The 288,358-nt window shown below is 43.3% G+C and overlaps 5 protein-coding genes, 1 long non-coding RNA gene and 1 other non-coding gene across 10 annotated transcripts in view; 3 read left to right on the plus strand and 4 right to left on the minus strand.

Moving 5' to 3' along the window:
• The first annotated feature begins 61,399 nt into the window (after positions 1 to 61,399).
• On the plus strand, positions 61,400 to 179,181 carry Gtf2f2 (general transcription factor IIF subunit 2). Its single transcript, XM_038310272.2, is given in 10 exon segments — positions 61,400 to 61,627; positions 65,467 to 65,496; positions 65,499 to 65,545; positions 74,187 to 74,205; positions 75,398 to 75,542; positions 121,639 to 121,720; positions 154,049 to 154,148; positions 156,286 to 156,304; positions 165,411 to 165,535; positions 178,942 to 179,181. Coding segments are annotated over 10 exon segments (753 nt in total). The 5' UTR covers positions 61,400 to 61,561; the 3' UTR covers positions 179,062 to 179,181.
• Positions 109,148 to 109,927, minus strand: Kctd4 (potassium channel tetramerization domain containing 4). Its single transcript, XM_038310271.1, has one exon. It carries the CDS (start codon positions 109,925 to 109,927, stop codon positions 109,148 to 109,150), a length of 780 nt encoding a protein of 259 aa, XP_038166199.1.
• Positions 179,182 to 218,174: 38,993 nt separating the features above from the next.
• Positions 218,175 to 221,080, minus strand: Tpt1 (tumor protein, translationally-controlled 1). The gene is made up of 6 exons (XM_038310185.2): positions 220,922 to 221,080; positions 220,673 to 220,746; positions 220,049 to 220,239; positions 219,625 to 219,730; positions 219,078 to 219,194; positions 218,175 to 218,394 (listed from the first exon to the last, which is right to left on the minus strand). Exons 1-6 carry the CDS (start codon positions 220,947 to 220,949, stop codon positions 218,392 to 218,394), a joined length of 519 nt encoding a protein of 172 aa, XP_038166113.1. The 5' UTR covers positions 220,950 to 221,080; the 3' UTR covers positions 218,175 to 218,391.
• On the minus strand, positions 218,464 to 218,590 carry LOC119800564. The gene has a single exon (XR_005283055.1). It is a non-coding gene; the product is annotated as a small nucleolar RNA SNORA31 (small nucleolar RNA).
• Positions 221,081 to 244,298: 23,218 nt separating the features above from the next.
• On the plus strand, positions 244,299 to 244,670 carry LOC119800479 (60S ribosomal protein L35-like). The gene has a single exon (XM_038310673.1). The coding sequence runs from the start codon at positions 244,299 to 244,301 to the stop codon at positions 244,668 to 244,670; it is 372 nt and encodes a 123-aa protein (XP_038166601.1).
• Positions 244,671 to 257,080: 12,410 nt separating this feature from the next.
• Positions 257,081 to 260,229, minus strand: LOC119800326. The gene is made up of 4 exons (XR_005283007.1): positions 260,092 to 260,229; positions 259,651 to 259,836; positions 258,586 to 258,776; positions 257,081 to 257,357 (listed from the first exon to the last, which is right to left on the minus strand). It is a non-coding gene; the product is annotated as an uncharacterized LOC119800326 (long non-coding RNA).
• Positions 260,230 to 278,341: 18,112 nt separating this feature from the next.
• The window catches only part of Slc25a30 (solute carrier family 25 member 30), a 23,202-nt gene continuing 13,185 nt past the window's right edge, over positions 278,342 to 288,358 (plus strand). For 2 of the 4 annotated variants that reach the window (XM_038310531.2, XM_038310533.2), the window contains exons 1-2: positions 278,342 to 278,415; positions 287,510 to 287,641. In XM_038310531.2, the coding sequence (XP_038166459.1) occupies positions 287,578 to 287,641 (64 nt within the window). In that variant the 5' untranslated portion in view covers positions 278,342 to 278,415; positions 287,510 to 287,577. Of the gene's footprint in view, positions 278,490 to 287,509; positions 287,642 to 288,358 lie in introns of those variants that run through there. The other 2 variants (XM_038310532.2, XM_038310534.2) reach the window with 2 other exon arrangements.

Consider the following 288,358-nt stretch of genomic DNA (forward strand, 5'->3'; position numbering starts at 1 on the left):
GTTCAACATCCTTAATCAGAGAAATGCAAATTAAAACAACTCTGAGACTCCATCTTATACCTGTAAAAATGGCCAAGATCAAAAACACTGATGACAACTTATGCTGGAGAGGTTGTGGGGTAAAGGGAACACTCTTGCATTGCTGGTGGGAGTGCAAGCTGGTACAGCCCCTTTGGATGTCAGTGTGGCGATTTCTCAGAAAATTAGGAAACAACCTTCCTCAAGACACAGTAATAACACTTTTGGGTATATACCCAAAGGATGCTCAATCGTGCCACAAGGACATGTGCTCAACTATGTTCATAGCAGCTCTGTTTGTCATAGCCAAAAACTGGAAACAATCTAAATGCCCCTCGATCAAAGATAAGGATAAGGAAAATGTGGTACATTTACACAATGGAGTACTACACAGCAGGAAAAAATAACGACATCTTGAATTTTGCAGGAAAATGCATGGAGCTAGAAAACATTATTTTGAGTGAGGTAACCCAGACACAGAAAGACAATTATCACATGTACTTACTCATAAGTGGTTTTTAAACGTAAAGCAAAGAAAACCAGCCCACAAATCACAATCCCAGAGAACCTAGAAAACAATGAGGACCCTAAGAGAAACATACACAGATCTAATCTACATGGGAAGTAGAAAAAGGCAAGATCTCCTGAGTAAATTGAGAGCAAGGGGACCTTGGGAGAGAGTTGAAGGGAAGGGGAGAGGCAGGGAGGGGAGTAGAAAAAAATGTAGAGCTCAATAAAAATCATTAAGAACATACAAAAAAGGAAAAAAACAAAAAGATGTGTTATTTACATATAAACTACATACAGTTTCCCATATACCTGAGATCATCTTTATTTTACTTGTAATACCTAGTACCAGGTAAATGCTATGTAAATAAATATATGTCATACTGTACTGTTCAGAAAATATCAACACCATAATTATCGTGTTTGGTACAGATGTGATTTTTTTTTCCTGAGCAATTTCTGCCTGAGATAGAGTGAATCTGTAGATATGCAGCTCCTGTGAATAGTTAGGCAGGGGTGGGCATTGCCTTTAATCCCGACACTCCGGAGGCAAAGGCTGGCGGGATTCCTGGTGCAGGGCCAACCTTTGATCTACGAAATGAGTTCCAGGACAGCCAGAGCTACACAGAGAAACCCTGCCTCAAAAAACTAAAAAAGAAAAAAAGAATTTACTTATTTATTATGTATATAGCATATCTGTCGGCATGTATTTCTACACTCCAGAAGAAAGCACCAAATCTCATTACAGATGGTTGTGAGCCACCATGTGGTTGCTGGGAATTGAACTCAGAACCTTTGGATGAGCAGACAATGCTCTTAACCTCTGAGCCATCTCTCCAGCCTCATGTTCTCACTTTTATTCACTATATATAAATGGCTAACTGTGTATAGTGATACTTGTATAATCATTCTGCCTTAGTGGTAAGATTACAGGAAAAAAAATACAAAACACCAAGTTACATTTGAGTTTCAGATAAACAATGATTTTTTTTAAAAAAATATAAATATATCACATGCAATATTGAAACACACACACAAAATGTATTGTTCTAAAATTCCAATGTATCTTGTCTGAAAACCTTCCAGAAGGGTATTTTTTTCTAAGGTTTTTTTGTATATGTTTGTGTGTATGCTTTTTCATTTTTATTTGTTTCATTTATTTTGTCTCCTGTAGATCAGGCTGGCCTTGAACTCACTGTGTAGCAGAAGATGACCTTGAAGGGATCTTTCTGCCTCCACAGGAGTTCTGGGGCCACAGGGGAGCACAGCCATGCTTAGTTTACATATTGCTGGAGATCAATGTATGCTAAGCAAGCACTCTACCAATTGAGCTCCAACCCAGACTCTCTCTCTCTCTCTCTCTCTCTCTCTCTCTCTTTTTTTTTTTTTTTTTTTTTTTTTTTTTGGTTTTCCAAGACAGGGTTTCTCTGTAGCTTTTGGAGTCTGTCCTGAACTAGCTCTTGTAGACCAGGCTGGCCTCAAACTCACAGAGATCCTCCTGCCTCTGCCTCCTGAATGCTGGGATTAAAGGCGTGTGCCACCAGCGACCGGCTCCAAACCAGACTCTTAAGGGCATTTTTCTATTCTGTTCTTCGCCAGGATCCCTTGTCGCAGGCCCCATTTCCAAGTGTGTTAGAGATGCTGGCGTCCAAGTTCTGCATTCCTGATAGCGGCTGGACCCCCTGGTCCTGGGTTTGAGTGCCCTGCCCTGATGCTTATCCAGCCTTTCTCTCTGTTTTCTCCCACACCAAGTTTCCATCCCCACCACTCAGGTACCTACCTAGAGCCATCCAAGGTGAAGGTTGTGTCCTTGAAAAGCCAAGGAGAGCAGCACATTAAAATTTAAAACCCGATTATCCAGATGTGATAGGAAAAGAGAGAATAAGCAGCGCCAAAAGAGTTGATGAATTTTTTATACTGGGCTCTCCAAATTCTAAGACCTCAAGCTTGCTATGACTCACACTTACCAAGGACCCTCACAGGCGGTAACACGATAAAGTAATGAGACTGATTTTCACGTGCCTTGTATAGAAACGAGGCTCCATGACTCAGCGGTTTCTGCTGCTTCAGCTCCCGCGGGCCAGGTCAGGTCCATTACCTGATTGTTGGTCTGCTCTTTCCATGCAAAAACAGCAAACCGGTTGCAAAGCCACCCATCTCGATGAATTATTGACAAAAAGTGACAGGACAGTTTCCTCAAGTCTCCTTATGACCGCAAATGAGACAAAGGAGACACACGGTTTTGCCAAATTCTCATTACCTGACGCACACACAAAGACTTAGTCACCCCAGTCTTAGGTGAGGAACCATTAGGCCTTCTCAAACCAGACCCAGCTTTCTCTGGGCTGCCAGAGAAATCACAGTGGGATATTTCCAAGCCATAAAAAATAATTGGTGTCTTTCAGAGTTAGTGCACATGGCGGAAAGGATTTCATTAGTCAGCCCCGAGTCTTTGGGAAGATTTTTGATTTATGTTTCTAACTTTTAAGGAGATTCCCCACGCATGCCTTTGTTCCTCCCCTCTCGGGTACTTTGTGCATCGCTTTTCTTCCTTGCCTTTGCTTCATCTTGTCGGTTCCCTCGGCTCAAAACTGTGCCCTCTGGAAAAAGTTAACTCCGTGAACCTTGGACTGGGCACACAACCAATCAGAGATCACATTTCTCAGCTTTCCTTGCAGCTAAATAATCCAGAGAAGCCCGCACCCCTAGCCAGACGGGAGGTCTCTTAAGTTCTATGACCTTTGCTCTAACTTGAAGTAGTGAAGAGAGAGGCTCATGGTGTTGAAAAGCCGTGGTTATGGTGGTTCAGAGCTGGGTAGTGAGGAGAGCCTGGGGTCCAATCTGCCTTCCTGAAATATTGACTTCTTTGCTCAGCACAGATTCAGCTCAATGACTTAAACAAAAGTTGTATAATTTCTTTAGAAAGGCACAGTGTGGTTAATGAAGAAGGGCTGGTTTGGTGGCTGGATGGTGTTAGATACCCAAGTTCCCCCTTTCCCCTCATCACTACCATCCATTCAGGAGTTTGACCATCACGTTTACTTTCCAGGATGCTGGGGGCGGGAGAAATAGAAAAGGAGAAGATACTTTCCTTTGTGTGTGTGTGTGTGTGTGTGTGTGTGTGTGTGTGTGTGTGAGATAGAATTTATCCATGTAGCCCTGGCTTTCAGAGAAATCACTCTCTTGACTAGGCTGGCCTGAACTCAAAAAGTTCTCCCTTCTTCTACCTCCTAAGTGTCAGAATTAAAGGTGTGAGCCACCACTACCAGGTTCCTTTTGGTTTAAGGACTACTCTCAGGGGTTAAATCCCATTGTCCAGATTCCAATCATATGACATCATTTAGCTGTAAGGAAGGCTGAGGAATATGGTCTCCGATTGTCATGCACCCAGCTTAAAATTGCACTGTTAGAAAACAAAGACAGATAGACATTGATAAACCATGCCCGAGAACCTTGATCATTTTTAGAGATCAATATTGCTTAAGTCTGTTCCGAAATTCTCCTCTCTTCTAACAAGAATATGTGTCCAAGAAAGTACAAACAACAGAGCCTTGATCTGAAGAAGCAAGCCGGGTTTTGTTTTTGGTTTTTGGGGGATTATTTTCCATTTTAAAAATAATTTAGTTTCCTTATAAAGTGTGTGTGTGTGTGTGTGTGTGTGTGTGTGTAATGTGGAATTGTGTGTGTATGTGTAATTCATGTGGAATGTCTGTGTTAATGGAGACCAGAAGAGGGTATTGGATGCTCTGGAGCTAATGCTTCCTGGTATGAGTACAAAGAACCAAATTCTGGTCTTCTGCAAGAGCAATATGCATCCTTAACCATGGCGCCATCTCTCCAGCCATTGTTTTTGTTCTTAACATAGCGTTTTAGCATTGTTTTGGGAGCTGAGTTATAGACCCCAGTAGACTCACGTCCTTATGCAATGGTGCAGATGGAGCGCGGGGCTTCAGGCATGCTAGGCAAGCACTAACTAGCTGAGCAGCCTGGGACTGTGTCATTTTACACGGGTGCATGCCTTATGCGCTTGCTGTTTGGGTGCAATGCTTCGCTTTCCCCTTTTCCTTTCTTCTTTCTGTTGCCAGCAGCAGCCATCTCCCCACTGACACCCAAGGAGTGGCGCCAGCCCAGGGCTCTTTCGCTCATGTTTTTCTCCATGCTCACAAAGCTACGTAAGGGATTTGAAAGGTTATTTAGTGATTTTGGTCTTGGTTGGGTTTTTTTGGCCTTTGCAATAGTGAAACATTATACACATTTACATACATGTCCTCGTGTCTTGCCTTCCTCACTTAACAACACCTCATGGGATTCTCTCCAAGTCAATTGGTTTCGATTTAATCTGTTCGTTTAAATGGATGGGTAATAATTCATGGTGTTGATATATCATAAAGTATTCAGCCAGGGGCTTTGTTTCACAATGAATACTGTCTTAAAAGCATCTCTGTATGTGTGTCTATGCTAATTAATGGCTTTATTTCCTTGGGACAGACTCCCAAGAGTGAGCTCGCTGGGGCAAAAGCCACATGAATTTTTAATTTTAATAAATATTATCCCTGGAGTCATCCGTTCCTCTCTCTTTCCTACTACATCTTTTCCCTATTCCAGTTTCTATAATTAAAAGGCTAAAAAGTTTTAAGTAAAATTTCATAAGCTTGTGTTGATCTGTAAAAGTATGAATAAATGCTGGGCGGTGGTGGCGCACACCTTTAATCCCAGCACTCGGGAGGCAGAGGCAGGCGGATCTCTGTGAGTTCGAGACCAGCCTGGTCTACAAGAGCTAGTTCCAGGACAGGCTCCAAAGCCACAGAGAAACCCTGTCTCGAAAAACAAAACAAAACAAAACAAAACAAAAACAAAAAAAAAAGTATGAATAAATGATGACACAAAGAAGTCAACGTTGTTTTCAAAGGCTCACCTGGGGGAAGCCCTTTCTGCGAGTGACCAAAGGAAGACAGGGACTGCAGGTGTGACAGACAATCCCGACTTTCCCAGCTTCTGTATTTAATCAAGATGCGTGTTCAGAAACACCCCAGCACTCTGGCAACTGAGTATTATCAGCAGCAAATTACAGAACCCTCTGCCAGTGCTTCCCAGGCAATTCATTACATGAGAGCCGGCGTTCCTCGGGCATACTCTGTCCCCAACCCCATGCCGAGGACTTTACTCATTTCACACTGTCTATAAGGCCACTGCCCTTGGTAGATACGGGACTGGATGGTGGCCAGAAGGACAGTGAATACGATCTACAAGGTCCCTCTCACTGAGCTGACTTTCTGGATGAAGGGTAAAATATTAAAGAACCAATTACATGTGTGTTTGCATATTTGTTTGTTTGCTGTGCTGAAAATCGATCTCAGGGTCTTGGGCACATGTTCTTCCATTACGGTACACCTCCATCCTCTATTTATATGTTTTTGTTGCGCTAAACTGTGTATGACCTAACAGGTGCTTTCTTTGCCATTTTGTGAACTTAGCACTAATAAACCCTATGGGCACTGCGCTTAAGTGAAGTAAGCTAGTTACAACAGCAAACGTAGGATTCCATTTATAGTTACCCAGAGGGTTTGGATTCAGAGATAGGAAGCAAAATGGTACTTGCCAAGAGGTAACTGGGGAGGAGGATGTGAGAGCTATATTATGAGTATAGATGTTCAGTCTTGTAAACCAGAAAAGTCTGGAGATGATTTCAGATGTTGGTGGTTTCACAATGAGCTGGATAGTGTTATTCAACTTGACATGAGCTAAAGTCATCAGAGAGGAAGGAACCTCAATTGAGAAAATGCCTCCGTAAGACTGGGATGTAGGCAAGCCTGTGGGGCATTTTCTTAATTCCTAACTGTTGTGAGAGGGCACCTCTAGGGTGATGGTCCTGGGTAAAACCAAGCTGAGCAAGCCATGCTCACTAAGAAAGCAGGCTGAGCAAACAGAGCAATGAAAAGCAAGCCAGTAATCAGCACCCCCTCCATGGCCTCTGCATCAGCTCCTGCCTCCAGGTTCCTGCCCTGTTGGGGATCCTGTTCCGACTTCCTTCATTGCTGAGCAATGATGTGGAAGTGTAGGCTGAATAAACCCTGTCCTCCCCAAGTTGCTTTTGGTCATGGCGTCTCATCACATCAATAGGAACCCTAAGATGCACAATAATATGAATGTGCTGAATGCCATTGAACTTTACACATACAAACGGTGAAGAAGAGGTTGGGGAGATAGTTCAGTAATCAGGAGCACTTGTCGCTCTTCCAGAGGACCTGGGTTCAATTCCCAGAACCCAAATGTCACCTCCAACCATCTGTAACTCCTGTTCCAGGATATCCGATGCCCTCTTCTGGCCTCTGTGGGGGCCTCACAGATGTACATGCATGCAAAACATCCATGCACACAAAATAAAAATAAATCTTTTTTCATCTTATAAAAATATAAAGGAACAAAGCAGCCACGTCTCATCTCTAATATTTCCAGCCCCCGATAACTCCATGTCTTCTCCTTCCCCAAATTTTTCTTACCATTGCTTCCCCACTTGAAACACTTGCCTATCCAATATTGTTGCAGGAATCCCAGGTTCCCAATTATTAGCATTGTTGAGATGCCCAAAGGTCCTGGCGGACATCACATTTTTCTTGGCACTTTGTCATGGGAATTCCTGGAGTGCTTTCAGAGATGACCTCGGTGTCTGCAGCGCATCTGCTAACCCTCTGGACACTCTCCACAGACACATCACATCGACGTAGAAGCCTTTATCTTTCACCAAGATCGTAATCAGCCCGAACCCTCCAGCTTTCTCCATGAAGATCTATCGTGTTTCAAAGAAAACAAAGGGAAAATGTTTCCCCATGGCACTGATTGCTCCAATTTAAAGCGTAACAAGCACTTTTCCTGTTTTTCCCCCCCTTGGACCAGCGACTGGCTTCCAGATGGGACTCCTGGGGGTTTGAGGAGCATTTGTTGCCAGAATGGGCTTTGTGCTTTTACAAAAAAAATAAGTCTCAGTTAAAGGCACACATTTCCGCCAGTTACAACAGGCAAGAAACTTAGTGATTAATTTTTCAATTCCCACTAATGATTTTTTTCAGTCATTGTAATTATAGTAAATTTTTATTGAAGTATGAGTAAATTCTAATTTAACTATTTAGAATCTAGTTTCTGAGCCTCAGACTCATGTGTTTGAGCTCCTACTGATGTTGCCTGTAAAAAAAGCTTGTTATGAGTGTCTTAAAGTTGCCTAAAACTGAATTCTTGGTGCATGTGTTCCTAGGAACTGAATCTCCTGGACTTGGAAATTCTGTTGTTGTTGTATGAAATACGGTCTCACTCCATGATAGCCTCAAACTCATGGCTCAGCCTCCGAAGTGCTGGGATTGTAGGTGTGAGGCATCTTAACCTGGCTCCAAAACAGAATTTATGATCTTTCTCTTCAAATCTGCTTTACCACCTCCCATATACATAAATACCCGCCCAAACACATGTGCCACACATGAACACATACGGACACACACACACAAAACTAACACAGAAAAGGAGAGGCCACCCCTGACTCTCTTTCGTCTTCTTTTTATTACAATTATTGTGCTACCATTTGCGGATTATTGTCTCTCCCGTCATCGTGGACAGAAAACGAACAATCATTCAACACTGCCAAATACTCAGTGTTCAGATTTTATCAACAGAATCTGAGTCATAAAAGTTTAGATTTTAAAATCTTTAAAAAGATCGACTCCCCATCACACTCTCCTTATTACTCAATACTCTTCATTGATTAAAAATCTGAATTATTTATCCATTAACATTTCCCATATTATGCCTTTGGGTGATTGTATTCCTTTCTTAAAAACATGGCTTACCCTGTTGGAGCACACAACGTGATCCTCAGATTCTGGTTATTTACACGGTATTTCAGGACCTTGGATACGCAAATAACAGGAGCAAACAAACCAGCTGTCTTAGTTTGAGTTTCTATAAAAACAAATTACTATAGTCTGGTGCTTTAAATAAGACACACTATTCTCACAGTTTCTGAGTCTTAGAAGTGCAGAACTACAGAGCTGGCAGATTCCCTGCTAGTGAGGCCATGTCCTGGTTTATAGAGAAGAGAAAGCCAGCCTTGCCCGGCCTCTTTTCATGAGGGGACTAATCCCAGCATGAAACTGCACCCCATGACTCCTCCTGCTAATACCATCACATCTCCAAGTGCCCTCAACACATAAATCTAAGGGGCAGAAGTGTTCAGTGCATAGCGCCAGCCTCCCCAGGAAGATGGTCCTCTTGGAGGTTGTCTCATGGAGTGGACACACCATAACCTACATGATAAAGTACAGACACTCAGAGTGGTCTCTCCATGCCAAATTGTATAAAACTGAGGTGTGTGAGGCTGTGACTGGCTGGATTATTTTGCAGCAAACATGATAATATGTAAGTAGAATTGTGAACTCTGAAATAATGACACAGAATGTAATGGTGTGATACTTAATGTTCATTGACAACTTAACAGGATTTACTTTTTTTATTGATTTTTATTGAGCTCGACATTTTTCTTTGCTCCCCTCCCTGCCTCTCCCTTCCCCTTCAACCCTCCCCCAAGGTCCCCATGCTCCCAGTTTACTCAGGAGATCTTGTCTTTTTCTACTTCCCATGTGAATAAGATCTATGAAAGTCTCTCTTGGTGTCCTCATTGCTGTCTAAGTTCTCTGGGATTGTGGTTTGTAGGCTGGTTTGCTTTGCTTTATGTTTAAAAACCACCTATGAGTGAGTACATGTGATAATTGTCTTTCTGTGTCTGGGTTACCTCACTCAAAATAATGTTAATTCACTCAAAATAATGTTTTCTAGCTCCATCCATTTTCCTGCAAAATTCAAGATGTCGTTATTTTTCCTGCTGTGTAGTACTCCATTGTGTAAATGTACCACATTTTCCTTATCCATTCTTCAGTCAAGGGGCATTTAGGTTGTTTCCCGTTTTTGGCTATGACAAACAAAGCTGCTATGAACGTAGTTGAGCACATGTCCTTGTGGCATGATTGAGCATCCTTTGGGTATATACCCAAAAGTGGTATTACTGGGTCCTGAGGAAGGTAACTTAACAGGATTTAAAAGCATCATGGGACCACATCTCTCTGTGAGCCAAAGAATTTCCAAAAGTGTTGAAGGTGAGAGTGAAGACCTACCTTGACTGTGACCGGCAACACTTGCTGGAATGTATTCTGAATGAAAAGAAGAAAGCAAGCTGAGCACCGGTGTCTATCTTTCTCTGCTTTCTAATTATAGACAGTGAAACCTGCATCCGCCGTCCTCTCCACGCCATGATGGACCGCTCATTCCAAGACTAATATGCTTTGCCACACAATGACGGTTAAGGTGTAATTCGGCTTTTATATTTATTTATTTATTTATTTATTTATTTATTTATTTATTTATTGGTTTTTTTGAGACAGGGCTTCTCTGTGTAACAGTTCTGGCTGGTCTGGAACTTGTTTTGTAGACCAGGCTGGCCTAGAACTCACAGAGATCTGCCTGTCTCTGCCTCCCAAGTGCTGGAATTAAAGGTGTGCGCCACCACACCACCATGGCCTGACTGCAACTTGGTTTGAAATTCCATTATGACAGTGAAAATGTCACTAGATTTTTTTCAGTTCTGTTCCAGTTTTTACTCTTTGTTTTCTGAGACAAGAGTCCTAAGTAGCCCAGGCTGGCCTCGAATTCACTATTGTAGCCAAGGATGACTTTGAGTTCCTGTCCTGCCTCTATCTTCCAACTGCTAGGATTACAGGGACATGCCATGACATCCAGTTTCAGGTTTTTTATAATCTTATGGAGACGTGGTATAGGCAGTCCTTGTACAGCACATGACCATATAGAAGGCTGCAAGATGAGTCAATTTCTGCAGTGTGTGTATGTGTATATGTGAGTGTTGTGTGTGGCATATGTATTTTGTGTATGATGTATATGTGTTGTGTATATATGGTGTGTATGTGCTGTGTGTGTTTTGTGTATATGAATGTGCTGAGTGTATATTTGAGTGTGTTGTGTGTTTATGGTGTGTGTGCGCTGTGTGTGTATGGTATGTGCTGTGTGTTGTGTGTATTGTGTGTATGTGTATGTTGAGTATACATAGTGTGTGTGTGCTGTGTGTGTTGGTGTGTGTATGTTGTGTATGTATGGCATGTGTGTTGTTTGTGTATGTGTGTGTTGTATGTGTATGGTGTGTGTGTATGTATGTGGTGTATGTATATATGTGTGTGTTGTATTGGATGGTGTGTGTGTTGTGTGTGTATGGTGTGTGTTGTGTATGTGCTGTGTGTGTATGGTAGGTGTATATGGTATGTGTGTTTTGTGTGTGCTGTGTGTATGGTGTATATGCTATGTGTGTGTATTGTGTGTGTGACTGTGTGTGTTGTGTTGTGGTATGATGTGTGTGTGTGCTGTGTGTGTTATGTGTGTTGTGTGCAGTAATTCAACCCAAAGCTTCATGTATGCCAAACGAGCACACTGCTGCTTAACGACATTCCCAGCCCCATTTTTGGTTATTTTAAAGACATCCCTAGAAACAGATAAAATGCATAAACAATAAAAAAGAGTAAGACTATTTTTAAAATGTATTGATTTTATGTTGTTTATAGATCTTTCTAGACATTCAGCACATAGCAGTGAATGGAATAGTTAAGATCCCTAGTGGGAGCCGGGTGGTGGCAGCACCCACCTTTAATGTCAGCACTCAGGAGGCAGAGGCAGGCAGATCTCTGTGAGTTCGAGGTCAGCCTGGTCTACAAGAGCTAGTTCCAGAAACCCTGTCTTGAAAAACAAAAAACAAAAAAACAAAAAAATCCCTAGTGGGAACTAAGGTTATAAGGTGGTAAAATGCTCACGCTCATATATGAAGTCTCAGGTTTGACTCCCAACCCTGGAAGAAGACCCCTTATTTTCCAAATGTGTAGAGACAGAGCACATTTGTGGTTTCATAGGATTGGAGTATAACAGAAATTAATGGTGCAGAGGCACAAGGGAAGTGTTCTAAATATGATCAAAATGGAACAATCAGTCTCCTTTGCCAAAATTAAAGAACTCACATTTTAATAGGGAAAAAAGCAATTAACATCAAGTAAAATGTATGTTATGTTTAATGGTGAATAATGTTACAGAGGAAGCAAATCAGGTAGGCGACACAGGAGAGGGTGTGGCAGGTTTTAGTGGAGCAGAAAGGAAAGCAGGGCTGAGTAGGTGTCATTTAAAGGACATTTAGAAGCTGCAGAGTGAGCTTCATGGAGCTGTCTGGGGGAGAGCGTTCTGAGCAGAAAAATACGAAAACAAACAGGCTAAAACCTAGCACTGGAAACAAACGAGCTTAGGAAATCACAAAACTAATAGGTCACACTCTGAGGACTAGAAGAAAGAAACCGATAAAAAATAAAGGCAGAAATTAAACAGAACACTGACAATAATTACACACTAGGGACTATCAGTGAAACCACAGCTTTTCAAAAAACTTTTCATTTTAAAGAGCTGGCAAAACAAATCAAGAACACAATAGACCAAGAGGGATGAGGGGCAAGAAGCAAAGGAACTGCAGAGCAGAGGGAAAGCAAAGGGACAGCCCACAGCCGGGCTTCAAAGCATGAACTAGGCAATGGTTTGACAACCAACGTAAACAGACATGCATACACGTGCACGTGCACACGCTCTCACACACACACATATACACTCACACTGTGGGATAGTTGAACACTGTGGAGATATATTGCTGTGACTGGTTTAATAAAAGGCTGAATGGCCAATAGCTAGGCAGGAGAGATAGGCAGGACTTCTGGGCAGAGAGAATGCTGGGAAGGAGGTGGGGTCACTAGCCAGATGGAGAGGAAGCAGGGTGGGCAGTACAGAGTCAAGGTAGCTGAGTCACAGGAAAGAATGGAGATGAAAAGATATGAAAACTTAAGTTATAAGAACTAGTTAGGAACAAGCCTAAGCTAAGGCCAAGGTCTCCATGTAGTTTTCTGTGAGTTGGCAGCCCAAAGAAAAATCCGTCTACGCGCACACATTTCTGGGAAAATATAAAAAACAAACTTAGTACGAAAAAAGAATTTCTTGGAAAATATAAAAAACAAACTTAGTACAAAAAAAGAAAAGACACTTGAAACTGACGATCTCTTTTTGTAATTGACAGGATTAGCAACTTTGACACCAACAAAAATGGCTCCAATGGTTTTGTTGTTGGGTTTTGACAAATATCAGAGACTAACAGATAAATCTCAGAAAAAAAGAGGAAAATGGAATAGCCTCATTTTTTTTTTAAACCTTAATTTTCATTTTATGTTTATGTTTGCTTTGTCTGCTTGTCTGTCTGTGCACTGTGTGAGCACAGTGTCTGCACTAGGCAGAGGAGGGTGTTGGATCTCCTGGAACTGGAGTTACTGATGGTCATGAACCATGTGGTTGCTGGGAATTGAACCTGGATCCTCTGGAAGAGCAGCCAATGCTCTTAACCACTTAGCCATCTCTACTACTCCTTCCCTTGTTTTTTGGAAGCTGGTACAACTTTGTTTTCAAATCCATTGTAAGGGTTTGGAAAGAAAGCCATGGCCCTGTGCAGTTATGAGTACTGATGCATAAATCTAGATAAAATACCAACTGCCTGTTTGCATCTGATTAGGAAATGTACCCCTCTCGCTTACGTGTTAGGGAGTTGGCTGCTGGCTGCTGGACTGTTGGTAAGAGAATGAAACCCAAGGATTCTTGCATAATAAACTGACTAATCCCTTGGTAGATTTATAATATAATGGTCTTACCCAAACAGAGTGAAAGGTAGGAGCTGCTGGAGGAAGTGGGAGGCTGGGGAAGGGTCCTTGGAAGTTGTCACTTATTCCTCCCCACCCCCATATCGTCTTTACTCTGCATCCCCGCCACCATGAAGTAACTTACGCCACATGCTCCTGTCACCGCGGTGTTTTGCTTCAATGAAGGCTCAGAAACAACCAAGGGAGCCACAGACTACAGACAGAGACCTCTAAAATCACAACAACGAAACTAACACCCTATCTGAATCGAAAACAAACAAAAACAAAAAAACAAAAAAGCACATTGCAAATAAAGAGCATCATGAGCAAGTAGTGTTTTCCCTAGACATCTAAGGAGCCGCCAGCATAAGACTCCACTGGTGGGCAATGGCCTCGCTTGTTGCTCAGTAAACGCTGGCTTTTATTGCTGATTACAAATGACTGTGGTAAAGCCACTGAAGACAGCTTTCACAAACAATGTGATGCTAGCTCGTTAAGCTGCGCCTTGCATCATCTCCAAATCATCTGTGCTCCTAGAGGTGCGCCCTAAAATTATTTGTTTATATGTAATAACTGTAGATATAAACAAAGATTTCTCAGCAATTTTCCTTGAAAGATTAAAGCAAAGAAGTCCAAACATCCGTCTTCAAGAATGTGGATATATGACTTGCATCCACGCAGTCAGATGCTTTGCGGTGGAGTGGCAGGTAAGAAAATTGGGGTTGAAGAGCAAAGGAGAAAAATCATTAAAACCAAGAAGTAATTTGTTTGATCCTATGAGCACAGTGTTCTGTAAACTACAAAAAAAAATTAAGGTCGAAGATTTATCAGAAGGGTACGATATTTTATAGACTCCAAAGATAGAGATGTAACCAAAGAATTGAAATGAAGACCTGGAAGCCCCATCTCTCATCTCAATTCTGCAGGGCTTTATTTGCTTTTCCTCTCTCTGTGGGATTATTTCCTCTGCATCTCCTCAAGGTTCACAGCGAAAATGGATGCTTCACAGTTATTAAGTTTGTAAGTTGAAGTTCTAGCCATATGATGAGTATTACCTCATCTTTTTTCTAAGTCCTGATAGAATACTCGAAAAGGAACTATCTCACTCAGGGATAGCCTCCAGGGTGTATGCCATACGATAGAAATGCAGCTGGCAAACAGCCAATCCAGCAACCTGCGGATCTCACAGAAAGGGCATCCTTGGAGCCGGACAGACATCCTGGAAGCTAGGCAGGTATCAAGCTGCGTGTCACCAATCCAAGCATCAGGCTGACGTTCATGGAGAAGTGGCACAATTCTCTCCAAATCTGTGTTTCCAAGCACAGTTGTTTCGTCACACTCCCACCAAACTAATGTGAAAAGATTCGTCCAAGATTAATGCCCTGGGCAGGGAGGATAGCTGCTCAGAAAGTTACTTGCAGCCAAAGCCTGAGTGGTGTGGGAGGTCCTTCTGTGTATGTGTTCCTTTTATTGGTCAATGAATAAAGAAACTGCTGTTGGCCAATGGCTTAACAGAACATAGCCAGCCTGGAAGAGATATATAGAGAGAGTACACAGAATTGGAGATGCTACCTAGCTGCCATGGGACATGCTGGAACCTTGCTCGTAAGCCACAGCCACGTGGCGATACACAGGTTAATAGAAATGGGTTAAATTAAGATGTAAGAGTTAGCCAATAAGAAGTTAGAGCTACTAGGCCAAGCAATGATTTAATTAATACAGTTTCCGTTTCTGTGTGGTTATTTCATGGTCTGAGAAGCCAGGAATGAATGAGTGGCCCTCCTTACAACACATGAGAAACAGAGTTCCATCTTGCAGAACATGTACACACACACACACACACACACACACACACACACACACACACACACACCTGAGTTAAGACATATAAGCAATGACAGCTGAGGATGCACAGCCTCCACACACATTTGCATGCACATCCATACAAATATTGTGTCTACACACATGTTCACACATGAAGACTCTCAGGTTATTCAGGTGTGATGACAGGGCGGTCTACATAGGAACAGCGGCAGGACTAGGAGAAAAGATAAAAACGAGCATCGTAAATGAGGAGGCTGAAGCCTTGGTGTAGCCACTGCCCCGTGCAAATCCCAAACAGAGGGGTTGACAGGGTCAGAGTGGGAAAGGATTTATATGCCAGGCATCTGAACTTCGTTTTGAAAATGAGGTTTGAAAACTGGGCATTCTGGAGTCAGGAAGTGTCACAAAACCACGTATGGTTTAGACATTTCAACCCTTCAGCAACGTGGAGAAAACTTCGGTGCTGTCAATCACAGAAAATCCCGAACCAGCAGCCCTTGGTGATGGAAATTGTTTTTGAATTTATCCTAGTCTCCAATTTCATTTGGACTTATTGACAAGCGCTTCTTGAAGAAATGAAAGAAGTTGTTGAGAAGTCATTGCATTTGGCTAGTAAATGTGCACCTGATTCCCAGAATCCTCCTCACCACCTGCAGCACAGATGGTAAACAGTACCCCTGTACCCCAGCGTATTATAGAGCTCACAGAGAAGGTTCATTGCACCTCCTGGGGAAGTCAGCACATTGCCAGTCCAAAGACGTTGACTCACCCATTGTGAATGGATGTGAACAAGCCAAGCTCTAAGCAAGAAAGTCTAAGGAAGCTGCGCTTACCTGTGAATGCTAGGATTTCATGCTGATTGGCTTATCAAAGTCTCTTACTTGTTCGTCTCTATGCACTTAAGAATCGACCAACATCTGCTTTCAGGAACCGACTTCTGACCAGCCGCTAACACACACTCAGGATGATAGTGCTTACTAAGCTTATGAGAATGCCTCTTAAGCCCTGATTCCACTCTAGCTACTGCAACAATGCACTGCACACCGTGGTGGAAGCAGAAGTTGATAAGCAAATGGAGCACAGTGAAATGAAGCTCAAGAAGGAAAACACAGCCAGAGCGAGGAGAGCACATTCACAGTTGGTATTAAGAATTAAGTAATGTGGAAAAAAGTTCACAAGGCCTCAACCCTAGACAAAGAACTTCAGGCAATGAAGGAATGCTGAGAGCAAGAAACAGTCTTCTCAAGGGAAGAGTACACCGATTTGGTTATCCAACACAAAATGGCCAGACCTCAAAACATACATAGAAGTAACATTACAAAGACTGAACAGGTTGTATTTAGGAATATACATCTGGCAAACAGATGTTTTTTGAAAGTATATATATATACATATATATATATACATATATATATAAATGTATATGCATATACATATAAATATATATGCATATACGTGTGTGTGTATAAAAACAATTAATGAAAAAAGAAGCCAGGAATTTGAAGGGAGGTACATGGGAAGGTTTGGAGGGAGGAAAGGGAAGAGGGAAATGACGTAATTATAATCTCAAAAACTGAAAACATTATTTTAAAAAACAATTACACAGTTATCTGGCTGGGGGTGTAGCTCAGTGGTATAAAGCTTCCCAATGTGTTAGGGTTCGATTCCTAGTATCGTCCTCTTCCCTAGTGATAATGAGGTAATTAGGATCCATTGTCCCTCCTGCCTTCGGAAGGCTAGAGCTCACTCTTCTGCTCTCTGTCCTCTACTGTTTGTCCTGTCATAGGCGGAAGGACAGGTCATGTCCCTTTATACAGTGATGAGGGAAGAAGACAGAACAATATAATAAATCGCGCCTTTTCTGCTTTCCTGTTTGAAGATCCAGTGAGAAGCATTTGGAATCCACTTACTTCTAAACAGTAGAGAGAAGGCTGCTTCTGCCACAGCCTTGCCTAAAACCTACTCTCTCTAGGTCTTAGGAGGGAGCCCAGACTTTACGGGAACCTTACAGATATGTCCTGATGTGCCCCGCCCTGAGATGCGTCTCTCTCTCAGCCACTTCTCCTTGGGCTCCAGCAGCATCCGTGTTCTGGATTACCCACAACAAGGTGACAAGCCAAAGAATGGGTTCTCACTTGAGACCCACGTTGCTTACAAGGCAGTTGGCAGAATTCTTTTTTTTTTTCTCCTCCAGATAAGAGAGCTTGCTACAAACTTTCATTGGCCAGGCATGTTCAGTCTTCATTCTAGGCTAGCTGTGACAATACATTTGTAGACCACAACAACATACCACAATGTCAACAACATGTCATCTCTATCTAGTATGGTTTCTCTTAAATTCACCTAGCTAAAGCCACTAAGCCTTTCCGATAATATCCAACTAAATCACAGAAATGGCAGTCACCATTTTATAATTCCTGCCCACATCCAAAGGGCCATACAAAGGTCCTAAGTCACCGAGAGTCAGTTTAGAGCTCTGCCTACTCCTAGTATGGTACACTCACTGAATGTACACACACACATACACACACACACCTTTGTTCAAAGTATCTGTGAACTGGGACACCTGTATCATATCCTCTACCACCAGGCTTAGGGAACATCACAGAAGAGGATGTCAAAAAATTGTAAGAGTCTGAAGTCAGGGAGGATTGGGGCAAATTAGTGTCTCCTATACTGGACAGGACAATGCACTCATGAACTGACAGCAGCTGCCTGCACAGACCCGCACGAGACCAAATCAGCCAGCATGGAAGGAGCACATCAGCCCTCACCCATAGCTGAGGAGCTGTTCAGTTGGTGGCTGTTAGAGGAACGAGTATATATTTTCTTTAGGGATGTTTTCTGGTAGGTTGGCCGTATCCCACAACCATAAGTGTATGAATAGCACTGATTGGACTCAGGCAGTTATTTAAAACAAAAAAAAAGGACATAAAGTTGGGAAATGGTTGGGTAGAATCCAGGAGAACTTGGAGGGGATAAGCAGGGAGTAAATGTGATCAAAATAAAACATTGTATGCATGTATAAAATGATCAAAGAATAAATTAAAATAAAACATTATGTGCATGTATAAAATGATTGAAGAATAAATTAAAATATGTTATGCATGTATAAAATGATCAGAGAATAAATTAAAACATTGCATGCATGCATGTATAAAATGATCAAAGAATAAATTAAAACATTGCACGCATGTATAAAATGATCGAAGAATAATTAAAATACCCAGTCGTGCTTTGCTCGGTGATGAGGCGGGAACCAGGATGAAAGGAATGCAGCTCGCGTGTCTCCACAGGGACTCTGAGGCATAGGAGGTCTCGTTTTAATGAGCAGAGAGAGACCTTCCATCTCAGAACAGAAAATAATTCTCCTTTGTTCAAAGAGGTAGAGATTGTAGGATGATGCTCCAGATGGAATCCTCAGCCCTTTATCCGGGAAGATGCCCCTCCTTAGAACTCAGCCCACCATGCAGCCTGTAAGTGCCCTGATAGCTTATACAACTCTGCTTCCCAGCCAAGCTACAGGCAGCTGTGAGGTGGAGGAGCCCACAGCCCGTTCCCTTTCCAGCCTTCCTTGGTGGGACTCCTGGGCCCTGGGCTGTCCCCACAGGACTCTAGGACCAGGCTTCTGAGCCCCGAACCTTAAGGGAGTGCAAGGATCATAGTGCTTCTGGCCAAGGGTTTTATATTACAGCCCACCCTAGAGCAATTCCCTCCACAGGTGGAGAACCTGAAGTCAATGAATCATTACTTTCCTTTCTAGTAAACTGGGCTCCCTGCTCTGGTTGGATTGTGTGGAAGGCAGTGACAATAATTCACAAACATTAAAAAATGAAAATCCTGGTGTCTTAGTTAGGGCTTTTATTCCTGTGAAGAGACACCGTGACCATGGCAGCTATTATAAAGAAAAGTTTTAATTACTGTGGCTTGATCCATTTTCATCATGGATCATGTTATGGGGAACATGACAGCATGCAGGCACACATGGTACTACATCCTGCAGGCAACAGGAAGCTGACTGACAGTCATACTGAAGGAAACTTGAACAAGAGAGACTTCAAAACCTGCCCCACAGTAACATACTTCCAACAGAGGATATGGCCAGATTAAAGGTTTGACCTCTGGCCTCAAGGTCTATATTAAAGGTGTATGTCATCCAGCCTCCTCCAACAAGGCCACATATCCTAACAGTGCCAGTTCCTATGAGTTTATGGAGGCCAAATACATTCAAACTATCACCCCTGGTAATCCTTAAGTGAGGTTTCAGGGCCCATTTAGACAGCAGTTTTACATATGTGAAAAAAGAATTTGAGGGAGAAAAAGCCACAGACTGGGCCTCTTCTGTCTGTTTTCCGCCTACTTTCCCCATGCCCCGGAAGTTATTCTCCATCTTCATTGTGTCTGGCACTCAATGGCTACTTTGGTCTCCCTGCCTCCTAATCTCTCCTAGTTGATCCTAATCTTTAAAAAGCAAGACTCCTCTCATCTGCTTTTGTGTTGACACTTGGGTTTCTTTTTTACTTTTTAATTTTATTTTATTGGTGCTTTGCCTGTCTGTATGTCTGTGTGAGAGTGCTGGATCCTGGAGTTAACAGACGGTGTGAGCTGCCATGTACTGAGAATTGAACTGGGCTCCTCCGGAAGAGCAGCCAGCGCTCTTAACCACTGAGCCATCTCTCCAGCCCTGACACTTTGATCTTTATCACTCCAAATTACCTCTTAAAGTCCCCCTCCCTTATAGCATAACATACATAATGTCAATCATATCCCCCACAGCTTCACAGCAGGCCAGGCATAAATCCAAGGTGGGAGAGATTTGCTTGTCTATGTTCATAATCCACTTTAGGCCTTAATTGCAGCGAAGCAATAAGAGAAGACTATGAAGACATTCATCTTGCGGCAGGCGCCCTCGTCATCTGCTCCGTGTTAACGTTCCCCATTGAAATGAAGTCATTTCTCTCATCCCCTGCTGTTCCTCTGTCTTCTGAGAGAATCCGAAATAAGTTATCTGGAACCTTATGAATATCCAGCTCATTCTGTCCCGCTCCCATCTCCTGAACCGTGAAACAACAAAATCATTGGGCTATTTTTGCACCAGAGACACAGCCTTCAGGACCAACAGCATGTCGTGAGTAAAGGTGTCATAAAATTTTCAGAGGAACCTTTGATATATCCTACAAGGAAACATAACTGCTTCTGGCATAAGATCAGGTAGAATATAGCAGAGTTCTCCAGGGTTTATCTAAAATGCCCCTAAAGAAGCTTTTATTCACTAACTGAACATTTGGCAAAGGAACATGTGTTTTCAGTCACTAGCCCTCCCCCCCGCCCCCGCCACCCCAACAATCCCTGCATCCCATGACCCTCCCTTCCAGGACTTAACTTTGATGATACTGAAGGTGGGGAGTAGTCAGTGGAATGGATCAGTGGTTAAAGATGCTCGTGGCCAAGCCATAGATCTGAATCTGACTCCTGAGACCTAACTCCCACAAGCTGTCCTCTGAGCTTCACGTCTATGCCATTGTATGCGTATATTTGCTCCCCACACGAATAAATATGATAATGTTGTTTAAAAATAATAAACCCAAAAGTACGACTAAAATCATAATACCAGCCCTCACAATCAAATCTCCTTCCAGCCCCTGATTCTTGCTTACATGATGATGTGAGGTTAAAAGAAGACTCAGGTTTGTTCCTTACACGGGATCTAGAGCAGCACTTCTGATGTGTCTTCTTGCTCATCAGTGGCTGCTCCTCCCCCTCCCTGGCTCTCCTGGCTCACCCTCACCCTGTGGAAACAGCTGCCTTCCTGGGAGGAAGGCCAGACTCATCATCTCATGGACTCCCTAATGAGAGGTTAAGTTAAATACACACAGGAGGCGTAGCTGACAAAAACGGAGTGGAATTCCACAGACTGTAGAAAACTGTGTTCCCTTCCAGATCCTTTTTTCTTTCCCCGCGACCAGGGTCCCTCTAGGCTCCGTGGCATCAGCTCCTAGAGTTTTCCTTCCGGAGTCCCCACGCCACCTGCCAACTCCTACTTTGCCATTCTGTCCCAGGACTTTCCCCGAAATGTAAGTGCAGGGAAGTGAGAATCTTGTCTTTCCTGGACTCTTCTGGTTTGGATGATCACAGACACACTGGCTGGTCAGTGATCTCCCAAAGACTTGTGTGCTGAGGGCTTATTCCAGGTTTTGCACTATTGAGAGGTGTTGGCCCTTTAGGGAGCGAGGACGACTTTGTGGGAAGTTATACTTCATTGGATGTCATGTCTTCGAAGGGACTAGCGGGACCCTGTCTATGTCCTCTTCTTCCCTTTGCTCCCAGCTAACCTCCTCCACCGCATGGCACTCACTTTCCCCTCGACCAGAGCAATATATCTTCACTAAAGTCCCCAAAGCCACAGACCAAAACGACTCAGGACTGAAATTTCTCAAACTGCAATATGCCCCTAGACCTTAGCACAACTGGTGCCATGATGGAGGTACCATTCAGACCCTAAAACTCAATGCATAGATATCACCAACCGCCAAAACAAGAACAAAGACCTAATCCAGCAAAGTCTGTGCTTCTGGAAAAGTCTCTAAACATACTAACCTGGCTTTTTGGTTTTGTTCCTTTTCATGATATAGACTTTGGCTTAAAACTCATCCTGAGAAAGGTGTGGGCTACAATGGGATCCAGAAGGCCCGGTGTAGACCCAGATCAGCTAATTAGGACTTTTTATTGGTTTAAACCCATGTCTGAGTAGTCTTCTCTAGTGGATACCCCACAACAAAACTGTAAGCCAAAAGAAACCTTTCCTGTTTTGTTTTGTATGTAAACATATGGGTGTTCTTTCTGCACCGGATGCCTGCGCACCAGAAGAGGGCATTAGATCCCATTACAGATGGTTGTGAGCCACCATGTGGTTGCTGGGAATTGAACTCAGGTCCTCTGGAAGAGCAGGCAGCGTTCTTAACTGCTGAGCCATCTCTCCAGGCCCACCTTTCCTGTTTTTAAGTTGCTTGACTCCAGTATTTTGTCCCAGCAACGACAGGCTAACATGTCTAACCCTTTCCAGGTGATAATGACCCCTAGCCCAAGCTGCTCACACATGCATTGCACTGAAAAAATAGTTCTTGCCTTGATAAGCCAAGGGAAAACACTTTTGTCCATCACCTGAAATAAATTAGAAATTTTATTTAAAAAGTTTAAAAAAATTTATTCTTGTTTTTTGGGGTAGAGTCTTTTTATCTAGTTCTGACTGGCCGGGAATTCACACTATTTAGACCAGGCTGTCTTGGAACTCACAGAGATCTGCCTCGCTCTGCCTCCCAAGTGCTGAGACTAAAGATGTATGCCACCCTGCCCTGATATAAACATTTTTAAAACCAGACAGAAATACTTGAGGCTGCGATGTTGCCTAACTGCTGGTAGACATATGTATCCGAACGATCTTCTAAGAAGCGGGGTTTGTGAGTTTCTGTCTGCATTTAAAGATGTTTTCTCTTAGACCTGAAAATCAGTCTAGGGAGACAGATCCTAGAAAGATCCTTCCCAAGTGCTCACAGATATGCACACAAGGTGCTGGAGTGGTAACAAGAGACCATGAGGTGGCTGGCAATCAATCAGCAAAGGGTGAGCTTATAGCACACAAGAAACAGTGCAGGCATTGCAAAGCCTGCTCAGAGAACACACTGCCTGGCTGGGCAAATGCTTACAATAGACTCTTGAATGTTACCTGCATCAGAAATGTAAGTTCTCTCACCACACACACACACACACACACACACACACACATCATATATATATATATATAGCATGATACTCTACTGGAAGCCAGTAGACCTGACTTGATGTACTCCCATAACTTGAGATGGTAAGGACAGAACTTTACCCCCAAACCAGCAGAATCCAATGATCTTAATAACCATTTTAATTACTGAAGTAGAATAAGGAAGAATAGACCAATGATTAGATGCTGATTTATTGGTGTACTTAGTGATTTACTTAAAGCACTGCTTGTACTGCGTGTAGCCAAGCGTGACTTCACCTTACTCCCCGGAGCAGCAAGACCTGGAGAAATAGCTGAAGCAGGAAGTCGTTGCCCATGGCAACCTGATCACAAAAGCTTCCACCTAACAACTGCAATATAAATCTCAAAAAACAACAGCCCCCAAGCTAACTGCCAGGTATGCTTCTGGAAAAATCCCGCTTGCTTGTTGTTCACCCACCTAGTGGTTTTAAAGTCTAGAAGGAGAACGCAAAGTGGACGGAAATCTTTCAGGAGCTGTCCTGGCTCCAGGTCCACCCTTCCTGTCTGTCACTGTCATTGGTGTCCGGGTAACTGGGAAGATATTCAAATCTCTCTCCAGAAAGGGTGTTGGATCCATAGGCACGGGTGTGGTTTGGGAGACAGCTTGGTACCGGGGAAGAGGAGTTTGGCCTCCTGACTGGACCTTGTGTGAAGGCTGGAGAGTTTTGGCGTGTGGGGCATGCAGACCTAATCTCTGAGCCTCCGTTGTTATCGAGCCCTAACCCACCTCATACACATTGCGCTCTGAATCCAGTCCAGTGTCTTTCTAAAAGTGCAAATCTAAGCACATTTTTTCCTTTTGTCTAGCAAACATCCAGGGTGCTTTACATGTACCTCGTCCGTCAAATCTGTACAACTGCTCCGCAGCCGGCGCTCGGTACGTCCCCATCCTCCTCCCCCCTCCCCGTTCCACTACCCCCCCCCCCCCCCCACTTCCCTGTCCCATCCTGTATAACTGAATCACAGTCAGTGCATGGTCGTCCCCCCCCCCACCACTTCATCCCATCACATCCCATACAACTGCATCACAGCCAGCGCTCAGTCCCTTCCTGGGTTCCATGCGAGGATAAGTCTTTTAGACTTAACACACACCTGTGTGCTCTTCCCTTTATTAATTTCTATTATCTCTTCAGATCCAGACCCAGCATCCCCTTGTCTTATATTTTCGATGTTCTCAGGTCTCCCAATTGTGTACCACAATACTCTCTGCAAAGCCCTTACTCAGGGTGGGCAAGATGGCTCAGGAGGTGAAGACTCTCAATACGAAGTCTCACAGCTTCCGTGTGAGCCTCGGCACCCACACGGTTTTCCGTGTTATCCTTAGATGTTATGCGTGTTTCAGGGGCACACAATACACTCTAAAATAAATAAATGCGTGTAAAAAGGCTGGGAAGATGACTCAGTCATTTTTCTCTGCAATTGCAGAGAACCCAGGTTCCAGTCCCAGCACCCACAAGGCAGCTCACACTCACCTGTAACTCCATTCCAGGGGATCCACTTCCCTCTTCTAACCTCCATGGGCTCCCACATGCATGTAGTGCATATTCATACATGCAGACACACATATGTAAAATAAATTATATCAATTTAAATATAATAAATTATGCAATCATTTCAAGTTTGATTATTTAAATAACTTAATTATAATTTAAATTATTTATAAATAAATATAAAATTATTTAAATATGTATTTGATAATTTATCAATAAAGCCCTTATCCAATTGTGGGTTTAAGTGTCTTTGTGACATATATAATAGAGAAATAGATGCTTGGTAAAAATATTAGTTTCTTTCTCCTTTTTGGCTTACCATTTAAGTCTAGATATCATCAGGCTTGTGCTCCCTCAGAGAATGCTTCTTACCCTGCCAGTTATTTTCCACAGTGCAGTAATGACAATAATTTAAAATTCAAGTTGATAAAGCAGTTAGAAAACGTTGGCTAAAATGAGTTAGCTCATTTTAGTCACATGAGATTATGATGCCGTATTGGTTTCTGGGGGCTGCCAGAACAAATTGCCATGGTCAAAATAAATTATCATATGGTCAAAACAAATTATTCTCTTCCAGTTTCGGAGGCCAGAAAATATCTGGAACAATGGAAGAAACTGAATGTGGCCTGAGTTTGGATCTAGAATGTCCCCAGAGGCCCATGTGTTAAAAGCTTGGTCCCTGTGGTGGCATTTCTTGGTTGTCAACTTGACTGCAAATGGAATTAACTAAAACCATTTGAAATGGGAAGACCTAGTTTTAATCTGGATCTTTTGAGTTAGGAAGATCCATCTTTAATCTGGGCTACATCTTCTGGTGACAGAATATGAAAATGATGTGAAAGAAGGAAGCTCTCTCTCTCTCTGCCTCTCTCTCTATAATTGCTCTCACTCTTTCTGGTAAGCCAGTTTCTTCTTGGCATTAGATACTACAGCTTTGGGATTCTGGCTTACACTGATGACCAGCAGAGACATCCAGCCCCATGGTCTAAACAACTATGGGATTCTTGGACCTTCTGTTAGTGGATAGCCATTGTTGGACTAGCTGGACCACCACCTGTAAGCCATTCTAATAAATTTCCTTTCTATATCTATCTATACATAGATTTATTCCATCAGTTCTGCTTCTCTAGAGACCCTGACTGATGCAGTCCCTAAGGGTTGTCACTACTGTGAGGTGGTAAGACCTTTCAGGTCACTGGGGACATGGCCTTGAGAGGGTTGTGAAACCTTGGTCCTCTCTACTTTTGTTTCTTGGCTCTTCAGAGAACGGCTTAGCTCCACCTTGCACTCCCCACCACAGGCTCAAAGTCACACAGCCACTAACCACAGGCTGGAATCTCTAAAGCAATACACCCAAGTAAACATTTTCTCAGTATCAATTGACTGAGGTTATTTGTTATAATGACAGAAAACTAATGAATACAGCATTAGAGAATGATTAACTTTAAGGTGATTTATTTTAACCATGCAGGAGAAAGGTTTAAAAATTTAGCAGGGCAAATTAAAATAAAAACATGATTTTTGAAAAGTGTTTTGCAGTTCTAAAGATTCAAATTGTTAGCAATCTTTTTGTGGTGAAGGGGGTTGGAAGACACAGTATTTACCTGTCAGATGCCCGCTATTGGGATTCTTCACAAAAGAAGTGAAAGTCACATGCTTCTGTTTTTAATTTATCATGTTTTTGTTTATGTGTAAGTGTGTGCATGTGTGCATGTATGTGCATGTGCATACAGGTATCAGTGGAGGCCAGAAAGGGTGTCGGATCCCCAGGAGCTGGAATTACAGGTAGTTGTAAGCCTGGGCAATAGGAACTAAACCTGGGTCCTCTGCAAGATCAGGAAGTGCTCTTAAACTCTGTATCATCTCTCCAGCCTGAAACATGCTTCTTTCGTCCTATTTGACTTGATTATGTATCTACATATAAACATACTATATATATATATATGTTTAAACTACATATATGCATATGTGTATTTACATAGGTGCTCAGACAGATTATTGTTAGATAATAATAGGTAGGTGGATAGATAGATACATAGAGAGATATAATAGAGAAATAGATAAATGACAGAGAGTAAAGCAAGTGTGGTAAGCTGTTAGCATTTGAAAACTATGGGCAAATAGCACCTAATAGTTCCTTGCACTATTACTGTAACTTCCCATTTAAAAAGCAGTTTCCATGCCGGGTGTTGGTGGTACATGCTTTTAATCCCAGCAATCAGAGGGCAGAGACAGGTGGATCTCCGTGAGTTCGAGGCCAGCTTGATCTACTGAGTGAGTTTCAGAAGAGACTCCAAAGCTACAGAGACCCTGTCTTGAAAAAAGAAACACACACACACACACACACACACACACACACAAAACCCAGCAGTTTCCTCTGATCCCAGAGCTCTTCCTATCTTCTGAAGAGGTTATGAAAGTGGCTTCCTCAGTTTACTAAATAGAAATAAATAAAATGCCTGTCTCTGGACCCTGTGGTGATTAATAATGTGCAGATAATGCAGGCAAAGGGCTCACCATGTTACAAGATAAAAAACTATATTGGTCAGGTTTTAAATTATTGAAACTTGCTAGTTTAAATAGGAGGTCACCTATTAAAGACCCATAAAGAATTCGCAGACATTCAGAGAGTGCCAAAGGCATGCAACAAAATCTAGGCTCACAAACAAAACCAAGCTGTGCCAGCTAAAGAAAGGGCCTGCAAAGTAGCAGCTGTCTCTGCCTTGGCTGCTGTGGCCAGGCTGCTCTCCCCTCCCCTGCAGCCTCTTTGCAGAGACCTCATGTCAAATCAAAGTTCCGCATGAGTTCATCTAAGAAGGGAAGCTCAAGGCACCTCTCACCCCAGTCATGGGGAATAGGCTTTGGTAAGGGGAAGCCATGCCGGCGGGTGGTTGGATGGGGGCGGAGGGGCCCTACAGTTTCAACCGTCGTAGCCTAGTTTCTAAACTGCTTCTCGGACTTAAATCCCAAACAGAAAAACCCCTTCTTGAAATAAAACAAACATCTTCTGTAGCAACAAAAACTTTCCCCATCTCCCTAAAACGGAAAACCCAAAGTCACAGGAATCCCTGGGTACATGCCTGCATCTGGTGGCTGGTTTACTCCTCTTCTAGATTAGTCATATCTTATCTTGACATCTTGAAACCTGTGGCCTAAATTAAAAATCTAACCAAAAAACCACCACATTAAAAAAAAAAAAACTGTGGGAGTGGGAGGAAAGAAGAGGAGAGAGAGGGGAGAAATGTGTACCCAACAGATGGAAGCGACAGATGAAGATACTGGTGGAATGTTTATCAGCCAAGAGTTAAAACAACACTTTACAGGGGCAAGGTCAGAGCTAAACATTACCAGCATAGACTTTTGAGAGTATAACGATGAATCAGAAGCGCTACAAAATGCTTCAATTATAATCAACTTTGGCTGTGGATTTAACAGTTACGGTTCTGAACAGCCTTGGCCCCTGAGTCGCCCCTGTGGTCATCCGAACTGCAAGTTAATGTTACTAAATTACTCAAGTGTCAACCGTTCCACACAAAGGTGCAATGAGGGCCAGTGGCGGGGCTGTCCCCACCGAAGCACAGAGCTTTCCTCCCCCAGCTGCTGCGGACCGAAGGAAAGACTTGGTCTTGAAAGCCAGTAGATCATGATAATGCAGTTTCGCCAAAGCAATCTCACAAATGGAAGCCCTGTGAGCTGCTTGTAAGTGTATTCTGTATTATTTCCAAGATGTCGACTCCGGGCTGCTACAGTGATTTGTGCTCCTCCGTTCCTAATGTCTTCCCAGGCACTGGCAGCTTCACATACTCAGTTCACAAAATGCTGTCCTTAAATCTGAGAAGTATAAATCTTACAATAAGTCTGTTTGATTAGTAAGAGGGAGAATGTTTTGGATATTTTTGTTTTTCCTCCCAAGTTCTGTTCCTCATATATTTCCTGTCCTTCATAACATATGGGTCATAAATGATGGCTGTGCTTCATGTGATTTGGGAGGTCTCTGTCTCTGTCTCTCTCTGTCTCTCTCTCTCGTAAAGGTTTGATTATCCATGTGGGAAGCACAGTCTTCTGTGGGGCCTGCTGTTGGCAGGGCAATATGACCTTGTAGCAAAGACTGGAGAGAGAGAGAGAGAGAGAGAGAGAGAGAGAGAGAGAGAGAGAGAGAGAGCGCACCTTGTGAGTTGGGGCTTCCTAGAGATTCAGGAATCTGCATAGAATGAACAGAAACAGAAATCAGGCCAAAAGCCCCCCCCTGCCGCCACCCCATACCATTTGCTCTTGAATTCTTCCCCCTAGTTGCCTTTCATCCTGTCTCAAAATAAATCATTCTGTAAACTGCCAATGCTGTCATCATTTTCTGGCATTCTTTCTTTTGAGAGTGTGTATCGCGGGCAGGGGTGGGGAAGGGAGATGGGGGTGTCTATTTTCTGAGCCATGTTTCCCCCTTATTTGTTTGTTACTAGACAATTTTGGAGCAAATTCTCCAAAGTCTTCTTGGGAAAGTGTGCATATGCAGTTGATTATGAGGATCTTACATGGTTGAAGCATAATTTCATCACTAAATCATGGTTGATAATTAGGGTGGGGCTAGATCTCCAGGTTGGAAGCTGCATCTACAGAAGGTCAAAAGCAATGGTCTGTTATCTCCTGCCTCCAATGGGTTGTTACAAACTAAAATAACATTTTCCCCCCTCATCTTTTATTTATGGCCTGCTCCTCGACCATGTCCTTCCCCAGAATGTTAGCATTTACTCCAGGTAGATTTCTTTTTATTTATGGTGCTATGTAAACTGACAAGAGTAAGAAAGATACCCGGCGCTGTCTCTCGAGTCCCCTCTGTTCTATTTATTTAGGTCTTTATCTTCATGCAGGAAGTTTGAGCAAACTGCACAGCGACCCTCAGTTCTCCCTGCACATTACAGAGTGAGTCACTAAAAGTCACTAAAATGGCTTCTTCCGATGGCATTTCAAAGATGTAACAGGGATCAGACTTTCCTGTCTACCAAAACAAACACAGCCCAGGCTAGCCTTGAATTCCTGAGCCTCCTGCTTCTGCTCCCTGAGTGCTGGGTTGAAAGGCGCGCACAACCACACCCAAATCATAGAAAATCTTAATGACCCTTGGTAGACACACCCTTAAGAGACAAAGCACAGGGTATAAGGTAAGGCTTGGGTAAGATTGACTTCACACAAATTAAAGACCCTTGGGTCTTCTGGTTTTTTTTTTTTTAATTATACTTACTTATTTTGTATATGGAGACAGCTTCAGGAATTGAGTCTCACAGTGAATTCAGGAAGTCAAAGGATTCAAACTCAGATTGCCAAGCATGGCAGCAAGCAGCTCTACACATTGAGCCGTCTCACTGAGCCAAGGCCTGTTGGTTCCCAAAAAGACCCGGGTAAGAAAACGAAAAGCAAGCTACAGACAAAAATAATATTCTTAGAGCCCATATCTGATGAGGATTTGTACCTAGACTATATCAAGAGCAACAAAATTCTATACAGAACAATCTAATGAAAAGGGGGCAAAAGATTTGAAAAAGTGCTTCGTAAAATAAGAAATATGTGGCAAATAAGTACCTGAAAGTTTATTTAACATTATCAGTCATTAGGAAAATGAACATGTATGTCAGTGTACACTGGAAGTGGTGGCATAACTATGACTTTAGTACTTAAGAGACTGAGATAGGATAATCAGGAATTTGAGGCTATCCTGGGCTACGTAGCAAGATCTTGTCATAACAAGTGACAGACAAACAAATAAAAACACTTATAAGAATACCTTAAAATGTTAGAGTCACCATATCCAGCGTTAGAGGAATTGCTTATTGTAAAACAGGGCTTGTCTTGGCTTGCTCAAAACACAAGCCTTTGGCCAAGTTATTTCACCAAAACAAGTTTCCTTAAGACATAAAAATGACAGCGGCCGTCACTTGAATGTTCCCTTTCTCCCTGAAGGGAACCTTTCGGCCTCCTGTCTGGATGGTAGGCGTGACTACCGATGGGCTGAGGGATCCACGCGGAGGAGTACCACTGTTCCAGCGCTGCTCCATAAGAAAGCCCCTGCATTCCAGTCTGGATACTCGCTCCTGTCCTTTGTAGAATCTGATGTCCCCGATGAAGAGCTGCTCCTCCACAGAGGGAGACAAGGCTAAGATGGCAGGGTGGATTGGGAGACAAGGCAGTTAGCTACCTAGTGTAGTCACCAGGTGATTTGGTGACAGATTTTATTTTTGTTTTGGATATATATATATATATATATATATATATATATATATCTCCAACAGGCCTGTGGGGGTGACTCTGTTGGTAAATTGTTTGCCTTGAAAGCATAAGGAATAGAATTCAGTTTCCAGAATCCATGTTAAAAAAAAAAAAAAAAGAAAACAGACTTGGGTGCTAGTAATCCTAGCACTGGGAGGCAGACACAGGTGGATCCTGAGGCTCACCGACCAGCCTCTCTCCTACTTGGAAAGCTCCAAGTTCGATGAGAGGCCCTGTCTCAAATAAGGGGAGGGGGCGGTGGCAGGATGGACAACACATAAGGACACACAAGGTTATCCCCTGGCCACCACATACATGTTGACAATGCACACATACTCCACAAACATGCAAACACGCACACTCTCTAGGAAATAACTAGTGAGCTGGGGCAGAGCTCAGTTAGTAGAACGCAATGTCTAACATGCTGGGGATGGGTTTGCTCTCCAGCCCTGCCTGCATTTGGACATAATAGTGCATGCTTGAAATTCCAGTTCCTAAGAAGTGGAGACAGAAGGACTGCAAGGTCAAGAACATGCTTGGCTAAACAGCGAGTTCATGGCTGACTTAGAGTCCTAAGACCCTGTCTCAAAAAGGAGACAGCCACAGGCTCCCTCTTACTTATTGTTTCCTTGATGCAGATGAAATGGATGGTACACAGATCCACTTGTGACCACAAGACAGACAAAAGTCGCTGAAGCAAAGGTTCTCCACCTTCCTAATGCCGTGTCCCTTTAATGCGTTCCCTCACGTTATGGTCAACCCCCCAACCATAAAATTGCTTCGTTGCTACTTCCTAACTGTAATTTTTCTACTGTTATGAATCATAATGTAAATATCCAATGTACGGGATATCTGATACAGGACCCTAAAGGGGTAATGACTTCTGAGTGGAAAGGCAGTCTTCTGCATATCTGACCTGATGTCAGTAATCATGTTCTACTGCAATCAAAGCAGTGCATACTGAAGCCTCTGCCTGCTCCGTTGCATTACTTGCCGATGAAGACATCTCTAATCTCAAGTTGACGCATGCCTCCTTCTGCATGCACTGAAGCTGTCCCCAATCCTATCCCCACCCTCTGCTTCCCATCCACCATCACAGCCTCTGCTGCAGGCTTTTCTGCTACCATGGCCCAGGGTCTTGGAAGCCGGGAACTCTGGACTGAGAGGTCTGAAACTGTGAACCAAAAAAAAAATTCCCTCTAAGTTGGTTCTTGTTGGTTTTTCTCTCACTCCAGCCCCACATTGGAACACCAAAATGTTCATGGTGGTTGTTTCCCACTCTTCACTCTTTTAGGGGAGCCCGCCACCCAACTCCTAAATAAATCATACACAGAGAGACTTACTTTACTTATAAATGCCCAGCCTTCGCTTGGCTTATTGCTAGACTGCTTTTCTTAATTTAAATTATCCCATCTACCTTTTGCCTCCTGATGTTTTCCTTTTCTTACTTCTGTGATCTTACTTTCACTCTTACGCCGTGGCTGGCCGTGTGACTGGGTGGCTGGCCGTGTGACTGGGTGGCTGGCCGTGTGACTGGGTGGCTGGCCCCTAGCATCCTCCTCTCCTTGATCTCTCTGACTCCTTCCTCTGCTTTGCCCCTTCCTCCCAGATTTCTCCTTACATTTATACTCTCTGCCTGCCAGTTCTGTCTATCCTTTCTCCCGCCTCGCTATTGGCCATTCAGCTCTTTATTAGCCCATCAGGTGTTTTAGACAGGCAACATATCACAGCTTCACAGAGCTAAACAACTGCAACATAAAGGAACGCAACACGCCTTTGCATCATTACAACAAATGTTCCACAGCATAAACAAATGTAACACATCTCAAAACAATATTCCAGAACAGTTATGTCAGATATCCTGTTCCGGTGACGAGAAAAGTCAGACAATATCCCAGACAACACAGTGAGCCTGGGTTTCAGAAGAAAGACAGCCACAGAGAGAAAGCAGAAGGAATGGACTTGGACTCTACAGGTTCCGGTGTAATTTCAAAGGCATGACCCCTGTGACCTACTTCTTCCTGCTAAGCCTCCCTTCCTGATTTTTCTACCACCTCAAAAAGTAGCATCAATAGCCGGGGAGCAAAGATTCAACCTAGTTGCCAAGGAGAGCATTTTGTGTTCAAACCATAACACCTAGGATGGTTTCAGACTCATGGGCAAGATTACGACTCAAGACACTCAAGTTCTGAGAACTCTGGACACGTGCCCCCCGCCCCCCAGGCTTCTGCTCTTCCATTACCAGATTCTAAAATGACACCGGGCTCTTTCCACCTCTTCTACTATTCTCTTTGTGTTTCTCTATATGTGTGGAATCCTTCCAGTGGGGATTTGGAAGAAGAGGGAATAAGTACGCACCAAATCTACCAGGCTTAACTGCCAATCCTTCCGTTGTCGCCCTGGGCTACACAGTCCCCTTTGAAGTGTATAAAATGTTTGTAAAATGCATACCATCATGGTGCTCCTCGCCTAAAATGTGGTTTTTGCTACAAAAGGGAAACAGTGAGGGCTCTCCAGGGTTTGAAAGGGATCATCTTTCCGTGGAATGAATGTGATCGAGGAAGAGCCCATCATTACCTTACCCCTCACCGTTTCCCTGGGAACTCTGAGGGGCAGAGGTCGTCAAGGCTGGTACAGCTGTACTGTAGCTCTGCGCATCTTGCACGTGAAATGAGAATTAACCATTGTTTGAGGCTGGAGGGAAGGCTCAGCAGGACCTGAGTTCAGATCCTCAGTCAAAGCCAGCCGTGGAGGCATGGATCTACGACCCCGGCACTAGGCAGAGACCCAGGGACTAGGACAGATACCGATGGATCCCAGGAGCTGGCTGGCTGAGCAGCTTAGGCCAAAAAGGGTTCAGTGAGAGACTCTGTCTCAAAAAATCAGAAGTTATTGAGGAATCCATCCAGATGTAAACCTTTGGCATCTCATGCATCTGCATAGGTATACACACATACACACACAACACAGGCAAGGGACTGTTTGTAGGGGTTTGTGCAAAGAAGTAGGAAGAGGGATAGAATACATCAATAATGAGTATGTTGCATAAGATGGACAGTTTTGTTTTATTGTTTGAGCTGGCAAGGATTTTGATCAACCCTGTGATATGTTACACAACCCATCACCTTCAATTTACCAGGCTTTCCTGAGATAAAGATCACATCCCTTTCTAGTGCAATACACACCTATTACTAGTGGGAGTGTGGTATCTTAGATCAGGGGCTGTGATAAAATACCACGAGGCCAGCTCTTTATACATCACTGATTTCTATTCCTTATGCTTTCAAGGTAAACAATTTACCAACAGAGTCACCCCCACAGGCCTGTTGGATATATATATATATATATATATATATATATATATATATATATATTTCTGGAAGATGAATTCCGAGGCCAGCATGCCAATGTGGTCAGCTTCTTCTTCTTCTTCTTCTTCTTCTTCTTCTTCTTCTTCTTCTTCTTCTTCTTCTTCTTCTTCTTCTTCTTCTTCTTCCTCTTCCTCCTCCTCCTCCTCCTCCTCCTCCTCCTCCTCCTCCTCCTCCTCCTCCTCCTCCTCCTTTTCTTCTTCTTGGTTTTTCGAGACAGGGTTTCTCTGTGTAGCTTTAGAGCCTGTCCTGGAACTAGCTCTTGTAGACCAGGCTAGCCTCGAACTCACAGAGATCCGCCTGCCTCTGCCTCCTGAGTGCTGTAATTTAAGGCATATGCCACCACCGCCCGGCCAGCTTCTTTTCTTTAAAATGTGTCTGAGTGTTTTACCTTCATGTCTGTCTGTTCATCAATGTGTATGCAGCACCTGAGGAGGCCAGAGGAGTGATGGCCCCCTGGAACTGAATGTTGGTGTTACAGATGTTTGTGAGCGGCCATGTGGGTGCTGGGAACAAAGCCCGGGTCCTCCGGAAGAGCAGCTAGCACTGCAGCTCACGGTTAGCATCTCAGTGTGGTTCTCTAGGAAGAACCTAAAAGATGGGTCCTTCTCCTTGCGAGAACACTAGTCTCATCTCTCCTCATGGCCTCATCCTCATGACCTTATCTAAATTGACTTCCCAAAGTCTCATCTCCAAACACGTTCTACTGGCATAATAAAGAACCTCAACGGTGAATTATGGGGTTGGTTGGACCCCAACATTCAGTTGTAACAGCTAGAAAGGTCTGACCCACTCAAGACAATAGAAGGGACATTCTGACTTCAGAGTGCACCAGGAGGTTGCTTGAGGTTCTTGTATCCATTCACAGATCCATCTCTCTCTCTACTCATCCAGCTTCCTTGTCTAGCCTTCCAGGAGGGCTGATCCTCAGGGACCCTTTAACAAGCGTACCAGTTGCTAGATTCCTTAAAGTCTGTCCCCTGGAGGAGCCAGATCAGAGACAATGCTGACCACCTCTTTGCAGCTTAGAAGTTGCTTCTGACAGCTGTTTTCATGATTTTATTTAATCCCCTGAACAACACTGTGAAGCATGACTAGTTTTCTGCTTTCAGGATAAGAAAACAGGATTTGAGAGGATGTTTGCCCAGGGCCATACAGCTTCTTAGATGTCGTGATGTCATGCTATGAAAGTATCTCTTGCATTCAAAGAGACTGAAACTTTTGCTGGACCTCACAGCCAGAGTTATTAATACCTTGAGGTCACTTAAGACTTAAGACCACTGTGTACTCTGCCTATTTAATCTGCCTTTAAGAGAATAACATAACAATGTTGCTTACCTGGGTTTTCCCATGTAACCAACATCTATAATCTAAGATAATGCATATTATGAGGTATCCAACAGAGAAGTCTACTCAGACATGGGTTTAAGCCAATAGAAAGTCTTTATTAGTTGGTTGGCAGCTACTTTGGATATTTGGGATCCCAATGTAACTGAGTTTTTCTTGGGGTGAGCTTTTAAGTATGAAGGCAATATCCTGGGGTGACACATTTCAATTAGCAAGAACAGCCTAAATCAGAACTACAGAAGCCCCAGGGCAAGGTTAGTACAATTAGGGACTTTCCTATAAACTTTGATGAATTAGGTCTTTGTTCTTGTTTTGGCAAGTGGTATTGTCTACATGCTGACTTTTATGGCTGAAATGGTACTACCATCATGGCATCAATTGTGCTAAGTTCTGGATCTACTAGTTACCATGCACAGCAGTAATCTGAAGTCAAATACTTTTCTATGCCCCTGACCTATGAGCAACATATGTGTGTTTGTATGTTGTGATAATCAGTTATGGAAAACAGAACATCAGACAAAAGCAACCTTATAAAAAGAGCATCCTCTAGCTGTGTAATAGCACACCCCTTTATTTTTTATTTTTTGGATTTTTGAGACAGGGTTTCTCTGTAGGTTTTGGTGCCTGTCTTGGAACTAGCTCTTGTAGACCAGGCTGTCCTTGAACTCATAGAGATCTGCCTGCCTCTGCCACCCAAGTGCTGGGATTAAAGGCGTGCGCCACCACCGCCCGCCAGCACACTCCTTTAATCCATTCACTGGAGAGACGGAGATAAGCAGATCTCTGAGTTTGAGGCCACACTGGTCTACAGAGCAAGTTCCAGGACAGCCAAGGCTACACAGAGAAATTGTCTTAAAAAAATGTTAGCTGCACCATATGGCTGTTGCTTGATAGCATTATATTGTTTGTTATCTGGGTCAGTTGGAGTTAATGACTTCATCCCTTGTAAAGCACTATTCAAGATTCCTATAAAATATTTCCCATTACTTCCCCCATGTGATGCTTCTGCATTGTTCAGCAAAAGGGAGGGCAAAGCCCTTTGTTAGAGACACAGAGAGACACAGACACAGGGACACGTTTCAGGCAGTCATAGGTTTAGAATCATACAACAGACAGGCAGGGGCAACAGAAGACAGAGGGGCAGGAGTAGAGAATTCAGATCCGGGCTCATTCTTGGATAATGACATCAAGGAGAAGTGCTTTTTAATTTATTTTCTTAACGTGACACCAGCACACCATTGTTGGCTCTGAAAGGGAGAAGGCTGAGGGTTGAATCTTGGTCTGGATTCTGGACGTTAAAAGGTAGGGTTCCCTGAACAAAATAAAATAAAAAGAAGCGAATAACACAGCAGGCCTGTGCCAAAAATTCCAGGTCAGAGAATCTGGTACCCAGAGCTTGGTCCACTATGTTTTTCCTTTCTCTAACAAAGCTATGCTCGCTGTCATTTCCAAAGGCACGCCAGCTTAGATGTCAATACACTCTTGTGTTACACCCCAAGGCCAGCAGCACTCGAAACAATAAAGAGACCAGCAGAATTTCAAAACCTTGGCTTCCCTAATGAGTTTTCAGGTTTTTCTCTCTGGGAGAGTAACAGGCGAGGCTGCTGCAAGTCTTTCTAAGCAATAGGGCACACAGGACACAGAGATGCCAATAGTCTCCTTAGCAACCATCCGAAATCGAGTTGCTCTAAGATGCAATCCTGATCTCTATTCACGCAGCAGATCACATGGGGTCAGGTACTGTTTATCTCGCTGGCAGAAACCACCAGGCGCTGGGATTTTAATTGCATCCTTATGATCAGAAGGGGGAGAAAAAAAAGGAGAGGGTAAGGGGGGGAAGAGGAGACAAACAGGAGAAATGAGAGCAATTACTAATAAGCATGAGGGAACATAAAACATTTAGCTAGCTTCTTTGAAGCCTGCACTTTTGTATCGTGGGCTTCAGAAGTCATCACACACACACACACACACACACACACACACACACACTCTTCAGGGCTTCAGATGCTGCTGGCTGCTCTTCATTATAATTCAAAACTCACTGACCAAGCTCATTATGTGAGCATTGGTTTGGTTCGGAAGGACTTTTAAGCTACATAGTCATTTGACAATTACAGGTTTGCTGCCCTCAGCATTGCTCTTGGAGTGATCTTGTCTCAGAACGACTAATACTGAGCAGTCTGGGAAGCAAACTGGAACGAAGGGCTGTAAAGCAATGCTTGCCCTTTTCATTAAACAGCCTTGCTGGGAGAGCAGGTGGTGCCCGGCCATAGAACCAACTCCGGAGCCCTCAACAGATGGGGGCGTCGGAACATTATTTCATTTACTAATTTGACAAATAGTTATTGATATGTTTGTGAGATTTATTTGTAGCAGGCACTCATTAGGGCTTAAAAGCACTAATACACAGTGGTGTGTAATTCATTAATAAAATTTCTCTATCAATAAGTAGTCTGACTATATTGTTGAACCACATCTATGGGCATTTACAAGATTAGAGAGGTTACTGGTAGAATAGAACACCCCCTTTCTCATATGCATGAAGAGCAACACTATTCTCAGTGGTCAATAAAGGAATGATTTTTATAAAATTGACAGTTTCTTGTCTTACAAATCAATTTTTCCTCCAGCCTTTCTAAAGAGTTGTTTTGAAAATCTGCCCTCCGAGAGAGGAAGCATTTTAACATTTTTTAAGCAATAGTTTGGGCCGGGGAGATGACTTAGTGGGTATGGGTGCTTGCTCTGTAAGCATGAGGACCTGAGAGGGAATCCTCAACACCCTTGTAAAATTGGAGCCTGTCCACGTGTGCCTGTAACCCCAGCACTAAGGGGCAGAAGACAGAGGAATCACCTGAGCTCACTAGCCAGCCAGTCAGCCTGGCCTAAATGGCAAACTTCTGATTCAATGAGAGACCCTGTCTCAAGGGATTAAGGTGGAGAGCAATAGAGGAAGATGCTTGACTTCCTTTCTGTGGTCTCCATGTTCGCATATGCCTTTATTGGCATGCACACCTGAACATTTGTAGGCATGCATCACACATGTATAACACACACACACACACACACACACACACACACACACACACACACCCCATAACAATAGCTTTAGCTTCTCCTTTCCTGCTTGCTAAATGAAGCTCTCCACCGAGACAGGCATCCAGAGATAACGAGCCTCACCAACAAAGGACAGGGTTAGCCATGATGGCAATGCACTGTGTTCCGTCTTCCCTCTTGCCTTAGCCTTCTGTCATTTTCGTCTTCCCATTTTTCTCCCTTCATGCCCAAGGGCCTATTAGTGAAACTTAAAAAGATTAAAAGATTCTAGCTCCGCGGCTGGTGGCAATTGGCAGTGAGTTTTGCCTTCATCATCATCGCGGGACCGCTGCCATCTTCCCCAGCGTGCCCCAAGGGTTACTGTCAGAGACATAACTGGGAAGATGCACAGTCAGTGCTTGACAAGCTGTCATCAGAGCTCTCTGTTTCTAAAACGGTGTGAAATTTCCAGGTGCTTTGCGGAGTGGTTTGGAAAGAGAGCGGTGGCATCATCGCGGAGGGGATGTGCGGCAGGCTGTCAGCAGCAGCAGTGGGGATTTGAGAAATGTGGACATCCTGCTACTCCAGTTTTAAGTAAATAGACTCCTGATCGGGAGATAATGTTCCCCCCACTCTCTCTGGCATCTGTTTTTCTGTGCAAAGTTGCAGGACACCGTACTGGTGACTGTGAGAAGGTGCAGAATCTGTCAGTGGAAAACGATTCTACCTGTTGAGAAATCGGTTTAAAGAAACGTAAACCATTAGAGGTAAAACTTGGTTTGCTTGTTTCCCTGCTCTGCCACCAGGGCAAAGAATGTTGACTCAAAATGAACCGGACAAATGAATGTGTTTACCAACTCTCCCTCAAGTGTCACAGAAGTTGAGTTAGGAAAGAGATTGACCTCTCCATGGGCAGAGGATTCACCTGGAGATGGTACTTAGGTGTACATTCTGATTCAGAAGCCAGGCTAGGTTCTAAATTCCACATTCTGAGCAAATCGCTGAGGTAACATTATCATGTTAGTCCAACTCCGGTTTGTTTGAGGCTTTATTATTATCATTATTATTGTCATACTTAGATTCCTATTACTGTGACCATGACCAAGTACAACTTGGAGATGAAAGGGTTTCTTTGACTTATATGTCTGAATGACAGTCAGTCACTGAGAGAAGTCACAGCAGGAACAGAGTGGCAAGACCCAATGGTGGTGGTGGGGTACTTTGGTCTATGTGTTGCTTTTATTGGTTAATGAATAAAGAAACTGCCCTGGCCTGTTGATAGGGAAGAACTTAAGTAGACGGGGGAAATTGGACTGAATGCTGGGAGAAGACGCAGAGAAAGATGCCATGGAGCCGCCTCCGGAGATAGATGTGCTGAAACTTTGCTGGTAGGCCACGACTGTGTGGTGATGTACAGATTAATAGAAATGGGTTAAATTCAGATGTAAGAGTTAGTCAATAAGAAGCTAGAGCTAATGGGCCAAGCAGTGATTTAATTAATACAGTTTCTGTGTGATTATTTCGGGGCGGAGCAGCCAGGAACTAACTAGTGCCCTCCTGCAACAACCTAAGGAAAACACTGCTTAATATCTTGCTCCTGTCGACTTTCTTAAATACGATTCAAGATCAACTGTCCAGGGTTAGTGCTGCCCACAGTTGGCCGGCCCTCCGACATCAATCATCAATAGAGACAAAGCCCCAAAGATGTGTCCAATGGCCAATCTAAGGGAGGCAATTCTTCAATTAAGGTTCTCTCTTTCCAGGCATGTCAAGCTGACAACCAAGTTTAGGCATCAAAATCAGTATTTATTCATCATACAAAAGAATGGGTTTCATTATGACATCTACAGGCATGTATACAACATTCTGGTCATACACACCCTCTCTGGCATCCCTCTCTGCCATCCCTTCTCTGATCTCCCTCTCACCTCAGCTGCTCCCCTTCTTCCCATATCATCTTCCATGTACTTTCCCTTCCTCCTCCTCTTCTTAAAAGATCTTGTTTTGTTTTTTTTTTCTTTCAGAACAGGGTTTCCCTGTGTAGCCCTGGCTGTTCTGAAACTTTCTCTGTAGACCAGGCTGGCCTCAAACACATAAGACTGATCTACCTCTGCCTCCTGAGTTCTGGAATTAAAGGTGTCACCTCAACTGCTTGGCAATTTATTTTATGTGTGTGTGTGTGTGTGTGTGTGTGTGTGTGTGTGTGTGTGTGTGTGTGAGTGCATCTGAGTACAATGCACACAGTGGCCAATAGAGGGCATCAGATGGTTGTGAGGATCTGAACTCTGATCTTCATAGAGCATAGCAAACACTGTTTACCTCTGAGTCAGCTCTCCAGCTCAGTTATGTTATGTTGTTTTGTTTTGTTTTTTTGAGACAAGGTTTCTCTGTCCTGGCTGTCCTGGAACTCACTCTGTAGACCAGGCTGGCCTCAAACTCACAGAGATCCAACTGCCTCTGCCTCCCCAGTGCTGGGATTAAAGGTGTGTGCCACCACTGTCCTGCTCATTCCTAACACAGCCTCAGTGCTTGACAATGTATATAGGGATAGAAAATGTGACATATAGAAGATGGAGTTTTATTCAACCATAAAGACAAACAAAATTATACCTTTTTAAGGGAAAATAGACGAAACTGGAGATCATCAGATAAACAAATATTTTATGTTTTTCCTCATGTGTGGAATCTTTATTCCAAATGAAGAGGACCAGAGGGGCAGCTAAGTGGCCAAGTGCACGTACTGCTCTCACAGAGAACCCAAGTCTGGGAGTCAGCACCAGGTAACAAGCTGGGTATGCTGAGGAGGCTGGAGATAGGGGCATCATGGGGGATTATTGACTTCTATCTTAGCTGGAAAAAAATAAATGCTCTAGGTTCAAGGAGAGACCCTTCTATAAAGGAGAAAGTGAAGTGTGGGAGAGGACACTTGATGCCCTTCTCTGGCCCCCACACAGATGCATACACACACGCACACACCAATTCTTTTTTTTTTTTTTTTTTTTGGTTTTTCGAGACAGGGTTTCCCTGTAGTTTCTAGAGCCTGTCCTGGAGCTAGCTCTTGTATACCAGGCTGGCCTCGAACTCAGAGATCCGCCTGCCTCTGCCTCCCGAGTGCTGGGATTAAAGGCGTGCGCCACCACCGCCCGGCCACACACACCAATTCTTAAAATCAAACATGACAGAATGTTCCTATGGTAATGGCATATTTAATTTTATTACAGCAGGGATTATTGCATTACAATGATTGTTTGAGAACTTTATACTAAATGATCTGACTTATTTAGCTACTAAAAGGCATTGTTAAAAGGAGTCTTAATCTGTTTTTTTGTTTATCAATATGTCATTCTTTCCAAGCTCAGCCAAGCTTTGGCTGATTCAGGTCCCTCTGGCCAGATAATCCTAAGAGTGAGAATGTTTATTCTCTCAGATGCAGCTGTTTTGTTTTATGGGGGCCCAGAGTTTGAGAGGGAGGGGGTGAAATCGTGGTGCCATATTTTAAATAAAAAATTTTTTAAAAACTTTTAAAAAGAGATCTTTGCAGTCAGAGGTGACTACAGGGACTCATAGCTGATCACAGAGGAGGAGGGACTGATGAATGCCCATCCACAAACGGGACATCTATGTCACCACCTCCAAGGCTCAGGGAACATTGTGGTCAAAAGAGGAAGGAGCCAGGTGGTGGTGGCACACGCCTTTATCCCCAGCACTCAGGAGGCAGAGGCAGGCTGATTTCTGAATTCAAAGCCAGCCTGGTCTACATAAGAAGGAATGTAAGAGCCTAAGGAAGGTGCTGGGGGACGGGGCGCTGTGAAATGCTGGCTTCCAGGCTGGGTGGATGTGGCTGCCATTTTCTTGAACTCAAGTAGCTATAACTACCTACATAAGATCTCTACAAGTCTGGACCTGCCAAAACCCTATTATAGATGTGAAAAGGGATTCTGAGGTTATTTACAGTTTATGGTTGGAAGAGGGAAGAGATTTTCTTCCCTGGGGTAGACATTGGTGCCCCATGCTTCTGAACGTAACCCTAATGAAACACAGTGACTCCACACTCACAGACAGGCATGAGGGTAGAATGTCAAGGTGGGGAAGGAAAGGGGTCTGCAGGAGTTTCAGCGGGAACAAGAGAGGTGAAGTGGACCCTGCAGATCTCCAGGCAGGGAAGCAAACCTCAAAGAGGTGAGAATAAAAACTCAGCTCAGAATGACTTCATCAACCTGGATCAGGTTTGGGGAGTCTGATGCCAGGTGGTTTCACTGTCAGCATTTTTAAAGCACAGTACAACTTGGGGAAAAGTTTCCAGGCAACCATCATTCCCAGTTCCAGGTTTCCAGGCAACAATCGTTCCAGTTCCAGGTTTCCAGGCAACAATCGGTCCAGCTCCAGGTGCCCAATAAAATCTAAACATCACTACTCAGAAGCTTCTCTACAAAGTACGTGTGACCATGAGGGTTCACTGAAAGGCCTAGAATCTACTGGGGTCTCTGAGTTAGCAATAGAGAATGCAGCAAGCTATAAAGTATATGTTACCTGCCTCCCCTCCCCCCAGGATGAATTCTGTTAAGTGGGAGCTGAAAATAACAGTCCAGGGAGGAAGAGTCTAAGATAAACAGTCTGGGGAATTGGGGTGAGGTCTGCCGTATAGATAGTAAAAAGGTCATCTGGCCATTAGCAATATCCAGGCCCAGCCTTCTGGGAGGAAACCAGGTAATCCCTCATTTGAGGAGAGGACCCTAACTGTTTTAACATTCCTGATTTCCTAGTGCTCTGTGGGCACAAGGACCTCTGTGCCCCCGACAGGGAAGGTAAAGGAGGGGTGACTAGGATAAAAATACACACATAAATAAAAATAGCATCATGATACCCATATTATTATCTTTGATACATGTTAAAACACACTCAGGAATAACATTCTAGATGTCATGATATTCTCGATACTCAGATATTCTGATATGAGAAACTGTTTCTGATACATTAGGTGAAAATGGCAAATATAAAATAGTGCTAACCCAATTTTGAAAGAGAAAGAGAAAATGTATCTATGTGGAAGATAGATAAATAAGAAGCGATTCGGTGAGTGCAAGGAGAGGTTTCTGCACACAGCAGTGCAGCTGCCACACTCATCGTGTAAGCTTACACAAGTGCAAGCGGGTCCCAAGTGACTTACTGGGCTAATGGCTCAAAATTGAGCCCAACAGCCACTTGCTGAACGCCACATATATTCCTTGCACGTACTAAACTTTGTGACGTCCCTATAAGCCTCCATTCGCTGCTTGGAATCTGACCACTCTGAACCATTATCTATAGTCCTAGGTCAATGTCAACCCATCAGGAGTGGGCATGCTTGCATCTCACATTTGTACAAGAGACAGATGGCAGGAACTCCTCTATTACGGCTTTTAAAACTGTAGTTCGTGATCCCAGATGGCATCACATAACTCAACGTTCAGGTCACAGAGAAGCAGCAATAGCAAAGCTTCCAAACTTGCAACCAATCACGAAACATTCAGAAACTCAAACATGTAATGAACCCAGGGCGCTCGTGCTCAGCAGTGCTGCACGGTTCAACTTCACTGCAGCCTTGGTTCTGAGCACACAGTGTACACACACTGCACACGCCGGCACACCACAGTGCTGGCAAACGCTGCTGAAATACTTCGGCTCAGGGTCAAGACTCCTGTGTGTTAAGATGTCCAATGGTTTTTTGTATTTTTTTAATCATCCATACCAGTTTCTGTTCTTAGAAAAATATAATGGTTTAATAACAAAAAGCCAAAGTCTTAATATTTACCTACCATCATTCCTCAGGATGTAAATATCAAAATAGTGTTGCTTTGGGTTGTATTGTGTTAGCATGTCTGGTTAGAAAAGTTGTTTCAATTTCTGACTTGAGTTTCATTTAAAAAAATAGAACCATTAAATTAACTTGGTCTTGGGGTTGGGACAGTTTCCAAGCTTCAGAGATAGCCCTAAACATACTCCTGTTATTTCACGCTATATATTTATGTGAAGTTGTGTTCCTCTGCCTTGGCGGTTATAAAAATCAAACATTGATCAACTCAGAAAAATTCTGAAAATATTCTACATCTTGAAGTATCAAATATTCAGCCAAGATGCAACCCTTCATATAAAAATGAACATGTTCGGTTATCTCAGAGTGCAGATTTCCTTTCCTCTTTGACACATGCATGGTAAAATCATTTGCATATCGAAGAATTGTCTCAAAATAAGCTTCTTACAATTTACTATCAGTGAACACTTTCTCTGTGCACCTGTATCATGTGTCTATAGATCTGGGGTCACAAGAAAATTTCTTAGGCTTTAAGGTGTTGAGAGGGCTGAAGAAATGGCTCAGCGGTGAACACTTGCTGCACTTTTAGAGGACCCCAGTTTGGTCCCCATAGAAGCATTGCAGCTAGGATAGAAAAGGATCCTGGTAGTTGGGAACCAAGGAGTACCATGAAGTCACTGTAAAAGTAGCAGCATACACCCCTGCTTCCGGGAAAGGTTTCTCCAATGTAACCACTCTGCTCCACTAGGGGAAGGGTTTCCTCAGCAAACATGGTACAACTCTGCTGTGCTCTGCTCCGGTTCCTCCAGTGAAAGTTGCTAATTCTCTGCTCCAACGCTGGCGAAAGAAGGTTGTTGTCCAAACCTCATCCAAGAGATTGGGAAGGAGGAATCCAGAAGGGTGACTGCCTCTGCCAGGGTAGAAAAAGGTAGTGCCCAACTGATTTTCAGGATGCAAATTGGTCGAATTTCAATCCCTGAGTTTAGACAAACTCAGAGATGGGCTGGATTTCTTGGTCAGGGATTGGTTGGTCTTTCTGCTCAGGGATTAATTGGTTTTTGTACTGAATTGATCAGGGGCCGAGTATGTTTCATTGGCTCTGGTGTCAGGTCAGGGTGTGTTTTCTTCACTGGCCCCTTTTAACCTTTTGACTCTGGTTTCAGGGTCAGGGTATGTTTCTTTGGCTGTGGTTTCAGAACAAAGTGTGTTTCTTTGGCTCTGGTTTTAGGGTCAGGGTGTGTTTTTTTTCGTTGCCCCTTTTGTCCTACATCCACTACGCTTGTGAGTTGTTCATAACGGCCCATAACTCCAGCGCTGGAGGATCTGACACTCTCTTCTGGCCTCCACAGATCCCCAAATACATACACACAACACACACTGTACCTAGTAAAAAGAAAAATACATTAAAACAAAAATATTGAGAATAAGAAAAGTTTAAGAAGGCACATCCTAAAGGCAGGGTAGCTCATACTTGTAATTTCAGCACTTGGGAGGCTGAGGTGAGAGGATTGCCGTGAATTCAATGTCAACCTGGGCTACATGGTCAGTTCCAGGTCGGTCTGGAGTAAAGACTGAAACTCTGTCTCATGAAACCAAACCAAATCTCACAAAGCCTTGCTTTATCTGAGCTAGCCCTCTCTTTGCTCCTACAAATAGTGTGTTTGTGCTCAGTACTGAAGGCTGTCTGCATCTCTCTGCTGCTGTACTGGATGCTTTATGGCTGTTTTTAAATAAAGGCTCCCTATGTCATACTTCTTTTTTCTGGTGAATTTTTGTTGACAGTTGCCGATTGCTGCTGATGTCTGCTCTGGGCTTCAGTGGGAGGATACTTAGCCTGATGGATGAGCTCTGAGGGCTTGACTTGAGGTACAAGGAGCTACTTCCAAAGCTGCTTACTCACTCCGCTGACTCCTGAGAGGTAAACAGTAGACTCCTTTCTGCTGGGTCTTTTTTTTTTTTCCTTTTTGACTTTTCTAGACAGGGTTTCTCTGTGTAGCCTTGGCCATTGTGGAACTCGCTCTGTAAACCAGGCTGCCCTCAAACTCAGTTCTGCCTGCTTGTGCCTCCCGAGTGCTGGGATTAGAAATGTGAGCCACAGCTGCCTGGCTTTCCACCTGGTTTCTTAAACAAGTAGCCTCCTAGTAAGGATGTGTTAGGCTGTGGGAGTGCCGGAATGGTGGTCAGCTTCCTGATAAACAGACCTTTCTCCTTTACTCAAGCTGCTGACAGGGCAGATCTCACCAACAGAGTCCTCCAACTCCATGATTTTCATCTGGTGAAATCATTGATGAGTTACACGTTAGTACCTGTCTGTCCTCCTGGAATAAGCCAACCACAGAGACAAACCTTTTATCCTCAGAGCTGACAAACACACATATAATCTCAAACCCTAAATCTTTCAGTCTACAATCTATATATCCACCAAGAAAAGTTCCAAGATCAAATCACCGTACTGAGACACCCACCTTCAGAGCTGGGGTCTTCCTCCCGCTGAGAGAGAATCTGGCAGAAAGCCACCCTTTTATGACCTAGTCACGGAAGTCACATGACATCACTTTCACTGCATTGTTTGAAGGGAATCGCTAGGCAGAGGGAATCTGCACCTTCATATTTTGAAGAAAGGGCTTAAAACATATTTTAAGACTACCTGATAGCCTGCAGCTGTAACTCAGTTGGCAGAGGCTTGCCGAGCATGCATCACGTGAAGCAGACTCATGGGCATGCCCATAATTGCAGCATCCAGGATGCAGGGACAGGGGAATCAGGAGAGTCCAAAGTCAACCTCAGTTCCACATTGAGTTGGAGGTCAACCTGGGCCATTCTCTCAAAGAATAAAAGGTGATCAATCAAGGCAACCAGAGCATCAGGAGTCACCTGCAAAATTCATGGTAACGGGAGGATCTAACTGTGTGTGTCCCTTCATTCTTCTCCCCGCACAAATACAATTTTGTAGTCTTCAGTTTTTCTTGCTTGGTGGAATTAAAAATAACACCGAGAGAGGTTCATCTCATTCAAACAGTGCTATAGCAGGTGCAATCTATTTGCTCTGTCTGCCTCCTCCCCCAAAGAGACCCTCCATAAATCCGTCCGGATAGAAAAGGGAATTTTAATCTTCACAGCTGGCTCTCTAGTACCTGCCAACCTCTGCCCAGAAGTCGGGACCATCAGGTTACCTTGGAAAAGCCTCCGTGATTTACCCTTTACGTTAAAAGGTGGCAGGGATTTGTGTTTTCACTTCTACGCGATTCCGGGAAGGACGCTTCAAGCCCACAGTGATAATGAATACGTTGCGCCAAGATATTCACAGCCATTATTTCCTTCAGGACATGTTAAGAGATGAGAAAAAAAAATCGATTGAAAACAAATTTGCATTAGAGTTAAATGTTTAAGAAGCTCAATTATACCTCTTGTAAGACGGTCTGACAATTCTTCCTCTGGGCTTTCAGTGGCTCCTGGACTCGGCTTTACAAGGAAGAGGCTTGACCCCAGGGAACGCAATTAGCATTGCTTTCACAGCTCAGGGTTGGTTGCTCAAGGTCTGGGGAGGCTGGGAAGGATTGGCAAAGACTCACTAAAACAAAATCGATTTTCAGATATGGTGTGTGTATGCTCTCTGGACTCAGGTAACTTCTGAGTAGCTTAGAGAGGAGAACAGAAGAACGAAAGAATATAGAGTGGTAACTGCTAAGGGCTTTCGCTCCTGCCATAGTTGAATCTCAGCCTCAAAACCAGAAAAAAATAAATTGCAGTGGAGCAGAAATATTGCTAATTGCTGTCTCTTCTTGGGAGTCCTTCCATCCTGATCACTTCAGTTCTCCCAAGAGTAACATGAATGTCCTGGTTCTGAGAGATTGCTAGGATGTGTCCAGATGGGCAATGAACTAAAGAATAGAGACTTTTTAGCCCAGCCCCGTTAGTGACCAGTGAGCTGGCTGTGTCCACGGAATTAAATGTATAGTCTGACGGCAAGAATCTGGCATTCGATGGCCTCTGTTTAACAATCCCAGAAGATAGATGACTCCTTTCCACGCAGAGACTTGCCAGGCGAACACCACAGAAATCCATTGTCTCTAAGCATAGAGAGAGTTTGGCAATCAACCTAATGAGGTTTCTGGGGCTTCAGTTGCGATGGGTTTGGGAGGCTTTTCCTGGTGGATGATCAAGAGATGCTGTGGAGGAAAAGAAACTAAATAAAATGAAAAAAAAAAAAGACTGACCTTGTGATGGAGAGAAAGAAAGAAGGTCCAGGGAGTCAGAGATTCAGACTGGACCTCTTGTGGTTCTCTCTAGCATTCAGTATGCTGTGTGTGTTTGTGTGTGTGTGTGTGTGTGTGTGTGTGTGTGTGTGTGTGTGATATGTGTATAATGTGTATGTGTGTGTGGTATGTATGATGTGTGTGAGGTGGGGTGTGTGTATGGTGTGTGTGGTGTGGCATGCTTTAAGCATGTTTTATCATACATTAATCTCTCATATTTATGTTTTCATTATGCCATGCTCAAAGGTATTTCGATCAATTGTTCTCATCCACATTACCCTCTCCTGACCCTTCCCCCTCCCACTAATCAAGATGAATTGTAAAAATACTTGTTTTGGGCTGGAGAGATAGCTTAGCAGTTAAGAGCACTGACTGTTCGTTCTTCCAGAAGACCCAGGTTCAATTCCCAGCACTTACATGGCGGCTCACAACTGTCTGTAACTCCAGTTCTAGGGGACCCAACACCTTCACACAGACATACATGAAGGCAAAACACCAATGCACATAAAAATTGAAAAATATTTATCTAAAAAATTTTAATATGTATAGGTGTTTTACATTGCACGTATGTATGTATGTACACTAGAAAGGGTACTGGAACCAGTGACCTATTTCCACCAGCTAAGCCCCACTCACTAAAGGTCCCACAGCATCCCCAACAGCATTCAAAAGATGAGAGGGTAGAGGACATTTCTGATTCAAGCCATTACAGCTACCACATTGCAAAGGAATGAAACCCAGAGATTATGTTCCTCGTGCTGGGAGTGCTGAAGACCATAAGTGAAGTACATTGGCTTTCCCCTCCCAGGCCACCAAAGTCAAAGCTGAACCCGATCACACTTGGAGATCTAGCGATCATTTTCCCACAAACACAAGAAACAGGATACCCTAGAGATAGAATTGAAAAAATCCAGAATATAGAAAAATGCACGATACAAGTAAACCAGACAAGAGCAATGGGCATGAAGAAGATGGGGAGTGGGGTAGAGGGGGTAAGGGAAGAAAGGGAAGAGGAATGGAGGTGAGGAAGATGGGAAAGGAAGAGATTCAATGCCTGGAATATTTTTTAAAACACAGTTCAACATCCTGTAAAAATAATTGTTTTTAGGGATGGAGAGATGGCTCGGTGGTTAAGAGCATTTGCTGCACAATCACGAAGGCTGGAGTTCAGATCCCAGGATGCACACACCCGGCGTCCCATACACACCTACGGCCCCAGTGCCCAGTAGGAGGAGAAAGGAGGATTGCTGGAGCTTTCTGGCCTCCAGCCTAGCTCAGGAACTATGAAGTCCAAGTTTAGGGAGAGATGCCACCTCAAAGAAATAACAGAGTATGGGAAAGGATACCGGATGCCTCTCCTGGCTTCCCCAGGCACATATGCACGCACATCTGCACTCACGTGAGGTGAGCAGGCACACATGCACCAATACACAGATAAGGAAACATGTCTCTTAAAATCTATTTTGACCAAGATGATGAATGATCTTGTTCTCTTTTACCTTTTCCTGCTGGCTGGAAAATGTACACATCGGTGACCTACCATGCAGCCACGACGGCACACTGGGGTTGGTATAACAAGAAGCTGGAAGTTCCCCATGTCCCCAACAGCCTCTGTGGCAGTCACTGTGACAGTTCAATTGTTTACACCAGAGAGGTGTGTATGCTATGCCTGTAGAGTGATGGCAAGGGCTCTTCCCACAAGGGGCGGAGCAGAGCCAACATCAATCATTCATCTCTGCCCTTCACCTGGATGAGACACCCTCCTGCCCCGCCCCTGCGTTTGTGTATTCTGTAGGAAATTGGGTAGGAAGCCTGGGTTTTAAAAATGGGAAGCCCTCGTTTTTGCTCTCAGGGAAATATGGACATGATTCCTCATTGATATTCAGCACGCCCGGCTTCCCTGGCTGGGAAAACTGAACGTCAATGAGGCTCCATCTGTTTAATATGGTATTTTAGGACTTACTGTTATTTGAAATTTCTATCTGGGCGCTTTGATCAAGTGTTTCAGTACTGTTTCCTAACTCTAATTTCATTTTACGTAGAAAGTATGATTTAAATGTTTTGATAAATTATATATAGAAATAAATCGTATTTTATTACAGCAGTGACAAATTAAATTTTCTCATGCTTTATTTAACACTGTATTCCCACAGTAATCCCTAGCGGACAATTAAATTGACTTGCTGAGAAGGAAGGCTTCTTGCCGGCCACAGTGGCCATATGTTACATCAGACTCAAGGCATTTACCAGGAGTAATTCAATGGACTCCTGTCATACATCAGGCAAAATGCATGCAGGGTCCTGTTTGATCTTCCAGAAGGAGTGTGTTTCAATTTGTTTTTTGTACTGAGTTATCACTTGGTAGATGATCTTATTTTGCTACACAACTAAGAATCACAAAGACTTAATCCATTTTACCCCTAATCTCTCCCAGCTTTGTCTTGGACTCATCTATTTCTCTTATTCTCCACTATTATTTTCTTAATCCAAACCATTTTCCTTTTCTGCTTATCCCACAAAAGTGTCCCTTGGGCTGGGCTGATAGCTTAGTGGGTAAAGGCATTTGCTGTCAACACTGAAGACCCGAGTTCAATCCCCAGAATCCACATGGTGGAAGGACAGAACCCACCTGCTAGTTGTCCTCTGACATCCACATATGTTCCATGGCACTAGTAACCACACATGCACACACACAGACACACACACACACAGACACACAGACACACAGACACCCAGACAGAATCAGACAGACAGATACACACACACACACACACACACACACACACACACACTCACAGAGAGAGAGACAAAGACAGAGAGAGAGACAGAGACAGACAGACAGACAGACAGACAGACACACACACACACACACACACACACACACACACACACACACCATGAACAAACTCACAAAACGTAAACCCGGAACTAGACATGATGGCACATTCCTGTAATATCAGTACAATGGAAGTTGAGGCAGGAAATCATGAGTTTGAGGCCAGCTTAGGCAGTACAGGAAGACCCTGTTTCAAAAACCAAAACTTAAAAAGAAGTAAATCTAATTATTTTATACTCAAACTTTAAATTCTCCTTCCAGTTTACCTGTTCTTTGAACAAGACCTCCGAGGGCTTGCCTGTTTTGGCTGCCCCTTCCTCTCCTGCCAGGGGTCTGTTCTGACTTCACCTCCAGCTCCTCATGTCCTTCCAGTGACATCTGCTGTGTGCCACAGACGCAAACGCAAAGGGACTTGCAGGATGCTCCTCTCCCCCAGAATAGTCACCATTAAATAAATCATGTTAAACACAAACTCAACCCATCAGTGTCTAATTATTGTTCTCTATCTTACTATTATCTATGCACTGGGTATCTAAAATATCTGTGTGTAAAAACACTATCTTGTGTACTCCAATGTTGCAAAAGTATACAATGTATACACTCTCTGGTGCACAATGCATCTCTTCCACCCCTACTTTTAGTAAATATCTTCAGGAAGCTTGACATAAAGTATACTAGAAGTACTAGCATCATGGATACTGGCAAGCACTACAACTCAGTCTTTCTATTTTGGAGGGGACAAGGAAGCCCTAATCTCATTGCCAAAAAAAGGTATTAAATACACAACACACACACATATTAGTTATATACCAAGTAATGCAGTTACCAAATAGTTTCTACGTCATACTATTAATTTTTAGAAGTTTTCTCATTTAATCATGCAATGACAATAGTCCTGGGTTGGGTTTTTTTTGGTTTTTTGTTGTTTTGTTTTGTTTTTGAGACAGGGTTTCTTTGTGTAACTTTGGAGCCTGTCCTGGAGCTTGTTCTGTAGACCAGGCTGACCTTGAACTCACAGAGATCCACCTGCCTCTGCCTCCCGAGTGCTGGGGTTAAAGCTATGCATCGTCACCACCTGGCATCATAACGGTCCCACTTTATAAGCAAGGAAACAGATGCAGGGGAGGATGCGACAAAGTCATCACTTGAGAGTATGTTTGCTCCTAAGTTCATGCTCTATACTCAGCAATACAGAACCGATGGAGAGAGCACATTCCTTGTTAGCGCACTGTGGAAAAAACAGGAATGTGCCTTCTGGGACAGTGATCATTTTGCAAAAAAGAAGATGGTAGACTGTGAGTGTGGCTCTTATTCATAAGTCACTGGGCTTCATACAGAAGAAGGGCTGGGGAAGAGAGAGAGAGAGAGAGAGGGGACAACCTCTGGGGTTAAACAGAAGACAGGAATCATTTAGAGAACATGTTATGGGATGTGGAAGCAAAATTATCTGACTTCATGAATGTGGGGAAAATAGAATTATTATTTATTATTGAACCAGGCTGGCTTGAACTCCCTGTGTAGCTAAAGATGTCTTTCAATTTCTGATCCTCCTGTCTCCACCTCCCAAATGCTGAGATAATAGTTCTGTGCTATATCCAGTTTTATGCAGAGCTGGGGATCAAAACCAAGGCTTTGTGTATGCTGGGCTAGCCCTTTACCACCAACTGAGCTATACCTTCATATTCACTTATAATGTTTATTTTGAGACACAATCTTGCTATGTAGCCTTGGCTGACCTGATACTAGCTATGTAGCCCAGGCTGGCCTTGAACTCAAGGAGATGCTCCTGCCTCAGCTTCATGAGTGAAGACATTTTGTGTGTGCACCACAATAGCGAGGTTTAGTTGTTATTTTTGAATAGTATCTCTACTACTGGCCAACAAATAATAATTCTGCCTATTAAGAAGTATTTAGCTTGCCAGGTGCTTTGTGGGTGGGCAAAAGACACCCACGAGGCAGCCTGGGTCCTCACAGTCCAGCTTGCCTGATACACCCACATGCTTGCTGGGAAACACAAGGTACCAGGCGGCTGGGTGTCAATATGATAAGCAAGTTCATGGTGGTAAAATCAGAGAGAAAGAGGCAGAACGGTTCAGGTGCTGTGGTCAGAGGCAAGGGCAGTGAGGAATGGGCCAATGTTGGTGACCTGCTTGCCACCCAGGGCCAGAGTGACATCCAGGCCTGGGCTGCTGCCCACAGCCATATCTGGATCTGCAACAGTTGAGGTTTCTATTGATGTCCATGACCCGTGTTGCCACCAAGGCCACGAGGATGTCCAGGGTATGGGTCAGCGCCAGTGGCCATTGTGGTGTCCATGGGCTGTGCCACCACTGGGGCCACGCTGATCTGAGTGGTCTGTGCTGCCACTCAGGGAACATGATGACATCAGGCCTGGGTTACTGCCAGGGGCCACGACTAGGTCCATGCCCCTGTAAAAAGCCAGGGTTGAAGTCCAAGGTTTCAGTAACCACTGAAGCCCTTGCTGATGACCGGGTTCAGGTCAAACACCTGAGTCCATGTTGGTCTCTGAGAGTTATACTGCCACTGGAGCCAGGTGAATCTGGATGTCCTGTGTTGCTACCCAGGGTCATGATGACATCCAAGCCGTAGTTCCAGACATGGTCCTACCTACCACAGCCAGGGTGGGTCTAAGTTGATGTCTATGGCTCCTGATACCATTGAAGGCCATGCTGAAGTCAGGGGACTGGTCTGCCACTCTGTGGCCATGTTGGTGTCTGACAGCCATTCTGCTGCGGGGGCCATGCTAATCTGGATGGGCTGCACCCGAGCCTGGGCTGCTTGCCTGAGACCAAGTCTGGGGTCTGTGATGCTATCACAGTCCAGGTCTGTGATGTCCGTGGCCCGTGTTGCCACCAAAGGCCACAAAGATGCTCAGTGGCTAGGCTGCAGCCTGTGGCCATGTGGTTGTGACTGCACTGCCCCTGGGGCCATGATGTTATCTGGGCCCAGGCAGGTCTGTTGCCGAGGGCCATGTCTGGGTTCGTGGCCCTACTACAGTCAAGGCCTGTGCTGATGTCTGTGGCTCCTGATAACATTGAAGACAATGCCAGTGCCAGGGATCTGGGCTGTCATCTGTGACCATCTTGGTGTCCGAGGGCTTCGCTACCACATGGGTCAGGCCAATCTGAGTAACCTGTGTAGCTACATGAGGCGGGCACAGGCTGATGCCTTAGGCCAAGTCTGGGTCCATGGTCCATCAGCAGTCAGGGATTGGGTTGATGTTCACGGCTTGTGTTGCCACAGGGGGTCATAGGAACAAAGCATAGAAACCCAAGGGCCATGCTGAGCCAGCCCTGAACCTCACTGATTCCGGGGTAGCTGGCCACTCTAACAGAGATGGCTCCACCCTGCTCCACAGGCCTAGGAAAGTTGGCTCTGTCCTCCCCTGAGGGGGTAATAACCTAAACCCACCAGTTCAACTATCACCCAGACCCACCATAACTGCTGCCCCATTGATGAATGACCTGCTGGAGTGTGCAAAGGAACTGGTCCTGCAGACCAATAATCACAGAATTCCATGACTCAGGTCAACAGCAAGGTATCTGTAGGCAGTTGGATGGGGGGCCTGGCCCAGCGATGATGGGGTACCAGAAACCAGAGGCCTGAAAACCAGATTGATGACTCATTGCAATGAACATTTTACAAGGGGACAGATTGGACAATAGGGGTACACTCTGTGACACAACGCAACTCCTGTGCCACTAGGATGAATTGAGAGGTGATGGAAAAGATGGAGGAGCTAGGTGGGTTTGGGGGGGGTTATTTTAGTTAATTGTGAGGTGTACTGCAAAGGAAAGAGGAGCAGATATGGAAGTACTGGGAGGTGGAGCAGGATTGGGGTGCATGATGTGACATTTCAAAGGATCATTAAGAATTATAGTTTAAAATGAGAGAGAGAGAGAGAGAGAGAGAGAGAGAGAGAGAGAGAGAGAGAGAGAGAGAGAAGGGTTTAGCAGGGTAAACCTTTAATCCCAGCCTTCAGGAGGTAGAGCCAAGCAGATCTCTGTGAGTTTTAGGCCAGCCAGGGTAACATGGTGAGACTCTGTCTCAAAAAAGTCTAATTTAAAAAAACCTTCATAATGGACTTTGGGAAGGAGGGAGAGAAGGAGGGAGGCAAAGATGTGAATTTCTCTCTAAGTGATGGTTCTTTAGCTAGAGTGTGCTTGAGAGAGTGTGAACAAAGAACACGTCCCTCCTGAAGAGGCATCAGGACTGTGGGTGACAGTCAAGCACATAATTTGAGAGTGGGCTCAGCCACCTGTTAATGGCATTCTGATTTCCTCAACTCACTTATAACGTCTTTATTAAAGGCTCTGCCGCATGCACTGCAATGGCTACCTGCAGACCTGCGCCGGTGTGAATTTACAAGGCACAGGGGATCGCCGGTTGTATGTCAAACAAGGAGAGACAAGTTCCTGGTGGGTTCCTGTCACGCCTCAGACCTTGCACCCTGCTCCAGCTCTAATAAATCCTCGCCATGTGGGATTAGAAGAAATTATTCTCAGTAACGCAAGCTTGCTAATTGTCAGTTCCCAGACTCATCCCCAGAATTTCGGGATTTGCTCGCCTCAGTTGTAGTCCAGCTGTTGGCATGTTCAGAATGTGGGTCCTCGAGGAACCACACTGCAGCATTGTGTCCGAGCACTGGATACTAAGAGCCCTCCTCTAGAATGAAGCTTATTTGAGCGTGGGTGCGGTGGTTGAGATTTTTTTTTTTCCTGTTCCATCCAATCTGGAAGAACCAGGAAGATTGGAATTCCCCCTTGTAAGCAGGGTTGACTAAAGGTCCGAACCAGAATCTAAGCCCTATTACGTATGCCCAGCACTCAGATCTTATTCACCTTAGGAACTATAAATCTGCTCCGATATGAAATTGTAAATTTAAGTAAAACATCGTGAGGATTTTTGTGTGTGTGATTTTTCCCCCTTATAAACTGATTGTGATGTCCTGAAGTGTAAACTTTGTAGATGACAATGTCATGTTGCAATGTCAAAGACTGGACATGCTTAACGGGGGTCACAATTTAGTGTAAGTACTCTTAAGAGTTCTTGGAAGAATTCCAGCCAGAGTGAGTGTTGGGCCTTCCCTCCTGTAATCATATTTTCATCTTAAAAGATTTGATAAGAATTTCACTGATTAATTATCTGGCAAAAGAAAGAATTTTGGAGTTACCTATTTTGTTATTGGCCTTTGTATTGGAATGCTTCTTCAGCGTTGGGGCAGGTCACAACTGGGACATGGTCTCCAGATGATTATGGAGTCATAGTAAAGAAAAAGCCTTACTGATGCAAATTCTCATGAGGATTCAGTAGGACGATATACACACACGTACCCAGCTAGCATTGAGCTGCAATGTCTGTCCTGTGTGATCTCCAGGGAAGATCTGTAAGAAAGAGGTGCTGAATAATTTGTTCAATTTTCCCCTATATAATCATTTTCAAATATTTATTTTCTCCTTTCTTCTGTAGCCTTTTTTAGCCATTTATAATCTCCTAATATGTGTAAAATGCCCCCTCTCTTTTCCCCTCTTTCTTTCTAAAACCTATAAATCATGCTAAATTCCTATTTTTTCAACTTTTTAAAATTTTTATTGATTATTTCGAGCTCTACATTAAATTTGAATGGCCAGTATTGTATTTAGTATTCTTGCATCAATGTTCATGAGTGAGATTGGTCTGGATTCTCTTAGTAATGTTCTTTATGTGGTTTGGGTATCAGGGGTAATTGGTAGCCTTATAAAAGGGTTTAGCAATGTTTCCCTCTGTTTTCATTGTGTGGAATAATTTGAGGAGTATTGGTATTAGTTCTTCTTTGAAATCTTGTAGAATTCTGAGCTGAAACCATCTGGTCCTGGGCTTTTTTTTATTGTGCGACTTTTGATGACTGTTTCTATTTCTTCAGGAGTTATAGGTCTGTTTAATTTGATGATCTTGGTATTGCTTTAATTTTGGTAAGTGATATTTATCCAGAAAGTTGTCTATTTCCTTTAGTTTCTAATTTATGTGGGAGTAGCATGTTTTCGAAATAGGACCTGATGATTCTCTGTATTTCCTCCGCAAATGTTGTTATGTCCCCTTTTTCGTTCTGATTTGTTAATTGGGTATTCTCTGCAGCCATTTTGGTTAGTTTGGATAAAAGGTTTGTCTGATTTTGTTGATTTTCTAGAAGAACCAACTCTTTGTCTCATTGATTCTTTGTATTGTTTTCTTTGTTTCTATTTTGTTGATTTCAGCTCTCAATTTGATTATTTCCATGCCATCTAGTTCTCTTGGGTGAGTTTCTTCGTTTTGTTCTAAGTTTTCAAATGTTCTGTTAATTCACTAGTGTAAAAATTTTCCAGCTTCTTTATGCAAGCATTTAGTGCTATGAACTTAACACTGCTTTCATTGTGTCCCCATAAATTTGGTATGTTGGTCATTTTCATTGATTTTTAGGAGACTTTAATTTCTTCCCTTTATTTCTATTCTTCCTCCTTACCCATTGATGATTCAGGCGAGCATTGTTTAAATTTCCATGTGTTTGTGGGCTTTCTGGAATTAGTATTGCTGTGAATTCTAGTTTTAAGCATGGTGATCTGATAAGATGCATGGGGTTATTCCATTTTTTTTGTATTGTTGGGTTTTGTTTTGTTACCAAGTATGTGGTTAATTTTTGAGAAGGTTCCATGAGGTGCTGAGAAGAAGGTTATATTCTTTTCTGTTTGGATGGAATACTCTATAGATGTCTGTTAAGTCCATTGAATCATATCATCTGTTAGTCCCCTTATTTCTCTGTTAACTTTTTGTCAGACTGACCTACCTGTCCAGGTGGTGAGAGTGGAGTGTTGAAGTCTCCCACTATTAGTGTGTGGGTTTAATGTGTAATTAAGCTTTAGAAGTTTTTTTTTTTAACATATGAGGATACCCTTGTATTGGGAGCCATAAGATGTTCAGTATTGAGATTTCCTCTGATGATTTTTTTCTGTGACTAATATAAAATGTCATTTCTTTGTCTCTTTTGTTTGATTTTAGTTTGAAGTCTATTTTGCTAGATATTAAGATAGCTACACTAGCTTGTTTCTTAGGTCCATTTGATTGGAATTTTTTCCCAACCCTTTACTCTGAGACAATGTCTGTCTTTGAGGTTGAGATGTGTTTCTTGTATGCAGCAGAAAGATGGATTCTGTTTTAGTATCAAGTCTTGTTAGCCTGTGTCTTTTTTATACGTGAGTTAAGCCCATTTATATTAAGGGATATTAATAACAGTGATTGCTATCTCCTGTTATAATTTAGTTTTCTTTGTTGGTTATGTTATTTGTGCGTTTTTCCCTCTTTGGGATTTGCTGCCATGAGACCATCAATTGTCTGTGTTTTTTGTTGATGTAGCCAACTTCCTTGGGTTGGAGTTTTTCCTTCTAGTATTTTGTGTAGGGCTGGGTTTGTGGCTAGGTATTGGTTAAATCTCATGAAAATATCTTGTTTTGTCCTCCTACGGTGACTGAAAGTTTTGCTGGGTATAGTACTCTGGGCTGGCATCCGTGGTCTCTTAATGTCTGCATAAAGCTTAGCCATGACCTCTGGCTTTCATTGTCTCCAATGAGAAGTCAGGTGTGATTCTGATAGGTCTGCTTTATATGTTACTTGACCTTTTTTCCTTTGCAGCTCTTAATATTCTTTCTCTATTCTGTATGTTTAGTGTTTTGATTATTATGTGGGTGAGGGGACTTTTCTTTTGATCCAGTCTGTTTGGTGTTCTGTAAGCTTTGTATCTTCATAGGCATGTCTTTCTTTAGGTTGGGAAAGTTTTCCTCTAAGATTTTGTTAATATATTTTCTGTGCTTTTGAGTTGAACTTCTCCTTCTATACCTATTATTCTTAGGTTTGGCTTTTCGTGGTGTCCATATTTTTTGGATATTTTGGGTTAAGGTTTTTGTTAGATTTAATGTTTTCTTTAACTGATGAGTATATTTCCTCTTTTGTATCTTCAGTGCTTGAGATTCTCTCTTCCATCTCTGTATTCTGCTGTTAATGCTTGCATTTGTAGTTCCTGATTGTTTTCTCAGATTTCTGTTTTTATAATCCCCTTGGCTTGTGTTTTATTTATTGTTTCTATTTCAATTTTCAAGTCTTGACTAATATGTTTGATTGCTTTTTCTTGGTTTTTCATTAAGGGATTTGCTGATGTCTCTCCAATTTTTTGTTTGTCTTTTCCTCCATTTCTTTGAGGAAATTCTCTCATTTCCTCTTTAAGATTTTCAAACATTCTCCTGAAGTTATTTTTTAGGTCACTTTCTTCTGCTTCATCTATATTTGGTTTTACAGTTCCAGAAGGTTAGATCCATAATGGTGGGGCCAGCAGAGGTGGCAGACATTGTAACTGGAGCTGGAAGTTGAGAGCTGAGGGCTCACATCTCTCAAACTGCAAGCAGGAAGTTGAAAGGGGTGCACTCAAAATGCTGTGAGTCTTTTGAAACCTCGATATCTGTCCCAAGTGACATACTTACTCCAGCAATGGCACTCTTTCTAAGCCTCTCCAAACAGCCCCCAACTAGGGACCAAGCATTCAAGTGTCTGGTCTATGACATCTTAGGCATCTTATTCAAAGCACCATATTTTGCCGTGAGCTCTGTAAGTTGGGCAGTGCATCAGTGCTCCGTTCACCTGGGTCAATGCAAGTGCCTACACCTAATCTTTAAACCCATCCCCAGGGCGTGCCAGGGTTCTTTATTTTCTTTCTTTTACAGTCTCCTATTTTTATGTATTCCTTCTACTTGCACCAAGCCTAAAGCAGTTCTCATACGCTTGCCTTTTATACACTTTAGGCTGTTCCCAGCTGTTAAAGAGAAGGCAACCTTCCTTTTCAGTGTGTGCCTGGTCTTTCCCATCACATTACTTTTGCCAGCAGATCTCAGAGACCTGACAAGTTTTTCCCGGACCTTATTGGCGACAGATAGAGACTTTTCTGCAATTTTGCGCATCGCTCTTGTGTGTGATTCAATAAATCACTTGCCATTCTTCCAATACCTTACTGTGTTGTTTCTCTTCAGCAAATGTTCATTCACCAAAGCCTGCTGACATCCCACAGGATGTCAAACACTGTGCTGGCTGTTGTGCATATAAAATGGGTAAGGCACCACTTCGTATTCACACCATTATGCTTCAGTAAATCTGGGGGAGGAAAGCATATTTTGTGTAGGAAGCAGTTTCGTTAGCAGTCTAGAAAACAAAGGCAGGCATGTAAGCATACATCTCAAGGAACATATTTAAGTATATCACACACTGCGGAATTGAGAAACAGAGCTTCCTCTGGGGGGACTCTCTCAGGAAGTAAGGTTTCCATTAGTCTTTGTTCATAAGTAGAAGTTTGCCAATCAAAGGACAGGGTCAGAGCAAAGTAAAGGGAAAATAGGGTATCCAAGGCAACAGTATTGGCTTCAAAAAAGGCTCTGAAATGGACGGAAAGGTCCTGGACTCTTCAAGAAGGTAGATGGGAGTGGAGTGGTAGGTGTATGGAATACTGGGTGCAGAAGGATCAAAATTCAACGGGAGAGACCCAGTTTGAAGCAGAACAGCAAAATTTCATTCCAAAGGCAAGCGGGGAGAGGAAAACTGTGGACGCAGGGCAATTAAATAATCACATTTCTTTCTACGTGTTGGTCTTACTGATCCACTTGGATGGCATTTTGGTTTTGCGTCTAAAAGAGTGTATCTGTTTGCACAATCAGAAGATTTTGAGTTTTCCTGGTCTCGACATGACATGTGTCTCGGGTATATTCATTTCTACTTTAGTGCCCGCTTGTGCCAACGATGTTGGGCAAGAATGTGACTTTGTACCCCTGAGCCTGTCCTTAAAATCTGTTGCCTCTTCAGTTGGGTAAATACATACAGCTTTTGTCTGTCTAAACCATAGTTTTTTCCAATTCTGTACCTTTTCTTCAGTTATTCGAGGCTCGTCCTTTAATGCCCTGCTCGGGATTTAGGTTTTCCTTTCCCGCACTTCCATCACTGGGATACACCCGGCCAGAAGTCACGCCCACCTAAGAAGTTTGGCCGAAGCAGGAAATTTGTCCTTCGGCGCACCGTCCTGACGTTGCCGTGCGCAGGCGCAGTTCCGGGCTCAGCGGCGTGCTCTTTTCCTCAAGTTCCTGGTATCCCAGCCGGTGAGCCAAGCCGGCTCTTCGCGGTCTTCCTGCTTCAGCCGTCGTCTCTGCTAGGTCGCTCTCCGCCCTGCAGCTCGAGGCCACCGCTCGTGCGCGCACTCCCCCGCACGCGACGAACTCATGGCGGAGCGCGGGGAACTCGATCTGACCGGCGCCAAACAGAACACTGGCGTGTGGCTGGTGAAGGTGAGCAGCCGCGCGGGGCGCTTCCGCCCGCCGCTCCCCCGTCTCCGAAAGTTCTGGGTCCCCCCGCCCCGAGAAGACGGTCGCTGTCGCGTCCGTTTCCTGGTCAGAGAATTACTTTAGGGACGCGGGGCATCTTTCCGCCAGTCTCTTAATTCCGTCGGTCCGGCACGGAGCTCTCCTTACCGCCCTGATGCTCCCAGAGGGGGCGGTCCACTGGACCCCAGGCCGGAGGCGTCTTCTTTTGGGTAAAGTTGACTTTAGTTACGGGGCTGTATAAATTAGTTGAGTAGATGTTCCGAACAGTTTTCTGGGTCATAAAGTGGAATTGGACCCTGTGTACTTTGTTTTTTTGAAAGAGAATCCCACTATGTAGTCCTACCCGGCCCGGAACTCGAGATGTAGACCCTTGCCCCGGTACACGGTTATAGTGTTCTGATATAATCCTGATGGAGCTTTTGTAAGTTCTGGAAGCTCTGAATTTAGGAAGGAGGAGCTGTTCGACTTAGTATTTTTTGTTTGCTTGTTGTTTGTTTTTTGGTTTGGTTTGGTTTGTTTGTTTGTTTTTGTTTTTCCAGACAGGGTTTCTCTGTGTAACAACAGCGTTGGCTGCCCTGGAACTCGCTCTGTAGACCAGGCTGGTCCTGAACTCACAGAGATCCGCCTGTCTCTGCCTCCGAGTACTGGGATTAAAGGCGCGTGCCACCACCGCCCGTCAGACTTAGTATTCAAGTTTAGGCCTCATGAAACTAAACATCAGAAAATATTTGTTATGGTCATGACAGGCTTTGTTTGCCCTAGTGGGCATCATTTCTTTGGGTTACTTTTGCACACGGGGGGGAGGTACTCTTTGGGGAATTTCATTTTAAAAAGCCGTATCTAAATAATCATGAAAGTTTCCCAAATTCAGAGGAACTTTGGGTTTGTAAATGTTTTATCTTTATAATGAATGTCAATGTTTTAATTACATGGCTGAGTTCTCATTAAGTCAGAAGTGTTCCTTTCTGTCCACATGTCTGAAACAGCTCATCATTTGCCAGCGTCAGACTGTTAAATTCTTCAAAGCACTTAGCACAGTTTCTAGTGATTCTTTATACCTGTGTTCAATGTTGTTCTCCACCTCCAGAAAGTCACTTTCTTTACACGCCGATTGGTGTTTGGCTTTTCCAATATGTCATAGTGAATACAAGGTCTCTCATTGTTCAACCTTCATTTTCGCTCTCATTTGTTGTATGTTCCAGCAGTGTAGACATTACTTCAACACTTGGAGAGAATGGGCTTTTTCTCTTTCCAGCTGTTTGTTAAGACGAGAGACTGTCATTATAGAGATCTCCCTGGTACACAGAAGTCAAGAGCTTGCAAAGATAATGGGACTTGAGGCGATGCCTTTGTATCTGGACTCAATAAATGTTTGCTGTACAGGGTTTGGATGGGTGTGCAGTAGTGTGACAGCAGAAACAGAAATGGCAATTTGAAAATGCATGCCCTGTCGTAAGTCCTGGAAAGTGAACAGGAGACTGTAGAGCAGAGGGTGGTATAAGTAAAGACTGAAGTCAGAGTTTGAGATTGTCATTTCATGAAATGAAGATGTCCTGGTTTTAGTTTAAGGTAAGGTTTCAAAACAATCCAGAAAATAGTAGGTTTGACCTCCTGCAGAATGACTTAGAGGAAGTGGTATCTGGAAACACAAACGGGACGTTCTTTGCATGATCATAGGTATGTGCTGATGAAGCCTGCAGAATTAAGGAAGCCTGTTCTGTAAAAGTTGCCAGAATTTTGGTGACAGACACCTCTATCCCCGCCCGCCACCTTCCTCTGTAAATGTGTGCTTGCTCTTTGTTAGAGGAGGTGGGAATCATCCTCCATGCATGGGTTGTCCTTCGTTCAGCTGCCACAAGTGAGCCATGAATAAGGACCTGGGCACCGATAGCCACAATATAAATAATGAAAAAGACTGTCAGAGAGACACACTAAAACGGGTGGGTGGTAGTCTTGTCACTTTCACTGGATTGAGCCTGAGAGGTTAGTCAGGCACACCTTTGAGTGTGTTTGTAGAGACAAGTAGGTCATGAGGGCAGTGATCTAATTAATGGATTAATTATTCCTTTGATGGATTCATAGTTTGACTCCTTTGGGAAGTGGTGAAACGTAGTGAAGTGGTGGCCTAGTTGGAAGAAGAAGATCCTGGCGGTCTGTTCTCTGGGCTGTCTTGTCCTGGCCCTTCCAAGATCCTCTGTATCTTGGCCATCATGGTGTGAGCGGCAGTGATCTTCCTTGCTTTTCCCACCACGATAGCACAAAAAAAATCACTCTAAAATTGTGTCTGTCAGGTATTTGCTCAAAGGACCCAAAAGTCTGATTAATGCAGGTAATAGAGCAAAGTCTTGTTAAGTAACAGGAGAAAAGAACCTATTCTTTTCCTTCCTCCTTTTCTCCTTCCCTCCCTTCACCTCTTCTTCCCTCCCTCTCTTTATATTTATGCTAGAATGCAAAGCTACCAGAACACTGCGGTGGAACACACCTTTAATCTGAGACCTTGAGAGGACAGCCTCATTTACATAATGAGTTCCAGGCTGGCCAGGATCATAGTGAGACCCAGAAAGAGGCCAGGTGAGGGCATTGGATCCTCTGGGACTACAGTTGTAGTGGCTTGTGAGCCACCATGGAGGTGCTGGGAATTGAACCTAGGACATCTGGAAGAGCAGCCACCTGCCAGTGCTTTTAATGCTGAGCCATCTCTCCAGCCCCTGACAAACTTTAAAAATCCATATGGTTTTTGAGATACACTGTACAGTCTCACCTAGTTTTATTGCTGAGTTGTATCACTAGCCCTAGTGAATCACTTGGGTCAGTTTTAACGTCTGTAGACTAGGGAGAGTGCTTGTGAGTTTGCAGAGTGATTGAGAAGATGAATGGATGATGGGTGTAGAATTTCTTTCTTTCTTCTTCTTCTTCCTTTCCTTCCTTCCTTCCTTCCTTTCTTTCTTTCTTCTTTCTTTCTTTTTCTTTTTCTTTCTTTTCTTTTTCGTTTTTCAAGACAGGGTTTATCTGTGTAGCTTTGAAAGCTGTCCTAGAACTCTCTCTCTCTCTGTAGACCAGGCTGGCCTCAAACTCACAGAAATCCGCCTGCCTCTGTCACCAGAGTGCTGGGATTAAAGGCGTGAGCCCTCACTGCCAGGTGGGTGCAGAATTTCTAGCATGGTGTCTTAGAGTTCTCTTCTCGCCTTCTGCTTTTCCAGCCTTAGGCATACTCTCTGGCACATATTTGTAGTTCAGTAAGTTATTAATGTGATGGACATATGCAGAGTTGAATAAGCAGTCAGTCTTTTTGCCCTTTGATTTTTAACCTTAACTCTAGTCAAGGTACTGTCCCCAGTAATGAAATCTTGCTAGATTTTTTTCCTCCCTTTCCAGCCCTGACACCTATATCTTAGTTGTGCATTTGTCCATATCCAAGATTGCTATGAGAAAGTGATGGCAGCTGGTTGCTCCTTGAGTGTTTACTCCACACAGCACCTTAGCCTTTCCTTTGCTTCTCAGAGCAGGAGAGCCTTAAAAGGTATGCACTGACTTCAGGCTCTAAACTACTTTGAAGAGTCAAATTATATAGTAGATATTAATATATCATCCCCACGTTTTCCTTCTTAGGAAAGTGACTTCTTTATCTAGCTTTAGACACAGTATTTGTATAGTTTGAGAACACAATCCTTGTAGTCTCTGGAAATGGCTTGCCTTGAATCCTGTCTCTATCATTTCCTAAGTGTGTAATGTAACCTACGGGAAGGTATATGGAGCCCTGGGTGCCCTAGTCATCATCTGTGAAATGTTTTGCTTTATGTCAGGTTCCTAAATATTTGTCCCAGCAGTGGGTCTAAAAGCCCTTCCTGGAATAGGTGAAGTTGGGAAACTGAGGATTGCCAAGTAAGTTATTTATATTCATACATAGTTGCATATACTGTAAAAGGTTTAAAAAGTTGTTTTTGAAATGCTTTATAATTTGCTTTTGAATGTGATTTAGAGTATTTAGAGGGTGAGAGTTACTGGGGCTTGTTTAAAGCTGGTCAGCAGTAAAATATTTATGAATACAATTAAATTTTAGGATTGGGGGGTCACCACAACAGTAACTGTATTAAAGGGTCACAGTATTAGGAAGATTGGGAACCACTGTCTGAATGCTTCACTGATTTCTAGGGAATGCAAGGATATACTAGCGATCTGAATCTTCATTACCGACTGAATGCCTCAGCTCTTCAGGAACTAAAAGGCACACAGTGCCCCAGGAGCCATGGACTCTACCTTGAAAGACCTAGATGCATGCTTCTCAAGACAGCTAGGCCATGCCAACTCCGTGATTCCCGCAATCATCGGTTGGAAATTTCAAGTTCCCTTTCCCCCTTATTGTAAAGCAGATGGCTTTCATAGTTGCAACTAGTAGTCATAGGTGGCCATAGACCTACAGGTTTGCTTGGATTTGTCCCAGTTGATAGGTTTCCCTGGGTAGTTATTAAAGTGCCCAGTTTCATTCCCCTGAGTATCCTAGCTTTGACTATAAACTGTGGTTTCCCAAATGTTAATTATGTGCATATGTGTGTTGGTGTGTGTGTGTGTGGTGTGTGTGGGTGGTGTGTGTGCTGTGCATTTATAAAATGGTATCATAGACTCCTGATCACCCTAAGTCCCATAGAATAATGTCTGTGTTTTCTTACATAAGGAATATAGTTCCTTTAAATTTTCTTTTCTTTTTTTAAAAAAATCACCGTTTTACAAATTAAAAAGTCATCTGTATTTCCCATTCACTCCTTGGAGGTGATGACAGTTTGGTGTGTAAGCCTCTAGATTGCATCCTGATTATTTTGGATGTGTAACATATGGATGCAGTCTTAAAGCATCTTTGTTTATTCCCCTGATCCTCAGACTCCTTTAGGCTCAGTGTGCTAATTTCAGAACTTAGCTCAGAACTTCCGGTTGTATTCTTGTCATTCACTGTTGTATGGGGGCTTACGGGTTGGTTTATATATTGCTCTGTTTTCCTCCTTTGGGGGTGCATGGCTTAGTACCCCCATTCCTTGGGTCTTTTTTAGGAAGAAACTTTTAGGAGAAGCGACTTGAAATTATTTTAATTCAGTTACAGTGAGAAAAAGTAAACATGCCAGAATTCCCTTTAAAGAATGTGATCTTGTGGTTGGTGAGGAATAGTTTCTGTGCTAGTATACAATACAGAGAGCATGTATGTGTGTGTATGTGTGTGTCTACCCAAAATGACACAGTCTTGCCTCTTTATAATAATAGCACGCCTTTAGTAATTAGTTCACTGAGACTGCAAGAGATGCTTGAAAACAGCTTGTCCCTAGGAGGTCTTTGGCTGCATCTCCTAGTTGACTGGGATTTATTGCTGTGGCCCGAAGGTACTACTAAGCTCACTGTTGGTATTGTAGAATGGGGTGAGGAGTGGCTTAGCCGTGCCTGTGACTAAGTTATCAGAATTTGAGTTTGATACCTTACATAATAGAGTCATCAGATTTTATGGCTGTAAACTGAAGTCTCCATTAATAGATGTTTGTTTAGAATGAAATGCAATGATAGTCTCATCCCCCCCCCTCTTTTTTTTTTTGCCAGTTAGCGTCACAATGCAGGCATATGTTCCATTCTTAATGTGCTCTTAGAGAGGAGTGGATGGGGACAAGGAATGGTGAGGAGAGCTTCAGCGATGCCTTATGTGGAGCATGGAACAGTTGAAGGATTGGGACTATTGAGAGACTTAGGGCACTACAAGTAAACTACTCTCAGATATCTTTGTGTCTAGAAGATACATGATCACTTAACTGATTCCTTAGGGGAAAGTAGCCAGTTTATAACTAGTGTCTATGTGTGTGTTGTAGTGGGGACTGTGGTGTTGAGTTTAAAAAAAAAGAATAAGGGTTTTAGGAGACAGTGTGGTACACTAATAGATGCATGAATCCAGAAGTCAGGTTGAAGGTGTCACAAACTAGCTGTGTACTTGTGGTAAATTATCTACCCTCTGTCTTCTCATCTGTTAAAGGGCATGTGTTAATGCCTCATGTTGACGGTATGTGTATAAAGTGCTTAGCTGGTTAGTCATAGCACAAATCACTACAGCAGGCACCATGAGATGTAGGTAGCGACTTCCCGTCCCTATACCAGATCTTCCCAAGTGTCAAGGATCTGCAGCAGAGCATAGACCAGAAGCTAGGAAGGTCTGCACAGTGTGCTGGTTCATCTCTGCACCAGGGCTGTGGGCTGGAGAGACAGAGGGCAAGAAAGAACATGCAGCTGGGACGCAGCTCTCCACAAATTCTGGTTCCCATTTAGTACCTGAGAAATGGAGAGTCTGGCTTGTGAGCGCTGGAGAGTGACGCCCTATTTGAACAGTTGGAAATGTGGCCATTTGTGTAACTCAGTTTTATGAGAGTCCTATATCCTCTGTACTTTTCATTTTGTGCCTTTGGGGCATCCAGCATGTATCCTACCTGAGTTTATACTTGCTTTAACTTCTTTAATTTTACATTGCTGTTGAGTCTCAGAGCAGTTCAGTTTTCTGTTTGGTTTTTGCTGCGTTTTGCCTACAATCTTTGAGTACTATACTTATATGTCTTTTTCAGAGGCACTTAATTCTAGCTTTAAATGCTTAATAGATTTAACATGCCTACGTCCTTTTGGGGTTCATCTGCAAATAAGAAGTCAATGAAATAAAACTGGGATGAATCCAGAACAAATTTACACTGCCAACAAGCATTTATATTAGCACAAACTGTTTGGAAGACAGTGTAGTATGTGTATCTATACATTACATGCAGCACATGTATCTGTACATTACACATATGTATCTATACATTACATGGAATATGTGTGCATCTATACATTGCATTATTCAGTATTGCTGGTCACAACAACAGAAATGGAGTTGGAAACCACTATTCCTGCTAGGTACTTTCCAGCGTTGGGCATTGTTATTAGTTCTTGCTGCTGCCATCACAGACACAGGCACACAGAAAGAGACAGAGACAACCCGACTCCGCCGAGAAGAGAATTGGGATGAGGAGAATGAAAGGTAAATAATCCAATAGACTTGCCTTGTTCCAGCAGTCTCATCATCTTTTAGGATATATACCATGGACCAACTTAGTGATGCAAAGATTGTTAAGCAAGGATAAGGTTCATTCCGTAGTAGGGATTACTTAAATATGCTGAGTACAATTTTTAATTATTGGATACCTTTATTTTTAAAACAGTCTTAAAGTTGGGGGTGTAGCTCAATTGTTAGAATGTTTGCCTAGCCTGTACAAATCCCTGGTTCAGTCTCCAGCACTAGATGTGGTGGTGCATGCCTTAATCCTAGCACTCAGGAGGTAAAGGCCAGATCAGGGTTATTCCTCAGCTATGTAGTGAATTCATGGCCAGCCTGGGCTACAGAAGACTCTCTCAAGTTTCTTAAGACACAGGACATTAAAAATTCTAAAAAGTACTTTTCCTTGACCATTTAAGACCACAGTCCTGAAATATGCCTAGTCACTCTGAAATACTCTTCGTGTGTGTTTCCTAGCAAAGATGTCCTCTACATAGTCACATAGACCTCCACATCCGCAGGTTACTGTGATGTGGGATTGCCCTTCTGTATATAGTGAATGGGGTCTTGCTTTATGGTTGATGAATAAAACGGCTTTGGCCTATGCAGGGCAGAATATACCTAGGTGGGAACAGCCAAACTGAATGCAGGGAGAAAGAAGGTGAGGTCAAGAGCTGCTGGAGGAGAAAGATGTCAGAACATCTATGGTAAACCATGGACCTTGTGGCAATTGCTAGGTTAATAGAAATGGTGTTAATTTATATATAAGAGCTATTTAGTAATAAGCCTGAGCCATCAGCCAAATAATTATAGTTAATCCTCTGAGTGATTACTTTATAAGCGACTACAAGAACCGGGTGGGATGCAGAAAAGCCTCCGGCTACAGTTCGGCCACTAGTTGGACACCAGGTGAAGCGAGAACCCCCCAAAAGTCTATATTAATAATTCTTAAGAAGTTGCAGTGAAAAAAACAGACTCATGAATACAGAGCAAGTAGCCTCCACTGCTGATCTAGCTGCCATCATCCTACTGCTTTTCTACCCAAGGGTGAAGAGGACCAACCGCAATCTTGCTTCTGTGCCGCCTGCTCTGGCTCTGACTGACCCAATGGAGAGAGCTTGTCCTCAGTTAGTAATTATCTGGTCATATATTTAGAGAAAACCACCCAATAGGCTCCTCACCCAAAAATGCCACTGGCTAAGCGGATCGAGCTCCTACAACTTACTGTCCATAGTACTACCCATTTTGCGTAGTTTCATTCAGGTTTTCCAGTCATGTCAGTATTATTTTATACCACAAGGATCCAGTTTGGAATCTCAGATTGCATTCTGTTGTCTAGTTTTAAAATGTCCTTCATTCATTCGGTCTAGAAGCATTCTGAACTCTTCCTGGACCGATATGCTGATATTTACAAGGCAGTGACTTTACTGGACGTGCATCTCTCTGATGGTTCTTCATGATGATTAGATTTGAGTCATGTCTTTTTGCAAGAATATAACAAATTACAGCCAGGTATGTTTCTGACCCTCTAGAGGGAGTTGCCTGCTTGCATTTTGTCCTCTTTCATGTGATAGTGACTTGACCATTTGATTACAGGTTATCATCTTTCTAGTTCTTGATTCTAAGTTAACCTTTAGGTTTTTTTGTAGTAAACATATCCGTGGGTGGTACTATGTAAATTATCTGTACTTCATCAACATTTTAGTTGATTCATTTATTTTGGTTATGAACTTAGGGAGTCTGGTTTGTTCACTAAATCACAGCTTACTGCTCTGCCCTTATTCTGATGTGGGAATGCCTTCTCACTCCTTTGTTGGCTTCTTCCCTGAGACAACTCCATTGCTCTGCCTCACAGGATGCCGTCCTCACTCTGCTAGGTTTCTTCCAAAGAGATGCTTTCTTGCATCTGCTAGGAGTGTAGCAGAATGTTTCAGGTGCCTTCTATATAGATGTCCTTTCTTCTGCCACACTTCCTGCCAAGCTGTTCCTTAATGAAAACAGCCTTCTTTATCCAACTTCGCATTAACAACTTGCCCCAGGCTGTTGCTCAACCCCTAAGCACGTCTTAGTCACTCTGTTTGGACTATGACTTTAATATCCAGCCTACCTCATATTCTATCTTACCTAATGGCTTTTGAGCTTTGATTGTTCAGGCAGCAGAGACCCCTCCAATGTAGTTGATGATTTTATATTATTTGGTTGGTTTTTCTTAACTGTAAAAGAAAGAAGTTTATTATCATTGATAATAAGAACTTATGGCTTTTGGTGTCAGATCCAAGAAATACTTAAAAAGTGAAGAACAAAGACTTGATTTTTATTTTTATTATAGAGGAGGAATCAGTGGAGCTTGAAGAAGTGCCGTGGGTGTTGAGAAATGGCTCAGAGTAGTGAGTGTAGTGAGGAGAAATGTAGCGTTTTGATGAACTCTGAAGGAGGGGCCAGATACTTGCCTCATTGCTTTCTAGAGATTTGTTTAGAGAACTATTGGATGTTGGCCATTTTGGCCACAGATCATTAGGCAAAAGATATGTGATAGTTTTAATGTGAACAGTAAGTCTGGTGTGCTTCATACACTGATACACAACCAGGCAAAGGTAGATAGATATATCCGCATTTTTAAAAAGGTTACTATTTTTCAAAGACGAGCTTTTGTTTCCTATGAAGTTAACCTGTCGAGCTCATTAATCTGTCCTCATTCCAGCTAAGTTGCTGCTGTAAATTATGTAAAAGGAAGCTATCCTCCCCTCCTGTGTTCCCTAATTGCATCTGGGTGATTTTCTAGTTATCCAGACTGGAAATGTCAATGTGATCTTAATTCATCCTTTTTCATTTGCTGCCCACTTGCAGCCATTTCCTCTTCTGTTGGTTCTGACAGCTCAGCAGCCCCACTGTGAACTTCTTCCTGCATTGCACCACCACCTGATTCAAACCTCTTCTGTGACTCATGTTCACTTCCATTCGATCCAGTAACAGGGTGGTCTTCTGCAAGCTCTGCCCTTCTCTGTCTGCATCCCGTATCTTAAAGGTAGCTGAACCAAACGCCTCAAGAATTAAGTTTAGAAGTGATGGAAAGGGACCATGGCCAGTTCAGTGTGGCTGTTGTCAGGTGGTATTTGAGGCCATTGATGCAGATCTTCAGGTCTTACTTGTAAAAGAAGATGGAAAGTCTTTTACTTTCTGTGCAATCTTAAGTTTTTCCTGTTTTTCTGTAATATTTTCTCTATTAAAGAGAAACTGAGAATCGGAATAATCAGTTTAAGGATTTAGACTCCTAGGGGCTGGAGAGTTAGCTCTCAGCAGTTAAGAACACTGGACTGCTCTTCCATAGAACCAAGGTTCAATTCCCAGAACGTATATGGCAATTCACAACTGTCTGTAACTCCTATTCTAGGTGATCCAACCCCTCCTTGGTCTCTAAGGTCCGCACGCATGTGGTACATTGATATGCACATGGAAAAAACACCCACACATGTAAAAATAAATAATTTAGACTCCCTATTTGATCAAATCCTTTACTTACTTAATTCTAGGTGCTCTTTTTGTGTTAGAGGATGTGCCTAGATACTTTCTCATTTTGATGTTTAATTGGGATAGTCTATTATCCTGAAATTCTTCCTTTTTTTTTATTCTCATCTTTTATCAATTTTCTCTTTCCTGGCTGTCTAGTCTGCGCTTCTTGACAATATATTGTATTTGTGTTTGGGGGGGGGGGGTGTCCTCTGTAAACACCAGGGCCAGCAGAGTAACAATCCACATGAGGCAACAAGAAAATTTGGTTCAGCATAACTCGGTAGCGTGGTGTTGCTTCAAACTTCTAGAGTCTGACACTGGGCAGTTTATTTTACGCATTTTTTAGTTCAGCACAATTTTGGAAAAAGTTCCTGATAATAACTCAGTTCCTGTGTGGCATTAATAGCACTTAAAGTGTGACTACATTGAAACCCTTTAGCAAAGTACGTGTGACCTCTTTTACAACCTGGGGTTGTATAGCTAGGGGCTTAGGGAAGGATCTGGTGTGGTCCCAGTCATACAGATAGTGCAGAGTGCACCAAGCACATGTGACATCTCCCGTAAAGATGGTGTCTTGGTCAGTGTTCTATTGCTGTGAAGAGGATACCGTATGTTTTACAATGGCGGGAGAGAGATCTTGGTTGACCAAGGGACCAGGTGATGAGCGAGAGGCCACGGTATGTGAGGTACAGGCCACATCATGCAGGCAGAGTTTATGTGGGAGTTTTATTGAGATAAGAGGAGTGGGGGAGGGAAGAAAGGAAGAGAAGAGCGGGCAAGGACCAGCCTGTCTCTTCAGAAGAGCTGGGAGGAGTGGGGGAGAAGAGCAGGAATGGGCAGCGCATGTCTCTTAAAGGGACCTTTTGCACTTGTGTACATGCATAGTGATGTGGCAGCCATAGGACTCTGGGCTGGCCAGGGCACTGACTGTGTTCTTCCTGCCAGATGACACGGGCCAGTATAATGCCTGAATTCTAATACTGTGACCATGGCAACTTTTAACAGGAAAACATTTAGTTGGGACTGCCGTACAGTTTCAGAGGTTTAGTCCCTTGTCATCGTGGTGGGGAGCATGGTAGGTAGCATGGTGTTGAAGAAGTAGCTGGGAGTTCTACATTTGTATCTGCAGGCAACAGGAGAGAGGCTCTGGACTTAGAATGAGTTTTTTGAAACCTTATAGTGGTGACAACTTCCTCCAAGGCCACACCTACTCATCCTTTCAAATAGTGCTACTCCTTGGTGACCAAGCATTCAAATCTATGAACCTATGCTGGCCATGCTCATTCCAGTCCCCGCAGCTGGGTTCTAGTGACAGAAACAGCGCTCAGGGTAAAGGTCTAAGGAGGAAATGACTGAGTCATATGTGGCCTAGCCCTTACAGATAGCACAGGACACCAGGCTGTTAATTAATCCTTTCCAAACCTTCTGGATGGTAAGCAGTTGCCCTCTCTTCTTCTTGAAGAGACATCCCTGGTTATTTAACATTCCTGGCTTTCCCTACTGCTTATCTGTGAGCACAAGGACCCGGTGCCTTCTATATGTACCTCTGTTGGGGTCGATTTGACAAGATACCATTACTTGTTTGTACTTCTTTAACTCTTTTCCATTAGCCTGTGTCTTAAAAAAAAACTTACTGATTTGTTCTTTGATAATTTCATATAGGTTTACTGCAAGGAAGTAGTGAGATAACCCATTCATTCTCTGCTAAAAGCTAAAAGTTCTTAATAATAATAAGTAGAAGATCATTATTTAGTTAATATAGTTAGGAGAGGTTATGGTAGTGTTATAAACTAAACCTGTGGGGTTCCTCGGACAATCTTTTCTTACAGGATTACAATAGGAGCAAAAGATAAGCAGTTGAAATGAATTTAATGTTTTATACAAGAATGGGCATGTCTTTAGATTTTTATTATATCTGAAAAGTAATATGCACTCTAAGTAAATTTAAAATATTTTTTCTCTTTTAGGGAATCAAGGAAGGACTGAGGTGAGATTATTTATATGAAAATTTTTATTGAAATTTTGAGCTGGACATGGTGGGTGCACTTAGGAGGAAGGGGGTGGGTGGGTCAGGAGTTCAGGGACATCCTCTTCTACTTAGCAGCTCCGGCCAGCCTGAACTACCTGGGATCCTTTTTCACAAGAGTCAGCAGCAGCAAACAAACCCCAGTGAAAATATTTAATCCACCAGTAATAGTCGTTTGCATTCTGGAAAATTCTATTTGAAATGGATGTCTGGTGATCAGGAATACATAAGGTATAAATGCTACCTTGGATGAATGAATAGACTTTTAATTCAGTCTGAACATTTTTCTTCTTTGACCTAACTATCCCTCTTAGCATTGTAAAACAGAATATGGTTTTACTAATACTTTAGCATTATTACTATCTGTGGGACAGAGACATTTGATGTGGATGTTTCTGGATGTTAGATTGAAACTGTTGAGTCTAGGTTCGTACTGTGTATATGACCCTATCATAATAGTAGCTTTATAGTTGATAATTTATGATCATCCTGTCTAGTTTAAAATCAGTGATTTTATAAATATTTAATATAAAATTTGATTCTTTCAGGAGAGATGGCATATAGCATAAATATCATTGGAAAGAATACTACTTAGTTTTCTATAACATAGGACTGAATTATAGTCTTCAAAATAGTATATTTTAAGTATTAAAAATAAGAAGTAGTACTGTATATTTATGCAATTAGTTGTTAGAAGCCTATAAATGAAATTTATGCTGTGCATAGAGAGTTTAAGCTTTTTCGAAGTAGTAAGAGTAACTAGCTTGTTCTTTACCCTTTTTAGATCAGTTGATTTTTCAGTATTAAAATACTACTCATTCAGCAAACGCGGTTTTCCTTCTGTGTGCAAGCACATGCTAGGTCTTAGGGATGTGTCAGTAAAAAAAGTAACTTCAGTCTTGTTCTGAAAGACTTCTTCAGCCACAAACCAGAGAATGACATTAGTAGACAGACTCATTCTGACACATGGGATAAGTCTTTTGTTATGACTTAAGAATTAAGGATTCATGGTGACATTAAGAAATAAATGTTTAAGAGACTCACATCTTTAAAAAAGTTTTAAAAAAAATAATTTGCAATCAACAAAAGTTTGTATATGATACTTTGAATATGAATGTCTATTTTAATAAACTTTGGTTAATTTGTCCACTAGGTATCATTTACTTTGAATGAGGATCTTGCAAATATTCATGATATTGGTGGAAAACCAGCTTCAGTCAGTGCTCCTAGAGAGCATCCATTTGTCTTGCAAAGTGTTGGAGGACAGACATTAACAGTGTTTACTGAGAGCTCCTCAGGTAAGGGGGAACAGAATTCTGTACAGTGATTCCAGTACATGTTGGTGGGCTTTCTGTCTCAATCCTGCATCCGGGTGTTTCGTGTACGGTCCGTCACCACCTGTTGTTTGTCCACTTGTGTGTCTCATTCTGCTCTTGTATTTTTCTTGTGATTGAATGAAATTTTGGCCATTACCCAGGAAGAGTGTGATGTTGAGCTGGCTCTCGAGATTCTGAATCTTGTCGAGCTAAGGCAGCCCTGGCTTGCTTTGTTGAATTGATATAGAGCAAATATAAATTATGCTTTATACAGTGCTTACAATTAGGAAATGGGTTAGTTTGCATTTGTGTGCTTTGTGTTTTGAGAAGCCTTTTATATTTATAAGACTAACTTTTATTGGTATCATCTTCCAGACTGAATGAAGTATAGTTTTTAAATTGTGTGTGATAGCAATGTGACATTTAAGCATTTGTTTTCAATTTGTAAATTAAATGTGGGGGAGGGGACAACTTGCTGGCTTGTTTTTTACCGTTCTCCTTTCACTGATTTAGAACATTGCTGTGAAAGCAGCACTCGCTCTCCATTCAGGAGAATTTATCCTAATTCAAAAAGTTACTGGTTATGTAAAAAGAGAAAATGAATTTTGGTTGTATTTCAAGCATTTTAAAGCAAAACTGTAAGATACGTATGGTCAAGAATGTCGTTGCTTTAAAAGCCCTCATGAAGCATTTTCGTCATTAGCTTGGATTTTCGTAACTGTGTGAACTGATCTATTAGCTTTCTAGTTAGCTCCGTAAACTCGTCGGGTGGATTTCCAGTAGTTTGCCTAAAACTGATATAGTCTTTTCTTTTTCCCCCTTGATAGAGAATCTAAACCAATGATGATGAGTATAACTTTAGGGATAGAAACCGTAGCTAAAGGATGATTTTACTTTTTATTATTTTGATGCGGCATTAATTTGTTGTGTAGGCTCAGGGAGGTAGAAGATACGCTGTTATGTTGGGGAAGGTTCAGCCAGTCAATAGTCACTTTATGTGTTCCCTTGTTCAGAGCTCAGTGCATGTACAAACAAGCAGTGTGCAGTTAGTCTTTGGACTGATAGGATTGAAGACTGTTGACCCTGTGAGACTTCTCTAATTGAGCAAGACTGGCTTGGGAGAGGCTCAAAACTTGCCTAGCAGAAAAACTATCTTCTTTCTGTTTGTAAATAACCTATGTGACTAGTCTTTCCAAAGAATGTTTCAGCTCTAATTGTGATTCAGAAAACTAACATGTGTTGTTCTCAAAAATTGTTCTTTAGTTTTCAACTTTAAATCTTCAGTGTACTCTTTGTGAACACTTGTGTTCCCGTCTCTGGTAACAAGTGTGCTCCCAGTGGATGGTGGCTTCAGGCTTTCTCTTGGCAGTTATGGAAAGGATGGCAGATGTCCTCCTCTGTTGTGTCTGCCTGTGTGTCTCATGTCATGCAGTCTTTCTGCTCTTGTATTTTTCTCGTGGTGAATGAAAATTTGACCATTACCTGAGAAGAACTTAATTCCCATTTGGATATGACACTTATAGAAACAAAAAAGAGTGTTTGGAACTAGAGTGGTTACACGTGTGTTCTCACCTTGTTAGAATTGAAGGGACTTTTATAGCACATCAACTTACTTTGTACATGGGAATTTTTTTTTTTTTTTTTTGCTTCCTCTCCTGATTATTTTCTTTACAAGTCATTGCCCTTGACTTTCTTTGTACGTTTCTGTCCTTCAAGTTCTTCTGTTGTGAAATCTGGATAATTATCTACACTTGCATTTTAAATTTATTCAAAATAAATAGAATGGTGCTTGTCGCCACTGGAAAGGAGAGAAAGGTTGGACCCTTGGAGCTTGTTGGCCGGACAGTTTAGCTGGCTCTGTGAGCTCCAGGTTTTGGTGAGAGACCTGTCCTCAAAAAACAAACTATAGGATGATAAAGGAAGATGCCTCGCATCAACCCCAGTCTCCACACGTATGCATGCACTGTCCGTACAAATAAGGTGGAAAAGTAGTTATGGAAGATAACTCGTATTGACCTCTGCCTTCTAAACAACCTACATGTATGCAAACACATGCACAGATAAATGCGTAAAAATAAATACTTAACTCTGTTTAGATAATATACCACCCTATAAAATGTTGACTTTATAAAAGAAATTAGTGTTGTTTTAAGTTTGAGATGTATAGAGTTTTAGTTTTAATAACTTTACCCTTCCTTCTGTTAATGTAATTTTGGTTGGTTTTTGAGAGACTTTCTGTGAGCCATCTTTGAGTTTTACATAGTTGAATGTCTGTGGGAGATGGAATTAGAGGGGACTATAGTGTACTTTATAATGCTGGTCTTTAATCAGTCAAAAGTACCTTCATAGCATTAGCATTTTGTCAACCAAAATAATTTGTTCCTGGTTGATTGTTTGACTTTTTGGGGTTAGTTCCCTACCTCTGAATCTCTATGGGAACTTCTAGAAGGTTCAATTTCCCATTTCAGGGTTTTGTGGGGATCTTTATCTTTTATCTATGTCTTTTATCTCTCTCAGGAAATGCCTCCTATACTTTCCCCTTATAACCCTGCATTTTGGGTGTTCAGTTTACTAGTTTTCGATAAATTTTAAATTATATTATGTTTGTATTCAATGTGTGTAGGCATGCAAAAAAATGCATGTACTATAGTGTGTGTGTATGTCTAGGTCAGAGGACAACTTGTGGGAGTTGGCTCTTTGTTTCTACCATGTGAGTCCCAGATTGAAGCTGAGGTGGCCATGATCGGAGCAAGTGGCCCCTCACCCACTGAACCATCCTTTGTCTAAGTTTTCTTTATAACTGCCAATTCTGAACAAAGTCTTCATTTATCGGTTGCACAGATTTTCTGATGCCAGGTCCTGTGCTAGTACAGACGAAATTCCTGTCCACTGGGGCAGCTAATGTTTGGTAACAATTGCTACAGTTAGTTCTTGAATGATTCAGTACCGAGAGAAGAGTGTGGTACTTTGCCAGAAGGTATTGGGAAGATCAGAAATGCTGAGATTTGGACTAGACCTTGGAATATATGAGCAGTTGCATGAATAGGAGAAAAGGAAACAAAGATAACATTCATTTTTTTTTTGAATGTTGAGTTGTTGCTGACTGGTCTTCATTTTGCCTTCATTTTACCTGTTTACCATTTTGCTCTACCTGAACATCCAGGTCCCAGTTAAAGTAAAGCAGAAAAGCTCAGTTTGTAAGACGTTTGAGTTGGGGGCTTGCAGTGGGAATAGAAAAGGGGGATCATGGTTCTAGAGATAGCAGAGATCTATGCTGACAGCCTCTGGTGATTGTGAGGGGATTGGAGCCTAAGAGATTAAAGTGGTTTCCAGGTCTGGGGCTATGAAACTCCGGAATAGGCGAAAACTGAGGAGGACACTAAAGTGACAGGCAGGACTTCTTTGCCCTCTTAATTTCCTCTCTCTCTCTCTCTCTCTCTCTCCTCTCTCTCTCTCTCTCTCCTCTCTCTCTCTCCTCTCTGCGCAGTTCATTAATTCAGCAGGTTGATGTTTCTGCCTACTTTGTGCATGTCCTCTTTTAATCATAGAAAACCTAAGTGAGCAAAGTCTCACCCTTTGTAGTGCTTGCTTCCTCTTGTAGAGGAGACAGCAATGAATAGTGAACAAGTGAACTATGTCTCAGACTGAAGGTTGTCTAGAGAAATGGGTTGAGGTGTATACACTGGTTGTTTTTTGTCAACTTGACATAAACTACCGTTACCAGGCAAGAGGGAACTTCAATTGTGGGATTGTCTTCATCAGATTGGCCTCTGGGCATGTCTGTGGGGCATTTTCGTGATTAATGTTTAATGTGTGCAGGCTCAGTCCACTGGGCGGTGCCACCCCTGTGCAGGTGTTCCTTGATTGCAGAAAGAAGCAAGCTGAGCAGAACTAGGAAGCCAGTATGAAGTATGCCTCCATGGATCCTTCCCTGACTTCTCAGTGATGGACTGCTGGTGTAGGAGGTCCTTCTTTCTATGTGTTGCTTGTATTGGTTAGTGAATAAAGAAACTGCCTTGGCCTAATAGGGCAGAACTTAGGTAGGCAGGGAAGACAGAACTGAATGCTAGGAGAAAGAAGAGCAGAGTTGGAGATATGCCATGGATCTGCCAGAGAAGTTAGAGCTAATGGGCCAAGCAGTGATTTAATTAATACAGTTTCTGTGTGGTTATTTCAGGGCTAAGCTAGCTGGGCTGCCAGGATGAACAAGCAGCCCCTCCTTGCAACAGACTGGGGTTGTGAAGTGTAAGCCAGATAAGCCCTTTCCTCCCTAACTTGTTTTCTGGTTATGGTGTTTATCATAGAAACAAAGCAAACTAGAACCAGAGTGGGACATGGCTGTGATGGACAAGACCATATTCTTTTGGGAGAATTGTAGAGGCGTTAGGAACTTTGGGCTGGAAAAGCTGTTGAGTGCTTAGATTTTAAAGTGCAGTTCGGGGGCTTTGAAGGAAGAACGTTGAGAGTAGTGCACATGGTGGAGGCCTGGCTTGGGGAGTTTCAGAGGGAAGCCGCACTCTATCAGACAGACTCTTTTTGTGTGATATTTTGCATTAAGAATCTGGAAATGAAGCCTTTGCTTAACTGTGGCTGAAAAATCAGCTGTGATTAAGAAGAGACTAACATCACTAGTCACTGAGTGGAATCTTCTGGGATGTGTTTCCTCAGGGTCAGCACAGAGATACTGTGAGAGGGCCAAGCTGCACATCAAGCAGGCAACAGAACTTGATAATTAATGTGCAAGAGTCTTCCATGTGGTGCTGGTTTTAGTGCAGTGAAAGCTGCAAAATTGAAGCAGTCATGAGAGAAGCTGAAGGTAGCTCTGCCAGTCTGCTGTTAGCCTGCCTGATGCTTCCAGGTCAGGGAAGAACATTTACCCCAAATGTCCTAGGGTGAGAGCAGTGAGAAGGAGGACCAGGAGTGGTGAGGCTAAGGGAAGAGTCTGAGAGGGTTCTTCATCTGCTGAGCAAGGGTTCAGAAGCCATTGTGAAGATTTGGGGGTGTACTTGGTGGAGAGAGATGCTGTAGGATGCATCAGGTGAGCCTTGTAAAGGCTCATTCTGACTGGTGGCTTGAGAAGAGGCCATGACAGGTGTGGTACAGTGTGGCAGCAGTGGCAGAGGTCTAGTCTCGAACCTAATGTTCAGCCCTGTGTCAGTAAATCATGCAATCATGTAAATCACTTAAGATCCAGAAGAAATTGGATGAGTGAATGAATGAAATTTATGCCATGTGGTTGCTGTGAATTGAACTCAGAACCTTTGGAAGAGCAGGCAGTGCTCTTAACTGCCGAGCCATATCTCCAGACAGGAAACAAATTCTCTTTTCCATTCCATATTCTCCATAAATTCAAGCTCTTTATTCTCTTGGCTATAATAGTTACTAGATTGCTTTCTCTTGTGCTTAGCCACAATCCTCACCTGGTCATTTCTTGTAGAAATCACATTTGTGACAATTATTTAACTCACTCAGCCTCTGGAGACTTTGCTATTGCTGCATCCCTTCTCTTTGTGACAGCTTTCTGCAGAGCAGCTTCTGCTTTTCACTCTTGCACATTCTGTCGGGTTTGTAACTATAACCTTTGTGGAGCTAGCTTTTTTATTGAACCTTTATGCCATGGTGTGAATGAGAATGACTCCCAGAGCTCTTAGATTTGCATACTTGGTCTCCAGTTGATGGAATTGTTTGGGAAGGATTCGGTGTGGCCTTTTTGGAGAAGTTGTGTCACTGAGGGTGGGCTTTGAGGTTTCAAAATATTCTCAACATTTTTAGTGTGTCTTTCTGCCATCTACTTGTGGATCAAGATGTGAGCTCTCAGCTTTTAGGCATTTGCTCCACCACCATGGACTCTAACCCTCTGAAATTGTAAACCAAATGAAGTTATAATTCATTTTGGGTCGGGTGTTTTGTCAAAGCAATTGAAAAGTAATTAATATACTTACCTCACTTATATTCACCTGGCAGTAAGATTTCTGTGGTTTATTTTGTTCCCTAATTAAACATTTTGGTCTGAGGATAGGTCTCAGGGTTATGCCCACAATCCCCAGAGGAAAAGCATTGAGCAGATTGACTGCTGTGAGACCTATGTTACCTGCTAAGAATCACACACCGCAGAGATACTTTTCAGAACTTAAGATGAAACCGCTTATTAGCAACTTGCATGGACAGCCTTTCTGCTCTGGAAGTTAACAGCTTGTCTGAAGATACTTGAGGTTCAAAATTGAATACAAAGTTCTCTTGTTCTATACTCTGCTTTTGCTTATTACAATTTTGGATAGACTTTTTTCTTTGCTAATCAACCTAGTTCAACAACGTGTGCAGTGAGGCTTGGTTAGCTCTCTACACATTTTCAAAAACCTATTCCCCAGATAAAGTAGCAGCCAAGATAATTGGTCCTGGAACATTTACTTTGATACTGTACAGCAGCCCAATATGGCCTAGAATACAAGTTTGAAGAAAATACTTAGAATAAAAATTCTCCTCGAGGATGCTCGTTTGAAATTTGTACTGACAGGAATTTTGAGTCTAGTGTTGATGGTTCTGCCTTACTAGGTAGTGAGTGAAGCTTGAAGTACGGTGTGCTTTCATTTTCAGTCGAGGCTTTGAGTGCTTGTGGGGCAGCACAACTGCTGCATTTTACCCTCTGGTGGGGAATGGGATATCTGATACTTGATTTTGAGAGATTTGAATTTTAGCTCTTTGTGTGTGCCTGTTAGCACTCAAAACACATTCTCATTAGATTGTTTTTCCATTGGTTTGGAACATGGTCTCTGCTGTTTACTAAAGTTCTAGATGTGTATTACTAACTGTCCTAGGGTGGGGCTCCTAGAGGTTTTTACTTAGCCTTGTCCTAAAAAGTTAGCAGAAGCTGGGAAACAGCCATATTGTTGACCCAGTTTTGTTTGTGTGTTTTAGTTTTGCTTTGTATTTGGAGACAGGGTTTCTCTGTATAACAGCCCTGGCTGTCTTGGAACTCATTCTGTAGACCAGTCCCACCTCGAATTCAGGGATCCACCTGCCTCTGCCTCCTCCAGAGTCGTGGGATTTTGGTGTGTGCCACCACTGCCCAGCTCTGGCCCGAATTTTTGATAGATTAAAATCCTTATCAAAGGCCAGGCGTGGTGGTCCATGCCTGTAATCCCAGCAGAAAGAGTAGGATCTCTGTGAGTTCAAGGCCAACCTGGTCTTCTTGGACAGCCAGAGATACATCGAGACCCTGACTCACTTCTCTTCTCAAAAAACCACATCCACAAATCCAGACAAACAAATGCGGTGCTCTTCATTCCTCTTGGGATAAATCAACATATGTCCCTCAGCTGGAAACGTCATTCCTGGACTTGAACTGAGCTTTTTTTTTGCAGTGCTACCTGTTTGGTTAAGTTTACCAGAATGTTTGTGTTCATTAGAAGCATTGTTGATTTTCTCAGATGAGAATTTTAGTATTGGAAATTGCTGAGCTTAAGACACTGGGCACAAGCTCTTCAGACTTAAAATTCTAGAGAAGCTGTTTGTGAAGTGTGGTTGAGGTGTCATCTTAAAAAGATGAGTGTTTCTCATTCTGTTTTGAAGAAGAATACTGTCCATATACTGAATCTTAATAACCCGCTCTCTGTCAATTGGTGTTTTTTTTCACGTTAACGATTTTTCCCTGATGAAAAGTAGGCAGACTTACTCGCACCCAGTGTGCCCATTTGCTAAGGCAAGACATATCACCCAGTAGCAACAGAAGTGCTGTGTGTCTTACCTTAGCCTTTACAGAATGTTCAAGTGTGTATACTTGAGGGAGACATTCTGAAGTGAAACCAACTTTACAAAAAGCCTGTAGTATGAGGTCGTGAAGCAGTTGACGTTCAGTTTGTTGTCCTTGCTTGATCTGTGGTGGCACCACCAGTTTATCTATTGTTGCTTTAGAATCTCTTGATTGCAGAATCAAAAAGAGCAGTAACAAAGCAATTACATATTTTAATAAAAGTAGTTTGGGCCTTGTGAATACCCAGGAGATCTTGAGGCTCCACTAGAGGCTGTTGGTCCCAGTTCTGGGGAATGTTAACTTAGTGTGCTTTGATTTGATTAACAGAGGTATTGCTCCTTCCTGCACTAGTGCAACTCGTCTGCAGCAATCTTACAGCAACAACATGCCTATTGCAGTGTGTGAGCTTGCTGCGGATGGTGCTGGTACACACCTTAATCCCAGCACTCAGGAGGCAGGGGCAAGTGGATCTCTGTAAATTTGAGGCCAGCATGGTCTACTCTACAGAGTGGGTTCCAGGACAGCCAGGGCTACACAAAGAAACCTTATCTCAATGAATGAATGAATGAATGAATGACAGTGCATATGTTTAAACTGGACTTGATTCATAGTTTGTTTCTTTGAAGTGTTGTATTTCTCCTGACAGTTGACTTGCCTTTCCATGTACTGTCGATTTAATTCTTCCTAAAACCCCTGTGGGCTTTTTTTAGAGGACTTTTTTTTTTTTTTAGAGGACTCCACCATGCTGATGAAAAACTAAAGTTATTAGACATTCTGTGATTAACCTTCTTAATTGCTTCTGTTGAAATATCATTTTAAAGTTTCCTCCGTGATGAAGAGATGACTCTTTTGGTAAATTGCTTTCCAATCATTAGGACCTGAGTTCAGATCCTTAGTGCTCCTGTAAAAAGTCAGTCATGGTGGCATGTCTGTAATCCCAGCAGTGGGTTGGCAGACCCAGGTGGATCCCTGAAGCTTGATGGCTGTCTTAGTGAGGGTTTTCTTTTCTCCTCCCCCCACCCCCACCCCAAGACAGGGTTTCTCTCTGTAGCCCTGACTGTTCTAGAACTTGCTCTGTAGACCAGGCTGGCCTTGAACTCACAGAGATGCACCTGCCTCCCAAGTGCTAGGATTAAAAGGCATGAGCCACCACCACCTGGCTTAATTTCTGTTACTATGAAGAGACACCGTGACCACAGCAACTCTTATAAAGGAAAACATTTAATTGGGGCTGACTTAGAATTTACAGGTTAGTCCATTATCATGGAGGGGAAGCATGGCAGTGTGAGGCCGACGTGGTGCTGGAGAGGAGCTGAGAGTTCTGTGTCCTGATTGGCTTACAGCAGGAGAAGACTGGCTTGAGCTTTTGAAACCTCAGAGCTCACCCCTAGTGACACACTTCCTCTAGTAAAGCCACACCTTCTAATATTGCCACTCCCTATGGACCAAGTATTCACACATGAGTCTGTGGTGGTCATGCCTGCTCAAGTCATCACCGTGGCTAATCAGCTTAGTCTGTCAGGTGAGCTCCTGGTTTGGTGGAAGACCCTGACAAGTAAGATGGATCCTTTTGAAGTAGGTAATGGAAATGCTGCTACAATGACCTATGTTCATGCTTGCTTCTGAGCCCCGTGGACATTCTCATTTGTCTCTTTGCTGTGTCCTTGCACAGCCCAGGGATTGACTGGCCTGCGACAGTGAAAGAATGAAGAAAAGACAAACGCAAAGACACAGAAAATCTGGGATTGGGTAGCCAAGGCTCTGATGGAGAGGCCTCAGCACCTAGGAAGCTCTCAGCATGCTTAATCTATAGATGAACAGAGAGACAGGGTTATTACATACAGGTGAGTCAAGGGTGCAGGGTTTATGGTGTACAGCTGAATGAGGAGGAAGGTTTAGCTAATCTTGGTGGTGGGTGATAGCACAGTCTTCATAGAGAAGTAGCCTTCGGGGGCTATGGTGGACATTTTCTACACACCGTATCATCATCTGCAATGGGCCAGAGGAAGGTTTTGCCATCTCTCTGAGCCTCCTCCGGGTGAGGGTCTGTGGATCTAAGGCTTATGGTGCTTAACATGGCCGTGCCCCTGTCAACAACACACACCACTCAGACCTTCCTCCGCTCCCCACATCCCTTCTTCCTGCATGCCACTTCTCAGTCATCTCCAAGCCCTGTCTACCCTAGCAACTGTATTGGGCTTTCTTGTCTCCCAGGTGATTAAGTGACAAGGCTCCCACAGGAGGAGGGAAGCGCCCACTGCCTCCTTCATCTGCTGACTCCTTCCCAGTCAGCACTGAGAACAAAGTGGGGTGGAAACGAAGTGTTGGTGTTGTGTGCACTTCCTGAGCTGCCACCGAGGTTTGTGGTTGGCCTCACTGTCTGCTGTGTCTGCTCTGGAACACTGAGCCCAATAGTAGGAATGTTCAGTAGAAAAATTCAGTGGTTGGAAGAGAGGAAAAGGGTAAAAGGGGTGTCTGCAGTTCGTATTCAAGTTTGTGGTTGGAAATTCCAGAGCTGATTTATGTGGTACCTGTTTACCAAGGGCACGGTGAGAGGAATTAAAAGAAACTGGGGTATAAATAATGCTAAGAAATAATACTGGAAATGACAAATTCACTAAAATTTAAGGACTTACTCTTGTTTTTTATTTATTGAAAATAGTTTTGTCCTGCAATATATTCTGATATGGTTTCCCTCCCTCACCTCCTCCCAGATCTTCCCACCTCCCTAGCCACCCAACTTCATGCCTTCTTTCAATTTTTAGAAAACAAATAAACAAAAAGGAAAAGAAAAGAATAGACCAAAGTAAACAAAAAAGAAAACAACAGCAAAAAGCACATATATACGCACACAGAAAACTCATAAAAACACAGATTGATATATAACACATAATTGATATATAACACATGTCTTTACATTTGAACCAGAGAAAACAGCACAGTTCTAGGAGCTGCATTAAGCAGTTCTCTGTATATCTAGCAGTGATGGGAGTTCAGTGCTTAGATACTAGAGCTATTTTAGAAGTGTAAAGTATATACTCACAAGATTAGTTTTTCTAATTTTCTAATTGTATTTTTAGAACTTAGTGTAATTTGGATAGGCGTTTGTGATATAAGTTACACCACTGAGAAACTTAACAGTCCAGTGTTCCCAGTGAAACCATGACTGCTCAGCAGGGTAGGGTGGAAGATGGCTTGCGTTCTATTTAGCCAGGCCACCCATGCATTTTTGAAATTTGGTAATGTAGCCTCCTCTTCATCATCTGTATTGTCATAATCATACTGACAATGTTTTCATTGTGAATCAGTTAACATTTAGAATATTGTTCCTCAGAAGGCTCCATCTATAATTTCTGGCCCATTTTTATTTTCCTAGTTAGATAAAAAGATTGCTTTTTTTATTTTTATGTGTATGGATGTTTTGCCTTCCTGTATGTCTTTGCATTGTGCATATGCCGTGCGTGCTCTTAACCACTGAGCCGTCTCTCCAGCCCCACTTTTCCTATTTTTTTATCATTGCTGTAAATTTGTTAATGTGCCTGAATGTTCCATTCTAATGTTGATGAATTTCGCTTATACTTGAACTAGTGTTTTCTGGACATGATTTCTTTTAAATAAGTAACTTCATTGTGGATCTCTATTTTCTGTATGTCCTTGATATGTTCTTGTTAACGTCAGATAGCATTAACACATTTCTACCTTTTATTGTATGCCATACTTCTATTTTTTTTTATTTTTGTTATGTATAGGTGGGTTCTGGTGCCCATTGGGGGCTAGAGACATTGGATTTCCCCAGAGCTGGGAACTGAACTTGGGTCCTCTGGAAGAGCGGCAGTGCTCTTAAATGCTGAATCATCTCTCCCACCTCATATTACCTTTTCTTGAATTCTTTGATACCTACCTTTGACCAAATCTGGCCATTTCCAGTTTGGTAAAAGAGTTCTGAGAAACTTAAGAATTTGCCACACCCAGAAAGACAGGCAGGGGATACAGAGATGCTTGTCTTCTCTCCTGTAGTTTTGCTGTGGCTTCAGCTCAAGTCTCTGCTTAGACCCTGAATATCCAAGATCTTAGGAAGAACGCAGCATCTTTACAAACCAAGTCATAATGGAAAAACTAGTTTCAAAATATAAGTTATTTCTTTGAGGTTTTGAAAATAAGTCATTGGCAGAATTTAATTTTAAAACATTTACTTTTTTTAAACATAATTCTATCTTGATTCTTTGAGAATTTCACACCATGCACCCTAATTCTGTTCACCTCCCAGTTCCTCCATAATCACCCCTCGCCCCTGCAGCATACTTCTTGAAAGAATCCCCCAAATTAATTAAAAACTAAACAAAACTAAACAAAAAAAATCCAATTTTCTCCTCGTTTTTCTAACACCTCTTCATCCTAGTTGCGTCAGGAACTGTAGTATTTGAAACATTTAATTTTTCTTTTTTTACAGTTGACTTTTTACTTTTTAGTTTTAATTTTACTTTATCTGTATGGGTTTGTTTTTGTTTTGGTGCATGTATATACAGTGTGTGTACAGTGCTGGAGGAAGCCAGAGAGGGCCTCAGATCTTCTGGGACTGGAGTACACATGGTTGTGAGCTGCCAAGTGGGTGTTGGGGATTCAGCCCAGGTCCTCTGCAAAGAGCAGCCAGTGCTTTTAACTGTTGAGCCATGTCTCCAGCTCCCGTTTATTTTTAAAGCCTCCCTTGGGGGGTGGTATTCAAATGTTATTATTGGTATTATTTTTCAAACATCAAGGTTTATGTTACAGGCAGGGCTCTTCCCCAGTTCTTTGAATAGCTGTGGTCTCTTTTATTGCTTTTCTTCTGCCTTTTGAGGCAGCGTCTCACTCCATAACAGGCTGTTCTGGAACTCTCTATGTAGTTCAGGCTGGCCTCAGACTTGTGGCAGTCTTCCTGTATGAGCCCGCTTAGTACTGCTGTTACGGATATGAGGTAGTATACCTCGCTTTCTGTGCCTCAGCATCTTTATTGTTTGTTGGAGAGGGGGCCTCGTGCAGTTCAGACTGTCTTCCGGCTGTGTGGTAGAAAGTGTTCTTCATCTTCTGATGGCCTTCCTTTCCCTTCCATGTGCTGGGTTACAGGTCTGTGCTATCACCCCTACTTTCCCCGTGCATCCTTATATTAGAATCTAGACAGAAAAATACCACTTGGCTAGCTTTCCTTGCTCTGTATTAGTATTAGAAAAAGAAAAGATGGTTTATTTGGTTACTTCGTATTGTTACCATTTAGAACTGTCTTCTGATGGTGTTGGTATAGTAATTCCCTTGAAAGAGAAGTTTGGCTTGTATTTAATTGAAAAGTCTGCCTAAAATGTTGAGAGCTTTCAAGTAGATAAATAAAAATTAACAAAGTAGCAGCTCTTTGTGCCCCAGCCACATGGGTCCCACGTTTGGGTGCCCAGTGCTGGTCAGAGGTGGTGTGGTTAAGAAAGACACAGCACAGCAGGGTTGGAAAAGGCTGTGCTTTCCTGTTCTTGACTTCAGTGGCTGTGCATTTCATCATTTCATCTTCTCTTAACTGTTGGGTTTGAAAATAACAGAAGGGGTGGTATTGTTTTATTTACTCTTTCGGCTTCTTTGCTCTTTTGGCTCTTTTGAGGGGCCCACCACCCAGCTCCTAAATCACACACACACACACACACACACACACACACACACACACACACACACACACACACACACACACACACACACACACAGTCTTTACTTAAAAACACCTAATACCTGGCCTTAACTTGGCTTGTTTATAGCCATCTTTTCTTAAATAATCCAGTCTACCTTCTGCCTCTGGACTTTCTCTTTGTCTGTGTATCTTACTCTCACTCTTACTTCATGGTGTCTGGGTGGCTGACCCCTAGCCTCTTCTTCCCCCCTTTTCCAGATTTCTCCTGTTTATACTCTCTGCCTGCCAGCCCTGCCTATCCTTTCTCCTGCCCTCTACTGGCCATTCAGTTCTTTATTAGACTATAGGTATTTTAGACAGGTAAAGAATCACAGCTTCACAGAGTTAAACAAATGCAGCATAAACAAAAGCAACACACCTTTACATCATTAAACCAAATGTTCTACAGCATAAAAGTAACACACTTCAATAATATTCTACAACAAAGGGGTTTTTATTGTACCATATAATTAAATACTTAATTTATTATTAAACAACCTTATGAATAGAAAAAAAATGCATAACCTGTTAAGGCCTTATTTTTTTCACTGCTTTATTTACTCTGTTCATAAACCTACCACCGTGTTATTTTATTGATGAGAGAGATGATTCTACACGGGCTATAAGTTGGTCCAAATCATGCAGCCTATAGGCCTGAATGATGTAAGTAGTTTTTAGGGTAGATGTAAAGTCAGTTTTGTGAAAAATAGGCAGCATTTTAACAAAGAGAACTACATGGGAAGTGTTTAACTTTTGTTTTAGAGCATTTTACATGCATACCAAAGCAAACAGGCCAGCCCTGGTATCCCTACCCAGCTCCACGATTTAATGGTAAATTTCTTTTAATGTGACATCGGTAATTATAAACAAATTAATTTGGCTTGGTTTTCTTGTCTTTTCCTTTCTTTATTTTTTTCATAAGTAGATTCTTACTCTGTTGTCCAAGACACCCTCAGCCTTGCTATTCTTCTGCCTTGACTTTATTTTATTTTGTTTTATTGGGTTTTCTTTTTTTATTTATATATTTTTTATGTACTCTGCATGTATACCTGCAGGCCAGAAGAGGTCATCAGATCCTAATACAGATGGTTGTAGCCACCATGTGGTTGCTGGGATTTGAACTCAGGATCTCTGAAAGAGCAGCCAGGGCTCTTAATCTCTGAGCCATCTCTCCACCCCCCCCCCCCCCTTTTTGGATTTTTGAGACAGGGTTTCTCTGTAGTTTTTGGTGCCTGTCCTGGAACTAGGCCTCTGCCTCCTGAGTGCTGGGATTAAAGGCGTGTGCCACCACCGCCCGGCTCTGAGCTTATTCTTTTAAAACAACTTGGAGTACACATACCATAACCACAAAAGCATACTTTTGTTATTACAGCCTCCACTAAAGAAAACAATACATAGGATGTTTTGTTTGTTTGTTTGTTTGTTTTTCGAGACAGGGTTTCCCTGTAGTTTCTAGAGCCTGTCCTGGAACTAGCTCTTGTAGACCAGGCTGGCCTCGAACTCAGAGATCCGCCTGCCTCTGCCTCCCGAGTGCTGGGATTAAAGGCGTGCGCCACCACCGCCCGGCCATAGGATGTTTTATATGTGACTTTTTACTGCTTTTGAAGGAAGTTCTTCCAACTGGAAAGATGTCTTCTGTGTTCTCTTCCATGTTCACCAGGCTCGGTACGGTATGGCTAAGAGAAGCATGCAAACACATTGAAATGTGGCTAGCTTCTCACTTGTGTATTTCAGAGGAGTATTTTATAGGATTTTTCAAGGAAAGAAAATAAGCTTGGATTTTTTCCACCCTCTAACCCTAATTTTTGAGTGCTTTGGGGATTGTCTGTCTCCTTTTCGTGGAGTGTCAGATCCCAGTGGCCATGGTGCCTGTTTAGTATACCAAAGTATCTTCTTGGTCTCAGAGTCTCAGTACCTGTGATTCCTCCCAGCATTCTCACCCCACCCCAACCTAAACCTCTGCTTCCCTCCCCCCAGCTTCTGTTGCCTATGTGATTCAGGCACTTCAGCCCCGTGCTCTCTTGGTTCCCTCTCTCAGTCTCCCTTCCCACTCACCTCTCATGGCCTGGTTCAGTCTGGACCCTTCCAGATGCCTCTGGCTGTTCTCACTCATAGCTACATTAAAAACTTCTCTTCAACTATACCATGCGGTGGTCATGTCCTTATTTTCATCCAAGGAGACCAGGTCTTGCTAGTGTTGTGATGGTGTAGCAAAGCCACTACTCTTTCACCTAGCAGAATTATGTTCATTGACTTCAGCATATCATTCCACCCCTACATTTCTCTGTATGGATTCTTGTTTTTTGTTTGTTTCTTTTTTAAAAAATACATAACCACCGGACAGTGGTGGCACATGCCTTTAATGCCATCACTTGGGAGGCAGAAGGAGGTAAAGCTCTGTGAGTTTGAGGCCAACCTGGTTTACAGAGCAAGTTCCAGGACACTTCAAAGCTACACAAAGAAATCCTGTCTTTAAATAAATAAATAACATTTATGTGGATAATATAAATAAATTATATACTTAATTTTTATATATTTATGTTATAAATATTAATAATTTATATGAATATATAGATAATATTTGTGTATAAATGATATAATATAAATTATATATCTAAAACCACAAACTACTGTGATAGGTGCAAGAATACATAAATCCCAAAATGGGTTCATAAGTATAGTTAGTGGGAGCTGTTAATGCTCAAATTCCAATGGTTTCTTTAATCTTTAATTTTCTCTTTTTAGATACATTTCATTTTCTGTTTTTTGATACAATTTTATCTGAAGTAGCTATGGTTTATATTGCGGCATCACTTTGGAAAGATGCAGTTCATGCTTTGGTGGCATGATCTTTTGACAGACTAAAGAATTTGTGTGATGAAAACACTTAAGAGTAGAAAATTGTTTTCTAGAACAGTTCCAAGGCACTGGTGTCACATTTGAGATCATTCTGAGGGAGGTGCGGTTCACTGAACACTGGGTTATTTTTACCTTGTTAGAGTAAAGTCAGCAACAGATACATTTTGAAATGCTAAGTATTGCTAATCTAGTATGTCCACAATCTCAGAAGCAGAGGGCTTTCAAAGTAGAGGTTAACAACCAAATATTCTGTGAGACTTTATATAATGAGTAGAATAAAAAGTATTAATTTTCAAGTGTGTCTCGTGGAGGGACATTGTTTATAAGGTACGCAAACTCCAGTTTACAGTGCCAGTTTATTACTTGGGATATGAAAGATATTGATCAAAAGAAGAGAGAGACCAGTTTCCCTAGCTTAACTTTAAAATAAATTTCTTTTGGTCATTTTATACATCATTATACAAAATCACTCAGTAAGCAGCTTCAGGTTCTGAAATGAAACCACAGTCCTGTGTTTCGCTGCCATCTACTAGGAGTGGAGAGCTGTGTGCGGCCTGGCCAGGGAGGAATGTTGACGGTGAGCCAGTGTGCACTCAAAGACTGCTGAGTTTAGAGAAGTGTAGCTGAGGTCTGCTCTGGTTGGTGTTTAAAAGCACATGTGTATCAGTGCTGGGACTGTTTCTTACAGATAGTCTCACTAGCTGTTCCAGAAGACACATGCTGACGTGTTCCCCCTCCCTGTACTGCTCCCCCGCCCCCACCCTCACCCCTTCATTCTGAAGAGCCTTTCTTGAGAATGTTTTAGGTGTGGAAATAGTTGTCTTTGTTGATGTAGAAAACCTTTCCTACCCAGGGTTGTTTACTGCTTCAGTATCTTACATAGGACTGTAGAAGTCAATTACTGTGGTGATGTAATGGATTTTTTTCCTTATTGTGTAACTTGTTACATACTGTAATTTGGGCATTTATTCAGATGAATACCTATACTGTTGAACAAAGGAAAAACGTGGTTTAAAGCAGTTCTCCTGCTTTCTCTGCTATGTCTTGGTGAACACTGAGTTTGTTGTATGCACAAATGAAAGACAGGCTCCTGTTGTTTGGGACTGGCATAAATGATGTCTGAGCCCACCCATGCATGTCCTTTGGTTCTAATATTTCTGTATACCTAGGCCAACTTCTACAGTGTGGCATCTCTGTCTAAGAGCTGTTTCTTGTGCCAGCTGGAGTGCCCACAGGGAGGGACAGACAGAGTGCCAGACTAGTAACTCTTAATCCTCTGGACGGCCTGTCAGTTTATCTGCCAAGTGCCATTCCATTAACATTTAGTTGGGATTCACTGAGGGTGTATCCACTGCTGCCTTCCAGAGTTCTGCAGCTGATTAAGTAAGCTACAGTTTCCTACAGTGGATTAGCTATCCCTGGTTTTCTAGACTAGTCTCTCCATTGACTTCTTTTGGTTCCTCCTCCCCAGTCTCTCCAGTGTTTCCTGACAGTCACCTTCCTCACAAGTACTATGTCTCACAGTTGGCTTCTGGAGGGATCAAGACTTGGAGCATGTGTGTATGCATTAGCTGGTTCTCTCTCTCTCTCTCTCTCTCTCTCTCTCTCTCTCTCTCTCTCTCTCTCTCTCTCTCTCTCTCTCTCTCTCTCCTCTCCTCTCTTTCTCTCCTCCCTTCCCCTTCTTCCCTTTGTGTCTGTGAGGGGGGCTGGTCAGAAGACAGCTCTCAAGAGAGCCATCCCTCTTCTTCATGTGGGTCTTTGGGATGGAGCTTGGGTCACCAGGTGGTGAGTCCCTTACTGGCTGAGCCATTTCCAGTACTGCGTTGATGATATTTTGTTTGTTTTTTAACACAGAGTCTTACTCTGTAGCCTTAGCTGGCTTGGCACTTAATATATAGACCTGGCTGGCCTCAAGCCCACAGGGATATATCTGCCTCTGCCTCCCAAATGCTGGAACTAAAGGTGTAGGCCACCACACCTAGCTCCTACTTTGATTTTTAATTCATAGATCTACCATTGAATTTTCTAGACTAGTACTTTACACATTTTCAGCAACTTTGTATCCTTTCTAATATACATTACTTTTTACATTTTCAAGCATAGGTTTTATATGGATACAGGTATTGTCTAGAAATAGTATAATACTTTAAAATACCAAGCTTCAGAAGCACTGTGTGTTAAAGCAGACCAGAGAGTTGTGCTAGCAACATATATTTTCCTTTTCCTTTTAAGTAAATAAGAAATAAGTTAGCTCTTTGAGATACATAGACTGGTAAATTTATCATTTAATTTGAGGCTCCAATTAATGTTTCTTTCTCTAACTTAACAACTTTTAATTTCCTTCTTCTGACATGCATGACTTAGAAGCAAGTGAAAGCATTTGTGGAAAGTGAATGTCAGTTGAATCAGTGATGCAGTTAATTTATTTGAATACTTTTGAGGAGTTGTTTTTTTTTTTTTGAAATGAAATCATTTCCACCAAATGACATTTTTCTAAGCTAATGAGGTGCTTTGTACATGGAATATTTCCCCCTTGCAACTGCCTTTTTGCGTGAATTATATTCTAATAGATTCTGTAGCTTTGAAGTTGTTATTTCTGGAAGCAGGAGAAGATAACGTCTAAGTACATGAAAGCCTGGGAGTTGGTATTCCAGAATTCATCCGAGATGGCATCTAAGAGACTCATTGAGATGAGAGTGACAGCTTATGGAAGAAGAGTTAAGAGGGTGGAAATAAAAGGACGTGGCTAGCACTGAAAACTAAGTATTGTGAAGAGACATGGTTTCTGTTTCAGGGTTTGAATGTAGAAGATGGGTGGGAAAGGAAGGAGTTGTGTGGAAGCGAAAGTGAAGGGGGAAAAAAACAAAAACCAAGCAGAATTATATTGGATGAGTAAGAAAGTTTCCATGAGCGTCTGGCATCTCAGTTAAGTACTGCACACCAGCAAGTAAAGCCTCCTGCACACTGAAGTGGCATTTACAGTGGGTGAGAGACAGTGAAGAACTTGGAACATTCCAGAGTGGAGGCTGGAGCAGTAGGATGAGGCCTAGGGTTAGAGGTCATACGGGTCATACGCAGGAGTGAGTCCAGCTGCTTGCTTCCTGCTCTCCCCTCTGAAAGGAAAACGGTGCTCATGAAAGTCTGTGAATTTCCTGAAAATGCATGGGAGTGTAGAATGTTGGCACTTCTCGCAGATTAGGGGGTTAGCGCTATGGTGTCAGCATCTTTGAATCTGGGGAAGTGCTACTGTAGTAAAGGTTTGCGGAAAAGGGAAATAGCATTCAGCACTTGATTCCACCATAATTTAGGGCTACCACTTTCTTATGAAAGACCAACCCAGTGTGTTACACAGCTGCAGATACCATCCTGTGTAATATAGTTCCTTTTGTTGTTTCTTCTGAAGATCGAGGAGTGTTTCTCACCTTTGTGGGCATGTTGTGCAAAAGTCAACCATTGTCTGGAAAGTGGATAGTCTGTTTTACAAGATTATGTCTTAGCTTCTATTCAGGCAATGCACAGTACCTCAGTTATGTTAGCTCTGGGATTTTGTGATTCTAAAAATGCTTTAAATACTTTTGTAAGCACGTTTGCATTTATGATAATTTTTCATAGTTATTCTTCAGTGGAATAATAGCTTTAAGTATTTATAATTTAGTTTAGGTCCTTTCAGTTATAATTGCTAGCCTTCATTTTAGTTGGTACATTGATATATTGTCTGGCTGCTGTTTCGGGTTACTTGGCTATAGTGACATTTTATAAGTAGTAACAGTCACGCTCAATCAGCTTTATTCATGAAACGGATCATGTATAAGTAGTGAAACTTTGATTTTAAAGAACTCTGCTTTGTTTTGGTGTCTACTGAAATGCTGTGTAAGCTTTTCAGCCACTCAGATTTATTTGAAAACCATTGGCTATATCATTTTTGTAGGAACACAGGTAGCTTTGTAAAACTAATTTCATAATACTATTAATATTTTGTAAGCTTGCTGTGAATGGTTTTATTTTTCTTTTTACATAGAAAATTTAAATATGCTATAGAGAATATTTATAGACTCCATATTCTGACATTACTCACTTTCGCACACTAGTAATGATGGCTCACCGTTTAACAATGGTGTACCTCTTTCATTCTGCCTTACCTGGATTATGCGAAGGAAATTCGGGTTCTGTCACCTTGTAGTAATCTCTTTAGTTTTGGCTTCTCCCTCGGGGATTCTCCTCTTCGAGCCATTCCAAATAGTGATATTTAGGGATAATTAGCTCTAGAATGAAAGTGTCCTTGTTTTTGAATTTCTCAGTTCCTCACAATCCCAATCTTATCTATAAGTAAGTTTGACATTAGTCGGGGGTTTTTTGTTTTTGTTTTTCAAGACAGGGTTTCTCTGTAGCTTTGGTAACTTGTCCTGGAACTAGATCAGGCTGGCCTTGAACTCACAGAGATCCGCCTGCTTCTGCTCCTGAGTGCTGGGATTAAAGGCCTGTGCCACCACTGCCCAGCTGACATGAGTGGTTTTATAAAGAAAAGGTATATTTATTTTACGTTACTTTTTATAGTGTAGTTTTATTGGACTATAATTCACATTTTACTCTTTTACAGGGTATAATTACTAGTTTTAGTATATAGTGTGACACATCTATCACAACATCCCATTTTGGACCATTTTCATTTTATTGAAAACAATCTTATTAGCAGTCACCCATTAATCCCATTCCAACCTCTACTGATGCTGTCTGTATTGTAGTTATCCATTCTGGAAGCTTCATATAGATAGAATCGAAGTGTTTGGTCTTTTGTAATTGACACTTGTCTTAGTTATTCTTCTGATTCTTGATAGAATACCAAGACCAAAAGCAACTTAAAGATGAGTTCATGTTGGTTTATGGTTCCAGATGGACAGAGTCCTTCACCAGCCCCAGAATAGGGACTGTTCTTAACTTAGAATGCATTTTTTAAAAGAAGGCTCTTGGGATTTATCTTTGATACGGTGTGTGTGTGTGTGTGTGTGTGTGTGTGTGTGTGTGTGTGTGAGAGAGAGAGAGAGAGAGAGAGAGAGAGAGAGAGAGAGTTACTCCTTTAAGTTGCTGCCCCTTAGGATTCATTGAGCTTCTGTGCATATTGGTTGCTGTTTTTCTTCAATCATAGGAAACTTTCAGACATTCCTTCAAGTGTTGTCTCTGCTGTCTACTTTTCTTCCTCCCTCTGAAATCCTGACTTTACAAGTGTTTTGAACATATGCTCACTTGTTTCATTATGTCTTCTGTATATCTATTCTGCTTTTTTCTTTACCCCATGCCATGTACCCTGCAAAATTTATTTTTCCATGTTCCAGTTTACTGATTTTTTTTACTTATGTCTAGTCAGATATTAAACATATCCTGTGACATTTAAATTGTCTATTGTATTTTTAGGGTTTCTAGATGTCCTAGATGATTATTACTGTGTTCCTCACAGCATAGTTATTTCATAGTCTATATTAGAGAATTCTGATCTCTGACATCAGAGTTCTTCCTTTCAGATAGGACTTGCCTTGTTCCACCAGACACTTGGGATCATAACCAGTTCTTGTCACCATTTCAGCAGTTTATTGCTGAATCAAAAACACAAAACAAAAAAAATGGAGCTTAAAATAAATTATACAGCATTCCTATGGATGTGTGGGCATCTGAGTTAGGCTGGGAGTTCTTTTGTACAGACCCGTTGCATTGTCACATAGCTGTCAGACCCCAAAGTGATAGTCATAAACCATGGCATCAGCTGTCCTGCACGCCTCCTTTCCTTCTCACTGGCCGCAATAAGTGCGGGGCTGGGGGTTACTTGTTTCAGCTCGTGGAGCTCGAGCTACTCAGCCTCTTCACAGTAGCTTTCTTGCTCTCTTTTCCTATCTTCATGACAAAATACTCTCAACAAAATCGACTTGAAGAATAAAGGATTTATTTTAGGTGATAGTTCACTGTGGATACTCCATCATGGTGAGGAAGTCAAGCCAGCATCAAATCTGCAATCAGGAACCAGAGAGTGATAAATGCATGCCGCTGTTCTGTTGCCTTTCTCCATTTACACAGTCCGGGATCCCAGCAAGGGAATGGTGCCACCCATGGTGGACAGTTCTTCCCGCCCCAATATAATGAAATAATGCTCTACAAGGTACAGCCAGGGGCCCGTCTTCCAGTGATCTTAAATTCTGTCGAGTTGACAATTAACCCTAACCATAAGACAGTGAATCAGAGTGAAAAAAACTTAAGAGTTTTTGACTTGGAAATTCTCTGAATGAATAATAATGCTTTAAATGTGTCTACTACTCATGTGACCTTCTTTTCCTCTTAAAAACAATTATTAGGTGTGCTGCTTTACTTCTGAATTATATTACTGATAAATACTGCTTCAGAAGTGGAGTTGGGGTGGGGGTGAGAAACAACTTTCCACTTTTAAAAGTGGGGGGGAGAGACTGTAGGTGGGGAGAATGTATTGTAGTAGAGAGAGCACTTGAATGCTGCTGAGTCAGAGCTGCCTTACTCAGGGATCTGCATTGAAACTTGAGTTTCACCATCTGTAAACTAAAGGTAGAATTAGCAAGTGTTTACCAAAGTGCATGGTAGGAGTTCACGAAGAGTAGATGTCAGTGGCATTTTTCTCCTGCTTTCAAAAAATCTTTTGTTTTCATATTTATCACCTTATATTCTATGTCTTTCTTCTGCATATGTAATAGTAGCCCCGTGGTGATGTGGGCTAGGATTTTGGACAGGCAAGAGTCTTGGGCTGTAAAAACCATTTTAATTGTTTATTGCAGCTGATTTTAAAACATGGATCTAAAAATGAGTTTCTTTGGAATGTATTAATGGAAGGTGGCACTGGTGTGTGTGGCTAGTTGGTACTCCCATTGTCCTAAGATTGATAAGTACTAGGCTGCTAAGCCTCTTCCTTGAACCCTTCAGAATGACAGCATTGTTCAGTTTTTATTGTGACTTGGTTGTTTAATAAACTCAAGGTGATTAGAAAATAAAGGTGTCTGGGTTGAAGGCCGTACCCCAGCTTTTATTGGTCTTTGCTCATATCTTCCATTTCTTAGTTTCCCTAACTTCAAAGTGCTTTCTGTTTCTAGTGGTCTCTTTTCATGCATCTTTCTGTTTGGGCCTTCAAATGATTTTTAGTTACTTGTCTTTTGGGTGGCTTTAAAATAAGGTTTTTAAAATAGCAAGTTTTATATTTTATTTTATAAATAATTAGTATATATTTAGAACTTAAAAGAAAATCCACTACCCTGTAGATGTGACTCCTTTTGGTGCATTGTGTTAAGTCCTAAACACATTCTAACCATTTTTTATACACCCCCTCTGCTCCCACCCTCTGCCCCTTTCCCCTTACTCTCTTCCCTTTCCTCCCCCACTCCCTTTCTTTCCTTTGCCTACATTTTGAAAAACACTACCTGTTTCTTCTGTAAAATCAGAGTGCTGATTTTACAACATCTCAAGCCAACATCTCGAGGCATCAGCGACTTAGATAGATACATTTGCCACACGGATGGAAAGTCTAATATGATAAGTACTTTGTGTCCTGGTTCTGTCATCAGCTACCCCTTACCATTGTTAGTGTGTAACTTCTGTCCTCATGGCTTCTAGTCTGAGCACAATACTTAACCATCATGTCTGCATCTTGTTAGTAAAATAAGGCGAGAGGCAAAGGACTCAGCCACCTTTCTCCTCTTTAAGGAGCATATTACTAGTCACATATGCCTAGATGCCGGTGGTAAAAACAGGAGACTGTGGCCATAACTCCCAGCCCTAGAACAGCAGGAAATAGAGGTTTAACCTGGTGCAGTTACATTCTTAGCAAAGGAAGAGAAGATGGTTCTAGGAAGCAATGAGCAGTCTCTTCCTCAGGAACTCCAGAGACTGTCATGTTCAATGCTTTGAAAAAAACAATGCTTTTGTAAAAAAATGGAAAAGGGAGTTTGGTTGTCTGGGACAGGAAGTTGCAGCATGTTTAATACACTTTAAAATCCTTTGTGCATGGTGACTCTGTTGGGAGTTGTTTTAATTTTTGACAGTATGCATATTTTAGGAAGAATATTAACACATTTATCAGTTTTTCTAAGATACATGTATGTGTATGAGTGCTCTATTTGCATGACAGAAAAGGGTATCAGATTCCATAATAGGTTGTTGTGAGCCGCCATGTGGGTGCTGAGAGTTGAACTTTGGAAGAGCTCCCTCTCCAGCCCCATAGTTGTCATTTCTAAGGAATAAAATCTTACACTGTTAAGTGATTATAAATATTTTGTCTTTCAAAGAAAGTTGGTATTTGTTGTCTTGCTTCTATAAAGAATCAAATTATGACATATATTGCAAAGGAGTATATGAAAAATTATTTGATTCCAGTGGAATTGGAAGGTTGCATCTCTTTTGAATTAAAATTTCTTGTATTATATATTTTAAAATAAAAAACATGAGCACAAATATTAACAATTTTTGTGACATTAGTAAGCTAAATATTTTTCTAAAATTGTTTTGTCTGTAAAATGGCTCTTTAACCTCTTTTTCTTAGTTTTCTTTCTTTCTTTTTTTTTTTTTTTTTTTTTTTTTTTTTTTTTTTTTTTTTGCTAAAAAGCTACCAAGTGCTAGAAAAGTATACTTTATTACCCACTTGCCAAAGAATAAAAAAAACATTGTCTAGGGGAGAAGACGATGCTTATAAATATTTACTGTTTGCCTAATACTGCACCCCAGTGATGTCATGCCTTCCAGTGCCCTCTCTTAGGGAGTCACATTCCCAGAGCTTCCTACTTTTTCTGACCTCTTCGTATTAATCTGCATGCTTTCTTGTAATGTGCCCAGTACCCGATGCTGCCATACTGCCGTGATTATGAGACAACCAGGCATGGTCTCGGCAGGAGAGAGTGGGGTGGTCATGGTTCTCTTGCTGAAATCCACTAGCTTTTTCATGATTGGTGGTTCCTACTTGGATTTTGAAATCCTCAACTTCCTTCTGTTTCTACCTTTAACTTGTCATAAAAAATACTACTGTTTAATATACATACTTTTAAAAAAACAAAATGAAGAGGCTGGAAAGGTTTTGCTGGAGTTAAGAACACTTGCAGTTCTCTCTCTCTCTCTCTCTCACACACACACACACACACACACACACACACACACACACACACACATATTAGCTTTTTTGGAGCCTGACATGCAGTTCCCAAATAAATCACAGGGAAGCTTATTCTTTCTTATGGAAATATCCGGTCTTAACTTGGCTTGTTTCCAGCCAGCTTTTCTTAAATTATCCCATCTACCTTTTGCCTCTGGACTTTTACCTTTCTTTTTTCTTGCTTATCTTTTTTTTCCCTTTCAATTTCTTATTTAAAAGTATTTTTTTCCATTTTACATACCAACCACAGTTTCCCCTCCCTCCCCTATTCCTGCTCTCCCTTTACAATCCCCCCCACCCAACCCCCCATCCACTCCTCTGAAAGGGTAAGGCCTTCCTTGGGGAGTCAACAAAGACTGGCTTATCAACTTGAGACAGGACCAAGCCCATCCTCCCTGTATCAAGGCTAAGCAAGGTATCCCACCATAGGGAATGGGCTCCAAAAAGCCATTTCATGCACTGGGGATAAATCCTGGTCCCACTGATGGTGACCCCCACAGACTACCCAAGCTACAGAATTGTCACCCACATTCAGAGGGCCTAGTTCAGTCCTACCTATACAGGTCCTCCAGCCATCAGTTCAGAGTCATTGAGCTCCCACTAAGCTCTGGTCAGCTGTCTCTGTGGGTTTTCCCATCAAGATCTTGACCCCTTTGCTCTTATAATCCTTCCTTCCTCTCTTTGACTACAAGCTTGGCCCAGTACTTAGCTGTGGATCTCTGCATCTGCTTCCATCAGTTATTGGATGAAGGTTCTAAGAGGATTAGGGTAGTCATCGGTCTGATTACAGGGATGGCTAGTTCAAACACCCTCTCCACTATCATTAGGAGTCTTAGCTGGGGTCATCCTTGGATTCCTGGGAATTTCCCTAGCACTAGCTTTCTTCCTAACCTCATAACAGCTCCCTCCATCAAAATACATGTTTTTGTGCGCTCTCTCTCTCTCTCTCTCTCTCTCTCTCTCTCTCTCTCTCTCTCTCCCTCCCTCCCTCTCTCTCCCTCCCTCCCTCTCTCCCCTCCTCCTCTCCATCTCTCAACTCAATCATCCATTCCCTTTTGTTCTCTTCCTCCCCTCCCAATTTACTCAGGAGATCTTATCTATTTCCCCTCCCCAAATGGCAGCCTACAGAACAGAAAAGATCTTCACCAACCCCACATCTGACAGAGAGCTAATCTCCAAAATATACAAAGAACTCAAGAAACTAGGCATCAAAATACCAAGTAATCCAATTAAAAATGGGGTACAGATCTAAACAGAGAAATCAGTATGGTGGTTTATTAGAAAATTGGGGAATCAATCTCCACTCTTGGGCATATACCCAAAGGATGAACATTAATACCACAAGGGCATTTGCTCAACTATATTCATAGCAGCACTATTTATAATATCCAGAACCTGGAAACAACTTAGATGTCCCTTATGCAAAGAATGGATAAAGAAAATGTGGTGAGTCTACACAAGGGAGTATTACATAGCAGTAAAAAAAAATGACATCTTGAAATTTGCCGGCTAAAGGATGGAACTGGGGGGGGGGAAAACCATCCTGAGTGAGGTAACCCAGACCTAGAAAGACAAACACAATATGTACTCACTCATAAGTGAATATCAGATGTAAAGACAAGGATAACCAGGCTACAGTCCACAACCCCTGAGAAGCTAGGTAACAAGGAGGACCCTAAGACGTGCATGTATATCTTTTCATTCCTTCTTATTCCATGTCTCATTGTCTGACTCCTTCTCTTCTCTGATCTGCTTCGTGATCCTCCTCCCATTTATACTCTCTGCCTGCTAGCCCCGCCTGTTCTTTTTCTGCCTAGCTGTCAGCTGTTCAGTTCTTCGTTCAGTTCTTCATTAGACCAATCAGGTGTTTTGGACAGGCAGAGTTATCACAGCTTCACAGAGTTAAACAAATGTAACATAAAAGAATGCAACACATCTTTGCATCATTAAAACAAATTTTCCATAGCAAAAACAAATGTAACACATCTTAAAATAATATTCTACAACAAATACTTCTTGTTCTTCAGAGGATCCAAGTCAGAGAGTTCACAGCCACCTGTGACTGCAGCTCCAGAGGATTTGACACCCTTTCTGGCTTCTGTGTACAGTGTTGAATGTACATGTCTTCCAGAATGAACATTAGGAGTGGCTTTATTTCATATATAGATAGTCTTTGAGTTCACCAATCATCTCGTTGTCTACTGCCAGAGCTGTACATAGCAGCTTGCTATTTCAGTGTCCACTGTTGGTGACTTTACTTCTCATATACACACTAATGCTTTTGTTCTGCCACAGTTAGGACCTCCTTTTTCTTATTCTTAATGAGTAAGAAAATGTACTTAATGTACATTCTGCCAACAGTCAGGCCATCTTATACTTAGAGACCAAAATGACATTTTCAGTGTACCCTCATAGTTTTCAAAGTAATTGAATTTTATATACTAATCTCAGTGTGGTGTTTTCCGGTTGTATTATAATAGGCACACATATGTCATAAATTCCTGTGGTTGTGTTTTTCTGATTTGTAAACTAACCCTACTATTTTTAAACTATTTTGCAACTATGTTTACTATGTTTGTTTGTTTGATTTTGGTTTTTGAGACAGGGTTTCTCTGTGGCTTTGGAGCCTGTCCTGGAACTAGCTCTTGTAGACCAGGCCGGCCTCGAACTCACAGAGATCTGCCTCTGCCTCCTGAGTGCTGGAATTAAAGGCGTGCGCCACCACCCTTACTATGTTATGTTAACTGTAATTAATAATGTACACTTTAAAATGTTTTCACAGCAAAAAGATTGGTGAGGTAATACATACATTAATTAGTTCTGTTAGCCATTCTACAATGCTCAAATACTCAGTGCTCAAAACACCATGTCATATACCATATATTTTTATCCACTAAAAATAAAAGAATTTGTTTAAAAATATTTACGTGTATATGGAAAATACACAAAAATCAAAATGTAAGATCACAGTATCTTCAGTCATACTTAATTTTTAAAAATTCATTAAATGGTATACCTAAGGTGAATGCAAAAATCATTTAGTTATTTATAAAACTAAATTAAATGATGAAAGATTCAAATTCAAGGAAGTATTGAGATTTAAATTAGTTGTTCAGCATTTCTTAAGAATTCTGAAAAAAGAGTTAATGAACATGTTATAGGAAGTAAAATCAATGGGTGTAACCAAGACTAAATCAGTAGGCTAGCCCAGTCTCACAGCCCAGTCTCACACATTGTAGAAGAATGTGTGCTTAGTGTCCTAGAGGATGTTAATTAAAATTACTTGTGTAAAGTTGAGCCTAGCATCGAAAAGGAATTTCTAAAAATTAAGTAGGTCTTTGTAGATAATTATTAAAAACTTTTGAGATGTGACCAGATGCTGTGATCCTGCACTTGAAAAAGCCTGTCATGGTGTTGTAAAGGAATATAGTAGAGTTGCCTCCTTCTTTGATGTCTAATAGACTTCCTTTCTTCTGTCATTCTTTAATGTCTGAATTCAGTATTTCACACACATAATGCCTAAGTCTCTCTCTCTCTCTCTCTCTCTCTCTCTCTCTCTCTCTCTCTCTCTCTCTCTCTCTCTCTCACACACACACACACACACACACACACCCTATGGGCAGTGGTAAAGGTCAAACCCAGGGCCTTGCCTATGCATCCTCAGCCAAGATAAACACATTTAACATTGGTAGAGGAGTTTACTTAAATATAGTTAGCATAATAGTATGCAGGATACATTTAAGTGACTTACTTGATAGAAACACTAACCAGTTATGTGTTTTTGTCAAGAAAAGATGAATGTTGTTATCTCTTCACAAATTATTTCAGGTAAATTTAGATCTTAGATATATCAGTGCCCAAAAAGTGCTTATTTAATACTTCCCCTTCTGTTTGTTGACAGAGCAAATGAATTTTAATAGTAGCTCATACAAAATATGATTAAGAAGCCAGCTATAGAAGAAGTCATGTGTTTCAGGGCTGTACACATACATTCTCTGAGTTACAAGCTGTTTGGATGGTCCATGTTACGTCTCTGCTTACGAGCAGTACTATATGACTCAGACACTAATTTTAACCTCAACCAATACCTTTGCATTGTGAGGTATTTACTCATAACTCATTAAATAGGCATAGCTTTTAGATTGCTTTATTATCTAAGTTCCCACTGAACTTAAAAATGCCAGTAAGATACTTATTTATATAGGGATAGAAAGTCAGTCTGAGGAAAAAATTTTTAATTAATCTTTTTTTACCTCCTGACCTCAGCTTCCCTGCCCCATCTTACCCTCCCAGTTCCTCTTCCCCATTACCCCTTTCCTCCAACTCCGTCGTCTTCTGTTTCCACCCAAGAATCGTGTTTTTAATAATAAAATGAAGCCTTTTTTTCTATGTTTTTGTCTTAAAATATTTCACTTCTTTGAGCAAGCAAGCATATGTTCATTGAAAGTTCTGTGTTCCATTTATGTCTGAATAGAAAGCCTAACTTAATGACCCTTCTGTCTCCATGGCTGATATTTGTGATTAGAAAGACACATCTGCACTGGCTAAGATTATAAATGCTTTGCCTGGAAGTCTGTAAAGTAGAGGTGTTTATACAACTCACAGTTGAAACTTCACTGTGAGGACATTAAAAGTCTGAAAGAATTAAGTGTTGACTTACTGTCCTCCATGTTGGTTTGTGGAAGTTAATACAGTATGATTCTAGAACTCATGAGAATTTCATTTTAGCATATTTTTCTCATAAGAAAAATATTTTAATAATACAGTTAATGTGGATTCTAAAAGACTAACCTTTTCAGCAAACTTAATCTGCAAAAAATTCAGATTCATAAATAGACAAATTTGGGATATTCTTTAGTCTTGTGAGATGGATGATTCACCTCATGTTCTTTAAACGACGTGAATGACATTAAAAATGTTATTCCAAAATTCAATTTTTCACTTAACATTTTTAGAATACTTGTATTGTGAACTTGTACAAGTAAGACAGACTATCTGATATTCTATATTCATATGGAGTTCATAAATCTGTTTTGTGCCGGGGTCTAGGCTAGGTCCTGGGGACCTGAGTGGCCTGGTTCACATGTGCGTTCTCTGCTGCATCTGGAACCACTAGCCCTGGGCTCTTGATGACTGTTTGTGAAGTAGGAGGAGATTCTTAACCCTTCTTTCTCTCTCATCTGTGAGGAAATGAATGTGTGGGGAGTTATTGAAATGCATAGCATGATATTTACATACCAGTAAAACACTTCAAGGCAACCCTGGTCACTCGCATCTGTAACCCAGCACTGACAAGCTTAATACAGGAGGGTCCGCAAGAGTTTGCAGCCAGCCTAGGCTACAGGGTAAGTCCCTGTCTCAAAACAAAAGACTTAAAGCAAGAACTTAATGAATGTTACCTTTTTGTTAGTAGTCCTTCAAAAGCGGTGCTTAATACTACACCAGAAATACGGGAACAGGCTTATTCGGGATTTTCATCTTTAGGCTGGGACAATAAGTCAGCTTGTGTTTCATTTATTTTTCATGCTGCACAGGCACATTTTAAAACACAGCAGAAAGCCATAAGTACAGTTTTGTTTGCCATAATTTAAAGTTGGGTGCTAGAATCAATATGTGTGCTAGCTTCAAATACAGGAGAATGCATGCTTGGGACCTGGTAACTGCAGTAAACACCCTTTACCACCTTTTTTAAAAAGACAGAGATGCTAATCAGTTCTGTATAACCTTTGCTTTCGAGAGAGAAATTACACATTCACTGAAACAGATCTGTCAGAGAAGCTTTGCTCTTGGCATCAACATTTTGTAAGATACCGTGAGTGAAGATCCTTGTAAATGTTGCTAGAAAACTAAAATGTAAAACTAGATACTTTGTATACCCACAGTTCAACATTTAAGCACTTGGATCTGTAGATACAGTTGTTGGATTTGCAAAGGTACATTTCTAAAGAGGTGTACATCATGTTCTCTTGTAGACTGTTGATTGATGCAATTACTGTTATGCCTTAAAGTTCGAGGAGTTGACTCCAGCTATGCATGTTATTTAAAGAGCTACATAACTATGCGCTTGATTCCTTTGGTTCATAACAACAGCAGGAACGTCGTTGTGAAAGCTAAATTCTCTCGTGAAGTCATGGGAAGCCTTTGCATTTCTGAGACTTATTCAGCTGCATCTCCTATAACAGATTATGTCAGTGTCTTTATTATCTGGAGTGAGATCTTGATAGAGAAAACCTGACTCAGACGTGAAATCACTACCAGTTTTTTCATTACCAATCCAAATGGCAAGGAAAAGTCAGCTCATATTCTGAGGAGGTAAAAATACAGCTGAGTAGCAGCCGCTGACCAATCATACAATACAGTTTTGGGTTTTTCTCCTTTACTGTTTTCATAGCCCCTTTATGCCATGATTAAGCCATTTATAGATCATTAAGAAAATTTGATACTTTAAGAAAAGCCTTTTTTCCTTAGTGTATAATCGGAGAAAATTATGTAGTTTACATTGAGTATTTTAGTGTGAATCTTTGAAGGACTTTCTTTGCACAATTCCTTTTTAAAAGTTTCTTTTATAGTCTGTAAGGCAACTTTATATTATCTTAGATCTTGTAAGTCAAAGTTAGTTATAGTTGATAATGATTAATTAATATTGAGCTTTATTTTATTCTAAACTGTATATGTAATCAAAATGTTGGAATGTTACTTTAATGATTGCTTCCCCACCCCCTTTTTTCTTTTTTTCCTTCGTCATTTTGAGAATCTCACCTAGTAACCCTGGCTGGCCTTAAACTTGTAGTAATCCTCCTGCCTCAGCTTCCCAACTACTGGGATTCAAGCATGAGTCACACTCCCAGCTTGTTTATCTTAAATTTAAGAGTTTATTCTTAGACACCATAGGAGTAAAACCACAAGAGTGATGAAGGTGCTTTCTGTAGAGTAAGTGAACAAGGCGTGCATTCACATTCAGAGTTCAGCTGAAAGATTAGTCCTTAAAACATTCATAAACTAAGGTTTAAAATTTCTTTAAAAATTAGCATGAAATAGAAAAAAATCAGCACAACTCTGTGACTTTGATTTTAGCATAGATTTTTTTTTTAGTAATAATATAACAAATTGGGTAGTTGGTATTGACCTTGTTGGGTTTTAGTATGAGTTTCTGAAAGACTATATTAAATAGTAGATTTTTAAAGGACCAGTAAAGTTGTTTTGTAATAGTGTTGAGTAATGTTCATTTAATATTTTGAACTTGAAAAATGAGCAGATAGAGTGATTGTGGAAATGGATTCCTCAATTCTGACACCATGTACTCAGCTGGGACCAAGCTACCCATGCCGTGCTGGAGCTCAGTGTGCCGGGAAGTGCAGTTGTTAATTTCTGCCGCTTGCTGGACCTGTAAGGTGCTAGAGCCTGACAGTTGCTTGCATCGGTGCAGAGTGTTGTGCACAATCATCAAGTAGCACTATTTATTTTTAAAGTGACATACATAACTTTTATTACAATCATTAATACAAGCAAAGAAGCTAGCAGCGATTTTATTTATTTTTTATTGTTATCAAGCAGTTAGTTTCCTAGGAATTTTCAGCAAAATATCAGTTTATCCGTAATTCTGGTATGAAATACAGGAACTGTAATAAAGGTTTTGGTGCCTGCAATTTAAAGTCAAATCAGTAGCTCGAATATGTTTTAGAGTCCCATTTTGATTCTCACTGTCACTCTGCTTTAAGTAGCTCTGTACATTTATTTTGCTCTCCATGTTTATTTTACCAGTTCAGCGTCTTTGTAGATTTTTGCTATAAGTAGAAAGGATTTTTGAACCTTATGTTGTTAACATTTGCTATAGTGAATGACAGATGCAAGTACCCAAGACATTCTCATTGAAAGACAGCTTAAGGGAAAAAAATTAAATAGCAAAAGCATTGTCTTTATTTACAGTGTAGAAGGACCACAGCTTCACCGTAGGTAGAAGTGTGATGGCAGAACACCCCAGAGAAGGACATCTTTAGTGATAGATTTACATACCGTTAGCTCACAGTACTTGATTAGCAGCCGGGCTCTGGGACAAGCTAGCTGGGCACATTGTTTGGGACGCCTTTGATTCTGTGGCTTCCGAAGCTTGCTGGCTGCATGCTTGTTGCCTTTGTTCGTGAGACAGGTAATTACTTGATAAAATGAAGTGCATCACTGTGAACAATTGACCCTTTGGAGCAGTCCAGGCTGGTCAGCAGTCTAAAACCACACTTTAAAGCCATCATTATGGCCTCAAACTTAAGAGTTTCCAAGGTACAGACAAAGGTGTTGTCTTCCTTTAGTACGAGTCGAGTGCCGTTCTCAGACTTGATGAAGTATTTAAATTGGATGATATTTGACGACACAGAAAACTCTTCCGGAAACCCATCCAGCCTGCTTTTGGACACCAGGACAATGCGAGATTTTATTTTTGATATGAAATCAGGAGCATTACAGAAGATTCTCAGTCCTTGAGAGCGATCGTGGTTATCTGTTATTTCCAAGAAAGTAGTCTCTCGGGGGGTCAGCTGTTCTTTTTCCCACCTGGATTTCACTTCTTCTGCCAGCCCCTTGAGCTGAAAGAATTCTGCTTCTTGAGCAAGAAGTTGATTTTCTCGAAACCCTTCAGGCAATAGGAGTTCTCCATTTCGTAGGAAGTTTAGTACATGCCTGAAGAGGAGCCCGTCCCTGTCTATGAAGTAATGGCCATCAGCGTCAAAAGGACAGAGGATTTTCCCATTTACGATACCTTCAAGGAAAGTGTCTGGGTACTTGGTCAGCGTTTGCTTTTGAGTAATGTATAAATATCCACCAACGTTGAGGGTCATCAGTGTGGAATTGCAGTTCTTGCCTTGCTCAGCGTCTTCCAGGCTGTTGTGCCTCCCTTCATACTCCCTTTCTTTTTCTCTTCTGATTATTTTACGCTCCATTTTCAAGATGCTATTTCAGCTTGTTCTTCTTGGCTTGGAGATTTTTTTTCTTTCCTTTTAAAAAAGAAACACTACCACACACAAGCACGCCTTTATTCCGTCCCAGCCTGGCGATGCAATGAAATGCTGGCAGCACCGCCTGCGCTGGCAGCTGGGTTTTGCAGTAGGTGGCGTGTCAGCTATGCATACAGGAGCTTTCTGGAGTAAGAGGAAAAGAGAATTTGCATTTAACTGTATCAGGGAAGGGATTTGTTGCAAAAGGATTTCTGTGTCTGTTCTTAGAGGAAGTGAGACTTACTCAGGGGAAATTCTCTTTCCTTTGCCAGTTAAATTGCCTTTCTGCTGTAATTCCCAGGTAAATGAGAATTGCTGTCCATTTCTAAAGTTCTAAGTCATAGCTTAGTCAGGAAAGGCCAATACTGAGTTATATTGTCACCATTTGGAAAGTGCCATGTGTTGAGACCTAAGGTGAAAGAAACTAGGCATATAGAATTTTCTCCTATAAAAGTCCTGTGTTGGCAGTGATGTAGACCCATACAAAAATATTTAGGCTTACTGTTGTGACATTGCATTTGAATTTAGTTGAATTTGTATGTGCTTTGGATTTGGGTCTCTTTGTTGAATGAAAAGAAATTTGCATAGCTTTTCACAAAAGGGTTTTTTTTTTTTTAATTTTTTACTTCAAGGATTAAAAAAATCACATAGGCTGTTTTTGTAGTGTTCATTCACATTTTGTTGGTTATGGTCTCCAATGGAAATCCATGAGCTTGCTTCACCCTAAGCCTGCTTCAGTGCTGACCAGTCTTGGGCTACTCCAGAAGATACTGCAGCCTTAGTGTGTACATGTGCTGGGAAAATGGGGGAGGTGGAGGTTCTAAATGCCTGCTCAATAGTAGTAGTGTCGTGAAAGAGTTAGGTTTTTGTGTCTTCTTTCACAAAGAGCAATAGGATGGTGTGAGTGCAATGCTTCCCTGTCCCGGTGTCCCTGAAATTGCCTTCCAAAGCATTTTCGGATTCTGAGCTTACACTACTAGAATCAGGGGCCTGGTGATAAGAAATCTAGATGCACTTCCAAGTGTGTATTGTGAGCAGCTTGTCTGCTTAAAATTACCCTGAGGAGCTCTGTTCTTAGAGTAAGACTTTGGCTTTTATATGAAAGTCAGTTATATTTTCATTGCATTGATGATTATTTTTAAATTATCTGTATCTTGTTAAAGGTATTAGAATAGGTTGTCATTTGAAAATGCTCAACTTTTACTTTCTATACACAGGGTTAATTTTTATTAGATATGATCAAAAATTATATATCCTTATAGCAGGTAATGAATTTAACATTTAATACTAAGGTTATCAAAAGTTAATTGAAATTAGACTAGAAATCTAAGGCATAATCATTTTTTATCTGAATGTTGAAATTTAGCTCCTATGCTTGGCCAAAGATGAAATTGCTTTCCAGAGAGCTTTTAGTTTTTCCCTAGGATTTTGCACCTTGTTTTGTCTAAAGCTGTAAACTAATACATCCTTCTTAGCCCTACAACATTTAGAAAGAGTGCTCCTACTGTCTGACAGAGGAAGAGGGGGTGTGTGTGTGCATGTGCATGTGTATGTGTATGTGTGTTTCTGTTTTAGAACCAAATCTTTTCTATGGTATGACTTATTTTAAAAACTGAGTAGTTGGGTGTGGGTACAAGTTTGGAAATCATGGGGTTTTGTTAATTATAAGTGAATAACGTCAGCAAGAGTATACTAGTTTCATTAGATAGGTACAGTTCTTTTATATGAACTAACAGAGCACCAGAATCGATACAGTATGGTCATACTTCAAGGATAGGTTTCCTGGTGTAGCTGTGCTTCCTTAGCCCGGCTGTAGATGCCTTTACTGGTCAGGCTTGATGCTTTTGCTGCTAGGAAACGGGCTTCTATGGGGTGATGAGCAGGTAGGAGCACAGTCAGGTCTGCTGTCTTTTGCCTGAAAGTTCACTTAATAGTTTCTGCTGCCATAATTCAACAGCACTGATGAACACTGCTTCTTCATCTTGCCTTCTGTGCTGTGTTATTTTATTGGTTTGTTTTTGAGACAGATCCTCACTTTAACCCAGCAGTCCTCAAAGTCTTAGTCCCCTCTTCAGCCTCTGCAGTGAGTGCTGGGGTTGCAGGTGTGAGGCGCCATACCTAGCTTACAGGTTTGCTGTGAGTACAGTCCGAGGACTCGTCCACCATATCCTCTTACCCTGACTGTGTCCTCATCCTCAACTTCACCACTCTGTGCTTTACTGCTGCAAACCTGCCGTGCATGCTGTGCTTGCCAACATGGCTGCCACCAGTATTGTGACTGAAGCCTTCTCCTGGGATATAAATCAACAGGACTTTGTTTTCGTGTCTTGTCTGCCATCTTAACATTTTAAAAAAAGGAAACTGGTATCCAGTAGATGCCACCTCATTCATATTACCACCATTTCAGCCAGATGATTCTATTCATGGAATTACAGCGTTCCTTTGATCATTACTTCCTGTTGTGGTATACTTGCCAGCTTGGCTTCTTGTAGACTCTTCTAACTGTATTATTTGTGGTAGATGCTTGTAGTAGGTAGTCAGTCAACAGTAGACTATAAAATAGTACTTGTGTAACAAGAGAGAGCCCCTATTTACGTAGCTCTTTCTCTGCCTCACTACAGGTACAAAATGGAATTAGTCTAGCAATTCTAACACAGGAGCCTAAACCATACATCAAAGATTGGCTCCTAAGCCGGGCGGTGGTGGCGCACACCTTTAATCCCAGCACTCGGGAGGCAGAGGCAGGCGGATCTCTGTGAGTTCGAGGCCAGCCTGGTCTACAAGAGCTAGTTCCAGGACAGGCTCTAAAAAAACTGCAGAGAAACCCTGTCTCAAAAAAAAAAAAAAAAAAAAAAACCAGAAAAAAGAAAAGAAAAAAAAAAGATTGGCTCCTAGGTGCCTTTGATGACCACCTTAGAGGATTTCATATAACTTTGTAGCAGGAAGACATCGTTGTGAATAGAGGCCTGCCCACCTTTTGTTACAACCTGAATTCTTTATAAGAGTTGAATTGGATCAATATGGTAGTACCTGCCCTTTTTTATCCCTAGCACTCAGAAGTTGAGGCTGGAAGATCCTGAGTTCAAGACCAACCTGGGCTACATAGTAAGGTCCTACTTCAAGAGAAAGAGAGGGGAAAGAGAGAGAACCTCTTAAACACTGTGATCACAAATCTTACAAAAAGAACCAAAGAACCCTTCAGCAACTTCGAGACTGTAAATGGGTTGTTGGTTTAAGCATTTCCTATAGTTAAATAGGCCCAGTGCCTAACCAAATTCTGGCAAGACTTTCCATTTGAAGTAATCCTCATCGACTGTCTGTAGAAAGCAGAATTTATTCTAGGTTAATAATGGGAGGAATTCACATCTTTTCTACTAACTTTTAATGGGAGTGAATAACACAGGACATGATTATAATATTTGCATGCTCTATATGTATGTTGCTTGACAGATATAAGGAGAGGCCAGTGTCCCCCAGACTCAGCAGCTCCCTCTTCTGTGAAATCCAGACACTGCATTTAAGGAAGCAGGATTGTCTTAGGAGCTTCTATTAATAGAAAGACACCCTGCCCCCACAGATCCCTGCCAGATCTTTTGGCTGTTTTTACACATTTGCTTGTATTCCTTATTCTTTGGAATGGTTGATTCCTGTGACCTTAGAAAGAAAACTGAAAACAGCTGTAGCTGTCAGTTTGTACTTGATCTACTTGGTACCTCTCTTGACTGTGACTCCCACTCTGTTTCCACTTTATTGATCTGCGCTTTGACTTCACTGTGCTTTCACAAGCCGAGTTTCTCTTTCTGACATGTGGCTTGTTTCTTCATAGCCTCCTGTTAAAGCATTGGCTGTGAGAGGCATTCATATTGCTATTCCCTATGAATATTTTATGTTAGCCTCTCTTGTATTAAAAAATGAAACACCACTAAATCAAGGGTGTTTTTTTCATGTGAGTCTAGTTCTGTTTGCATGCCAAAGTTTAGCTGCATTTTTCATCTGCATTGTGTATTTCTGGAAGTCTACTCTTACTGACACAGGTACAGAGTCAGCTAACTGACCACAGCATCACACAAGCTATGCGGAAAACCAGAACCTTCCTAGAACTCGCTGGACATCACCTCTGGCCAGAAGAGCACATGAATGTGCCATGCATGTCGCTTGAACATGTGCACATGCCTTTGCAGTGTTTCTTCTCCATGGAAGGCAAGGGTGCAGTTACTTTGGCACATTTTTTTAGCCGCCTTTTAAGAGTACAGAAAACAGACGTGTTTTATCAAAAGAACAAATAAAAATAGCAAACTAGTTAAGTTCAAGTAAAATTCTGTTCCACATTTTTGCTTTTTGCTTACAGAAACAATCATGACATCTTTTAAATCCTATTTATTCCTACTGTGTATACTTTGTGGATGAATTGTTCGATAAAATTTATGTCTTATAAGTAGAAGTTAAGCTTTAAAATTATTTTTAATGAAGATTTTGTTTGTTTGGTGTGTAAGGGCCCCAGCACCCTTCCAGAGATCAGAGGACAAGTGTGAGAGTTGGTTCTCTCCTTCTGTCCTGTAGATCCTGGGAATTGAACTCAGCTCATGAAGCTTTAGTGGCAAACACTGTTGCCGATGAGCCAACTTAAGTGTGGCCACTTGAAATTTTGTTTTACCCAGAATAGCATAGTGTCTCTGTCAGCCATTAGGCTGGTCTAGAGTTAGAACCTTGTGCAAAACTCATCTTTGTGCTTCTCCGTGGCAAAGTCAGGTCTCCGTGTGTCTTTGAAAAGTAGTTGTTTTATGTTAATAACCACGTCTACAATTTCTAAATGAATGGTGTGATTTTGAACACTTTCATAAAGTCTGTGTGTAGTAGATTAGGAATGGAGAAGTCTCACTTTTTTCACACTTAACATTTCTAAAATTGTCCTAAAGTCATTTGCTTGCCAGAAATTCCAGCATTTTGTTTCCATAGTGGTACATTACATAATGATGACTATTAAAAGTGATGTCATTGTTAAGCAACTCTGAGATACTCCCTTCACATCTTAGGAAAATAAAGGAGGAGAAAGATGTTTGGGGATGGGAATGAGAGTGAAAGAGGAGAGGGATACTGGAAGACTCGGAAGGAGGCTGCTAAATACTGAACAGTAAGCTCTGTGAGAGCACCTCTCCCACACACCACAGCCAGAGCGCCCCCTCCCTTCCACACACCACAGCCAGAGCAGTCACTTGGGACTGAGTCCAGCAGGCTTTCAAAACGCTCTAGGGTGGGGACTGATTATCAGCCAGAAGAGCCAGCAGTTAAAGAATTGTGCCCTGAGGAGGGTCTTAAACTCAGGGGTCTGCTGGGGTTATAGGCATGTGCCACCACTCCCTGCCTAAGAAGGGCTTCTAACTTAAAGGAGGTTTGCTTTTTGTTTGCGTAGTTGTTTAAGAAAGGGGAGAAATCTTTTTGCTCATAGCTGCAGGGGTTTCAGCCTGTGTTTGGCTAGCTCTGCTGCTTTGGGCCAGTGTGAAGTGGAGAGCATGTGGTGGCTAACCCCTGTAGTTGGAAGAACTCTAAATACTATCTTGAAAAGTATAAAGAACTCAACTACTGTTGCTAATTGCACATGGTAAAGAGAACAGGAATTATTTGGGGCTACTGAGATGGCTCAGCAGGCAAGAGTTCTGGCTACTCTTCCAGAGGAATCAAGTTCGATTTTCAGCGACCACATGATAAGTAACAACTCCACACATAACTCCAGTCCCAGGGAATTCAGTGCACTCTTTGGTCCTCTGAGGGCACTGCATGTATGTGGTTCACAAATCTAGACACAGACTAAACACACGTACGTAAAGAAATACAAGTTTTTAAAAAGAGAGAGGGCAAGAGTTTAAAAAGGTGAACTTAACAAGACATGAATCAGATTTTGCTGAGTTAATCTCTAACTTCAAATATAGTTGCTAAAGCTAGATAGCTTTCTTTAATCAGGGCCTAATACAAACCAGAGGTTGAATGTTCATGAAACTTGGGTCTGAAATCCAAAGTGGATTTTAAAGTTTTGCATTATGGACTTTAAATTGGGAATCATGCGGAGCACAGGACCACCTCAGATGTCAGAGCCCTTGCTTTCTACCTTGTTTTAGTTTGTTGTTGTTGGCCACTGTGTACAGAAGCTAGTGATGGGATCCTCCTATCACTGCCTCCCATCCTGCATAGGACCTTTGGGATCAGAGACGTGCACTACCTCATCCAGCTTTACACAGGCCTCTGGGTTCAAACTTCGTGCTCACATGGTTCAAGTGCTTCCCCACTGAGCCATCTCCCCAGCCTGTTTTCTGTTTTTTTTTTTTTAAATTTACTTATTTATTATATATACAACATTCCTTCCATGTATGCTTGCGTGCCAGAAGAGGGTACCATTTCTCATTATAGATGGCTGTGAGCCACCATGTGGTTGCTGGGAATTGAACTCAGGACCTCTGGAAGAGCCGTCAGTGCTCTTAACCTCTGAGCCATCTCTCCAGCCCCCTGTTTTCTGTTCTTGAAAGCAACTATGAGAGTAGAAATTGTCTCTTTGTAACATTATGTCCATATCTGCATATAAGGGACTTTTGTGTTAATTTAATCATTTATTTTCTGAAGTCTAGTGGGACGATTACTTGCTAGCTTAGCTTTATAGAAGAAGTTAGAATAATACAAATGTGGGAGTTTTACAACATTGGTGCACTGTTATTCTTTCACCAAAAAAATAAAAATAAAAATCTGTTTACTATCTACAGAATGACAGGGTTGTCCAGACTTCTTCACACATTTGATACCGTCTTTGATACCCTTAACCAACCACTTTCCTTTCTGCTGCTAGACACCAGCAGGGGCTTTTAGGCAGGGTCTCAGCATCTGTGTACATGCCTGTGTCTCCTACCTCTTTCTTCCCGTCCATAAAGATAAAGAGCAGTACATAGGACTGAGAAAGTGAGTTCTTCTCTCGATCCTGAGCCTAGTTCTCAGTTACAGTTTTAGATTTTTATTTTAAATTGGGAATTCTCAACACATGATTTGAATGGTATTATAAGAAAGCATGTATCATCTCAAATTCTGAAGGTCAGGTAAGATCAAAATACCAACTCACAAATTAATGATGATTACCTTTCACCTTTTAATAAAAAGGGAATGCTGAATTCACTTAACTGATTTGTTAAAGGTGCCAAGTAGTCACACTCAGATATCTCCTGGGGGTGGGGGGGGGGAACTGCTGGGAAACTGTACCAAATGAGGAGAAAGGAGACTACTGGGAATATTAAAAATTATTTACCTTTTAGATGAGCAGGATTGGTAGAAGTACTTCTGTTCTCTCCAAAGATGGTAGGCACAGGAGTGATTGGTGATAGTCACTATTAAAGTCTAGAAGATCAACTTGAAGTCTTAGTAACTCGCTACTGATCTGTGTAGCTGGAGTTGGAAGTGTTCTCAAGGATGTCCACATGCAGATGGATCCTGAGTAGTCTTGTGGAAATGAATAGATAACTTCTGGATGCCTGAGGACTTCCTGACCTAGGTGATCTCATTGCTCACGTGCCAGCGTTAGCACATTAGCAGGAACCCTTCCTGCTTACTTACTAATCTAACTTCCTGAAGCTCGAGGTGGCTTTAACTATTCACTTCCCTTCTGCTCTTCTAAATGGCACTGGGAGCCTACAAATCTGTATTTAGGGTATGTTTTGTTTATTTACTGTTAATTTTTTCTCTCTGTTCCCATTATACTTATTAGAGTTGGTTTTTTTTGTTTGTTTTTGTTTTTTACTATAAAATAAGAACAGAAATGAATAAAGCAATCTGACCAAAGAATTGGGTAGGTTAGAAAAGATCTAAGTATTGAGACAGGATTTCTCTGTGTAACCACCCTGGCTGTCCTTGAACTCACTTTGTAGACCAGGCTGGTCTTGAACTCAGAGCTCCACCCACTTCTGCCTCCCTGAGTTCGGGATTAAAGGTGTGCACCACCACACCAGTTAAGTGCTTTACTCCCATCAACCACAGAAAAGTTGAACAAATGCCCAGACCTAGCAAAGGAAGGGAGAAACTGAGTGTCTCAAGACTCTCAGTAGAATGAGCTTGTATGTCCTCTTTGCAGATTGCAGTCATAACCATATGGTCTTAGGTCTCCGTGGTTGGAGTTCCTGAGCTGAAAATTCCCAGTACAAGAGAGTGTCTGGGCTGTTCCAGACACCTTCAGTTCCCTTATCATCGCCACTCCTACCTTTTCATCTTCCCAGTTGTCAGGGTTTCTAGCAAAGCTCGTATTGACCCCCAGTTGGACATAAGTTTTCTCTGGGTTTAACTCTGGGTGTGTGTGTGTCAGCTGTGCTGCGCTTGTCGTCTTCGTGCAGTAGAGTCCCATGGGTGGTGCAGAAGGGCCATGCTCAGTTCATTAGATGGCAGGAAAGGATTTCATCAGCAAGTTTCAGGGTCTGCAAACAAACAGATGTGATGCATATGTATGCCTGTGGTTTGTCTTAATACTTTAAAATGTCTAGCTGCTTATTAATAATGTAAGATCAAGCTTTGCTTTGAGTATAGGGTGAATACCGTTTGATCATCTGCTTTCTCTTTCTTGTGAAAGCTAAACCTGTAATCAGTTTTCATTTCTTCAATCACAAAGTAAGAACTTAGATACAGCAGTAACATTAATCAAACCCGTATAGATATACCTTTATCTTTTGTCTCCAGATTCACAACAAATTTTAAAGTGTGTTTTAAAAGCAATTTACATTCGCAAGTCTTTGACATAAGACTTACATAGAAACAGCCCATGTGCCATATTCCTTTTCTTAATAAGCTTATCTGATCCATAATCAAATTATATAATTACTTAAACTAGCATCAACAAGTTTGAACAGAAGTATGTGGGAATGCTTGAGATTAACCTACTACCCACCAGCGTGTATGGCGCGCTGTAGGCATCTGTCACTGTATTTAATAGTGGGTAAAGGAGTGCCTGTGGAAATGCAGAAATAAATTAAAGAGGTGTGTCCAGTGCTTCCATTATATTGAATTTGCTTGTGTAACTTTTTCCCATCCTACTAGACCCGAATATGAGGAGAGTCATGTGAGCTCAGCTCTTTTCCCTAACGTTGTCCAAAAATGTCTTGTTTCCAGGGCTTTCCTTACCTATAAGTAAGTCACATCAGGGACTGGAGTGCTGGCCTGGCAGGGCAGGGCACTGATGCTCTTTCAGAGGACTCAAGTTCGTATCTCGGCACTATATCTCATTCTCATGACCACCTAGAACTCCAGTTCTCAGGCATTAAATACCCCTCCACCCCCTGGCCTGTCTGGGCACTTGCACACGTTTCATGTACATGTGTATACATGTTTTTCTAGTTACTCTCTCAGAAGACCATCTTTCTGTTTCCACTATCAATGTCAGGTGGCTCACAACCACCTGTAGCTCCTGACCCAGAGGCTCTGAGGCCTCTAATCACCAGCAGTGGCGTGCACGTGCGTGCTTTAAGCTAGGATTTCGTGTTTCATTTCTTTCCCTTGAACTATAAGTAATGTAAGAAAAGATGCATGGTTCAGTGGGGAAAGTACAAGAGCATGTTCTCATGAGGCTTTGAGAAGTATGTTAGCTATAAACAAGGAGCAGGCAAAGCATGCTTGGGGAGGAGGGGGAATACCCAAAGTAAGTTGGTCATCTAAATTTAAGAGAGGGAATAAGGGAAGCAGAACACTCACTAACACCAGCCGGTTGATGGGAAAATTCATTGTTGTTTATTAAGGCTTTTCCTTTAACTTGAGAAGCATTTGAGAGCAGTTTTAGGTCTGAAAGGATGGTATGGTAAGAAGAGAATGTTACTGCTCTGCCTGAGTAACCTTGACTGAAGAATTGAAAGTGTTGGTCAAGTTAAAATGAGCAGGGGCCTTGAACTTGCTCCCACCCTTTAAGAATTAAATGCAGTGTATCCTTTTGAAGTAGGTAGTTCTAAAGTCGGGGAGCATTGACACATGGTGGTAAAGGTAGCCCTTTTTTTAGCATTCAGTGTTAGTAAGTACTTGGATTTGTGGTTGACTTACTATCAGGAGTCTCGCCTAGACTTACTTTGTTTCAGAAAAAGTATCTTTTACTGTGCAGTGTTGGACTTTCATCATATACTTAGGATACAAATACATCAGAATTTTCCAGATTTCATTACTGTGAGACTGGAACACATTCTTGTTTTGAACTCTCAGTTACATCCAAGAGATCAGCTGTGATATAAGATTTGTGTTTACTTTGAGAAAATTTAAAGTTTAGTCTTACTAACTTCACTTGCAACCAGGACATCAGGTTTAAAGATGTAAAGAATTGTGGATTGTATAGTATTTCTTTCCTTGCACACTGTAGTGTGAAGTCACTATGGGTCTTGTCACTTTGCTTTCTGGGCACCTCTTAGACTCTGCTGAAGATTTTTTTGTATTGAGGTATTTGGGGAATATTTAATTCGGATGGCGTGTTTCATAATTAGTATTTAGGACCCCAGGATATAATTCCTTGAATTTTGGAGACAATAATCTAGGAAAGTCACTAGATTTTCTAGTATAAATGTGGTATAAATAAATTGGTTTAAATGGGGTTCCGTGTGAGTCCGCCCACACATAACCGGTGTGTCACTCACTGTTCGTATAGCTTACATGTGCTTCTTGAAGACGGTGCTGTATCGTAATCATCTTTGATTCTGCATGCTGCCTTTACACGGTAGTCATTTACATTAGTGGGATGAATGGAGTAAGTCATCCTTAAGAGACAAATGAGTGCATTTCTGCTTAGTCAGAGGATTTTCTTACCATCTGCTCAGAGGTCAGGTGAATTCTCATGGAAATGACTGACCAGGAACTGTTCCTAACCATAGTCTTAGATTTTCAAGTTGTCATAAAGCCGCTGTCTTTATGTGAGAGGCTTACGTCATAGGCCACAGTGCCTGATGCCAGTGAGCTTGCAAGGCCCAGGTTTATTTGCTCTTTCTGTTCCTCTTGGTTTTAAGTCAGGGACACTATAAGAAAGAAAACTGCATTTCTGTTTAGACAAATATTCATAGTAGATTCACTGTTTACTTCTAATAGTCTTGTGTAGCCCAGGCTGACCCTAAATATGTATTCGCCCTTATCTTCCTCCCAGTTTTATGACCACAGACATGTGCCTTCCTCAGTTTACAGATTCATGTTGACACACTCTTATCATTTATGGTTCAGAGTACATAGTATAACCAGATAATGAGTTGCCGAGTTTCACAGTATTTTCTTAGCTGACTGTTCTCCCCACAGGGTGTTCTAGAACCTCATTTGTTTTTATATAGGGATCTTTGATTTAGTGCTTTAGACTTACTATATTTTCAGAAGTTAATTATGCTACCGATGGAATCCACCTGTGTATTTGATTGTATGCCCTTTAGGCTGGTTTAGTCTGAGTGTGTTTATAAAGCTGCTGTTGACAAAGGGCAGTGCAGCTCCAGAAACAAGCCAGAAAGTCTCCAGTTTGTAACTCACTAAAAATGAGTTTTCTCTATTCTGATAAGTGAAGTTGCTATCAACTTAATACTGTCCTTTTGTTTCCTTGGATTCTATGAATCATGTTTTAGTTATGTGTCAAAGTGCCATCTTGGAAATGATGAATGTTATCTCTGAATACAGTTTTTTCCTTTCCGTTCAAGATAAACTGTCATTGGAAGGAATAGTGGTACAGAGAGCAGAATGCCGACCTGCTGCCAGTGAAAACTACATGAGATTAAAGAGGTTGGTATTTTGTAACTTTAAAGTCATTCTTGGTATTTTTCTTGGAGCTTAGGATACTTACATTAGATTGCTTATTGGCTGCATGCAAACTATGGTTCTGTTTATAATGTTTGCTTCCAGCTCTTGGAGTTCTTCGAGTAGTAAATTCGGTGTGATGGTACACACTTTTAATCCCAACAGATCTTTGTGAGTGAGGCTAGCTGGTCTACATAGTGAGTTCCAGGCCATCCAGGGTTACAAAGTGAGACCCTATCTCAAAAACAACAGAGAAGCAAGTAGCAAGAGTGTTTTTAGAGAACCGTCAGGACCTGTTAAAACTACTTTAACCTAGTGTACTAATGCATTCTGAAAGCAAACTTTAAGATATTTTTTCCTGCTTGTACTTACATTATGTAAGCTCAGGTCCATGCACTCATACATGGGTACCTTCCATTTTGTCTTTTGTTTTTTTTGTTTTTTTTTTTTTTTTTGGTAGAGATGACTTGGTTTGGTTTTACAGGCCAAAACAAATCAAGTTTTTGTGATATGGCTCTTACTTGCCGTGGAGCTTGCTGCTTTAACTGAGTATCTGGGGGTTTATTTTCCCGTTCCCACCTCCCAGCACTGGGATAGTGTTACACCCTTGCTGGGGTTCTAGAGAGCAAACTCAAGTCCTCATACTTGGCAGATGCTTTTCCAAGGAAGCCATCCTCCCCACCCATGAATCTTGATTCTCTAATGGGATGTTTCAGAGGTCTTTGTACTACTGTACAAAGGCTTTAATTTTCCTTCAATGAATGTGTATCAGACTACTGTCTGAAGAAGCAAGTATAGCTGTCAAAGTATCATCTTGCTTCTGATCATTTGAGAATTCTATAAGGTTGCGTATTATTAAAAGAGATTTTTGCTTCAGCCCCCCAGCTTTAATATGCATTAACATTTTGTAATTACTATTAAAGACAATGACTTTGAGTCAGCAATTATTTTCAAAACCCTTAAATGTTATATACCAGTTTCGTGATTAGTATTTAATAGATTTCAGCACTATGAGATGAAAAGTGCTTATCCATCCATTCATCTATCTACCCATTCATTCATTCTGTACTATCTACCAGGTGCATTTTAGGTCCCAGAGAAACCATCGTACCTGGGAATGACACTGTTGCTAAGCAACTTTCCCAAGGGCTGGTTGTAACCATGCAGTGCTGCACATTGAGAAAGTTCTATAAAAGAAGTTGCCCAGAGGCAGGCGGATCTCTGAGTTCGAGGCCAGCCTGGTCTACAAGAGCTAGTTCCAGGACAGGCTCTAGAAACTACAGGGAAACCCTGTCTCAAAAAAAAAAAAAAAAAAAAAAAAAGTTGCCTCCTGGCTGTCAAGCATTCTTACCTGGGAGGCTGTAGTTGAACTTAGCATCTCTAAGTTTACATTGTATTATAAATTTCCCTTCTTGATTGCATTAGATACTTTTTCTTAGTGCAAAAGGCTGGATGTGGTTTTGTTCTTGTGTCTAATTATTCCCCTAATTCACATGCCTCCCTGGGGCAAGTAAAAGAATGTCAGTCAAAATGAAAATTACCTTTGTAAAACTGTCAGAAGATAGTTCATTCTTTCTTTGCAGCCTATAAAGTTTATGCTATAATACAAGGCTTTTTGAAAAATGATATTCAGATAACTGGAAATGTTGAAAAATACAAAATTAGGTTTGGACTACTTGTTGAGACCTCTTTTGTGGCCTTATTTTTACTTAAAGGACTTAATGTGTAGATGAGAGCAGACGGGCCACCTGTTTTGTTTGCAAAATGCCTGCCTTATTTTTACCAAAATGAAAATGAAAATTATCTAGCTTTAAGAATATGCTATATGAGCCGGGCGGTGGTGGCGCACGCCTGTAATCCCAGCACTCGGGAGGCAGAGGCAGGCGGATCTCTGAGTTCGAGGCCAGCCTGGTCTACAAGAGCTAGTTCCAGGAGAGGCTCTAGAAACTACAGGGAAACCCTGTCTCGAAAAACCAAAAAAAAAAAAAAAAAAAAAAAAAAAAAAAAAAAAAAAAAAAAAAAAAGAATATGCTATATGGCTAAGTATTCATATTTTAACCTTAAGTGACTGAAGGAAAGAACCAGAGTGATTCAGGAAGTGCTGATCATGTATGTCACAGAGTAGATGACATCAGTTTTGAAAGCTGAGATTATTTTGACTAAATAGCAAAAGATAAGGGTAGGAAGAACCTTCAGGCCTGACATAAAGACACAAGAATTGTATAGTCTATAAAACTAGATGTGGGACTTATGTAAAATGACAGCTGCCTTTCTGTCATGAGCGCTGCACACACTCATATATTATCTACTGTTTGTCCAATATGTTAGAAACAACTCCAGATCTCTCCCTTAGAACCTCAGAATCAGCCGGGTGGTGGTGGTGCGCGCCTTTAATCCCAGCACTCAGCAGACTGAGGCAGGTGGATCTCTGAGTTCGAGGCAAGCCCGATCTACAAGAGCTAGTTCCAGAATAGGCTCCAAAGCCACAGAGAAACCTTGTCTCGAAAAAACAAAAGACAAAAAAATGAAAAGAACCTCAGAATCACCAGCGTTCCAAAAACCTTCCACCCCACAGCCAATGTCTCAGAAAGTCTTACAGATTGTATCTTCAGAATCCTTGTTTCTGTATCCCAGCCTTGCCTTCAGCAAGCTTGCCTCAAACGAACCACAGAAGCGGTCACATTTTCTCACCTCCATTATTGCATTTGCTTGCCATCCACCAGAGTCCGGCTTCCCACCCTCGTCTCCTCGGCACAGTAGCCAGTTCTCTGCAGGTTCCTTTGCTCCTGGTATCTCACCTACTTCCTGTCTTACTCAGAATCAAATTCAAGTCTTTGTAATGGCCAGTAGAAGCCTCCATGGTCACTGTACTTTACATGCCTTCTCTCCATCCTTGTCTCTTCGCCCCCTCCCCTCCCATTTTGCATTAGTTACCGAGTCTCCTAACGGCAGTGAGAACTCTCTGGGCCCTCTGTGCAGTGGTTTTCAGCCTCCAGCAGCCTTTCTCCTCTTTCAAGTGTCTGCTCACACACACCTTTCATTAAGGCCCACCTTGACCACCCTACCATTATTCTCTGCGCTTTTCTCTTCGTTGCATTTCTTCTTTCATATCTCCCCTCTTGAACTGTAACATTTACCTAGCTTTACCCTAACATCTCCCTACGGAAGTTAACGCTCTCATGAGAACAGGGGTTTAACTAGTTTTTTGACTTTAGATTTGGTGCATGTCTGTTTAATTTTTTCTCACACATTTGAAATATTTCATGACACACAGTAAGCAGTCAGTAAATACTTGGTAAGAAAGACAAAAAAAAAAATGGGCTTGAAAGCTTTTTGCATGTCATTTCGGAAGGTACCAAAGAGTTTGTTTTTTTTTACTGGATAGAACATGAAGAGATTTGTATCTTAACCAGATCATTCTGTCCATAGGCTAAAGACAAGAAAAAGGGAAGGAAACTAGAGGCTGAAGAGATGCCCAGACACAGAGTCTGCTTCAGCGGGGAGGCGAGAAGCTGTTTGGGGCTATTCTGAGGCAGAGTCTGGACTAAGTGCACTCAAACTTGAGTGGTTATGAGATGACTGATTTCTCTAGCTGGAGAAGGCTCTTGTGGCCTGGATGTGTGTCCCACCATGACTGTCTGATCGGCTCTATTCCGCCATGTGGATTACACAGGAAGTAACAGTCCCATGGAAGAGACTGGAGGGTTTTGTAATTTCCATACCATCTTAATGTAAACCCTAGTTGACAGTTTACCAAAAGATTTAAAGCAGAAGTACTTAGCGATGCAAGGGCAGTACCAGTGATTAAAGTATGAAAATAGCAAGACTATATAGGTTGTAAGCTATGTTTCTTATATTTCACTTACAGTGACTTAGTGTTGGGTGTATGTTTTGATCACCAAGGTACTTGTTGGGTCCTCGGGGCGGGGGTGGGAGGGGGGTCGCACAAAGACTGGGACAGACCACCGAAGTCTAATAAAGCAGAAGCAAGCTTTATTCCAGGAAAAAAAAATAAAAATTAAACAAATAAATCCCCATGGGGCACAAAAGGCTTATCAGCTAGCAGAGAACACAGCCAAAGGTGAACGTGTAAGGTTGTGGCAAAGGACAGCTTTCGAACTCTCCCTTTTTATAGAAAGGATTAGGCAACAACAAAGTAACTTTTACAATCTTGAGGTGCCCTTCTTTGCAATTGCCATTAACAGGGTTTTCTCAGATAAACTAGTGTTCTAATTTAGCCCATTGTTTCTCTCTGGTACTTGCTGATGGTGTTTATGGAGCAATATAAAACCAAACAGTCAAAAGTCATGTACATCCCATCATTTAAAAGTTAGCTCACATCAATTGCTGGCCATAAGTGGCCAGGCAGGGTATCTCAAAGCTGATCCTCAGTTTACAGAGCCATCCTAAGTTTGCAGAGAGCTGCGTCAGCTTGGCAAATAGAGCTATGGGTTGTAAAGCAGAGTAACCCACTGTTAATAGTTATTCCTTAAGCTGCTGAGAAAGCTGTTGATAGACTACTCTCATTCTCTTAGGCTTACAGCTTTATATTTCTTTATTTCTACATTCTTATTTCTAGAATCTGCATTTCTGTATTCTTATTCTTGGACTCTTTTTTTTTTTTGAAACACAGTCTCAGGAGTTTTATTTTTAATGGTCTCATAATCAAGTAATCAAAAGTATCATTCTTCTTCCCAAGTTAAACTTCCATGGTAATTTTTAAAGATTGCTATGTCAGATGAATTCCTAATTTCCTTTGACCACATTCTCTTCTTAAGAACTTTTCTTGCTAACAACTTTGAGTAATTCCATATTTGAGTAGTTCGGTCTGCAACACAAGCAAGGCGATTCAGCACTTTTGGTGGTATGGACGCTAATATTATATATATCATATATGCATAGCATGAAGCTACTTTTATATAATATTTTTATTTTTTAGTATATAATAGTTATATATAATAATGGGTTTCATTATGAAATTTTCATATTGGGCATAATGTATTTTCATCATACCCAGCCCATTATCCTCTCCTTTCCCACTTCCAATAAACTCCCTCTTTTTCTCAACTAGGTACCTAGTCCCCTTCTATTTTCCAGCTTGTGGGTGTGGGGGGAGAGTTACACTGGAGTTATTCTTGGACTCTTAAAAGCTCGGTGTGTTCTTAACTCAAAGGATGCTGTTCTTGCTCCAAAGTTTACAGTCTTTGAATCTGAAAACACACATGCACCTGCTTCTGTAAGAATATGGTTATTGATGTTGTAGCAGTGGGGAGGGAAGTGTGATGGTGCTTTGAAAGGAGAAATGGAAAGGCAGGTACAGGCGACATTGAAGCAGAAGTGTTTGGGAGCTGAATTGGCAAGTGGATGTCCCACAGCTCAGTATCACACATAGGATCGGGTTTCTTCAGGCATCCTTATGAGTACTCTCTCCTTAGTGCCATTCCCGTGTTTTGATGATCTGGCTCTTGTCTCACTTTCTGGCTTCATTTTCAGCTGTTCCTCTATATAGACATGCTTTGATAACACTTGAGATTGATATTCCAGATACGCCCAGGGTTCTCCTATCATATGCCTTTGTTACGTACATGCCACACTCTCTACCTGCAGTGTCTTTGCCTCTGCACCTTTACAACCAGCCCATGTGTTGCACCCTTCAGCAAATCTCTTCACAGTTCCTGTTGCCACCCACTTGGGATCTGTCATTCTTCTTTGCACATTGCCTCATACTTATTCTTTAATGATGTGTGTAAGTGTCTATCTATACCTTGTTTCTGTTGTCCTCAGAAATTTCATCTTCTGTAACATTCTGGTAATCGTGATAGCAGGGACTGCATTATCCTTCCTTTCCTTGCTCGCTTCCTATTTTCTTTTCTATTTTTATATTTGTGGTTTGTTGAATAGTGTATTCTGGATAACAAATAGCCAAACATATATGTAGGCGTAAAGTGGAAAAATTGTCAAAATGACATACAGAAACATGGGAATCATTGACACCCAGCTTCTCTTTTACTCCATGACGTTCTTAAAGTCTGGATTTTTTCACTTTTATACATATGTATATATGTGTGTATTAAGTGTGTGCATATACACACACACACATACACACACACCTTTGAACAGGAGCGTTTGATTGCGAAAATTATATAAACACTTTAAGAATATTTTAGTAATAAGTTCTTGTTATAACTTTATGAAATTTTGGTTGATAAGTTTTCAATTACGACGATTATATATCCATCAAATATAAACTAATAAGATTGTGCTGTTTATTTAGATAATGGTAGAAGTTAAGTTAGTAATGCTCAAAAATAAAAGATGGGCTGAAGAGATGCCTTAGTGGCTACAAATGCCTGCTGCTCCCCAGAGGACCTGAGTTTGGCGCCAGCACCCTAGGTTGGGGGCTCACATCTGTCTATAACTGCAGCTCTGGAGGATCTGAAGCCTCTGCCCTCTATGGGCATCTGCACTCATGTGCACACACCCACACGTGCCCATGTTTTTAAATAAAGTCAGGCTTTATAAATTAAAAAACAGGATTAGAGTACTTACTTACTTAGCATGTGAAGCCAGTTTTTCACTCCCTAATGCTACTGTGTGCATGTATAGTTAACAAAAAAAAAAAAAAAAAGCTAGTTTTCCATTTGTGGAAAACACACCCTGTTGGGGAATAGTATTTTAAGGTGTGTTGCTTTTGTTTATCCTGCATTTGTTTTAATTCTGTGAAGCTGTGATTCTCTGCCTGTCTAAAACACCTGATGGTCTAATAAAGATCTGAATGGCCAATGGCGAGGCAGGAGCAAGGATAGACAGGGCTGGCAGGCAGAGAAGATAAATAGAAGGAGAAATGAAGAAGAGAAGGAACAAGAGAACAAGGAGAAGAGAATATCAGGGGTCAGCTACCCAGCTACACAGCAAGCCATGGAGAAAGACGTAAAAAAGGTATACAGAAATATAAAGATAAAAGCCCAGAGGCAAAAGGTAATTGGTATAATTTAAAGTTAAGAAAAGCTGGCAAGAAACAAGCCAAGCTAAGACCAGGCATTCATAACTTAGAATAAGCTTCCGTGTGTGATTTACTTGGGAGCTGGGTGGTAGGCCTCCCCCTCCAAAAAAAGACAAAGAATTTAAAGATCATAACATCATATCACAACACCCACACACACACACCATGCCTCAAATGCCTGTCTTCTCTTTCTTTTTTTCTTTCTTTTTTTTTTTTTAAAGACAGGATGTTATCGCATAGTTCAGGCATATCAATTCTGCCTCTACCAGTGCTAGGATTACAGGCATGTGCCACCACCATGGCTAGCTGACTAAACCTTTTATAAAAGACCTTTCTTTCCTTGATGTAAATTAGTAATTTTAAAATCTAGTTAGTGAGTTTTTACTGTATTATATTTTAGTGAACAGCGGTTGAGCTACATGCTCTTAGTAGCATAAGTGGCTATATTACAAAGTGTTTTATAAATAATATATTTATAAACAGTGTTCTTTAAGGATACTCAGTTGTATTTTAGGAAAATTATTTTAGTACTCAGTTCTTATTATAGCTCTCTGTTATTGAATTTTGACTGATAAATTGGTCAGTTATGAAAATTACATATTTATTAAATATAAGTTAGTAAGATCCTGTCATTTATTTAGATAATAAATGATAGAGGTTGAAATGGGACTAGTATTATGTAAACCTTAGGAATATTGAAACCGTTTAACAAATGAAATTCAAGCCAAGAGAGACGATCCTGCTGTCATTTCCTTTCATCTGATTCCACCCTACAGAAAACGTGTGCATGAATCTGGATGGGCATTGAACAGTGTAGAAAGTAGACACCACTGTTACTGGCTTTGTTTGCTGGTCAAAGCCTGAGACTCTGGTGTTCACACGGTGGGAAGACCGTCCATGCTTCACTGTGTCTGGTGTTAATTTGAGCTGATCTCAGTATTTCAATAGGAAGAGACTTATTTTGAGTTGGTGAACATATTTAACATCAGTTCATAGTGATATGTTAGTTAAGGTTGATTTGATTGTGCTTCATTGAGTATAACTTATTTTCACCCGTTGAATTCTTCATCTTTAATACAGGTAAAGTATATGATCAGCATATTTATAGTTTGTAGCCAGATTTTTCTCTGGGCTGCCAGCTCACAAAAAACAACACAGAGACTTAATAATTATGAAAGCTTGGCCTATAGCTTAGGCTTGTTTCTAACTAGCTCCTATAAGTTCACTTAACTCATTTCTGTTCATCTACATGCTGCCACGTAAGCCACTTCTACCTCTCTTGCATAACTTGCTCTCTCTACGTTTAACTGGCAACTCTGCCTTTCTTTTCTACAAGTCCCTGCTATACCTCCTGCCTAGCTATTGGCTGTTTAGTTTTTTATTAAACAGTCACAGTGACATATCTTTACACAGGGTAATCAGACACCTGCCATACTAATGTGTTTTCTTACAGGGAAGTCACTCCCGTAGGAGAATATATGGTACTGGGACCTTTTACATGCTTCTGTCAGCACCTCATCTAATTATACTTGGTCCCATAGTTTTTGCTTTCAGGGATTGACAAGATGTCTCAGTTGGTAAAGGTGCTTGTCCGAGTTTGGTTCCCAAGAACATGGTTAAAGAAGAGAACAGATTTCTTTTAAAGTTTGTTTTTAATTCTGTCAACATTTGTGGGTTTTCTTCAGAGAAACGTAAGAAAACCCTTCCTCTGTGGGAACCTGTGAAGGATGGAGAAGGAAAAAAAAATCAGCCTCATTTTGTGTTAAGACCCTAGATGGGGGCCAGGTGGTGGCGGCACACATCTTTAATCCCAGCTTTTAGGAGGCAGAGGCAGGTGGATCTCTGTGAGTTCGAGGCCATCGTGGTCTAAAGAGCAAGGTCAGGACAGCCAGAACTACACAGAGAAACCCTGTTCTGGGAAACCAAAATAAAATAAAGATATCCTTGACCATGTTGCTGCAAGTAACTACAGTTCCAGGCAATCTTGTGGTGCCTTCTGTAGGCCTATACAAGTGCCTACATGTTTATACACTTTAGTGTACACATAAAATAAATGAATAAATCTCAAGGTATTTATATACTTTTGATTTATGGTTTTATTTAGAATGATGATCATATATATGTACACATATGTGCAAGGTGAATTTAAAATAAGTTTGCCATATAATTTATCATTCAAAACTATTTTTTGGTGTGAATATTTTATAGTTGCAAGTGTTCACTATTAACCTTATGGCCCTTAACCATGCAAGAATGGCTATCCTGGCTCTGAAAGATGCTCCATCCCCATCCCCAGGGGCTGCTTTTTAAATAGCTACTTTTTAAAATTCTTTGGTATGTATGGGTATTTTTCATGATAAGTATCTGTTCACCACATGTGTGCCTGGTGCCCATAGAGACCAGAAGAGGACATCAAATACCCCACAACTGGAGTTGTGGAGGTGGTTGTGAGCTGCCTTCTGGCTGCTAGGAATTCAACCCAGGTTTTCTGGAAAACCATCCAGTGCTCTTAACCTCTGAGTTATCTCTCAGCCCCAGCTTTCTAGATATTAAGTATGCTAATGTAATCAAGTTGACTTTAGTACATAGAGTACATAGTACATAGAATAAGTACTAAAAGAGTGTCTTAGGGTTTCTCTTGCTGTGAAGAGACACCATGACCTTGGCAACTACTATAAAAGAAAAACATTTAATTGGGGCTGGCTTACAGTTTCATAGATTTAGTCCATTATCATCAGGTGGGACATGGCAGCATGGAGACAAACATGGTGCTGGAGAAGGAACTGAGTGATCTTCCAGCAGTAGATGGAGACTGTGTGCCACACTGGGCATACCTTGAGCATATGAGACCCCAGAGCCTGCCCCCACAAGTGGCACACTTCCTCCAATCAGGCCACACCTAACATTGCCACTCCCTCAGGCACATGAGTCTGTGGGGGACATTCCCATTCAAACCACCATAGAGAAGAAATGTGAAGATTTGGCAATGGACTTCTAAGATGGTAATTCTCTCTTCAAAAGAGAACTTCAAAGGGGACAGAACTGCCCGGCTCATCTCTAGTTGATTCTGGAGCTACCTCTCACTATCATCTTGTCACCCTGCTCTCTCTACCCACAGACTTGTTGTTATACTTAGCTTGCATATGGGTAGATTGCAGACAACTGGGGAGTTTTGAACGTGCCTTCTGCTGATAGATGCCTAGAGCGTATCTCAGAAGTCTAAAGAATCTTAATGGTTTTCCTGAGTCATGTTTGGAAATGGTCTTGTCATTCTCCAAGCTGTGATAAACTTCCCACGTGTATAATTCTTTAAAATGTGAAGCTATAAATCTCTATGATTAAAGTTTTTTTTAAGTTTCATTTATTAGGTATACAGTGTTCTGTCTGCATGTATGCATGCAGGCCAGAAGAGGGTACCAATTCTCATAAATGGCTGTGAGCCACCATGGGGTTGCTGGGAATTGAACTCAGAACCTCTGGAAGAACAGCCAATGCTCTTAACCTCTGAGCCATCTCTCCAGCCCAATTAAAGGTTTTTTGAGGCTGGAAACTTTTGTTCTTTTCTCTCACTAACAGGAAGTAATGGCAGCTAAATCTCTGTGCCATAAGGTTGCTTCTGTTCCGCACTCTCTCCCTCAACTACTGCTTTCTAATTGTCTGTTTGCAAGTGAAGAATGATGTAAAGAAGCCGGTCAGCTTCTTTATTGTAGTTTTTCTATTTTTTGAGATTATAATTACATTGTTTACCCAAACAGCCAGGTGTGATGCTATATACCTTTAATCCAGATGTGGGTGGCAGAGGCTATGGGTTCAAGGCTAGCCTATCTACATGGTGAGTCCCAGAAGAGCCAGAGCTATGTAGAGAGAGCCTCTTACCCACCCCACCCCAACAAAGGACTTTTGTTGTTGTTGTTGTTGTTGTTGTTGTTTTAATGTGGGAGTATAAGTCTTTTAGAATCAAAGGTTTTTTTTTTTTTTTAAAACTCCAGAGAACAGAAAGAGCCTCTGTGTTCTGGCCCCTTCTTGCTGCCATTCTGGCCAAGCGTGCGCTGGATCAAGACCAGCCCTTTCTGCTCCCATATGCATCGTGTACTTTCCTGACCTGCTCTCCAGGGTCTTCATTTGTTTTCTGCTTACCAGACTGTTCCTGCACATGCAGCACCAGAGGTCAGGGTTGCTTGACAACTGCCCCACACAGGGCAAACACCACCTTCCCAGTTCTTGCTGCGTGTCCCCTAATTAACTGCCGGCCACATTTTGCTTTTTATTTTACTTCCGTTACTGTTGTCTCTCTCAGATGGGGAGCTCTTTGTGTTCAGGAACTGTTTCTCATTCATCTGGTGAACACTAGCTAAGGTCTTTGAAAGTGAAAAGTGTCTAGTTGTACATTGACGAATATACAGAATGGTATGTTTAAAGGCCTTTGTCTGCATTTACAAGTGAAAGTGTTAAGTTCTGGGCAGCATTGTTGCCAAGTGGTGCTTTCCCAGAGCCTCACAGCTTTGCAGAATGAAAATACATTTGTATAAGTCTGTCTTTGTTCACTCCCAGCTGAAAGGCAACTGGGACTAACCTGAGGCAAAACTCAATAGAATGATTGTCTTTACTATCTGGCCATCTCCTTTTTCGCCTTCCTTCTTAGCAATATCTATATTTAGACATTGACTTTTTATCTTGTTCTGATCTTTTTATTCTGTCAATTCTGAATGCATCCAGTCAAACTGAACACTTGATTTTAAACCTCCTATTACTGAGTGTTGAAATCCCTGCTCAAGGAATTTGAGTGGGCAGTTTTCCCTGGAAGGAAGAGAAGTCACCAGAGTTTCGCCATTTATATATAGTTTGGCCCCAGGCAAAAACCTAATTGGTTTTAGTTTGCTGGAAGATTTGTCACCAGTACATCTCTGCCTCTGAACTGTTGAGCAGTGCTGGCCCTGATGTATTTGTTGGAAATCTGTTCTAAAGACTTAAAACTGAAGGTGGCCTCCATAGGTGATCACATTCCCATAGGTGGAATCGTACCGTTTGTAACCAGTCCAACTGGTGTTGCTACAGATCAGAATAAGGAGTTTATCCCTGGAAGGTTGATGTTTTTGTGTAGAGAATTGTGGTTATTTGCAGGTATGTTTAAAGAAGGAAATGGTCACAGGAATTAGTGTGAATATGGCTTCCATGTGGCACCTCACTGCAAAATGGGCAAACCTGGGAGGGAGCTACACTCCCTAGTGCTGCAGACCTATGTATGTGTCCTGCTTTCTTTGTGCATTACATAAAGTCTAGTGTGCTTCTTCTGGTCCTTGTAGGTACTAATATTTTCATCTTTTGGAACTTTTCAGACTAAGAAAAGATGTCATGTGCTCCTTTGTTAATTGGTGGGGATCCTAGTCACTAAGGTGAGTCAGGACCACCAGTGTTGTCAGTCTTTAACTACCAGTGGGTGAACTTAACTTATACTTTGAGATGATCAGAGCTCAGTCTTTGCACTGTTATCCCCCAAATGACTGATTAGTGGAAATGATTTAAGCAGAAAGAAGGTCAGTCTGCATGGCAGATCACTCATAAATGGCTTCCTGTTGCCTGAATCCGTTCTTTTCATTTACTGCCCTCTTAGAAAACTTGTTTCCACTATCGCAAGTGAGAAAGCTGAGTTGTGGAGAAGTTAGGCTCACAATTTGTAAATGGCAAGGCTGAATTTGAACCAGTATCAAATGGGGGCCAGGACTGTTGACTGACAGATTACCTCTCTAGGTCTGATGGTTTCAAAATACTGTCCAGTATGCTAGGAAAAAAGAAGGAAGCTTGCACACTCCTTCCTCTCTTAGATGGCTCTTGCTCTAAAGTCCTCAGAACTTAAACCAATAACAGTAGTACAATGACTGATAGATTACCAAGTAAATATAGTAAAAATAGTAATATAAGATATTTAATTATTTCTATTTGGAATTTTTACTCAGTTTCTGATCTTGCAACTTTAAATTAAGTTTGATATCATAACTGAAGTTAGAGCTATATATATTATCAGGAGAGAGGTAGAACAAGTCACTTTATGCATTTTTTTATCTTTGTCAAATCTGGAATGCTTTAGTAATTTTGATGAAATAGTTGTATCATTTTGAAGATCTCATTGTTGCATTTCTAGTAAAGATAGTCACTAGAAATGTGTCTGACAGCTAATAGGTCTAAAGGATTTGCTGAATAAAAGAAGGGATAAAAGTCATGAGGCTTGGGCTTAACCAATTAGAATCTCCCGGGTATCCCAGGACTTTGGTCATTATGAGTCATTCCTTCTTACGTTATGGCATGTCACACTGACTTACATACTTCTGTTACTTCCCCATACTTCATAGTTCCCAAGCATCATTTATTACTCATTGGTCAATAGGTATTTGATAAGTATTTAAGAATACTAAGCCATGGAACATTTAAAAACCAACCAGAGATACTGCTTTTGGAAAATAGATTAAACTGATGTAGTGTCCTGTTTTATGCTGTGTAAGCAGTTGGCATAGGCAGTAAAGAGTAGAGTTCATAAATCCACTGATGCAGTAAAGTCAGAGAGGAAAGCTGTCGGGGGGGTGGGGGGGAGACTCCAGTCAGGACACAGTCAGGCAAAGCAGTAGGAATGGTACTTTGTAAACCATCCTGAGACAATGAAGGAACACATAAAGGCAGCCTGTGAGTAAAGCTGACTGTAGAATATGTCGGTGCTGGGCTGAAGGCTAGACTCCATCTGATGTTAGTCCCTGGTGAGCATCCTTTACTATACAGGAATTTTCTAGGCTCTTCTAGGGCTTTATCCTTGGCATATACCCTCATTCAGTTACTAACTTGAGTCTTTTCGAATATATGTATTTAATGAGTGTTTCGCCTGTGTGTGTAAAATGTATGTATGTGCACCATGTCCTGTGAAAACCAGAAGAGAGCATTGGATCTCCTGGAACTGGGGATGGTTGTAAGCTACCATGGGTGCTGGGAGTTGAACCCAGGTGCTCTGTAAGAGCAACAAGTGCTCTTAATCAAAATAAATTCTTTTTTAAGATTTAGTTTTATTTAATGTGTTTGCTTGCACCACGTGCATGCAGTGCCCTTAGAGGCCAGGAGAGGGCATCAGATCCCCTGGAACTGTAGTTTACAAATAGTCGTGACTTAACCATATGGGTGCTAGGAATAGGACCCCAGTCCTCTGGAAGAGAAGCCAATACTCTTAACTATTGAACTGTTTCTCTAGACACTTTAGTCTTCCTTTTGGGGTCTACTTATCTCTGTAACTCTTTGCATCCTACATTTTATCCATTTAAAATATATCAGTATATAGATACATATGTATATATGTATGTATGCATGTGTGTATTATATGCATGTGTGGAAACTCCAACATATTTGTGTCCTCTCCTCCTGAGACTAGTCTCCTGAGTTTCATATTCATGTGTGTAGCATTCCCCTTGACCAGCAATTCTCAAGCTGTGGGTCGAAGAAATTGCATATCAGATACCCTGCATATCAGATATTTACATTACAATTATGAATAGGGGTCACCACAACACAAGGAACTGTATTAAAGGGTCTCAGCATTAGGAAGGTGGAGGACAGCCTTGACTGTCCTATTTGGGTGGATGCCTGTCATTTAGCATACCTAAACCCACCCTAGAATCCTACTGTAATACTAAGTAAGCTATAGTTTTTATTTCCAAGTACAGACTCAGGAACAACTCCATATTCACAGAGCTAGTAATACAATGGTACTATATGAGCATTTGCTCGTAGATTAATCTATAATTGTGACAACAGGTCGAGCGCTGGGCTCTTGTGTATAGAAGCCAGTACGATGCACAGGAGAGCCGTGAGACAACCTGGGCTACATAGCAAGATTCTTGCATTAAGTAAATTGATTTATTTTTAATTTTAAGAATTTGCAAGGTCATACATGATCCAATCCTCAGAACTTTGTGGTCAGATCATGAGGCTTCTTCAGTCTCCTCTCATTCATTGGCAGCAGCCCAGGAGACCACCCTTTGTCCACCAAACAGAACAGTCTCATCTCTGATTTCTTCTGCATGTGAACAAGCCTTTTGCCAGGTCCTCAAGTGGCAGCCTCCTTCCTATCACGCGTTCTCAGTTCACGTAGCCCTCCCTGGTCCTCCAGGGTGAAATAATGTGGCCTTCCTCCCAGTGCTACCTCATAGTCACTTGCTGTCTTAATCACTGTCCTATTGCTGTGGAGAGCTAACAATGACCAAGGCAATTTCTACAAAAGAAAGCATCTGTATGGGGGCTTGCTTGCAGTTATGGAGACTTATTTCATTATCCATGGCAGAGAGCATGGTGTTGAAACAATACCTGAGAGCTACATCCTGATCCACAGGTAGAGAGAGGGAGAGATGTTGCTGAGTCTGGTGTGGGATTTTGAAACCTCAGAAGTTCACCCCACCCCAACCCTTGTGACTCACTTCCTCCAGCAAGGCCACACCTCCTAATCCTCAAATAATGCTGCTCCCTGATGGCCAAGCATTCAAATATGTGAGCCTTGGGGACCATTGTCATTCAGACCATCTCCCCTGCCGTGATATTTCTCAGTTTTATTCTTAACACTTAAACTGTCTTTATTAATTATGACTAACTAATGCATTGCCTCTGTGCTCTTCACATAACATGTGATGGTGCATAAATATACGTGTTACATGAATAAATGTTGCTTAGAATCTTGTTTTTAAGTGGTGTGTGTGTGTGCCTTGTCTGTTTTGTGATTATGTGAATGTGTGTGTAAGTGCCTTTGGAAGTCAGAGTTCTAGCCCCTGGAGCTGGAGTTAGCCACTTGAGGTGGGTGCCAGGAACTGAACTCCGGTCCCTTGGAAGAGCAGTCCATGCTCTTAACAACTGAACCATCTCCAGCCCCTTAGCTGATATTTCTTAAGATTTTTCTTTTAGGTGTGTGGGGCGGGAGTGCTCCATGTGTGCAGGTGCTTGTGGAGGGTCAGACCCACTTAGAGCTGGGGTGGCAGGTGATGGTGAGCTGCCATTGTAGAGCCTGGGATCCTCTAAAAGCCGCAAACTGTGAGCTGCTAAGCTGCCTCGCTGGGCCCTCTTTACAGTTTAAATTCTTAGTCTTTGGTCTGCTTTTTAAGGTCTCTGGGTCCCAGCCTGTCTTTACACTTGAGATCCTCTTGCCTCTATCACTCCTGTGTTCAGATTAGTATAGATGTGTACTGCATGTCCAACTTACTCTCTCTGATTAATAATGTTCTCTTATTAAATCCTAGCAGTTTTACCCTGCTGAGCCATTTCTTCACCTCTTCTTCAAAATCAATTCTTAAATCTTAATAAAAATGTATTTTTATAATAACATATTTGGTGTGGCATTTTATATGATGTACACATGTACTATCAGGTTGTAGTTATAACCTTAAAGTGTCCCCCAAAGGCTCGTGTTTAAGGATTGACTCCCCAGTGGTGTATTGTGAGGTCGGAGAAACTTAAGTAAAAAGGAGGTCTTTTGCCAAGATGTCTCTCAAAGGAGATATGGGGTGACAGCTGTTCTTCCTCCCCTTTTTTGCATTGCAGCCATGAAGTGAGTGGTTCTGGGCTTTATCACTCCTTATGATGCTGTGCAAGCTAGTCTTGGACTGAAACCTCTAGAATCATTACTCAGACATTTTCTCTTTGTAAGTGGAATGTGCTGTGTATTTTACAATAATGGAAAACTAACACGGCTTGACAAGAAATTAAAGATGTCCGTGCCCGCTGACAAGAAATTAAAGATGTCCATGCCCGTTGACAAGAAATTAAAGATGTCCATGCCCGTTGACAAGAAATTAAAGATGTCCATGCCCATTGACAAGAAATTAAAGATGCCCCGTTGACAAGAAATTAAAGATGTCCGTGCCCGTTGAAACCAAAGTTAACACTGTACAGATCAGGACTTCCCCCAACACAAAAATCAATGTTTTATATTGTTAGTAATATGAAGCACAGTTCCCCCATTAGTATTAGTATTGTATCCAATAAAATCAATGGTTTCATAGCCAAGCTTCACAAGTTCATGTAACCCTCTGAGTAAACGCTGAGCATCTCTTATGTAGCAGCAGTCAGGGATAACAGGTGAAGACACTCATCTTAGAGTTGCTCACTATAGATAATTGTTTTTGATATTCAGTGTACTATTTAATTAAATATATGTATAGAGTCCATCTGCATCATGGACTACACTGATATCACTAGCCTTTAACACTGCATGTCATAGTCCAGGATGATGCAGATGTAGAGAGAAAACTTACTGCACACGTGCACACGCACACACACACCCCTCAGAAACACTTTTATTTGTGAGTCTGTTGTTTACCAGTAATGTCTGCTACACTCATCAGTTTTGGAGGAGGTGGATGTGATGACGGACGGGCAAATGCTATTCACAGCATTTTCCGTCCTTATTATATAATTACGTTAAGTGCCATCTGGCTTTTTCCTGCAGCGTGTTAATTACTCGTGGTTCTTCTGTTTCTGTTATTAGTGCACTTTGGCTTTGCTGCTTTTTAAGTATAAAACTTTAGATGTTTTTTGATAAAATGTTATCCTTTGGGGTGAAATGGAATCCAGCCTGTGTAGGCTCTAAATGGTGAATAGATAGTGGCATAATGTATTTGTGTGTGTGTGTGTGTGTGTGTGTGTATTACTGGTGATCATGTTAGATAATTGACTTTCATAAATATTTTGTTCTATAAGTTATGCTTTTCTGTTACTATGTTTTTCTTTCCTTAGAGGAATATGTTGTTTATATTAGTTTATATTTATGGTTTTTTATTTTTAACTTTGGAAGATTGAAGGTATTTGTCCATTATAATATACAATTAATAAGCTCAAATAGCCGGCAAGAAAAACACAGATAAGGATAATTATCATTCCTTTGTGGATATTTGAGAAAGGGTCTCATATTGTAGACCCGATTGGCCTGAAACTTACTATGTAACCAACACTGGCCTCGAATTCATGGCAGTTCTCTCGTCACTTATTCGCTATTAGTGTCTCCAGAAAAGGTTACCTGTATACTCATAAATTAGCTAGTGACAATAACTGTAATGAGTCTTTCTTAACAGTGTTCCTATCACATCTGTGCACACCTTGTATCAGACTTGATTGAGAACCACGTTTAGCCTTCTCTTTAGCTCACATTTTCGTATGAGCACCTGTGTTTGAATTGTGCTCTGGGTGCTTTCAAGTACTGTCAGGAACAGGGTTTGGTCTTTCCCAAGTGGGTCCCGGGCGTTAACAGCTCTCAGGTTCTTTTCCTTGTCTTTTGCAGTTTATCTCTAAGAGCTGCCATTTTGTCGTGTCTGTTGTAGCCCTCTCCTTTTTTGGGGGGGGGGGGGAGGGTTCAAGACAGGGTTTCTCTGTGTGGTTCTGTCTATCCTTGAACTCACAGCGATCCACCTGCCTCTACCTCCCAAGTGCTGGGATTAAAGGCGTGCACCACCACTGTTGGCTCCTCTCCTTCTCTGACTTACTCTGTTTAATTCCCGGGAGCTAGGAATCCAATGTGTGTTAAAGAGGATTGCATAGGCTCTGAGTTGAACGCTCAGAGCTGCCATACTTGGCCTTGTGACATCTGTTTTGGTTGTTGAGATGGTTTCTGAAATTCTTTTTAGTTCTGGTGCAGGCACATGTCATTCATCGTATTTAATAAGTCACAAAATGAAAGTAGGTTATCTCAGCTGAAGACCCTTCGTTAGGGTAACATGGTCTTTGTGAGAATGATGTGCTTATGCCATCTTTCTAATACTCAGCTATATAATAAAGTATTGCTAATTAAATTTCCTGACATTTTTCCCAGTGCTTGACTGGGAAACTGAACCGTGCAAGCAAACAAGCTCTTAATATTAAGCTGCTGATTTCCACAGCCGATTTCTCTGCTAATCATTAAAATTTCTATCATGACTAAAGTAGGCAGCTTCAAAATCTGCTTTGGTTTTGTTTTGCAAACCCTGTGCCTCCTGTGTGCTACAGGCAGATGTTCCACTGTTGCATTGCTCTGATTTCCCCGTATCAGGGTACACATTTCTTTACCATCCAGCTGCATCGTGAGCCACCTTCTTTTGTAGGCACTGTCAGTGATTGTATCTACAAAGCATAAGGAAGATAAGATTTCTCTTTAAAGGCTTGCATAGTACAGGCTTTTTCAAGCTTTTGTTTGAGTATGCAAATCAGCACAGGTTTTCACAGAGAAATGTCTGTCCCAGAACCAGCAGCAGAGGTCTGAGCTGGGAGTACACACAGTGGTTCACAGGCAATCTGAAGAGTTTGGTATAGGTGGCCCTCAGAGTGTGAAGAGCTACTGACATATAAAGTCTAAAATGTAAAACCTTTTAACAGGGGGTATACTTTTAAATAATATGCAGACAAGAATAAAGCAGTGCTCTATGTAACCCAAGTTCTGTTTTATCTGTAACCTAAACTGCAGTCATATGCTACATAATTTATTTTTTATAGCAAGGGACCATAAAATTATCATCATCCCTTAAAATTATTGCTTCATTAAATTGTAGCTCTCTTAGCTGGTGAACTACACTGATGTTTCACACAATGACAAAATAAACTGATAATCCACTTCTCAGTTGTGCCCCGCATCATTAAGTGTTGCAGGCCCTGTGTCAATTCTGTATGGGGGTAAGGTTGACACAGGGTCCAGGCTGCCATTGAACTCATCCACCTGCTTAAGCCTTCAAAATGTTTGGAGAGTAGGTGCACACCATCTTGTCCAGCCCAAAAATTAATTTTTTAACTACCTCACCACAGTTAATCTTTGCCCTAAGAACAGTATTGGCCTCTTAACGTGCTTCCTCCCAAAGACAGCAGTGAGTCAACAGAGCAAAGACAGAACACTCAGGGACTTTACAAGTGTAGTGTCAGACTGGATCTTGAAAGGGTGCACTGCCAGAAATCGTATCATTTCTTCCGCAGAGTAATCCAGGTAGTTAGCAGAGACTTGGTGTAATTATGGATCTTTTTGTCTTCTACAAATTCTATCCCAAGTGGTTAAGCTGCCTATCCAGAACTACATGTGAGGCCATTTATCATGCGTCACTCAAAAGCAGCCATGGTCTCTGCAGCCTGTTTCCTCACACAGCACACCCCAGGGATGGAGCTTTCCTCCTTGTACGCACTTCCCTTGAGCAGCCTTCCCTTCAGAAGCCCATGCCACCGATGATAGGACAAGCAAACAGAAAACAAATACTGAAGAGCCGACTAAGGGAAGAGTGGGGTGTGGGTGCAGTGAACAGACATGCAACACTACCTTCCAAAAGGCTGAGGCCCAACACTACCTAAGAATTGATGGGCAGAACTGCAAGAGACCACAGCAGAAGGCCTTGGCATGATACAGAGGGGAAGGCAAGGCAGACTAGCACCCCAAAGAAACCTTCTGGAACTTCTAAGGATGTCCGCTCAGGAAGCCTTTTGTGTCGCTCATGGTAATGCCTTCCTTCTTGGGCTGCATCCCCCCAGGGAAGCTTTCCCTCGATATATAGTGTCCCAAGTACTTTATTCATCTCTCTACTGCAGCAGTGATCACTAGAGGACCCAGTGTCCCCCAGCTACTTACAAACTGAGCATAAAGGACAACGGTTCACCATGTTATTCAGTTACACTCCACTTAATACATTCAGAGTCCAGTACCCATCAGGTAACAGACATTAAGTACTGATCTACAATCCATTTAAAGTGCATTAGCAAAACTTCCAGAGAACTCTCCAGTGAAAGCATGCAAGGCAGGGCCCTGGAGAGGAAGCCCACTGCACAAAATGGTGTTATCATGTTTGTAGTGATGCATCACAGGCATGAAACAAACTGCAGGTGCTGAAGTTTGTGGCTGGAAATGTGTTCATACACATATGAACCTGTGGGATCACAGATCTGTTGTAGAAAACTGGTTCTTACAGCTGCAGTTCTGGGTACTTAACTGTGTTTTTCTTAGGGTAAAGAAATCAATAAGCTGAAAATTCAAAAACAAGTTCTTGTCTATATCTTGTCTATATTGTTAATAGTCAATTTGATTTTACATTTTTTATTTAAAAACTATGAGGGCATATGTCAAACTTGACTATACACTCTTAAAGGTTTCATATGCCAGTGAGATTTAAAAAAAATCAATACACATTTGTAGGTTAACAGTGATATATACCTTAAGGAAAAAGAAACAACTGGAAAAATTATTAAGTACCAATAGTGTAAGTATCCCAAAGTAGCTTTTCTATAGCCTGGCTGTGCCATATTAAAAGAAAAGCAATTACAATAAGCACTTCTTAGCAAAAATGCTCAACTTTCTATGAAGGTGTTTACACTACAGGAAGACATAAAAGAAGGCTTGGATCAGGCAGCTATATTTCTGCATGGTTAAGATGAAACAGAAAAACAGCAAATTCCTCTCAGTATCCTGCCTTGAAAACAAAAGTTTTTACTGGAGCTTTATCAATTTGGTAAAAATTGTTTTTAAATCGACATGGAAGACCAAACAAGTATTAAAAAAAAAACTGAGAAAAGAAAATGAGTAATACTGGGAACTGTAATAGTCATTTTCCTTACTGCTTCTTGCTGGATGTGACCTTTGTATTAAAACGAGTCCTTTGCTACAGCCCCTTCAGTTTAAGCAGCTGCCTCCCAGTATCTTGGCTTGGCGTGCGGCACTTCTTCGTCTCAGTGTCCTTCTGTCTGTTCCTTTCTCTTCTCCCTCTCTTGTTTCTTACCTCTCTCTTTTCCTCTCTCTTAGAACTTCTGAAATGTCCTCAACTGTTCATGGAATTGGCCACCTTCCTGTGTCTGCATTCTCTCCCTGCCTTTTACACAGTAAATGCCTACGAAGGACACCCTCCTCCTAAAGCAAGCCTCTCCTTAGTCCTCCAGTCACACCACCTTCTCTATGGCTCTGTTCACTTCTTAACTACAGTCCTCCTGCATGGTCTTGTTTGGTGGCACTCTGAACTTGCCTGTGACTGTTGGGAGATGGTAGATTGTGGAGTTAATTTGAAAGTAGGGCCTTTTATTAGAAGAATATGACTGATAAGAAGAATGAATAAATGCACATTTCAAAGAAATTACAGAGAGTATTGATAGACTGTATTGAGCTTCAAGTGCCTGAGTGTGGTAGAGAGGCAACTCCAGTGTGTGTGTTGGGAAATGTGGATGATTGATGAGGGCCCTGGTCTAGAAAAGTGAGGGGTGGAAGGCTGAGAGAAGACTGTCGTGAGGTTGTGTGCAATAGTCTGGATGAGTAGAATAGAGTTTATAAGAACTAATGAAAAATTTAGAAAGATAAGTCAAAGAACTAATAGCTAAAAAAAAAAGTATAAGCTGACACACTTACCAAGAAGAGATAAAAACAAGAATAACATGGTAGAGGTCAGTAGGCTTTGTTTACTGCCAGTCTCCATAGTCCCAGTGGTTTGGGGGAAGTCTCACTAAAGCAAGTACTAATGATGTGTCTGTCTGCTAAGAGGTGTTCTTAGCAGTACATTCCATGTAATTATTAGACAGTGCTTCACTTTGAACTAGGATTTTGTGTTTGTGGTGTTAAAAGCATCAAAAGATCAAAATACAGCATTGAATGAAATAGAATCTTGTTACGTATAAGGGTTCTATAAAGAATGGCCATATGAAATCATAAGAAAATGACAGAAAAAAACTTGGATTTTCTTAGTTTTTGCAACTTTCATATGGGACAAATTATTTGGCACGGAAGTTTATTGAACAGTAGGTAATTTAACTGCTTCAGGTCAAATCCAAAGCTAGCATTTGTCTTTTAAAACCGTTTCTCAGGTGTTCATCTCCGGCTTTTATTTTCATTATTTAACTTATTAAAGTTTGCTTTCTTCTAATAAGAAAAAAAATGTGCAAAAATCCTCCTATAGCCTTCTGTGTATCCCCTCAATGAGTAGAGAGCCAGAGACCAAATGGCTGGAGGCTATGGGACCTTGCCTATTTACAGTCCTGTTTGGCAGTCTTGGAGGTTTTCTCTGTGTAATATCAGTATCGGTGTCTCAGCAGCTGGTTCTAAATAGAGCTCTCTCCCTTGAAAGCTACTTCCTTCTCTAATTTTTTTTCTCCCTGACTTGATTAGGTTTTAGTTAGCACAAAAATTTCTTTTAATTTTTTAAATTTTTATGAATCTCGGCCCACATTAGCGACTATACACTGCCAGATATTTCTCATCTATTCTGGCATTTACATTTTCATGGAGTCACTAATAAATTAGCCTCTTGCTATATTTGCTTAGTCACCATAGCAACAGTATCGCGGTTCGTATACACCTGGGGAGCTTCTGCAGTCTGACATGCACAGCAGGAATTCTTGCTTCTACTCATGGCGACTGGAACTCTGTAGACGGTACTTTTTAATTTACTCAGAAGTTGTTTGATTCCACTGCTATATTGTGTTGGCACCCATCACATAGGCATAGAAATTTTATTTTAGAAAAACAATTCAGACCTGTGTAGCTACCTAGAGAAACAGTATTTCTCTCACTATAAACACCTTATGTGATCTCTAGCCTTAATATTTTTAGGAGCCAGAGAAATTGAAGGTTACGAATTGAGACTGGTTAATAATCCTAGGCATTTAACTTTAAAAACTTCAAATAAGTCTGGTTATGCCTTTGGTGTCTTTGTTGTTTGTTTGTTTTGAGACAGTGTCTCATTCTATAGCTCAGGCAGTCCTCACACTCACTGTGTGATCCAGGCTAGCTAGGAACTCTCATTCATCTGCCTCAGGTGTGTACCACCACACACAAAAGCCTTTGGGTTGTTTGATTTTATATGTATGAGTATGTTGCCTGCATATATGTATATATGCCCATGTAGACCAGAAGAGGGCGTCAGATCCCCTAGAAATAGAGTGAGATGTTTCTGAGCCATGCTCAGAATAGAATCCTGGTCTTCTGCAAGAAGCATCAAGTGCTCTTAACCACTGAGCCATCCTCTCCACCCCCCAAGCCTTCAGTTTTTAATATAATAAAAGATGAAAACTGAAGGTACTTCTCATCATAGTGATGTTTTCTATCTTTCTGCTGTCACGTTTCTGTTAGATCGGCCTCTTTGAATCTCATTTTATCTCCTTTCTTACGCACTTCCTATTTTATTTAGGGTCTATACAGCCCCAGTTGGCCTGGAGCCCAAAGAGGTCCAACTGCCTCTGTCTCTCAAGTGCCGGGATTACAGGCTTTGTGCTGTCTTGCCTGGTAGCCTGTATGCTCACTGTAGCTACTGCTTAAGTCCATACTTTTCCTGAGTGTTTCCACTATGTAAATGTGATTTCTTCGGGTTATATCTCTTCAAGCCTCTGTTTCATTTTTCTTGATAGGATTTTTCTTTGGTACCTGGCTTAGGAAGCCTGACTTGACTTAACCACCATTACACCCGTGGTAAACTGAAACTTGAAGCTGGGGTGTGCATGCTAGTCCTGCCATGATAGTGTGGTGCAGTTTTGTACTCTAAAGTATTGTACATTGTGTTTAAGATGATTGTTTGTGCCAGAAATTTTCTCCCTCTCTCTCTGTTATATATGATGTATACATGCGTGCAGGTACACTCATCTTTAAGTATATGAGAAAGTATGTCTGACTTGAACTAAGAAAGGAAATAACTGCCATGGATAAGTTGAAAATTGCCAGATTTTCTAATTAGTTGAACAAAATCTTGAATCCTGATTGTTTTTTTTTTTTTTAATGGAGTCTTATTATGTTACCCAGACTGGACTCGAGCATCCTACCTTACTTAGTCCGTGCCCAGTACCTGCAACTGCAGTGTGTGCCTCTGCGCTCTGCATAGAACTGTGCCACATCCTGTGACCACTCCCTCTGACAGCCAAGGCTACACTGGATGCAGGGACTTGATTTGCTTTATATTTACACAGAACTCACTCCAGTTTTGTTTTGTATTAAGAAGGAATGAATGGGGCCAGGCGGTGGTGGCGCACGCCTTTAATACCAGCACTCGGGAGGCAGAGGCAGGCGGATCTCTGAGTTCGAGGCCAGCCTGGTCTACAAGAGCTAGTTCCAGGACAGGCTCTAGAAACTACAGGGAAACCCTGTCTCGAAAAACCAAAAAAAAAAAAAAAAAGGAGAAGGAATGGATGATTGAATCATATGAAAAGTTGCTGGTTTTAGAATCCAAAAATTATCACATTTCTGTGTTCTATAGAGTGAGGTTTGTTTTGTTTTGTTTTCCCTAGCCTGACCACAGCTGTAATGTGCTCCACTAAGAGCAATCTAGGTGAGTCCTTTAGCCAGTTTCTGGATTCTCCGTGGCAGTGGATTGTGAAAATTGGGTGGAAGGAATTCCTGCTCCTTTGGAGAAGCTGTTCTTGCTGCTGGGTGGTGATTCTCATTGGCTTCATGACTGCTGCTCTAGTAATGTTTGCTGCTGCTATACAGGAAAAACAAACATCAAAAACGCTTTGGGATACAAATAGATCAGAGGGCTGCTAATTAATAGCTTGGTATAGATAGTCTATGTGGGGTTATTTCTTTGGGGAGGTTATATTCAAGGTTTTGTTTTGGTTGGTTGGTTTTAGGTAAGTTGAGTGGGGTTTTTTGTTTGTTTGTTTGTTTGTTTTTCCTACTGAACTTGTTGGCAACATTTGGTAAGTGATGTCTTAAGTTTTTTTTGGTACAATTAGGCCTGGCAGCACCATCACTACATTCCTTAGAGTGACAGTCAGCTGGAGTAGAGGACTATCGGCCCCTGGGGTGAAGCACATTCTCTTTCTGGTTCACCATTTACCTCTCAGGGCTTATAAAAGTACAGCAGCATTGTGGTTGTTTGAATGAGAATGGCCCTCATAGGCCATCTGTTCCCATACTGTGTCTGCCCCTGTTGAATGAACTGTGGGTCTAGGAGGTGTGGCCTGTGGAAGAGGTGCGCCACTGGCCAGATTGCATGCTGTGCTGCCCTAGGATTCGGCTTCCAAACCAATGCCTCTGACTAAATGCAGCCTGAAACTTTTCTTCTCTTTTTCCCCTAATTTACTCAGCTCGTTAATAACAGATGCCTGTTCTCGGCCCAGCATGTTAATGGGATCCCTAGAGACAATTGTTGAGGTCATTTTGCTGTTTGCTCTCTGTGGTTCCTCTGACAGTCCTGCCACATCAGGAGACAGTTCATTTCCTCAGATGAAGCCCTAAACTTTCTCCATGGTCCCTCAGATCTGCATTCTAGTAGATGGACATGCACTTACTGTTGCAAGCCCCTGAAGAAGCTCACCGTGAGCTGTTCCCCTAATACTGAAGTGTCTCAGAGCTGGCTGCTTCACAACCCTTCCATACAACAGACATCTCAGCCTGACCCTGGTTATTTTATTACTTTTCTCCCAGCCTTCTGTCACCGGTTCTCAAGCTGTAGTTCTTCAAGAACTTCTTCTCCTGTGGCCTGATCTAGGATGCTGTGCGCTCCTGCCCACAGGCAGCTCCAGTGCCCTGATGCATTCTGTGCTTCTCTCTCACGTTGTGAATGCCAGCATCCAACTCTCCCTTCAGAAATGGCATCTGAGGTTTAAAAAAGTAGGTAGTCCTTTGTAAAGCTTGTCATTTTAAGAATAACATGAGTTGTAATCAAATACAGCTGTAGCACAAGCGAGAAATGAAGGCTGCAATTGTGTTTACATTATGAACCGATTACCACATTAGCAGTTGTTGCTGAGAACACTTGTTGCTCAGTGTTGTTTGCAGTTGTTAGCTCTCGTTGATAGCCACACTGAAAAGGCTTGATGGTGAACAAGCCGTCTACATGGGCAGTCATGCGTACTGTGGTATTTGTTCATGTGCAGTTCTGCTGCTTCCTTTGTGATCTAATTGTCCAACAAAAGCATTATTTTCTTACGTGCTCAACAAACATTTATTTGGTCGCTATTACGTGAAAAACACTGTATTAACCAATGAGTAACTGGGGCTTATTAGCTAAAATCTGTAGCCAACAGCTTAAGTCAAGATTGCCATTTTGAGTAGATTTTTTTAATATTTGAAGGATGTATATGTTACTAATTTTAACATGAACTTTACATTTTTAAAGTATACTTGCTAATTTAATCTGGAAGTTGGATTTATATCAAGTAACTATTCATAAAAGCATACTAAGAAAGACCTTTAAGTAATTTTGGTATTGTGATCTAATGACTAGTGATACTGGCTTAATGGAAATCATTTGGTGTGGAGAGGGATATCATACAGGAGGCAGTACTCCATGTTTTCATAGACTTGGATTAGTTATAGGCAGACTGATAACTGTCAAAAAGAATTGCTGGACTAGAGATGGCCCCGTTAGATCTGCAGCCCCTCATTAACTAGCCATAGCAGTGCATGCCTATGAAAGCAGGATAAAGGTCAGTCTAGGCTGCGTGAGACCTATGTCATGCGAAAAAGAATGCTTGCTTGTTTCTTTCTGCTAAATTTTGTGTCGTTACCTGGCCTTATGTGAGCCATGTAGTAGTAGATGGTCTGGTTTATGCACTGCGAGGGAAAGTACAGCTGGGGGTTTCCAGCATGGAGTAAGAACTTTACACGTCTGCCATGTCCATTTCCCGTGTTGTTCTGTTGGTGCTCTTAGGTCACATAGACTGAGCGTTTTCTTTCTGGGAAGAAATGTTCCACATAGGATCTCATTAATCTTAGGAAGACCCTAATTAGTGAGATGATGGGGACTGTTCCCATTAAGTAGTAGCAAGGTGAAATAATTTTATGTAGCCTAAGCTACATGGCGTTAGTAGTTGTTAGTTGTTGTCCAGAGAAATAGGTTGTCCCTCATATAAGGTGCTTGTTTCCTGTTCTGAGAGTTCAAAGTTAAAAGTTTCAGCTTTTCAGTTCTCTGAACTTTCAACTAGAGTGGTTTTTTTCAAGGTTAGAATTTAAAGATCTTACGGTTCTAGTAAAATACAGAGACTCCTTGGGAGTGTTTTACAGTAACGTGGTTATAGTTACTCAAGCTCTTCCTCTTATGTGCCCCAACTCAGTTATGTTCCAGTTTGTTAAATGTGTCTTCAAAATAAGTTTTTAAATTTGGCTGTCTTCTGTGTCCTTAAGCTTTACCATGCTCATCAGGGCCTAATGCAGACCGTGTACCTTCCTGTGCACTGTACAGTAGCCTCCTCCGTCTCCCATCACCCACCCACCCCTGTAATGGGCCTGTGGTCTTAGGGTTCCTTTAGGAACTAAAGGTCTTGCACAGGGTCCCCAATTCAGTTCCACATGCCTACTCCTGACTTTTGTCATAATTTGGAACTCTGCTACAGGCAAAACAGACAGATTTCTCTCTTCTGGCTTTGGCCAAAACTGTAACTAAATTGACTTTTCCATTTCAGTATACATGTGCTGAACCCAGGAAGCTAGGCTATGGTATCTGTCTTTGTCAGTGTTCTCTTTCTGAGAAGAAACACTATGACCACAACTGCTCTTGTAAAGCAAAGCATTTAATCGGGGGCTGACTCATAGGTCAGAGGTTTAGTCCATTTTTGTCATGATGGGAAGCATGGTGGAGCAAGCACACGCATACATGGTGCTGGACAGGGGATAAGAGTTCTACGTCTGGATTCTCAGGCAGCAGGAAGGAAGAGGGACATACTGGGCTTGACTTGGGTATCTGAAACCTCAAGGCCACACCTCCTAATAGTACTACTTCCAGTACTACTTCCTATGAGCCTATGGGGACCATTTTCAATCTACCACAGTGGCCAAAACTGGAATGATAACACTGTTTTGTAAATAGCAGTCAAAGAAACAGGTTTCGTTGTTATTTGGGGTTTTGTTCTGAATTAGGTGTAAGTACCTGTATGTGGGTGTCTGTACATTAGTACAATTAGTGGCGGCCAGAGGGTTTCAGCTTCACTAGAGTGACATTACAGGTGTTATTAGCTGCCTATGGGCGCTAGTAACCAGAGCTGGGTTCTCGGCAAGCATAGTATGCTCAGTATGTGCTAAGCTATCTCTCCAGCCCGCAGAGCACTGATTTAAAGCACATGTGTGTTCACTGCTTTACTTTAAATTTCTGACTTTCCAGGCTGGAGAGATTGCTCAACATTAAACAGAACATACTACTCTTCCTAAAGACCAGAGGTCATTTCTCAGTGTCCACTTGGGGCAGCCTAGACTTGCCTTTAACATCAGCTCAGGGGATCCAACACCTTCCTGGTCTCCACCCACACAAAGTCACACATATGCATAATTAATTAATTTAAAATTAAAAGTTTGATTACATAAAAGTCATATCCTGTGACAAAAAAGTTTGATTCGTAGCTACTATAGCATTATAAACATGTTGTCAAATGCTTTCTTTGTGATTAGAGAAATTATTGGTTTCTCCTAACCTTTTAATGTGCAGGTTTCTCTGAATTAATTGTCCTGTAGTGGCATTAGGAATTTGTACCAAGTATCTGTTAAGTGGTTTATAAAACAAAGGTGCTCAATAATATAAGAAATATAATACTATATTTCTTAAGCCAAGCTTGATGACACACACCTTGAATCCCAGCTCTTGAGAAGCCAAATCAGGAGGATCTCTGTGAGTTTGAAGCCAGGCAGGTCTACAAAAAAGCAAAATAAAGAACATTATATTCCTGATTACAGTTTCTTGGAAATAACACTGTGGTTTTTGGTGTTCTGAAAAAGGTAAGACCTAGTCTTAGGCACATCAGGACACCGAAGCATTTCTCTTTCTCCTCATTCAGCCTTACACCTGTCTGTAGCTGGCTGTATGAAGTGAGTATTTTCAAATTATATTGTGTTGAAAAACCCAGATAATCCTTATTTTGATGTTGAAAGTGTGGTGAAGCCAGCAGTGTTTAATTTAGAGCATTGTTAATAATAAAATAGAGTTGCAAATTGCTCTGGCACATCATGAGATAATGCTAAATGAATTATTTAGTGTTAAATAAAAAAGCCTGTTAAACTATTTTAAACTATTCATGGTTAATGAAAATATTTTAAGATTAAGTTCTTTTGAAATGTGTTGTGTTTTCAGTCCATAGATTAACCTTTTGAATTTTGAGTCACAGGATGTCCTCTTTTAATTAAAACAAAACTCTGGGAATTGACTTTTTTAGTATATAATAGAAAGGTTAAATTTTTGTGTGAGCTCTTGATTTAAAAGAGAATGGCAATGTGTTCCTTTATTTAAAATATTTGATGCTTTGAGAATAAACGTGACACAACTCTCTGATGATGAAATTGACTTTCAAAGTTGAAAGGAAAGTGTGCCTCGTGACCACGCGCAGCAGGGTGCAGAGGCTACAGATAAATCCAGGGTGCGGCTGTCCAGCTCTCGCCTAAACTCACTGAAACTGGACTTCAGATGTGGGGTGATGGGCGTGACTGATGGGGGGCAAGAGAAGGGGCTGTTGCTGGCGCCTCCTCCTCAATGTCTCCAGAAGAGTCATGGAGGGAGGTGCTTGAAGCAGGGAAGCTGGTGTGATGGCAGCACTGGGATTTCCACCTGGAGAGGCCCGTCAGCCCCTTGAGCTGAGCACCTGAGGGCGGAGGGCTGCAGTCAGAACACGGGACTGCCACTTAATCGTGCCTGTTTTATTTCGCCAAGGAGTTAGGCATGCCTAGTTCCTACACTTTGTGAACATTTCTGGTCTGTCTTCATCACTTTTCTCTGCTCTTCTGAGAGGTCTGACCCCCAGTCCCTTCAAGATTGCTTTGCTTAGAAGAGTTGCTGTATCTTTTTGCCTTCACTCTGACCCTGAGCAGCAGTGTGCCACCTCACCCTCGTACACCTTGTAGTTGCTGTCCCTCCATGTCCCTGTGAGCTGACTGAAGGCTGCCTGCCTTGTCCTCAGGACTGCTGCTAACTGACTACAGACAGCATTTACTTAGTGATTGAGCCTTTGTGTTGTATCCCTAACCTCTAACCAAATGGGGTACTTGCTTTCCATTTTTCTTCTGATTATAAAAGTCATAGGTGTTTATTGTAAAGATTTGAGAAAGCTCAACAACAACAAAAAAAAATCTTCAAATGTACTAATTTTGATCTATTCCCATCTTTTGTGTACTTCCACATTGAAAAAGTAAATAACTGAGACTGGACAAATGGCTCAGCAGTTAAAAAATACTGCTCTTCCAGGGCACCTGAGTTCAGTTCCCAGCACCATGATGTGCTTGCTGCTCACAACCACCTCAGACTCCAGCCCCATACAATCCAACACCCTCTTTTGGCTTCCTTGGGCCACCATTATATATGTCACACACAGGGGTGGGGGAGAGGAGAGAGCATGCATACATAAAAATAAATTCTTTAAATAAAACCTACAACAGTCAAACTGTTTTCTAGCCTGGTTCTCTTTTCCTTGGTGCTTTAATTGCATTGCATCCATTAATTCCTTAAAGGCTTCACTGTGGTCCATTCTTCAGTGGCTATCTCAGTGGAATTCATAAGGGATAAGCCCAGGTAATTCTCCAAAAATACTTTTATTCTGTGCTTATTCTTCAATTCTAAGCTAGCCATATCCAGTCGGTGGTTTTCTGAAGTATGTTACATTTTGTGTTCTGATGCCCTGGTGATGAAAAGTCTGAAGGCCCCATAATACCTTTGTCTTTAAAAACAGTTACTTTGTGAGCTGTGCTTTCCCATCTTAAACCAGGCTTTTGGATTTGCTGTGCTTAGAAACCAAATGAATTTATTTTTAAGAAGCAAATTTAGTATGCAAATGAGGACACAATACAAATCCTAAAGTTACTGCTTAAAAAGATACAGGCACCCATCGATATACATGGGATCATGTGTATTTTTTTTTTTTCTGAAGGCAGTATTTCAAGTTACATTTAATTCAGATAGAGTTTTGCAGCACTTTAGACCAGTGTTGTCCAGTAGAGGCTTCTGTGGAGAGAAAAATGTTTTGAGCCTCAGTGGCTACTGATCAGGAAGTCACTAGTCACTGGACAGTGAGTGCCTTTTTTTGGTTTGGTTTGGTTTGGTTTGGTGTTTGTTTGTTTGTTTGTTTGTTTGTTTGTTTGTTTTGCTCACCTTTATTTCTTGTCAGAATAACGGAAGCTTTGGATTAATCACTTGAATTTTAGACAATCATTTAAGACAATACATTTTGCTTGAAGAGTTTGGTTTACCCATGCATCACAGTTTCAGAACTACATTCAGGACTGTAATGGCATACATAACTTGTATGTTTAGCTTATGATACTAGGTTTTACATTGGAGTTGTCTGTGTTACTGTGTATTGTGGGAAAGCTGCTATGAGATTCTGGCTTACTTGCTTACATGTTATTAGTAATTGGCATAACTACAGGACTCGCTCTTCTAAGCAGTGTGTTAATGGTGCCTTCTCTTTTTCAGATTGCAAATAGAAGAGTCCTCCAAACCTGTAAGACTATCCCAACAGCTGGACAAAGTCGTAACTACCAATTACAAGCCCGTCGCTAACCATCAGTACAATGTAAGTTCTGTGACTTTCATCAGTGTCCTTGTTGTACTGAGGTCACACATTCTTAGACTCTGGACCTTCAGAGCCTTGCAGCTTACTGTGACCTGGGCTAAGCATAGAAAGGTGCTTACCCTGTATCCGCAGCTACATGGCAGAAGGGAGCCGCTGTCTAAATTGTTCTTGATTGGGTTTTACAGACAGATAATACTTTATTCTCAATGTTTCTAATCACAACATACTTCATAAATATAAATATACTAATTTTGTTTTCTGTATCTATATGGTTTACCATACCAGTTTTGATATGCTGACAGATTTTCAAAGATCATACATAACTGTACACAACTATCTGTCATTTTTTAAAAATTATTTAACAATCTTAAAGATTCTGGAGCAGTGATAGCATTGTTATTTATTAAGTTCACTTTGCCTCATTTCAAGTGCCACAGGCATTTTTATGGTCCTTCACTCCTATGCAAAGTGAGGACTGCCAGTGTTCTTAAACCTTCTATTGAAGTGTATGTATAGAACAATGTCTGCTCGAGATGTAAATTGTCTTTTACCTAACCTAGCACATTATATGTCCGTTACTTTTGTGAGCTCTTCTTTAAAAATGGCCTGTCGTCGCCATTACTGTTAGCTTTTGAAGTGTAACTGCTGTTGCGTGCGTGAGTGAAACTGACCAGTCGAGACATCCACCCAGACAGTCTGGCTTAGGAGCTGTGCTGGCTAACTTTATGTCAGCGTCATACAAGCTAGGGTCTGTTGGGGAGCAGGAGCTTCATTTGAGAAAATGCCTCCCCTAGATTTGCCTATGGGCAAGTCTGTGGTACATTTTCTTGATTGATAATTGATATGGGAGGGCCCCGCCCATTGTGGGCAGTTCCATCCCTGTGCTGGTGGTCCTGAGTGCCATGAGAAGGCAGGCTGAGCGGGGAATGGGGGCGGGGGGTGGCACACACCAGCCTGGGCTACAGAGAGAGTTCCAGGACAGCCAAGGCAAGCTGAGCAAGGCAGTGAGGGCCATTCCTCCATGGCCTCCTCATCAGTTCTCACCTCCAGATGCCTGCCCCGAGACCTTTGGAAGATGCACTGCACGTTGTAAGAGCAAATAAACCCTCTTCCTTCCTCAAGTTGCTTAGGATCATGGTGTTTTGTCACAGCAATAGAAACCCAACTAAGACAGGAGCCAAATGCTCTAGCTACTGTGTGTGTTGCTGTAGATTGTTAGCAGTGCTAATGGATGGAGCCCAAGAATGTGATGGATTCCTGAAGGTAAAGGGAAGTCTAAATAACAGTTAATAGATTGAATCTTGTGTCCTATGCTGTTGGCTACTTTCCTTTTGTTCTAAGTTTAGGAAAAATAAAGCCTCTGTAAGATGGGCCTTGAGCACCCAGACTTGATTTGTTGCTCATGCCACAGAATAGTTATCCGAGTTCCTCATGCTTATTTGTACAAGATGGCAAATGCTTTCAGGATGAAACAAATGTCTTCAGTCCACTCACTTGTTACAGTTCACTATACTGGCTGAATGAAAGGAAGCAGGCAGCAGTTCAGCTGTGTAGCCCCTGGTTATGCTTTGGGGGGAAAGTAAACTAAAGAAGAGGACCAGGAAGGTAAGTGGAGTCCGCAGTGTTAGGTAATCTGAGAGAGGTGTTTTGCTGTTGTCTGTTGAATGAGACAGTTGATGAAAGGCAGTTTCTTTGTCCTGTTTTCTTTTCTAGTTGTTTCTGTTCTTAGAATATTGTCATGTGTGGTGTTAGAATGAACTAAATTCTAAAAATATATCAGTTAGTGATTTTGTTGTATTAGCTCCATAGAACGTGCTTGCACAAACATGACTATAGCTTAGAGTCCTAGGCGATACGGTGTGCACTGTCTGTACGTGTCTAAAACATACTGTATAGGACTCCACATGCAACTTCCAGGGCTACATGAGAAAGGGAAGTAATGTGACAGGCTGTGTTATTTTTGCTTCTCTTCTTCGTCAGTGTGTTCTTCCTGTAATCCAGAATCTGCTTCTGCTCCTCTCATAGGGACCACATGTGCTTTCACTCTGGTACATTTTTATCACCAGAAAGGCAAGACAGCTTACCCTTCCCTGGGTCACAAAGGGATATATACTTCCTAGAGGGAATTTTGAGAGAGAGGGAGAGGGAGAGGGAGAGTAAGGGAGGGAGAGAGGGAGGGAGGGAGGGAGGGAGGGAGGGAGGGAGGGAGGGAGGGAGGGAGGGGAGAGAGAATTGGGCCTGGCAGTCTTATGTCTAAACTTTATAATAGTAAGACAAGATGTGTATACAGTAATGGTTCTCTCTGTTGCTTAAGACAGAAAAACATTAGAAATAATGAGGATTGGTTAACTATTTTAGGTTATTAGTTTTAGAGAGTAGGATTTAATATGCATTCACCCTGTTGGTTGTTGGGACTGTGACAGTGAGGATGTGCTGTCTGGAATGCTGTTGGTCAGTCAAGTTCTCCCTTTGAGTAGGAAGGGAAGAGTGTCTGTAGAGAGGGAATCCCCTGGTGACCTGCCTTCCTGAGCTGCCACCTCTTCCTGTTCTCTGCTTGTGCCTTCCTTAGATCCCAAGTTGGGGCGTGGTGACCATTTCCTTTGAAGTAGGGAGCACAGTTTTTTGTAGTATTAACCACCACTTTCCCCTTAATTCCATTGCAAATACCCCCTGTGCTGCCATAGACCATTAGTCCTAAGATGAAAGGCAAGTCCCCTCTAGGAGGATCGAAGCTGGAGCCTTGGTAGGGCAGCTCAGACCTCTGCCCGGGTCATTGTGTTAGTAACATTAACACTCAGCCTGGCATTAGAGTTTTATGTTAGAATATTTTGATAGTGTGCTCTTTTTACTACTAAAATTAGTACAAATTCATTGTATTCTGAAGTCCTCATTAAGATATAAAGCTGTAGGATCTCTGTTTTAATAGTCTCTTCACATTAGGTGACATTTCACTTCAAGTCCCATACCTTTATTAGGATTATTATGATATAAATGAGTGTAGTAAGTTTATCTAATAATTTTGGATTGAGACTTTGTTTTTATAGAAACAAAGCATTTGAGTGTTTGTGATTGTTTTCTATAGGAATGGATCAGAATGGGCAGAGGAGCCTGCATAGCTTTAAAAACCTTGTGGTAATTCCAGTGTAATAGCGATTATAGAAATTGCTATTATACTGTGCTTATTTATATTATACTTATTTATTTTTAAGATATTGAGAAATCAGCATGGTTTAAAATGAACAATTTAAACCAGGCAGTGGGGCACATGCCTTTAATGCCAGACTGGTCTACAGAGCAAGTTCCAGGACAGGCTCCAAAGCTACACAGAGAAACCCTATCTCAAAAAACAAAAACAAACAAAACAGTTTAAAGGTCACATAATAAAACTAATAAAATTTAAAACAATATAATATTGAAATATTTTCAATCTATAGTCTTTTTTTGCGCATGGTAAGGTAAGGTGGTTATAGCTGAACAGCCCAACCCTGCCGCTACTTAGATCAGAATTAAATACCTTGCATTTACTGCTAGAAAATGTGCACTGTGCACATCACTCCTGTCATCCCTGTGCCTTCGTGCAGTCCTCATGTAGTCAGATACTTTGAGCAAAAGAGCAGAATTGTAGCCACGCAGCAGTTCCCTATGCTCTCGTTGTCAGCTTCCTGGGTTGGTACTAAATTTGGACTTGAAAATCTATTAGGTAGTAAATATATGTGAATAAGAAAGTGGAAAACTGACAGTTCTTGTGCTAAAATGATTATCAGTCACTCTCAAGTAGAAACAATGAAGTAATCAGATCTGACAAGAACATGGCTCTTTTCAAAATAGAAACTAGCAATATCACTGTAAGAATGGCTTGTCCTTCTCTATCTTTGTTGATGGATCTGTCGTGTCTTTCTTGAGAATTGAAACAACTCCAGATCCTTAAAGCAAAAAGGGATTTAATATAGAGAATTGACTGTCAGATATTTTGTGAGTACAAAATGGAAGGTCATGGTCATGAAAAAGTTAGCTACCAGAGATCTGCTGAAGGAAGGGTGGGGGGGAGAAAAATCCTCGTTTCCCCCACCATCACTTTTCTCTTGGCAGAAGGGCAGCTGGAAACCAGCTAACAATCAAACCTTGGAAAGGTAGTCTGTAGTGTGGTGATACTTTTGTTTTAACAAATAAATCTTGCCTGTAGTACAGAGCTAAGCCACTAGAGGCCAGGCAGTGATGGCACATACCTTTAGGGCGACAGAGGGGACAGATCTCTGTTAGTTCAAGGCCACCCTGGGCTACACGAAATTAAAGAGAAGCAGAGCTCACACAAAGGTGATCCCAGCACTAAGGAGGTGGAGATAGGAAACGGGAGTGATATGGCTGGGTGGAGAGAAGAATATAAGATGGGAAAAGACAGGCGCTCAGTGCAGTCTGAGGCAGCAGTCTGAAGCAATCAGTCTGAGGACAGGATCTACCCTTTTGTCTGAGCATTGGTAGAGGAAATCTCTAGTGGCTGCCACTCTGCTTTTCTAATCCTTCAGCTTTCAGCCCCTTATAGCTGACTCTGAGTTTTTGTTATTAAGACCAATTAGAATTCATGTTACACTATAGACCCCTGCCACTCTGGCCACCACCACGGCTTTGACTATGAAAATAACTGACCCTTAACCTTTACGGGTTTTGTACCTTATTATATTAGCTTTTGGTAGTATAGATTTTCTGAGTTTGAAGTACTATTGAAAACTATCCTAAAAAATAGATCACCTTTTTTCTTTCCAAATCACTATATTTTGAGTGTAAATAATAAGGTGGTTTAATTGTTTTTCTGGTGGAAGGAGGTGTGCGTGTGTGTGTGTGTGTGTGTGTGTGTGTGTGAGAGAGAGAGAGAGAGGAGAGAGAGAGAGAGAGAGAGAGAGAGGGAGGAAGAAAGAGAGAGAGAGAGAGAGAGAGCACCAGAGGTCCACAGTGAACGTCTTTCTTGCTCAGTTACTCTTCGTCTTATCTTTGAGACGGTCTCTAGACTGAACCCGAAGTCCATTGATTCAGCTGTTCTGACTGGCCAACAAGCCCAGATTTCTAAATTCAGTTCTTCATTTTTCAGAATAATTCGTGATTTTATTTAATCTATTTCAATTGAGTGTGCAACTTATAAGATAATACATGTATGATTCATTCTTTAAATTTTTTGCTTGTAGAGGTGTTAATCAAAAAGTGTAGTCAGGCCAGGTGTGATATCACATACTTTTAATCCTAGCCTCACTCTTGAGGCAGATGGGTCTCTATGAGTTCAAGCCAAACAGGGTTACATAGTGAGACCCTGTCTTTAGAAAATAAAGAAGTATAATTAGGGGCTGGATATATATACCTCCTTGGCAAGGTGTTTGCCTGGCAAACAAGAAGCCCTAAATTTGGATTGATTTTTGTATATGCTTGTAATCCCAGCATGCTTGAGGTGAAAACAAAAGGATCAGAAGTTCAAAGGTTATCCTTAGCTGTATCAAGTCTGAAGCCAGCCTAGGCTACATGAGACCCTGTCTAAAAGTACACTTGAATAAAATTAGCTAATATGCAAGATTTTTGCTAACTCTCCTTCTCTGAGTCAAAGTAATGATAGCACTGTCTGGTGGGCTTGTGTCATCGTCTGCCTGTGTTTCTTTCAGATGTACCCTGTGGGCTCCTAAAGAACTGTCCTCTGTTCTCTGTGTGGTGGTTCTTGGTGTGCCTTCCATGCTAGAATCACCCAGAAGGATGCTTTCCTGAAGAGGGGAAATGCCTCCAAAAATTAACTCTGTTGATCAAATGTGGATCGTGTTTTAAGCTCCTAGGTTATTCTGGTTTGCAGCCACCAATCCAAAGACAGAAACTTTTTATAGTTGCCTGCCATCTGTTGAGAGGGGAATGGGGTTCTGTAATGGCACCAGGAGACAGTCTTCTAACTTAAGATGTATCTGCCTTCTCACCTTTGTTACTATCCCGACCCTCTTGTTCTAAGTTTAATAAAGGACTTTTTATCTAACTTTCGGTGGTAGAGGAACTAAGAAAAGCTAATTGGAAAACACTGAAATACTAAAAGTTTATTACATAAAACCTCAGGTAACATCCTCCTCCCTGGAACTAGGAAGACATTTCATGTTTATGCATAGTCCTTTCCCTTCTGTGAGACAGCCAACTGCTAGTCTCCAGAACTAAGGTTGTTGAGCTTTGAGTTTTTCAGTTAGGTACATAAATTTTTACTTTTGATCACTAAAATGGATGCCCATAGGACTCTATCCTAAGGGCTTCTCAGCAGTATTTCCCTGACATGGTTTAATAGGAGAATGCTATATGCCTTGTCCTTTTGAATTTGCACACCAAGGACTGACCTGCTCTAAAGAATTGCTTTTTTCCCAAGCAATGATGACACACTAATCAGAAATAGAAGCATTGACACAGAGGGGAGAAGGAAGTAATCTTTCACAGGATTTAAAATCCAGAGCCATGAGAATCAAGGCTGTCATGATCATTTCAGAAGTTAGAATAAAAGCCTCACAGAGACTGCCTTGACAAAGCAGTCAGAGTATTTCTGCAAACAACAGTCTAGAAATTTACAGACATCTGAATTAAAATATCTTAATTGGTAGTGGGCGGCATTTATAATTTTAGTTAGTGATTAAGGTTTCAGTAATAACGATTGAGCATGTCTATACCACATCCACAGTCAATTTTCAACATGCGGTTATATTTTAATCTTGAATAATTTGTTCTCTTAAGAAAATGAAATTAATTTCATCTGATAAATTTGGGGAATATAAAACATTTATAACTGGAGACTTAAGCTTAAAGTGCTTTCTGAGTTAACATTTATCTCTGACAGTTGGCTCTGTAGTGATGTGGTCAGTGGAGGCGGATAAAATATCAGCAAGTAAAATTCACATGACATAGCAATTACTTCTGTTCCAGTAACTATCTTAGTAATTTATACATTGTCCTGGCTGCTAATGAGCTGGATGGCTGCTTTGCATATTGTTCCCTGCAGTTCCAACGGGCATCAGTGAGAAACAAAATGCCCAATGGGGAAAGAAGCAACATGACACAGTAGTCTTCTTCTGGGTACAGTAGTTGATAGTATTAATAGTTTATTGTGTGGCCTTGTTTGTAGTGTTAATTGAGTACAGTACTAAGAAGGGCACTGTTTTTATGCTGTGGAGTGTGAAAACGAACTTCAACTCCTTAGCTTTGTTCAAAGTACAACATTCGGTATTAGTGAGGCTAAAGAGATGGCTCAGCATTTAAGAGCTCTGGCTGCTCTTTCACAGGACTTGGGTTTGATTCCCAGCACCCCTGTAGTGGGCTCACAACCCCCTAGAACTTCAGTCCCAGGGGATCCATTGCCCTCTTCTGACCTTTGTGGGCAATAGGCACACACTTGATGCACAGACATACATGCATAGAGAACACCCATACACATAAAAAGAAAAACAGCAGTATTAGGCAATAATAGTTTGATGCATCTAAGTCTCTTTTGATAGACTTAATAGACTATTAATTTTAATAGGACATGAGCACTGGGCCTACTTAACTGATAATACCACAGATGAGAATTTGGGTTATGAACCTGTTTTAGACATTACCAAAGCAAATTTAACCATTTATTTTAAAAGTCTTTTTCTGTAAGTTATCCATGTACACTAAGTACATGTTCTTGTTATCCTTTCAGAAAGTACAGTTAAATTTCCGCTGCCTAAAAGCTCTCTGATGAGGACTGATAACTCCATCTTCATCTTTGCTGTTTTAGACACCTAGGTTTTCAGGTTACACTTGCTTTGCTGTCCGGGTTTGGGGGGTTTCCTTTATGAATGTAGCCCATAGCTAGCCCTGATCCTCTGTAGCTGAGGGTGACCTTGATCTCCTGCTGGGTTTGAGGAATGCACCACCCTGTCCCTTCACTTAAAGAAGGAATACATCAGAACCTGTGTGGTCAGCTTATTTAGGGTAGAACCTGCCAACCAGAATTTTTTTTAATCTAGGTACTATTTGCTCATTCGTTTTCTTACTAATTAACACTTACTAATTAAAATTTAATTGAGTTTTAGTCTTTAGTGTTAATTTGGACTTTTTGTAATTTATTCTAAAATCTTACCTTTGAATCAAGTCTTACTTGCTCTAGATTTGGGGATTGGGAAAAAGCACACACATGTAAATGTCTCACCATTGCCAAGTAGAATGTGTGCCTTCAAGGGAACCATCTTGCTTTACCGGCAAGATTATGAAATCATTTTCCTACTGAACTTATAGCTTCTCCAGTCATTTCAAACAAAGACCTTGCTAATACACCATTACTCCTCCTTTCCTGAGCTCAGTCTCTCCTATATTCTTCAGCGTAAATTAAAGGTGGGAGGTAGGATGTTGCGATGCTTGGGTTTGCGAGTTTCGTCCTGGTTACTCGTGTTTTCTTACTCCCCAGTATGATCATTCTCTTAGTTTTGTCTTTTGGACCCAGAGAAAGTATGTATTCTTCTAAAATAGCACGTAGAGTGCTATTTTATGCATTTTCAAGACACCCCTCCTCCATTTATGCTTTTTTATTTTTTTGCTACTGAGGCAAGCATTCTACCATTGATCTCTGTCCTCAGCCTTTTGTTTTATTTCCTGATTTGAGATAGTCTTGATAAGTTGTCTGGGGTGGCCTTGAATTTGCTCTGGAGCCCATGCAGCCTTGAACTTTTGGTCTTTTCTCGGCCTCCGAAGTAGCTGGAATCACAGGCCTCCACTAATAGGCCTGTCTCACTGAAAGAATCTTAAAACTAGCTTGAGCTTTGTTCTTCCCCAGCCATTCCATCTGCAGCATGCATTTGAGATTTTTTTCCTTTGTTATGATCTTGTCCTAGAAACTTCCATGCTGTCCTACCACTACGCTTAAGATAGAGAACATAAGCTTAAGTGTCTCGGAATTTACACCATAGTTCAGTGTTAGCTCTGAGTGCTTGTGCTGTCGTTCTGAAGCTGGTCCCCACACTACAGTAACTTCAGCGTGCAGGGTCTCCTCTCTGCTGCCCTCTTCCAGCCCACCAAAGCTTTAATTACCCAGTGAGCTTCAAGACTGACCTTACCTCTCTCCGGCACATTACTCTGCCTTTTCATGAAGAAGAAATTAAGCTTAACCAACTGACATAAATGAGTAAAGCGGTATATTTTCTGTATATTTGTGAAGCCCACAGGACCATCAGCTTTTTTTTCTTTGAGATAGGGTTTCTCACTGGCACAGAACTCTTGAACCTCAGCCTCGGGTATCCATCTTTCTCTGCCTGCCCAGCACTGGGATTACAAGCATTTACCAGTATACCTGGCTTTTTACCTGGATTTTGGGCATGGAACTCGGGTCCTTGTGCATTTACTAACTGAGCTATCTTCCCAGTGGATTAAATGCAAAGATGTTTCCACAAATAGTTAGTACTGGTATGATAACAATGAGAGAGAACTACTGGTTTAACTTTATTGACATTCATACAACTGTACAAAATACTGAATTTCATTACATTTCATACTTGTCTACACTTTGATCATTTCAAGCCCACTGTTATCTATATCCTGCTCCCTCTCTCACTGCTCCCATTTCTCTACCTTCAAGCTCTCCTGCTTTCATGTATTATCTCTATAATTGTCATCATCATCATCATCATCATCATCATCATTATTATTAAAATATGTTGTCTTAGTTGGGTTACTGTTGCTGTTATGAAACACCATGACCAAAGCAAGCTGTGGAAAAAAGGGTTATGTGGCATACATTTCCAACGTTGCAGGTCCCATCATTGGAGGAAGTCAGGACAGGAACTCAAACAGGGCAGGAACCTGGAGGCAGGAGCTGATACAGAGGCTTTAGAGGGGTGCTGCTTCCTGGCTTGCTCCTCCTGGCTTAAATCAGCCTGCTTCCTTGTAGAACCCAGGACCATCACAATGGGCTAGGACATCCCCCATCAATAACTAATTACCTTCTAGCCAGATCTTATGGATACCTTTTTCTCAGTTGATGTTCCCCTTTCAGATAACTCTTAATTTATGCCAAGTTGACATAAAAATTAGCCTGTGTGTGTGCTCAAATGCATACACACTTACAAACAACCTGCTGTGTCCATCTAGTGTTGCTCATATGTATACTTTTTTTCATATGTATACACTGACCACTTAGTACTGGATAAACAGTTAGGTTGTTCATCCCTGGAAAAGACTTGATTCTCTTTCAACAGTCATCAATTACTTGTGACTCTTTATGTAGGCATGGGGCTTTCTGAGACTTCCCACATTCAAGTTGCGTGTCAGTTGGTGTCATTGTTCAGGTCTTATTTAGGTGGCCATAGTGTTGCAATTTCATGAGTGCAGCCTATCTTTCTCATATTGAAAATACTGTAACAGATATCCTGGTTCCCTGGCTTTTAATAATTTTTCACTCCCTCTTCCGGTGGTTGTTCCCTGGGTTGTGTTGTAGATATATCTATTGGCAGTGGGCACCCTAGGTCAGTTGTTGTCTGCTTTTTGACCATTTGTGACTTCCATCTACAGTGGTCTCCATCCACTGCAAAGAGAAGCTTTGATGAGGGGTGAGAGTTGTGTCCAGTGTTGGTATGTGTAAAGATGTGCAGCCCTGTGACGTGCACAAAGCATGGTCCTAGTGTTTTGGTTTTATTTGACTAAGAGGTATACTATACGGGTAAATTTAGAGGACACTTGTAAGATAAAGATTCAGAAAAATAGTCTGTTGATGTCGTTGCTGAGGGCACTGACCTTCCTTGTTGTCAAACCTACCTCATTGTGTAGAAATAAGGCAGCAGCGGGGGGTCAGAGGCAGCAGCCTTTCTGCCTAGTGCTTCCCTTACTTCTCAGGTGCTAGAGAACCTGCCCTTTAACAAGCCTGTGCCTGCGGACTCCCGGGTGTTGACTACCAACTATAGCTTGTGTCATAAAATTATCTTGCTGTATTATGATTAATCAAAAACAAAGGACTGCAAGTTAGCTTCCAGGTTAACCAGGAAGAAAACCTTTTTGGAGGAATTGAATGTGTTACATAAAACTTGTAGAGAGACTGAAAATGGTTTATAGAGCAGTGTTATAGCTGTCCTAGAGTCTGAAGGGTACTGGGAATGCTGGGGCAACAAGACCCCGATTCTGAGTCCCTGACAGAGGCCTCGTACCTTGGAGCTTTAAATGTGGTTCTCAGATGATGAGGGCAGAAGTGCCTGTTTCCAGAAGGTTAAGTTGATGCCTTTCTTCTGTTTTTGCCTGTAGATTGAATATGAAAGGAAGAAAAAGAAGATGGAAAGCGGGCCCGGGCGGACAAACAACACGTCCTAGACATGCTGTTTTCAGCCTTCGAGAAACATCAATACTATAATCTTAAGGATTTAGTGGACATCACAAAGCAGCCTGTGGTATGTATATGTTTATACTGATCTTAAGTGTTCCCTACTTCATTAACATAGTATTAGAGAGGAGAAGCATGATTAAGTTTGCATCCACTCTGCTAATTAATACAGCTATGTCTTTCCAACATCTACTTCATTACTTTAGATTTAAAATACATTTAAGAGCCTCTGAAATGGCTCACTCTGTAAAGGCATTCATACGCATGCCTGATGATCCCAGAACCCACTTTGGGATGAGAGAGCCCCCTGCTGAAAGTTGTCTTCTGTTACACACACACCAATGCCCTCATGTGTGCGAGCGTGTGTACACACACAATAAAATGTTTTGGCTGGAGAGATGGCTCAGTAGTTAAGAGATTGGCTGCTCTGTACTAAAGATGCAGGCTTGACTCCTTGCACCCACATGGTGGCTTGCAGCCATCTGTAACTTCAGGTCAGGAGATCGGACACTCCTGGGCTCTGCAGGCACCAGCCATACATACGGTGCACAGGATACGTGCAGGCAGAACACCATACACATAAAATTAAGAGTAGTAATAAGATTATAGATACATTTAGTGAAAATAATTTTATATGAAGAAAAGGAATCTATTTTTTCACACTAATCTGAGCTCTGTTAGATGTCCCCATTCCTTTTCATTTCTGTCAGAGTTCATGCTGCTCTGTTAGCAGCTGTGCTGATGCTTTCTCTCCCTTCGGCTTCACAGCATGGGAAACAGCACCCAAACTAGAGTGAAATATTTTTAAAAGAATAGTTTATTAGCAAGCGTGTTTCTTCTGGATTAATGATGTTTATCTTTGTTAGTTTTATATGTAATATGGCTACATTAAAAAGGCCATTCCAAATACTGACAGCAAATAAGCTATTTATAAAGAATAAAACATGCATACAGTTAGACATGAGGAAGTAAGCTTAGTGGAGGGGCGTTCTAATAATGCTAGGGAAAGCAAGTTTGTGTTTTAACATTATGGTTATTCATTCTGCCTGTCTGTCTGAATGGGTGTGGTGGTGCCTCTTGATAATCTTAGTACTCAGAGGCTTCAGCAGGACGAGCCCAAGCTCAAGGCCAATCTACAGCACATAATACATGTGTACCCTGACTCCACAAACTCTTCCAGTTCAGATGTTTGTTTTGTTTTTTCATTTTACTCTTTGTGTATGGGTTCTTGTCTCCATGTATGTCTATACCTGGGAAGACCAAAAAAGGAAATTGAGTATTAGGAATTGAGCCCAAGTCCTCTAAAAGAGCAGCCAGTGCTCTTAACCACTGAGCCAGTTCCCCCACCCTGGTCAGATAATTGTTATGTGGTGGTATTTAGTCTCTTGCACTAGATCTCTTCACTAGTGACCTGGATAGACCTCAGGAGATCCACTAACCTAAGGCATGTATGTGAACATAGTTACATCCCTAAGAATGGGTGAGTAGCTTGTGTCAGATTCTCACAGTGGACCACTGGTGTGTGGAAGGAGGTCTGCTCACAGTCATTCAGATGCTGAGCCACCTCAGCACCAGATCGTTTTTTTGGAGAGGGGCGTGTCTTGCCATGTACTTGCTGAAACTTAGCTAGTGATACCCAGACTAGCCTCAAGTTCCTGTTTCTTCTGCCTCAGCCTTCTGAGGGCAGGTTTGTGCCATCTCTGACTCTTAACTTTTGATCAATACCACGTCTCCAACCATGAAGTCTGGCCTACAATTTTCTGCAGTATTGGTGTAGCACAAATTCTAATTGTTCTTAAGAAAAACCTGGAGTCAGGTATTAAGGGATGAAAACTGAGAGATCAGAGTAGCAGTGCAGCCAGCCACTAGAGAGACCTTTTACCTCTACCAGTGCCAGACCAAAGGGGTGATCCTGTCCTTAGACTGCATCCTCTGACTGGCTGCTTCAGACTGCAATGAGCTCCTGTTTCCTTCCACCTTGTATTCCTCTCTCTGCTCAGCCATATCACCCCTGTCTCCACCTCTCTAGTGCTGGGATGAAAGGCGTGGGAGCACCTTTGTGTGAGCTGTTTCTCGTTTAGACAGATTCAATCTCAGGGAGCCCACAGTGGCCTTGAACTAACTGAGATCCCTCTGCCTCTATCTACCAAGTGCTGAGATTAAAGGTGTGTGCCACCACTTCATGGCCTCTAGTGACTTAGCTCTGCACTTTGATCTTCAAGCAAGATTTATTTGTTAAAACACAAACAAAATATCATCACATTTTGGCATATCAATACTATTTGCATGCTGACCCTTTCAATGCCATCGTGTGCTCTCTCTCTCTCTCTCTCTCTCTCTCTCTCTCTCACACACACACACACACACACACACACCTCCTGCCTTCCCCTCTCTCTTCTCCCTTATCTATTCTCATGCCTCATCCCCCACTCCCACCCCCACTTTTTCTTGTTGCCTCACTTATATTGCCTAGACTGACCTCAGACTCAAAATCCTCCTGCCTCAGCTACCATAGTTCTGGAATTAAAAGCACATGCCACCATACTTACCTCTAGGTGTTTTTTTTTTTTCTCTATTATTTTTTCTTCCTAAAAACCTTCATTTCAGGAAAAAAAAAAAAACCTTCATTTCTACAAGCAAACTTATTATCGCAGAAACTACCCTAGAGTAAGGTAATCTTTATGTCATTCACTAGTATATAGCTTATATAGGCAGCCCAAACAATAGCACCTTCTCAAAGACAAGCCAGTTTGAAAGGGCCAAGCTTTGGTACCTGACACTAAGTCAGCAATATGATATCTATTTAACAGAGCGTTTGTGATTCAGCTTTTAGCTTTTTCTTCTCTCTCTAAAATATGAAACATTGGGGCCTGGAGAGATGCCCAGTGGTTAGAGTACAGGCAGCTCTTCCAGAGGACCAGGATTTGATTCCCAGCACCCACGTGATAATATATAACCATCCAGAATATAGGGGATCTGGTACCCTCGTCTGGCTTCCGTGGGAACCAGGTATGCATATAGTGCACAGACAAGCAAAACGCTCACACACAAAGTAAAATAAAAATAACTTAAAAATAATAAAAATAAAATATGAAACGTTAGAGGAAACCTGTTTACTTCTCCCCAGCTCTTGGTGATCTTTTTAACATTCGTGGTGTTTTGTCTAGTCTTCCTCTGTGTTTTATCTCTAAAACAGAAGCACATGTACCATTTCCTTTAAAAGTACAAGCCATTAAAAAATTTAATTGTACCCTTTGAAATAGGAAACTGCCTAGAGCTCTCTGGGACCTGACACACTGTTTCCAGCATCTCCCCTTTACCTATTATTTTGTAGGTGTGGGTGTACGTGTAGAAGTCAGAGGACAGCTCGGGAGAATAGTTCTGTCCTCCATGTAGGTTCCATGGATAACATGCAAGTCATCAGGCTTGGCTTACAGGTACCTGTACCACTGAGCCACCTCACAAGCTCCCCATTTTAATTGAGAATGGATAGTTGACTAATTGGCATGCTGCTAATAGAGTGGGTTCGAGTCACAAGAAAAAGAGGGTGCGGTTTAGTGCCCATACTTGCACAGCCCTGGCCAACAAAGAGTGCTTCTTTGCAAGGTGGGTGTTCCATAAACAAAGCAGTTATGGTGCTATATTAGCATTCGGGTGGGCTTTGGCAGGACTCACAGATTATTTCCAGTTAAGCCCAAGTAAAGATCTAAATAAATAATAAAGATCTGAAGAGATGGCTCTGCAGTTAAGCTCACTAGGTGCTCTTCCAAAGGATCCAGGTTCAGTTCCTAGCACCCACGTGGCTTCCAAGAGCACCCGGCATGCATGTGATACACGTACAGGCAAATACACACATAAAATGAAAAGAAGTAAATTTGGGGCTCGAAGATGGCCCCGTGGTTAAGAATACTTACATTCTTCCAGGAGAGACCTAGGTTTGATTCCCAAGACCCATATGGTGGCTCACAGTGTCTGTAACTCCAGTTCTAGGGGATCTGACAGGCATACATAACAGGCCAAATGCTCATACACATAAAATTAAATAGTCTTTTTAAAAGGATTTGAATAAAAGTAGTTTAAGTGAAATTTGGAGTTGAAGACTTTATGGTATTTCTCCAAGGATAAAATAACTAGGAAATTTGAAATAGAGTGTATCTTTCCCACCAAACCTGGAAATTTTCAAGTATGTCCTAGAGGGTCCGTGAATTGGTGGTGCTTTTCAATTACAAGTGACAGAACCCAACTAAAACTAGTGTCAACAAAATGAAGATGTATTGCCTCCCATTGCTATAAGAGATAGCTTGAGCTAACTACTAGTATTATCTAGTTAGAACTAGTCCGTCCCCTCTTTCCATCTTCCTTGGTTGTTGTCCTTATTTTAAGCAGATGATTTCCTGTTAGGTTAGCAAAAATGGCCTCCTCCCAGCTAGCAGGCACTCAGAAGATTTACCCTGGTTATTCCTGGGTTTTAGTGTATTCCATAGGAGTTGGATGTCTGTTTCTGGACTCAGAGGATCAGGTCAGGAAATGCTCTAGCCAGCCAAAGCCCCTCCCTATACTATATGATCCGTATTAATTTCAGATATAATGTATTCAGAGCACAACTTAAGAGGCAGTGGAGTGGGGGAGGGCTGCATATGCAGTTCAAGCGCATGCGTGTGGAACTAGGGTCATCACTGGGTGTCAGTCCTCAGGTGCCTCCCATTGTTGTTCTTTGAGACCTAGTCTCTCAGTGGCCTGGAGTTTCAAATTAGTCTTCGGTGGTTAGCCAGTGAGTCCCAGGGATCTGCCTGTCTCCGCCTCCTCGGTGCTGTGATTACAAGCACACCCCTTCCATTCCAGCTTTTTCACAGGGCTTCTAGGGAGTCACACCTAGGACATCATGCTAGTTTAGCAAATGCTCTACCGACTCAGCCATCCCTGCAATTCCAGAATGGAACTTGATTTCCATACCTTCCCAAGCCTTTTATAAGTAACGCCAACACCAGAGAGAAATTCTTCTTCATGCTGTGGGCTACAAATCCTGGCCTGTGGGTCTCCTACTTGGGTCCTTAAAAGGTAGCATAGAGGCTACTTCTCTTTTCGTTTTTTAAAGATTCTTATTTTACATGCATTGGTCTTACTGAACCCAGATTTTAACCGCTGAGCCATCTCTCCAGACCCAAGACTGATTTTCTGATAGGTCCAGGGTGTGGCTGGGGCTTGGACACAGTTGTCCTGACTTGAGCTGAGGATGTCATTATTGTGTCCTCTGAGATTTAATCTGGCACACAAATCTGTGGACCAGCCTTTTTAATGATGCAGGAATGTGTTTTCCTCACAGGAGGTTCTTTCACCTTTCCTGTGGTATCATTGATCGTGGTCAGGAGTGCAGAAAGTAGAACACAAGCTTGATGTTTGATTATCAGTTCCTAATCCCAGGGTGAAAGTGGGTATCTGTAGTATCTGAAGCGCATCCTAGTTTGTACAGTCAGATCCTTGCTGCTTGTTATGCTGCTGTATTCTGAAGCTTCCCTTTCTCCCCTCGATTCCTCTGTCTGTTTTCAATAGTTTTCAGTTCACATTCCTTCAGTTCTTGAATTTGGTATCAATGATATTAAATTTTCCAAGAGAGTGTATTAATTAATGATGGTCCTTTTTTGAGAATAATTACTTCTGATGCATAAAGTGGAGTCTTAATCAAGGTTTAAAATATGAAATGTTGCACTAAGATAAATAACTGCCAAGTATAAGTAGGTAAAATTGAAATACATTTACAAAATTTTAATGTTTCTGTTGATTAGAGGTTTGGGTCTTATTTTTTATTTTATCATCATCGATGTTATTGGCTAGAAAGATAGACATTTTATTAAGGAAGAGAAGCACACTGTTAAGAGTGGAAGCAGCTAGAGTGCCATGGTGGATAGGCGACTTAAGATGCCAACATCTGGGGGCTGGAGAGATGGCTCAGAGGTTAAGAGCACTGCCTGCTCTTCCAAAGGTCCTGAGTTCAATTCCCAGCAACCACATAGTGGCTCACAACCATCTGTAATGGGGTTTGGTGCCCCCTTCTGGCCTGAAGGCATACACACAGACAGAATATTGTATACATAATAAATAAATAAATATTTAAAAAAAAAAAAAAGATGCCAACATCTGAATGCTGTTTTAGGCAGGATCCCACAGTCCAGGTTGGTCAAGAACTGAATGGGGCAGAACTGATCTCGAACTCCTGATTCTGGGGGTTGGGCCCTTCAAGCTTTGTCCGTGAGCCCTGTTTCGATTTTTTTGTTTGGAGGTGGGGTCACCTGCAGTTTCCCCAGACTGGCTTTGACCTGAAGGCTGTAGTTCTGCCACCCCTTGACCTTGATGCCCTCTTGTCTGTTCTTCCTGAGGTCAGAGTTTACAGGCTTGTACCTGCGGGCCCAGCTTCTCATCATTTCTGGTTTCTGTGGTGTTTTGTTTTATTTTGGTTTTCCATACCTCATTTATGAGGTCATTTTTAAGATGAACTTAGTAACATGTCAAATACTTAAACTTATACAGAAGGTGCTGCAACAAGGGTCCAGGGATCAAAGTTGTGTGTTAGTTTATTTATATACAAAATGAAAATGGAATGTTCCTCCTGTCTTTAATATAAAAGAAATGCCATGAGTTGGGTGAGTAATTCCTTGTGTGTGGCCATACCCTTAGAGACCAGAAGAGGTATCCAGTTCCTTTTAACCTAGAGTGACAGATGGCTTGTAAGCTGCCTGGTGTAGGTGCTAGGAACTGAATTGTGTAGCCTCTGGAAAAGCAGGCAGTGTTCTTCCTGCCGAGCTGTCTCTCCAGCTCTCCATTCAGTTTTACAGAGAGGTAGAGTGAAAATGAGAGGCTGTTAACTGCCCTCTGCTGTGTGTGTTTGTTCGTTTGTTTGTTGTTTGTTTCTCAGGAAGCTAAGGGTATGTTTTCAGGCTTACCATCCATATGGAAACAGTTTTCTTCAAGAAAAGATCTTGTCTATGTTGAACTTCTCTCATCAAGCATTAGCAACAAAAAGAACAGCTGAACTTTTTTGCCCGGGGCCTCCCGTTCTCACGGTAGCCGCCTGGACAAGTTCTATTCTCGCGTCAGACAGTCCACCCTTATTTCCAGAGTGGACCTCTCAGTAATCTCATTGTGAATAATATGTCGAGTCGGACACAAATAGATATGTTACTTAACTGTATGGCTGGAAAAAAATTGTTTTCAACGTGTAGCCTAGGCCAGCCTTGAACTCGGGGGGGGGGGGGGGGGGGGCAGTCTAACTGGTCTCATAAAGTGCTTCCTCCTGCCGACTCAAGCCTACTAAGTGCGGAGAGGATAGCTATTTGCCTTCACATGCAGTTTCATTTTTAAATCAGTCTTCCCTATTGAAAAACCTTTGTTTGCAGAATAAACTATATATTTTTTTTCTTTCTTTTTTTTTTTTTTTTTTTTTTTTTTTTTGGTTTTTCGAGACAGGGTTTCTCTACAGCTTTTTTTTTAGAGCCTGTCCTGGAACTAGCTCTTGTAGACCAGGCTGGCCTCGAACTCACAGAGATCCGCCTGCCTCTGCCTCCCGAGTGCTGGGATTAAAGGCGTGCGCCACCACCACCCGGCCAGAATAAACTATATTGAACTGCACAGATCCGTGCATTTTAGTATATTGAAAGTCACAAAGTAATCACTACAATCAGCTTTAGAATGTGTACCCCAAAGAAATCCCATATCCGTTAGCAGTCACCCACCCCTAAATCCTAGACATCTACAGGTCTGGCTTCTGTCTTGACAGATTATCCTGAGTAAGAATTCACGCTCACTTATTGTTTCAGTGGTGGCGCACACCTTTAATCCTAGCACTTGGGAGACAGGCATTCAGGAGGCAGGGAAGGCAGTGAGTTTGAGGCCAGCATGAAACAGCCAGAGTACATACCGAGAACGTTCGTTGTTTTAAAAAATTAGAAAGAAAGTAAGCTGTCTGAACCCTTCAGACCTATAGGCATTCGCCACTGCCAGACAAATAAGGCTTTTTTAGTACACAAATATTAATGCAATTGTTAGCGGGTTTTTCAAGGTTTGAATAAAATATAAAGTAAAATAAAGCAGGTTTTATCCTTTGGCCATTTATTACCCATCTGTAAGCTGCTCAGAGAAAAAGAGGGAAATACAACCAGTGGGAACCCGAGAAGACACAGATGTGGCAGGGTGGCTGGTGAGGAGAAAGGAGAAAAACGCAGGCCCGTGCTCCAGAGGAGCCCCCAGCTAGCACCTCTCCCTCCTGCTCACAGTTTACTCTGTCTGGAGTAGCGGGAGCATCTGCTGCCTTCTTCACTGTTCACTCCTAATGTGTAGTTTGCTTCTTAATGAGCAGTTCTGTGCCTCGTAGTCACTAACAGCCTCATCAGTAAGTCCATTGTTCTGTTGACATCTCTGAAAGCATCACTTACTCACACCGAAAATTCTGTTTATGACACCCTTCCTCCTGTGGCACCCTCTTATAAGACACACAATTCACATGTGCACCTGCGGCACACAGATCTGCATACTGGGTGCTTGATCTAAACTTGAGGGGCCAGCTTTGTGACTAGAAGTCACTCAGGGTCTATGATTTACATACGGAAAGCATTAGTAGCTGTAATCTGCTCCCTGTCAGAGCTGTTCTTAACCACATCAGCTGATTTATTTTTATGTAAATAATGCTTATCACTGAAATGTCTGATGAAATGAAATGCAGATCAGGCCTCTGGGGTTGGCAGCGCTGGAGAAGGAAAGACCTGGGTAGAGTGGGGTGGCAGGAAACAGAGAGGAAGCCATGAGTTTCTTGCACCTCATCCTATTGTTTGAGGGAAGTCTGGAAGTCCGCTGGCCAATTCTGACTTGTTAGTCACCACAAATAGAAAGCCCGTTGTCCTGACCCTCTAGCTCCTGTGGTCAGGTGTACTTTGCTGCCTCCTTCACAGAAGCTATGGCACTTGGTCCTCCTTTGCTCTGCTTCATTCGCTGTTCGCTTCCCTCCCACACATGCCTTTGTTAAGCACTGAGGCCAAACCATGTCTGAATGACATGCTGCATCATGGCCTGCACGCTAATGAGAAACAGCCTGCTCCCATGTGACACACACGAAGCTCTACCTGTTTTCTGGCAATCCTTTGGAAATGGAGGCATTGAGGTGAGGAAGGAAATTGGAAAGTCACTCAGGTTTTTAAGTGTGTACTTCTTTCTGCAACAGAATTACTGTCAGTTAAAATGATCCAGTCCCCCATCCTCAAAGACCTTAACAGCATACAACAGACAGGGCAGCAGCGGCCCTTCCCAGCGCTCTCTCTCTGTGCTTGCCTGTATTGCCATGTCTCCACCTGACCCAGTCTGCAAGGAAGACTAAGGTTCTGTCCCACTTGAGTGGCAGAGTAAATGCCGGAATGGATAACAAAGGGCATGATTTTGACAATCTCCAATCGTGTAAAACTTTAACATTACCTCTCTCGGTTCACTTTCTCACCAGCAATAATATGTAGTCTGGTGTGCTTTCCTGCACACAACTATAGCACGGCTTTTCTTAACTAATATCACACTCAGCTTCAGGGAGTGCAGCTCACTCAGGTTTGCTCTCCAGCTGGTCACCGCCTACTGACTCGAGTAGTGCACCGCACCGGCGTCTGTGATGTACATGGAGGCCTGGCACATGGTTAAAGACAAGGGAAGCGTGTAGAGAATACAGCCCTGGAGTCAGTCTAAGCACAGAGACTCAAAACTGGGTTATTAGAGAACTTTAAAGGGACAGCCTGTCATGGAAGGATGGACGGTGTGGAATGCAATTCTGTGGTTGAGGTGACTGCTGAGGAAAAACCGTTCTGTGGAAGTGACATTGAAGCCTGAGTGTAAGAAGGAAAGGCTGAGATGAGGGACGGGTAAGCACTCTCAGAAGCATGTAACCAGAGAATGGCAAGTGGACGGGAAGGCTAGCCAGAGTGAGTGCCCCTGAAGGAATTTGAGAAGAGACTTGCAGGCCAGGAGACATCTTTTGAAACACCTCACCATTGCCTGTGGTGCTGCCTAGTTTTATGTCAACTTGGCAGAAGCCGGAGTCTTCTGAAAGGAGGGACCCTCAACTGAGAAAGTCTCGGTAAGATCCGGTTGTAGGGCATTTTCTTAATTAGTGCTTGATGTGTTTAGGTGGAGTTTTTTGTCATGGCCTCTGGCTCCCCATTAAACACAGAGAAACTTAATTCTAAATGCTCAGCCTATAGTTTAAACTTGTTCTAACTGGCTCTTACAACTTAAATTAACCCATATTTTTTTTTCTTTACGTTCTACATGTTTGTTTGGCTCATGGTTAGTTATCTCATTTTCTATATGTCCTACCTCTTCTGTTGGACTCCCAACTCCTCTGACTCTGCCCTTCTTCATCCCAGCATTCTCTCTGCCCCAAAAATCCTGCCTAGACATTGGCCAATCAGCTTTTATTAACAATGAGAGCGATATATATTTGCAGTGTACAAAGATTGATCCACAGCAAATGTAGGAAGGCCCAGCCCATTGTGGGTGGTGCCATCCCTAGACTGGTTGGTCCTGGGTTTTGTAAGAGAGCAGGCTGAGCAAGCTAGAAGGAGCAAGCCAGTAAGCAGCACCCCTCAATGGCCTCTGCATTGGCTCCTGCCTGCAGGTTCCTGCCCCTTCTGAATTTCTGTCCTTACTTCCTTCGGTGGTTGACTAAGATGCCGAAGGGTAAGTCCCATAAACCCTTTCTTCCCCGAGGTGCTTCGGTCATGTTCCATCACAGCAATAACAACCGGCTAGAATCTCTAGCCACAGCTCCCTTTGGGATTCTCCTGAGCATGCTTTTCCCTGTCGCTACTACTTCCTCACCAAACGCTTGCCTACTCCCTTGCCAAGCCCTTTCGTTTGGCTGGAGTAAAGTGTCTTGTGATTTGAAACATCCTAAAGACGGAGATCTGAAAGCACCACCCCTGCAGAGTTGTAGTCTGGTTCAGTGTCGTGGTTCTGATTCTGTTCTGTTCCTGACCAGGTCGGTAGGCAGTGCTGTCTCGTCCCCTTATTGTCGCAATAAGTTCATGTACGACTGCATTGCCAAATGAAGGGGGACAGTGTGGGAACAACCAGTTTGTAGAGTGAAGACTTTGTCATTTTAGTTGTGAGCCTCTCACGGCTGAGCCAGCTCTCCATCCCTGTGAAGACATTCTTATCGTTCCATGCTGGACCCTTTCATGGTTTTCTGTTTTCTTGGCCTAGGTTATAGGTAGGTGCACAACCTGAAGTCAAGTACTTTCCTCGGCACTGCTGAAACACTCCTGGTGCTTGCTGTTTGCGTGTGGCCCCACTGTGCTGCATCTCCAACTGTGCCATTGTTTGTGCAACAGCAGCATCTTAGCAGCCTCACAGTAAACCATTCTCTGGAATCCTACAAAGATGTCATTCTTGGCACCTAAACTCGGATCGTTTGTGCCTAACCCTTCATTCTCCATTTATGAATCTAGTTTAATTAGAAAGTAGTTTATGAACAGTGTCCCATTTTTCAAGTGTAATTTGAAACAGCAGATGGCAGACGTGCACATCACCTGCATGCCCAAGCCTTTATGCTTACTCATGCACACTCAATTCCTTTAGCAAAGCCAACTATAGAAGGAGTGGGAGGCAGGCAAGCCGCCTGGGGAACCCAGGACTCATTTGATTCATTGCTGCTACCTGCTGGGGCCTGTTTGCTGGGATGGGAAGGCTGTCCAGGAGACAGATGCTAAGCCTTCTGAGGACCTTCATGAGCTCTAGTTTTCTGCTGTTAAATTTCTTTTTTTTTGTTTGTTTGTTTGTTTTTCAAGACAGAGTTTCCCTGTAGTTTCTAGAGCCTGTCCTGGAACTAGCTCTTGTAGACCAGGCTGGCCTCGAACTCAGAGATCCGGCTGCCTCTGCCTCCCAAGTGCTGGGATTAAAGGCGTGCGCCACCACCGCCCGGCTTTGCTGTTAAATTTCTAAGTGGCAGCCTACCCCTGACTTAATGAATTGTGCTGCATTATTCCAGATCAGCCTGGATAGGAATTTGACTATTTGGTAACCTGCAGTGTCCCGCACTGGTTCAGAAAACAAAGGCTGACAGATCCTAGAGTGCCAGAGCAGCAGCAGCCTCAAAGCAGATAGGGTGGAGCTTCTGAGTAGTTGGATGAATCCACTACGGGCTGGGCCAAAGGCAGACTTCTCTTGCCTGTCATGGTGGAACATGTCTCTAAACCAGCACTCTCAGAGGAAGGAAGATGGGAGAATTGAGGGTCAGCCTAGACAGCTTAATGAGACCTTGCCCCAAAATGCAAGGACAAGTCTGGGTATGGTAACACTCTGGAAACTGAGACAGGCAGGTCTCTGCTAGTTTAAGGCCAGCCTGGTCTACATTTGCAGGTATATAGTCAGACCCTGTTTGTAAGGGGAGGGGGCATAGTGGCATATACCTTTAATCCCAGTACTCTGAAAGCAGAAATTGGTGGTTTCTGTGAGTTTGAAGCTGGCTGGGCATTCACACACTGGGGCTTGCTAAAGATCCGCACATAGCGTGGTTTGGGTAGTATTGTACACAGTGCAAACATTTATCTAGGCAGGAGCCCCTCAACCATTGGTGATTGGTTTTTCTGTAGCAGAACACATCACTTGTGAATAATTAACTTCTTTCTCTTCTTAGGAACTACTGTAATTTGTATTGGTCAGTTTATAGTGGGTGCTTCAGTGGCTTTGGCAAACAGGCTGGGTTTTGTAGTACACTTAGCACAGTCATAATTTCCATGACTCGAGTAATCATTTGGTAAGCAGTTCTCAGAGATATAAATAGTAAGCCGAGCATACGGAGCCTGGGCCCTCATAGCTTCAGTATGTCTCCTTATTAGTTCTTCGTCCTCTCCCTGCTTCAGCAGGCCCGGGCAGCACACAGATGATACCTGTCCTTATTCCACAGGAAAGGGTTTTCTGGAACTCAGAGTTTAGAGCCATCTTAGTTGGATGGTGTGGCTCTCAATTTTAATCCCAGCACTCAGGGAGCTTATGGAACTCTGGGAGTTGAGACCTGTCTGGCTTACATACGGGGTCTGGACCAGTCAAGACTGCATGATGAGATCCAGTCTTTAAAAGAAGAAAACCCATCTTAGAAGTGGGAATTTTAGATGCTTGTCATCTGCTTGCTTCCTGACTATGACTTCCCACCCCTGCAGTATGTGTGCTCTAAACTGCTGAATGTGATCTGGACTGAGTCCTTTAAGCCACTGAAGTCACCACTTATGTGTGTTTCCTCTAACTCCTTTTCTTTATTCAGGACTCCCAGGCCTTTGATACACATGGTTGTGTGCATGGGGTGTGCCTTACAGAGCTGTTGAACCTCATCATAGGAAACTCCACTTGGGTTTAAGAAGCATAATTTCTGTTTCTTGTATTTAGTGTATTTCATTTTAAGTTTTATTTTCTGCCTTGATGATCTCCTCTGTGGCACTTTTTGTTTTTTAGGGATACCTGAAAGAAATACTAAAAGAAATCGGCATTCAGAATGTAAAAGGGATTCACAAGAATACATGGGAACTGAAGCCAGAATACAGGCATTACCAAGCAGAAGAGAAGAGTGACTGAGGAGCTGGCACAGTTAAGGTTGCCATAGGCCAGCGGCTCACATCGCATGCTGGCACCCTGCAGCGACAACATGGAGACCACAGTCCTGCAGCTCCTCTCAATAAACTGTTAAAGCTGGGAGTCCATAGCGTTTATTAAGTGTTTTTTAAAGAGAAAGATGTTATTTATAGACTAAACTTGTGTTAACTATAGTATTCAGCTGGGCATGCTAGCGCATGCATGTGTCCAACACCCAGGAGGCTGAGGCAGAAAGATGATGCTGGAATACACAGCAAGACCTTCCCCCACAGAAGAAAAATGTTTTCATGGTATGGATAGGGGTTTGGGAATTAAAACTGCTTTTGTTTTTATTTTTATGAAAATTGTATCTCTGCAGAACTGACCTAACATAAGATCCAAAAAGAAGGAGAAAAGGTTGGTTGGGGGGCGGGGGGCGGGGACAATCAACTACAGAAACTGTTCAAGGACCACAGAATCCAAGTTCCTTTTTCTGAAACTAAAGAGGGAATTTGTCTCCTCAGAAGTAATGTTCACCTTCCATCATACATTAATAAAGGGACCTGTTCACTTTGTACTTAATGGCAACTTCTATCACTGTCTTATTTTACCCTTATGATATTGGTAAGAGAAACAGTTAAAACTGGATGTTAATGTTCCTTTTGTTTACTTTTAAAATAAGAAAATCTGGGCTGAGAGTGGTTATGGGCACACACTGATCTTGCAGGGGACGGGAGTTTGGTTCCCAGAACTCACTTAGACTGGCTCACAGCTTCCTTTAACCCCAGCTCCAAAGGATCCATGATCCTCAGGCATCAACACATACATTCTCACAGACACATAAATGAAAATAAAATTAAAAGATGTATTTATTTATTATATATACAGTATTCTGGCATAGAGGGTACCAGATCTCATTACAGATGGTTGTGAGCCACCATATGGTTGCTGGGAATTGAACTCAGGACCTCTGGAAGAACAGCCTGTGCTCTTAACCTCTGAGCCATCTCTCCAGCCCATGAAAAATTTTTTAGGGCTGGAGAGCTGGCTCAGCACTGGCTGCTCTTCCAGAGGACCCAGGTTCAATTTCCAGCACCCACAGGGCAGCTCACAACTGTCTGTAACTCCAGCTCAAGGAATTCCAGTGCACATAAAATAAAAATAAATAATTTTAAAAAGAAAAAAATTTAAATCTCTTATTAATAATTGAAAATTAAATACCTTTCTGTTTCAAGATAATTTTCTCTAATCAGATATAAGCTCCTTGGAGCCTGGCTCTGGCCTGAGAATTTTACTTCCCATTCTGCAGACAAGGGTGACCGTTGGCTTTCATATTCCATTGCCAACAGTTGGGGCCAGAGGGTGGAGCAGCTGAGGTAGAAAGGACTGGCACTGTTTCCTAGAGCAGCAAGTGCCCTGCTCTCGTCATTTTTGATTGTGGATGGAGCAGTCCATGCACATTGAGTTCCTTCTGGACAGAATGCCATGTGTTAAAGCAGATCAAAGTCACACTTGCAAACCAACAAAGTAAACACCCGGAAAAGTCGCTTAGCACATGTGTGCATTTTATCCTTCACTCTGGGTGGCTGCAGCCAAGCCGTACAAATGCCGGGAATGGAAGAATGATTAGAGCAAGGACATAATTTATTAAAAGAAGGAACTTAGCTGGTGGTGGTGGCACACGCCTTTAATCCCAGCACTCAGGAGGCAGAGGCAGGTGGATGGATCTCTGTGAGTTCAAAAGACAAAAAGGTGAAGGAAGAAAAGAGAGAAGGAATATACTTTATTTCTTTTAGTGGCATATCACCAGAATGCTGAGGTTGGTGCCACTGTCCTAAGAAAAGCGTTGTCTTTGTCCTCTCCACTGTCAGACACAAGCCTGCTAAGGAAGGTCATCTTAGTGCCCATCCACCCTCAGCTGTCTTACCTGCCTTGTTCTGATGCAGGAGCCAATGTGCTCTGCCCTGTCTCTACTTTTTAAAAACCTTCATGCCTGTATCCATTAATCACATCCATGCAAACTTGCACTCTGCCCACCTCTGGGTAGCTAGAAGCCCGTGGTGATGGCATAGTAACTGCAGAACTTCGTGTGCTGGGTAGGTTTTACAGTGTGTGCCTTCCAGAGAATGTGCTGGTTTTGCTCTATGCTACTTCCCTGAAACACAAGGCTGCCCTCCTCAGCTCGGTCTGCTTTTGCAGGTGTTGGTAGTACCACGAGCTCACGAATAGAAGACCAAGTTGGAAATTACACTGGACAGGGGGCCCTCTCCGGTCTCATCTTTGCTTACCGTTTCAGCTGTTCTCTACCAGCCTCAGCCTGTTAGCTGCTCTGCCAGTCATCCAGTCAGTGGGATGTTCAGAAGCCTGACTTGACCTCCATGCATGAGTACTCTGGAGCAGCAGAGCCCTTCCTTCCTGTGCTGTTGGGCAGGCCTTGTTAACCGGCTGGGAAGAGCAAAGGTGAGTGGAGGACACACAAGACGGACTGGCAGCAGACCACCATACAGGTTCCAGACCACCAGTGATGCCATCCCCAGGACACAGCTGTGACATCAGTCAGCCCTCACTCAGGTATGGACCTCCAAAGAGAGCACTGTGGCCTGAATTTCAAAAATCAGTACTGCTCTTTGCACAGCGATGCTAAAGGGGGGCCCTTTCGGTTGTGTGTTTTACCAGTATGTTTGTGAGATGCTAGTTATGGTAATAAAAATAAAACTAGCTATTTTTATGATGTGAACATAGATGTTTGTGAACACACAAGAAAATGCCAAGAGAAACATACCTAACTTCTAGTACTACCTGTGGGGGAGACAGGAACAGAGAGCAAAACAGGGTGCCTCTCTCACTGAGTCTTATAGGAGGCCGCTTGTTTGTTCCCAGGCCTCCTGGCAGCTCAGACCAAAATAATCACACAGAAACTGTATTATTTAAAACACTGCTTGGCCCATTAGCACTAGCTTCTTATTGGCTAACTATTATATCTTAATTTAAACCATTTCTAATAATCTCTATCACCACAAGGCTGTGGCTTACCAGGTAAAGTTCTGGCATCCGTATCTGGCAGGGTCACATGGCTTCTATCTGACTCCACCTTCATTCTCCCAGCATTCAGTTTAGTTTTCCTTGCCTAGCTCTACTCTACCCTATCAGGCCAACCCAGTTTCTTTATTAACCAATGGTATTCACAGCATACAGAGGAGAATCCCACATCAGAGTCTGAGCCTTGAAACTGTATTTATTGTGTATGTGTGTGCGCGCGCGTGTGTCTCCAAACTCAAAGGGAGACTGTGCCTCTAAAAGTTAATTAGATCAAGGCTAGTCCAAGAAATGCATGAGGTTCCATTTCTCCCTACCTGGACTTACAGCAAGATGATACCTCAAATCCTGTCATCAAGCAAGACCCTCCAGAGGATTGGGTATAGAAGAAGAGGATAGATGTGATTCACTGGACTTTCAGGAAGTTTCACGTGTGTTTTGAGCTTCACACAAACCAGGACCCAACAGATGGAGTCTCTATATAAATTCCACCCTTTCCAAAGGGAAGACTGTGCCTGGGCATAGTTTTAATTCCATTTAAAGAACAGCCACAAAAGGCCCTCAGTGAAGTGGAGCATTTATGTGCCGCTTTGGTCAAACCAGGAGAAACCCAGCTCTGCCTTGATTTGCCAGCTATTTGAGAAAAATAATCACAAGTAAACAGGAAGCAACTGGAATAGAGAGAAACTGAAGACACGGACACTGGAGTAGAGACCCAGGACACGGACACTGCAGTAGAGACCCAGGACACGGACACTGCAGTAGAGACCCAGGACACGGACACTGCAGTAGAGACCCAGGACACGGACACTGCAGTAGAGACCCAGGACACGGACACTGCAGTAGAGACCCAGGACACGGACACTGGAGTAGAGACCCAGGACACGGACACTGGAGTAGACTTAGAGAGAGGCTGAGAACACCGAGACAGTAGAGTGTGGGATAAGGGAAAGGCTGTATCTAAGCAACAGACAGTAAAATAATGTCTTGCCTGATGATGCATGCCTCTAGCCACCATACTCTGGATGCAGAAACAAGTGGATCTCTGATTTGAATGCCAGCCTGGTCTACATTGCATGTTTCAGGCTAGCCAGGGCTACATAATGTGATCTGTTGGGATAGGGCTGTCAAGGGCAGCAGTGTGTTGGTCATGGAGCTGGAAGAACTCAAGTCAAAGCTTTAACTATTGCCAGCCCTCAGTGTTCCCACTCCTGTTTCTGCCTTGTGGAACCTGAGACGGTGGGGCCAATACATCTCTGCTGCACGCAGTTGGTTTTGCCAGCAAAGATGAGACAGAAAATGGAATGGCTGTTCACGGAGAAAAGGGCCTCAGAGTGGCTACAAGAGGTGTATTCTGTTCCAGTGTAGCCATGGAGGGAGGGAGGGGAGGAAGGAGAGAGGCATTACTCACCGGCTTTTCTATCCTGTTCGAAAGGAAAGCTTCAACGCTCTCAGACAGCATTGGCAGGTGGAACCTTAACAGCGTCAAACAGCCAGCTCTGCGATCACATTCTGTCAAACCACCTACATAGATCTATCGGAAAGTCAAGCAAGCCTTTAGCTCGCAAGCTTAATAAGTTGAAATGAAACACTCCTACGTGTGAGTTCAAGTTGCACATGCTTGTGTTGCCAATGGGTGCCAGGGAGTCGACTGGGCAGGGACAGCAAAGAAAACCATGATAGTTTTGTTTGCTCTTTGAGACCGTCTTGCTGTAGTGCCCAAGTAGCCCTGAACTCCCGCGCCCATGTCAAACTCCTGCCTCAACCTTCAGAAGTGGGAGTACGTGGAATTGACCCGCGGGCTTCACACACGCCAAGCGTGCACTCCACCGCTGGTCTGCATTCCCTGCCTTAGGGTCACATGAAATAATAGTTCAAATGGCTCCTTTCAGTCAGTTTCGGCTGGATCCTCCTGAGCGAATGCACAGGTGTTGATCAAGGTTAGGGTATCATGTACACCAGAAAAGAAGCCAGGACATCACGGCCACTGTTTCACTGGCTCCAGCAAACAGATGGAGCCTGTACCCAGTGTTTCCCCTGGCACTGCTGCCAGCACAGAAGATGGAGAGGCTCCAGTCTGAAGGAGGTGGTTAGGTGGAAGCTGATCAAAGGTTACCTTTGTTCTCTGAAGAGTGTCTTAGTTACTGTCCTGCTGCTATGAAGAGACACCATGACCAAGTTGGGGGCTTGCTTACAGTTCGAGGGATTTAATTGGTTATCACTGCAGAAGCATAGCAACACATTGAGCTACATCCCGGTATGTCTGCCAGCTGAGAGAGAACTGGGCCTAGCATGGGCTTTTGAGATCTCAAAGCGCACTCCGAGTGGCACACCTCCTCCAGCAAGGCCATATCTCCCAATCATTTTCATAGTTAGTTCCACTCCCTGGCAGCCAAGCATTCAAATACATACACCTGTGGGGATCATTCTTATGCCACCACAGGGACATTCATAAAGTTAGTTTCTAATGCCCTCTTCATTTTATAACGGGTTCAAACCTGACCTGCAGAAGGCTTTGCTGTGTGCTCTCTACATACCAAAGACTGCACATGGTCAAGGCCCTGCTCTAACACACAGGGTGAGTTTCACATATCTGCATCCCACTGAGATCAGAAAGCCGGAACCGGACAGGCACATGAGTTCTGGGGGATGGCCACTCCCCACATGGCTCTGCAGCATCACTTGTCCCCTCCTGCTTCTGCACCATTTCTCATGTGCCCCCAAATGTTTGTCTCTGTCACACAGTAGCTTCTTGGTCCTACCCGGCTCAAGGATCCTCCAAGTTTTGTTTGTTTGTTTGTTGAAGGGTGGGGAAGAGAGGAAAATAACTATCAAGCTGGCTTAAAGGTATTCATCTTAGAAGCTGGGAGTGGTAGTGCACAATTTGACCCCAGCACTCACTAAGCAGAGAAACTGGTTATCTGTGAGTTACAGGACAGCCAGAGCGACATCGTGAGACCCTGTCCTGGGGACCGGCCACCCTCTCAGGCCACATAGCTGGTCGCACCCGAGACTCAACACAGCTGAGCTTGTTCATCGTCAACTAGACTACTAAGTGTCGGTTGGTGAAGGCTTTTATGGTTGTGGACAGCTCAAGGCTTTCCTGGAGCAACTCAGTGGCCCTTCCACGACACCACGTCCCTGAGAACTCACGCGGGAACCCACACTGACAGTGCGAACCTTGACAGCCTAGCAAGTCTCCCTTGGCTGATGAAAGAAAGGACACACCTTTGGTCCAACGTTAGGGAGGCAGAAGCAGGTGGATCTCTGAGTTCGAGGTCAGCCTGGTCTACAGAGTGAGTTCCAGGACAGCCAAGACTGTAACAGAAAAACCAAACCAAAGCCAACAAGAAAAGAAAGAAAGGAGACAAGTGTTCCAGGGCTTCATCAAGAAGTTGTATCCTGACAAGCTTGTCACAGTTTGAAAAGAGCTCGGCCCAGCAACAGTGTTGACTAAAGCCTGGCGTCCCCCTCATGCTGGGGTGGCTGCCTGGAAGCCGCCATTCCATATCAAATTGCGCGTTCCTGGCCAGGGAACAGATCCAAAGCCAAAACTCAGTACAGTTTCTGCGGAGTGTGAAGCATTTTCACACTCCACTAACATCAAAACATTGATGTTCGCAACAGCGCCAGAAGGGGAGAGGAGGATGTGAGAGGCTTGGCTCGGTGCCTGCCACAGAGTGGACAGCCAGGAAACGTCCGGTGGGGAAGCTGCTTCCCGAGCTAGGTAACCTGCCGCTCACAAGTCACGTTTAGTCATTTCATGGGAAATGGCTGAAAATCCACTCACAGATGACAAACCAAGACCAAGGAAACCCGGTACTGGCATAAAATACACATACAAACATATACATATAAACATATACATATACATACACACACATGTGATGATCAAACAGACCTAATAGTAACTCCAGCTTGGGATGAAACAGATGCTCAAAAGGCTTAAAGCCCCAGCTCCCTGTTGGAGAGCCCTGTGAGTTCAGGTATCTCTGTGATTGGGTCCCCCTGCCCGACACCCAGTGCCACCAGAGCCACCAAACACATCCTGTCAGTCTCTTCTAGCCAGCCCTGCAGTTCCCACCTCTTGACTGTCACTTCCCCAGATTGTAGCTGGAGGTAATTTCCTTTGGAAGAAAAAAATGGAGCGCTTGCCCTGTGTGTGTCTCTTCAGTCAGTCAGGTTACAGATCTCACGGTTCCTTCTCTGACTGCATCTACTCCAGTCTGATCAACCTCCAAGGTCTGTTGTCGATCTCTGAGGAGTGGAGAGCATTGGGAGAGAGGGCGTGGCCTCTTCCCACTCCCGAGAGGGTAAGTGCTTCAGCCACCCACGGCCAGCCCCGCGCACACTGGGATCCATCCGTTAAAAGGTAGAGGGCGTGGCCAGTCAAATGGCTCAGTGGGTAAAGGTGCTTAACTGGTGACCTGTGTGAGAGCCTCAGGGCCCACACGGTGGAGAGAAAGAACCAGCTCCACGGGTTGTTCTGTGGCCTTCACTTATGTGCCATGGCTCGGGTATGAACATACACACACATAAAATGTCATTTTTTAAAAAAATAGAAGGGTGTTTGATGTCGGGTTCCTGCCAAGTATACACCTTAGTGTCCACAGCAAACAAGGGGAAGTCTCTGAACTAGCGAGACCTACAAAGAACTGGGGACATTCTGTTCTGCTGCAACAATTGGTATTCTGGTCCACTCAGCATTTATTTAAAAAAAAAAAAAAAAAAAGCACCATAAAATGAGTAGCCTGTTAAGCAACAGAAATCTGGGCTTGTGGCATGGCTTGTCAGGTGAAGGCATTTACCACCAAGCCTGCAAACTTGAATTCCATCTCAGGGTCCCATATGGTGGAAACAACTCCCGAAAGTTTGTCATCCGACCTGCACACATGTGCCATGGCATGCACACATGCGCACACACAAATATATAAGTAAATGGATGTTATTTCCAATGGAGGCCTGAAGTCCATGGGCAGAGCTCTAGTGGGGGTCTTCCAATCTGCAGCCTGAGCACTTGCTGTCATTACTGGGTGGAAAGAAGGGAAGAAAGTTAGCTGGAGTCAGTTGCCAATCCTGCAATCCCACAACTTCATCTTCCAAAGCCCCTCCTAACACCATCACCTTTGGGGAGAGAATTGCGGCACGATTTCCCGGGCTCCCTAGACATTCGCTCCACAGGTCAGTTATTCATACACCGTGCGCAACTCTGTAACTTGTTCTTTTTAAAGATGAATAAAGTTTATTTTGAAAACAGCTGTTGGCTGCCTTCAATCCTCAGCTAAAATGACTGCACAGCTCTGCTTTTTGTTTTTTTGGTTGTTTTTTCTGTTTTTTTTTTTTTTAAGTAGAGGCTACACCTACACAGGATCTACTTTTGGGCTTGGATGAGGGTGGTTAATGCCACAGCTCATGAAGACTGACTTGCCAATTTAAATTGGTTTGAATAGCAACCCTAACATGAGAGCTAAGCCATGTACACTGACCTCGAACTTGGATCGTACAATAGCGTCATGTAGCCGAGCAAGGGTGGGTAGCTGGGAGCTGCCTTCCTAAGGACATTGGAGGCTGTGTCCGCCTGGCCCACAGCAGCTTTGTGTAGGTCTCTGGCCCCTGACACTGCCTCTCACTTGACTTCAGAGAGACTTGCTGGGTCACGAGAACATCCTAGCTTACAAAGGGGAGGGAAAGAGGGTATGCTGGGCCAGCCAAAACCAGCTCAAAATAGGTCAGGCTCCATTTAGAGCAAATAAGAAGAACCAAAAGAAATCGGGTCAGAAATAACCAGTTTCATGATTATTGTAAACCTAACTCCTAATCTCACTACATCATATATAAATAATGCAAGCCATACCAAGACTCAAAAATTAAGATTATAAGGCTGGAGAGATGGCCCATCGGTTGAGAGCATATACTGCCCTTCCAGAGGAGCACAGCTGGGTTCCCACCACCCTTGTCAGGTGGCTCACATCTGCCTGAACTCTGCCTCCAGGAGTTCCAGAACTGTCTTCTGGCCTCCGAGAGCACCTGCACAAATACATACACACACACACACACGATCTAATCTACATGGGAAGTAGAAAAAGACAAGATCTCCTGAGTAAATTGGGAGCATGGGGATCATGGGAGGGGGTAGAAGGGGGAGGAAGGAAAGGGAGTAGAGAAAAATATACAGCTCAATAAAAACAATTTAAAAATAAGACTACAATTCTTAGGAAATAGACAGTGTTGGGGCTGGAGAAATGGCTCAGTGGTTAAGAGCACTGGTTGCTCTTGTAGAGAACCTGGGTTCAGCTCCCAGGGAACACATGGCAGCTCATAACCATCTGTAACTCCAGTTGCAGGGGATCTCATGCTCCAGGGCACCAGGCATGCCTGTGGTGCACAGACATACATATAGGAAGACGCCCATACACAAAAATAAGTTTAAAAAACTTTTTTCTTTTTTTTTTTTTTTTTTTTTGAGACTTGGTTACTCTGTGAGTTCGAGGCCAGCCTGGTCTACAGAGCGAGTTTCAGGACAGCCAGGACTATGTAGAGAGAACATGTCTCGAAAAGGAAAAAAAACACATATCTTGAAAATGGAAGTGGTTCTGGGTGGAGGAACTACTGAGAGGAGGGAGTTAGGCGTAAGGGAGGACAGCAGTGGGCAAATATCAGCAATATACAATGATGCATACATTAAAATGCCATAGAAAATGGTTTGAAACAGTAAGCCTTAAATGTCAGCATCTCAGAAAGCTGAATTAGAAGGAATATGAGTTCAAGGCCAGCCGGGGCTAAATAGCAAGACTGGGATGTTGGTAGAGTGCTTGCCTAATGTAAGAATTCCTGTATTTGATCTTGAGTAGTGCTTAAAATATGATGGTCCATGCCTGCAATCATAGCACTTGGGAGGAAGAGAGTCAGTCCAGTCACCCGCTATAAAGAGGGTTCAAGGTCAGGCCAGGTTACAGGGCACTCTGTCTCAAAGGAAGAAGGAGCGGATGTGTATCTATTTTAATCCTATTTTTTTTATTTCTGTAGCAAAGTACCTAATGCCCAGTAATTTGTGAATAATAGAAATGTGCTTCTCAGTATTAGAAGTTTGATGTACAAGATCAAGCTACCAGCAGAGTGGATGCCTGGCAAGGACTTCTGTCTCCTCAAGATGGCACCTTGCTAGTGTCCTCACCTGGCACCAGACGAGCAGGTCAGAAGCAGTCTAAACTAGTTCCTTTCTGCCCTCTGCCCTTCTAACCGTCACTTCCCGAGAGCCCCACTCCTTACAGGTGCTAGCATGGGAGTCAAGTTGGAACATGAATGGGAGAACATATCCAAACCATAGTGATGCTCATTGTAAGAAACCAGGAAAGTATAGTGAAGGCAGCAAAAATCATCCACTACATCTTGTCATAAGGATTAACCTCTGGGGTGGGGGGAGGGAAACAAGGCTCAGTGGTTAAGAGCACTGGTTGCTCTTCCAGAGAGGACCCAGGTTCAATTCCCAGCTCCTACATGGTATCTAATGGCTGTTATGTGTAACTCCAGACCAAGAGTTCTTGACACCCTCCTCTGTAATGGTTTAGATAAAACGGTGCCGTTCCCTGAGGGGCAGCTGGGTCCCACCACCCGAGGCCTCTGTGGGTCCCAGGCGGGAGGGAGGTGGCAGGTGAGAGATCTCGGTGGGTTTGCGGGGCAGCTGGTCCCACGAGGAGCTGCTGTGGGTGAGAGATGGATAGAAGTCATGCAGAGAAAATGGTTTATTTAGTGGGTTATGGGAGAGAAGGGGAAAGGTATTATTTCGCTCCACATTTGCAACTATCTGTTATGCCCAAATCCACATCCCCCCAAAACCAACAAGGAGACCAAGTCCCATATGTAAAACAAAGAGCCTTTATTTTATACAAGTCCGCAAACTTGGTTTCTCTGTGAGTCCAATGTATTGGAATAATCGGAGAATCCCGAGCTCAGTTGGAGTTGGGTTTTTATAGTAGAAAAGATGGGGGTGAGGGATTTCTAAGATTCAGGACCCCTGATTGGCTGGCATTTGTCTAGGAGTGAGCTGGTGAGTGTGCTGGCAGGTGATCCTATCTACAATAGTTGGAACGTTAGGGATTTCTTTTGGATGGTCTGTTCCTGGGTGGTGGTCAAGTAATCTCAGTTTGTGGTCCTTCCTGCAACCAGGTATTGCCTCAGGGTAAACTACTGAGACTCAGGCCTCCATTAAACTGATTCCTACACTGGCAGGTGATGTGGGTGGAAGTTAAGGACGTCCTTCGGGTAGTCTGATCCTATTAAGCTTACCCTGGCTGAGTCTTACACTATCTACTCCTCACAGCCAGTGTGCACTTCTAAAAGGGGCACAAGCAACAACACAGGGAAATCCCTGCGACTCTGGCCACTGCAGCTTTGTAGAAGGCGAAGCAGAACACGACCAACACAGAGCCTGCAAACACTCTGGTGTCGGTCTGCAGGGGAACGCTGAGAGAAGTCATGGTACCGCACCCTCGCTCTGTAATGGCAGATAAAAAAGAGGGCAGAGCAATGACTCGGTGTGTAAAGCCCTGGGCCTCAGGCTCGCCCACCCCATCCCTGGGACACTCCAGAGGTACCATTGGTCAGGACTGACTTCATCAATCCTAATCCCTTTCCATTTTCTCCTTTGCCTTTTAAAAATTTATGTCCTAAGAGGTTTTTTTCTCCTTAGTTTTAATCCTTTTCCCTAAAAATTTTTAATTAAAGGTTTTCATTTCCAAGCATTCTTGTTCTTTTGTTTTCCTTGCTTCTAGATGCTCTGCCTCTGTGGATCTCTCTGACAATGCTCATTAGAGGCCGTTGTTCCCGTCTGTCCCCTGAATAACGTCGATTTTCTGTTTGTTCATCTCGGCCCTCGCCTTTCGTGCTAAAGGCTTTGTTGATGATTCTTGCCGATTTGTTCACAATTTCTTTTAACCAAGGAAATGAGATGTTTAATGAGGAGTTCTGTCTGGAGGGAAGGATTTGTCATCAACAGACTTTGCCTTGGGGTCAACAGTGGGAACCTGGCCATGGTTCAGGGGATCCTGAAGTGCCAGCATATGGAGGACCTAAATGTGGGACATCACACTTTCTCATTGCCCCTATTTTTCCCCAAAGAGTTTACTCAACTTCTTTAAACAGAAAACTATGCCAGGATGGTGGTGGTGCACACCTTTAATCCCAGCACTCGAGAGGCAGAGGCAGGCAGATCTCTGTGAGTTCGAGGCCAGCCTGGTCTACAAGAGCTAATTCCAGGACAGGCTCCAAAGCTACAGGAAAACCCTGTCTGGGGGCGGGGGGGAAGAAACATAAAACTATTACTGTCATGTTTTATATTTTTGGCCTGAAGACAAACACCTGGGTAAAGCCACCTTTGCATGTAAGTGCTATGCCATATCCATTTATGGGCCACCTAAACGGGGTCAGGCACCCTCTTGGGACTAGTGGCTACCGTGCATACATAGTCCCAGCTCTACAGTTAGCAGATAGATCGACCGCCTCACAGCTGGCCCTGCGAGTACTGCTCACACTATATTCCAAAGCATTAGAGACAGTCATGCAGCCAAAGGGAAGAGGAAAGCACTCCGAGGCTTGGGGATCTCCAGCTAAAACTGTACGCTCTTAGCCGCTGTGATCAGCTGCCCTGCCTGGCGCTGTGCTGATGTGGGAAGACGGCGTGGAGCAGCTTCGCTCACCTCACCCCTGCCTTCAGTGCTCACAGGAGGGGCTTGGGTGCTAGTCTTCCGTATTCATACGACGTGTGCCTGCGAGTATGTATGTACATGTGGGGACCAACTCTGGTGTCATTGCACAGGCTCTGTCCCCCTTGCTTTTCTTCTTCTTTTAGCCAAAGTCTCACTGTGTGGGCCTGCTTGACCTGGCCTGGAACTCACTGCGAAGCTCAGGCTGATCTTAAGCTCAAAGGTCTACCTGCCTCTGCCCCCTGACGCCCAAGAGTCAAGTCATGCGCTGCCATGCCCACGCTCTTGCTTTTCGAGATGGAATCTCCCACCCAGAGTTTCCCGATTAGACCAGGCTGGCTGGCAAAAGCCCAGGGGTCTCCCTGTGTCTGCCTCCCCAGCACGAGGATTGTGAGCATGCACCAACACACCCTGCATTTTAACATGGCTTTGGAGAGGGAATTCAGGTCCCCATGCCTGCATGGAAAGGACTTTACCACCTAGCCCATCTCCCCAGCCCCATTACAGGCCACACACAAAAGCCATAACATCTTGGTGTTAGAGGGGGTCACTTTGATATTAGCTGCTATTGAGTTATTCTGATTCTTATTCTTCATCCTCGAAAACAACTAGATTTCTCCATGATGTTAAGTTTGACAGACAATTTTATCCATGAAGTAATTATAAATTTGTACATCACGTTTGTGCAGGGCCCCTGCTAATCTCTGTGAGGTTCCCCTTTTAGTATATCCTTCCGGAACAAGCATAAGCTTGACTTTCTTGAAGCTTGACACAGAATGTTCAGCTGGCAGACACTTTCTACTGAAGGTCATTGCGTTCCCGAAGCCAGCCTCCTCTCTCTCTCTCTCTCTCTCTCTCTCTCTCTCTCTCTCTCTCTTCTCAGAGTTGCTGCAGAGTCGGTATTGTGCTGAAATCAATGGTGCCTGAACACTACCACAGCTGCAGACCAAAGTCAAGGCTCTCTGAGTGATGGTCAGAAACCTCTTTGCTTTTTAATATCATCCAAGGTCACTCAGGTTAGAACTCTGAGTTCATAGCCGTTCCCCAGTTCTGGGGTGGCTTAAACCCTTTGCCTTGATCCCCTGGGGGGAAAAAAGTAATCTAAGAATTACCCCAGCTACCCTTCAGAGTTGGCCAGCATCGGGTCACGCAAGGGAAGTCTTGGGTTGTTCATTATACAGCGAGGTGACTCAGAAGCTGACTTCTGTTGGTTTTTATTGTGCAATATAACTCACTGTGGGCTAGAAGAGGACAGCATGCAGAAAGAAACGGGAAATGTTCCCACCCAGAGGGAGGTGACTGATTCTCCTGTCACATTGCTGTCATGATTCTGAAGAATAGATGACCTTAATAACGTGTGTTCTGCTAAAGTCAGGACAGAACGGGACTTTAAAGAGCGCTGTTCTTGCAGAGGACCCGGGTTTAATTCCCAGCACCCACATGATGACGCACAACTATGTGTAACTCCGGTTCTAGGAGATCTGATGCCTCCTTCTGACCTCCAAGGGTACCAGGCACGCATGTGGTGCACATGCAGACAAAACACACATAAGATAAAATAAAATTTAATTTTTTAAAAAAGATAGGACATACCTTCAACACACATCTCAAGAGATTGCTTGCTAGTCCTGTGAGTAACTGTACTCATAGGAACTAAATCGTTGGCATGCTTTTTTTCTCTTTCTAATGTTTTGTTTTGTTTTTAGAATGCATCGTGTAGCCCAGGCTGACCTCAAGCTCAGCAATCCTGCTTCAGCTTCCCAAGAGCTAGGATTCTCCTGGAAGCGGCTGCTGCAGCCCAGACAGCCAGATGATTACAGATGCAGCTGCTTGTCCCTGAAAATTCCTAAAAGAGAAACCTGAGCTGACACCACTGGCTGACACCGCCACTGGCGGGCAGATGGGGACCCACAAAACCTCAAGATGATGTTTGTTGTTTTAAAACAAGGGTTGTTTTGTAACACTAGCATATAATTAATACAGTGAGTCGTGGTAAACAAGATACAAGCAATTAGCATATATTTCAAAATAAAAGCTACTTTGAATTCTTTTTACTTTATTGCTCATATAGATGTGTGTTGTGTATGTGTGTGTGTTGTCTGTGCGTCTGTGTGTGTTTATTAGGGGTGCACTTGTCACAGTGTGTGTGTGTGTTTAGGTCAGAGACATCTTGCAACTGAAAGTTCTCTCCCCGTGGGTTCAGCATGTCAAACTGAAGTTGTCAGGCTTGGTAGCAAGTACCTTTGCCTGAAGAGTGATCTCACCACCAGCCCCAGAATTTACATATATGTGTGTGTGTGTGTACATATACATATACGTATATAAAGTGCGTGTGTGCATGCATGTGCAGGCGCACATATTGAGATGGCACAGGTGTGGAGATTAGAGGTCACTTTCTCATGGAGCCAGGAATGGAGCTCAGGTAGGCAGGCCTGGATGCTAGCCTATATCCACTGTCCTCTCTCTGCCTCTGTGCAGAACACTTTACCTTACAATACATGATTAATAGGGGCTAATTTCACTCACCACCCTCCTCGTGGGTATACACCCCCACACTCTTCATTCATGATTCCAAGGGTTGTAACTGGCATTGCTTAAGAACCCCAGGGAGCAGGACAAATTGAGAGGCAACAGCAAACTATACCTTAAAAACAAGGTGTGGTGGCGCACGCCTTTAATCCCAGCACTCAGGAGGCAGAGGCAGATGGATCTCTGTGAGTTCGAGGCCAGCCTGGTCTACAAGAGCTAGTTCCAGGACAGGCTCCAAAGCTACAGAGAAACCATGTCTCGAAAAAAATAAAAATAAAAAATAAAGCCGGGCGGTGGTGGCACACGCCTTTAATCCCAGCACTCGGGAGGCAGAGGCAGGCGGATCTCTGTGAGTTCGAGGCCAGCCTGGTCTACAAGAGCTAGTTCCAGGACAGGCTCTAAAAAAGCTGCAGAGAAACCCTGTCTCAAAAAAACAAAAAAAAAAAAAAAAAAGAAAAAGAAAAAATAAAGTCAAGAATTTGGAATCCCACAGTGAGCACTGGGCCTGCCATCCTCCAATTCCTACCAGTGAACCTCAGGCTCTCAGTATCTTAGTGTCGTCATGCCCCGTCCGTCTTCCCGTCCGTCCGTCCTTCCGTGTGTGTGTGTGTGTGTATGTGTGTGTGTGTGTGTGTGTGTGTGTGTGTGTGTTATGTGTGTCCTTTCCAGCCTCCAGGCCCCCAAGAAATCCTCCTGTCCAAGCCCTTTTGTGCTTGGCTTCTTCAGGCAGCAAGCTTGTGCTCCCTCTGCTGGCCTTCTGGTGAAGTACATCACCCAACTGACAGGGCCCGCCCTTTTAAAGGGGAGGCATGTACAGAGTTAATGTCATGAAATGGTTTTTCCTTACACACGCTGTACATGCAGAAGCTGGAAGTATGGTATCCGAAAATGAAGAAACACCCACCTATGCGCTCATTTCCTTACCGCATTTATCTGAATGTTGATAGAGAGCAAACCATAGACTATTATTGGCTGTTCAAATTTTAATAAGATTACAATCACATTGCCCAGTTTAATTCCCCTGGGAAGGCTCAGAAAATAGATTGTAAAGCTCGTTAAATTTTGCTTGAAAGCTAGAGTGCCAGAATTGATGCATCTCTTCTCACGTTTTTATGTTGCTCTTGTCAGAACCCTGGGACGTGATTTCAGGTCGCAAGTCTCAATTTGTTCACCCTCTCTCATCTAGAAACCCCACCATTTCACCATGGCTGACTTTCCCCTTCCTTTGGAGTAGGAAAGAGCAGCAACATTAGAAACATTAAAACAGCACGGGAGACAGTTTAGACGCACTGCAGACGCGTGGACGAGGAGTCTCAGCGAAAGCAAATTCTGGGGTGGCGCCTCTATGACTCTCACCATGGCTTCTTAAGTCTCTACAGAGAACAAATGCATGGGAAACTCACCCTAACCGCTTTGGCTATCTTGAATAGATTAATAACAGACTTGGACCAAACATAAAGGTTCCAACAGAGCCACTTCCCTTTGCAAAGGAATATTCGGTTCTTTTCTGTTTTTAGCAGCGAGACTACCTTCCCCTCCACTTAAGAATTTCAACGATGATATGCAGGCAGAATTCATTTACTTTGTACCACCTGCCTTTGATTGCAGATTTTCACCTGGATGGATTTTAGCAACATCAAGTTACATTGCTAAGCAACAGGCCAGACCTGGGCTCCTCCAGACGGAGTGGGTCGGGCTCCTGTTTCACAAGGAAACGTCACTGGACCAAGACGAGGCTTTTTCGGCTTCCCTTCGCCTTTTCTTTCCCTGAGCCGCTCCCAGTGTGGACCCACTGACATCTTTATCGGTCTCAGGGCCACTTGGCTCAACAGGCGCCCCCTCCAGGCGACTCTCCATCACTGAACACCAGGTGAGGCCAAAAGAAGAACATTAAGCTGAGAACCACACATCGCCTTTTAGGGACCATTTCTCTCTCTCCACAAGACCAAAGTCAGCTTGTTTATGAAACAGCTGCTACTGCAGTGGCCCACACTCTGTCATCAGGCAGTACCGCTTCTTGTCGTCCCCAGAAGGACGGTGGAGGAGGAGGATGAGACGGATAATGTCACTTCGATGAGTTGCCTTCCCCGCCCACCCCGGGCTCCTGTGAGCGCCTCATTAGGGAAAGGAAGCTAAAAGGATGGAGCGGGCTCCGGGGTAGCGTTCGCCTTGGGTTTTTGAAAGCCTCATGCAGCTCTGTCTCCAGCACCAGGCAGGGCACCAGAGCCGCCTCCCGGTGTGTCCTGGCTGCGGGTCTGCTCCTCTGCTCTACACAGCTGGGCAGAGTTCCTGAAGACCAGACACTTGGAGCCGGGGACACCGGGGCCTCCACACAATAACGTCCCTTCTTCCCCTAGCCAGTGAGGCTCAGTGGTGATCTGAGCTTTCTCTAGATTGGCCAAACCCCCAGTCACCTCCTAGCTCATGGGAGCTCAGCGTGTTTCCCAGCGGGTGTGACACAGGACCAAAAAGCAGACTGGGGACATCTTTCGAGTTAGAACTCTGGTTCATTCCAACTATTTTTAACAATTGCTGTGATAAACCCCACAGTGGAATGACCCTCGCACATCAGTCAGTAATCAAGAAAATGTCCCAGAAGGGGAGGAGATGGAAATTTTTAAATATAAAAAAATAAACCATAAAAAAATGCCCCAGAGACATGCTTACAAGCCAATCTGATGGAGGCATTCTTCTCAGCTGAGGTTCTCTCTTCCCAGCTGACCCTGGTTTGTGTCACATTGACAAGAAAACTAGCCAGCATGGGAGGTGAGGGGTGGACCTTTAAGGGGGCTGGTTTAATTGGAGAATTAAGTCCTGGGTGGGTGTCCTCAAAGGGGATATTGGTACCCTAACTCCTCTTCCTCTTTGCTTCCCGGCCACCATGAAGTGGGCATCTTCTGCCACATGCCTTCGCCTGAACAGGTTGCCTTGCTACGGTCCCCCATACAGTAGGCCAGGCATGAACAAAACCCCCAAAGCTGCGGCCCACAATAACCCTCCCCTCTTTGTGAAGTGGTTCTCTCAGGTGTTCTGCACCATGATGGGAAACTGAGCAACACACCCGAGGCTTTCTCTCAGTCATTTTCAGTCCACCAACTCCTATCCTTCTCCTCAGCTACACAGTGCCAGCTCTGCTTCTTGTATCTGGAGTTGGCACCATCCCTGCTCCCAATGCAGCACCCTGCAGTACCAATCCCCTCGTGGCAATGACTTGCTGGCTCAAGTCTGCTTTACTGTTTCAAGAAAGAGACACGGGTAAGCTTCTCTTTGGCACCTCTCCCACACACTTCCTCCGTCACTGTTGGTGTCAAATGTTCAGCTCCCCCCCCACACACACACCTCTGGTGGTGTGGGAGGTCCTTCTGTCTATGTGTTGCTTTTGTTAGTTAATGAATAAAGAACTGCTTTGAGTCTATGGCAAGGGCAGAACAGAAATAGGTGGGGGAAAACTAAGTTGAATGCTGGGAGGAAGAGGGGTGGAGTCAGGGAGGAGCCCTGGAGCCTCCAGAGACAGACATTAGGAACTTTAGCTGGTAAACCACAGCCTCATGGAGATACACAGATTACTAGAAATGGGTTAAACTAGATGTAAGAGTTAGCCAATAAGAAGCTAGGGCTAATGGGCCAAGCAGTGATTTAAATAATACAGTTTCTGTGTGATTATTTCAGGTCTAAGCTAGCCAGGTGGCTGGGACGAACAAGCAGCCCCTCCTCCAACACTCTGGTGACCTCTCCCGAGTCTCTTCTACCTGTACTTAAGCTTGTGCTGGCCCTGAGCACCTGTCCATGTGGCTACCTTCTCCGTTCCTCCTCAGTTCTGTGTGGAATTGAACACTGAACCCTTCACTCCTGTGCCACCTGCCCCATCTCTTAGGAGAGGTCTTTCCCAACCAACCCCCAAAAACTGCAACTCCCTTTTGCTGTCTACCACACCAGGCCCTCCTGAAAGCCTATGCGTGAGCCTGCTATTGTGCTCCACAGCCTCTGTGCATGCATTTACAAAGCATAAATTCCCATAGGTCGGGGTGTAGCTTTGTGTTGGAGAGCTTGCCTAGCATGTATGAGGCCCTAGGTTTGCTCTCCAGCTCTGAAAACCAAAACCAAGACAAATACAACACAGGTAAGTTTTGTGACCGCTTTAGCTTCTGCAACCTAGAACACAGTTGGAGGCTTTGGCTTATAGGCACTCTGTGAGTAGCTGCTGAATCGAGAGAAGGCCAGTGGGGCTAAGTGAAGGGCCGCTGTGGCGTCTCATGATTGACACACCGGGTGGCTAAATTTGTCTTTGTAGAAAGACACCAAGCATCATGACGCACGCGCCGCACACAGTAGTGACGGCAGGTGCCTGCTCTTTTGTCACTAATGGGTGACTCTCTTGTCTGGATAGCTCTGGATGTAAGTAACAGTCTTCATCCCGTTAACGTCGTCGTGGTTATCAGGCCTGCCATGTGTCTTCTTATTTAACATCACACATTTGTATTTCTGTTATTATAATTCTACTTCATAGATATATTTTCATAATTGATATATTTTAAAAATTCTATGAACTTTAGCCTCTCTACCTCTGGGCCACTCCTGGGGGTGAGAGGGTTACCCCTTCCCAGTGTTTTTTATTCCTGTGGGGCACACCCCAAAGTATTAAAAGTAGCTTTGTAATTTAAAAAAAAATTCTATGAACTTGTTTTACATTTTTTTTTTTTTGGTATTTTGAGACAGGGTTCTCTGCAGCTTTTGGTGCTTTTACATTTCTCTGTTTGGATATTTGTTTGAGACAGGTCTCTGGCTGTCCTGGAACTTGTTACTATGTAAACCAGGCGGCCTCAAACTCATAGAGATCTGCTGCCACTGCCTCCTGACTGCTGAGATTAAAGGTGTGCCCTACCATGCCCAACTATTTTATAAATATTATGGAATATTTTGGAACAGGAGAGATGGTTCGGTCTCTCCAACTCTGCCAATGGCAGAGTTCAATCCCCAACACTCAAATGGGCAGCTCATAACCCCCTGTAACTCCAGCTCTGGGGAACCTGGCATCCTCTTCTCTCCTTGGAGGGCACCCATGCTCATATGTTTCATAAAAGTAGAAAATAAAACAGGAGCCCTTCATGACTCACGGGGGGAAACTGAAACCATTTGCTTTGTCTCACACCTGCAATCCCAGCATTTGAGAGCATGAGGCAGGAGGCTCACCACAAACTCAAGCCCAGCCAGTATTTCAATTTGAGATTCCGTCTTAGGAGACTAAACCTGTAAAAACCACAGGCAGTGGGCAGAGCTGGCCTGCGAACAAGCCATCTGGGCTGCAGCTGGCAACACTGCCCCAGATACTAGATATGGGCCCGCAGGATTAATGTTGGCCTTGCGGACATTGGTCGTGTTCTCGTCCCATTTGTGCTGGTTAGTTCTTTCTGTCAACGTGACGCAAACGAGGGTCCCTCTTCTGGCCTCCATGGACAGCTGCACACATGCATAGTGAAATTTTGTTTGTGATCTAATAAATAGCTTGCCTGGAGATCAGAGTACAGAGGTAAGCCAATAGTTAGCCAGAGAAGCCAGGCGCTGGTGGCACACACTTTAACCCCAGCACTCGGGAGACAGAGGCAGACACATCTCTGTGAGTTCAAGGCCAGCCTGGGCTACACGAGATTGAATCTGTCTAAAGGAGAAACACAGCTCACACAAAGGTGCTCCCAGCATTTGGGATCACATGCCTTTAATCCCAGCACTAGGGAGGCGGAGGCAGGGGTGATATGGCCGCGCAGAGAGAGGAATGTAAGGCGGGAGGAGACAGGAGCTCAGATGCAGTCTGAGGATTCAGTCTGAGCAGGAAGTCTGAGGTTTTGTACAGACAACATTCAGTCTGAGGATTCATAGAGACAAGAGCGCCCCTTCCGAATGAGCATTGGTAGAGGTAAGAACTCTCTAGTGGTTCATTGCTCTGCTTCTCTGATCCTTCAGCCTTCACCCCTGATAGCTGACTCCGGTTTTTTATTATTAAGAACAATTAGAATTCATGCTACACGTGTGCACATTCATACACGAGATACATGAATAGAAAGTAAGTTAACACAAACAAAATATACTCCAACTCAACTACCCTTTATTTGATTCTAGGAATACCTGTGCCACCCACTCCCGGAAGGAAAATGATACTATCAGAGAGGATGTCAGAGTAAAATGATGAAGCCATCACCAACGACAGATATAATGTTCATCCTTTGTAGAACGAACACAAACATTTGGCCCAGGAAGGACCCAGGCTAGATTCTTGGCTTTTCTTGAAAAACCAGAGGAGCTGATGGTGTTGGGATTCACTGCCCTCCAGGACACAGTGGCCTGGAGCTGGCTCGGGATTCCCTTCTGCCAGGGCACTGGTCCTTCGCTGTACCCATAGCAGCTGGGTTTGAAGCCCTGCAGCCAATCCAGACTGCAAGTGGCCGACATCTCTGGCCAAAGGACAGATTTTACCAGTGCTTTCGAGTGACAGTTGTCTATCTCTTGTGGAGATTACAACGGAGAGAACTGTGTCGACGCAATTAGTTCATCCACCAAAATAGTCTTCTTAATTGAAGCTGGAGAAGCCCCCAGACCACTCATTAAAACCCAGCACGGTGAAGTGGAAGACCAGCTCAGCAAAGCTGGGGCGAGGCGGGTATTGTTGGCTGAGGAGGATGAGGGCGCCCTCTAGTGGAAGCTGCTGTTTCTCCTCCTCTTTCAAGACGAGTAAGGTAAGGTTTGGAGGACTGCCTCTCAAAGGTAAAACACCTGCTCATAACTCAGGCAAAATGGCCTGTGGAGCAGGGAAAACATTCGGGAATGGGGTGTGTGTGCTGGTGGCTGCGTGGGGGTCAGTGGGGCTCTGTTGGTAAGCTGAGGTGGGGAGAGGCGGGGTTCCCAGAGGGAGCCCCTTCTCTCAGGCACTGGAAACCAGCAAGGGCTGAAGTATTAATGATTAATTAGGTACGGTAAGTCACTGGCAATGCTAACAATTCTTCTAAGAAAGCGTCTTGGAACCTAGAAGTCATCCCAAAGCAGTCATTTTTACTTTATAATTACGGAAAATTTCAATACATAACGTGCCCCCCCATCTACTCATCCTCCAGCTTTTTAACGGTAATCAGCACAAAGTCAGGTCTGTCATCTGCCATTTCCTCTCCCCTTCCATACTGTTGGAAAATGAGTCCCCTGAGAAAATATCCTCTGAAAGATGGAGACCCCCCCCCACTCTTCTGATACCGCCGGCACCACCAGTTTATTTTGTATCATCCATTTCAATCAGCAAATGAGTGTGCTTTGCACTTTGTCTGCATGTCCCTTTGCACACCAGAAGAGACCATTGGATCCCGTCATAGACGGTTGTGAGCTGCCCTGTAGGTGCTGGGAATTGAACTCGGGACCCCTAGAAGAAGAGCCAGTGCTCTTAACCGCTGCACCATCTCTCCTGGCCCTGTCTCTTAAGTTTCTTAAGATGTAGTTTTTCTCCGTTTTTATTTTTTCTTTCATTTTCTCTCCCCCATTCAAATCATTAGTCCTTTCAAATTCTCTAGTTCCTTAGTGATTATACGGAGGTCAGATAAACTAACCTCCCTCTGGAGTTGCTGGAATTTGGTATGTGGATGTTGCCTGGGTTTGGGTTCCAGTTTTTTTCTAGGCAAAGTCAGATGTACTGCTGCAGTCTTCCTGGTGTTTGAAGTCGTCGTTTAAACGGGAAGCATTTCTTGCATCTTTAAAAAGCCACATCCAAGCCGGATGGTGGTGGCACACACCTTCTCTTCCAGCACTTGGGAAGCAGAGGTAGGCAGATCTCTGTGAGTTCGAGGCCAGCCTGGGCTACAAAGCAAGTTCCAGGACAGGCTCCAAAGCTACGTAGAGAAACCCTGCCTCTAAGAAACAAACAAACAAACAAAAATCCAGCATTTTGTGTGAAACTAAGTAACAATAAGAATTTATAACTTAAGGCTGATTGTGATTTGTGCTACCTTGTAAACCTTCAAATCCAGTTACTCCGCGGATTTTCTTTTTCTCTGACATGGGGCTTTTCACTGTGTAGCACCGGCTACCCTGGAGCTCACTGTGCAGACCAGCCTTGGCCTTGAACTCACAGAGATCTGCCTGCCTCTGAGCTGGAATTAAAGGTGTCGTCACCACTAGGCTTCAAATGCTCCTCCTCAGTCATCAGATCTGGGGCAGCATTTCCCCGGTTGGCAGAAAATGCTGTGGTGATACAACCTTTAGACTCAGTTATCACAGGGATTGGGGGAGGAATTGGTGTCTCTGGTTCCTTGTGTTTTTAAACCTGCTCGCCGCTGTGCACTTGCCCCAGGGCCCGGGAGCTAAAGCAAGGCCGGGTGCCCAGTCCTAATCTCCAGCCAGCTCAGTGCACAGCGCAGCTGCCCAACTAAGCTTTAAAAAGCAAGTGGAGCACAATCATCTTGAAAGGCAAGCAAACGTTCTGCAAATTTTTGAAAAGGGAGGTGACATGTTTGGGTCCAAGAGTCAAAAGTCAAAAACGGTAAAGTTCAGGCGAGAGTTGACCAAAGTGAGTTTACGAGTTCACATGAAGTCCACAATTCCAGGGCAGAGATGTGGGCAGTGCTGAAAGATTTGAAAGATCATTTGACAGAATAGTTCAGTGGTCACTGAACATAAAAATAAAGCTGAAGTATCAGATACTAGATATTTCTAGCATATCTTGTAGGTTTTAGTTTGCAAATAACATTTCCAAAATTGTCTCAAAAAATTAAATAAAAAAAAAAAGGAAAAAGCAAATAACATTTCCAGGGGCTTGGGATGTACATCAGCTGGTAGGGTGCTTGCCCGGCCAGCACAAAACTCTTTGAGTTAGATCCCCTTCAGGGCATAAACCTGGATGGTGGTACATGCCTGTAATTCCAACCCCTCATGAGAGGTGAAGGCAGCAGAATCAAAAGCTCCACGTCATTCTTGGCTACAGTTTGAGGTAAACCTGGGATACATGAGATCCAGCCTCAAAAAATAGAAACAACTCCTCTAATAATGCATTTTTGTTACATATTCTACATTTTATAATATGTATTCTATATTTTATTATACAATATAGTACATATTTTTATCATATCAGCTCAGTGGCTAAGAGAACGGCTGTGCAAGGCATGAGGACCTGAGTTCGAATACTGAGCACCCAGGTAAAAAGGTCGATGTGGCTACAGCCACACCTATAACCGTGACGCTGTAAGGGACAGAGTGGCCAGAGCTTGCTGGCTGCCAGCCTCGCTCCAGATTCAGCCAGAGACCCTGTCTCCAGGGAATAGGTAAAACGTAAAAGATCACACCTGATGTCCTCTGCTTCTGCACATTGGTGGCATTGGTGTGAGGGACTAGGAGTTAGATGCCCTGATAGGCAGACAGATTCTGAGAGAGGGGCCCTGACTAGGAGAAAGGTGGTCAATTGCCAAGATGCTCAGCTTCCTTCCTCATCCTCCAGACACCTGCCTGGTGCAGTGGACTCAGAAAAAGTTAGCAGTTGAGAACCTGGAATAGCCGGGTGGTGGTGGCGCACGCCTTTAATCCCAGCACGCAGGAGGCAGAGGCAGGCGGATCTCTGAGTTCGAGGCCAGCCTGGTCTACAAGAGCTAGTTCCAGGACAGGCTCCAAAGCTACAGAGAAAAACAAACAAAACAAAACAAGAAGAACCTGGAGTATTGCCCACAGAGCGGGAATATGGGGGGAGTGTCAGCAGCCAGCGTGAGTGGCTTCAAGTGGCTCTGGAATGGCAGCATAGTTGGGTTTGGATTCCTGCAGGGCTCCCAGAAGTCTGAACTACTTTAGGCTGCTGTTAGACAACGACAAGCAAGCAATGAAGGGAAATAAAGCTCTCTTCTTTCTGCGGATCCTGAGAGAATTCCTTGCAAATCTTTTAACAGGAGTTATTTACCCAAAAAAGGAAAGGCTTCAAAGGGATGTAAAAAGCAAGTCAAATGTTACAAACCAATTTGGGGAAATGTCACTGTGTGAGAACGAGGTGGGTGACAGGTGCTGGGCGTGGTGCCAACGATGCTTCAGGTTGGTTATGTAACAACGCAAACTCATCCTGCGCCTCCACATCACCACACAACGATGTGGCTCATAAGATGGTACGGGACACGCGAGTTCTCCAGTCAGAAAGACAGGCAGAAAAAAAAATAACAGCCTGTTAGCACAGGGGCCAATTATCTTTTCTCTGCAATTTGGGATAGAGTCTCCCTGATTGCCTAGTCCAGTCTCCCTGCCCTGGGACGCAATCAAGGATACTGTGTAGAGATTTTGACGGACATGAGATAAATGAAGCCAAATCATGTTCAGTTTAGGAGACAGGGCACAAACATTATGAAGCTTTTCTGGGTTTCCTTCAGCCCGGAAGATTTTTCAGGGGTGAAAAGGGTCAACGGGGCTTCATGTTTATTTTGAGATCTTTATTTAAAAAATTATATATCTGTAGACCCGCAGGATTATAAGTGAATCATTTACATTCAGGGGCCTTTGGAGGCCCAGAATGGGCGTGTGATTCCCTAGAACTGCGGATACAGGCTACTGTAAATCACCGTGCAGGCCGTGGATGGCACTCGGGTCTCCTGCAAGAGCACCGGGGAGTGCTCTAGGCTGGTGAGCCGTCTCTCCAGCCTGGAGTGGTGAGACTTCAATCACCCTTCCCACTGCGCCTTTGTCCTCCTCATGCCTTCTCCCACAATCTGAAACTATGACCTTTGTTTTTGTTTGTGTTCATCGAGACAGGGTCTCTCTGTGCAGCCCTGGCTGTCCTAGAGTTCACTGGGAAAATCAGACTGGCCTTGACCTCAGAGAGCCGCCTACCTCTGTCTCCAGAGTGTTTGCACTAAAGGTGTGTGCCACCACCAACCCCGAGCTGAAATTATGACTTATAAAACAAACAAACAAACAAACAACAAAAGGGTTTATAAAACTCTTGGGCCAGTGAGATGGATCAGTAAGCAATGGCACTCGCCATTAACCCCGATGCCCTCGGCTCAGTCCCTGGTACCCATTTGGGGGAAGGGAAAACATTGCCCCCCCACAAACTGTCCTCTGACCTCCACACAGGTGCCTCCCCAGTACACCCTCAAATAAATAAACAAATGTTTAAAGGGGGGTGGGTCAGAGGTTAAGTGTGCTTTCTCTTGCAGAGAACCAGAATTTGGTTCCCAGCACCTATGTCCTGTGACTCACTACAGCCTATAACTCCGGTTTTGGGGTTTTGGGTGACCCACCCTCTTCTGGCTTCTGGGACATGTCATACATGCAACACACACACAGGTACACACATGCACACATTAAAAAATTCTGCTAAAATAACACAAGATAATCTCGTTCTTTATTTTAGTTGATCTAAAATAGAATTTCAAGGAAAGAATGGGTGAACTAAACAGGGAAATGTCTGTAGCCAGGGCTGATGCCGAAACAGCTGGTGTATAAAGTGAGGAGGAGGCACCACAGCGTGAGTTCCTGAGTGAGCCCCAAATCCAGCAGCACCAGCGTGTGCACAGGGCAGACCACACCTACCCTGCAGTGCCAGAGCTGATGGGAGAGCAGGGTGGCCCGATAGAAAACAAATATATACTCGAGCTGCCTGATAGTATTATTTTAGGCCCAGGTGTGTGGCATGTGCTTGTATCCCAAACTGAGGCTGAGACAAAAAGAGAATCTGAGGCTAGCCGGACCTTACAAGACCTTCTCTCAAAACACCCACCCCCAAAAAATTGAAAATGAATATTACTTTAACAGAGCATGTGTAAAATGCAGCCAAGTCACACCTAGAGAGGCAATGGGAGTGGAGGGCCACGCTTGCTCAGTCAGTCTTGTTACATTATTATCTCTCTAATGTTCACACTGTTTCCAGCGGGAGAGAGGAAGGAGAAGGCTAGGATGTTGGCTGCCTTCCAGACAGCTATTTGCCAATTCATTTCCTTCCCTGCCTCCTGCCAGGACAGAGATTTCTTTAGTCCTCGCTGTGCACGTCCTCGCTGGGTACCAGTCCTCAGAGGAGCTTTTAGAACGCCGGGCATTCTGACCCAGGTTTGAGGATTGACACTGGTAGTCCCAGCTGCCCCCAAGGCTGAGGCAGGAAGAGCTTGGAGCTCTGGCCATTAGGGCCAGCTTGGTCAACATTATCATACTTTGTCTCTTTAAAAGGTACTGGCTATTCTGGTGTGGTTATTTCTTTTTTGTGTCCTTATTCCTGTGATTAAAGTACATGATAAAATATGACTTTTTTTTCTTTTTGAGACAGGGTCTGTCTGTCCTGGAACTCACTCAGTAGACCAGGTCATCCTTGAACTCACAGAGATCCACTTGCCTCTGCCTCCACAGTACCAGGACTAAAGGTGTGTACCACCGTGCTCAGCAACAGAAACAACTTAAGGGAGAGTGTCCTTTGGGTTCAGCGTTTCAGAGGATTTCAGCTTGCTGTGGCAGACAAGGCTCTTTGTGCTGGAGGGGACGGTGATAGAAATCCTCAGGGGTTAGTGAGACCCAGCCAGCGGTTGACATTGTCCGCTTGACAGGACCTAAAATCACATGGGGCATGGATACCCGGGCTTGTCAGTGGAGGGAGGATCTTGATCACGGTAACTGAGGTTGGGAGACCCACGCCCTGTAGAGGCTACAAGCAGGTTCAGTCTATACCCCTCAGAGGTCAGTGTGCCCCCGCTGACCCACCGCCACCAGCCTGGACCCTCGCGCAACCTCCCTATAAACTATGCCATCACTGTTATGTTTCCAAAGTGGAAAACATCTAAAATTCAAACCAGAATTGTAGGTGTGGTGTTTCTATGTTAACCACTGTGGAGAAACACATGAGATGATTAACTTACAAAGATTAACTTACGATTTACCGTGCAGGTCGTGATCGAGTGTCCTCACCGCCTTGGCCTCTGAAAGCCAGGCATGGAGGTGAGAGCGCAGGAGAGAACAGAGCCATTCATTCGCCTTGTGAGAGGAAGCAAAGAGGAAAAAGGAGAGAGCAGGTCCCAAACCTCCCCCCACCCAAGGTGTTTCAAGACAGGGTTTCTCTGTGTAGCCCCAGCTATCCCAGAACTCACTTTGTAGACCAGGTTGACCTCAAACTCAGAGGTCCACCTGCCTCTGCTGGAACTTCAAGATCCCCTTTCAAGGACATGCCTCCAGTTAGGAAAGGACCTCCTGCTAGGACCCGGCTCCTAAAAGTTCCATTATGGGGCTGGAGAGATGGCTCAGTGGTTAAGAGCATTGCCTATTCTTCCAAAGGTCCTGAGTTCAATTCCCAGCAACCACATGGTGGCTCACAATCATCTGTAATGAGGTCTGGTGCCCTCTTCTGGCAGGCAGGCATACACACAGATAGAATACTGTATACATAATAAATAATAAATAAATATTAAATAAATAATAAATAAATGTTCCATCATCTCCTAATAGTGCCACCTTCAGGATCAGGCTTCTAACATGGGGCCTTTGGGGAATACTTACCAACACTGTAGAGGATATGGTGAGACTCAGTATTTTATTTCATTTGCTTGTTTTTAGTTATTTTATTATTTGTATGTATGAGTGTTTTGCCTCCATATAAGTCTGTTCACCATATGTGTGCCTGGTACCTTTGGAGGCCACCATGTCGTTGCTGGTAATCAAACCCAGTAGCACAACGCTTGCTCTAAGCGCTATGGTACAGTTCGTGAGTCAGGTAGGGGCCTGAAGATTGAAACACACAGAGACATGGTAACGCCAAGAGTGCCTCCCTTTTCTGTGGTCCAGGGCAGCTTATAAAGCCTTGACTAAATGGCCACACCCCAACTCTCAGCTGCAAGCGCACCAGAAACCACTCCCCTGACATCAGAAACTCCTGATTGTCTCGTGCTCAGAGCAGCTGCAAGCACAGGAAAACAAGTTGTTTACTCCAGCAGGCAGTGAAGTGGGTCACAGGAAATTCAGGGTCTGGGGTCCACAGTCCCCAACAAAACCCAAGTCCTCTGGAAGAGCAACCAGTCCTCTCAACCACTAAGATATCCTTTCTCCCCCAACCCCGGGACTCAGTATTTTTTTAAATGGAGTTTATTTAACAAATAGCTAGCCAGGTGGTGGTGGCACAGGCCTTTAATCCCAGCACTCAGGAGGCAGAAGCAAGCAGATCTCTGTGAGTTCGAGGCCAGTCTGGTCTATAAGAGCTAGTTCCAGGACAGGCTCCAAAGCAACACAGAGAACCCTTGTCTCAAAAAAAAAAAAAAAAAAAATAGCTAATGCACTTGTGATTGAAATATTTTAAAAGGTGCAGACGAGGACCATTAAGCTGGCTCAATGGGTAAACATATGTGGATAAGAAGCTTGACATCTGATCCCCAGGACCCACATGGTGGAAGGAAAGAACCAGTTCCTGCAAGTTGTCCTTTGACTTCCACATACATGCAGCAGCATGCATGGACATGCTATACAGGACATCAAAGAATACATTTTTCACTGGAGAGGTGGCTTAGAGGTTAAGAGCTCTGGCTGCTCTCCCAGAGGTCCTGGGTTCAATTCTGAGCAACCACATGGTGACTCCCAGCTATTTCTACTGTGATCTGATGCCCTCTTCTGGCATAAAGGCATACATGCAGATAGAGCATGCATACATAAAATAAATAAACAAATCTTAAAAATCAATTTATCCACATTGACTCCTGGAGAATAAATCACTAGGAACAATGGGGCTGAAGGCTGTTTGTGCAAGGGCCCCTCTCACAGTCTCGAGCCTCACATCTGAAGAGCATGTTCTCCACAGCATCTGCAGAAGGGGATTCTTTTTTTTTTTTTTTTTTTTTTTTTTTTTTTTTTTTTTGGTAGCTTAGACTGGCCTCAAATCAGTGTTTCTTCTGCCTCGGTTCTCCACAGAGGTGACAGGCATGCCATGCTGTGATAGCTGGTTTTAATGATCAAATTGACACAGTCTAGGATCAATTGGGAAGTGGGGTCTCAATGAGGAGTTATTTAGACCAGGTTATTCCATAGGCATTTCTGTTGGGGAACTATCTGGATTACCTTGCAGTAGAACGACCTATCTCCCTCAGGTGGTACCATTCCCTATGCCAGGATCCTGAACTGGACAAGGCTGGAGCAAGCAGACTGAATGTGCGCATGCATTCAGTGCTCTTTGCTTCCTGCGTATGAGTGCAATGTCATCCGATGTTATGAGTCCCCACCTCTGTGATGTCCCCAAAATGATGGGCTATAATCTGGAACTGTGAACTAAAACCCTTTCAGGGATTATAGGGATGACTTCATGGTTAACAGTGGATACTGCTCTTGCAGAGAAGCTGGGTCTGGTTCCCAGCACCCACAGTGAGTCACCTGCCTGCTACAGAATGGATTACTATCTCTGCAAGTTCATTTCTTATTTTTTTTCCAAGCAGGGTGTCTTAGAGTTTCTATTGCTGTAAAAAGACACCATAACCATAGCAACTCATATAAAGGAATTTAATTGAGGTGGCAGCTTACAGTTTCGGAAGTTCAGTCTATTTTCATGGTGGGGATCATGGCAGTACGCAGGCAAACATGGTGCAGGAGGAGCTGCTACATGTTGACATGCAGACAACAGGAAGTAGAGTGTGACACCTCAAAGCCCGCCTCCACAGTGACACACTTCCTCCAAGACCACACCTACTTCAACAAGGCCATGCCTCCTAACAATTCCACTCCCTGTAAGATTATGGGGGCCAATTACATTCAAACTACCACACAGTGTTTTTCTGTGTAGCCCTGGCAGTCCTGGAACCTACTCTGTAGACCAGGCTGACCTTGAACTCACAGAGATCCACCTGTCTCTGCCTCCCAAGTGTTGGGATTAAAGGTGTGCGCCACCATGTCTGGCATCTGTAATTTTGTTTGATGTCTCTTTCTTTCCTCTTCCCCATGGCCTATAGTGTTGGGTACTATTTGTTAACAATCTCTTGTATTCCTCCATGGCATGGGCCTTCTGAACAAAAGACATCAGCTTAACTAACAGTCCAGAAGCTAGTATATCCTTCTGAAGAGGTTTGGAGGTGGCCTCCCCAGAAGTCAGTCACCTTCCCTTCTCTCCTAAAGGTAAGTCCCCATTCATTCCAGGGTGATGAGCAGTGTCTCTTGGACATCAGGTGACATCAGAGACAAAGGTGCCAACTGCCTTATAAATCTCGGTCTTCTGATTTGGGGGAGCTCTTCTGCAGTGCACCCCTCTGCATATGCGGTAGCATCTGGCCTTCATGTCACTGTTGAGGAACAGGATGTGGGGGACTGCTTCGAGTTGCTGCCCCAGCTACTATCTCTGCGTCAGTGATAAGCTGTAGTTTTGACACATAAGTTTGGTGTCTCCTGTCAAAACATGTACGTGAAACTCCAGTAACGTGTTAGCTTGCAAACGGCAAAATCTCAGGCCGGTTACAGTCTCTGACAGAAGTAGGCCAAGGGATTAAAAGGAAAGAACAGTCAGCAAAATTTTCAAAGAACCTGGTGGGGAAAGCTAAGCAATGTTTGGCAGGTGTCTGGTGCAGTTCCCACGTCCAACAGAGCCAGCCTCCACAGGATTCTTGGAATGTTAATGACAGGGTTAAAGGTCTGATACTAAAGATTCCACCTTGGCATTGAGAAAATGAATGGCAGCAAGGCCACTTTCATTTTCTCCTCACCCATTCTCCCCGAAGCAGATCACAGGGCCTCTCTTTGAGAGAACGGCCCTCAGACACACAGAGGAAGGGAACCTCTCCATCATAAGGACAGAGGAGAATCTGAATGAGTTTGGCTTTGCAGATTTCCCACAATTTGTTACCATTCTATCAAACCTCTTTGTTCAGGCTAGTTTTACGTCAATGTACCTGAGAGGAACCACAATTGAGATGCCTCCAAAAGATGGGGCTGTAAGCAAGCAAACCTGTAAGTCATTTTCCTTCCTTCCTTCCTTCCTTCCTTCCTTCCTTCCTTCCTTCCTTCCTTCCTTCCTTCCATTTGGGAGGCAGATGCAGGCAGATCTCTGGGTTTAATGTCATCCTAGTCTACAAAGGGAGGTCCAGGATAGTCAGGGCTACACAGAGAAACCCTGTCTCAAGATAAATGTAAGAAGGTGGGGGGGCTGGAGAGATGGCTCAGAGGTTAAGAGCATTGTCTGCTCTTCCAAAGGTCCTGAGTTCAATTTCCAGCAACCACATGGTGGTTCACAACTATCTGTAATGGGGTCTGGTGCCCTCTTCTGGCTGGCAGGCATACACACAGACAGAATATTGTATACATAATAAATAAATAAATATTTTTTAAAAAGAGAGAGACAGAGAGGTGAGAGAGAGACAGAGAGAAAGAGAGAGATGAGGGAGGAAGAAAAGAAGGAAGGAAGGAAGGAAGGAAGGGAGGACGGAAGGAAGGAAGGGAGGAAGGAAGGAAGGAAGGAAGAAAAAAAAGAAAAAAAGAAAGAAAGAAGAAAGAAAGGATACTGAACAAGCCTTGAGGAGCAAACCAGTAAGCAGCCCCTCCACGGCCTCTGCATCAGCTCCTGCCGCTAGGTTCCTGCCTTGCCTTTCTTCAGTGGACTCTAACTTGGGATTTGTAAACCAAATGAACCCTTTCCTCTCCAAGTTGCTTGGTCATGGTGCTTCATTGCAGCCGTAGAAACCCTGGTGCCCTCCATCCAGCCATACTGTGCCCCTGTCCCCTTTTCACCAAACCTAAGGATAAAATGATTTACTTCTTTACCTGTTTCTTCTCGTCATCATTTCCTTATGAAAGTTCCTGCATCCTGTACATTTTATATTGGTACACACACACACACACACACACACAGAGAGAGAGAGAGAGAGAGAGAGAGAGAGAGAGAGAGAGAGAGAGAGAGAGAGAGAGAGAGAGAGAGAGGAGAGAGGGTTGTAGAGATGGCTCACTGGTTAAAAGCACAGGCTGCTGTTCCAGATGACCTAGGTCTAATTCCTAGCACCCACATGCTGGCTAGCAACTGTCTGTAACTCTAGTCCCAGGAGATCCTACCTTCTTTTCTGGCCTCCATGGGAAATGAGCACATTTATAAATAAAAATGAAATGTATAGCCACAGGGTGGTACCTTTAATCCTAGCATTTGGGAGGCAGAGGTAGGTGGATCTCTGAGTTCAAGGCCAACCTGGTCTACAGAGAGAGTTCTAGGATAGCCAGGACTATGCAGAGAAACCCTGTCTTGAAAAGCAGAAAAAAAAAACCAAAAAAACAAATAACAAAAATGCATACCTGTAAGGCCAGCACTTGGGAGGCAGAGAGACACAAGAGTATTAAGAGTGTGAAGCTATTCGAGGCCAGCCTGGTCTATAAGAGCTAGTTCCAGGACAGGCTCCAAAGCCACAGAGAAACCCTGTCTCGAAAAAAAAAAAAAAAAAAAAAAAAAAAAAAAAAAAAAAAAAAAAAAGTGTGAAGCTAGCCTGAGCTACATAGTGAGACCATGTGAAAAGAAAGGAAAAAAAGGTGGACGAGAGGGGGTAATGGGGTTACAGGAGGACCCATCTTTGCCAGCAGGGCCTCAGTCACAGCCTTATGATTATGATGAAAGCTATCGCTCCTCCATAAAGTTGCGGCTGCTCCCACGCTCACCCACCCTCCTCCCTGTCTGCGGAGCAGAAAGGAGCAGGTTGCACATTGCTTAACCAAATTTCAGCAGCTTTTAATAGACAGTGGCAGTTGGTGTTACCATTGTGCTCATATTACAGCAGGGCAGTACCCAACACACGTCCCACCTGCTAAATCCATTCCTTCCAGTTCCAGTTTGCGGAGTTGGGAGGCCCTAAAAGACCGTGCACTGGGGTGTGAGGAGGAAAGATTTCAATGTAACACACCAAGGTTTGAATTGACTTAGCTTCTAACGTTCACAACTGCTGACACACAGATTTTCATTTCAGGGAGTTAATAAAAAGTATCCATGTGTTTTTCTTTTTTAATTTTATGTGCAGCGGTTTTCCTCTTTAACTGGCCAGTTTTTACCTGAGGTTAAAAATGAGTTTGGCTGTTTTGCTGACACTACAGCTCAGGAGTTATTGGGGAAAATTCTTGAATGAATGTGCTCAAGGGATATTACATGTACAGCTGTTTCAGGTGGACGTCCAGAAAATATTAGCTTTTTCTATGATTTTCCAAGTCCCTGCTTGTTTCTTTGAGAATTATCAGATAGCTTTTCACTGCTGTAACCAAATACCTGAGAGAAAACTATTTAAATGAGGAAAGATTTTGTTGTTGTTGTTTTTCAAGACAGGATTTCTCTGTGTAGCCCTAGCTGTCCTGGAACTCACTCTGTAGACCAGGCTAGGCAAACTCTGAGCTCCACCTGCCTCTGCCTCCTGAGTGCTGGGATTAAAATAACACACACACACACACACACAGTGGGGAAACATTTTCTTTTGGCTCACAGTTCAGACTCCGGTGCAGTGGACCTAAAAAGAAGTTGAGCATACATGTTTCTGTCCTATCTTGTTAAGAAAATATTTGTTGCCAGATGGCAGTAGCGGCAGGGCTCATCTTTAATCCCAGCACTCAGGAGGCAGGGGCAGGGGGAATCTCTAATTTCCAGGACAGTCAGGAAGTTACACAGAGAAACCATGTCTCAAACAACAATACAAAAAACAACAACAAAAACCGACAGACACTCAGGACTGAATGATGCCTAGTAACCCAATAGTATTGTTAAAATATTGCACTGAGGTCTGGGGGTGTTGCTCAGTAATAGAGAATCGATTGGCACAATGAAGCCCCGGGCTCAATCACCCACACACACAAAGCCAACAAAAGTTGACTAACAATTCTGACTTCTGTGTGCCCTCTGGGAAGCGCCCTCCCGTGAGTCACCGAATACCTCAGTTTTCATGCAGCCCCACACTTAGACTCACGGGCTAAAGATCTGCAGAGGAGTCGTCTGCGCTCCCTGTGTGCCCAGAGAAGCACAAAGCACTGGTAAATGAGCAGAGAAGTCTCTCAGGCTGGGGAAAGTAATTGAGGAAGCATCATTGAGCAAGCTACCTTGGAAAACATTTTCCTCTAGGTGCATGGTTGACATTGTTTTCTAACTGAAGTATATTGACCCCCACTAAAACCACATCCTCTCCAGAGGTTCTCATGGCCCAGTCTGTGAGATTCTTTTTTTTTTTTAAATATTTATTTATTTATTTATTTATTATGTATACAATATTCTGTCTGTGTGTATGCCTGCACGGCAGAAGAGGGCACCAGACCCCATTACAGATGGTTGTGAGCCACCATGTGGTTGCTGGGAATTGAACTCAGGACCTCTGGAAGAGCAGGCAATGCTCTTAACCTCTGAGCCATCTCTCCAGCCCCTCTGTGAGATTCTTAAATGTCACTCTCCATTAGTTGAAACCATGCATAACAGCAGAAATCCACAATCTATAGGCGCTCTAGAGACATAGACAAACAAGATGGAATATTCTAGAAGTTCAAAACATGCCCTTGGCCCCAAGGTGAAGCTGTTTTGGATTGCTGACAGGCGCAGGGGCTGATGGTTATTGCTGCTGCTGTCATGTGACTAGTGAGTGGGGCTGGGGGATCCCGTGGATAAACTGCCGACTTTAGGACAGATAGCTGACAGAAACAGCTAACTCGGTCAATGGAAGGCGTGCAGCCCCATTTCTTCTTGAGTGTACTGCTTGGGAATTTTTGTTTGAAATAATATAGATTATATGTATTAATACATGAATTTATACAATTGTATATATAATTTATATGCTAATATAAAGGTTCCCCAAAACATAGTTACACCCTAATTTCTTTTCTTCTTTCTTCTTCCTCCTCCTCCTTTTATTCTTTTGATTTTTCCAAGACAAGAGTTTCTCCACGGATCCCTGGCTGTCCTGGAACTTGCTCTGTAGGCCAGGCTAGCCTTGAAATCAGAGATCCGCCTGCCTCTGCCTCCCAAGTGCTGGTATCAAAGGTGTGCGCCACCACCACCTGAAATGCCTTATTTTCTTCAGGATATAGAATTACATAAATTACAATGCTGACATTTCCTCAGTGCTATAAAGTTTGTGGCCACCAGGAAGATTCAGGTTTGCATAAACGTGACCAATCACTGCCATGTGGTGTCCCTGTTTGTTCAGATCCTCCTTGGTGAGTTATGCTTCACAGAGAGAGTTCTGCCCACCAGCCGGGGCCTCTTGTTGCCTGTGCTCACATAGGACGATGTGTGACAGGTCTTCAAGTTTTGAGATTTGTGGTTACTCTCCCTTTACCAATTTGTGGTTTGAGATTTGTGGTTACTCTCCTCATTACCAGTTTAGCTTGCTGTGCTGTTGTCTAACTCTCAAGTTCAGAATTAGCTCCAACAACACAAATCCAGTTGACTCACCTAAACTTTAAGAATCGCTGCCAGCCGGGCGGTGGTGGCGCACGCCTTTAATCCCAGCACTCGGGAGGCAGAGGCAGGCGGATCTCTGTGAGTTCGAGACCAGCCTGGTCTACAAGAGCTAGTTCCAGGACAGGCTCCAAAGCCACAGAGAAACCCTGTCTCGAAAAACCAAAATAACAAAACAAAACAAAACAAAAAAAAAAACAAGAATCGCTGCCAGGTGGTAGTAGTGTGCACCTTTAATTCCAGCACTTGGGAGGCAGAGGTGGGAGGATCTCTGTGAGCTCGAGGCCAGCCTGATCTATAGAGAGTTCTAGGACAGCCAGGGCTACACAGAGAAACCCTGTCTAGGTAAAAAAAAAAAAAAAAAAAAAAAAAAAAAAAAAAAAATCCTGCGAAGTTATTGGGAATATGTCACCTGTAGATGGTGCATGCACAAGGTTGCTAAGAGCTAGGATAGTGGAGCTGAGGAATCAAAAGGAATACACCCCAGGACACCCCAATTTCTGTCTCCTGGACTCTGAAGAGTTAGAGATAGCACATTTCTCTTCAGGGTGTTGCACTGGGCTCAGAACAGCTTCAAAACACTAGACAACTGGCTTCTACGGACAGCAGCCTAATCCAATGGATAAAAATGCCATCTCTAAAATGGTGTCTAAGCAGTCTTCTCTGGTAAACACCCCACACATCTTAGGTGAAGGTACTTGAATGGTCTGCTCAGACGTCCACGTGGCCACTCCTTCACATCCCTATTCAAATGGCACCTTGCAAAGGATTTCAGACATTGTCCTTTCTCCATCCCAATGTCTCCACACATGCAACATAGGCCAGGGCCCACAGGTACTAGAACCGGTCTGTACGAGACACAACATCAGAAAGTGGTACTGACCTGTGCAGCAAGCGCAGGTACTTGCTATTCTTCTCGCAGTGGCTCTAGCGGTAACCAGAAAATAAATAAAAATAAGGAGCAGCCTGCAGACAACCCCCAGGACTACACATATATAGGATAGACACTGCAGGGACATCAGGAAAAATGAATGAGAAAGCTGGGAGCCTGGGACGATATGGTAGTGCAAGGAAGTCCTAGCCCTAAGAGGTTTGAGTTCAACATCCAATCCTTAAAATAAGCCCCAGGGGTTGAAGATGAAACCAGCGTTGGTGGTGTGCCAACCACATACGCTGTATTCAATTTACAGTACCAAATCATCCATTTCCAGGACCAAATCAACTCAACAGAGGCACATAAACACCGGCAAGGTTATCCTTAGCTATTTGATGCCAGCCAAAGATGTAAAGATAAATAAATCTTGCCAGGTGGTGGTAGAGTAAACCTTTGATCCCAGCACTTGGGAAGGCAGAGGTAGGTTGATTGAGAAACAAAGCAGGACAAAAACAAAACAAGCCGGGCGCATGCCTTTAATCCCAGCACTCGGGAGGCAGAGGCAGGCGGATCTCTGAGTTCGAGGCCAGCCTGGTCTACAAGAGCTAGTTCCAGGACAGGCTCTAGAAACTACAGGGAAACCCTGTCTTGAAAAACCAAAAAAAAAAAAAAAAAAAAAAAAAAAAAAAAAAAAAAAAAAAAAAAAAAAACCACCCCAAAAACGAAAAACTGTCACAGAAAACTCAGTAAAATCTTAGGTTTCCAAATCCAGCTGCAGTGACTTTTTCAAAGTGTACCTTCTCCTCCCCTGCAAAGCCTTTGGGCAGTGATGTGTTCCCGTCTCTAGAGTTAGCACAACTAGGTTTCAAGTTTTCTCAAGGTCCTTCCACAATGTCTACTGACTGGTGTTGACAGCAGTTAACAGTGGCCTGAAAACCTATTAACATTTTCAAAGACAATTAAGTGGCTTCCTAGATCACAACTGTACTTTCCCCTTTTTCAAAATAGTAAGAGTATTTAGGCTTCCCATCACAAAAGGGAGCTAGAACCCCATTAAGTTTAGTACACTTTTGGATCTTGATCACTGGACAAACCTTAAATTGCAAACACATCAACCCAATTTAGCTCACAAGTCAAACCAACTGGATCAACACGTCTCACATCCTATCCCAACAGGTATCCAAAGCAACTTTCCTCCATTTAAAATGACCAGTCATGTGTGGTGGCTCTTGTCTTTAGTTACTCCCAGCACTCAGGAGGCAGATCTGAGTTTGAGACCAGAGTCTACAGAGTTCAGAACAGGCAGGGCTACATAAAAACCCTGTCTCAAAATAGCACAACCAAAAAACCAAAACACACTCAAGGCTTCTGCCACCACACCTGTACAACTGTAAGAAGGGATGGGCAACCTCTTCTCCAGTTACCAGGTACTTGACGTTCACCCCAAGAGACTGGGCTCTGCACTCTGGCAAGCTCCTCCATTTCCCATCTTTCCTTCACTGCAGCTCACTCTTGTAAGTCGTTCCCACTGCAGCCGTCATGTCAGCTTTCTTGCAGACCACCAGGCAGGCTCCAGCTTCACCACCACTTTAGACGGAGTCAGCACAATCACATTAAACTAAGAGGCATTTGTAAGTGAATTTAAATGCACTTTATTTTTAGACAACCTACATGACATGTTTTTTCTTTAAAGAAAAAAAAAAAAGAAAAGAAAAAAACAATGTCTCCACTCCAGATAAATCATGGTCAAAATAAGAGCTCAAGGTGACATCAGTCCCATTTGTCCTAAGTCCTGGTGTTGTATGGATGGGAAGCAGCAGCCGGTTATGGTGACAGGTGATAGATCCAATTTGTTACTGCAAAACAAGGAGACTGCGTTAGGAGCTGTCCCACCCCCAGCTCGATTCACAACTCTCCTGCCATATACATGTACTCTCCAATTCAATCTGGACTGCCACAGAGACAGACAGGAAGCGCGGAGAGCATTTTCTTTGGCATCCTAGTGCAAACCAGAAGAACCACAAACTGTTCCAGGTCTATCAGTGGATGCAGAGAGCAAACAGCAGCCACTGTCTGAATACCCAGTCATCTCAGCCTGCTCAAGTGCTCGCCCACTTCTATATAGTTTAAGCTCACTTTCTACCCGGCTTACTCAAAAGCCTCCACCAGTTCCTTATACACTTCTGTGTTTAATTTTTGCTAAAGTTAACTCAGGAGAAAAGAAATCCTATGGCACCACAAGAAATGGACTTAAACCCACTGTGGGGCAGAGGCACCCATCACCTGTCCATTCTCATATTCTGCATCTGACCATGTAACCCAGGCTGTCCAACTCTACCTGATGAGTTTCAGAGACTCCCACTTTCTCTGAGAACTCTATCAAGGAGTCTACCTCCAGGTCCTTTTATGTTTAAGGCACTATTCTACGTTCCACAGGAGTAAAGGAGCCCAGACCTCACCACGCACAACTCTGCAGATGGCAGATACCAGACCTGTACTGCTTCCTAGTTTCACATCACTAATTTCAACATATACTTACACATTTCTCCATCTCTAAGCCGTCCTTGAAGAAAATCATGTATGGAGTCACGCCATCTTCACGGTAGTCCAGGAGAGCAACCATGCCATCTGGATTCATGTTCTCACCAATAAAAAACTTAAACAAGTAACAAATACCTGGGATTAGACATATACTCACAAACACAAATCAAAGCAAACCATAAAAGGGAGACTCAGAACAGCTCCAGGCCAACATTTTGGCAAGTAAAGCCTCTGATGCTAGCCAAGTGCCTTGGCACACTTTTAATTTCAGCACTCAGGACACACAGGTAGACGGACCTCTGGGTTCAAGGCCAGTCTGGTCTCAATGAAAAGTAAGTAAAGTTCACCAATTTAAATTATCAGCTCCTCATCTAGTGTGGAGGCACACGCCTTTAATCCCAGGAAGCTGAGGTGGGTGGATCTCAGGGGGTTCTAAACTAGCTGTTTATACAGTGAGTGCTGGGACAGCCAGGACAATACATAACAAAAACAAACCAACCCCCTGTCCCTGTGGTTAAGACTGTACAAGCCTTTGATTTATTTACCTGGTAGTTATTGAAATTAGCAAGGATGTGCTTAATTTGCTCTGCAGCCCCAGTCATAAAAGGCTTTACTCTTTCTGGTTTCTGTTCTTCAAGTTTGCCTTTGAGTCTAAAACAGTAAATTTTATCAGGTCATTAAAATACTGAAATTTCAGCAAAATCAGGCTTTTGGTTTTTTTTGGGGTCCAGTAAGTTAAATACAAGCCCCAACTTAAAAATGTTTAAGCACACTAACTCTTAAAAGAACTGTCTCTAGTCTTTAAAGTTAAAGCCAGACTGATTGCTCCAGTATGCTCACATTACTGAAAAGCAACCATTATTGAATAACAAAAGGTCATTTGTCAAAGCCCATTTAAATAAGGAATTAAGTAGGCACAAATCTCGAACCCCCAACCAACCAAAACAGGGTGCTTAGCATCTCACTTACGATTTCATGTAATCTTTGATGTACTTTTTGTAGGCCTCTTTTGTGAAGCTGGTTTCTTGTAAATGGTGGTTCATGACAATGTCTACACCAGTGACTACGGTGCTTTCCGTACCTTCGCCCTCTGGGCCTTCAGCGGAAGCATTCCCACCAATGAGCGAGTCATCGATGTTACCCTCTGTTCTACTGACCATCTACATGAAGAAAAAAACAATTCAATTGCAAGCAACCTACCTCCAACTTACCTTCTACACGCCGGCAACCATCTGTCAATTCCCTGAAATCCTGAACCCAACAAAAAAGAATCGTTGCCCCGACCGAAAACGACGGTCCTTCTAATCAAACGAAAGCAAGAAGTTGTCGGCTCTCGGACCGCCACGGGTTAAGCGCACACAGCGCCAAGATATCCTAAACAGAGACAATATGTCCCCGGTCGCCCTGAAGGAGGATGGGCGCTGAGTTCGCGGACCTATTTCCAGGCTCGGCTCCGCCTCCACTTTTCTAGAAAAACCCAAGGCCGGAAAGAGCGTCTCCTCCGCCTGGAGGCGGCTGGGAGGATTGCACGAGCTCCGGCGGGGCGAGCCGCAAGCCCAGCCCGCCTGGCGTCCCCGCGGCGCCCCCGCTCACCTTGCCCTCCACCTCCAGGCACAGCCCGTCCGCGATCTCCCGGATCTTGTAGATGTCGGAGAACAGCTCGTCATCTGAAGGAGGACAGAGAGCCGCCCGTCAGCGTGCGGAGGCCCGCCATTTCCCGCGCCGGCTGGGCGCACGCGGCGGCTCCCGGCCCCAAGCTCTGCGCTCGAGCCCCGGCCTCCCCCCCCCCAGCCCACCCGCACCCAGACCCCCCACCCCACCCAGGGCGGCGAGAGGACTCACGGCTGATGATGTCCCGGTAGATGATCATGGTGGCGGCTGGGGACGGCGGCGCTAGCCTGACAGCGCGGAGCGAGCGCGGTGCAGCCGGAGCGGCGCTCGGGGGGAGGGGGGAGCGGGCGGAAAAGGCCGACTCGGGCGCTCCCCAACCTCATATAGAGGGCACGTCCCTCTACGTCATCGCCCGCTGCGCCCCGGAAGTGGCGCGAGCGGTGACGTGGCACGCAGAGCGGCGCGGGGGCGTGGCCGCAGCGCGGCCCGAACAGGGAGGACGGAGGTGGGGCATCCGGGGACTTGGCGGGGACACGATGCGGCGTCCCCTTGGGTGCGCGCGGCGGGCGGGGGCGGGGGCGGGGGCGGGGGCGGGGAGCTCACGCCCGGGGCCTGCTGGGACCGGAAGCGGCTGACGTCCGGTCGCTTGAGTCACCTCTTGGGTGTGGCCCCCGGGGTAGCTGCTCCGGCCTTCTGCCGCGCCGCGCAGCTCAAGTTCCCACCCCTTTCTCGGAAGGAAAATGTCAGCAGAATCGGATGCCTGCGGCCGGGGGAGCAGCCGAGCCTGCGGGGACTACGGGGACAGCGCTGGGCCGGCGTCCCGGATCTCGGCCTCTGGCCCACGCTGTCCCCTGACTTCGCCGGGCTTACGTGGGGAGGGAGCTGTCACAGGCCCTCGGTCTCTACGCTGGGATCCGGCTGTCAGAGCCAGCGGTGGATCTGACAGGACAGCTGTTTCGGTCTTGGTCTCGAATGACGTCCTTTGTCAGGACCAATCTGCTCCGTCTCTTATCCCTGGTGTTTCGGGGTTGAACAGACCCAAATGAGGCGCTATCCACTTGCCCTGCTGATTTGAAGAACTTTTACATCCTTTACGAAATACAACAAGCATAGATACAACTTTTCAGTCCGGTTGTTCAGGTAGACGTGTTTGACATGATGAAATTACAAAGTGTCTTCCATTTCCAAGTTGTAGTCTGTTGTATTCGTAGTGTTGGCGATTTTCTCGCTGGTCCCACGAAAGAACGACACAGCCAGCCCTGCCTGCCCTCGTAGGAAACTTCATCCTCGTATGTCAAAGGAGCAGGCTTACACATTAAGAAACTGTCATAAATACGGTAATAACGCATCCAGGAATAAACCCTTGCCAAAGATCAGGTTTATACTGGAAGGAAGAAATCAAAACGGCCACTTAAGAAGGATCCCATCAAGAAGTGAGGCGGTCTAGCGCTTCCTGGACACTAAAAGCCAAGGGTAATTGGAACTAAAAAGGGAGTAAAGGGGATCCGAAAACATGGACAGATAGCCGATGGTCAGTGAGTTTGCATTCTCAAAACACAAATATTTGGGGGTTATGTGAATTCTTAGACATTATCCCAGGCATTTAACATTTTCAAATTATTCAAAATCACACATTGATATAGAACCTCAAACACTTCTAGCTTTTTATGTTTTCTCCAGTTTTATGCCCAATAAAATCATTAAAAAAACAAAGCAACAAAAACCCTTTGTGGTGGAAAAGAGCTGAAGACGCCAAGCTTAACTAAGACATAATCTTGTCTCTGTGATCTTTGCGCTTCAGTATAAAATGGAATTTCTGTGAGTTAGGTCAAACTGGCTGGCATGTTTAACAGGTCATAAATATGTGTGGGATATGTGTGTGATTCCCCAAGTTATTTTACTTTTTTTTTTCAAAATGTACCTGAAGTTGTTACTGTCAGATCCAAAAGCCATTTGTCCTGAGTTTCTTTTGGACCTGACAGTTACCTCTCCTCTTACTTATCTGCTTGTGTAGCCCAAACTGGTCTTGAAGTGACGGTGTAGACCAGACAAGCCTGGAAATCAAGGTTCTCCTGCCTCAGCATCAACAGGGCTGGGATTACATTTGTGAGCCCACCATTCTTTCCTCTGTATCATTAAGGAGAAAGAAATGTCTAACAGGCTGGTGTGCAGTAGGAAGTAGTCACTCTCAGGATGTGGTCTGGTGAGTTAGAAGGTCGAGGAATTTGGGATGTTCTTTGTTAATTGGGTCAGAAAATGGATAAGGAACCAACCAAACTGGACTAGTCCTAGCAGTTTGAAAACCTTCACTTTGAGATAACTTCACAAAGTCTTCCCTGTTGCCCCAGCTGGCCTGGAACTCACCTTACAGACCGGCTGACCTTGAATTACCAGAGATCTGGGACCTGGGATTAAGCTGTGCACGCACCTGTTACCGCGGTTGCTTTTTAAGCTGAGGGTAGGGCTGGAGAGATTGCTCAGTGGTTAGAACACTGACTGTTCCTCTAAAGGACCCAGGTTCAATTCCCAGTACCCAAATGGCGGCTCACAACTGTCTGAAACTCCAGTTCCAGGGCATTTGGCATCCTCACACAGACATACATGCAGGCAAAACACCAACGCACATTAAAAAAAAATTTTTAGCCGGGCGGTGGTGGCGCACGCCTTTAATCCCAGCACTCGGGAGGCAGAGGCAGGCGGATCTCTGTGAGTTCGAGACCAGCCTGGTCTACAAGAGCTAGTTCCAGGACAGGATCCAAAGCCACAGAGAAACCCTGTCTCGAAAAACCAAAAAAAAAAAAAAAAAAAAAAAATTTAAAGAAACTATTAGCCGGGCACACACCTTTAATCTCAGCACTCGGGAGGCAGAGGCAGGTCAGATCTCTGAGTTCAAGGCCATCTTGGCCTACAACTTGAGTTCTAGTTGTACAACCAGAGCTACACAGAGAACCATGAAAATACAATGAATCATAGTAAAAGTAACATGGTTGGGAGGTTAACATACACCTTTAATCCAAGCACTCAGGAGGCAGAGGCAAGCAGATCTCTGTGAGTTCAAGGCCACCCTGGTCTACAAAACTAGTTCCAGGACAGCAAAGACCACACAGAGAAACCCTGTCTCGAAAAACAAAGCCAACTAAACAAAAAAGTAGTCATTGTGTATTACACTATTGGGGAACTAGCCTAGGCTTTGCAGTGGCAAGTTCTAGGTAAGCCTAGCAGGGTTAGGCTGTAGTCTAGTGGCTAGTGGAACTGTAGTCTAGTGGTTACTGGAACTGTATTCTAGTGTTCAGTGGAACTGTAATCTAGTGGTCAGTGGAACTGTATGGTCTAATAGTGAGCCGAGGTGTAACAGTACTGAGGCCTGCTGGCATGTGGACAGTGGGGCTGTAATCTAGAGGTCAGTACAACCATAGTCCTCACTCCTGGCTGTAAGAGCTTGGGGGAAAATAAGAAGATGCGAAGCCTGCACACAAGATGAAAAGAGTTTGAAATTCTACAGTGGGACTCAGGCATGTGACTCCCCCCCCACGGGGTTTCTCTATCTAACAGCCTGGCTGTCCTGGAACTAGTTCTTGTAGATCAGGCTGGCCTCGAACTCACAGAGATCTGCCAGTCTCTCCTGAGTGCTGAGGTTAAATGTGTGCACCATTGCCGTCCAGCACATCTGAACTGTTTTAATCTTTGGAGAATGCTAATGCACAGCCAAGCCCACTAGTAAGAAGAGAACTTTTCAAAATAGTCAAGAGAAGGAGTTTGATACCCTTTAAACGTGCAGGTGTGTCTGAAAGCCAGGAACCCCACAAGCTGGGATCAGCCCTTATGTGTGGGACTGGCAGATCACTGATTTTTCCCTTAGGAGGAAGTTGCTCCATGGCCAACTTTTGGCACGTGGGGCCAGCTGAGGGAGTGTGGCTGGGATGAGGGAGGCGTGGCTGAAAAATTACCTTCCTTAATTCTTTTATCTCCCTTTAAAAAGAAAGCTTTGAAGCTGGAGGTGGTAGTGTACACCTTTAATCCCTGCATTGAGAGGCAGAGGCAGGTGGGTCTCTCTGAATTCAAGGCCAGCCTGATCTCCGTAGCAAGCTCCAGGATAGTCAGGACTACATAGAGCAAAGGAAAAAAATAAATAAAAAACAAGAAAGCTTCTAATTGGCTATGAAAATAAAAGTCAAAAATGAAAATGTATAAAAAAAAGAATTCAAAATTTCTTTAGCCAGGCGGTGGTGGCACACGCCTTTAATCCCAGCACTTGGGAGGCTGAGGAAGGAGGATCTCTGTGAGTTCGAGTCCAACCTGGTCTACAGAGAGCTAGTTCCAGGACAGGCTCCAAAAGCTACAGAGAAACCCTGTCTCGAAAAACCAAAAAAAAAAAAAAAAAAAGAAAGAAAAGAAAAGAAAAGAAAGAAAGAAAGAAAGAAAGAAAAAGAAAAAATGTGTGGGCCCCTACAAGTGCCACAGCCCGAAGAGTAATGATTCACTGGAGGTAAGAAGGAAATCCGGTTCAACATGACTTCACTAGCCAGTGTTGGTTTGAACTTGTAGAGTCGGACTCCAAAGCAGTTTATTTTTGAGATAGTTACAGGACAACTTTGAAAAAACTCTCTTCGTGACAATTCTCACAATAGGGTTTAAGCCCTGAGTACATCCAAACTCCTTTGTCCTGGGGTTAAAGGTGGTCGTGGTACATGGCTTTAATCCCAGCCCTCAGAGCCAGTCTGAGTTGAGGCCAGCCTAGTCTACCAAGCGAGTTCCAGAACAGCCAGGGCTACATAGGGAAACTGTGGGGGCGGGGCAGAAAAAGAAAGACTCCTTTGCAAGGTATATGCCTTTTGTAAAATACCTAAGAGCTCTTCCATAAGAATGGGGTTTTTTGGTTTGTTTGTTTGTTTCTCTTTTTTTCTTTTCTTTCTTTCTTTTTTTTTTTTTTTTTTTTTTTGCTTTGGAGCAAGTTCTGGAACTTGCTCAGTAGACCAGGCTGGCCTTGAACTCACAGAGATCTTCCTGCCTCTGCCTCCCAAGTGCTGGGATTAAAGGAGTACACACTACCTCCCGGCAAGAATGGGTTCTATTGCTTGAGAAACCATGCTCAGGATAAGAGTCTAGGGAGGAAGGTTCTGGGATAAAAATAATATTAAACTCTTGCAAAGTCCATGGGACATCTTTCATAAGAATGGGCTCTGTTGACTGAAATAATGCTGCAGAGCCCGGAATAGACATAGCAGGCTGGGGATTCAGGTGAGGCAAAGATCAGGTTCTTAACTATATCCAGTCCCAGCTTTCCGGGCGCAAACAGGTGTAAATCCTTTCCATTGAAGAGAAAAGTCTGTGTATTTAACGTTCCTGGTTTCTTTAGTGCTATCTGTCAGCACTGGGACTACTGTGTGTAGACAATTTGTAATAAAAGTTCTCGAAATAAGGGCCATAGATACCTAAGAGGGTTGAAGGGTGTGTCCCATTTGAACTGTGTGGCTGAGAAGCAATGGGTTTTCGGAACAAGGAGCATGTGAGGATACTCCAGGACCATTTGATCTGGAAAATTAGCTCATAAATTATTGTGCTAAAAGTGGCAACAAGTCCTTCTTAGGGAGCAGTGAAGAATGGAGGACCGCATGCTTGTCACCTTGCTGCGGGAGGAAGATAACTTATCTTCTGTGCTCCATTCTCTCCTATCAAGAATGTCCAAAGTGGGATGTTACTCTGCCGTGTTTGGTAGCAGTTCTTGTTTCTATAAGCACAACTTCCTTAAATTAGTGAAGGAATTGGTGCAAAAGGAAAGTGCAAATGAGATAAGAGGAAGCCAGGAAAGGGTGTAAGTCTTTTGCTGTTGTTGTTGTCTTTTTTTTCTTTTTTTTCTTTTTTTTTGGTTTTTCGAGACAGGGTTTCTCTGCAGCTTTTTTTTTTTTAGAGCCTGTCCTGGAACTAGCTCTTGTAGACCAGGCTGGCCTCGAACTCACAGAGATCCGCCTGCCTCTGCCTCCCGAGTGCTGGGATTAAAGGCGTGCGCCACCACCGCCCGGCTTGTTGTTGTCTTTTTGTTTGCTTGTTTGTTTTTGAGACAGGTGAGACAGGGTTTCTCTGTGTGGCCCTGGCTGCCCTGGAACTCACTCTATAGACCAGGCTGGCCTTGAACTCACAGAAATCCACCTGCCTCTGCCTCCCGAGTGCTGGGATTAAAGGTGTGAGCCACCACTGTCCAGCAGGTATCAGTAAGTCTTAATAGCTAGAGCTCTAGACTTGAGTGGGAGTTTTTAGCAACCAGACAAAGAGAGGAATATAATTCATTATGAGTCATCATCAGAGTTGAGCTTGGTGGCACAGGTTTGTAACCCCAGCTATAAAACTGAAGCAGAAGGAGGGCAGCCTGGGCAATTTAGCAAGACCCTGCTTCTAAATTTAAAAAAAAATTAAGTAATTTCTGAATAAAAGCAAATATTCTAGAATAACTCTTTTTTAGTGTCTGATGAGGTACATAAGGAGTTTCCCCACACACCATTATGTGGTTCGGGTTTTTGTTTGAAGACAGGGTTTCACTGTGTATCCCTGCTCTGTAGACCAAGCTGGCCTCAAACTCAGAGATCCTCCTACCTCTGCTTCATGAGTGCTGGGGTTAAAGAAGTACATGCAGCTCTACGTGATTGGTCCTGACAAAAGTCCTAATTTAGTGAAAGGCTTTGTATGGAGGATTGGAGAGATGGCTCAGTGGTTGAGAGTATTGCCTGCTCTCCCTAAGGTCCTGAGTTCAATTCCCAACAACCACATGGTGGCTCACAACCATCTATGATGAGGTCTGGTGCCTTCTAGCATGCAGGCATACATGCAGGCAGAATAATGTATACATAATAAATAATATGTACATAATAAATACATCTTTAAAACACACACAGAGACACACAAATCCATGTCATCTGTCATCTCATTCATTGGCAGTTTAATCCCCTCTTGCTCCTGCTTTCAAGGCTTCTTGCTTTAGTTAAAAGGTGACATCAAAATAGTTCTTTCTATAAAGGAAAACATTTTGAACAAGCCAATGACATTTGGGGTGACTAGCCCTTTGGGCATGGTTTTCTCTGGATACATGACCAGATAAAATGGAGAAAGGTCAAGAGCTCTCTCTTGGGTTGTCAGAGCAGGAGCAATTGTTATTCCTCATCACCCTTGGGCAGAATAGCAGGACCATGGCAGCTGGATCAGCAGCAGCATCTAACTTGTTCTGTATTGTCTGTTTTTCCATTGCACTCCTTAATAAATTGTTGACCAGACTTCGTGGGTTATCACTTTAGTACTTATGCAGCTCATTTAAAGTATGATATATAATTAAAAAATACAGGTTGATAGTCATCTATAATAATCAAACTTATAATCCTATTAGGTATGTTTTTCCTGGCTTCTTGAGCCTCCGGTTGCCAGGCTTATTGAGCCTCCATATTCATACCCAGGGAAAGGTGAGTGCACTATCTGCCAATCCTGCAGCCCCGCAATGCAGGACTGCTATTCTGCAGCCCCACGGAGCAGGACAATCAGAAGCGATAGGGAGTCGAGTCAAAGCAGGAACTCAGTTTATTATTGTGAGTGTCAGCTTATATAGCTTAAGTGACATGGTGTGTTGTGGGGTACCTCCATCCAATGAGAGGCAGCCAAGCCCGCCCTCTGGCTGGAGGGTGTCTGCCTAGTTTTTGCTGTCTCATCCTCACTCAAGCTCAAGCCAAGGTTTTCTCTGTTCTACAGGCCCTGAAGTTTAGGCCCTGAACTTGAGCCAGGCTTTTTTCCATTCTATAGGCCTCGAGGTACAGGTCCTGAGATAATTTTGGGCCAACATTTTCAAGGTTAAACAGATATATTTAGGTAGATGGGCAGTCTTTAAACCCTTCAAAGATGCCAGGCGTTGGTGGCGCATGCCTTTAATCCCAGCACTTGGGAGGCAGAGGCAGGTGGATCTTTGTGAGTTCGAGGCCAGCCTGGTCTACAAGAGCTAGTTCCAGGATAGGCTCCAAAGCTACAAAGAAACCCTGTCTCAAAAAACCAAAACCAAACCAAAACAAAACAAAAACCCTTCAAAGACATAAAAATATGGCATTTAAAATGTTTTAGTAGCATAAGGCTTTTCTTGACAGTGAGACATGTCTGCTACTGACAGCACCAATCTACTTTTAAAAAAGATGATGGGCAACAAAAAAAAAACCTCAGTATGGAGTTTGTTTTCTTTATGGCAAAAGCTAGCCATTTTGGCTAAGAAACTTCCCTTGCCCCAATTGCTTACAGTATACTGTCCAAACTGGACGAGCAGGATGCAAAAGGAAGTAACTGCCAAACTTTGCCAAGACAAGTTAGGACTGTCCATCAAAATTCCCTGCTTCCTAAAAATGCCTGTCAAATATACTAGGCCTATAGGCTGAAAACGGATGCCTCAATGTTACAGAAGAACTTTGAGTGACTATTCAAATAGCTAGATGTCCCTGTCATTAGTAATATTACACCCTTCTGGGGTTTTTGATGGAGTTATAGACTAAATAATATTTAAAGTTTTTCTTAGTTATGATAAAAGGTAAATCAGGTATAAAACTTTAGAGTCACAAAGATAAATAATAGGGCATTTTCTTTAATTTTGCCAAATATAAAGTAGATAATATAACTGTAATTCTGACTTAATAATGGTTTTTGTTTTATATATATGTATATATATACATATATATAACATAATTTTACTATGTTAAAGTTAAAACCTTTTTAAAATTAAACTAAAAGGGGGAAATGCTGTGGAACGACCTTTTTGTACACTATGAATATGTATTACTCTCTAAGAAAGATTTGGGGTAGAGAGGATGCTGGGAGGAGGAAGGGCAGGGTCACAGGAGTCTCAGGAGTCATTAGGAGATGCAGAGGAAACATGATATGAACACACAATACTGAGATAAAATACTGAGCCAAATGGTAAAATATAGATAAAAATTCAGGTTAATTTAAGATGTAAGAGTCAATTAGTGCCGGGCGGTGGTGGCGCACGCCTTTAATCCCAGCACTCGGGAGGCAGAGGCAGGCGGATCTCTGAGTTCGAGACCAGCCTGGTCTACAAGAGCTAGTTCCAGGACAGGCTCTAGAAACTACAGGGAAACCCTGTCTCGAAAAACCAAAAAAAAAAAAAAAAAAAAAAAAAAAGAGTCAATTAGTAATAAGCCTAAGCTATCAGTTGAGCATTTATAATTAATAAGTCTCTATATGGTTATTTGGAGAGCTGGCTGGCGGGACAAAAAAAATTTCACCTCCAATGACCTGGATTTCAGACCCATGCCTGTTTGTATCAAAGTGTCCTACAAGGCTACTTCTCTAGGTTTGAGCTGCCCACCTAACTGGGTGACATGGAGAAGACAGAATAGCAAAACATCTGGGGTAAAAACATCTTGTTCTGGGCCTGGAGGTAGTGGCGCACACCTTTAACCCCAGCACAAGCAAGGCAGAGGCAGGTGGATATCTGAGTTTGAGGACAGCCTGGTCTACAAAGACAGTTCCAGGACAGGCTTGAAAACAAACAAACAAAAAACAAACAAACAAACAAACGAAAAACCCAACCAACCAACCAACCAACCAACCAAACAAACAAAAACCTTTCCTGTTCTTGAAAAGAGCAGGAAGATACCTGCTTCCTACAAGGTTATTATTTACCGGGCGTGTAAGCGTGCAGGTGGTGGGGAAGCAAAGCCATAGCGGGAAGGCTCAAGTGCAGATTCCCACTCACAGTCTCAACTGTCGGGTATCACCATTTGATAGCTTTATCTCTATCTGTTGCTGTTTGTTCTGTTACTTGGAAGCCTCACAAGAGGGGACACTGTGTTCTGCCCGAACTCTCTATGGGGAACTCCAGCCAACTGCCTCAGCGGGGCTTCCCAGTATCTGGATGCTCGGAGTGCCTGGTTTGATAATTATCTGTTTGTCTATCTCTATTCTATCTAATCTATCATCTGTCTGTCTGTCTTTCTATCTAATCTATCATCTGTCTGTCTATCACCATCTCTATCACTAGTTGCTTATTCTTTTACTTTAACTTGCTATATACTTAAAGCTTACTCGTTCAAACCTGAAACTGTGGGTAATTGTAGACCATTCTCAGATGGTTCAGAACAGACAGTTATCTCCCTCGGTAGCCCAGACTGGCCTTGACTTGCAGCAATCCACCTGTCTTCACGTCCTACTGTTGCCAAACTTAATGACCGCTTTCCTAACAGTGATCTCAAATTGCTGACATTTAACCAGTGACCATGTTGGGATCTTTGAGGAATGTAGTTCCTGTATCCCTCATTGTCATTTTGTCTTTTATTTTCTTTTTTTTTTTTTTTTTTGGTTTTTCGAGACAGGGTTTTTAGGGGAGCAAGTTGTCCACAGGTAAAGACTAAGCTATCACCATTGTTGATTACACGCTGAAGATCTGACGTTCTTTCTCTCTGTGGGCAAATGAATTCCAAATATTTATTTTGTTTTGTTTTCGAAGACAGGGTTTCTCTGTGTAACAGCCCTGGCTGTCCTGGAACTCACTCTGTAGACCAGGCTGGTCTCTCTAACTCACAGAGATCTGCCTACCTCTGCCTCCCAAGTGCTAGGATTAAAGGCATATGCCACCACCAGCAGCTAATAAGAATACTTTGTTTCCTAATATCTCTTTCTTTTTTTAAAAAAAATACACATTGATGTTTTGCCTGCATGTATGTCTGGGTGAGAATTTTGGTCCCCTGGAACTGGAGTTACAGACAGTTGTGAGCTGCCATGTGGGTGCTGGGAACTGAACCCTGGTCATCTGGTAGGGCAGTCAGTGCTCTTAACCTCTGAGCCATCTTTCCAGCCCCCTCCTAATATTTAATACTTAACCCCCATATGAGGCAGATGAGCCTACAAACCTTCCTACATAGAAAGGAGAGAAGAGACTGAGTCACAGCTTACAGATGTCTCCTTTGTCCTTACAAACCCATCTCATTCGGGTGACAAAGGGCCACGGAGAAAGAAAGGCCTCCACATATTGTCCCTTCCAGAAGACCTCGTCGGGGGCACGCAAGAGTCGGCTTCTAGTGCCAACAAACAAAGAACAGAAAAGAAAAAGAAAGGTGATCTCCCAGCTTTCCTTTGGGTTTGGATCAGATTCCTGGTGTGAGGGCACTGGAGAGATGGGTCAGAGGGTCAGAGAACAGGTTGCTCTTTCACATGACCCTGGTTCCGCTGCCAACAGCACAGAAGGTGACTCACAGCTGCCTGTCACTCCAGTCCAGCCGCCTCGGGCACCTAAACCTGCGCGGTACACATAAACTCACAACACACACACACACACACACAAATGTAAACACAAATCTGTACAGGAAAAGAATGCATTGGAATAAATGAAACAGGGAGTTCTACTCTGGGCTGGGGAGGACTTGCTGGTCCCTTCCCTGGAGCCATGGTCACAGAGGAGCAAGGGTAAGCACGTGGCCTATGCCATCCGTGGAGGAAGTCATTTCCCTCTCAGAGCTAGTCTGTCTGGGTGGCCAGGAAGCTGCCTGCTAGTTGTGATCTTGGCTGACAGAAGTTGAGGACTTAGGTGTTGCTGTTAACTTTGTAACCCACGCTTTTATGTCAGATCTGTGGTGACACCTCTTTCCTGACCCCTACCTGTGGTCACAGTTACTCCTTGAGACCTGAGCGTAGCTGTGGAAGGAAATGCCGTTATGGGAATATATATACATTCGCCAGAGTGCTGGAGAAAGTCAGGCCACAATCGCGTGGTCTGTGTAGCTCAGTCACCTACCAGCCACGACTTAGCGAGCCTGTCTTAGCCGTGGAGGCACAGTGTGATGTGCAGGGTTGTCGTGAGGAAAGAGAAGCAGATTCCTCAGGAACCATGAAAAAGCCCCAGAAACGGGCGGTGGTCGTGGCTGTGATGGGTTTGATGGTGTTAACTTGTATATTAAAATGGTCAGTTTTATGGTATGTGTAAATTTCCCACAGTGACAAAAAGCGGCTCTCACAGAGTCGTACCGTGTGTGTAACTGTCAAACCAGCATTCCCGCCTCATCCCTCTGAGTGAATGTGCTCTTTGGAGCACCCAGTACTTTCTCCTGTGGAGGAATTTCTCCTCAGAAAAGCAAGGATCAGCGGCAAGCTGCCTCTTTAAAACTCCTTTGGGCCGGGCGGTGGTGGCGCACGCCTTTAATCCCAGCCCTCGGGAGGCAGAGGCAGGCGGATCTCTGAGTTCGAGGCCAGCCTGGTCTACAAGAGCTAGTTCCAGGACAGGCTCTAGAAACTACAGGGAAACCCTGTCTCGAAAAACCAAAAAAAAAAAAAAAAAACCTCCTTTGGAAAGTCACAGGTCCTGAAGCACCAACAGGGCTACATCTCCACAGCTTCTTCTTTTCTCCATGCCAACACTGCCCACTCCTTCAGTATAATGGCTTTCTAGAACATTGTACTGCAAGTACCTGGGGAAAAAAAAACACTTCCTGGTTACAGAATGCAGCAAGGCCTGGAGACCCGGCTCAGAGGGTAAAGGCTCTCAGAATCCCACATGGCAGGAGAGAACCACAAGGCGCCCTCAGGCCTCTGCACCAGGGTTGCGGGACATCCATGTAATTAATTCATATGTAATTACAGATCTACCTACATATGAAGAAACAAATGTGGTGGGCTGGAGAGATGACTCAGTGGTTAAGAGTACTGACTGCTCTTCCAGAGGATCCAGGTTCAATTCCCAGCATCCGCATGGCAGCTCACAACTGTCTGACACCTTCACACCAATACACATAAAATAAAGTTAAATAAACCATAAAAAAAGAAAGAAAGAAATGTGGTGTGAAAAAGAAAGAATAGCAATACTTCACAGCTAGGGAGTTCTTAGAAGGCATTTGACCAAGAGAAAACCTTTCAGATTCTGAGCATTTCCAAAGCACTATATTCTTTCTTTCTTTCTTTCTTTCTTTTCTCTCTCTCTCTCTCTCTCTCTCTCTCTCTCTCTCTCTCTCTCTCTCTCTGTTTGTTTTGAAGACAGAGTTTCTCTGTGTAGCACTGGCTATCCTGGAACTTGCTATGTAGCCCATGCTGGTCTTGAACTCATAGAGATCCACCTGCTTCTGCCTCCCAAGTGCTAGGATTAAAGGTGTGTGCCACCATGTCAGGCCCTAGGTTGACTTATATTCTGTAGGAATATTGGAGCCGATAGCAGCAGTGGCTATTCTTGAGTTCCGTGCTGTGGAACCCTGCAGGGATGAATGAACTAAGTGCCTTCCAGGCAGCACACAGAGGATAGTCACCGTGTTGGTGGCGCTTACCCAGTTGAGAGCAGGCAAGCCACTGAGTCAGGTCTAATTTCATGCTTAATTAATATGCAGAAAGGACTGAAATCTAGTTTGACGCATCCGTGTGCCCCGTTTACCTTAACAACACGGGGTAGTGCTCTAAACGACAGTCTGAGCAGAATGGATATTGATTTTAAGTTTTAAACTGAAAGGAAAATTTTAAGGGTTTTTTTTTGTTGTTTTTTTGGGGGTTTTGTTTTGTTTTGTTTTTTCGGGACAGGGTTTTTCTCTGTGTAGCTTTGGAGTCTGTTCTAGAAGTCACTTTGTAGACCAGGATGGCACTCACAGAGATCCACCTGCCTCTGCCTCCTGAGTGCTGGGATTAAAGGCGTGTGCAACCACCGCCCGGCTTATTTTTTTAAGTTTTAAATTAAAACTTTCCTTGTTATTATTTTTTATTTTGTTTTGTTTTTGTGTTTTGAGACAGATTTCTCTGCTTAGTTCTACCTGTCCTGGAACTTGCTCTGTAGACCAGGCTGACCTCTAACTCAGAGATCCACCTGCCTCTGTCTCCTGGGGGGCTGGGATTAAAAGTCGTGTGCCTCCACTCCAGGCCAAATTAAAACTTTCTAAACAAGACAGGCAATAGTGGTACATACCTTTAATCCCAGAACTCTAGAGGCAGAGGCAGGAGGATCTCTGTAAGTTAGAGGCAAGCCTGTTCCTCTACAAAGCAAGTTCCAGAACAGACAGGACTGGGCTGTTACACCTAGAAACACTGTCACGAAAAACAAACAAACAAACCCAAAACCAAGCAAACAAACAAAAAACAAAAACAGAAAGCCTTTCTAAACAAAACAAAACATTGAAGTATAATATTCATATGAAGGTGTACATGTTTGAAGGGTAGTATATAATTTTTCATAAACACAACACATGCAACCAGCACCCAGATCTACAGGTAACCACAAGCACCCGAAGAGCATTAAAGTGACATCATACGCATTTATCTGTTAGGTGGGCTATGCCTACAGCAACTACATAGACCGGCAGATACTCTCCATTCTAATTTAATTCACTGATTGTTCTTAAGTTAACAATCAAGGTATTGGGCTTGATTATGACGCTTTCGTACGCAATACTTTTTACTATGTCCTCATTGCCCTCTGCTCTGCACCCGCTCATCCCTCTGTGCCCCTGTGAAGGTTAAACTTGGCTGTCAATTGAATGGAACTCAGTATCACCATGGAAACAAACCTCTGGGCAAGTCCTTGGGGGATTTTGTAGATGTGGTTCATGGAGCTATGAAGACATTGCTAAAGGTATAACCAAAAGAGAAAAATGGGAACACACACACACACACACACACACACACACACACACACACAGAGAGAGAGAGAGAGAGAGAGAGAGAGAGAGAGAGAGACAGAGAGAGAGAGAGAGAGAGAGAGAGAGAGAGAGACAGAGACAGAGACAGAGACAGAGACAGAGACAGAGAAGAAGGAAGAGGAGAAAAAAGAAGACGAAGAGGAAGAGGAAGAAGAAAGAGGAAGAAAGGAGGAACAGAGAGGCTTATTTCATGTTTTCAGAAACTGAGGACCGCTGGTCCTGTCTGGGGAGCGGCAAGTTAGCTTCGGGATCGTCTTTGCTAAGGCTAAGGATTAAACTGTGCTAAGGTCTTTGCTACCCTTTTCCCTGCTCACTAGGGGCCTCTGCTGGCCACATTTGGCTTTGCAATGTGTGTCTGGGATGCCTCTCCCACTCTTCCAGGGCTCTCTAGCTAGCCTAGCTTCTGTGCCTGCGATGGCTAAAGTAGATGTAGAGGCATCCAGCTTCTTTGAGGACGAAACAAAGCAACCACAGACGGCGGAGGGGCCTCTAAGCACAGCTCACGCTGCTGTGGAATGCAGCTGTGGATAACAAGGAGCTCACCGAAGTTTCATCCATAACAGTTCTATAGCAGTGACAGCAGGCAGGTGACTCTAGAGTCTAAGCTAGAGAGTGAACTGACTCCAGGGGTTGCTTTCAGCTGGTGAGATCAGCAGCCCAGGGCAAAGTTCATTTCCACCATGCGCTCAGTTCCTGATCCCCACCAACCTGCCGTCTGTGTCCCACCCTTCCAAATTTGGGTCTCTCTCTCTCTCTCTCTCTCTCTCTCTCTCTCTCTCTCTCTCTCTCTCCTTTCCCTCCCTCCCTTCCTTTCTTTCAAGATTTATTATGTATACAGTGTTCTGCCTGCATGTATGCCTACACACCAGAAGAGGGTACCAGATCTCATTATAGATAGTTGTGAATCACCATGTGGTTTCTGGGAATTGAACTCAGGTCCTCTGGAAGAGCAGCCAGTGCTTTTAACTTCTGATGCATCTCTCTAGCCCGGGCTCCCTATCTTATAGCTAGGGTTATTTCCCTGTTCTGGTCTCAGGACCTCGGGGTAGCTCAGTTACAAACAATAGACTCTTGCTATGGGTGGTACTGTTGGACCCTAGCGTCCAATCACCAAGGAGGAGGAGTCGCCCTAAGAGACCATCTCTCATATCACAGCTGATGTAAAAACATGAGGATTTTATTAATTCTGTCATGACTGGGTCTTCCAGCAGTCGAGAGGCTAGAAGACCCTGAATGTCTGGTACAGGCTATTTTTAAAGGGAAAAACCACAGAAGGAAGGGGTGTCTGGGGGTTGTTCTTTAACTATTATGATTGGCTTATTCAAAAAGGCTACTACCAATAATTGGCTGGAGAGTGGTTGCCAGATCAGATGAGGTAAAGGGAAACTTCTGAGGGTCACTTTGCCCCTTCCCAGGGACTAAGTCAAAACATCAGTAACTGAGTCAACACCTAAGGGTTATCTTGCCCCTATTCAGGGAGATGGAAAGTTCCCAACATCTCAGTACGTGCATGCATAGCTGTTATGTCCTTGGTTCCCAGGGGAGGTGGGGAAGTACTGAGAGTTGTCAGAATTAGCTTCAGAATTGGCTTAAAGTTCTACAGTACCCTGTGCCATACATAGGACAAAACTGGACTTCAGTCACTGAGGCATCTTTGTCTCACTAAACCTCACAGCTAGTTTTGAGGCTTCTAAGTGTTGTGGGTTTGCCATGATGGAAGCCTCTCTTCACCGGAAGCACCTGCTTTGCCTTCATGACCAATCTGCTGCCTTCCTGCTGGGGAGGGCAGGACTAGAGACCTGCTCACCTTGTCATCTCTGTTATTGGTCCTTTCTTAAACCTATCCCTAAAAAAAAAAAAAGAAAAGAGAAAAGAAAAAAAAACCTATCCCTAACCATCACTACCTTCCTGGGGTTTTTTTTGTTTGTTTGTTTGTTTGTTTTGTTTTGTTTTGTTTTTCGAGACAGGGTTTCTCTGTGGCTTTGGAGCCTGTCCTGGAACTAGCTCTGGTAGACCAGGCTGGTCTTGAACTCACAGAGATCCCCCTGCCTCTGCCTCCCGAGTGCTGGGATTAAAGGTGTGCCACCATGGCCCGGCCCCTTACTGTTTTGGTTTTTTTCTTTTTTTGCTTTCTTTTTAGGTTTTTCGAGACAGGGAGACAGGGTTTCTCTGTGTAGCCTTGGTTGTCCTGGAACTCACTCTGTAGACTAGGCTAGCCCCAAACTCACAGAGCTCCACCTGCCTCTGCATTCTGAGAGCTGAAATTAAAGGCATGTACCAGCACTGCCCGGCTGTGAATTTTTAATCTATGGATCTCCTCCATTTCTTTCCCACTAACGCCCAAGGGAAAGAATGCAGATCACATGACCTGCCTCTCCCCAGTCCGGATGTGTGTGGGTTGCGTCCCTGTGTACTGTGTGGTTTTCCGGCAAGGGTTTCCTGCTAGATTCAGAAGTTCAGGAAGACTCAGATTTGGCTCTTGGATAAGATGGGTTTTTCATTAGGAGGCAACCCTTGTCCGGCTTTGGCTCTTCCTTGATTGTAAATTTTTGATAGCATCCAGTTAGGCCGCACTGGGTTTAACCTCAGGTCTCCTTTTTCCCCATTATTGACTAAGGCAGAGTTTCCTGAGCTGGAGGACAGCTTCTCTACGCTCCCACCTCTCCCACTGTTTCCATGGCAGCAGCATCTGCTCTTGGATTTCCTGGCTCTGCTTCCCTCCCCCTTATCTGGATCTTCTCTTTCTTCTTATTTTTTTTTCCTTAATATTGATTTCTTGTACACTTGCACGTGCGTGTGTGTGTGTGTGTGTGTGTGTGTGTGTGTGTGCAAGTGCGCGCGCGCCACCCATGGGGTTCATGTGGAGGTTAGAGGATCATTTGTGGGAGTCAGTTTCCTCTTTCTTTGGAGTTTCAAGTGCTCAAGCAAGGCCCAGTGTCTCTTTCTTATGCCTGCTGATGTAGAACTCTCAGCAATCTCCCCGGCATCATGTCTGCATGCCTCCGTGTTCCCACTATGATGACAAAGCACTAAACCTCTGAAATTGTAAGCCAGCTCCAGTTAAATGGTTTCTTTTATAAGAGTTGCCATGGTCATGGTGTCTCTTCACAGCAATAGAACACATGCCTTTTGCTCAGGAGGCAGAGGCAGGCAGATCTCTAAGTTCAAGACCAGCCTGGTCTATGAAGCGAGTTCCAAGACAGCCAGGGCTATCTGGGGGGAGGAGGAACATTGACTGTTATAGAAAGGCTGCTTGTTTGTTCCCAGCTGCTCAGCCCCGAAATAACCGCACAGAGACTATATTATTTGCAATACTGTTTGACCAATAGCTTAAGTGTATTTCTGGCTAACTCTTATATCTTAATTTAACCAATTTCCTTTAATCTTTGTATCACCATGAGGCTGTAGCTCACCCGCAAAGTTTCAGCATGTCTGTCTCTGGCAGCTCCATGGCTTCTCCCTGACTCTGCTTCATTTCTCCCTGCATTCAATTTAGTTTTTCCCGCCTCGCTTTACTCTACCCTATCAGGCCAAGCCAGTTTCTTTATTAAACAATGATACAGCATACAGAGGGAAATCCCATATCACCTCCCCTTTTCTGTTTAAATAAAAAGGAAGGTTTTAATTTTAACATGGTTAAATTACATAAAACAGTTATCAAGCAAGAATTACAGTTATAATATTTATATATATATATATTTTATATTTTATCATAATTAAGGAAAGCTATATTATTACTATCTACTCTTCAACTCCATCAAAGACTCCAGAAGGACATAATATTACCTAAGTAAACAGGAAGTGCATTGTAAGAAACTTCCAAAACTCTAGAATTGATAGAGACATCTCACTGCCTGGTCATTCACCCAAAGTTCTTCTGTAGCACTGGGGCATCTATCTTCAGCCTACAGGCCCAGAATATCCAGCAGACTTTTCCATGAAGCAAGAAATTTCAAAGAAGCCGGGCGGCGGTGGCGCACGCCTTTAATCCCAGCACTCGGGAGGCAGAGGCAGGCAGATCTCTGTGAGTTCGAGACCAGCCTGGTCTACAAGAGCTAGTTCCAGGACAGGCTCTAAAGCTACAGAGAAACCCTGTCTCGAAAAACCAAAAAAAAAAAAGAAAGAAATTTCAAAGAGAGTTCCACCTATATTGGCAGTTTGACTGTCACATTTTTCTATGTCCTGCAAAATGTCTGGCCGACTCTTTTGTGTAGCAGGAACCCCGAAGGACCATCTCACCTTTAGGCAAGTTCAGCAGTCATATCTCTGTGGGTCCTGCATGTCCAGTTTTTACAGCATACCATGAAGCAGTCTGGGCAAGAGCAGTTTCTTGCCCAAATGGCTAGCAGACTCCATGAGGAACCTATCTATCTATCTATCTATCTATCTATCTATCTATCTATCTATCTATCTATGTATATCCTAACTAACATGCAAGCTTGATGATTATAGATTATCTATTAACCTATAATTATTAATTATACATTACATTTTTAAATGAGCTATGCAAACACAAGACCTTAATCAAGAGCAGAAATATATATATATATATATATATATATATATATAGTATAACAAAATTGATCTTAAATTTGTATCAATAAACCAAAATCCATACTAATGTAAATCTCTATAGCATATCCCCTTTTAAAATGTAAACAAACATTTATAAACGGTATTTGTGAATTTTAGGTATAGTTCTCTCCAAACAGCTTCCTGCCTTTTGTTGGGCTAAGTAATTCTTGGGGGTGTTCAAGGTGACCTTTGGGGGATCTTGGTCCATCAAACCACATTAGTCTGGAAGGATTACACAGGTAATCATCTTCTATGGATACAAAAGAAGAACCTCTTTACAAAGTAACATATCCTTAGACTCAAATTCTGAAGTCAAGATACCTTTAAAGTATATATGTTGGTTTAGCTTAGTAATTCCCAGAATCAAATGTCTCTCTGCAGTCAAAAAATTCAAAGAAAACACAATAATATATATATAATCAAGACTCTCTATGTATGTTTCATCTTTACATAGCTTATTATTTTTACTCTATTACTTTTTCCACAAGTTTAATATTTATTTTATTATCCTTATTCTTTTCTCTTTACCCTTTCTCTTCTCTCTCCCAAGCCTTCGTACATTTTTTAAATGCTGTGACCCATTTAGAGGTCTTTTTAAAAAAATCTGAATTTGTCTTTGTGTATCTATAATTATTGTGTATCTGTAATTATTTGTGTATCTGTAATTATTTTCTGACCAGGACGACTTCTTAAAAACCTAAGCAGTGCCATTGCTAGGGGTAATACGACCCTGTGTGTTTGCTCCACCCAGTCCAACATGGCAGAGGAGGTCCGTTCACTGCCTCTGAGATTGCTGGGTGGGAGCTGTCCTCACTGCCTCAACTCTGATAACCAGTTGGCCCATGCTGCCACCAAGTAACTTGCAGCACACTGCCCACAAACCCCATTTAAATTCTTGGCCTCCTGAAAGAGCCAGTGTTCCTGATAGCAACACAGCCCATGGCTGGGAAGCTACCATTCCAAAACTGCATGGCTGTTTTTCTGCTACTGTTGAATCAGGAAAACCTCTCTTAAGGGCACTGCTGCATGCTGCCAGCCCCCCCCCCCCCCAATGCAGCTAAACTTTGTTTTTTACTGTCTAGAATTCCTTTCCAAGCCTTCTCAGGTTGACATGGACTTAGTCCACTACATTGGTGTGTCAATTTGTTGAATGGGATAATAAGTAGATTAGTGTAAACTTACTCACACTAATAATAATAATAATAATAATAATAATAGTGAGTAATAGAGTAAATACTTGTGAGCTATTTATGAACAATTTATATTGGTATAGATTTCTGTATATTGATACAAGTTCAAATGATATTTGTTATATTGAATATGCTCCTAATTCTGTTTACAATATTTGTACACCTATGCAAAGTTATTTTGTCAGATGGTATGAATGCATTTTTCTACCTCTGTTTAAGACATTTTGTATACTGATACAATTTTAGGATATATTTAATCATATTGCATTATATATTTCTACCTCTGATCAAGATATTTATACATTGTTTACATTTTGAAGTCATTGTTCTCCTTTACTGCACAGTTATTTAAAGATTGTTTAATATTCTGATATGAAGTCTTAATCTTTAAGTTATATAGATATTAAGTATGATAGGTCAATAGTCATTCATATTTGTTATACTTTTAGTCAGACTAATTAGGTTCTTTAGAGACATAGAGATTTATTCTGCATAGATAGGTAACCATCAACTGTTTCAAAGATCTGTAGAACATGGCATCTAAATAACTTAGGATTCTGTTGATGTGAGACACAATTGCTCTCAGCAGTACCTATCTATTCCCAAGAGAATGTTGAGCACCAAAGACACTCCACTTGGAGTTTGTCTTCTTCTTGGCACAACTGGCCTTTGGGCAAGGAACTGCCCATGCCTCAACCACTGACAATGTACACAATGTCTGGACTGGACAAGTAGGGTACAAGGAAAAAGACTGCCAAACCTTGCCAAGACAGGGTAAGATGGTCTTGCAAAAATTCCCAGCCTCTAAAAATGGTCTCTCAGTTACTCTAGGCCTTAACCAAAGTTGGTTGCTTCAACATTGCAAATGAGACTTTGGGTGATTGCTCAGGCAGCCAGTTGTCTGTCATCTACTGCACATTTTGGAATCTGCTTGATTGCACTTTCGGCCTACTCAAGTAATATTATCTCCCTTCTCAGGCCTTTGATGGAGTTGAAGATTAGACAGTCATAGTTACCATCCTCTTATGATCTAGCCAAGCCATTTCTAATACAAGACTTAGACTCCTTAGGATAGAATGTTTATTAAAACATTAGGATATATTCCTTGCTTAATATTGTTTATGATGATTGTAATTCTAATCTTATATTTGATAATTGTTCCTAGTGTATAGGTTTGTATTGGGTTTAGAACTCTCTTAGTTAAACAAAAGGGGGAGGTGCTGTAGGAGCTCCTTCAGCCAACAGTCTTTAAGATGCCAGCCCACTTGGGCGTGGTCTCTTAAGCTATAAATGCAGCTGTAAAGCCTGCACTTGATCTCTTGCTTCTGGCTCTCACTTCCTGCTGATAGACTCCATTCCTGTTCTTCATTTGTACAGAGGACTGTGATCTAGGACAACGATCTGTGAGTCTCCCCTAAATAAATAACCCTTTATTATACTTAATTCTGAACTACTGTAGGATTATTTTGTAACTTCCATCACCAATTGACTAAGACAGTACTCAATTCAAGCATTTTGTTATGGCAACAGAAAATGGACATAGACAGTATCATGCTTCTTGGTCCCCCTTTTTCAGCTTAGATGATAACCTCCTACCATCTGGGGCTCTCAGAGGCTTGCTCTTCTAGTATTCAGTTGGCCATGGAGTTTTGTTGAACAATTCTCAGGGTCTGGTTTGTTATAGTTCCAACTCTGTTTTTATTAGACGACTCAGAGATTTTTTTTTGTTTTTTTGAAACAGTTTCTTTCTGTAGCCCTGGCTATCCTAGAACTCACTCTGTAGACTAGGCTGACCTTGAAATCACAGAGATCCGCCTGCCTCTGCTTCCCTAATACTGGGATTAAAGGTGTGCACCACTACCGCACAGTTTGAAGACTCAGAGTTTTAACACCTATCCTATTGCTATGAAAAAGAAATTCATGTGAATGTACACATGTACACACACACATGCACACACAGAGATAGAAACATATACAGTTGGCTTTTGTAGTTCACTAGATTCAATATACAATTCAGTTTTTAATTTCTCAGAGATCTCTGGTTTTCTTAGTGACACTTGTACCACGTCCTGCTGTCAAAACTCCTTGGCTTGCCAGGCGGTGGTGGCGCCCGCCTTTAATCCCAGCACTCGGGAGGCAGAGGCAGGCGGATCTCTGTGAGTTCGAGACCAGCCTGGTCTACAAGAGCTAGTTCCAGGACAGGCTCCAAAGCCACAGAGAAACCCTGTCTCGAAAAAACAAAAAACAAAAACAAACAAACAAACAAAAACTCCTTGGCTTAAGTTATCAGAGGCAATGTCAAGAAGATTTCTACCTTAGTGTGTTGTGTGTTTCGGTCTTTGTATCTGGGCAGGCAGAGCCCTCTAAAACCTGGTACAGGAGACTGATTGAAGAGATGACTTAATGGTTAAGAGCACTCGTTACTCTTACAGAGGACTTGGGTTTCTTTCCCGGCACCCACGTGGTGCTTCATAATCAACTCCAGTTCCAGGGGATGTATCCAACATTCTCTCCTCACCTCTTTGGGTACACATGGTACACATACATGCAGGCAAAACATACATACTAAATACACAAATCTAAAAGATTTTTTAAAAGTCTGGTACATGAGAGATAGTGGCAAAGCACTTTGTAGCACTGGGTTTGATGGCATTCCTTTTAATCCCAGCACTCTGGAGGTGGAGGCTGTCTGGTCCCTTAGGTCTCTTGAGTTTGAGGTCAATCTTCAAAATGAGTTCCAGGACAACCAGAGCTACATAGAGAAACCCTGTTTCAAAACAAATAAACTAAATACTTCCCAGCATGCCCCCAAAACTCCTTAGTACCACAAACACAAAGCAAAACAACCGTGGCCTAAATGAGTAACTGAGGATATCCCTAAAACCATGTGCTTCTCACAAGGGAGAGGGATTGAGGTGAGGAGGCGGCAGAGAGGGTGAAGCCCAGTTCTTATGCTACTCAGTCCAGCTCAGGGTGCTCAGGAGCACACTCTTCCGAAGATTCCCCTCATGGAGCTTGATTTTTGCCAAGCCTGTATCACTCTTGAGAGTATGAAGAAAGATAGAGACCTTCCAACAGCAAATACCCACACATTTGTGCACATACCATTAAATGCCTATGTGCTGATGTGCATCCATGAACCTGGTTTAAGAATTCCTGCATCGGCTCTCGGACCAGGCGGCCTCAGGGGTGAGCAACGCAGCCATGGCCAAGATTAAGGCTCGGAACCTGCGCGGCAAGAAGAAGGAGGAGCTGCTAAAACAACTGGACGACTTGAAGGTGGAGCTGTCCCAGCTTCAAGTCGCCAAGGTGACAGGTGGCGCCGCGTCCAAGCTCTCCAAGATACGAGTTGTCCGCAAATCCATCGCCCGTGTTCTCACCGTCATTAACCAGACTCAGAAGGAAAACCTCAGGAAATTCTACAAGGGCAAGAAGTACAAGCCTCTGGACCTGCGACCCAAGAAAACTAGAGCCATGCGCCGCCGGCTCACCAAGCACGAGGAGAAGCAGAAGACAAAGAAGCAGCAACGAAAGGAGAGGCTGTACCCGCTGAGCAAGTATGCGGTCAAGGCCTAATGGAAGGGCAATAAAGTACAAGACTGGCAAAAAAAAAAAAAAAAAAAAAAAAAAAAAAAAAAAAAAAGAATTCCTGCATCAACACAGTTATCAAATGCACGTGCTTCACATGATTGACGGAATGTACACGGCAGAAAATGACTGAGATGTCCTGGCTGTCCTGGAACTCACTCTGTAGACCAGGCTGGCTTTGAACTCACAGAGATCCTTCTGCTTCTGCCTCCTGAGTGCTGGGATTAAAGGCCTGTGCCACCACCACCTGGCTCAATTTTTTTATAGCTTTTTAATTTTCCACTCAGGTAGCCTGGGATGGCCTGAATTCATTATATAACCTAGCTGGCTTTGAACTCTCAATCTTCTTGCCTCTGAGGCTCAAATAGCTAGTTAATCTGTTTAATACCTCTTTTTTTGAGACAGGTTTTCTCTGTAGCTTTGGAGCCTGTCCTGGAACTAGCTCTGTAGACCAGGCTGGCCTCGAACTCACAGAGATCCGCCTGTCTCTGCCCCCTCAAATGCTGGGATTAATGGCCTGCACCACCATCGTCCGGCCTGTTTAATACCTTTTACCATCACTAGACATTCCAGCAGGAAGAATTTCTTGTATTGGTTCTCTCCTCAGCTTCTATCGGTGCTAGGATATAGCTCTCTTGAGTAGGGGCCTCGAACTTGCAGATTGTAACAGGCCTTGGGCTTCATCTCCAGAACCACTAACACAACAACGCGGCTTGTTTTCACTACACGTTCATACACAACTTTAAAGAAAAACTGAATGGAGAAATGAACAAATGGAGTCTAGGCAACTGTACCCCCTCCATCCACTGGTGATCCTAATATTTAAATAAACGGCCATGTGATTGCCTTTTGTCGTTGAGTGTCTTGCTTATTGTTGTTCTAATTAAAGGCATTTTTTTATGCTGGTGATTGAACCAAGGGCCCCTTGTGCAGATAACATGCTACGAAGCTACACCCCAGCCAGAATTATACTTAGTTCACTTGTTTGTGTGTTCGTGTATTAATAGATTCGATCGCCAAGCACTCTCTCAGCAGCAGATCTGTTTCCTGTATTCCAAAGAGGTGGTGGGGGCATATCTAGAGGGAAGCACTAGTCACAGAGTAGAGGGCTGAGCTTGCAGTTTCGCGGTGTGTCCAGCAGAGGGCGATGCTGAAACGCGGGCTGCCGTAAGCGCAGGCGCAGTGCAGGGTGGGGCTGGGAACGCCGAATGCGGTCCCCAAAGCTGAAGGTAGGAAGAGTGAACACATCTGTTGGATGCTTTCCAACTGCTGGACGGAAAAGCCCAGCAGAACGCGAAGAAAGTCAGAAGGCTCTGGAGAGGTTTTGAGAAAAAAAAAAAAAAAAAGACGTATCTTTGACCCGTACCGCCAAAGTTTCTGGCCCGGCAGGAATCGGGCGGTCCCTGGGCCATCTTTTGAGGGTGCTTTTGCAAATTAAGAGGTCTGGGATTCATTGGCAGGAATTTCTGGGCGGACTCAGCTGACAACTGCTGAGGAAGAAATGCACCGGGTTCCACTCCCAGGCTGTTACTTAGCTGTATGACCTTTCCGTGTGTCCCCGCCTCCCCCCCCCCCCCCCGCAAAACGCAGGTGATAAAGACGGTGCGGGTCGTGTCTTCTGCCCAAGTTCGCTTCAAGGCTGGAAGGGTATGGGGCTGTTGGCAGCGAGGGTTTAAGGATCATCTACTTTGAATCAAAGGCAGGTGTGCCTATTAGAGAGTTCTCTCCGTTCCGGTGGAGCGGAACACCGTCCAATATCGTGATTTGGGAACTGACACTGTTAGAAGTTGGCACAGGGTGCGGTACTGCTATCTCTCTCTGCTTACACCGCTGTTCTTCCAGGAGGCAGGCATGAACAGTGGGAGCTTCTAATTGAAGGGTTCTTACAGTATCTACTGAGCCCAGAGTACTTCCTTAAAAAAAAAAAAAAAAAAAAAAAAAGCAAACAGCAACATTCTATTTTTTTTTGTTTTTGTTTTTGTTTTTGTTTTTCGAGACAGGGTTTCTCTGTGGCTTTGGAGCCTGTCCTGGAACTAGCCTAGGTGTTTTTGCTTGTGTGTTTATTAGTACACCACGTGTGTGCCTGGTGCTGGCAAAAATCAGAAGGAGTTGGAATCTCCAGAACTGGAGTTACAGTTACCGACGCACGTGGATGCTGGGACTCAAACCCTGGTCCTCTAGGAGAACAGCCAGTACTCCTAACCCTAACCGCTGGGCCACCTGGGCCATCTTTCTAGTTCCCCTACCCCTTATTTATTTATTTATTCATTTATTCATTCATTTATTTATTATACAATATTTTGTCTGTGTGTATGTCTGCAGGCCAGAAGAGGGCACCAGACCTCATTACAGATGGTTGTGATCCACTATGTGGTTGCCGGGATTGAACTCAGGACCTTTGGAAGAGCAGGCAATGCTCTTAACCACTGAGCCATCTCTCCCGCCCCCCCCCCCCCCTTATTCTTAACTAGAGGATTTTGAGTTCAGGAAGGTTGAGAGACTTGTCTCGCAAGCACACACTACAGCCTTTGAAAGGTTTGGTGGTGAATGTCTTTAGATCTTGTTTTTGTAACCTAGAGGAAAATAAAATGGCTTTCTTGGCCGGGAGTCGGGTGAGAGGAACGATTCCTGCTCTCCTTTGGGGTTATCATCACCATCTTACCCAGCAGATAAGGAAAATATTTAGAGTAATGATGATGGATGGCATTGTTAAATTGCCTGGAACGCTCCACATGTTCATGTAAGCCTTTCACCTTATTAAAAGGATTATTCAAGGTGGGTGTTGTGGCGCATGGCACGCCTTTACTCTCAGCATTCAGGAGGCAGTGGCAGGGGGATGTCTCTGAGTCCAAGACCAACCTGGTTTACAGAGTGAGTTCTAGGACAGCCGGGACTACACAGATAAACCCTGCCTCGAAAAACAAGCAAGCAAACAAACAGAAAAAACCAGGTTACTCTATGGATTAGGGGATCAGGGATACTACAGTAAGCAAAGGTGCACTCAAGTCATCAAAAGGCCAAGGAGTGAGGTTAGAGCTGGGCAGAGGCGGGTGCTGCCAGGACTGAGGGAGAGGCCCGACCTGGGTAGGTGCTGGGCAGGTGGAGCAGGAACCAAGTCCCAACAGCTAGAAGAGGGGGTGTCGGAAGGGAGGACCACAGACTGGACTGGCCAAACCTGCTTGTCCAGCTCTATGCTGACCTCACCCTGACACAGGAGCTATTGTCCCTTCCCGTGGGAAAATGTCACCGGGACAGATGGGACTCTGGAGCAGTGATGGAAAGTTTTGAAGAACAGATGCGCACCCCTAACACTGGATGTTAGGGCTAGTTTTACACCCGAAATAATTATATGGAAACTGTATTCTTTTAAACACTGTCTGGCCCATTAATTTTAGCCTCTTATTGGCTAATTAACCCATATGTAGTAATCCGTGTAGCATCACAGGTGGTCGCTTACCAGGAGAGATCTTAACCTGTGTCCATCTCGGAGAGGAGAAGCATGGCGACTGCTTATGGCGACTGTCTGAAGTGTCTGCCCCATTGCCTTCTATCCAACATTTTGTTCTGTTTACTCCGCCTACCTAATTTTCTCTCTTATTAAAGGACCGAGACAGTTTCTTTATTAACCAATAAAATTAACACATACACTCCTCCATCAGATGTGTTGTTGCTGGTTTTGTGCGCTGGCTGCTGGGGCAGACTGAACAACGGTCTCTCCCTCGTGTTCCTGCATCCGTCCCTGACCTGAGATCTGTCACTGTTCCGGCTCCCACCCCAGTGCCCACCGAGGATTTTCCATTCTGCCCAGTTCTGCTCTTCCCTGGTCTTCCCCCATCCTCCTCCCTCATCAGCCCCTCCCCCCCCAGCTCAGCAGGGAACTCTCTGGGCAACACTGCAGCAATCCTCAGCCTGAGTTCTCAGGTTTCTAGTCCCCAGAAGTTGGAGCCCAGTTTCGTTTTGTGTAAAGGGCCATCTCTAGTTCACACCCAGTGCCTCTTCCTTCTGTATATTAAATGACATTAACAGGGCTTTTCCATATTGAGCCAACGTTTCCCCTTAAAAGACTTCCCCAGGACCAGGGAAGTGTCCTGAGCAGATAGGGACACACGTAAATTAAGACTGCATTTTGTTTGGGGGGAATAAATGTCTTTGACTTCAGGTCCAGAAAGAGCAGACTGTCTTCCCTTTGGGACTCAGTTGGCTGACCCTTGCCCTCACAGTGGCTGACCCTTGCCCTCCTACACCTCCCTGGACACTGCCTGGAAGGACGTCTGGCCCAGTCTGCTCCTTTCATCCAAGTCCTTGCAGAAGCCCTGTGCTGGCTGGTTTTATGTCAACTGGACACACGCTAAAGTCATCTGAGAGGAGGGAACCTCAATTAAGAAAATGCTGTCATAAGATGGGGCTGTAGGCCAGCCTGTAGGGCATTTTCTTAATTAGTGATTGACGGGGAAGACACAGCACATTGTGGGTGGTTCCATCCTTGAGCCGATGGTCCTGGGTTCTATAAGAAAGCAGGTTGGGCAAACCATGGAGAGCAAGCCAGGGAGCAGCACCGTTCCATGTCCTCTGCATCAGCTCCGGCCTCCAGGTTCCTGGCCTGTTTGAGTCCCTGTTGTAACATCCTTCAACTTCAACGGTGGAGTACAATGTGGAAGTGGAAGCCAAACAAAGCCTTTCTTCCCCAAGTTGTTTTAGTCATGGTGTTTCATCACTGCAATAGACTGGTCACTGCCTGCAAGAGAATCTGGACAGATTTGCCCCTTCCATCCATGTGCTTGCATAAGCTCCTACTGTGAGCCAAACACTGGGGTCACAGTTAGGTCTTTGAACTTCAGGGAGTCACAACAGAAACACACTGTCAGATTCCGTAAAGCCTTCCCACACGCGGACCGGTTTGGTCTTCATCACAACCTAGGGAGGCAGGTGGGATGGGTTGGGAGGCCAAAGGGTCTCTGTGATGTTGTCTGCTCAGAAAAGGGAAGCCGTGTGTTCTGGTTCACACTGGCGGTTCCAGGAAAACTGGGTCTAGCCCAGGCCTTTTAACTCTCGTTTTCTCCCTCTGGAATTTTAAGTGGATATGGAGCGTGGGCTGTCACTCCAAAAGCCAAGGAGTAGACACAGAGATTGAACCTTTAAGTTGTGCCTTATTCAGAGAGCCAGGAATCCGAGGGAGCAGCAGATCTCTCTCTCTCTCTCTCTCTCTCTCTCTCTCTCTCTTTCTCTCTCTCTCTCTCTCCTCTCTCTGTTTGAGTGTATGTAGATGTGAGAGGCCTTCCTGTCTTGCTTCCTCTCTTTATTTTATGCATATTAGTGTTTTCCTGCATGTGTGTGCACCATGTGTGCCCGCTGCCCGTGGGGGGTGGGAGAGGGCATAACTGGATACCCTGGAGCTGGAGTTAGAGATGGTGGCGGATGCTGAAAGAGCGAGTGCTCTTAACCACTGAGCTGTCTCTCCGGCTCCTCTACCGGGGTTTGTTTGTTTGTTTTGGAGTGTGTTTCCCATTGCACCTGGAGCTCACCAACTGGCTAGACTGGTTGGCCAGTGAATCCAGGGACCCTCCCCTACTTCCCAGCACTGCGGTTATAGATGCACCCTGCCCTGCCCAGCCGGGTGTTTGAACTTAGGCACTCATGTGGCAAGCACTTTACCCCTTGACCCACCTGACCGTCCCCAAACGAACATCTTTACAGAACAACATGCCAACCAGCAGAACTTTACCTGAGTGTGCATGTGTGTGTGTGCATGTGTGTATCTGTGTGTGTGTGTGCATGTATCTATGTGAGTGTGTATCTCTGTGTGTTTGTGTATGTGTATTTGTGTGTGTATCTCTCTGTGTGTGCATGTGTGTCTCTGTGTGTGCACTCGTGTGTGCGCATCTATGTGAGTGTACCTGTGCGTGTGTGCGTGTGTGCATGTGTATGCGAGTGTGTGTTTCTCTGTATGTACGTGTTTTAGGAGAGGGTACAACAATGGATGACAAAAGCAAGTCCGCCACTTCAGAGGTCAGCCTTGTCCTTCTGCCCAGGTGGTCAGCCATTTTTGAGACTTGTGGTATTTCTCTCTGTATCACCTCCTTCACTCTTCATCAGTCCTCTGGATAGTTGAACTAAAGCATTTCTTGAAGTTTCTCAAGAAAGGTCTACCAGTAGGAACCTTGTATTCCTCCTCTGGGTTAGGGTACGTGTTAACTTGGGCCAGGCAAAGTGGCACACGCCTTTCATCCTAGCACTGGGGAGGCACAGACAGGTGGATCTCTATGAGTCTGAGGCCAGTCTGGTCTGCATAGTGAGTTCCAGGACATCCAGGGCTGTGTAGAAAGACTTTGTCTCTCCCCACCCCAGAGTGAACTTGGAATACACAAATCGATAAACCAGTATCGAACTGCTAAGGAAAGTCTGAATGCATGTCTGAGTACCACGTGTCTGTCTGGCACCAGTGGAGGCCAGAAGAGGGTTCTGGATTCCCTGGGACTGGAGTTACAGATAGCTGTAATAGGTCCTCTGAAGAGCAGCCAGTGCTCCTAACCGCTGAGTCATCTCTCCAGCCCCAAGAAGCATTTTAAAAATGTTTTCATATTAAGTGGGAATTAAAAACAATGGCTTTCCCCAATTCGTGGGGATCAGAGCTGGCCAGCAATGGATCTCTAAGTCTCAAGTCTACTTTCAGGCTCTTCCACAAATCTGTTGTCTTTCCCAGAGCAGAATCAAAAACTGAAGCCTCACCCAGCCGTTGGACTAAACCCAGCTGGGTTACAGAATGTCACATTCCAGTAAGACAACAGGCTGCAGCGACCTTGGATAGAAATTATCCTGTAAGAGCAACAGAAGATGGGACAGAAAATACAAGGGAGGGGCAAAAATGTATGTTCCTCAGTAACTGTCACTTTGGATGGAAAGTCACCTGCTCACTGCAGAACTGGGAGAGTATATGTATATATGTACACACATACACATATATAAGCATACACGTGTGCACACACACACGTATATATATATGTACACACATACACATATATATGCATACACGTGTGAGCACACACACACGCATATATATATGCACACACATACATGTATGTATGTATATATGCAACTGGGCGTTAGCAGAAACAGATGCTTATATATAATATATATGAAATGTTAATATATAAACTTATATATGTCTAAACACAGAACAAGGTCTATCAGTAGGAACCCACAGCCCTGGATCGAACCCCACAGGACATAACGTGGGAAGAGCAGCACAGAACAGCACTTTTAAGCCAGAAGCCAAACCACCTTTAGCCTGAGAACTAAGCCCGACAGGGCAGCATCTCAGTTACAGGGAAGTGACAGAGTTAGGGCCAGGAACGGGAAATTCACATTGCATCCACAGGACTTCCCGAGAGTGCAGGTGCAGTCTCTCGGCAACACTTGGGCTCCTCCGGAGCCTGCGGGCCCCGGTCCAGGCCCCCTATTTCTTGTTCTTCATTCTACCACCAAGAAAGCCACTGAGACTAAATTATTACTCCAGAACAGGTCAAACAAACCAAAATCATTTTTTAAACATAAAAACATTGCTCTAATTTTCCCCAAGCTGTCCATAGAGAAAATTTCTTACCTACCTTTTTGACTATATGTCACATGACACTGCTCTTCCCCATTTCAGAAAAAGGCCCCGTCTTCTCCTCAGGAAGAAGGTGTGTCACAGAGGTGGGAAAGAATTTGAATACTTGGTCTTGGCTTGGGTTTTCCCAGCAGGTGTATTATTATTAGGTATTAGGTCAGAGTTTTTTTGTTTTTGGCCCGGGTACATTTCTCCGGGGTTGTTCATGCTTCGTTCCCTAAATGTAACATGGGATGGTGTGCCTTGGCTATCCCACATCATATGAAACTATGAACAAATACATTTGCTATGCCTTTTCCTCAATAGACTGACTTTTATTGACGATGACTGGTAGGGTGGCAGAAGAGAGGCCCCCCCCCTCGGACCTCGGCACAAGTAAACCTGCTCTGTAGTCACGTGGAGATGATACACATTGGCAGCAAGTTTTCTTCTGGGGAGGGTATGAAATGGTTGCATCAGCGTGGCATTCTAGCTGGTTGGAAAGTTCTGGTAGGGAAGGAATATTCCACCCCAGGGGGACAGTGTGAGAGGGTGTGAAGAAAATGCTTGGGAAACCACAAGGAATCCCCAGAATTGCGCAGCTCTGCCTGTGATGTTCATGCCTGTTCATCAGCAGTGATCGCTCACGGTGTGCCTGCCAGCACCGTGCTACATTCACGAGCTCAGAGGGGACTTAGCTCATGGGTACCCTTCTTCCCACTTTAGAGATGAAAAGACTGAGCCTTGCCCATTAAAGTAATTTGCTTCTATTAGATAAGGCAGCTTTCATACGCAGAAGCTCTCAGTTAGATCTCATCTGCAAACTTGTCTCCCAAAACAAACAAACAAACAAACCCAAAAGTCTTGTGACTCAGGAAGCAGCCCTCTTGGGCTCTTGCCTATCCTATTTGTTGTATTAGAACATTGACTTAGGGTATTCAAATGTCATATACACATTCTGAAGCAAATCAGCATTTCAGGATGACCAGTGAGCTTCTTCTAATGTCCCCTGGCTGAGGGTTCCTGTGACAGCCCAATAGCAGAGGCTCCACAGCAGGCCTGGTGGCAGGGACCGGGTGCTGCAGCAGGCCTGGTGGCAGGGACTGGGGTGCAGTGGGGCTCAGGAAGCTCCATCTCAAGTCCCCTTCCCCTGGGAGTTGCCTTGGTCCAGACTCCACCTTCAGAAATGCCCATCAAGCCCTGACTCCTCCCCAGGGAGGATCAGAACCACTCCCATAGGCTATTTAGGCTGGCACTGAGAAAAAGAACACATGGTTTTCAGGTTTTGCTTGTCCCCCTGCCTGTCCCCCCATCTCTTTTTCTCCCTTGCCATGTTCTCAGCCACCCAGAAGCGCTACATTTATTAAATGTGAGCATTTTTTATTTGGTCTGATTGGAATTATTTGTGTCAGTGGAGACACTCATTTTAAGATTATTTCTAACAACAGAAATTCTGAATTTTTTAACAACATGCTTGTATTTAGAGAAGGACAGCCATTGTCCAACTCCAAAGCCAGCTCTTATTTTTAAGTAGAGGTGTATACATGTCCAGATAATCAAATTTTACCATGCAGATAATACAGCATCATAAGTCAGATTTCTCTTTGCTTGGTGATCCTTTCTAGACAGTTATCTTTTCATCTTTAGGCATCTAGATGTTTAAGGTATCTCGACTCTTTTAAATTTCTCTTTTTCAAACCAAATCTTTAATTTTGATGGTATCCATAGCTTTACGTCACCTATGGAAACAAGAGTAAAACCCTTTCTTCAATGTAGCACATCTCCTGGTTTCCATTGTGAGATCAGCACACCCGTGAAATACACTGGCTGATTTAACTCAGAAGTTTCTTTTCTATTATCCAATGTCTCTCTTCTGTTGTTTTTTTTTTCTCATTAGTGTTAAGAAAATTCAAGGTTAATAAAGCATTATGCAATCTATTTCTGGGGGTGTTTTCCATCCCTTCCTATTTGTTTAGCATATCCTTTATAGTTTGATTTGATCTTTCTATAACTGCCTGACCTTTAGGATTGTGTGGTATACCTGTAATATGCTTTATATTATTTTTTTGTTTTGTTTTGTTTTTCGAGACAGGGTTTCTCTGTAGCTTTGGAGCCTGTCCTGGAACTAGCTCTTGTAGACCAGGCTGGTCTCGAACTCACAGAGATCCGCCTGCCTCTGCCTCCCAAGTGCTGGGATTAAAGGCGTGCGCCACCACCGCCCGGCTTTATGCTTTATATTATAATAAGCAAAAAACTGTTTCATTTTCTTAAAGACATATGCTAGACCATTATCTGTCTTTATTTGTGCAGGTGTACCCATGATGGCCATATTCTAATAAATGAGTGATTACTGAATCAACCTTTTCTGAGCTCAAGGCAGTTGCCCATCGAAAACCTGAATAAGTGCCAATGGTGTTGTGTACATATTTTAATTTTCCAAATTCTGTAAAGTGGAACACATCCATGTGCCAGATTTTATTCTTTTGATTACCCTTTGGGTTAGTTCCTGCAGATAGCAGTGTTTGGTTATAGAAAGAGCAAGCAAGACATCTATTTATAATTTTCTTAGCTTGTTGCCATGTAATAGAAAACTCTTTCTTTAAACCTTTGTTATTGGCAAGATGTTTCTTATGAAATTCTGAGGCCTTCAGCACACTTCCAATTAATAATTGATTAATTTCTGCATTACCTTGTGCTAGAAGACCTGGAAGACCCATATGGGAACAGATATGTGTTATGTATATGGGACAAAGCCTATTCCTGATAATATCTTGAACCTGTATGAATAATGAAGTCAATTCTGTATCATTTGGTATAAATTCAGCAATTTCAATATGCAAGACAATTCTTTCTGCATTTTGTGAATCAGTAACTATATTGAGAGGTTCTTTAAATTCCCTTTGTACCATGAGAATAGCATATAATTCTGCCTTCTAGACACAATTATAAGGGCTTTGTTCCACCTTACTTAATTCTTCTGATTTGTAACCTGCCTTTCTTGATTTATTTGCATCAGTATAAAATGTATGGGCTCTAGTTATTGGTGTGTCTCATACAATTTGGAAAAGAATCCATGTAGTTCTCTTTATACGGTTAAAGTCTATCACTTTTGGGATAATTGCTATTAATTTCTCCTAAAAAATTAGCACAAGCTCCTTGCCGTGGTTTATTGTATTCCCATAATTTTTTTTTCATCAGCAGTAAAAGGCTGCTGGGTCTATACCTGCTAGTTGACAAAGTCTCAATTTTCCTTTTATAATTAATTCAGAGAGTTTTTCCACATAAGTTTTTAATTGTTTACTTGGTTTATGTGGTAAAAAGATCCATTCTAAGATAATATCTTCCTTTTGCATTAAAATTCCTGTAGGGGAAATTCTAGAAGACAATGTGACTAGAATACAATTGAGATTTGGATTCACTCTATCTACATGTGCCTCCTGTAATTTCTCATCAATGACCATCAATTCTTTTTCTGCTTTAGCTGCTAATTCCCTAGGACTATTAAAGTCTTTATAACCATCTAAGGTTTTGTTTAAATGAACTATTAGATCAGGTGTTATCCCAACAGCCAGTCATAGACTGGAAATATTTCCTAACAATCTTTGAAAGACATTAAGAGTCCGCAATCAAGCCGGGCGGTGGCGGCGCACGCCTTTAATCCCAGCACTAGGGAGGCAGAGGCAGGTGGATCTCTGAGTTCAAGGCCAGCCTGGTCTACAAGAGCTAGTTCCAGGACAGGCTCTAGAAACTACAGGGAAACCCTGTCTCGAAAAACCAAAAAAAAAAGAGTCTGCAATCAGTCTTTCCTAATTTGTGTCTTTTGTGTTCTAATTTTCTGTAAACCTATTTTGTAACCTAGGTAATTGACAGAATCTACTCCTTGAATTTTTTCAGGAGCAATTTGTAATCCCCATTTAGGCAATATTTTCTTTACTTCTTCAAACATTCTTTCTAAATTATTTGCATTTGAGTCAGATAACAAAATGTTATCCATGTAATAGTAAATTATAGACTTAGGAAACTGCTTGTTTTCCAATGATTGACTTACAAAGTAATGGCACAGGGTAGGGCTATTGAGCATTCCCTGTGGGAAGATGGTCCATTGGTATTTCCTAGTAGGCTGAGAATTATTTTACATAAGCACTGTGAAGGCAAATTTTTCTCTACCCTTTTCTTGTAAAGGTATAGTGAAGAAACAGTCCTTTAAATCAATAAATACAAGAGGCCATCCTTTTGGTAATAGAGAAGGCAGAGGAATTTCAGGTTGTAGAGGGCCCATAGGTTGGATAATCTTGTTGACAGCTCCTAGATCTCTCACCATTCCCCATTTTCCAGATTTCTTTTTAACAACAAATGCAGGAGAATTTCAAGGGCTGGTTGCTCCTGTACCAGCTATTCTAAAGCTTGCAGTTTGTCTTCTGTTAAAGGCCACTGTTTAACCCATGTGGGTTTCTCAGTTAACCATTTTAAAGGCAAGGCCGTTAGTACCACTGAAGGCTTGCTAGTTGCTTTGTGCTCTTGTACAGCCTGAATGGCTGGTGACCTTTATTTATAATACCTTATAATATCCTTCCCAGATACATGAGTTTTTGGACTGCAGGAATGTTAACCTAGGTATTCCATTGCTGCACTAGGTCACTGCCCCATAAATTCACTGCAATATTAGTAACATATGGCCTCAGCCTTCCTTTCTGTCCTTCTGGCTCTATGCATTCAACCCACCACGTGCTTTGTTTTACCTGAGATAGGGTTCCAATTCCTAAGAATTGAATATCTGCCTCTTGAGGAGGCCAATCTGAATGCCAAGATTCTGAAGTAATAATAGTCACATCCACACCTGTGTCTTGTAATCCCTCAATTACAATGTCATTTATACTCACTCTTAGACCAAAGTCTTTGATCATTTACAGAAATCTGCCAAAATGTACATTTCCTATTTCCTACTGGAGTTTTTGACTCATCCTCCAGGTCTATTCCATCATTCAGAACAGTATCTTTTTTTACAATAGGCATGGGATTGTTTAATTTTCCTGGTGAGACTTGTTCTCCACAGTAACTGGGAATGACTGGGTCTTGTTTGACATCAGGACCTATAAGAGACCCCCCCCTCCAAGGAGTTTCCCAATGGTATCATGTTGCCTTGGAGGTCTCTTGTCGATCTACATTCATTAGTCCAATATCTGCTTTTACCATGCCTCCCACATATACCAGAAGGCTGAGTCCTCCTATTCTTGCCATTTCTAGAGGAGACATTATTCCTAGGAATTCCTTGTCTACAACCCCTTCTTAGATGTCTTATTCTTCCACAATTAAACATTTGGCATTTTGATGTCTCTTCATACCATTGGAAATCATGTCTCCTACCCAAGCTTCAGTACTAAAGTCAAATGTTTCAACATTCACTGTATGCAAGATCCATTCATCTATGGGTACTGATCTAATCTTTAATAAAGGCAAGGATCTTCTTACATTCTAAGTTGGCATTTTCAAAATCCAAGGATTTAATTAGTACACGCCTAGTTTCAGGGTCTGTCACTCCTATTTATATGGCGTTAGTTAATCTTTGTAAGGAGTCAGTAAAGGGTTCTCTCTGGCCCTGTTTAACCCTAATATATGACTCAATTCTCTTTCTTGGTTCCTGAACCCTGTCCCAAGCAGTTAAACCTATGTGCTACATAGGGACAAGGTGTGCTCGTCATAGCAAGCCTGTACCTGAGGATCAGAGTAATGACCCTCACCAAGAATTTGATCTTGGGAAGTCTCAAATCCTTTTGTTTTCCCCTGTTGCTCTAAAATTTTTGCCTCTTCTCTCCAGTAACACTTTCAAAGCAGCTGAGATTAATGAAGCCAATCGTGTGGAGTATCCTTAGTGCTTGAAGCCCATGCTTTCATCATTTCCCTGACAAATGGTGAATGTAGCGCATAAGAAACTATTACTAGCTTTATTTCTTTTAGATTGCTCATACGTATTGGTTCCCATGCATGTTCTTTGACTACCTTTAGATGCCAGATGATGGCGGAAGATACAAAATAATTCTGCACTAGTTCAGAGTTAAGTATAATAAAGTGTTGTTTATTTAGGGGAGACTCACAGATGACTGTCCTAGATCACAGTTCTCTGCATGAATGGGGAACACATACACATCGTTAGTTAAGAAATATCCTACAGCCAGGAAGCATCTTCTCAACTGAGGTCCCTCTTTTCAGATAGCTCTAGCATCTGCCAAGTTGACGTAAAGCTAGCCAGCACCCTGACTTTATAAAAGGTTCGGTTGATGATGTCATCTCAGGGGTTAATATCACCAATGATCAACCTACCTGACTGTTCATCCCATCCCCAGGTCCTTGATATCAGGTCTCATGCTTCACCGCAGCCTCAATAGCACAAAATAGCCACCCAGTAATGTTTTCTTAATCAACAAGGTGGAATTTCGCCAACGGCTTTCTTCTGGATCCAGCCTGTTTCTCCTCTGATCTTAAACACAACCTTCTACAAAAACTCCTCCGCTCTAGAAAAGCCCCAGAACGTTGAGGACAAGACAGTTAGTTCCAGAAAAGGATAGTTAAATTGAATGCAGGTTCCCTTGGGAAACAGTCTGAGTAACTGAAGAAAACAGCTTGAGAATTTGTTGGGAGCAAAGCAGTCCTGGGGCTACGTGACTTCTGACTGTAAACTACCTGACTGTAAACTACATCACGAGGAGCTGGCTATTGGAAGGTGACCTTGACAGAAGCAGTCAGCAAAGTCTAGGGCACTGAAGTAGTGGAATTTGTCTCAGGAAACAGTTCTAACGTTTTCCAAGGGTTTAGAAAAACAAAGCAAGACCATGCAATTTTGAAGGGGTGTTGTCAGCGGTACTTAAACGCTTCCTTAAGCTGAATATTAAAGCAACGAGGACTTCACAGGCTAGTTTTAATCTTTGTTGGCTACTTAAGAATTAACGCGGGATGGGATCCTTTCTTTCTCACATCTGAACGAAACAGATCTACTTGTCGTGAATGCCTCTGGATGGGGATATAGCTCACTGCTAGAGCCCTAGCCAAGTATCCATTAAGGCCCTGGGTTCTATCCTTAGTACTACCTCACCCCCAAATGCAGTTAACTTATATGGCAATTAGTATTGTTATCAGTTATAAAATTATGTGTAGTATATTCAGCTTAAAATGTAGTTCAGGAATCACACACACAAATATATATACACATATATACATATATACACATATACATAAAGTAAATAAATCTTTAAAAAATAAACAAATAAGCCCTTTCCTCTCCAGGTTGCTTTGGGTCACAGTATTCATCACAGCAATAGTTACGCTAACAAATACGGTCAGATTTGCTAACTCATTGCAGACACGGTCTAAGGTTGACCTTAGTTTTACCTGCATTTTTTAGTGTGCAAACCATTTGGGGAGGCTTCCTTGGGGAGGAGGCTTGATCTGACCTTATACAAGTAGAGAAACGACAGCGTGGACAAGGTACTGAGCTCCCAGATGTATGGGACTGGGAGTAAATCATTTATTTGAATCTCTTCCAAACAGGTCAACTGTACCTCTATCCTCTTCCATCTTAAAAAAAAAAAAAAAATATGGTGATAGTAGAGACTGGACCCAGAGCTTTGTGAATGGCAGCCAAGTGCTCTCGGGCTGAGCTCCATCCCCTCCCCCACCCCCAACCCCTAGACCTGTAGCCTTTAAACAGCAAATACGAAAGGAAATTGCTAAGGAACTTCATCATCATCGTTGCATGTCTGGTTTCGATGCACCCTGAAGCCCAGGCTAACCTGGCACTCACTAGGTATCCCAGGCTGGCCTCAAACTTACAGTGATCCTCCTGCCTCTGTTTCCCAAGCGCCATGATGATAGGTGTGAGGTGTGCACCTCCACGCTCCGCGAAAAGCTTTACTTTTCAAAGAAGCAGTTCTGAACTCTCCAAAGGAAGGTCGGTAGCTTTCCCTTTCTGGTTAGATAAGGTCTCTGCTGTGCTGGAGCCTGGCGGGATGCCTGGGATAAAGGTCTGGGGCAAGCTTGGGGCACTGTTAGGAAAGCTGAAAGCTACATGGAAGCTGATTCCAGGCCCTTTTCAGTTTTGCAGAGGGACCCCACAGGGCTCAGGCCAACATGGCTCACACTCCCAGGCACCTCTGCGGACTCAGAGGCACTACTGAGCTTTTGGTATGCCTTGCCTTATAAGCGGGACATCAGCTGTTTTGCTCATCCCTCTTAGCGTGTTTTTTTTTTTTTATTCTTTTAGTGTAAATTTTAAGTGTCACCAGGCAGTGATAAAAGTGCATACCTTTAATCCCAGCACTCGGTAGGCAGAAGCAAGTAGATCTCTGAGTTCAAGGCCAGCCTGGTCTACAGAGCGAGTTCCAGGACAGCCAGGACTGTTACGCAGAAAAACCTGTCTAGAAAAATCAAAACAAAAAAACCCAAAATTCAAAGCAAACATCAACAACAAAATGAACACCATGTACAGAGCAGTTTGTCAAATCCTCTTTATCTTTTGGCCTGTTGCACTTATGAGAAGAAGAGTCTCATTTGGACTTCAGGTCCTGGTGCCTGGAAGATGCTGCCAGAGGCAGGTGGCTCAGGGCACATAGCAAGAGACAGGGAGCACACACCTGTCCTTGTTGGCTTTATCTTTCAGTGAACTCTGGTTAAAGGTAATGTATTTGGGGGAAAGGTCATCCTGTTTATTTTTTTCACAGACTTTTTTTTTTTTTATGCTTGAGAAATAAACATGACCCAATCAATATGCCCCAGTCCAGGTCCTGTCTCTTAGGTGATCACGTGATAGGGTAGCAGTGGTATGTGGGTATACTGAGGTCTCTGAAGGATCTTTCCCAGCCTGTTGGAAAATCTAAACTCAGCACAGGGAGCTTCTGGTCGTACAGAGGCCTCTGTCAATGCAAATACCTCTGTGTGCTTGGTGTTTGAAGAACAGTCTGGAATTTATCTCCTTCAAAAGGAATGCTGTTTAGGTGGTGTGAGCCAAGAAGTAAGCGATGACCTTGAGCTGGGGGAAGGGTACTGGGAAGAGACACACCCACCACTGACTGTTGGCAGCTCCAGCAGGAACAGAGCCTGAGTTCTGCAGCTTGAGGAGTTTGCTGGTCACCAGTATTGGCTGAGGGTCTCACCCACTCAGAGCTCTTGCTACTTGGCTGGCTAAGTAGAAGCTCTTTGTTAGTTTGGGTCTCTGTTTTGTTCTGTTTGTTTTTGGTTTTGCTTCTTGAGACAGGGTTTCTCTGTGTAGCCCCCAGCTATAGAATTTGCTCTGTAGACCAGGCTGGCCAGGAACTCACCAAGATCCACCTGCCTCTGCCTCTTGAGTACCAGGACTAAAGACGTGTGCCACCGCCTCTCAGCTTAAGCTCTTGAGTCTATACTAAGCATTGTGGCAGATGTGGAGTCTGTGGTTGTGTGTTTCTTAAAGAGATCCGTAACAATTTTTTTTGTTAGTTGTTTTTTGCTCTCTTTCTTTCTCTCTCTGTCAAAGTCTTTCAGATTGTTTTTAAAATTTTATGTGTATGAACATAAAATTTGCTCGTATGTACATACATGTAGCACATGCATGACTGGTGCATGGGGAGGTCAGAAAAAGGCAATGGTTCCCCTGGAGCTGGAGTCACGGATGGTTGCGAGCCACTGTGTGGGTGCTGGAAACTGAACCCAGGTCATGTGCAAGAACAAGTCCCCTTACTGCTGAGCCCTCCTCCAGTCTCCCTAGGATATCCATATGAGACTCTGAGCAGTTCCTTTTCCCCATACCTGTGGTGTTTTAATGTACTTACATTTTTGTTGGAATAGAACTAATATATCTAAATTGTACATGCGGAAGGTATATGATATTTTGTTGTCGTTATGGTTATGCCTGTGTCACGGGGCCCCCAAAGACCACCACAGAGCCAGCATCCGACACAAACACGCTGAGGTTTATTAATTACAAGTTAGCTAACTCGGACTGTAATGCAACACACCGCCACAGCAGGTGGGGGCAGAACAGCCCTGAAGCTTTAGGGTAGGAGGTTTTAAAAGGGAAAAACCGCAAACAGGATGGCATAAGCCTTGGTGTTTCGGGATTGGGTAAAATTGTTAGGGTATAGGGAAATTTTCAAACAGTCTCAAAACAGTGATTAGCCAAGTACCTACAAGTACGTTTGAAGCAAGCAGACGTTGTTTGGATACCCTGGTGGGTCACTTTGACCAGGGCTGGCATAGTTTCTTGGGAATGTTTATGACTTTGCTGGGCTGCATTCACTCCCTTAGTTAGGTCCTGTCTAAAATGGAGTTCTTTCTCAAAATGGAGTTCGTTCTCCTCCTTCAGTCTTGAGACAGAATCTCACTATATTACCCAGTCTTGAATTCACTACCATTCTGGCTCAGCCTTCCGAGTGTGTACACAATCTGATGGGTTTGGACAAAATGCACGTACCTAAGATATACATCACTGCCGCAGTGAAGGTGATGGCCTGCTCCTGCTTCTCCAGGGCTTCTGTCTTTTTGCTATAATTATCTTGTGTGTCTCCTGTTGTGTATGAGTTAGAACCCTGCTTGTGAGTGCTATCATCTTAGCAAAATCTCTCAATCTCTCTCTCTCTCTCTCTCTCTCTCTCTCTCTGTCTGTCTTTTTTATTATTTGTTTGTTTGTTTGTTTGTTTTTTGAGACAGGGTTTCACTGTGTAGCCCTGGCTGCCCCGGAACTCACTTTGTTCAACAGGCTGACTTCAAACTCACAGATCTGCCTGCCTCTGCCTCCCCAAGTGCTGGGATTAAAGGTGTGTGCCCATCCACCTGGCCTTAGCAAAATTTCAAGTGGACAACAAATTACGTTTTGTTTTTGTTTGAGTCAGGGCCTCCTGTAGTTCAGTCTAGTCTTGGACTCTATGTAGCCCAGGCTGACCTGGACCTCCAGTCCTGACCCAAGGGCTAGGGTTTTGGGTATGCACCACAGACCTGATTTGTGCAGCCCCAGGCTGGGAACACAGGCCCCAGGCCTGCAAGTCAGGTACTCATTCTGCCAATGGAGCTAAATTCACAGCCTCAGACTTTTTGTTTGTTTTTGTTTTTGTTTTGTTTTGTTTTGAGATGGAATCTCAACATTGCAGCCCAGGCTGGCTTGGGCCTACTTTTTAGCCCTGGGCTGGTCCCAGATTCATGGTAATCCTCCTACTTCAGCATCCTAAGTACCAAGAGGGGAGGCACTAGTATACAGCAGCACGGTAACTTTACAGAGCCCTGCAGCCCCACCCACTGTCCCCGCTTTTGCAAGTTTGGTGATTTTCGATGCCTCATGGAATTGGTCTTTCTGCCCCTGTTCATTTCACCTAGCGTTGTGTCTCTCTGATCCATATCTGCGGTTGTCAATCATACCTGACAGTCCCATGTGGGATGTACTGATTCTGTGACCGTCCAAGCCTCACGATTCACGGTGTGCATGACTCTGGTCCTCACGTTCTTACTGTGTGAAGCATGTACACCATGCGCTTGAGTCGGAGAGGAGGTGCATTCCAACAGAAATCACTCCCTTCCAGGCCTGTCTCCAGGGCTTGGGCATTGACAAATGCAAAGGCAGGCCTCTTGCTGCTTAAACTTAAAGTGATTTTTTTTTTAAAAAAAAATATGTAATTGTAGTATTTATTTTTCAGTTTTGTATATATTTAGGATTGCAATTTTTTTCCCCCGAGATAGGGTTTCTCTGTGTAACAGCTCTGGCTGTCCTGGATCTCACTTTGTAGACCAGGCTGGCCTCAGTCTCACAGAGATTGGCCTGCCTCTGCCTCTGAGTGGTGGGATTAAAGGCGTGCACCACCACCACATGGCAAATTAAGATTGTAATTTAACTACATTTCTCCTTTCTCTTTCCTCCCACCGGCCCCTCCCACCGGCCCTCCCCATCCTCCTTCAAATTTATGGCTTTTAAAATGAATTGTTATCGCATGCATATATTTGCACAGACATATATATTCCCAAATATAACTTGATGCGTCCATATAATGTTTCTTGTATGTGTTCAGGGCTGACCGTTTGGCACTGGACAATCAATTGGGGTGCTCTTCCTTGGGGACCACTTCTGTTCCCAGTTTTTCTTCAGTTGCCTGTGGTTTTGTGTAGGGTGGAGGCCTTGTGGGCTTTTCATCACCCGGTTTGGCCCGCCCACTGGTACCATCCTTGTTCAGTTCACAGTTGGACGAACTCATGTTGGTTTCATGTTGGTTCGACCTCACAGGTGTGGTTTCTGATGCTACTAGGAGACGCAAGCTCAGAGCAAACCCCTCTGGTCCTCTGACTCTTAGGATCTTGATGGTCCCTCTTCCTTAGTGCTCCCTCTCAGTGCTCCCTGATCCTTAGGTGCAGGAGTGTTTTATAGATGTAGCCCAAGGGATTGGGCTCCACAATTCTGCATTTTGATTGGTTGTGGTATTCAGTAGTGGTCGTAAGAGAAGTTTCCTTGACGAGAGGTCAAGACTACACTTATCTGTGGGTACAAGGACAAGTGTTTGTAGACTGTTTTTAGGGATGATGCTGGTTTAGGAAATTAGTCGTTATAGGTTCTCCTTCAATAACTATGGCTTCATTAGCGCTGATCAATTGTCCAGGTTTCCAGTACCAAGCAAGGTTTCTCTCTTGTGGAGGGAATAATTTTTTTTTTAATTTCAAGTGTATAAGAAATAGTTGGCACGGGTAGTGACTCCCAAGGTGGACCAAATAGCATGGGCTGTGTTGCTAGTTAAACTTAGGGAAGTGATACATTTGTGCGATTATTTTATTAGTTTTACATCGACAGTGTCATCAGTAGGGAAAACAACATATCTGCAAAGCTCGGTAAGCAGAGGAGGCAACAGAAAGGAAGACATCCCTTCCTTGTCTGACTTTAGCATAGCGCTCAGCACGCAGCAAAGCAAGCTTTCCGGAGCCTTTCAGAATCCGCGACTGTTTTGATCCATGGGCGGCTGAATACGCAGAAACCAAAGCCAAGGACACTGAAATCACAAATCCTGAAGGCCGACCGGGGGTGTCAAACCTTTCCCACACACTCCCCAATCCTGAAGGCCGACCGGGGGTGTCAAATCTTTCCACACCCTCCCTCTGATGTCCCACAGTAGTTTACTCTTTTTTTTTTTTTTTTTGGTTTTTCGAGACAGGGTTTCTCTGTGGCTTTGGAGCCTGTCCTGGAACTAGCTCTTGTAGACCAGGCTGGTCTCGAACTCACAGAGATCCGCCTGCCTCTGCCTCCCAAGTGCTGGGATTAAAGGCGTGCGCCACCACCGCCCGGCTAGTAGTTTACTCTTTTTTTTTTTTTTTTTTTTTTTTTTTGGTTTTTCAAGACAGGGTTTCTCTGTGGTTTTGGAGCCTGTCCTGGAACTAGCTCTTGTAGACCAGGCTGGTCTCGAACTCACAGAGATCCGCCTGCCTCTGCCTCCCGAGTGCTGGGATTAAAGGCGTGCGCCACCACCGCCCGGCGTAGTTTACTCTTGTATCATTTTGCAGAACTTGTCCCTTGGCCACGCTCAGCTGCAGAGGGGCAGGGATAGAAGCTCGGAGTGTTGCCTGTTCTCTAACAGAGACCGGCAGCGCAGGGAAAGGAATAAACTGGTTTACCCATAACATTTGAGGAGCCGCCCCAATCAGTCCCAGGAAACCAGGGAAGAACTCATTAGTTGTTGTTTCCTTTTGTGACATTTATATGTAAATTAGGTTCTTCTGGGTCTCTGGAGGTCCCCCTCAAATTATCTCTACTAGGAAAGGCCCGTTTGTAAGGCTACAAAGTGAAGTAGAGAAGGCAGGGGCATCATTGTCTTTGGTCACACGGTCCTGCCACACGAGGTAGATTTTGGGGTGTTCTGTGGCGCCATGCCATGACTCCAGTTACAGCTCAGGTGACATTATCCTGTTGTTGTTGACAAACCCTTCAGAATCAGTCAACTGCAGGCCCCTGCTCTACCATGGTGACTCAGTGTTTGGCCTCTTGGTCATTACTGCTTTTAGCAGAATACTTTCTCTCTGGGTCTTATACCCAATGCCTAGTCATCTCTGGGGAACCATCTTTGCTTTCTAGAGAAGTACCCCTCCCAGGCAGGGCCACCCTCAGCTCCCCATTAGTGGCTTTTTGGTCACTTTAGATGATTGGTCTGGCAGGTCAGGTCTGAATATTCTTGGTCACTATTAGAGGGGACCTGTGGTTTTCCTGAGGTTTTCCAGAGGAGGAAATGAAGCCAAGGTGAGCAAACGCCGGGTATCTGTTTGTCAGCCATCTGCCCATCAGTTAGTTTTAGTTTATCTGCTTCACTATTTACAAAGAAATATTTAGGGCTGGAGAGATGGCTCAGCCGTTAAGAGCACTGGCTGCTCTTCTAAACGGCCCAGATTCAATTCCGAGCACCCGCATGGTAGCTCACAACGATCTGTCGGTCCAGTTTCAGATGATCCAACGTTTTCACACAGACACGGTGTTAGCATTCAAGCCTTTACACTGGCCTGCTCCCAGCGACCTAGCAGGATGCGTCATCAGTAGCAGCCAAGATGTGACCCTATAGCTGCCGCCACTTTCCTTCTGCTTCTGCTCAGAGGCCACTACTGCACCTCCCCCCCACCAAACCTCCCACGTGAGCTCTGTTGCACGGTGTGTCTTTGTGGTGCCTTAGCTCCAACCTACCAAGGTCACCTCCACAGCTAAACTGTTACACATACATGCAGGCAAAACACCATAAAAAGAAATAAAAATTAAGACACTTATTTTTTTAAAAAAGAGTTGTTCATCTTTCCAACTTTATTCCTTCATATTAAAGTCCTCAGCTTTCCAGAGTGCCAGAAACCAGAACAGATAGAAACACTGCACCAACAATCCCACATTTTCATTGCTCTGATCATCTCCAATGGTTTTTGTTGATGTTACCATTTTTTAAAAAACTGAGTTGATGCCAAGCGTGGTGGTACACGCCTGCAACCCCAGCATTCAGGAAGCTGAGTAGGAGGATTGTCATGAGTTTGAGGTCTTCCTGCACTACAGAGTAAGACTATACCACAATAAATAAATATTACTTTAAAAATAAAAATGGAAGTGAAACTCATATACAATAAAATTCACTTTGAAATTTTTACTTATCGTGTGATTTCCCTGCATGTGTGTGCTTGATGCCTGCGGAGGTCAGAAGTGGGTGTTGAACCCCTGTGGCTGGAGTTACAGATGGTTGTGAATTGCCATGTGGCTGCTGGAAATTGAATTCAGGCCCTTCTGGAAAAACAGCCAATGCTCTTAACTGCTGAGCTATCTCTCCAGGCCACTAATATCAACTTTTTCTCTTCTTCTTCTTCTTCTTCTTCTTCTTCTTCTTCTTCTTCTTCTTCTTCTTCTTCTTCTTCTTCTTCTTCTTCTTCTTCTTCTTCTTCTTCTTCTTTTTCTTCTTCTCCTCCTCCTCCTCCTCCTCCTCCTCCTCCTCCTCCTTTTTTTATGAGATAAGATCTTGACTTTTAGCTGAGATTGGCCTCAAACTGTAAATCTTCCTGCCTCAGTTTCCCAGTGCTGAGATTCCACATTTATACACTATGCCTGGCTAAAACTTTAACCGTTTTGAAATACACACTTGGGTGGCATTTGGTGCATTCCTGTTGTGCAGCCAGCACCTCTCACTGAGAAAATGCTGGCGAACAGTGGGGGTTACTCTGTTTTCTAATGGAATAGATTATGTGCCAGACTGATCCCTGGAGCCACAGGTTTGTAGAAATGGCCTTCTCTATGGGTTTAAGGGAAGCACGCCTTTCTGAGTAAAATACAACTGGGTAAGAAACTTCCTACACCTCTGGGCTTGTAGTGGGACAGTTTGAGTTGAGTTTGCTGAGGTTCTTTTTGTTTTGTTTGTTTTTCCCGCTCTTTCTCCTCTTCTGTCCTGGAACTACGTAGCCAAGATCGGGTCTAAGCAGAGTACTGGACCAAGCTGGAGCTTTCGTCGTTTAACCATTTTATGGCAGCTTAGATAACAGTTACATTCACTGAAAAGCAAGCCAGAGTCACCCCAGGTCACTGGGGGTGTTGGGACCAACAGGACCGTCGATATGCTCTGTAGGTCACCAGCTGGGGAAGGAATTTTCCAGTTACAGCTCTCGTACCACTGTGATTCAACTGTGACAACGTTCTCTCTCTCTCTCTCTCTCTCTCTCTCTCTCTCTCTCTCTCTCTCTCTCTCTCTCCCTCCCTCCCTCCCTCCCTCCCTCTGTTTTCTTCTTTTTTTAATTTTGGGATTTTAATTACATTTCTCCTTCCCTCTCCTCCCTCCCAACTCTCCCACATACCTCCCCACCCTCCTTCAAATTCATGTTCTTTTCCTCCCTAATTGTTATTGCATTAATATGTACACACACACACACACACACACACACACACACACACACACACGTATATTGCTAAATACAGTTGAGTCCGTACACTGCTACTTGTATGTTTTTAGGGCTGACCATTTGGCGCTGGACAACCATTTGGTGTGCTCTTCCTTGGGGAAGATCATGTCTCCTGCTCCCAATTTTCCTCAGTTGCCTATAGTTCTTGTTCTAGGGTAGAGTCCTTATGGGATTTTTCCCCATCAATTGGCATGTCCATTGATACCATCCTTGTTAACTCACATTTGGACAGTCATGTTGCTGAGACCTCATGGGTACAGCCTCTGGTGTTACTAGGAGACACAGTCTCATAGCAAACTCCCTGGTCCTCAGGCTCTTTCTGCCCCCTCTTCCACAATGTTCCCTGAGCCTTACATGTGGGGGTGTTATTATCCTAAGGATACTCTACAACTGGGCTCCACAGCTCTGCATTTTGATTGGTTGTGGTTTTCCCATACTTGGGAAGCAGGGCAGACCAATTTCTGTGAGTTTGAGGCCAGCCTGGTCTTCAAAGAGAGTTCCAAGACAGTCAGAACTACATAGAGAGACCCTGTCTCAAAAAAAAAAAAAAGAATGCAGAAACCAAACCAAGCAAACAAAAGACAGGTTATATACCTAGCTCAGGCTGACGTGGAGTTCACAGCTCGTCTGCTTTTGCAGCGCTGTGGATACAGACACGCACCATCACCCCTCACTTCTTAGCAACTTTTATTTGCGAAGTCCTTCACTTCCCTGGTCCCTTCATCGAGCCATTCCAGAGGACCCCAGCCACAGTCTCACGAAGCAGGCAGGGCAGGTGTTGCCATTTTATGAGAAACAGTTTCCGGGAGCCTTGGCTTAACAGAAAATTCTGACTACCCTCCTAGAGCAAGTTCCAAGACCTGAGCAAGTGGCTCACACAGGGTCCTCTAACCCTTCAATCTTCCATTGCTAAACCAGCATTCAGCTCTGGTTATGCTGCCCCCGACTATCCCACAAAAAGGCTTGAACCTTGCAGGGAGTTTTTTCAAAGCCACAGCCAAGAATGCCTGAGCTAGGATGCATAAAACACCTGAGATTGTGGACCAGAGACACGGCTTAGTTCAGTTCACGCTCCTGCCTCTCGGCAGCACGCTGTCTCTGATTCAGCATGGAAAAAAACCCTTTATCCCACTGGCTGGCAGCAGCAATTTGCTCTAAACTTTGTTCCAGATAGACAAAGCTGATGATTTACTGCTGTCAGTACTTATACGAAGGCAACCCAGAAAATCAGAGATGACACGTTTAGCTGAGTAATAGTCTTTAAAAAGTATTTTATGTGTATGTGTGTCTTGCCTGCATGTTTGCCTGTGTATCATGTACATGCAGTGCCTGTGACAGCCAGAAGAGGGCGCTGGCTCTCCTGGAGCCTTCAGTGTCCTATAGTCCACAAAGGTAGAGACTGGCTGAATCTTCACCGAGATCGTTACCTCTCACTAGTACAGTGAAGTCGTGTACCTCTCACTAGTACAGTGAAGTCCTGTCTTCCAGTATCGTGTACTCAAGTGAGGTCTTGGGACTAGTTCTTGCCAACGTGGCTCACAAATTGGGTAAATTGGCCAGTGAGTTCTACTATCTGCATGTTGGAGCAACTTTTATCTTTAGTCCTTTAAATATGATGTTTCTCTTTGTGTTCTCTGTCTCTCTGTCTCTCTGTCTCTTTCTCTGTCTCTATGTGTTTTTCTTTCTCTCTCAAAGTTAAAATAACACCCCAACAAATTGGGTAAGCGAGGAGAGGATACCCAGGGATGGAGGCAAAGAAACCATCCTCCAAGTTACAGGCTTCTAGGTTCCCGCTGCTCTGTCAGGTACAGCTCTGCTATAGAAAAGGGACACACAGCATTGTGCCCACCATGTCCTGTCCGGTAGGCATCTCTGGAAGGCAACAGTCTCGTCTACGTCTCCATTTCTCCAGCCATCCAATTACTCAGTGGATCTCAGTTGGCAAACCTGTTGCTCGTTATATAATTGTATAATCCCAGAAAGGTTTAGAACTAAATATAGAGATGATGAGCTAAGGTAAATTCAAAACTAATATTTTTAGTATTAACCATCCAATGTAAGCCAATCTGCATGGGTTTGGGATTCATGTAACATATAGTAGCAAAGACAGAAATTTAAACTCTTTAGAGAACTGATATGTTACTATTTGAAATGTGTAACTGATTTTGTACTTGTGATTTTAAGTGGAAATATAAATAGAATTTAAATGTATTAACTGCACTGATCTCATGAAGAGAATCGAGTTACTGGTCTGTCCTGGAAGACGCCAGCAGCCTTCCTGGAGGTCTCAGGATACTTAGTTTGCCTCCATTGTCACAAAGCTGTGTTATCCCCTCTAATACTGTGCCCCAATGGACTAAGAAGGCTGTAACCAAAGAAGGGCAGAGACCAGACAGGAACCTTGAGAGGGATGTTTGTTGAAGGCTGGGCCAGGGAACTGCAAACACTTGCAGTAAAGGAACCCATTGCAAACACAGTGTTCTCTGAGGCCAGGAGGCAATTCCGGAATAGTATGTACCACTTCCAGTCTAAAAACTATTCTTAGTTCTGTGCAATAGCAAGCAATTGCATTTGGCCCCTGAATTATGGTGGGCTGACCCATTAATTATATAATATGTAAGTAAGATTATATATTTTAGCTGAGTGTGATGGCACACACCTTCAATTCCAACATTTGGGAGGCAGAAGCAGGTGAATCTCTGTGAGTTCAAGGCCAGCCTGGTCTACATAGTAAGTTCCAGGACAGCCAGAGCTACATACTAGATACCCTGTCTCAAACAAATAAAAAGATTATATGTCAGACAGTTGTGGCTCATGTCTTTAATCTCAGTACTCAGGAGACAGAGACAGGCAGATCTCTGTGAGTTCAAGGGTAGCCTGGTCTACAGAGCGAGTTCAAGGACAGGCTCCAAAGCTACACAGAGAAATCAGGTCTCAAAAACCAAACCAACCAACCAACCAACCAACCAAACAAACAAACAAACAAACAAAAAGATTATGTGTTATGGTTTGGGTCAGGTTGGAGTGTACTCTGAAGGCCCCATGTATTGTAGTCTAATTCTCACCCTGAAGAGAGAATGGGAACCTACTGAGATTTAGTAGTGGGTATTTTTTAATGTGATTAGATTTTTTTTTAAAAAAAGTGCAAAGTAGGGGTGAGGAGTGGGGACACACAGACCAGACATTAGGCCAAGGACATGGGATACACTCCATTTGTGTCCCTTTTTCTACAGAGGAATTGTATCTGATACATCTGCAGGGACGTTATGTTCTAGATAAGGTCAAGGGGAAGGGCCAGATAATCAAATCCTGGTGGCTCTGGAAGAAAAGGGAGGAAGAATAAAAGACACCCATCCTCCCCATTCTCCTCATGTCTTGTCACATGATGGCCTGTGTAACCTCCAAGCTCTGTCAGCAAGGAGTCTGTGGAAAAGCACAGATCTCTCTTCAAAGGGAGTGGGATAGTGTTTCTTTGGAGCCACATATAAGTAACCATGGCCTGGGACACACAGATTCAGGTTATAGTAAATACCAAGTTCCAACACGGTAACAGTTCCACTGAGTTTTTTTAGTCAGAGAATAAAGAAAGTAAAAAAAAAAAAAATCAAGACACTTAAACTATACACTGTTCAGGGCTGGGAGATAGTTTCGTTGGTAAGGTGTTGGCTTTGGAATCATGAGAAGTGAGTTCAGTCTCCAGAATGCACATAAAAAATGTTGGTCACAGTGGCACCTGCTGATAATCCCAGCACTGAGAAGGCAGAGACAGGAGGATCCCTGGGGCCTGCTGGCCAGCCAGCCGAACCTGGTTTTTATCAGTGAGAGATCTCGTCTCAAAGGACGTGGACAGCATTCCCAAGAATGACATCTGAGGATGTCTCGAGCCTCCACACACGTTCACACACATGCACATGCACACACAAGTTTGTGTGCATACACGAATGTGCACAAGTACATGACGGCCTTTGGGTTGGTGGAGGCGGGTGGTGGGGGGAGCGGTTCATTTGCACATTCCAGAACGATTTACTTCTTAGTCACAAGGAGGAACATTAGGTCAACACGGAGGTGGGCCCTGAATGGCTATTTAAAGATGGCTCAACATTCCAAAGTCCTCTGCAGCCACAGAAATTCCAGCAGGTCGACAAGCCTCGTGGAAACTGTAACTAACACAGGGGCAGCTTTTGTTTTATGGGAACTTCACCGAGGCCATCACAAGATGCGGCCCTTCCACCTCGTATCTCCAGAACTATACGTGGAAAGAAATTTCCTTTCTTACAACTTTCTCGGTCTGTGGCGTTGTGCCCCTGGCAACCAATAAACAACAAATGCATGCAGATAGTAACAAATGCTAGTAGACTAGATTTCCAGGTATAGTTCACGAGACTTGACTAGAGAGCCCTGGCGCTCTGGCCCTACACGTTTGCTCTATGAGCATCTTCTGGAGGGAGCAGGTATACTGTCAACAGGGCTCACGTAAGGTGTTGCCAGTGGGGAAGGGAGGGACCATTTGAAAAAGCCTGCATCCGGGTCCTCCCTTTCCCGGGGTGGGCTTTTCCAGTGTGATTATATTTACCAGGTGCAGACACCAGCAGATGTTCTGCCAAGTCTCCCCTACGGAGCTCATGGTGTAGTAGGAAGATGGCTGGTACAATGACTTCTGATAGCAGCTTGGATGCAGTCTCCTGCCTCACCCCATTTTAGGGATTAGGAGTGTGTAGCAAGGAGGGACTGACTGCTTGTTCCTCCTGGCGGCCCAGAACCAAAATAACCACACAGAAACTATATTATTAAAAACACTACTTGGCCCATAAACTCTAACTTCTTATTGGCTAACTCTTAAATTTTTTTTTTTTTTTGGTTTTTCGAGACAGGGTTTCTCTGCAGCTTTAGAGCCGGTCCTGAAGCTAGCTCTTGTAGACCAGGCTGGTCTCGAACTCACAGAGATCCGCCTGCCTCTGTCTCCCGAGTGTTGGGATTAAAGGCTTGCGCCACCACCGCCCGGCTAACTCTTACATCTTAATTTAAGCCATTGCTAGTAATCTGTGTATCGCCATGTGGCTGTGGTTTACCAGCAAGATTCCAACGGGTGTCTGTCTCTGGCGGGGCTACATGGCTTCTCTCTGATTCCACCCTTCTTTCTCCCAGCATTCAGCTTAGTTTTCCCCACCTAGCTAAGCTCCGCTCTGCTATAGGTCCAAAGCAGTTTCTTTATTTAGTAATGGTAATCACAGCATACAGAGGGAAATCCCACATAGGAGTGACTTCCTAGAGGAGGGGAAGCCCAAACTGAGGCCTGAAGACTGAGAAAAAATTAGCAAGAGAGAGAGCTCTGAGGTCCAGTGGATGCACAGGACAGTTTACAGAGGGGGCAACTAATGTTTGTGGGGGCCCACAGATGTGAGTCCTGCTCCACCCTGACTAAAGGTCAGAGGTATCTTGTTTGTAGCCACACCCGTTGCCAACAACTTTGAAAGAGCAAAAATAAGGAGAGTGGCCATTGACCACCTTAGGAGCATACACTAATCCCAAAGATTCAAGGAGAAAGACCACTGATCCAAATCATCGTGGCCAAATTAATCAAAGAAAGCAATTAATTAAATCAGGCTTTTTATTTTGTGTATATGGGCTGCCTCCTTCTAAGGCGAGGGTTTTAGAGTCCAGCATTAGATGTGAGGAAGACAAGGTTTCTATAGCTCAGTAGTAGAGGGTTTCCAACTGGGAGATTTGATGGGAAAAATAGGCAGGGTTACAAGAGCAGAACATAAACATAAGTTAGTCACAGCCTTCAGTCTTTGATGAATTCATTCACAGCCTACATGCCACCAGCCCGTTAAATTCCACTCCTGACACGGAATCAAGTATTTTGTATAAATTAAAGAATATAACAAATCAATAAATGTATTAATGCTGGTGGAATGAGAGAATTCACTATGGTTAGAGGAAAGATACAGAGAAAGGGGGAAGCCAGAATTGTAGTAGGAGGCCTCTTGTTTATCCCCGCTGCCCAGAACCAAAATAATCACACAGAAACTGTATTAATTAAATCACTGCTTGGCCCATTAGCTCTAGCTTCTTATTGGCTAACTCATATATTAATTTAACCCATTTCTATTAACCTGTGTATTGCCACGTGGCTGTGGCTTATCAGGTAAGGTACCAGCATCTGTCTCCGGCCGGTAACATGGCTTCTTTCTGACTCTGCCATTCTTTCTCCCAGCATTCAGTCCAGTCCTCCCTGCCTAGCTCTGCTCTGCCCTGCCCTGCTCTGCTATAGGCTCAAAGCAGTTTCTTTATTCATTAATGGTAATCACAGCATACAGAGAGAAATCTGTTTAAATGAAAAGGAAGGTTTTAACTTTAACATAGTAAAATTACATATAACAAAACAGGTATCATGCAATAATTACAGTTACAATATTTATATCTACTTTATCTTTTATCATAACTAAGGAAAACTGTAACTATAACTATCTATCTATTCTTCAACTCCATCAAAGACTCCAGAAGGGATGCAACAATAAGTTCATTGTAAGCAACTTTCAAAACTCTAGAATTGACAAAGACATCTCGCTGCCTGGACAGTCACCCAAAGTTCTTCTGTAACATTAGGGCATCCATCTTCAGCCTACAGGCCCATAGTGTCCAGCAGACTTTTCCATGAAGTAGGAAATTTCAAAAGACAGATCTGCCTATATTGGCAGTTTGTCAGTCACTTTTTTCTGTGTCCTGCATAATGTCTGGCAGACTCTTTAATGAAGCAGGAACTCTGAAGGACCTTCTCACCTTTAGGCAAGTCCAGCAGTCATTTTTCTGTGAGTCTTGCAAGTCCAGTCAAGCAGTTCAGGCAAGCGCAGTTTCTTGCCCAGATGGCTAACCAACTCCATAAGGAGCCTCTTCGATTCCCATCTTCCTCTTGAAGTAACTGGTGCTGCCAGGAGCAGATGCGTCTCATTGTCATGATAAGCCCTAAGTTTTAAAAACATTTTAAATGCCGTATTCTGTAGACTTTGAAAGGTTTGAAGAATGCCCGTTTATCTGAAATATATCTCTGTACATCTCGAAAACATAACTAACATGACTACAAGCGTGACCATTATAGATGCTTATATATTAAGCTATATTTCTTAATTATACATTACATTTTTAAATAAGCTGCACAAACACAATATCTTAGTCCAAAACAGAAATATACATATAACAAAATTGACCTAAAACTTGTATCAATAGAGCCATACCCATACAAATGCAAATCTCTATAGCACCGAATGAAGCCTGTGGTTCAGGCGTCTACATTAGAGATGTCTATCACTCATGATTTAGAAGTATCGGGGTGGCTGCAGAGGAGGCTCAGTGGTCATGAGCACTTGTTGCTCTTCTAGAGGACCTGGGTTCAGTTCCCAGCGTCTCGTAAATGTCTGTGCTCCATTTCTAGAGGATCTGACGTCCTCTCGATGATCTCCGTGGACACCGGGTATCCATGTGGTACACAGACACACATAAACAAAAAACGCATGCACATAAATTGAAGAAACACATCTAAAAACAATTAAAATAAATATCTGTGGTGGGGCTGGAGAGATGGCTCAGAGGTTAAGAGCACTAGCTGCTCTTCTAGAGATCCTGAGCTCAACTCCCAACAACCACATGATGGCTTACAACCATTTGTATTGAGATCTGGTGTACTCTTTTGGCATCTGTACACATAAATAAATAAATAAATAAATCTTAAAATATGTGGTTAAAAGGCCCATTGTTTGTGAGGTTAACACTGGTTGTCACCTTGACAAATCTAGAATCAAGCCTGCCGGGACACCTGTGAGGCAGTCTCTAGATTAGGGTGCCCCTAGGGTGCCCCTAAGGAATGTCTCTGGGTAGGGAGACTGAAATGGGAAGACTTGCCCTGAATGTGAGCAACACATTTCAGCATCAGTCCGGATACAAGGAGCCCCAAGGGAAAAACGTTTTGCCTGCTTGCCTTAGCCTCTTGCTGGTGAGTGCTTCTGCCTCTGCTTCTAAGCGCCTTTGCTGGCACCAGAGCCCGGCTTCATTGGCTTTCCAACATGGACTTAAGACTGTGTCTATAGAAGTCTTCCAGACCTTTGGTGTTCGATTGGGACTGCTGAGGCATTCAGGCTGGTGGGCTTTCCGTAGTTAAGACAACCACCTTCGGACTACCCAGACCATAAGGTGGTTGAATAGATTCCCTTTTAATATATATTCATTATGGTGGCTCTATTCCTAAAGAGAACCCAACTATACTGTTTGATGTCACGTGATACAATATAAAAGGGAAAAGAACAATGTAAAAGGACTTTATTATGTTACAGTCTCCGAGTGCTATAGAAAGGAAGATGATGTGAGAACTGGTAGGTGGGCTTTGCACTAGAGAGCAAGAAGCACTGGAAGATAAAACATCCCCAGGACGCAGAAGCAACATGAGGGGGCTCTCAATGGCCAGAGGTGGCAATCCGAGTACCAGAATTATACTGGTATCCGGTTTTGTAGTTGAATCAAGAACAAATCCAGTCCTCACACTGCACAACTCAAAGCAAAGAGGAGGACGATTGGAAAAGGAAGGATTAGAGGAGGTAGGTACTTGCTCTGTAGATACGAATACCAGCCAAAAAATACAAAAAAGGGTGCTAGAATTGCAAAGTAATATAGTTATTACTGTTGTGGGAAGAATTCATCAATGTGTGCTGTATCCATTGGGTAGGGTATCTTTGGGGAGAAAATATTCACCAGGTTTCAGCTTATCCTGGGAGATAATTATCTCCACTGGCTTTGTGGAGGAGAGAGGAGCCTTGAGCAAGTGGTGGCTCTTTGCATCTTGGCCTGGTGGACAATTATGTCAAACTGGCCGTGTGCATGTCCGGAAGTGATGTGAGTACCCGCCTTTGTTCTAAATGTTTCTGACTGTAATCATGAGAAAATAATCCCGTGAATCCAGAACATAACAAGACAATTGGTCTGGACCGCAAATATGCCAAAGTTAAGAAGAATTTAGAGCTGGGCTAAACTAAGAAGTTTACGAGAGGTTAATTCAAAGGCATCGGGCTAATTTTCAGTAGCTCCTGAATTTAATGTGTGCACGTGTCTACGACCTTTTGAGAAAGCAAAGGAGCTATAAACGTGGTAGTATATGGGATATGACGGAAAACGTGTTCAGTTTCGTTTCTTGTAGGTGATAAGTGGCGACTTTTCAAGAGTTCGGTGTGGGAGGAATAGACAGCCAGAAAGAAGGTAAGAGTTGCGAAATGCTAGCGTTTGGTGACTCTGCGTAAAGGGTTCTCAGTTCACGTCTCAAATTATAAAGTTCAAGGGTAGAAATAGTAAGTGCAAGATGATGTCTTTGCGACGGCGGAGGCTCCAGGAGACGCAGAGAAACGCCTCTGGAGAAGAGTTCTTTGGCTCTATGACTTCCTGTTTTCTTTTTCACAGATGGCAGGCTGCAAAGTGGTGGCGAGCGGTCCCCACTAGTGAGAGCCTGAGATTCCCAGACTAGCTTCTGCTGAGACCGCTCTTCCTGGGCAGGGGCGACTGCAGGCGGGGGGCGTGGCCTTGAGGGGCCGGTGTCGTCAGTGCCCAATGAGAACGTGATGTGGGCGTGCCCTGTGGGATGTGGGCGGAGCCTCACCCTGGCTTGGGCCGCGCCCGCAGCTCGGCGGCCTTTTCTTCCGCTCCCGCCCGGAGTTGCTCCCTGGCGGCTGCACCGGCTCGGAGGAGTGGGAGGAGAAGCTACGCCGCTGGGTGAGTTCCCGGCCACGCTGCTGCCTAGAGGACCCAGCTGGAGAACCGCTGTGGCGGGTTTGCACCTGGCTGAAGTGCGTTGGCGTTCGCGGGCTGCGCTCGGTGGGCACGAGGCTCTCGGGCCCGGGCTCGCTCCGGGGTTCGGGTGGTTCTGCAGGAGCCGCATGGGATGGCCGAGGGGGGTGTCCGGGAGGCTCAGCGGTTGCACCCTTGGCTGCGGCACTTCTTCCCATCCCGTGGGCAGAGACGGTTCAGCCTCAGCACCCGCGAGTTCAGTACCGGGAAAGGGCTCACCACCCACTGAATTGCTGGTGGAGGACTGGCGATGTAACCCAGTGGTTGAGTTCTTTAGCTCAGGGTCCTGGGTTCAATGTTCAGCGTTGCTAAATATAACGAATAATAAACAATTCCATCTCCTTTAAGGCACACACACACAATTGTTTGTAGAACAAGCCAGGGTTGCTTCCCGGGTTCGCAAGAACCTGTCAAATGAATTGCTCGAGAAGTTATTAAAACGTGTTAATGCCTTTTGGGGTGTATTTTCAGGCTAAACACTCGCAATAGTCAGGATTCTTCTTGCCTAAGAATAGCAAAACAATGCTGGAACGTCCTTGCAGATTCTACATTCGGAGATGCGTAGTGTAAAGTTGAAAGGCATGAATTTTGATCTTGGCATTGGCGCTGCCAACTTTTGTAACACGGGCTCAGTTAAACTCATGTGAAATGGTACCGGTTTCTAAAGTGTTCTTAAAACCCCATATTCCATATGTCTGTGCTGAATTTGTTTTTCTCTGTGCGCTTTTTTTGTTAAAAAGATTTATTTTTATTTATGTGTTTGTGTGTGAGTTTATGTGTACCACATGTGTGCAGGAAGCCAGAGGGCATCAGATCCTTGGAGTTTGAAGCAGGTGTGAGCGTCTTGATATGGATGCTGGGAATTGATCCCTGATCCTCTGGAAGAGCAGCCAGTACTCTTAACCGTTGAGCTGTTCTCTCAGTTCCTCGCTGTGTAGTTTTAAAAAAGGATAGGGAATAGGAAATGCTTAAGAAAAGACAGTGTAACGGGAGAGGTTTATGAGAACAGGAAAGGGTAGAGTGTGTGATTGCACTTTAAGGCTGTAGACTGAAAGGACACACCAAAATGAAAATGATCTATAATTATATAAGAGAAACTTGGGACGCTCTTAGAAGGACTTGCAGCAAGTATCAACTTTTAAAAAATGAGCATACAAAGCAGTGAGTTTCTCGATGACGTCATTGCTGTTATTCATTCGTCTGCCCCCCCCCCACTCCCTGTCTCTGGCTCCCTTTCTTCCCTAGCTAGAGCCCCTTTGCTTTCTTGTTTCCCATACTCCTTCACCCTATTTCTTGTCTCCCTTAGGGTCTCTTCCTCCCCTCTCATGATCTTCTTTCTAGTATCATGAACTGTATACACACACATGCACCCACAAATAAATACATATACAATTATAAAACTTGCAATATTTGTCTTTCTGGTCTTGGATTTTTGTTTAATATAGTAATTTTCAATTGTATGCATTTCCTGCAAATGGCATGATTATATATTTTCTATTGGGTGCGTAAAATTCCACGTTATATGTGGATCACTTTTTTTTCCTTTATCTTTTCTTTTCCACTTATTTTTGTTATGTTTAAGACAGGATCTCACTGTGTAGCTTTACCTAGCTTAGAACTTGACCGGGCTGGCCTTGAACTCAGAAATCCCTCTGCCTCCCAAGGGCTTGGGACTAAAGGTGTGCCCCTCCTGTCAGGCATGGGCCACATCTATATCCATTCATCTAATGGACTTCTAGATTGGTTCTATTTCCTGGCTATTGTAACAGAGTAGCAATGGCCATGAATGTGCATGTATCTCTATGTTATGTTAATGTGGAGTCATTTGGGTATAGACCTAAGCTGGATCAAATGGTAGTTCTATTTTTTTTTTTAAAGACCTCCTTCCATACTGAATTTCACAGTGGCTACACAGATTTACATTTCTACCAGCAGGGAGTGAGATTTGCCCTTTAGATACATGTTCGCTAGCATTTGTTGTCTTTTTAAAGTTAATGTGTGTGCGTGTGTGTGTGTGTGTGTGTGTGTGTGTGTGTGGTGTGTGTGTGTGGTGTGTGTGTGTGGTGTGTGTGTGTGGTGTGTGTGTGTGTGTGGGGTGTGTGTGTGGTGTGTGTGTGTGTGGTGTGTGTGTGGTGTGTGTGTGTGTGGTGTGTGTGTGGTGTGTGTGTGTGTGGTGTGTGTGTGTGTGGTGTGTGTGTGTGTGTGTGGTGTGTGTGTGTGGTGTGTGTGTGTGTGGTGTGTGTGTGTGGGGGGGTGTGTGGGGGTGTGTGTGGGTGTGTGTGTGTGTGTGTGGTGTGTGTGTGTGTGGTGTGTGTGTGTGGTGTGTGTGTGGTGTGTGTGTGGTGTGTGGTGTGCGTGTGTGAGTGTGTGGGTGTGTGTGTGGTGTGTGTGTGTGTGTGGTGTGTGTGTGAGTGTGTGGTGGTGTGTGTGTGTGGGGTGTGTGTGGGGTGTGTGTGTGGGGGGTGTGTGTGTGTGGTGTGTGTGTGGTGTGTGTGGTGTGTGTGTGGGGTGTGTGTGTGTGTGGTGTGTGTGTGTTTGGTGTGTGTGTGTGGTGTGTGTGTGTGGTGTGTGTGTGTGTGTGTGTGTGGTGTGTGTGTGTGTGGTGTGTGTGTGGTGTGTGTGTGTGTACGTGGCCTCTCATGTATCAGAGAACCTACAGTGCAGGTGCAGAGTCGGAGAATAACTTAGAATTCAGGTCTGCTGTAGATCTCCAGGACTGAGCTCAGGTTCTCAGGCCCCATGACAAGTGCTTTCACCTACTAAGCCATCTTGCTGTCCTCATTTGTTCTCTTGAAGGCAGCCATTCTGTCTGAGATGGGACCTCAAAGCAGTTTTAGTTTGCTTTTGTTTTTGTTCTGTTTCTTTAAGACAGGTTCTCACTAGGTAGTTCAGGATGTCCTGGAACTGCGTAGACCAGGCTGGCCTTCAACTCACAAAGAACCACCTACCTGCCTCTGCTCCCAGAGTGCTGGAATTAAAGGGACCCATCTCAAGGCAGTTGGCATTTACCTGATGTCTAAGGATGTTGAATGCTTGTTCAGGTGTCTCTTGGTCTTTTGTAATTCTTTTGAACCCGCTATCCAGCCTAGTAACTCATTTATTGGTTGAATTTGGTTTTTAGTTTTTGCAGTTCCTTTTATATTCTAGATATCAGTCCCTTGTCTCATAGGTAGTTGACGAAGATTTTCCCCTCTGATTCTGCAGGCTCTTTTCACTCTTTATGAAAAGAAGTCTTAATTTCATATTGTCCTATTTTGTTTTATTTAGTCTTTTTCCAAGTTCTCTGTTTTAATGACCTCTCTTTACATTCTTTACAGTTGTACAAATAAAGTCAGGTGAAAAGATGGCAATTAACTTAAAACATTGTGGAAGGACGCTTAAAAGAAACCCCACACTAACTCAGAATTGAGAAATAGATGGTTATTTATTTAGGGGTAAACTCACAAATCTGCTTGAACGGAGATCAGAAACCAAATCCCGCAACCGGAAGAGAGAGAGAGAGAGAGAGAGAGAGAGAGAGAGAGAGAGAGAGAGAGAGAGAGAGAGAGAGAGAGAGAATGGACGCATGCTCTACAGATAGTTATAGATTAAAAGAAGTAAAGTGATAGAGTAAAAATAAGCCACGTAAAAATGGAAAATTCACAGAGAGTCTGGATTATGTATTTTATTGTGTTTTCTTTGAAATTTTTGACTGTAAAGGAGCTAAATACAGAGAGACATTTCATTATATGGGCTGCCAGTCTAGACCAGAATGGACATCTTAACGGTATGACTTCAGGATTTGGATCTAAGAACATGATGCTTTGGAAAAGTTGGCATATGTAAGAGGCCACGCCCCAGTGGGCGGGTAACCACTGGCTATAAGACTTCCTACAGCAAAACATGATATAGTGGAATGGGTGACGGTGAGCATCTTAAGTTCAGGGAGAACCTTTAAGGTTCCTTTGCATAGATATTTTCATTCATAAAATATTTTTTAGAATAAAAGATTTTTACCTCTTGTAAAATATATTTTGTCTAAAAAAATATATTGTCTCCCCAAATCATACAGCTATCATTCTACTCCCCTGTTTATCTATCCTATCTATCTATCTATCTATCTATCTATCTATCTATCTATCTATCTATCATCTATCTATCATCTATCTATCTATCTATCTATCTATCTATCTATCTATCTATCTATCTGGTGGTGTCGCTAGAGTTTGAACCTTGAGCCTTCTACATGCTAGATGAGTGCTGTGTCACCAAGCTACGTCCTCCAGTCTTCAGTAAACACACACACACACACACACACACACACACACACACACACACACATGCATATGTATTTAACAGCCTTGGAAGATACTGTGTGACTGCAGAGTGGTCTGAAGACGAAAGGCCATGCAGTCCTTCAGCGAGACACTCGCTTGGGTGCCCTGCCATGAATAAAGAGTTGCTTTGCTTTTCTGAGCCTTGTTGCTTTAATTGTGAAGTTTGTCTCACGGGTTGTGAGGACTGACTCCCGTCCTTTGTGTGGAAAGTGTAGGTATAACCATGCCTGGCGTCAGATGTGCCATAATGACGTCTGACCTGCGTTGTGTTTATGATGCAGCAGAGAGAACTGGTCGCTGGGTTTTGGTCTGATTTCGAGAGTCCAGCCAGACACAGGGCATGATGGGAAGTGATCTGCAGCCACCCCTCGACTCTGGCTGTCTGCAGAGTGGTAATCCCTTTCCTTTCCTAGTTCTCAAGTTGAGAAACTCGCCAGACACATCCATCTCCATCTTGATCTTTGCCATATAGCATTGGGGCTCACTGAAAAACCGTTCCTCACAGGAAGGTTAAAGAACATGCATGGGGAGAGCCTGCCTAAGAGAGCTCAGATGTACATGGGTTAGTTTAGTGAGTACAGATTACAGCCCGAGATAACTGAACCTCTGGTGGTTTGCCATGGTCAGCACAGCCTAGAACACACCCGTTGACAGCCAGCCTCCAGAAGGGCCTTTTTTTTTTTTTTTTTTTTTTTTTTTTAACTTGGATGCATGTCCACCTTCCTGAGGTTTTCTGGGTTTTTGTAAATATAAGCCATCTTTATTCTTTTAAGTACCACAATCTTTAAAAAAAAATTGTAACACTTTCAAAGTTCCCTATCTCTTTAAAAGTTCAAAGTCCTTTAACTGTGGGCTCCTGTAAAACAAAAACTAGGTTATTTACTTTCTTATTCCAAGAGAACTGGGGCATAGTTACAGTCAGATCAAGGCAAACCCAGAATCTAGATTGTGGAGCTCAGTGTCCAGTATCTGGCATTCATTCATGATCCTCCGTTCCCAACAGCCTGGGCAGCCCCACTCCCCCAGCTGTGCCTTCTGCAGCGCACACAGCTCGCCTTGTAGGCGCAGGCCAGCTCAACTCCACACCTGCCATTGACCTTGGCAGATACTCCACAGGCCTGACATCTCCAGGATCCCAGCGTCCACTGAAAATGAGATTAGACCTTCACCAGTGGCCTCTCTTGGATGTTGCTTAGCTTCAGCTGCTCTCTAGTCCCCTTCGATCTTGCCTCTTATGCTCTCAAAGCCATGTGGGTGACCCTTAGATATTGTCAAGCTCCCACGGGCAGCTTGAGCAGCAGTCTTGGCCTTCCCAGACTGCAGCTTGTGCGTTGACCCTAGAGAAATAATTCCTCGACTTTCACATCGGTGAGGCTGATCTCTTATTAGTCGCAGCTGATTCTTCAGCCCAGATGACCAGCGTCTGTTGTCCCAGAGCTTCACTTCAGCAGGGTTGGTCTCTTGGTAATCAAGCTGCTTCTTTATTCTTTAGCCTTGGCTGATCGACAACTAGATTCCTAAGCCAAAATATCACATGAGTGACCCTAATAGAGTCTTTGCTTCCCTCTGAAATGTCCCCAAGCCAGGCCTTCATTGTCTGCATTATCTTCCAAAGCTCTCATAGCACCCTCTCTAAAATCTGAGTATTCAACAGTCCCAAGTTCCAAACACTTCTATAGTCTCCCCCCCAAAAAACCATGGTAGGGTAAGTCACAGTAACACCCATTCCTGGTACCAGTTACCGTGCTAGCTTCCTTTATGTTGCTATGAGATAAACACGGATGGAAGGGGTTATTCCATCTGACAGGTTACACTCTACCATCAAGGGAAGTAAAGGCGGAAATCAGAGGAACGCTGCTGCTGGCCTGCTTCTGGCTCATACTCAGCTTGCTACCTTTCTTACGTAGCTCAGGCCCTCCTCCCTAGAGATGGTACTTCTCACAGTAGGCTGGACCATCCTGCATCAGTTAGTCAAATACTGCACAGACATAACCACAGGCCAATTCCCAGTAGAGGTTTCCTCTTCCTAGGTGGGTGAGGGTGACAACTAGGATTAGCCATCACGCCTAGCATGCAGGAACCTGGGTTTAATCCTCAGCCCTGCATAAAGCCAGGTGTAGTGATGCATACTTATAATTCCAGGAAGCAGGAGGACCAGACGTTCAGAGCCATCTTTATCTGCTTAGTAAGTTCCAGGTCTGCTTGGCATAGGCGACTGCCTCAAGAACAAGACGAGCCAAAGCCAAAACCAAGGGAAGAAAAAAAAATACTTAATATTAAAACTTACAGAACTAAGGATAGCTCACAAATAGCAACAGAAAGCTAGGCAGTTAATTCGCGGCACAGCGTGAGAGTATATGGGCGATGGTAGCATAGCTAAAAATTAAAAGTAAGTAGCTCTTTACCATAAGCTTTTGCTGGCTCTTTGGAGGCTATTGTGTGAGCGTGCATGCATGTGTGCCGGGGTGTGCAGATATACCCATCCACATAGGTCCGTGTTTACATATTTAACTGTAGAAAAAGACTCGTAAATTAGGTGGATGAAGACTCGACTATATTGCCATATTGAAAAACAGCTATTATAACAGAATGTAAATCACAGGGTCCCCTGAGGCCATCTTTTCTTTGACTTTACTGGTTTACAGGGATGACACGATGCTTGGTCTGCACCCAAAGCTGAACTTTTAAGGAAGCCCGTGTTCCACACAGGTGCCTGACGGATGTATAGCATCGCTTTCCCCCCAGTCACGGAGAAGCTGGGCAGGGGTGGGAGCAGCCTTTTGGGATAGTGAGAGTTTTGGCGACTAGAGTAAGGGCCTTCAGTTCATTTCATAGATGCTTGCTTAACAGTGGGGAGGGCTGTGGAGACAGCTTGGTTGGTGAAATGCTTGCCAAGAGTCCGAGTTTGAGTCCCAGACCCATGTGAAAAGGCAGGTGGAGCCGTGCATGCCTGCAGGCCCAGTGCTGGGAAAGTGGAGACAGGTGGAATCTTGGGACTCGAGGGCCAGCCTCCCTGGCTGGACCAGTAAGTTCTGGGCCAGATGGTGAAGAATATCACGAACACAGCCATCCAGATATGACATTGCTCTTGCAGCCATAGGCATCTAGCCTTTACAGATACCTGCAGTAGATTCTCAACTTCCCATCATGCATAGAGGAGGAGATTTTGAAGCCCCTTCCCTTCCTGAAGAACTAGTGTCTATTAATAGCTACTGGAGGGGGGGTGTCATTTTCTTTTAATGATGTAGCCTCTGGGAAACTAGGTGGGAAGAAAGGGTTCAGAAGATGGGGGGGAGGATAATATATGTGATCACAATACATTACGTGTGTGTGTGTGTGTAATGGTCCAGAAGTAAATATAAATAAGTCTGTGCTGTAATATTTGTTGGGCTGGCTGCTCTGGTGATGGTGGTGTTGGTGCAGAAAATACTTAGCATAGGAGGTTAGCGAGAACCAAGTGTATTTCTGACTGAGGTCTGCCTCGATTTTCCTTCATGCCTCTGTGCTTGTAACACAGTCTGGAGGGAGTGAGCAGGCATTTACCGAGTACACACTTCAAGAGGATTTTGTTCATGATGAGGAGTTTTCATTTGATCTAGGTTTATAGTGGTTTCTAATTTTAGTATTCCCGAGGGAAATACAATGTTTCCCTTTAGGGACTCACTAAGACAATGGCAAATAAATAGCGAATCTATATTGCATGAGGAATTAGATGTCTAAGGTAAAATAAGAAAGCAGCCTCTTCTGAGCTGTGCTGAAAGTGCACACACGTATCAGGGTGTCAGCCTGGCAGAATGTAGGCTAAGGGCCCTGAAGGGTAAGATTAGAGATTGCTCATTTGCGACCTGTCTTAGGGTTTTATTGCTGGGATGAGACACCATGGCCATATTCACTCTTATAAAGGAAAATATCTAATTGGGACTGGCTTACAGTTTCAGAGGTCCATTATCATCACTGCACACACATTATCAGCATGGTGGCATTCAGGTAGACTTGGTGCGGGAGAAGGAACGTAGAGTTCTACATGTGGATCGGCAGGCAGCAGTAAGAGAGAACCCCATTAGGCCTGGCTTGAGCATTTGAAACCTACTGACACACCCACCCCCAGTGACACACTTCCTTCAACAAGGCCACACCTAATAGTGCCACTCCTTATGAACCTATGGGCCATTTTCATTCAAACCACACAGGGCCTAGGACACAGGGGCAAAGTTTGACTCAGTTGTTGAAGGGGATGTTTGGGAGCTCTCTGAATAAAACCCTTGGATAGAGTTTGAAGCAGAAGCTGCCTGTGTGTGTAGTTATGTGTAGTGGTTTTAATAAGAATGGCTCTCATAGGCTCCTGTATTTGAAGGCTTCCTCATCAGGGAGTGGAACTGTTTGATAGGATTAGAAGGTGTGGCCTTGTTGGAGAAATTGTGTGACTGGGGTACCGGCTTTGAGGTTTCAAAAGCCCATGCCACACCCAGTCTTTCTGTCTTAGCCTGTAAATCAGGATGTAGCTCTCAGCTACTGCTTTGGTGTCATGCATGCTACCATGCCCCCCACCGTGACGATACTGTACTAAACCTCTGAACCTACATGCAAGCACCTCAATTAAATGTTTTCCTTTGTAAGAGTCGCAGTGGTCATGGTGTCTCTGCACAGCAAGAGAACAGTGACTGAGACTTTTGGTTTTAAATCTTTTCCCCTTTTGTATTCAGGACAAAACCTGGAGGAAGACCCGTGGGAGGCAATGTTTGAGTAACTCCAAGGAGACCAGACGGGGGGAATGTCAGCCCTCAACTGGAAGCCCTTTGTGTATGGAGGGCTGGCCTCCATCACAGCGGAATGCGGTAAGGAGTCCGGGCGCTGAAGCCTTGCCTGATTAAGTGTGAAGGCTGTCATGTTTGGTGTGTGGTCTGCTTGGTGTTCAAATGCAGAATGCAAGCTTGTGAAATAATGACCTCAGTCTGGAGACATGTGTTCTCGGGATATGTTTTTAGACAGATTGGTCTTTGGCTACTTATTAGCAGTTTGGGGTTTACAGTGCGGGAGGGAGGAAGTTGACCAGATAGTTTCAAGACTCCCATTTGGAGTGACTGACCCTGTCACCCTGCCCTTTCATCCACTTTGCCACTGTTAACCCATTTGGCTGCAGAGAAGTTTGGCACGCTCCAGGGACTTCTCTGAACCAGAGCAGATTGACTGTGCTCAGGCACTTTCTAGCTTTTTGATGGCTCTAACGTCATCAGCTGGGTTCTGACTGCATTGCTCCTGTGTCCGGGCTCTGTCAAGCACCTGTTGACAGCTTGGCTCCCAAGTGTCTTGCACTGGCTTGGACATGTCCCTGTCTCGGTTGACTTGCAAGGCACCTGATTACCCACGTTCTGCAAATGAACGGAGGGTTTGAGAGACTGCGTCTTCTCCCTGAATGAGTTAGCCTGGACTTTACTGAGCCAGGGTTGCTGTGTGAGGATGGATTCTGTACATGTGGGTAAATGGTCAGGTTGGGTGGCAAGCATCTTTACCCGCCTCACCAGGTTTCATTTTAGACTATAAACTCTTCTTGC

This window comes from Arvicola amphibius, chromosome 13 (genome assembly GCF_903992535.2).
Source record: "Arvicola amphibius chromosome 13, mArvAmp1.2, whole genome shotgun sequence".
Lineage (NCBI taxonomy): Eukaryota > Metazoa > Chordata > Mammalia > Rodentia > Cricetidae > Arvicola > Arvicola amphibius.

Coding starts and splice junctions, on each gene's coding strand:
- LOC119800479 (XM_038310673.1), top strand. CDS start 244,299: ATGGCCAAGATTAAGGCTCGGAACCTGCGCGGCAAGAAGAAGGAGGAG.
- Kctd4 (XM_038310271.1), bottom strand. CDS start 109,927: ATGGAGCGTAAAATAATCAGAAGAGAAAAAGAAAGGGAGTATGAAGGG.
- Tpt1 (XM_038310185.2), bottom strand. CDS start 220,949: ATGATCATCTACCGGGACATCATCAGCC. Junction 220,747..220,921: donor CTACCGGGACATCATCAGCC/GTGAGTCCTCTC, acceptor GTCCTCCTTCAG/ATGACGAGCTGTTCTCCGAC. Junction 220,240..220,672: donor GCCTGGAGGTGGAGGGCAAG/GTGAGCGGGGGC, acceptor TTCTTCATGTAG/ATGGTCAGTAGAACAGAGGG.